A 235,229-nucleotide genomic window follows, 5' to 3' on the forward strand; every position below is an offset into this window, starting at 1 on the left:
TCTCTGCTCTGGCACCTGGAGCACCTCCTGCCCCTCCTTCTGCACTGACTGGGTGTCTGCAGGGCTGGTCTTCTCACATTTTTCTCACTCCTCTTTCTCACAGGTGCTGCAGAGTGTATTAGATATTTGGAAAAGTTTCTTCACTGAGAAGCTGGTAGGGCATTGTAACAGGCTGTCTAGGGAATTGGTGGAATAACCATCCCTGGATGTGTTCAAAAACATGTAAATGTCTCACTGAGGGACACGGTTTGGTTGTGACCACAATGGTGCTAGGTTAATGGTTAGCCTTGATGATCTCAGAAGTTATTTCTAACCTTAACAGTTCTATGATGCTGTAAGACAGATGTCAGCCAAGGACAGATAAAATGCTGCATATTACGCATTTGAATTTGGTAAGTGAGCTTAGATTCACAGAAGTCTAAGAACAGAAGATGTTTATCATCAAGAGTGATTCATTTTCTATTATATTATTCTATTATATTATATTCTATAATATTATGTATTGGCAAACAAAACCCAAAAACCCCCAAAAAACAAAAAACCAAGTGAAGGACACCTGGACTATGTCTCTATGGAGAAGTTCAGTGAAAAGCACTAAAAAACTGCAAAACAAGTCACAGTTTGAAACCTCTTGTTACACACACACAAAAGGCAACAAAGGAATGAAGAATAAAGTTGTATTTGATGCCAAAATGAGAATGAAATAAAACTGGATAATAAAATACTTAGAGAAGATAAAAGTCAGTAAACTGAGAAGTTTACTAGTGTGTGAGAAGACTGGGGAGGAAAAAGCAAAAGTGGATACTTGTTTAAGAAGCACGACTAAGAGCACAGGCAAAGCTACTGCAGGACAGAGAAGTGATAGGAAATGTAGAATAAGTCCCACTTGGTTAATTCCTGAACTCTTCACTGCCACCAGCACATGAGAGGTGCATATAGACACCAAATCAGGTAGCTGAGGAAAAGTTATCATTAAGAGCAAAGACTTCACAAAGTCAGAAAGACCAAGTCACAAAGACATCACAGGTGTTACAGTTATTAGAGGAGAACCAAGGAAAGCATTATTTTCTCATCAGAGAAGAAAAGCTGTGACAAATTGATGCCAAGAAGGTTAGACAAAACTTACAGCTGCAATTTCCAACTTAGGAAACTGAGCTTTTCACTGAACTGGCAAATACCCTTTGGACATTTGCCCCACTTCCAAAGTCTGTAGGAAAATTGTTTACCTTCTTTATTTCAATCCTGGTACTGAAATTTGTGATTTTAAACAAATATTGTTCATAATCTGAAGTTCTATTCCAATTTATGAGGCTCTAAACATATCTCTTTGTCACCATTTTTTTCCATATTCAGTGAAGAGAAAGAGGCATCACAACACCTGCTATTTCCAGAAGATAAATTGTTCATAGATTAATCAGAAAGCAAACATCATCATTATTACAAAGAGTGTCCTATGAACAATGTGAGTGAAAATCCACACAATAAACAGGAGCATTTTCATCTATAATCACATCTGGTACTAAAAAGCTCAAGTGACATTCAGTCAACTGTGCATTTGACTAAACAGTCAATCTGAAACAGCAGTGTCACGCTCCCAGGCTTTTTTTAAATTTTTTTTTCTTGTGACAATGTGCAAATAGCTCACTCCAATTCCCATCACTTTTTAGCAGCTGTCTCAAAATGATTATTCAACAAACAGTCAGCATTTTCCTACACATTTTGGCAAGGCCATTTTGGCAGTCTAAAACACCTGCCTTGCTTCAATTTGCTTTCAGTGCAAATAAAAACAGTGTGAGGTCACCAAAAGTGTGCTTAAAATTAAGGGGGAAAAAGCCAGCAAGATAAATATACTCATAAAAACATTCTCAAGCTGCTTATTTTTGAGACCAAATTCTTATAAGAGACCAAACACACAATTTGGGTTACCCCAACCTGTGTATTGCTTGACCTCAAAACAGAGCATTGCAATGTGGCAGGGATGAACAAAGATGACAAATACCACATCATCATTTCCCACATGCAACAGTCTACTCAGAAAACCAAACAAAACAACCAAAAAACCCCAAAACCAGTCTTATTTCTGTGTCCTTGTTGGATGTATTGCATTGACTTTCTATATTTTGGTGTCCCCCATGTCATTCTCAAGTTTCCAACACAAAACTGCAAAGAGAATCCAGTTGCTAAAATGGAAAGAAAAGTGCTATATTTTCACCAGTAGTCTGTTACCTGGGCACAGAAATACATCAATTATTGCTTTGAGAAAAGGCAGCACATACCTCAGAGTCCACTTTCGAACAAAATTAAAATAGGTATTTCTCTAATTCAATCTTTAGAAGTTCCAACTTTTTCTAGAGCTGTACTGATAATTAGAGAAAGAGAAAAACAACTTACTAAGACAGGCTTTTCTCCCCCACCATCATCAGGTCAGGAAAGACAAAGGCTTTTCTGTGCAAGATCTGAGCTTAAATAGTTGAAGTTCAAGTAGCTGAGTATCATGAGTAGCTGAGCTGTCTACTTGTGCCTACACTGTTATTACAACACATATACAGATCTTGGGCTGTAATTCTCATAGATTTTCTCTGGAACAATATGAAGTTCAACTCTTTCTCTTCTCACACGTGAGGGTGTGAACTTGTAGGATTTAGTCTGCAACAGAAAGAAAAACATGTAGAATTTTGTGGAACTGTCACTCCTATAGATCCCAAACTGAAAACAAGAGCAGAAGAAACCTGCTGAGTAACATTACTGTTGCAAAAAAACAGTGAAGTGATTTCTCTGAGCAAAAGGGTAGAGCACAGAGGGTGAAACGTGAACTGGCAGACAGATGCAAGAACAGCCTTCACAAAGCTTTAACAGGACAGCTTTTGAAATTTTTTTTCTTAATATGATCAAAAACAAGTTTTGGAATGTTGGTATCTACAGCAAAATAGATGATAATGAACAATGCTAACTTCTCTGAAAACAAAATAAAAGCAAACAAACAAACTTGCACCAAAAAGAACATGCAGACCACAAACAATCCAGTTTAGGCACTTGAAATCAGTGGAAGCCTTTGACCTCTGCAACTCCCATTTTCATCAATGAAATTGTCCTGAATGCCACACAAGAGCATATCAGGAAATTAAACATTCTAACTTCAGAGCATTCTGACTCGTTTGCAGCAAACAAGGCACATGACCATTAATTAAGTCATGAGCAGAAAACAAAGTATGAAATAATTGGTCTTTCTATGTGCTTTAAGTGAAGCAGAAGCCCTGAGCAAAAAGCAGCATATTTTCATTCTGTTAAAGATATATCACAACACACTGGAATTAGAGTAAGTAAGAGTTGTGGTGGCAGATTTGTCACTGCTGATTCCTGGCTTCCAAGTATATGACATGCCAGTTAAAAAATAAAATTTTCAGATCTGTGTTTGTCTCTAATACAGCAAAACAAAGTGGACCCTTTCCCCTCATTGTAAAAGGCATGTGTGGTTTCATCCAAGCTGTAATCAGGCAGGTTTCTGCCATCAAGAATGCATATTCTTAAACCAAACATCAGAGTTAAGACTACTCTGTGAAGCAGAAATATGAAAACACTAAGTTTTCGGAGAGTTAAAATTCAGCATTGTAAATGTAATTTATAAGCAGGAAATGCACAATGCCAATCTCTATCTAGTGCTTTAAAAGCTACTCAAATACTCTGATTATACATGAAGATGGGGACATCCAAACAACAGACATCCTCACAGATTATGTGATCCTCATTCCCCCCTCCAAATGCACACAGAGGTAAATGGGAAGTTTGCCAGAGTAGACACATTGCAAAGACATGACATGTTTTAGTGGAAAATACACCAAAAACTGCAAAGGACACACACAGGAAAAACCCACTTACTGCAGGGGGTTCTGCCTGGCCACGTGTTCGTTTACATAAGCGGCGAGCTGAAAGTGGGATGTCAGGCAGTTAGAATGGTTTGGTGGGGCAGAAACAGCTCTTATATCTGGGCTTATAGATATCTTATATCTATATATATCTATATATAGGGCTTCTCCTCTAGCTGCCCTCAGCTCTTGAAAGGCTTCCTTCAAAATGCAGTTATACTCATGCATTAAACAAGTTACACTCATCACATTTTTTACATCCTGTGCTTGAACCAATTATTTTATTTTTCCCTTCATTGAAACTATTGGTCAAGCTGGGTGTCCTGGTTTCTACTGGGTTGGAGTTCATTTTCTTCTTAGTAGCTGTGTTTTGCTGTGTCTTGCATTTAGTATGAGAAATGAAAGAAATCAGCTACCTAATATGCCCAATACATAATAATCCAAAAGATACAAAGTATGTGCATTTGGCCTATTCTTATACTTGCTCAAGGGAAAACTTACCACTGCTAATGGAAACAGAGCTTGTTTGTGTCTAGTCATTAGTTTGTGAACTGTCATTCTTAAGTGTAGAATTTTGTGCTGGTAATTTACCAGTGCTGGTAAATGCAGAACAAGCAAAATAATTCTAAAAACTCAAAACCTGCCCTACTCTCAGAAAAAACCCTTTTCATCCTGGCTGAATTTCTGACATGTCTGTAATGCATTAATATCATAATACCTATGGCTCTTTCAAAGCTCCAAACTTATTTTAAATAGCCACCCCTTATTTTATGACTTCTCCAAAAGGACAATGCATCATATATAACCATTTTCCTCAACTCTTGCCTCCCACCTCACTCTCAGCAATAAGGTGCATGTCCTTATATCTGCACATAGTCAGCAGTGGGATTGTAACACATTTCAGGTTTATCAAGGGACTCACCTCTGCACCTGAAAATCAAGCATAAAGTCACACCAATGACTGCAACAACACTTGCAGCTGCTCCTATCAGGGGGTATAGAAGCCCGTGGGAAGTGTCTGAGGGATGAGAAAAGAGAGAAAGTTACAGAGCTAGATGTCAGCATCCATGCATTTGTGATGTTGCTACCTACTTTAACTGGAGGAAAAAGCTAATCCTCTAGCTAATCCTCTGCTTCCAAACAAAGCAGAGAGAAACAGATGAGATGTCTGGATGCCAACCAGCCATAAGAAGTTGCCTCACACTCCCATCTTTGTGTGTACAAACATATTTTCATTTTCAACTCATCTGCCTTGACACTCTCCTTTTCTACAAACACTAGTAGCTTTGAAATACAAAACTGAATGGTCATCTCTCCAAAATGCTGTTATTAATGACTGGTCTATGCTGATTTCTGTCCTTCATGAGATATTTTGTTGATACAAGCACTTGTTTAGCTGTTCTTACAAGTCCTACAGTGATAGACTTCTAACAGGTTTAGCACAGCCAGTGGAGCTGAATTTTACTCTTAGCTACCTGTGGTTCTCAGAAAGAACACCTGAAAGTCACAGACAGACATTCTTCAAGAAAAGTTTCTCCAGACCATCACTACCGTGGAAAAGCTGGACAAAAGGTTGTGGTGAAGATGCTTTTAGATTAGTTCCGGTTTTTCACTATCCTACTCAGCGCAGCAATAAATTACTTCCACTCAAGTCTCTTTTACCTGTGACAATAATTGGTGAGTGATCTCTCCCTGTCTCTATCCTGACCCACGAGCTTTCCACTGTATTTTTCTCCCTGTCTTGTTGAGGAGGGGGAGAAATGGAACAGCTGGGGGGCAGCCAAGGTGAACCCACTAAAAGCAGAATAAGGAATTCTTGTAAAACACAACAGGAATTGAAAGAAGCACACGCTGAAAGCTTCTCCATACAGTGCCACAAAACATTTGGTTCCAACTAACTCAAAATTATTAATTTCTCTGTCAACATGCACTAGGACTTCACCTTATAACCGTGCTAACCCAGCTCCTGGGCTCTGGTATTTAGTGAGAGCAGCTGCACAGAGCAGCACAGAGGAGCCCGAGGCAGGATGAAGAGCAATCAGGGAATAATGTTATTTACATGGCAGGTCCATGAGCAGAGTCTGGTTTGTGGCAGGGTGGGTGACCAGGCAGATGACATTGGGAAATGTGCTGCTGGTGTAGCCAAAGTAGCTCACTCTGGTCACAGTTCCATTGGGGTGATGGAATTCTTCCTCAGTGCTGTGGTTGTTTGCAGGGATCCAGGAGATGTCAGCAGCTGGCTTTGCTGCAGATGCTTGACAGACAGCCACCCTGTTCTTGTCATGGGTCAGAGTCACGGCAGGAGGGACTACAGACAAAATATTTTAAAAGCACAACCATTATTTCTCTTCATATTTTCTATTTATATTCGAATTTCATTTTTAGTATAAAATCCCCAACTGAGAAACTGAAAAATAGGTGGCATTTTTTAGTGTGCATGACAAACTCATGAGATTTTAAAATAATTTGAAATATTAGCACAACTTTAGGAAAACAATACATCAAAAACTCCAAAGTGGACACCTTGAAAAATGGCTAGCTGCATCTAAAATACTGCCTCCTCCAGTTTTCCAAAAGGTGATGACAGATTAGCAGGAGATGGGATGACAGAGAGGGGAGGATTAAATAAAGATTTACAACTTGACTGATGAAAAGGCAGATTGCTGAAGCTTCGGGTACAATATTTAGGAGTTTGGATATGTAGAATCAAAAATTGGATGGCAGGGAAATAAAAGAGAAATTGGACAAAACTGTTCTGCTTGAAGTCCAACAATTTATATTCTGCATTTGACAAATCAGGGAAAGGCTTGCACAACACCTCAGCCTTTATCAGAAAGGCAAGACTCTGCAGGGAAGAACAAGAAAAACAAACCCAAAACCAAAACAAACAAATAAAAAACCCAAACAAACAAAAAAATCAAGCTAGTAAAATTAATAATAGCAATTATAGAGTTGCAAAATTAGTTTCTTATAATTTTTAGTTCTACTCAGAAGACTTAACTAACATAGCCAGAACACAAAATCTTCCCCTATTTTTTTTTTCAATTTATGGAAACCTAGATATAGTTTACCTGACTATGTGGAAAAGGTGATTTGATGTATTCATTATGCTTCCTAATATTCTTTTGTTCCTGCCTATGCTGGAAATAGACTAATTTAATTTTTATTTTAGTGATGCAGTCTTACCTATCACAGTCAGAGAAAAGAAAAAATGAAAATTCCCTTCACTGTTGGCAATTTCACAGGTGTAATTTCCCTCATCCCCAAGGTGCACAGGGTAAATATGAAGCACAGGGTCACCATCAGGTGAATATTTCCACATGATCCTCTCACTGCAGTTCAGCTTCCTTGTCTCTTTGAAGTCACTTCTATAGGACAACAAGCAGCAGCTGCTGCAATTCTTCTTCCATATCACCAGCAGCAAAGACACATTGGAGATGTTAGGGCAGCTCAGCACAGCTTCATGACCAACCTCTACAGTAACGCTGTTGTAAGCTGCATCAGATAAAAAAAAAGACATTTAAAGGATGCTAGAGCCATCATGAAAGCACAGGAAACTCTTGGCTTCATCACCCTTAAAAATAGACTTCCTGACTGTACTGTCAGCCTTGGGGCTCATTCAACTTCCAGATCCACCTCCCTGAAGTTTGGAAATGCAGTAGACATGGTGCCTTTTTGCTGTGTGCAGTGATGATGATGAGCTGCAAGTCCCCCACCTTTTTGAGGCAACAAATTTCTATCACTTTAATATAGGCTTTGAAAAATTGATGGGGAGGGAAAAATTCACTCTTAAGAGAAAGGAAACTCCTTTTTAAAAAAATATTGTGGTAATGAATTAAGTGGCTTGCTTAAAGTGCCAGTAAAACCCGGGACAGCTGTGAACATATAGCTGTGGCACAGTTAAAACCCAAGATCACTTGGAGCTGTAGTTTAATAAGGCACATATGTGGATCTCTTTAATTCCAGACATCATAGCTCTCCTGCTATTGTCCCAGCAGAACAGATGTGTCTTCAGATGATCAGTGTTGAATTCCTATCAGATTTATCATCCTGTGCCACTCTGGAAGGCACACAGTTATTTTGGCAGCTGAGGTGACATCAGACATTCCCACTAACCAAAAGGCAAAATTTGCTTTGACTACGGACTATGAAGTTTCAGTGTACTGGCAGATAGGAAATACAGAGTACCAAACAGTGCTACATGTAGTTTTGAATCCTTCTCACTTACCTGCAACCAGATTGATTGGCAAGAAAAGGAGAACAGCCAGAACTGCCCATTTCTGAGTCATCTTTAGCAGAAGGAATCAGCACTGCAGAAAGTAAAGGCAAGGAAAATGGCATGTAGTCACCATGTTGTGACCATCCCTTCAGAGAGAACATGTAGTAAAACCTCTGTTTCCTTTGAAAACAGAAATTCTAAACAAGACCCCATGTCAAGTGTCAATCTTTTACTGAAGAAAATAAGGAAAAAATGAGGTTGAAAATAAAAAATAAAAATAAAAAAAACCACCCAAGCTACTCTTTTCAAACTGATTTTTTAAATCCTGGATCTCTGGTACCACTCAGAATCTACACTTCATCAACTTTTTGGCAAAGACATTATTCCTAACCTTTACATGCTTTCAATTTCTTGAAGAGTAACTCCCCTTCTGGAGCAGAACAAAAAGAGCAACCCTCTTATTGCAAGGGATCAAAACCATGTGAGTTTGCTCCCTGCTTTTGTAGGCACAATGAATTAAAGAGGCACTAGTAACTCCTGCTATTCTACAGCTATATATACCTTTCAACAAACCATGTCTTATACATGCTGCCATTTCTATCTCTTTAATATTTTACTTTCTGAATCAAGTACCCACAGCTAGACATGATTGGAAAATTATGCTCCCATCCCATGGGAAATACTGACATGATGTTTTCATTCCCAAGCCAAAACCCAATATGCACCAGACAAGAAAATATCTCTGTGCAATGGCTGATTCAGACATGTCACATGTGTTGCAACAGGACTTTCCTTTTGGGCTGTTTGGATCACATAGTGTTCACACTCATATTTAAACACAAGCAAGTTTCCCAGCCTGTGCTGGGAGAAGGAAAGGCAGCCAGGTGCACACAGAGACCTAAATCCTCATCTGGTACCAGCTGCCATGAAAGTAACAGGCTTCAATTATGCAGCATTAAAGATTTCGTTTTAAATGTGAAAAAAAAAAAAATCACATGAGAATGCCTGTTGTACAGAAAAGAAACCACAACACTGCTGCACATGTGGCACAGGAAGAACAAATGCTGCCACAGTCACAAGCCAAATGCAAGAGAGAATGCTGTTTCCTTTAATGCATGTGCACATTCAAGTCACTGAATCACAGAATGGTTTGGGTTGGACCTTAAATATATTCCAGTTCCAACCCCTGCCATGGGCAGGGACACCAGGCCAGGTTGCTCAGAGTTCCATCCAACCTGACCTTGAACACTTCCAGGGTCTGGGCATCCACAGCTTTTCTGGGAAGCTTGTTCCAGTGCCTCACCACACTCAATATAATTGTTTTCCTCAAAAAAACTGTTTTTGTCACAACTCTAACAGAGAATTGTGATGCATCTGGATGAAAAGCTTACATTACAACCTGGTAAAAATACCAGTTTCAATACAACCACATTGATCTGTATTCTGCAACTAATGTGCAACAGGCAATGTAACTCTTACATTAAAAATATCCCAAATTTAATTCTCATTCACATAAAATCTTTGCCAAAAAGGAAATTTTTCGTTGTGCTTCATTTTACTCAACGCTGTCAAAAGTTTTGGGTTTTTTTTTTTTAATTTGGATACATTATGCATGCAAAAGTTGCTTTCAATCAAAAAAGTTTGAAACTTTAAAAGCTGAAATTTTTTTAACCAAAAAAATTAAAAGGATACGTTTTGACCAGAATTGCGTACTGAACTTGACCCAATTTGCAAAGAATTTCTCAGTCTCTTTCAAAAGGAAAGTAAAAGAAAAAACGAACCTTCCACAATTTCTATCAGCAAATTCAGTATTCACCAATTTTCATGGGTCCATAAATATTCATAACAGAATATTGTCATATTGGAACTTGTCCCAGAGAAGTATCTTTTTTTTAATGCATATAAATCTCATATATGGGGTTTATTTGCTCAAAAGAACAGGCATTAATGATTAAAAATGGGACCTTACAGAAAGAACAGAGTATATTACTCTGTTTAAATATTCATGTGCAAAACGCAGAATTTAATCTGCAATTTTTGAAATTCACAACCCTCGAATAGTTGCGCCTGTAAAGCGAGAAGAAACTCTCAAAGTAAAATCCAAAAAGGAACAGCCAAGCGCAGATGAATCAAATCCATTTAAAAGTGGCAAACACATATTTGCAGCCTGCCTTGTGTTATTTGCTTTGATGGAATTAAAATGCCTCAATAGCTGGGTTAAAATAAATTAAAATTTGTACTCAGCCTCGGTGGCAGTGGTGTGATGCGTGTGTCACTCTTCCAGCCAGGGAGCGGCACTGCTCCCGCTCAGATTCATCCCAAAGAGTGCTAAGGCTGGAGGAGAATTACCCGATTTTCAGGCTCAGGAGGAGCTCCCCAGCCCCAGGAGAAGGGCAGGTGAGCAGCAGCAGTTCCAGCGTGCTCTGGTGTTCCAATCCTTGTTGTGGGATGAGGAGGGAGATGTCGGCGCACGCAGCTGTTCCGACGTGGTCTGAAGTCCTGATGGCTGATCCTGAGAGAGCTCCTGCATACCAGGGAACTGCAGAGATGTACCTGGAGCTGCCCTCCCTCTCTGTCCCCACAGAGGGCCCAGTTATAACTGCAAAGTGAGAACTATCTCAGTTTAGGAGATTCTACCCCACGTAGTCCGTTTTCAGCTGTGTGGTTCATTAATTTTTTTTCATTGTTGCTTCTGAGACCTCAGCATGCAGCTGATTTGTCTCACAGACAGATAAAGCCTCCACCCCCTCCAAGAGATGAGTGAAAAAACCCCTCTGGTTTTACAGTGCCCTGAAGAGGATGTGGCACAGTTAAATTGAGGGAAACAAACTGCTTTGTGACACGAAGAACAAGTCACAACCTTAGCTGTCTGCTGTAACACATCAAACACGAGCCACAAGCCTAGAGCTACGCAAAACATCAGCTTAAAATCAGACAAGTAAAAGCAAAATCCAACATGATTAAGATATTTGCTAACACAGCCTGAAAGAGGAAAAGGTCAGCTATCCATCAGTGCCATCAGTTGTCACCACAACTCTTTAAAGGATAACCGGTATGTCACAGAGCCATTCCCACATTTAAGTCAGCAAAATATGGTTCTGCTTTGCAGGGGAAGCACATTTTAAAGGGTACAAAAGACCCTGCCTTGGAAGTTTGTTCTCTGTAAGACCTGTGTCTTTGGGCAAGGAAGGGCTGGAAGGGACAGCAAGAAGAGGAGGCAGTTGCACACATCGTGTCAGCTCTCATGCTTCCTCTAAAAGGATAAGGTAACTGCTCTGCAAATCAAGGCTACGTTATTTAAAATCCAAACCCACACTTTTGGCAGTCAGAGCAGCAGCATTTGATGTTTCCACCTCATCACCAAGACCACACAGCACTCATCTCAAAAGCCTGCAGCTTTTCTGAAGTGAGAGATGCTGCTTATGCCATATTTTCAATACCCCCAGGTCAGCCCCCACTGCTGCTCCCATTTCTCCCAAGCAGTAGTCCTCTGCAGGGAATTCCTCAAGTCCCTCCACTAGAAATGAAGCAACAAAATATAGAAAGACTTTGAATGTCCTGAGAGGAAGACAAATAATATCAAAAGGGACAGCAGGTAAATATTGCCAAAGCTGAAACTGAAAAGCTCTGGGGGAGAGGAGAGGCTGGGTTCTTGCTCTGTTCTTAGCCATCTTCCTTAGCCATCTGCAGCTGGTGCCTGACAATGCTGCCGGGCAATGGACCATTGCTTTGACTTTAAAGCCTCCAGATATTTTTATTCTCTGAAAGATATCCTGGCCCTGAAAACTGATCCCTGAATTCCTGTACTAGCACAGCAGAAGCCTGTTAGCACTGTCAATGACTGATGGATCTCCATAATGCATTTTCTTCTCAGACTCCGTTTGTCTCACAGTTGCTGGCATCGGTCAAAGCCAGAGATGATTTGAAATTCAGCCCATCCAGTTTGTGAGCTAGTTCCATTCAGTTCCAAACTACAGAGCTTTCTCTACAAACTGGGAAATAGACGGTGGATGGCTTTCTGAAAGAGAGAATTAGCCTAATAGAAGGAACTCTCAAAACAATCACAAACAATTTATACAAAACAACTGTAGAATTATAGTGTTTCAGTAAATATACCTAAAGGTAAATAGGTTTGAAATTTTCTGCACAGCAAGGCAGAGATTTGGGATTTCTATCTATTGAATTCATCAAGATACCTATATTTAGAGTAATACCAATATTAACATTTCCCAGGTGAAAAAAATTTGGCATACACAGTAGCTGTAATTCCAGAAAGCAGTTGGACATCTCCCCTCTTCTCAGATATATTTACCTATTTATCCCTAGCTTATCTAGAAAATAGCTTAGTCCTATGAAGTTACTGCACCAGCCAAGGAGTACTCCTCACATCTGTAGCTGCCTTGCAGCCAGTTCCCTCAGAGTGCATTGCAATCCAGTGTTGGGAACAGGGAGTAGGAGCAAAGGATGAATGAGAGCAACACCCCTGGTAGCCTGTTCTCTTTCAGGAAAAGAAGATATTTGCTTTACATTTCTGTTTTATAGGGAAAAAAATAGTTCTTTGACCTAATACCTTGACTTTCCCAGGTAGAAACCATCTGTGGCTTTCATCAATGTCAGTAAACAGATGGAGGAAAGCCCTGCTGATAATGAAGCCTTTAAAACCTGACACTTCCATGTTAAAATATCCAGAGGCAATTATACTGCAATTTCCAGAGATCAAAAAATGTATTTCTTTTTAACTGTAGCTGATTGCACTGGGCCAGCAGGGCCATGCTCAGCAACTTCTACTTGTGGCCCTAGAGAATCTCCTTATCAGTTGTAGGTCATTAACCTCAGGAGCTTCTCACTCAATCCCAATACTGCAGCAGACAAATCTATCTACCACATAGATGTTCTTGATCTTAACTGCTTTAACTCTTGCCCCTTATGGGCCTACTGCTTTTTATTGCTGATTTCCCAGGGAAAAAACTGGAATTAGCAACCCACAAGTGCAATTACTGCTTTCAGGGCTGTGGATAACCCAAGAAAAGGTCTTCCATAGAAGTATTCAGAGATGAACGGAGAGAAGATGGTTTATAACTTGATATTTAACTCCTTAAACACTCTGGTAAGAATCACTACATATCTCAGGCACTCCAGATGAAAGTCTCATTGCATAGAAGAAGAGATGTATTTTAATAATTTATATACTCAAGGAAGAAAAAATTTTGTCTCCTGTGTTTATAGAGCAGCTAGATCAACACTTCCAAATATGAAATACGTACTGTTATCATATGGCAAAGGAGGAAGATCAATAGTTTTCTTTTGTTTCCCTTTCTGTGGGGTTTTTTACAAGTGGAATAAATTGGTTGTATAACCAAACAAACCTAAAATAGAAACTCACATCTATAATGGAAAAAACTACACATCCCACTTCTCAAATGCAAACTAAAGCCATGACACCTGAGTCAGGATGCCATTTATCACTGCCTACACTCTTCTGGTGCAGGGGGATAAACCAAAGGGGATGCTTGTCCTTTACCTTTTCTCTTCCTCACCATATAGGCTTCTTTGCAGTCACATACTCCCTCTCTCATGAGCCAGTTAACACCTATAGCTCTGTGTCAGTGCTCTAGAAAAATTCTCCCTGGCTGTTTCCAGCAAAACTTCTCACCTCATTTCTCTTCTGGTTCCCAGCACTTCTGGAAGATTTTATGCTCAGTGTGAGGCAGTATGATGCAGGAGAGTGGAGTTGCTGGGAGAAGTCCTATAACAGAGTCCTTATTCAGGTTTCTGCTAACCAAACTGCCTCTCTTTTTCTGTACACATTGGTCTGCAGGTCAGGTCCTCTCCCACAAGTATTAATACTGTTGTGGGGCTGTAGGTGCTGCTGATAAAAGGTCTTTATTTTCTCATTTTCCCAGAGTGGCTTAAAACACAGCCCAGAGAAGAAGCTCCTGAGGATGGGGTGGCAGAGTTTCTCCAGGCTGGGAGAACATGCACACCACTGTGTCCTTATTCAATGTCCAAAGGCGCTGTGTGAAAAGTTGAGGAGCAGCACCACACCACAAATGAGAGAAAGGGAAGTAAGATGCAGAAAAATAAAAAGTCATCTAGCACAGAGTATGCAGAAGTGTCAGACAGGAAGCCAGGAAGCCTCTTGCTCCCCACCACAAGGACTTTGCTGAATGCATTCATGCCACAGACCACAGCCTTCTTGCCACCACTGCCCTCAGGCCTGTACAGGCTATGTACATATATAGGCTGCAGCTATATGGCTGTGTCTGTGCACAGCTAAGAGCTCACTTGAAATACATGTGAAAAAAACATGCCTTAATTTGCTAAAAGTGCCTGTGCTGCGGCCATGTCTATGTGTTTTGCTACATACATGAGTATTTTAAAATATCATTATATAGAGGTACAATATTAAACACACACTTGGAGCTGCTCCTCTCACAGACTTCTCACACAGCAGGAAAATTTATTTGGCACATTTGCAAAGTCTCTGTCAGTAGAAATCCAAGTTGCACATTGCTTCCATGCAGTTTACAGTCAGAGCTAGTTTATGGCTTCTGTAATGATAAAGCATCTCTGGCTAAATTATTTTTAAAAAGCATCCAAAGGGATAAATTAGAGGCAACTTTAAACTATACAAGCTTCCAACAAACATTTTTGAAGAGGATGATTTTCCCAAGTAATCCCTCATGAAAATAAGATAACCTGTGAACACTGACTGCATTTTACATGGGGGGCACCTGCAATTGAGCAATGAAGAAAACAACCTTACTCAAAGTCCAGATTCAGTGAATCCAGCACCTCTAATCCATCAGGGTTATGTACATGTGCTACAAAACTCCTCCAAATGAGTTTTAATGCAGTTTACAAGGGCATAAGGAGCATATGGGATGATGGATCCTGGCTGAATGCATATCTGGACAGTTAGCTTGAAAATCCATTTTGACTGAAAACAACATTTTGATCTGGAAGCTTTGGACCAGCAGTCTATTTTTCTTTATAGGCTCTAGAAACATGTAAAGCACAATCTACTCAAAGCTGTCTTTTGCTTGCTCACACAGGGCAGTTCTGAGACGGATAAAGAGCTTTCATTCTTTCCTGTGCAACAGGCAGGTGGCATTGCCCTGGCATGGACAAGAAACAAGCACTGTAGATTTCTGAGCAGGTGCTGAAAGAAAACCCAGCTCTGGCTCTACTGTTGTCAGGGTCAGGAAGAGGCCATTCTGACTCATGCAAGAGACTTTTATTTGGGAAAATTAGTGTTTTCTTACTACTGAAGGACACTCACAGATAGCCTCCCCTCCTTCCTCAAGCCACACTATGACATCAAAATGCTTGTTAGGCGCTGGCCTTGATGAACAGCATCTGGGCTGAGCTTCTCCTGAGCTTATCAGAAACACTGTCTGCTCCCAGGAACTAGTGCTGTCTAACAAGCTTTCGGCTTTTACAAACAGCCTTGGAAATTTACTTTCCTAGCCTGAATAACAATCTGAGTTTAGGCCTAAACCATTGGTCAAGTCTGGAGCTAGATTTGGCAAGGCAGACCCCTCTGAACCTTGTGACTCAATGGGAGGGCCTTCCTTATTCCTTTTTATCCTTATCTTTCCCCATCCTTACCCTTTTTCCTTCCCCAGCCTCAGTGTAGATCATTTGTGGTTGACTTTAGTTTTAGATTGATTGATTTTACACTTTAGCATGATTTTTCTCTGTGCTTTAGCCATCTAGTAAGCAGTGGAGTGAGCCTTGCCAATCCATTTTTTATGCTTTCACTTTAATATTAAATATTTAAAAATATTAAATAACATTAAATAAAATATTTAATTTAATATTTATTAAAATTAAATATTTAATAAATATTAAATTAAATATTTCACTTTCATATTGCTTTTGCTAATTCTTTTGCTCTTTGTGGTGATTCTTTGAGCCACCTGAAACACTCATTTCTAACAAAAAATTAGCATTTTTTTATTACTGAAGGCCACTCACCACACAGAATTCCTAGGCTTTACTATGTGTCTTCTGTAACAGTATGAACAACTCTATAACAACTGTTTTCCCTAACAGTCAGAATGCATAGGTATTTGGAGCTGGAATTTCACTAGGTGTGTTCATGTCCCCAGTTACCATGGATATACACTGATGCTTCCTCAATGTAATATGTCTCTCTGGTGTCTTGCTAGTCACAGACCTGCTGCAAACACCTTGTTTTTAGCACCTTTTGTCTCAAGGACTCAAATTCACTGTTGTTGCAAAGAAGGATATTTGGAAGCAGCTTCTATGCTTACACATAACATAGAATACTGAATGAATGCCAGACAGTTAAAAATCCCCCTGAGCTCAAGAGACCTGCTTCTTTAAAACTCCTACTTCATCTTCTAGCACCTTGCAAAAACAAAAATTCTCCTTAGTCTCTCCACAGCTATTTCTTGTAGCTGCCAGGAGGTGGAAACATAGCTACACCAACCTAGGGGAGCAGCATCATGTTGATGTGCAGTTGTACAGCGTGCTGCCTGCTGAATAATAGTGCTAAAAATATCTGCAGTCCAAATTGGCTCATTGGAGCCCAAAACATGGGATCAAACAATGCTCTCCCCTTCCCCCACCTAGCAAGATACCTATACTGCTTGGTATGCATGCCCTTAAAGCAGCTGGTTCTGTCAGGTGTGACTTACACATTTATTTCAACAAGAATCCAAAATCAGGCTGCTGTGATTGAAAGGCTCCCACAGCAGCAGCCATTGCAGCCCTTCAGAACTGATAAACAATCAGATCCCTTGCAGAGTGGCAGGGGAATAAATCTTCACTTGGTCTGTTTATTTAAAAGATATATGTCTGCTTTGACACTCAAAACATTACACACATGTCCAAGTATGAAAAACAGGGCAGAGATCAGCAGTGCTCATCAGACAAACCTTAGTTGCCACAGAAACAGATACAGGTGTAACCATCTTCCCCTTGTCATTTGGTACCAAATTTTAAGGCCTGAGAGAGAAGTCCTTTCACAAAAGGCAAATTTACATAAACACTTGGAAAAGGGGAGAGGGACGCAGCACTGCTGGAAGGTTGTAGCTAAAATAAGCTTTCAAAATATCCCAGTGTTGGGTAAAACTTCTCAACTGATTTTGGTGTCTGTTTATAGAAGGGTGAGTTTGACACTGACTTCATTTCTGCTTCCTGTGCTTTCCCCACCTTGAGCTCATCCCACTGAAAGTGCTCTCAGCTTTCTCAGAGCAAGCTGAAGAGCACAGAGGATGGACTAGAAATGTTCCAGAAGATACTTCGGAGGAGAGAACAATACAGGAAATCCTTCTTTGCACAAGAGTTATAGAAGAAAGGAAAAAACCTCCCTGCATGGGACACAGGTCCCAGAAAGTACAGCTGGAGAAAAAATGGGAAAGAAGTTTTCATAACTATATAGACAACACCTGAAATCCACCTGAGAGACTTGTGACTTTATAAAATCAATCATACACCTTATTTTCAGAAAAAAATATAAAAAAATAAAAATATATGTGTGTATATGTATATACATTTTTAAGTATATATTTTCTTACCTTTAACAATTATCCAGGATATGACCACAGCCCACATCTTCTCCAGCCCAGACTCCACCCTCAGAGCTTTGTTCTGTCCCAAGTCAGCCTCTGTCCTCTCTGTGGAATTGGCAATGCCACACCTGATAAAATGATGAGCAACATGCAAATAAAAGTCTGCAGAACTGCATCTTTCCTTGCCTAAAAATTAGTGTCAAAAAGGGGATTGAAGGCAGAATTCTTATTTTATTTTTAGTCAAAATATTTTGGAGAAAACTTTAGGAAGGTGAAAGGGGAATGTAATCTCTACGTTCTAACAAAGCTGGGGACCAACTTGGAAGGTATATGAATGTCAGTCCAACCCAGATCAGAACCAACCCACAAAGCTCTAGGAGCTTTTGGCTCACCACCTTGGCTACTTAGACCAAAGAGATATTCCCTTCTGCTGGGGGCATGGAGCTGAAGTCACTGGGCACAAGTAGAGAACACCATCCGTGTGATGAGTTAAGACATTTATGGAAATGATTGCACAGCAGCATTGCCACTGTATGTTTCAGCCTTCCCAGCCTTTCTGCACAATACTTTTTCTAAGTTATGAAGCAAGAGAATTAAAATTCACCTCAAAAAGAACAAAGTAACTCAGAGCAGTGGCTTCCATACCTCAAGTCCCACTCCCTCTGAGCACCAATCCTCACTGAAGTCTACATACATTATAATGAATTCTAGAGGTGATAAGGCTGGGATGTTTGCATACACAAAGGTCTCCATTCAAGAAAATACATACATCTCCATTTTAGATAAGATAACTTTGCTGCCTGTGAAGGCAGCTGTGGCTATGAACCCAGAACAGATGCTGGGTGAGCCAGGGCAGACCTGCATCTAACCTGAGACTAACACACATTTTCCCACACTGCTTTTTCCACCCAATTCCTTCCAGCTCTGGTAACGATGCTCAGAGTACAAATCCCATGGGAAGCTATTTCCATTAGCCCAGAGAAATCCACAGACAATCTAAAACAAATCCCTGACATTTTTCACGTCAGCCTTGCATTTAGCATGCACAGATGAAGAGACAGAGGAGTATGAAACTTATTGCACATGTCACAGTGTGGCAGCAATCAATTTCAGTTTCACACCCCAGGAGGAGAGCATACATCTTCATGAACATGATTTTTATCATGCAGCAATTTCTCCTGAGACACCACTGTGTCACCTCCCAGCTCCCTCTACAAGCAAGCTCCTGGACACATAGATCTTACCTATTACACTCACCCTATTGAAGTGAAGTTAATAAAATATCCTTTATTTTGGCTCTGTATTGATAGCAGGCCCTGTCTGACTGGTTGACTTTCTGAATTTTCAGGTATTTTCAGAAATTTTCAGTGAGGACATGACTTTTGCCTTGAGGTCTGCATTTTGTGAGAAGTGCAAGCTTTCCATCTCCTTTCCAAACCCCATCTCATTTTCCTTATTGGCTCTTTTATATCAGTGAGCTTCAATTTGTGATGACTGATTCTGTTGATGCCTGATAAGGCACTCAGATTCCTTCCTTTTTCCAGGTATTTCATGGTAGATGCATAAATGATTTCCAGCATGCTGTGTTCTGTGGTGGGAGAGTGCAGACAGTAACTGAGCTGACCTTTTTGCCAGGCCAATCCCCCTCCCTCCCCATACTTCTTTATGCACTGTAAAAACTGGGGCTGTCTTGTGCTTCAGATGTGCACAGAGCACCCAGGATAACACGTAACACAATGAAAAAGCTTTTTCCTTCAGGTGAGAGGACAGAAAATCTATTTCCTAATGTAGATCTTGCAGCAAAGGCCTTATGTGAACAGACTATTCTCTATAAGCTTTGCAGTTTTCATAAAAGTGGAAGATGAGAAAAACAAGCAAGTGAAAGCATCAGGGCAGAGGGATATTTGGGAAGGCTGTTTGTTTTTATTTCTCCAATTGGAAGGTTTTTGCTTTCATCAAATATTGAGCTATTCCTTGGAAAGATAATCTAAAAACACTGATTGGCTCAACATTGTTCTCTTTTGGGATTAGGTTTCACCTCCCAGCTCTCTAGGCAAAATTGAGCCTAGAGAAAACAAAAGACTGAAATACATCATGCAGAGCATTGCTCAGCAGAAGCTTATTGCAATAGATGTTCTTTCTTTCCCAGATCCCAGGCAACACCTCCTAGTCACATCAAGTAACTCCCATACTGGACTAAAAGAATGCCAAAAGCCAGCAAAATTCCTTTATTATTGTTTCTCCCCCTCAAGAGGGCACCTGTACCAAATTATTTCATTAGCACAGGTAAAAGCCTGACTCCCAGTAATATGAATATGTACAACAACATGCTATGGGCATCTCTTTTTCAATGACAAAAAAAGAAATCAATTCTTGTTACTTTAATTTGTACTTTAAGTAGGAGAATCTGATGTGAGCATCAGGAAAAAAGAGAGAAATTCTGAAAGAAAAAACAATAATGCTTACCCCAACATCCTCCTGTTTCAGACTAGCATTAAGAGGCAGGAGAGCTTCTTTCTTTACTTCAAAATATAGATTTTTCTTTTTCCTAGAAAAACAAAAACAAAGCTGTCTTTTAGAAACATCTTTAAGTGCCAGACCAGGAACTTGGTACACTGCTGGGAAAGAGAAAAACAAGAGTAGTTTCCTTGGCCTCCATTTTCCAAATGGGTAGGTGGCTTGAGAGATTCTGTGATTCAATAAGTAACTAAAAATCAAAAGAAAGTGTTTGTTTGCTCAGGAATTGATTTTCTCCCCTCTCACCACAGCCATGGCAGGACTTCTGGTTGTTCCACATTGCCTGGTCCTTGTAAGCTGTGTGCTTGTGTCCTGTGTACTTGTGTGAGTTAAATCAGTTATTTTGGGTATGCTCTGATCTTCTTGTTGGCAGGGGAGGCCAGCAAATGAGATTGAAAATGCCAACCAAGAATTTATCTGCACTTTTCCATCCTGCATAGAAATTCCTGTGTAGGCAATATTTGGAAAAACGTTGAATGCCTGGTTGGTTTCTGTGTTATTTTAACTATTATATGTATTCCTCACTTATCTTTCAGCTCTTTTTTGATGTTGTACAAGGGTCCCACACACACTCTCTGGGATCACACTTTCAGTTATGGGTCAGCTACCCTGGACCAGGAGATTTTATTGGCTTTTACTAACTAAGGCCAGCTTAGCTTAGCCTTTCCTGATGACCCAGGGATTTTCTGACACCTAAAAGACTCAGAAGCATTTAATTTTCAGAGTGCAGAAAACAAGTACAAGTTCAGTTGCTCTTTTAACAGCCCCAGAGATGCACAGAGCCCAGTGGTTCATGGAAGGGGAATAATGGGAGTTGCCAATTCACAGCCTCTGCAAGTCATTGAAGAAATTAAAATCCTTACTATTAAAAAAAGCAGTCCAGTGTACCAGACATGTTTACTGAAAATGTAAACTCTGTGCAGGAAAACATTCATTTCCAGAGTTGCTTTCACCCTTCCTTAAGAAGACATGAAAGGTGTTGGCTTCAGAGCTCAGACACAAGCAGCAGCCATTCACAAAGCATGCACAACTTTGAGAACAAAGCAAGGTGGTTTTTTTCTCTTCTCTTCTCTTTCTACTTTCTCATATCTCATGCCAAGTCCAAAGCAATCACTTCTCCTGCAGAGCAAGCAATGGACTTTGAAGTCCATTGAGCACTGGGTCTGTCAGTGGAGTGTAATCCCAGTTACTCAGCCTCCACAGTGAAGCCTCTGGATTCATACTCACAAGCAAACAGGGCTGGATGTGTCTCTGGGGTTTTTTCCTCAAAAACAGGGCAGTGAACAGCCTTTTTATTTGAGAAAAGCCTCGGGAGGCTTGCAGCCAGCACCATGAGCTGCACACAGATTTTCAACAGGATCAGAGCTGAGTAACACAGGAAGACACTGAGCATAGTGCTTAGAAGAGGAAAAGATCTATTTCAACCACAAAAAAAAGGCAAATATCAAAATAGCAAAGTTCCTCTTGATGACTAAAGCTAAATATGTGCCCATTTGTTTTAAGGCAAGCAAGATCTCCACAGGTGGCCCAGCTTTGGTAAGTCCATCGGATTCAATGCAATATTTAATGAATTACCATTAAATTTTCATTGCAAGGCAATCAGGACTAGAAAAAACATAGATCACAAGATCAGACAGTGTGTTCTCTACTGCCCTCCTATATCTTACATATGTCCTGCTTTAGAAGCCCACATCCACGTGAAACAGGGGGAAAAAAAGGGATGGTTTGAGCTCTTGGGTGTGTTTCTACAAAATCAAAAGATTAAACAGTGATAAAATTTAGCTATTGAAATCCTGATATTTTTAGCCTACTTTGCTAAAAAAAAAAAGCATCATCATGGGAAAAATGCATATCCAAACAACTCAATGATGGCAAAAAAGCACCTTTTTACCTTCCTGCTTTACCTCAGTTTTGAACCTAGTTTGCTGGGTTTGCTTTTCTAGAGTACCACTTCATTATTATATATCTCATACATTGGCTTTTATAAATGACAAATGGGCTGGCAGTTTTACTTTCTTATAGCACGATAATAAAAAATAAAAGTAAAAACATGAAAAGACTAACGTCAAAACCCAAGAGTTCTATATTGAACTAAAACATAAGGGGTTTTTGCACAGTGATCATTGTTTTTATTAATCATGCTGTGAAGCAATTTAGAATTCATTTCAAAGAGAACACAAAGAGCTTGCAAATTTTGTATCTCAAGATATTTGTATTCTGTAAGTGTAAAAATAATAGGTCCAGGTACCAATTAGTGAAAAGGTGCACTTTTTAAAAAATCAATATAACAAAACTATGTCAATCAAATAACAAAGAAATCAAGCAAACCTTGAGAAATCAACACTCCAGTTCAAGCTAAGTTGATTAAATATGTAACTTCACAGTATTACAGTGAATCAAAAGACTAACACATTCAAGTGATCAAAACCTCAATCTAAAATAACAGATTATTTCCACTCACTAAAGTAACCCTATGAAGAGTTTAAAACAATGACAACATCCTTCAATTTCAATTAGCTTACTTAAAATAAGCTCACATTAAGTGTCCACTAGGTACCTTTTCCTTTATTACAGGAGGGTTCCTATTCTAGCATTCCCTTTTGCAAAAGGACATGGTGAGCCTTAAAAAATGTGTAATAGTTAAATCATGCAAGAGTTTAAAATGCAATCATTAATATGAGAAAATCTGACTCAGTGAGAAGTTGTGGTTGAAGTTTAAGAAATCATTAAAGAACACTGCTGGGAATCTCTCATGTGCACAGACAAATGAAAACCAAGAGATAACAGTGTAACTGCCCCCTGCAAAGGAAAAAAAAAAATCCCAAAACCATGAGAGCAGGATAAATTATTTACTGCTTACCTTCTTGGGATCTTGTCACTGACTAGAAGGACTCAAACCCTGGAACTTACTGCCACACACAGAAGTTTCATTCAGGGTTATGCTGGCTTCCCTAGTAACACAGATCTTCAAATTCTTCCTCCGCTGGATGACCTGCCAAGGAAACAGCTAATTGTAACTTCAAATATGTCTGTGGATAACAAAATTTTTTCTTTTTCCTTCTCTAGTATTTACTTCTTGAGAGGGCATATCCTGCTCATTCCAGCTCTGCATCCAGTTCAGCACTTCAGGATCATTTTTTTAGGCCTAGATATAGTCATGGATGACCAGGGTGATTTTCAAGGCAGGCAGTAAGCTAAAATGTAGGTGGGTATTTTCTAGAAAGTTTGTGTCATCCTCCAGTTAAATCAGGGACACAAGTTCTGCTGTCACCAAAACCAGTTTTTACTCTTACAACCAAACCAACCTTATTTCCAGGTATGCATTTTATTGAGATTTATCATGTTCTTAGTACTTAAGCAAGGTTTCCTGGTTGCTTATTTGGAGAGAATTTTAAAAGAGTAAATATAAGCTCATATGTATTCTACTGGCCTTTACACTATATTAATTTAATTTTACAGTATTTTTTTATTTATTAAAGTAATCTTGGATTCAAATAGGTCTAGATGTATATCCCTCTCAAAGTTTATAATAATGGTTTTCAATAGTTACACAGGAAAAGGGCTGCATTCTGCATTTCTGCAGAGGCAAACATAGCAGTAGCCATTTCCTTTTTTTGATAACAGATAACAAGCTTTTCAAAGCCACAAAGTGACAAGAACTAATAAAGACCAGGCATTATCCACCCTCACGTTTCTATTAAAAGTTCTATAAGCATCACAAAAGCCTCGTCAGAGCAGAACACAATAGTCCTCCCAGCACAAAAGCCAATATACAGTGACCATGAAGATGGAAACCTACAGAAAGTTTGTATTTCTCTTTGCCTTCAAGGCTACACTCAGATTTTTCCATTACGTTCACAGATCTCAGATAGAAAGGTAAATGAATGCTAGTCCAATTTAAATCTGTCTTGCTGCAAGAATGAATGCACCCAATAAGAAATGTGATGCAGAAGTTAGGTCCTAATTAGCTGAGGCTAAAGCACCCAAGCACTCCAAATATCAGCTCAGCCTGATTTTAGGGTAACAAAATTTCAGAATAGAGTCTGTACTGGCAAAGTGAAATTAAACACTGAATACTACAGAGAGGTTAATGCAAAAATTAGGGACATTTCCTAGGTGGATCACAGACTTGGGTGGTGGGAGTGGGATGAGATGGGACACAGGGAGCAGGAAGAAGAATGGAGGATGAGAAGAGAAAGAGAAATCAATGCCTTAGGCCTGGATACTTCCAGTCTCACTGAGCTGTATGTTGAGGAGGAAGAGCATATGCTTTCTATGGTAATTGTATAAGCACCTTTTCATCATACTCCTTGAGGAGAATAGTGAAGTAGACATAGAGGGTATTATTTATACATTTCAAAAGCTTAAAAGGAAAGGAACACAGTCTACTGTGAAATTCAGAAATCTATTCCCAGAAGGCAAGAAATGCACATGCAACAGAGATGCAAGTAACTTACACTGTTCTTTCATAGATCAAGGGAAAAAAACAATTTTATAAGGGTAGATTCCATAGTCAAAAGAAAGATGCATGTGCTGCATGGAAAAAGCCAGACTTGTAAATTTATGACATTATTTTTTATGTCTCAGCATCTTGCATGTCCAAAGGGTACCCAGTGATAGAGCAATTGAAAGGCAAAACTGAAGAAACACACATCCAGAGAATGTCCAACAGGATGAACTGGAATGAAAAGTCTTCCCAAGGTACCAGGGCCAGAGGGAAGACAAGATATCCAAAGGCATTGCCACTCAAGCAGCATTAATCACACCAACATCAGCTGCAGTTACCCAGTGTTGCAGGCAGCCTGATTGCTGTGCATGCACGTGAATATAGAACACATAGCTCCACCAAAAAATCTACTTTGCTTGCATGAGTCTCATTTTTAAGACCTTTGAATTTTTGCTGCAGCAGAAATTTCCAGGTTTTTAACAATTATTTCAGTCTGACATGATGGCAAAAGAAGCTGCATAGACCTCATAGTTACCTCAGTAATAATCTGTACATCTAAAATCCCAAATTCATGATCAATGCAGAACATTCTAAAGAAGAAAGCATTGTTTAGAGTTTATATTCTCCAGTAAAAAGGGCACTAGGGAAGACAATTCAATACTTAAAGCACAAAGAGCAAAGCCTGGGGCAAGAGGACTCCACTGTAACTCCTTACTGACATGTCATAGAAAATCCAGGGAATAGAAAATCTCTCTGCTGCAAACACAGGGACAGCCAATGATTTTTATTGCCCTCCCACTTTTTAGGAAGATATAAGCCCAAAATGCTAGAAGGAGGGGTATTCTCCCCTTCCTCTAGAATCTGCAAACCGGAAGGATTGCAATATTTTCTTCCCATTTTTTTTTCTCTGACTCTCTTTACTGTGTCAGGAGCATGTGGTCACTAGAACAGAAATAATTAATTACCACTTGGCTTGGTACAAGATGACTGATGAATATTCATTTGGTAGCTCAAATGGACTTTGCTTCATGATTAAGGAGGACTTCAGTGAACCAAATACTTCTATTACCAAATCACATGGTGCTTTATACAACACTTGCCAAACTAAAGTGGAAAAACCACCACTGGCAAAAGAAGGGGCTAAGGGAAAGGGCTGTAGTGATTTTGAACAGCTTAGATATAGGAACAAATAAAGTATGTTTCCAACACGCATTTGAAAATGAATTTTCATTAACTGCCTTGTTATGAATCCAAGAGAAGAATGGCACTGCAAGGAGAGCCTGTGGTCAGCAAGTCTACAGGTAAGCAATGCAGGTGAACAAGCACTATCTAGAAATCCTCATTACATCAATTTTTAAGGGATGTACATGCTCCCAGGCAAGGAAGTGAGTCACCATCATAAAGAAGGAACATTTTTACACCAACATAGCCACATAAACCTTTTGTCAACAGAACAATGCTGGCAGCGTTACAGATTATTTGAGCACAACTTTATTTTCAGAATAAATATATGAACTATATTCATTCAATTTTAGGGCTAGACTCCTTGTAAAATTGTGTTAATAACAAAAGGCACCTTTTAGTTGACTGAACCTTGTAACTTTACACTCGTATTAGAGACATTAAAGATATAGTTTACCTGTGAATTTACTAAATCCTAGCAAGTACCAAAATTAAGAACAAAGGTACTTCTCTTCATTCACCCAACACACTGAGGAAACCATATGAACATTTATAACTATTAGAAAACACTTATTTCTGACCTTTTTTGTTACCAGAGGTGAGTTTCTCAAATTTTTTTCTAACCAAACATCAGGAAAGCTTTGGCAAAAAGAATTACAGAAAATATTTTGTAAATGTTATCCCACAGGATAATATCATGTCAATAGAAACAAAGGCCCATGTATTCCTACAACCAGGCTACAGTTGAAAAGGAAGATACTGTGAAGAAAGCAGAACCCCTAAGTCTAGTCCTTGTGCTGACAGAACCACACAACCTAGGCCACTGTGGCCAACTCCTGCAATAAAGGAATATTGTTAATTAAGAGGATTTCTTCAGATTTTACCACTTTTCACTGTGTTAAAAAGTAAGATACTTATTCTTTTTTTTCCTTAGTTATGTTCCTCATTTTTGTAGCTGTATGAATATGCTTCAGAACACCCTTGCAAAAGGATCAAGAGCCAGAAACGGAGATATTGCACTCTGCCTTTACTCTGACCAATTCTCAAATATTTTCATTCTACTGGTGGAAGGATAGGAGAATTTTTGAATTCCTACACTTCACTAACATTTTACATTTGTGTAGCATCTTATTCTTGAAAAATCCTGTTGGGACCCAAAATTACCTCAAGTGACTGTCACAGTGGCATTACAATGAAAAAATGAATCTTGATGCAAGTGCTGTGTTGTTTTCTCTTGTTCATCTGCACTGTGCTTGGCTGCAAAACTGAGAGCCACTCTGATGTCCTTCATCATCCAGCCTTTGTTTTAGTTGTCTGAAAGGTTGCAAGCAGAGGACAGGGCAGGTTTGCCTTGTCTGATGCTTGCAACATCAGGACTCACTTACTTCACTTTGTAGGTTCGGAGTTGGACAAAAAGGAACAACTCCTGGCTGGCAAATCCACTTAAAGTGGATTACAGTAAGGGTTTTATAACATCAGTGACTGTTCTGTTGCAGCACATTTGGGTTATGATCATTTCTATTACCTTCCCTTTGAATTAAACAGTCAGAGCAGACAGCCAAGAAAAACACAGGTATTATTTCTATATCCAATTAATCCAGTTTCACAGCAAGTTAATGAGAGAAGTAAGTAGTTTTAAAGCTTTTTTAAATCGAATTAGATTTTTTTAACAAGAAGTTCACACAGTCAGTTTATTAATTATCCTGGTATTCTGAGATCTCAAATTTGGAGGCTTCCCCCTGCATTAGAAACACCATCAGGTCAGTCCATGTCCATAAATATATCCTGCACATGCTTATGGGTTGAGGATAAGATATGGCTTTGTGACAGACTGACCCAACCAGCAGCCAAACGCCCACCCTCTCACTCCTTTCCTGCAGAATGGGGGAAAAATAAAACGAAGGCAAGACTTAAGCACTGAGATAAAGACAGCTTGATTGGGAAAGGAAAGCTGTGCATGCAAGAAAAATGGGAATTCATTCCTGGCTCCCACCAGCAGGCAGATCTCTATCTACCTTCAAAGGAAGCTATACCTCAACATGCACAACAGCTGCCTGGGAAGATCACCATAACCACAAACTGCCCTTCCTGCTTTTACCAAGCTTTTAATGCTGAGCACAACAACATCAAATGGATGGAATATCCCCTCTCCCAGTTGATAGTTTGGGTCAGCTGTCACCACTCTGTCCCCTTTTGTCTGGAAGGAAGTGAGGGGGAGAAAAGCTATGAGAGAAAGCAAACACTGCTCTTCAGCAACCAAAAAAGTGGTACAGCCTCAACAGTGTCTTAGCCACAAACACAAAGCACAGCACCATGAGGGCTGCCATGGAGGAAGTTAACTCCATCCCAGCCAGACCAGTACAATCTCAACCCCTTATTCCACACCATTCATATCATGTGTGATCTGAGATACCAAGTATCCTCTGCCCATGCATACATTGCTTCATTCCCATGCCCTACTCAAACCTTTTCAATCCATCTATTTCTCTTTCCTGAAATCCTTCTTACCAACACTTACAATTTACACTACATACTTAAGCCATCTTTACATCCAATAGTCAGGTTTATACATCCTCTATAACCGCTACACCTTGCCCCTTGACATATATACAGATACTATTCTCCCATTCCATGCCCTCCCTCCCCCAAATTTCCATAAGAACAGCCAATGACTAGTTCTATCTGTCAAGGAGATCCCTCAGGACAGCAGAAGCACCACACTGGTTGTTGAGCAGCAGAACCACTTGAGGTGGGTCAGCACTGCACTCACACAGTTCCTGGTGAGGCTCTGGTGGTTCAGATGATTCCTGCTGTATTTCCTCCTATACCATACAAGTCAAATAATGGATTATTGTCCCCCAGGGATAAACCTCCTTGAGGTACACAGCAGACTTCCCCTTTCTTCTGCACCAAGTGCACCTGAGTTCCTGAGCAAGGAAACCCACAATCCCACAAATACACTTTCCTAAGGAACAGCAATCCATACTGCCTTTTCCAGTGTACCTAGAGTGTAGCCAAATTGCCATGACTCACAATATTGATATCAGAGACACCTCCCTCGCTCTATTCCAGGGAGGCTTTGCTTACATGAGTCACTTGATTGCAGTGCATGTTTCCCATGCATGATGGCTACAACAGTCAGGGCCCACCCCTCAATCACAAACCCATTTCTTCATTTTATCTCTCCCAGTTATGGTCCTTATCTTGCATTGTTCAAGCTTTTTCATCCTATTTTCTCCCCATGTCCTGTAGAGGAGAGGGGTGAAAGCTGCCAGGCAAAGTTAACCTTGTTAAAAAGTTAACAGTCCTTTCTCTTTTTTTGCACCCAACAATGGGCACACAGTTTTTAACCAGTAACTTCCTAGTCAAATGCTGCTGGCCCAGATGAATCCAGCACAACTCAAACCTGCTCCCTTCAAGACATTTCTCAGAGCAAGAGAAGCTCTTGCCCAGAGCAAAGGTCAGGCTTGCCTCAGATGAACTCCTTGACTGAGTTTTTGAGTATAATGCCAATAGAACAAAATGCAAAGCTGCTGAGAAATGCACGTGATTGGCACTTCTGCCCACAAGGACAAGACAGCCTGTCAAGGTATTATATATTCAGTGAAACTTGGTTAAATAAATCATCTTTTAAATCAACCTTTGCTCAATCAAAGTCCAGCCTTACTTATACGAACAGCCACAGGAGGAACAGCAAAAGAGAACTCCTGAGAAGTCTGTTCTACATAGATATACAGGTAAGAAATTCCTTTTTTCCTAATCCCTCTTCCTTTAGAAAACTCCTTTTTTTGCAATACAAATAATGTTGCATGTAAAGTTTTCATGGATTAAAAGGAATAGTACGCAGTGCATTGTAACCTTCCCTCCAGTTTTGAATATGAAGAAATCATTTTTCCCATAAAAGCCTACTGTTTCTTCAGCTCCCATAGCAAAGAGTCTGCAGAATTAGTGGCCACAGCAGTGGCTCTGCACTAAATTACTATCACAGAAGGATTTGACTGCCAGCATATCTAAAGAACTGACTTCTGCCAGTAAAGATACAGAAAAAAAAATCTTTCCAGTAAAATAGAAACCAAGTTTGCTAATTACTTGGATTTTCCAACACGAGGAAAATCTTCATTTGTCTCTTTTCCCTGTCTTCATGGATCTTTGGTAGGACAATTATCCTGGGAGATGTTCAATGGCCACACCTGTTTTTTACCCTCATATGTGCTATTCCTGCATGATAAACCAGAGTTTCATTGCATCATAGAAGAGTTTAGGTAGGAAGGGACTTTTAGAGGTTGCCTGGTGCAATGGCCCATAGAAAACAGGGCCAGCTTAGATCACATTTCTCAGGACCAATCCAGGTATCTCCAAGGGCAGAGATTTCACAGCCTCTCTGGGCACTTCTCATAGTATCTGACAGCCGCCACGAGGAAAAGTTGTCCTTATGAACATCTAGTTGGAATTTCCCTTGCTGCAGCCTGTGTGTGCTGCCACTCATCCTCCCACTGTCGACTTGCAAGAAGAGTCTGGCTGTGTTCTCCACCCAATCCAATTAGGCAGTGGGAAGATATCAGTAAGATCTTCCTTTTACTTTCTCTTCCCAAGACTGAACAAATTCAGCTCTCTCAGCCTCCTTAAACATGTGCTTCAAAACCTAAATTCCCTCAGTGAACTAACTCCAATATGGCAATTACTGGGGGAGATCAAAACTGGGGCCAGAACTCACATGTGGTCTCCCAAACACCAAAGGGAGGGGAACAGTCTCTTCACTCCAGTTACAATCCCTTTTCCCAAAACTTCATTTCCTCTGTAAGACTAAATCCTGGTATTACACCCTCTCCTCAATCTTTACTATATTGTCACAGGCAGACATTTCTTATTTCAGTTCTGCATTTTGCTTAACTTCATTTGAGATACAGAGTCAAGAAAAGCAAGGAGGGTCAAGGAAAAGGGCTTGGTTCCTTCTCTCTAGCCTTGTTAACTAAATTCAACTTTGCACAGCTGGATTTCCTGGAGCCAAAAAACACCCCAGACAGATAAACAAAAAACAAACTAAAAACAGCACCAAGAATCCTGAAGCAAACCCTCTCAACCTGTAAAACCTAGGTAAGCTTATTGATTTTACTCACAGGCATTTTTCCTATCCTGTCTGGCAGAGATGACTTCTGTTCTCCAGCCCAGAGAGTGTCAAATGACCAAGAAGCCCCAAAAGACCTACGGCTTCTTCCTGCGTATCGAGGAGGACACAGCAGGGCACATTGTCCGGAACGTGGCACGCGACAGCCCAGCTGAAAGTGCTGGCCTGAGGGATGGAGACAGAGTCCTCAGAGTTAATGGGGTCTTTGTGGACAAGGAGGAGCATGCACAGGTACATCTCTGCTCAGTCTGGGATCTGCACCATGCCCCCATTACCCACAGCTGCTGTGTGAAGCTTCCTCTTCCAGTTTTTATGTCATCTTTGGCTAGGAAATCCAGGAGCAGAGTCAGCTGCTCTGAGTATGCCCCTGCATCGTTCTTTACCCACCACGGGCATGGAATGTTTTTTGGGATGCTTCCCTAGTGCATGAGCAGGGGGATGAGACAACAAAAACAGTGGACAGTGCAGCTATTCCTGGAGAAAGCTTTCAGCTCAATCACACCATTTCCCCTTGCTTCCATTTCCCCTTCTCCATTACAGGTGGTGGAGATTATCAGAAGCAGCGGGAATTCTGTTGTACTCCTTGTTCTGGATGATCCATCCTATGAAAAGGCACTAAAGGAGGGAGTGAACTTGGAAGAGCTGGGTCAAAAGGCATCAACAGGACAGCAGCAGGAGCAGCACTGCTCCCCATCCATGGCCAACGGAGGAACTGCTGCAGCTCCACAGCCCCGGCTCTGCTACTTGGTGAAGGAGGAGACAGGCTATGGCTTCTCTCTGAAAAGCACAGAAGGTGAGACCCTGGACAGAAGAAATATATATATATATGTATATATATATATATATGGCAGCTGTGACAGAAGCAACCACGGTGAACATGTGGGGGCTAATGGGGACACACAAACTATTCTTGCTAACAGCAAGTGAGAAGCAGCAGATGAGTTCAGATCCATCTCCAGTACATTTGTCTACAGCATGAGGACCATGCTTCTCATGGGGTGGAAAATGGAGAGAGGAAAATAAGATATCTTCTGCTTCTTGTTGAAGTCCACTTAACAAAACCAAATTTACAGACCCTGCTCAAACACCAGATACACACTCAACGTGCTATGATAAGTCCTGTTCCATTCCTCAAAAGCACCTCAGGAATCAGCACATGAGGTTCTAGACAGCTGTAAGAAATGCTTTCCCTGATTTGTAAGTTAATTCATTTAGAAAGAAAAAGATTTTGAATATCTTCTATATATGCCTTTCTTCCAAGGCCACTCAACAGAAGAGGGAAGTCTTCTGGAAAGCATCATCTCTAAAGAGCCCTCTAAAGGGTATTTTGGAATGCAATATAATTGAAAGACCAAATATAGAAGCCTTCCAAACACAGGAAATTATTAAATGTATAAAACAAGAGTAAAAGCAGCCTCTCTCTTCAAAATGATGGGGGGAGAAGGGGTGGGAGGGAGCAGGAATCAAATCCCTTTCAGCTATGCTAATCAGTCCCTTTGCACTGGTAGGGAAATAAACAATTTGAGCTGCAGATAGTGAACAAATATCTCCCCTCACCACTGAAGTGATTTTTCCAGAACAGAGTAGGAGACAGAGGAGTGTCTGTAGAAATTTTTGTGGTGCTCCTGTAATCTGTGGGCCAGCAGAGACCAAAAGTCTCTGAGGACATCAGTGCTGAGTTTCCTTTACCACTAAATTCAGGCCTATTGGAGTGACTTAGCCTGTGTAATGAATTTTCATTTATTTCAGGACAGAAGGGGCTGTTCATAGTAGAGCTTTCATCACAAGGAGCAGCTGCAAAGGCTGGTGTCCAAAATAACGATCGCCTGATTGAAATCAATGGAGAAAATGTGGAAAATGACACACACGAGGAAGTGGTGGAAAAGGTATTGATTCATCTTCTGTTCTGGCCTACTTTCACAGCAACCTATCAGGGTTACTGAGGAGGCCAGGCTGGCTGATTTAAGCACTTCACAGTAAATCTTGGGAGCTGCTGTTCATGTACCATTAACACATCAGCATAGCCCTCTGTGTTGGCCCTGTTATCAAGCAGCCTCTTGAGCTGCCTCTCAATGAACACCACCATCAAGACAGGCCAAAGAATTTGAAATAACACAAGTATACTGTCACCAGGAACCCTATTAAGTAAATTAATTTCCTAGAAGTCCTGGAAATGCTCCTAATGGCAGGAGGGCAAGTCATCAAATGTGGTTTCCAGGGCAGGAAAAGGGAAGCCCTCTGATGACACAGTCAGCATGGAGCAGGGAAGATTCATGATTTTAGACAGGAGTCCCTTTCTCCTGTTAAGAAGTCCAGAATTAAGGAAAATCACTCTGCAAGTAATTTCACTAACTGGCTGCAAAGAACGTTGCTAATGAGGCTTCCAGCTTTCCGCTCTTGGCACTGCTAAAACACAGCTGGAGCTGAAGGGATTTCAGAGAGCCATGAGACTCCAGCATTCCAGCAGCATTCAGTGCACACAGCTAGCTATGGCATCATGCAATACCTGTGTCTTGTTGAGCTACTGGAACATCAGCAGTTATGATGAGTAAAAAGGGCACCCATTAGAGTAGAAAGGATTAAGAGAAGGATGGATTTGGAGGGGTTGAACAGACACAAAAAACCCCACATCACAGGATTGGTAATACAGGGAGACAGAAGAGGACCAAGAGTGACAGATTACAGTGACAGGAGTCAAGTTTCTAAAATAGTGGTATAGATGGCACAATAATTCCATACTGTAGAGTTCCACACCCAGAAAAGCCAAGTACTATCTACTGATGCTCCCTGGACACAGCACTGTATGCTACCCCACAGCCCTCCACAGGTAATTCCCTATAAGTCAGGAATACAATATGAAATACAGAAAATTTCTTCATATATTATATACCCATGATTTTGCCATGGTCCAGATTTCTGACTGGAGTCAGGAGAAAGAAAAATCCATTTATAGTAGCATGGCCTAGACCCACAACACCCAGACCCCACTATGTATCAGTGCACCAAAGTATCTGCAATTCCCACATGCTGTTGAAGGGGTGACATCTGAGACTGTGCATGTGCTGTCACAGGTAAAGAAGTCTGAAAATCATGTTATGTTTCTACTTTCAAATGAAGAAACAGACCGCTATTTCACAAGCCAGAAGATGGCACTGAGCAAGGAGAGCGCCAGCCTAAGGTTGCTTCCCCTCAAACCACGACTTATTGAGCTCCAGAAAGGAAAAAGTGGTTATGGATTCTATCTACGGATGGAACAAAATACTGGTGGTAAGAACCAAGTAAACACACACCATGACATTTGCTGTACCACTTCTTCCTGCATTATGTTTGCAGCCCTCATTCTCTTTGGCTTCTTACTGGCCATGCAGGAGAAATCCTCAGGAAAAACAGCCTCAACCTGAAATACAGCTCTGACCATTTGCCTTTGCCATGCATTTTAATTTCTTTAAGCTCACCAAGCTCTGCCTTCACTTCAATCTTTCTCCCCTTCTTATCTTAGATCACATAATCAAAGATGTTAATTCTGGAAGCCCAGCAGCCCTGGCAGGTCTCAAGGACAATGACATCTTAGTGGCTGTCAATGGTGAGCGAGTGGATGGGCTGGATCATGAAAGTGTAGTAGGAAAAATTAAGCAGTCCGAGACAAAAACCTCCCTGTTGGTGGTGGATAAGGAAACTGACACCATGTATAAACTGGTAAGAAAAACCACTGCTAGGAATGGATAATTTGTCACAATGAAACAGCCAATCTGCTCTGACTTTTTCAACTTGCAGGAATTGTCTGATACACCTGTATCTCAGCAACTCCACTTACACTTGTACAGACAGTCACTAAACACCCAAATCTTTGGCCTCTTCCTGATTTTTACAGACACTCTTGGAACAATTCTAAATTCAAACACATCAGAAAGGGTAAAGTGTGCTGTTAAGACAGCAAATTCAGAGCCACATGATTGTGTAATCGTGTATGAATAACAAAGTTCTCTTCCCACATAGACCAACACTGTAGTTTTCCACCCAGCCAGAAGTTAATAGGGAAGAGTTCTTCACTGTAGCTCAAGTCTGAGTCCTTAACAAAAATTTCCAACAAAATATGTTGAGCATGGTATCCTAAGAGATTTCACAGAAAAACAGAAGTTTTTATGTTAACATTATTTGTCACTTTCTTCAGGCTCAAATCTCCCCCTTCTCATACTACCACAAAGCACAGGATCCAACTCCAGCTAAAACAGAGGAAAGAGTGGAGCTGCACACTGAGCAGAAAGAGAACTACAAGCCAAGAATCTGCAAGATGGTAAAAGGACCTAATGGATTTGGCTTCAGTTTAAACATGATCAAGAACAAGCCTGGATTGTTCATCAGTGAGGTACTGATGAAGAATGAGGAGAAAGGAAAAGCTCAAGTAGTCTGTTGGATAGCTTCCTCCCTTCCATCCTGCTAACAAATGGAAAAAAAAGCCACAAAAGTCTCTTCTCCAATGCGCTCAGATAAGAACTAGAAATGTTTAAGTCTGACTGACATTGTTGGCCCAAGTAAAAAATGAGCACCAGAAAACATTCCTCATTCTGTTAGACATCTAGAGAGAATTCAGCTTTTGCATAATTTTTGCTTTTACTCATGAGTCTCACACACTAAAATTAGTATTTTAGACAGAAATTGTTATTACTGTAGAGCAGCTTAATTATAGGAGAGACACCTTTGCCCTACTTCTACCCACCTTCTCTGAATTCCACAGCTGGTAAGTCAAACTCCTGCTGTCACAAATTACATGTGTAACTTCAGTTTTCCTGAGAGGAGGAGTTCCACCCATTACTAAGAGATCTGTGAAATGTACTAAACTTTAAAGCTATTCAACAGAGACCTGCAAATAGCTAGAAAACTGTTTTTCCACCAGTGGTTCTACCATGCCACACTTCTATAGTGTAAGTCTATAAAAATCAAGATACATCTTAAACTGATAGGCTCCATGTTTATTATGTCTGGGCCCCTTGCCTGTCCCAATTCCTTTGTGCCCCACAAATCTCCCCTTATCCATGCTTATTTCACCATCCTCTAGGAAAAGCAGTAACCCAGTTAACTCTCAGCTGTTAATGCATCTTTCCACGTTTTATGCCAACACCCTGCTTTGAACTCCCCTGTGCAGGTACAAACCCAGGAGCCAGCTGGCAGAGCAGGTCTGGAAAACAACGACTTCTTGGTGGAAGTGAACGGAGTGAATGTGACCAACGAATCCTATGACAAAGTGGTGGCAAGGATCCAAAGCAGTGGGGACAGACTGACACTGCTGGTGTGCAGCAAAGATGCTTACAGGTACTTCCAAGGCCAAAACATTCCCATCACAGCCTCCATGGCAGATTCAGACACTTCAGAACCTCCTGCTCACACAGAAAACCATCCATCACAGCCAGAAAGAAACTCACCTGAGCCAAGGGAAAGGGTGAGTAATCCTGCATTAGGCAGATGCTGAGGGATCACACAGGGGATAGGAAAAGAATTTTTTTCAGGTGGTATGTTTTCCAGAGCTAGGATTATTAACTTGAGCCTGGATTTTTGCAAGTTATTAAAAGGAAATCTGCTCATTATCACGAACAACTCCTCCTTTTCCCACACATAATACAAGTGAGTATCTTTAATGTAAGATTAAATCACACAAAGAATGCACATACAAGAGATTTTATGGAACAAGATAATCCAAATCCAGTAATCCTTAATGAGGATGAGAAACAGGCAATACAACTGTAGAGGTGCGGGAAAAACTGCTTAAATACACCAAAAACATAAACAGCTTTTGCAAATTCCCTGTGAAATATTCCAAAATGGATCATTTTGGAGAAGGAACAGCAATTGAAGGTTATGATGGCATTTTCTAGGCAATGTGCTGATTTGAAACTATTTTACTCACTTCATGCTACTAGACAGAATCTAGTGACTAAAGTCAGGAAAGCAGAAAGGTATTACTTCTTGAAAGACTTTTAACCCTCTGTGTGGTCAGCCTTAAATATTTAAATGCTTATTTTCTGATCATGCAGAAGAGACACACAAGGAAGGATAAGACCAATACTATTTAGTTTTTCATTAGCCTTGTCTGCAAATGTCCAGCTACAAGTTTTTTCAATAACTTCTTAGTCCAAAATCTGCATTTTGCAGATCTGAGGTTTGCATGACTTTTGTGTTAAGACTGAGCAGTTATGGGAATTCAACAATAGGAACCCTCTATGGAACAACTTTCTCTCAAAATTTACTTAACCAGAAAAGCCCTTGAACAACAAAAATTATATTTGTTCATTCTGCCATCTAAAACCGTGTGTGATTAGTGCAGATGAAAACAGCAGTCTATAACAGTGCAGACTATCAAATGTTTACAAACTGAAAATAACCACAATGTATTTATTACCCTTCTGCAGGCAGACTCCTCCTCCTCTTCACAATCAGCTGCCTCCACAAGAGCTGATGGTGACAACTGTGATGACACAAAGTTGTGAGGAGACAAAACTATGCCAAGAACAACAAAAAAGAAACCTTCCAAATCTTTTCTTCAGTTCTTCTTTGCTATTCCACCTCCCAGAACTTGTCTGTTCCAAACAGTGCCAGAGCTGTAAAGGACTGCAAACTCTTGCTGCAATAAACACTTCAGTGTAACTTGCATCCATTTAACACACTGCAATTGTGCTCCACTGGGCACTCCTTCTGGAAAGGCTTAAAGAACTGCAACTTTATAATTAAGTGTCCTGCAGCAGAAAGTGGAAATGTTTTCGAGATTCATCAGCATCTTAGCCTTTATGGATAAGCTCTTAATACAGAGCAACTGATTTCTCCCCATCTCCCAGGAAAGGCAACTCTCCCCCCAATCCAAGTCCATCAACTCAACCTCTGTGGCATCTCTTTGCTTACAGCAGTACAGCTGCTCTGAAATGGTTTAAGCCTATGTACTCTGTGCATTATGCTCCTTTTTCCTGCTAACATTGCAGAAATTTCTTTCAAACATTAAGCAAACCTAGTAATTCACAACTCAAGATGTTTAATCACTATTCACTCCTCTGCATACAGCTGTGGTTTAGAACAGTGTATATAATTCTGTCATGCACATTTTTCTAACCCCAAGTGACCACCACATGGTCTTGAAAGTGGCATAAATAGCTCTGCAATATTGCTGCTGTATACTTTGCCTCCTTGCTGTACACCAAGGACAATACAGAAATAAATTGTTTAGGGTGGTTATTTTTCCCCCCTCCAGGTCTTACTTTCACCACCTACAATTTATGTTCCAGAACAATTATAAAACAAAGCCTCAGAGAATGGCTTTGGGAACCTACAAGTTTAAGTCCAATGAATAAAATTTGTAACACACAATGTAAACAAGGCATGGCAGTGGTCTTTGACTTCACGTTGAACTCTAACAGAGAGGAAACCAAAACCTCAGCTCCACTTACACCAGGAGAGAAAAGTTGACACTCAGTGAAAGAATGCAAATCTCCAGTTCCAAAGGACAGCAGGAACTAGTGATACACACCAGAATACGCTACATACGGAAATACAGTGTAGTTCTCTCCACTCCACTTCTGCCAAACAGAAAATCCTAACCACCTTCTAGCTCAAACCCAGCCAAATCTCTGGGATTGACAAAAAACAACTGTGATGCTTGCATATTACAAAAGCTTGTTTAATTCCACAGACTCAGTCATTCAATTCCAGAATTGCCGTCCTCCAAATCCCAATTACGAGCTGATTTTCAAAAGAAAAATCACATTTCTTGGTGCCTTCTATAAAGATGTTGTTCCAACAGTAAGAGGTGTTCCCTCAGCCAGCCAGAACACAAGTTCTGATGCCCCTGGATAGTGGTGTACCCAGGATTGCCTTCATTGCTTGGCAATGAACTGTTTCACGCTCAATATACGCACCCCCTTCCCTCCCAGCTGTGGCACTGAACAAAATGAGCCACAGAGCTTGATGATGACACATGTGGAGGTTCAAAGAGCCAGAACACACAGAATAGTCCTGTCTCGCCAAGTTTTGCAGTTACACTGCCAGAACACGCAGAGCAGTCCTGTCTCTCCAAGTTCTGCAATCCACAGGAGTTGCAGCAGTGCAGCTGACAGGACAGAGAGCAGTGCATGTCTGCAGTTCTGCCTCAGAGGGCCATATGCTTTTCTGGGGCTTGTTTGTGTGCTAAATAGAGGAAGAGGATACTGGACAGGGCACTAACTAGGAATATCACATCAAACCAACGGTGATAGAAGTTGAACTGGAGCTCTCCCAGGACCTCTGTAATAATGATGCGGTACTCCGGAGGCATGCTCATGCGGATCAGGAGCACTGATGACACAAAGTACATTCCCTGGAAGTTAAAACAGGGACAGCTGTTATGCTTCACCACAGGCTCTGTGGCTAACAGGGGGCAGCACACAAAGATATTAAGTGTTTATACACACACAAGCAGGTATGCATGCAGAAATGCACATGGATGTGCCTAAAGCTCTCCATACTCACCATGATCTGTGCTAACAGCAGAACAATAACATTGGAGGACTTGCTGCTGGAAATGGCATAGAAGAACTAGGGAAAAAGAAAATAAACACTGGAAATAAGCAGTCAGGTAAGTCTGATGTGCCTTAGGACAGTGTGAAAGGTACGTACCATTCAATAGTTTTTCAGCTAAAAATAAAACCAAAACCATATATTCTAGATGGCTACCTGTACCCTACTGTCATAAACCTGTGGTGTTAGTCTGAAACATTAATCCCCCACAGCCAGTCGCACCTTGCGGTAAAAATCACAGAGCAATACAGAGAAGTTTAAGCATAGGTATCAAAAGCCAGGTCAAGTCAATGAGTCACGTCTGTTGAGTTAATGCCTTCCAGTCCTAACAGCAGCTTAAATTAAGTAATTCAAATGCTTTCAATCACCATCTCATCAACCTGACTAATAAGCCTTGGCTACAGCAACATTTTGAGCCCTTGCTTACATTTAGCATCTTCTTTAACATCTACATCTCTTCCTTACAGACACTTAGTGGGGAAATATCCTGCTAAAGGTATTTTTCCTACCTTCCTCCCTCTGCAAGAATTTATATTCAGATATGTAAACAGAAATGCATATTGAAAGTTTATACGGTACTTGTTCCATCTAAAGGTAAAGATTTGATAACAGATTCCAGTGTCTCAAACCACTTAAGAGTCCTGGTTCTTACCTTTGTAAGTGTGATTAGCAACCCTCTAATAGAGGTAACAATGATTATTCCAACAAGAATAAAGGAAATGTGCTGAGACCAGAATTTGACCTGTATCAACAAGAAGAACACAGTTAAAACTTTAACACTAACCTTATTTACACCACACTGTATAGCTGCCAATTCTTCAGGGTCTTTGTATCTCCTAATTGTACAGATATCCATTGTAGACAGGTTTATAGAACAGACATTTTCACAAATGTGTTAGCAATTGTTTACTTCAAACACACAAGAAAGAGATTTAGCTTATACCAATAACAAAGAATCCCATTTTCACAGGGATATATTTTAAAAGTGTAAATGACAGAACACCTATTTCCATAAGAAATCAAAATTACTCTGTAGCTGAATGTATTACTCTAAGCAGGTTGTCTAAAGTGCTTCCATTTCTCCAAAACAAAAAAAAAAGCAAATCACTGCCTCTCTGGCAAGACCACACCATCATCTCAGCATAAAATCACTGTGAAAGCAACATTCATGGTGCATTTTCCCTTCCTCCTCAGTAAGTCAAAAGCCAAAGCCACATTCTCAGTCTCTCCCTTTCTCCCTAGCAGCAGGATGGTTTTATTTAGGTAAGATATGAATTGCTGAAAAGGCTGTAAAAATTAATAATGGCTCACATCAAACTGGATTCCCAGGTAATTTACAGTGATCTCAATTCCTCTTGTGACTGGATCAGTCTTCCCCACACGGTCAAACACAATATTGATGGTTGCCTGCAAGAGAGATGGATTTTCACTCAAGCAAAAAGGCAAAAGCATTTTAGTATGACATGTGAGACACATGCATGAGTCTTACATGGTGCCACCAAGCAATGGGCAGGAGGAGGCTGGATTGTCTAAGAAGGCACAAAACACGTCCATTTAAGGATTACTTGTCTTATGCTCTATACAAAAAGACAGATCCAGAGTTTTATTTGAACCAAGGCCCAGTTTCTTTCAGAACTTCTGCATTTTAAACAAACTAGAGCATTACTTAATGAACTGCATATATAGCATAATCTGTGCAGGGTATGATATTTGCACACATCCACACAAAATGCAATGTAACATATACATACCATGAAGATTTTCCAGACACAATAGATGGAGAAAAAATAACCCAAAAAGTTAAAGTATTTTCCTTGGAAAGTTTTGGAATATTCTATTCTCTCCTGGAAATACAAAAGGAGGGAGAGGGAGTAGAACATAAAAAATACGTCATTTTCACAATCATCCACAGCATACAATTGTAATGGAGTAATAAACACAGCCCTACCTTTTTACACCTTTTAATTCACATGTTTCTGAACTCGTAAATGTTAATAAATAAGCTTGTGAATGGTTATAGGGCCATGGGGCAGACTCAAGGATATACCTGAACTGGAAGGAAACTAATCTAGCCCCAAAGTTAAAGAAACAGATCCTCACTCCACTGCATCAGAACATTTCACCATGAACCTACTGAACAGCTTTCAATTTCTCATAACAATATGTACTCTTTCATACTGCTCAGACTTCCCAACACCCATCTGGGCAGTTATTTGCTGTGTACCTTGGTTGCATGCAAGTCAGCAGTTTCCAGGAAAAGCTGCCGACTCAATTCTTCCAGGGCATCCACTTCTTGCTGGATAAGGGACAGATCTGGCAAACCAACACAGTCAAGGCTAGAACACATCACGAATTCTTAATTATAAATGAAACATTACCCACCTTCAGCCCAAGGGCCACATCTAATGGTTTGGTCACTTGTTAGATCCAGATCAGCTTATTGATACAGTCCTCATGCTCCTCATTAATACACCACCAAAGCAATCTCAAGGATGTACATGGTGCACACTGCTCCAGTTTAAGGAGGTAAGCAGGACACAGTAGTTAGGCAGTCATGCAACAAACTCTTTATTTCTCTGGCTGGGAAACACATCACAGAATAGAACCAGAGCTCTCAAAAACTGCTGCTGCACTTTGATCAGTGTCCCTTGCCACTGAAGTGCATCTCACAATATGTCATCTCAGATCATCTTCATAAACAAAAGTGCTGAGTAACTACTCCAAGAGATTAGTGATTACTATGAAGAGTCTGTCAAACAGACAAATTCTGATTTTAGAACCAGTGAGAAAGGAGAGGGAGAAGAATCCTCAGCCTTTAATATACAAAATGCACACTACAAGTGGTTTGACAGAAATCGTTGGTAAGCAAACCTGTTAGAGAAGTACTGACCTTTGTAATTCCCAAAAGATTCCTTTTACCAGGAAGGTTGAAACTGGATGATCTTCAAGGTCCCTTCTAACCCAAACCATTCTATGATTGGGTGGTAAGCATGCATATCTGTCCCCTGATCTGCTGTATACCTCAAGTGTGGTGATGCAACAGCACATTTATAGAGCAGGGCAGAGACATAAAACTTCTGCCTCTGTCACAGTAAAACTGTGTCCAAGCCCTGGGCAAAAGGCGAGACAGTGCTAGAGAACAAACTTCCCATGAGACATTAGGCTTGAAATGTGTTGAAACAATTGCTTTGTAACTGTCCCAGCTAGCACTCTACCTTTCGAAACAAAAAAAGCTGGATCCACCTCCCAAAGCAGGTGCCAGCATGCAGATGAAGGATACTTTCACTGCCAGGAACAGATGTTGTAACACTTTTTATCATTCCCCAGAAGCCAGTGGTTTTGTTATGCACTTCTCCTCTCTGGAACATTGTCCTGTGAGCCACTGCTATCCTGAAAGAACAGAAAACACAAGTCCTTAAAAATACATTTTTATGAAAAATGAAAACAAGAAAAAAGCAAAATCCACCAGTTTCTTAGAAGATGCTGTTAAATTAAATTCACTGCAAACAGATGACCCCTTTTTTTTTTCTCCTAAGCACCAATCTTGCTACATAAAATCATCCTGATTAGCTCTGGAGTAGAGCCCAGATCTAATCAAGAGAGATTCAATGAGACACTTCCCAAGTCTTCCATTCACAATCCTAGTTCAATCCTAAAGGGGTTTAAACCCAGTTAAAAATAAGAATTCAAATGGATTTCTCAGTCATATGATTAGTTGCTTTCCTCAAACACATGACTGTGTTATCTCAAGCTCAGGAATTGGAAGACTTCTCACTCTCCTCTCTCCCCTTGGACACCTCTTCTTTATCACTGCACATCCACCTTCTCCACAGAACTATGAGCACTGGATGGTGTGCAGAGCACTCTCTGATATGCTGTCACTCACTGCTGGGCTGCATGACAAGCTGTTATGAAGCAGAAACACACAAATCCATTCTTGGACTGAACCACTGGATGCTTCAGGCAATCTGAATGCGACTCCTGAAGTTAATTCCAACACTCCAGCAGCAGCTGCCTATCGTCCCTCACACTCCTGTGCGCACCACGGCATAATCCCCATGAGCAGTGTTGGTTTCTGGTCTCGTTCCCTCACATTTCTCCCCACTGAAATTTGTGAGCAAGTTATCCATTCCTAAGCTGAAAACTATTCACAGGATTCTCAGGGTGATCCATGATTCAGTGGCGTTTAGTCCCTTTCTTGTAGCTGCAGCCAGCATTGCTACATTTGGTGCCGAGCCCTCTTCAAGGTTGTTGATAAGCAGTGTAATACAAAAAAATTTTTAAAAGTCATTCCATCATTCCTCTTTCACATCAGCAGAAGAAACACCCTTGGGGCACCCCAAGTAACACACATAAAAGCACATATGGCCACAGACTACAAGTGACAGAGATCTTAGAATCCTGACAGCTGCCAAGTGTAAGAAATGCATTTTTAATCTTTGCTTTTTTCCCAGTATCGGATTGAAATGTTCCATCCCAAATGATCCACAGCACTGCAGCAAAAATGCAGCAATGTCCAGGTGAAGCATAAGGATATGGATAAACAAAGGCAAATCTTTTATTTTGCGAGGTGACAGGGATCTCTGTATGCACACAGCAGCCAGGAGTTCTAGAGCTCACAGAAAGGATCCACAGGCAAACCCAACACACCCTGTTCGTGCAGATTGGTAACGATGTTGTGTGATTGACCTGTTTCACATTAGCTGATCTGACTGTAACATGATCCAAATGAAGCCATGATATCACAGAATGCTGGCATTTCAAACCTGAGGCTTAGTTATATCACACCTGAAAGGATGAGCACAAAGAACCTGACAGCCTTAGAGGTGAGTTTCCATAAGGCATTACTTGATTGTGTTCAGGAAAGAGGGAACAACGATTCCTGAGAAAAAACCACCAGAGAAAACAACTTGCACTGACTATCTCCTACTGACTAGGATGCCAGCATGAACAAGGACAGGCATGAGAAGAAATGTCAGGATCAGCAGAGAAAACAAAAAAGTTCTATTGCCTTATAACTCTTGTGCTTACTGGTAAGTTCTGAGCTATCAGTACTAATGAGAAGGTGGTCATCAAGTCACTGACAACTTATGGAACTGTAGCATTAACCCTGTGCTGGAAAATACTGCTATTCCCACTTGTTCTGCCAATTATTTGGGTTGCATTTGGACTGATACATATCTAACTTTTTAAATTCTGCTTTGTATGAGCAAACAGGTCCATCATGCAAGCCACTGCTCCCTGCCAAAGCAAAAAAGAGAACAAAATCCACAGAGCTCAAGCTTCTGTTACTTCTTGCATAGTTCTGAGACCACCTAGTTTTGCAGTTGGTTTTGGGTTTTCTGTTGTTTCTTTTTAAAACACATATACAAAAGTTTCATTATCATTCCCAAGTGATTAAAACATGGCTCTTCATAATGGTTAGAAAGTTGTTCTATTTAGGTTTCCTGGCCATTGGAAGGCAATAAAGTGCTAGTCAGTTACAAGTCCCTGGCATCCTTAGTTTTACCCTAACATCACTCTCCCTGGACCACAGATCCAAAAACACTGTACAAAACGAAAGAGCACAGAGTCAGAAACAGCACTACACAATATTTTTTAACTCCAAAGCCAGTCTTTCAGTGTGCTTCCAGGCAACTAAATCAATTAAACCTGAGTAATTAAATTCTCTCACTACTTAACGTCTCACAGGACCACAAATACAGAGTTAACAGTTGCTCACCACTTAACATTTTCAAAGGGGAAGGAGGTTATGCTTTAACTACACTTCCATCAGCTAATACTGATCAGCAGATACATACATGGTGACAAATTCAGTAAGGTTAGACTATGTAGAAGCTTCCCTGCACACCTTAAAAGGTTCCACTGAAACATTAAGGCACCAAAAGTAAAGTTTGGGAGACTGCTGTGAGAATTCAGTGTCAGACAACCAAACCTTTGAAGTGACCCCAGTAACTGTATTTATTCTGCACTATTAGTAAGACATGAAATATATAATTTGTAACAGCAGACAAAAATCTTCCCAGTGTAAATGAAATTACAGTGTTTCTGAGAGCGTTTTTTTTAGCCTGAGGTACATGGAATAAGCTAAACCAACACCAGCAGGGCTCTGATGACACACTTGTGTACTACACTGTATTCACATTAGCAATGTTTTGCAATTCTGCAAAATGTAACTAACATAAACCTTGCCATTTGCAAGAATATAGCTGTGTCCACACCAGCTCACTGCCCTGCTTCAGCTTTGACCAGGAACCACCGTATGTACAAACCACTTTCTGACCTGAAACCACCAGTAAGAACCAGCTGCAGTGGCCTAAGGGTCACTGACTCAGCAGGAGAAAAAGGTGTCCTCCTGCAGCTTAGTTATGCTGCCAGCAGAGAGTTACAAATGGTCTTGGAAGCCTAATCTGTGCCACTGCAGCCACAAAGGGCACTGCTTAGTGTTAAAAAACAGTCATGATCAGGCCATAGCAAAACACCACACAGCTCAACCCAATTCAGATTTCAAAAACCACCTTATATTATTTCAAGAACCATCTTATTTCAAGAACCACTGACTGAAAATCCTTGCGATAATTTCATGCTACTGTTGTCTTCTCACCTTTTTTTCTTGCTAACAATCATGTCCATAGTCTGAAGCAGTCGTCGCTCCAGAGCCAGAATATCTGCATCTGTCACATTCCTGTAAAATAAAGACCCCCAATTAGGACTGACACACCATTTCAGAGGAGATGTGCACATGCTCATGAGACAAAGAGGAGAAAAGCCTGTATGAGGAGAATATGCAGCAACAGTGGAAATGGTTCTACCATGCAGACACGACAGTAACTAGATTCAGAAAAAAAAGTAACAAAAAAGCTTGAAACAATGCCACAGGAAAAGCAGAACAATCATCTCAAAAAGCTGGACAAATATTTCACAAGGCTGCAGTTACCTGAGAAAGTAGGACATGTAAGTGTACGGACAGTTGACAGCACCAAATCCTGACAGCAAAGCCATGAGTGTCACCCCAATGACACCAACACGGCTGATGAGCTGTTCTATAGACAGGATTCCTGAGGGAGGGAAAAACATGGCATCAGCAACCTTGCTCTCTTCACTCTGCTCCACACTTGGTGCCCTCCTAAACAATACAGAGCTGCTTAACTAATCCCACTGCTTCCCCACTGCAGTGACCACAGGTAACAGGAAGGACAGACAGGGACTGTGAAAAGAAATGGGTAGGATGTCTCCCTCAGTAATCTCATTATCCTGCTTAGAAATAGGGATGGGAAACTCCAGCCATGAAGAAACTTAACACAGATACATGGATATGTGGAAAGGATTCACAGTCAATATTTTGGTTCCAGACTAAAAAAACATGTTTGCCTTTTGCTGAGATGGGAACACATATAATTCACCAGGCACTTACAAAGGTGGCATCTTCCATAAAGACACTACTGCAATTATCAGCAATTATTACCAAACCAGTTGGTCCTGGCAAACTGGCCTAAAAATGTCTGAACCATAGAGAGGAACCCTTATCCCATCAAGTGGCATTAGAAGTGACCCCTCCAAATCAGATACATGTTGTGCTCATAGGACAGTGGAGTTGGGAAGCTTAAGCTGCTCCTGGTTGTTCAGTGTTCATCTGGTTAACACACACAATTGTTGAGGTGACCACCAACAAGGTCTTCCACCTGAGCACCAAGTAATGTAAAACATGTAATTCAATATGAACATCACGCCTGTGCTGTAACCATCACCAAGCACCGAAGTTGCATTTATTCTTAAACACAGACCTCAACCTGTCTTCCCAGGACACAGTGCCATGTGTAGTAAACACCACTCACTTTTTAGGGAGCTGGTTACAGAGCAGCTGCCACACACAGCACATTTGGAGCTTACACGATTGCAAAGCTGAGATGGCCGAGCGCCAAGCCACATTTCATGCTTCAGAGAAGTGGAATAAATGATGAAAACAAGGCAAAAAGACTTCACAAAGGGAAACTGAGACACCCAGTCATGTGCAGCTGCACAGAGATTTACAGGAGCTACAGAATGTGCTACAATACACTGGCCTTTTGCCCCACACACTGTCAGACTGCAGCACTTAAAGCAGAGGTGTCTTCAAAATGACATGACATTCCACTGGTTGGAGCAATGCTTCCCCATGAAACTCAGCAACCCTCTTGTGATCAGGTCACATAAAGTGAATGAATGTTCCATCAGCTCACATAAAGGTGAAGAGCTTTGCTGGAACACTGGTGTGTCATTAAGCATAACCTTCCTTCTACTACAAGCTCCCAAACTCAGGTCTGTTAAATAAGCTGCAGTCCAGGGGAGCCCATTCTGCCAACTCAAGCACCTTCTGCAGCTCAAAGAATGGATACATGTTTCTCCTGGCAATGGAACACTGAGCAGGGGGATCTGCACTATACATCAGCTGCTGTATTTCAGAGGCAAATGACACAATTACAAAACACAGACTCACACTTTCTCTTGGGAAAGTTTTAGGATCACAAATGAAAGGGTGAGCAGACCCTACAGCAGTTGGTGTCCTTATAGACTATTACAGAGTCAAGTAGCTTCCTAGAGAGCAGGACTAAGCTGATCATTGTGTATGCAGACATATTCACCAATTTCAGTGAAACAGACCAAATTTCACCTGTTAGGAACAATATCCAAACAGTTTTCCAGTGCAGAGGAAACATAAGGGTAATATAAGTTACACAGGAAACGGGTGAAAATTAATCTGGTTCTGCAGTGTTCTAATCCTTCAGCACACTGAGGTGCCTCAAGGATTCAGCACAGCCAGGCACATGCTAACAAGCTCTGCTGGGCCCAAGCTAGCCCAAGTGCACACAGTATCTTCACACTGTAAATACTCGTGGTTCCATGACCACAACACAGAGCTGGCCAAGCTAATTCTGCACACCAGTAGCTCTGGCATCCAGCAGAACTTACCAACTCACACTCCAGTCCCATGCAATTGCACAGCCTCTGGGCTCAGGCAGTGCAGGAATCTGTACCAAAGCCAGCACAATTGCCAGGCCTGCTGCTGGCTACAGTCTGTGCAGCTCTGGTGTTCAGGCACACTGCTGTGTTTTGTCAACTGGACAGCCACTCATGCTAGATTCGTCTGATTTCAGTCACAACATTAATGTGACAGAAAGGTCAGATGGAGTGATTGTTGATCTGCTTCTTAAATAAACCAGGTTTAGTCTCCACAATAAAAGAAGTGAATAAAAATTGTGATCAGCTTCTTGTGGAGATAAAGTTCCTGTGTCCTCAAAAGTACACAATGCCCTTACATAGTCTAGGTTCAGTTAGGACTTACTCATTTCCTTCAAGTCTTCCTGTGGTACTGAAAGAAAACTAATGCAAATAATCCAGGTGTATGCACCCATTTTTCTCAGTCTGACAAGAAAATCAGCAAGAAAATGAAACTCACCATGTTTTGGGCTGAGGATAGGAAATGGATCCCCCAACTTCCAGAAGAAATACATGAATGTCAACCACAGCACACACGCAAAAAGGAGTTTCTGTCTGTGCACTAATGGAGAGGAAAAATGGATTATTTAAAAGAGGTTCATCCTCTAGGGCTTTCTATAGCTTGCAAAACTTCTACATTCATCTAAATGCTACTTTGAGCACAGGTGGCCAAGGCAGGTGTCACCTGACAGAGCTACAGCTAGCAGTATGTACCCCTTGACCTCCCACAGATCCAGCCAGTTGAGACACCATTTGTGACAGCTCCTGCAGGGATGCACTTTGGCTTTTTCCCACAGGGCTCCACTGCCCACATGGGACTACTTCATGCTTCTTTCTTGTGTATTTAAAATTCTTGAACACAAATTTTAAATACTTCATCTTCAAGGCAAAACTGCACATTTAATATCCCAATCCATGTGCCTGAGCTTAACACGAAAGAGCAATGAATATCAACAGCTCAAGGGTTAAGTGTCCATTAGCACATGGAAGAGGCCTCACCCAGACAGCAGAAACAAAAAAAGCAAAAGTAATTTATTGAGCTTTTCTGCTTCAAGAGTGATTTATTGAGCTTCTCTGCCTCATTTCTTTTGCCCCCTAGCAGAACAACACAGCTTTGCCAAGGGCTCCAGAGTTTGGCTGCAAGCTTAAAATTGCAAACGAACAAATCCCAGTAATATTACTCTAAAGTGTTCGAGTTTGTTGACATCTATGAAGAAAAGCAGCATTTTTTGGGGTCATGTAAAGCATTCCCTGACTGTTCAATTAATGGTTCATGCTAAAGCATGAAGTTTCAAAGGAAGTTAGCCAGAACAAAGCCAGGGCAAGGAGGGAGGTACAACAAAGTGACCAAAAGTACTTCTCATTTGCATTCCTAGTGTCAAATTAGCAGCTTCCCTGCCACAAACCAAGTACTCACATAATCTGATATTGCTCACAACAAAGTAACCAATGTAGAAGGGCACCATGAAGACCAGAATGAGCAAAATGACACACAGGTTCAGCTTCCAGTGAAAATATCGAGAGCTGAAATAAAGCCAAAATACTGATTAGCACAGTATCATAACACAACAAATTTCTCAAAGAAAATTGCAGGTCAATGAAATCCTTTCAACTACATCAAGCATTGAATAATATTGTCCTAGAATATAGAATACTCTGGGATTTTTTGGTTTTATTAGGGTTGGGGAAGGGGGATTGTCTGGTTTGAGTTTTTGTTTGATTTTTAAATAGAGGTCAAGAATGTGTTTTTCAAATAAACAACTATTCAGAAAACCATGTGGGCTATTTTATAAAAAACTGTATTTTCTATGGTGACTAATGCCAGTTGCAGCATGATTCATGTGATTGACTGCTCATCTGGTTGAACAGTAAATCAAAACTAAGTATAAGCAGTAATTAATTTTCCAATGAACAGCTGAGTCAAAAAAAGCTAATTCTTATTGAAACGACTAAAAATATTTAATGTTGATAATTCAGCATGTTTCACTTCAGAGTGAGTTGTCTCATCTGCAAGACTTTGCAAAGCAAGGTTTTATAAATACATACACAGATCAAAATAAGCAATACTCCTTTGACTAAATGAGATTAGTCAAATGCAGGTGAGATTCATCTTGGCTGAACTGACTTTTCACTTCACCAGAACAGAAAAAATACATGTCCCATTCCCAATATTAACTCATATCCTCTTTATCCTCAGGGAAGAAGAAAGTATGAGGATCCTTGTCACTTTTTCCTAACTAATTCACTGGCAAGCATTTCCATCTATACTAGTCTAGCCCTTTATTGAAGCTTTTAAAGGCATTCTCATCAATGACCTCTCTGGCTACAAGCCCCACATATTAAAAACATACAGAACTAACATTAGCTTTTATCAGTTCTGTACTTTTGCCTTTCAACCCTTTTGACTGCTCTCTTATACTTGTATGATGAGATAGGACAGTAACAAGTAGAGGCTAAATGGGGTTTCTACTTAATCTCTAGTCTACTGACTTCTAAAGCAGACAGTTTGTAACATCCCCTTTATGTGGAAGTCCTCACTCTATGGTCAACGGAGGATCCACCTTTGATTCACAAACACTGTATTGTTACAGACGTAGCTTTCACTCCACAATTAGCTTCTCATCTTATTCACTGCTCTGACCACAACAGAAAAACCAGTGCTTAATGTTTCTATAGTCCTTTGCACCTGAAAAGTGCTCTTAGCATCATCTGAAGCTTTACAATTCTTCCATATAAGAAATAGTTTCTTTTAACGTCACAAATGGAGAAAGGCAAAGACTAAAGCCTGGCCCCAAGGACCTAGACCACAATAACAGCAACTGCATGGAAAACTGGAAGCTTATGGATTCTAGTCCCATACTCTGCCAAATAAACAAATGTTGCTGCACAAACATCTTGACTGAGTTGTTGACAGTATTCTCACATGATTTCCCCAACCCAAGACTAATCCCTTATTTTAGTCCCCAGTGGGCTCTCAGACTCACCTGCTATTCAGCACTCCCAAAATCTCAAAAATGATGAGCTCAAACATGGTACAAGAGAAGGCAAAAGTCACAGAGAAGATCACCTGGACTACATACTGTCGCACCTGCAATGCAGAGAACAATCCAGAGACATCAGGCATTTACATTTCTGGAATGGCATCCTTATATCCCTCAGATAACAAAACAAATCACAAGGTGTGATTTGTACAGCTGGGTCTCTTGCTTCAAGGCATCAAGCCCTTTATCTGCTTAGGAGGAAACCAAAAGCCTGTTGGAAACCAGACGGCAAACTCATACGGTAACACAGCTCTTAGATTTAAAATAAATAACATTAGATTTAAAAACAAAATCCACATCAGAAAAACTGTTGGGGTCTGAATTTGGCTCACACTTAAGCCATCTCTGAAGAAGACTATCATCTTACAATCCTCTAGGAATAAGAGAATGGCATTTTATCCCATCCAATCCTCACAACCAATTCACCTGCAATGAGAACTTCATCTGCATCATGAAGTTAACCACTGGATTTGACTTTGTCTCAAAAATTTCACATTTATATAAGGCAGGCTTACTCAGGCAAAAGGCAAAACAGTTCCCTCAGTTTCCTATTACCCCTGCATCTCCTCAATATTTCTTTCTATTTAACAGTAACCAGTATGGAAACTTTCAGTGGCCCCAGAAGAATGCACTTCCTCAGATATCTAGGAATCTTCCAAAGCGAAGCACAAGAGGAAATTAAAAAGAAAGTGACAGCAGAAGAGATAAAAAGGGATTAAAGAGAGCAATAAGGCTAAACATAGTTTTTAAAATATTTCTATAATTGGGAGTAATTTTTAAGATATAGACTTGTAAAAATTTTTAAAATACAGACTTCTCACCTCATAATCCTTGAAGAGCTTTCGCATGAAGAAGAGCCACCCAAATCCAAAGAACAGGACCTGCAGAAGAGATGAAGCACTTAACATTTGTATCCTGCAAATGTTTGCCAAACACAAACCCACTGCACTGCTGATTGCACATTAAACAAACGGAAGGAAAAGAGCTAGCCCAAAGTACTCAAGATCCACAAACGATTAAAACTTGCCACAGTACTGGGAAAAAAGTGATATTTTAAATATCCAAGTGTAGTAGATACAGAAGGATATGGCCTTAAGGAGGATCCAGTCAAGACAACAGAGATCTGTATTCCTAAATTCTCAGAATTCCTCAGTTCCTGGCCTGCCAGAATCCTTTGCACTGTTGATTCTTGTTTCACTCTTCTAATCTACAGAATTAAAACCTATAGCTTCTCACAGGAAATGCAGTAGTGGAGGCAAAGCAAACACCTGAATGTCCACCACATACACATCTACTAGGGATGAGTAAATTTTATAAAAATATCTGCTGTTTCCTGTAGACTAGCAGTGAGTGTGAATTTTCTGCAGATGTCTTGACAGTACATCTGGTTACACACTGACACATCGTGGGTGAAAGGTGCTACAAGCACCTCTAAGGTGGGGGAAAGGCAGTGCAGAATGCCTCAAACCACAATCTGGAGCTGCAGAAAGCCACATGGACAAGGTAGGTGAAGCACAGAAAGCCTGTAACACTTGGCATTTCAGGGGGTGTCAGAGCACTTTACAAAATTTGGTTAACTTTCTTCACACTCCTGAAGGGACCAACTTAACAACACAGATGATTTCAATGAAAAATACAAATTGAACAAACTGGCAAAAACTGCAATTACCTGTCTTCAGACAATAAAAGGCTACTCTGTTGTCAAGCCTCCCATGGGTAATCCATCTATTCCTCATAAAACTGAAAGGGATTCTAATGATTTAAAAGAACCCAAGCAAAAAGATAATTAAAAAAACACTCATTATTTTTCATAGAAGTAGTTTTGACCAGGGCAAAGACAAAATTCAGTGTATGTCAGACATCAAGGAATAAAGTCAGTGTATCTCCTCAGAGCACAAGGAAAAGGCCTGAACTTTCTTACCTCCACGGCAGGGTAGGTAGAAACTTTCAAAGACAAAAACAAAGGAATCATTGTGGATTACTCCCCTGCACATCAGGAGTAACCCCAATGGCAAAGGTAACAGACTGAACATGATTTACAGACAAGGAATACCTGGAATGTTGGGCAAGAAGATCAAACACAGCTGCCTTGAAAGAACTGAAATAGGAATGAGGTCAAATGAGTGATTTGTAACAGCTGGCAAAACTTGTTTGAGGAGGACTTCAGACTTTAAAGTAGCTGCTAGCAAAAAGGAAAGATATTTCATAAGCCTCCTATCCACAGGTCATAAGTTAAAGAAGTATGATAAGCAAATGAAATCTACATAAAGTAATTCCACATTTAAGAGTGGGAAGGAGGAAAAAAGGTAGAGACCATCTCTTCAAAAAGAAGTAAGAGAAAAAAAATGAAGAGATAAGCAAGCACAGTAACAGAAAATTGTACTTAAAGATTAGATTTCCCTTGTGTTAGGGACTGTAGAAAAGCACAGAAAGACATTTTGATAAAAGTTCACACTTTAAGACACTGCAGGTGAACGTGGCATGTAAACTCAGCAAAACCTTGAGCATTTGACAATTACATGCAGCAACTTAAACATCTAATTTGGTGCTGCTGAAGATGGTAAGATGCAAAGCTGCCATCAGCAATAAAAGGAAAGATATTAGATAAGTTGGAGCTCAGAATTCAAAGCAAAGAAGTGTCAGTTTTTGTTCTGGGTGAATCGTTAATGGTACCAAAGCTACGCTCAAGCCACCAAGAGTGAAAAAGCACGTTGTGAGCAAAACTCAAAGCATTTTCAAGTAGGAGGACATCGTTCTTCTAAGAAACGGGCAAAAGCTGTCCTGAAAGTTGTCAGGAATTAGGGCTGTGCACTGAAATCTATCTAAGACAACCATCTGCTGCTGAGAGGGCAAAGGTTCCCTTTCCTCAGCTCATCCCTCATCGTTAAGAACAAAACCTTCACACAGCTCAGAAGCTTAAATCAGACCCTCTGCGACCCACTCAAACTCATTTTCATCTGGTCCAGCCGCCTAGGACCAGCCTTCTCCAGGAACAGGAACACCAGAAACAAACCAAGCACTCGACAGAGACCAGCAGGACAAGCTGAGGACTGCAGAAACTTTTTAATTTAACCGGAGCTGAGCCGGGCCCGGCCCGGCAGCCCTGAGGGGGCGCGCGCCCCTCACTGCGCACGCGCGCCGCCCGGCCCCGCCCTCACGCGCCCGCTGAGGGCCGCGGCGCAGGGAAATGAGGGAATCTCCGTGGTGGCGGCGGGACCTCCCCGTTCCCTCGCCCTCCTCCCCACCGCAGGCGCCGCGCCGCAGCGGCGGGGAAGAGGGGGTGGCTACCTGTGAGGTGAACATGATGCTGGAGTCGATGAGGAAGCTCATGGCGGCGCCCACAGCCTCCCTTCCCGCCCGCCGCGCTTCCGCCTCCGGTGGCTGCGCTGCGCAGGCGCGGGGGAAAAGCGCCCCGGGCGGGGCGGGGCCAGTGAGGGGGCGTGGCCAATGCGGGAAGCTCCGCCCCTTAGCAGATCTAGCTACAGTAGGGGAAGCGGGCGGGCTCGGTGTGAGGGAAGCGCTGCAGCGGGGATCTGCGGGAACGTGAGGGAACCTGAGCCCTCCTGAGCCCTCCTGAGCCCTTCGCCTGCCCCTCAGCGTACAGGGTGCCCTCGAAAGCCGAGGGAAGGGCAGAAGGAGGTGTCCGAGGCACAGCGAACAGTATTCTCTGGGCTCCCCAGCACAGGAAGGACATGGAGCTGTTGGAGCGAGTCCAGAGGAGGCCACCGAGTTAATTCGGGGGATGGAGCACCTCTCCTTTATCTGACAAAAGGCTGAGCAAAGCGGGATTGTTCAGCATGCAAAAGAGAGGGCTTAGGGCTGACCTGATTGCAGCCGTGCAGTGTCTGAAGAGAGCCTGTAAGAAAGGTGGAGAGAGGCTTTGTACAAGAGCATGGAGACAGGGCAAGGGGCAATGGGTTTGCACTGAAAGAGGGCAGGTTTAAATTAAACATTGCAAAGAAATTCCTTACTGTGAGGGTGGTGAGGCAGGGGAACAGGTTGCCAAAGAAGTTGTGGATGCTCCATCCCAGGAAGTGTTTGAAGCCAGGCTGGGTGGAGCTCTGAGCTACCTGGTCTAGTGGGAAAAGTGCCTGTCCATGACAGGGATGTGGAACTGGATGATCTTTAAGGTCTCTAAAAGACCCAAACCATGTGATTTTGCCATTTTCCACCGCTGTGACTCCTCTGCAGGAGGAGCAGGGCAGCAGTGGCTCAAGGCACAACACAACTGCTCCTGGCCCATCTTCCCATCTCCCTGTCCATCCTCCCTCCACACCGAGAACTGGGCTGCGGATGCCTTTCAGGACTTGCAATCATAATTTATCAAATAGCAGGGCCAGAAGGGAAGTAAAAGTGCAGACAGGGAATTTCCTGATGGCTATCAGTGTGAGATCCAATCCTTCATGTTGCAATCATGTTCACTTGACCTTCGTGGCGTCTGAATATTTTTTTTCCTCTTAAAAACACACCTTGAGGAAATGGCCTCAAGTGGCACCAGGGGAGATTTAGACTAGGCATTAAGAAAAGAAAAATACACAGAAAAGATTGTAAACCATTGGAACAGATTGCACAGGGAAATGGTGGAGTCACCATCCCTGGAAGTCTTCAAGAAACGTGGATATGGCACTTGAGGACATGGTTTAATGGTGGTGCTGCATTAGCAGTTGGACTCAGTGATCTTGGAGGCCTTTTCCAACCTTAATGATTCTGATTTCATTCTTCTAACCAATGCCACTCAGAACTCTCTGTATTTGGAATAATAAACAGGAAGAGAAGAATCAAGTTGTGCGTTTAACAAAGCACGGAGCCCCTGCTGACAGAAAATCAGGAACCTTTATTCATTACAACTCATTTCACTAGGAAAACAAATCTATGTTTGGTTGTGCCGAGTCACTGGATTAGTCCCACAGTCTCTCTGATTGTTTGGCTTTCTGTCTTGCTCTCAAAGTTTGTGGTTTGAAATTTGTCTCCTTGTCTGCAGCATTGCAAAGAGAAGAAAACATTCACTTCTCACAGAGAAATGAACTGAGGGAGCAGGTTATTATAGCTGATCTGAGGCCTTTTATTTTACAGCTTCTGGTATCACTGCCAAATAATGCAGAGCTGAGATCAGGCTTTGCCTGTTCTTTCTTTCTGAATCTGCTGCTTAGAAACTGTTTTTTCCTAAAGCGAGGAGATTCCTGAGTTTGGAGAGATTTGTGGTTGTTTTGCTCTGTGCTGGTAGGTTGTGAGGCAAGGTTAGCTGTTGGTTGCCTTTTAGAGACTGAGGTTAACAGGAAATCCTTTAAAAATAAGTTATGCAAAGCCAAATTCTGCTCTTGTTTATACCTTGGCAACTCAACCTTCACACAAGGGTAAAAAACAAGGCAGAGTTTGGTCATAGGTCTTCAGCTTTCTTTTTTGCATGTGTTTGGAATTAGGCTTGAAAGATACCTCTGCTTAGATGTAAATTACTGATCCGTGGGAGAAACACAGGGAACAAGATAATTCCTACTGGAAAAACCAAGCCCCACACTCACCCCTCAGGCCCAGGATTTCTCCTTCAGGGAAGACAAAAAGTGTGGAAAAAAATGGGAAATTGATTTAGTGTTGTTCCTCCTTAGATAGCCACTGATGTGCATGTGTGGGGAGAAGGGTCCATGGCCCTCCACAGGTACAAATGCAGCTTCTCAGCTGTAGTTATTCTTCCACATCTTAAAGTGAATGAGGCTACTTTATGTTCAGTTTGCAGAGAGAACTAAAATCAAGCCTTTTAAGTAAAGCAGGAAGGCACAGCATATTGAATTAAATCATGGGGTTAGGCCAAGAGTATATTTAGAAATCACACAGGTTTCCAGTAGGTGCTTTGGGGCATATTTATGACAAATAGGCTTAGCTGGCAGCCAGCCATCCATTTTCTTTTCTCTTCTCTCCAGAGGTTTTCATAAACAAGAACTCTGAAGCTGGAAGTATTCCCAGGTCGTTCTGATTTCTGCATTTCTTTTGAATTCATTTGTAATGAATTCAGATGATGATGTTCACTGGCGATTCATGGATTCCTTTACAGGTTTGTCCATGACTGTTCTTTGAACTAACATATATGTATTGCAAAACTTACCAGAGTCTTTTTGTATATGGCCTTTACACCTTGGAAACCAATAGATGGCTGGTTTGCTTTTATTGTACCAGGCTGGATCCAGCAAGGCGAAGGCCAACGGTCTTTGTTTTTTTCAAAATGTTCTGTCAGTAGCTCTGTAATCACCATTTCTATTCAGTGCTGCTTCATCCCAGATCAGCAAGCTTTAAAACACACAGGTTTTTGTTGACAGAATGTTAAAATGCAGTCCTCTGCACTTTCAGATGGATTTAAAGGCACACTTGACGCTGAAGTTAAAATATGGAAAGACCTAAGCCGCTATATTTCCATGATTTTATCTGTTGACAAGCATACTCTCTTTTTTCTTTTTTCTTTTTTTTTTTTTTTATTTGTAATGCTTTTTCCAAACCAGTTACACAACACGATTCTGGCCTCAAGCAGCTTTTGTAGCTACCAAACATCAGTTCATAGAATCACAGAATAGTTTGGGTTGGAAGGGACCTTAAAGATCACCCAGTTCCAACCCCCTGCCATGGGCAGGGACACCTTTGATCAGACCAGGCTTCTCAGAGCTCCATCCAACCTGGCCTTGAACACTTGAAGAGTTGACTCTGTGTGTGCATCTGCCTCTGCTGGTGCCTGGGGAGGTGGTGTGGCCTTTGGGACAGCCTAACCCAGCTCTACCAGAGCACCTCAGGAGGCACAAAGTGCCCTGCACGTCTCATTCCACCATGCAGTGGCTGCACTGAGCTTTCAGCTTGGGATATCCGGTGGGATAGATAGCTCAGACTGGAAGGCATCACCTGGCCCGACCTTCAGCTCAATACAGAGTCAGATTAGGACGCTCATTGCTCTTCCCAGCCAGGCTCCATCCCCCAAGGATGAAGATCCCACCATGTCTCTGGGCACCTGCTTTAGTGCTGAACCATTCTCCATTTGAACAATTTTTTTCCTTGTCAGAGTTTTTTTAGTCAAAATTTTCCTTTGCTGCTCATTGTGATTGTTGCCTCTGGTCTTTTGCTGTGCACCTCTGTCGAGAGTCTGCCTCCATCTTCCCTGGAACTCCCCATCAGGAACCTGAAGACAGCAGTTAGAGTTCCCAATGCCCTTAGCCCCTTCCTTTCCAGGCTGAACAAACCTCCTGTGTCTCTCTGTACATCAGGCTGCTGAGAGGAAAGCTTGAATTGTTGACAGATACATAACTCTTGCCTCTTCTACTGAACTAGGCTGGTGCCAAGCTAATGGCAAGGAAAGGACTGTGTGCCAGGCTATGTCTTGGCAAGCCGACACACATTCGCTTGCCATGGTTACTGCTCAGCTGTGTAAGCACATTTGGTGTTGGCAAAAAGCCTTTCCTGAGCCATGTTAAAAGGTATAGCACACACAGAGCCTAAGGAATGAGAATGTCATTCTGTTGGGGAAAAAATTATTCCAGTACTTCGACAAGTCCCCTGATTTTGGTGCGTTTATCCAGCCCTGGCCCTCAGAAAATCTGGCACCATACACTGTTTTATCACAACTGCCTTGGGCTTACAGGAAGGCTTTAGTGTAGTACTCATGGATGTTCCTGTCTTTACTAAACAAAACTAAGCCTAGGCTAGGATTACTTTCGGCTGTCAGCCTGAAAAGCCATTTTCTATACAAAACAGCAAACTGCCACCTTTTTCAGCATTGTGTGACACAGCCGCTCTTTAAATGTAAAACTGCACAGTCAGTGAGTTACTGAGCAGCAGGAGAGATGGGACTTCCCCCTCAGTAAGTAGATTTCATGCCCACGCAGACCTAGAGAGCAGAGATCCCCCAAATCTCTCCCCTCCTACAGGAGGAGGAATCTGCACCTCACTGTATTTCAGCACTAAGAGATTGTGGGTGTTGGTCTCTGTTGCACTGAGTGGTTTAAAACAGAAGCCCAGCAATAATATCCTGTGTGATACAACCCTCTCCCACATGCCTTGCAAGGACTTCAAAACTGTCAGAGCTCCACCAACCTGAACCAAGCGCTCCAGGAACTGCCTGATTAAAGCATAAATGCTGCCCCAGAGGGGATGCTGGGGATGGAAAAGAGGGGTCCATGTCACCACACTGTCACCACAGCTTCATACATGGCCTTGGCTAAGGTGGGAGAGATGGGTGAGGGAATCAATAAAGTTTTTTTTACCCATGGCAAATCCACATCCATGTTAATGTTGTCAGTGCAGTGCAGTGTTCACATTTCCAAACTATTGCCCTTCTGGTCGAGGAGTCATGTTAACCAAGTTAGCAGTTCTGCCAAGAAATAACAAGGATACCATGCATTTCAGCAGTGCTTTTCATCAGATCATTCCTACTTACTTTACAAACAGAATTAAGGAAGCCTCACAACATCCCTGTGAGGTAGGTGGAAATTCTTACACCCATTTTACAGGTGGAGAAAACAGGCACTGAGAGGTAAAGTGATTATCACAGCAAGTCAGAAGCAGAGCTGGAAATAAATCTAAGATTATTATCCTAGGTCCACTGCTCTAGACACTAGAGAACACCAACCCCCACATGCTATCGTAAGCTAAGAGACTACCTTTCTCTTCTACTTTCACCTCCTTTGGTGATTTTGACACTTGCATCTTATGCTCCTTGCAGAGAGCCATGTGATCAGTTAGTAATTTATTTGCACAGGGAGCCAAGGGGGTAAATACACCTTTAAATGATCCAGGCATGGCTCTAATTGTCCAGTGATTTCCCCCTTCCCAAGGAAATAGTTTTCCCCGTTCTTCATATAAATCTCTATGTTTTGCTAAATTATGTTTTGAGTAGAATCATACACTGAATCCACAGCTCTGAGGCTGTTATGTAACTTCACTAGGAATTTCTTGAATGAATTATTAAATTTATCTCATTGAGAGGGAATAAAACACATTTATATGCTATCACATCCAGAATCAGCAACAATCCTTTGCTCATCTGTAGGGCCTTCCATCCAAGGACCTCCCTTTCCATTACTAGCACAACATGTCAGGCCTCACATCATCATTATAAGGTAGAAAATGATTCCCAATTGCACAAGAAGAAAGAATGACTTGCTGACAGTCCCACAGTGGTTTCCTTGCAGAGATGAGGCTGAGTGCCAGCAGACCAGACTGTTCCCTGTCCCGTTTGCCGAGCAGCACTGTCCTGACGCCGTGGCCCGTGCTTGGTGGCTACAGATTCACTGCCAGGCTGGCAGAGTACTTGAAAACTGGCTTTAAAAACAAAATAATAAATCAAGAAGCAGTTGAGATGGATGCAGGAGGGAAATGCCAGCTTCTCCTTGTGCTGTGGGGACCCGGAGGAAGAAAGGAGAATTCCTGTGGCAGCTGTGAGAGAACTACAGTGTCCATGGAGTACACTGCACATGGTGCATTTTACTGAGGCTCTCCAGGGAAAAAGAATGACAGAATTAACATGTGGTAATTAAAGACTGCCCCACCTGATAGCTATGTTGTGAACCATGTACTCCTGATGAACAAGCGCTCATCTTTAAGTAGTCTTGTAGTCTAATGAATGTATTAATGTCAGAGATCAGGAGTGGAATTGTCAAGTAATTAGCAGTCAACAAGGGTGGGTGTGATTCATCCAGTCCAGTATATCTGGAAGGGTCAGATGATCTGGTGCAGATACCTCATACCAAACTGTTACAAGGTTGTGGTTTTTACCTACAGGAAAGTGTGTTTCCAACCCTCTTCAACAAGTGGGCTGGTTGATGCTTAGAATCAATCTCTCTTATCTCTTTCTCTGGAGAAAAGAAGAAGTAATAGATCTCAGCTAGTATAAGTGTGGTGATTGTGTTGGTCATCTAAATCTTAGCCCTTTCTTGAGTTCTATCATCTTGAACTGGGCACAGTGGACTCTTCCTGCTGAAAAACATTCTCTTTCCTCAGTTGTGATAACTGTTCTCCTGTTTCTGTATTAAGAGGGTGGATAAATAGTAGCCTCCAGACTCTCTCTCTGCATGTGTTGCTTTGTCATATTCCTTCCCAAAACTCAGGAGAGACCTCCCAATCTTCCTTCACAAGGAAGGACATGCAACAGCCCTTGTCTAAGGAATAAAGGTTTTGACCTCAGGCTGCAAACCTGGGGAAAATGCACAAGAGGCCTAAGAGGAGCAAAAGGATGAATAGTGTAAAAAAAAAAAAAAACCCAATACATGGCACCTCTGTGGTGCTGAAGAATCCCAATGCACCCTACAAACTTTCTACATATGTACAGCTTAACATCACTCAGCAGTGAAGCCTGGCCACCTTGGCAGCTGTGGGAGCAGGCAGGGAACTCCACCAAGGGGTTGGGATCAGGAGTGACAGGTCTGACTGTACTGGGGCTGGGACAGAGCCCAAGCCTACCCAGAGCTCTCTCAGACACCCAATTGCCTTCCATGGGCTTTGAGTCAGACCTGCTACAATGAGAGGCCGCAGGGGGTCTTTTCTAGCTAATGGCGGGATGAGTTTTATGCATTGTGCCAAAGACCTTTTTTTCCCTGGCCTGGATTAGAGCCTGCCCTGGGAACAATGGGATGGGCTGCAGCCCAGCAGAAAGAATTTGCTGAGATGGCAGGGTCTGAGGTTTGCAGAGCAGAGCAGAGCAGAGTGCATACCTGCACTTTTTTGGCATGAGGCTCAGTTTTGGGGGGACATAGCTGTTAACCTGAAGCTTTTGAACGCATTGCTGCACTGTCCCAGCCAAAAGGTGCTGCTGTAGTCCTAAAATTAGAAATCTATATTAGACATCTAAACATTTGCAAGCACATCATTTTCTGCCTTTTGTAAAAAAAGATTTTTCCGAGTCTCTGAGAGTTCTGTACAGACCTGTTTGCACAAAAGGTCTAAATCATCTCTTGAAAGGCCTTGTCTTACTTGAGTGAGACCTTGGCATTTAACAGAGAAGTAGCCCACTAAATGGCTCCTGCCTGTCAAATTAAAAACAAAGGCTGTGAAAAGACCAGTACTATATCAGTCTTTTCAAACTTGACCAACCAGTTTTGTATTTAGAGGTTTAAAAATTCGCATAGTTAGCCAGACCCCTGGTTTAGGTTCACAGGTGCCTTCAGGACTCTGTACCTGAGATTTGCTGAGTGCCTGGGAGCCTGGAAGCTCCAGGAACTGAACACTTGTCAGGATCATACCTTGAAGGCTTGTATTTGGTTTCATGCTCTGGGGGCTAAGCTGTCCCCTCCTTTCTGAGATGCTTTCCCCCTCTTGCTTGGCTAAATCTAGTTCCTAGATTTAGTTTCTAGATTAAATTTTAGATTTAGATTTCTAGATCTTTAAGTCACAAGGCTACAATTAAAAAATATCACTTGAATTTATTCTTTCCAGAATTCTGAACTAGTCTGGGGGCTGGATGACCCTCTTGGGAACAAGTAATCAATCTTTGGGCATCTGCTAGATCCTAGTAGAGAGCTACTGTTAACCTTGCCCACTGTCAATGTCACTTGAAGAGCAGAAATATTTTTGACCAAGGGAAAATATTTTTACCTAACTCAGATATGTATTCACAGAGAAATTTGGAACATTTCTGCCTTTATTTTCTGAATAAAGAAGGGAAGTTTGGCTTAGTATTTTAGTGTGTTGATGCTAAGCACAGAATTCACTTTGTGAATTAAATAACTGCAATTCCATGCCAACAGCAAAGGGGAGATCTGCTTAGCAAGCCATAGGAGGAAACAGAAAGACTAGATACAGTTGCTGATCTGATCAGTCTTTCCCCTAGCTGGCTGAAAGACAGATCCTCCCCGCATTCCTAGAGAAAAGTGGAACACAAGGCTTTTGGTAAATATGATCACAGTGGTGACATTTGGGTATCACTGCCATGTTAGGTTTTAAAATACATCAGTTATGTGTACAGTGTAGATATTACTGTAAGGAGTGAGCTGGCATGTGGAAACAGGGAAATACAGGGACATATGGGGCAAATAAGGCACAGTTACCATGGTAGTACCTTTCCAGTTGAGAATCATAAAAGGAAATAATATTCAAGTGGCCATTTTAGCACTTTGCTTAAAAATATCTTTTGATCCTTTCTCTATCTCTCCTTTTCTCTTCAACCTTTTCCTTTTCATGTGCTCCCCGCATCCTGCACCTTCATACAGTCAAATCATCTGACCTGGCCCGGCTGCTGGCTTTACTTAGCCTGCTCAGGGGTCTCATATCAGCAGGTGCTGAAGGCCCTTCCACATCATCTCTCACCACCTCCTCTTCAGCCTTCTTCACCCCTGGCTCTTCCTGAGGCCCTGGCTGCTCCTCCTCTTGTTCCTCCTCCTCCTCTGCTCGTACCTTCTCCTCTTCTGGTTCCTTTGCTTGTGCATACGATGGTAACCTCTCATCGAATGCCCGGGAGAGATCTTCTAATGGTCCCATCCCAATCTTCTCCTCAAACTCGTTGTAGGCTGATGGAAGGGGGCTGGGCTCAACCCCTACTTCCGTGAGAGGGAAATAGTGGGACACTGGCTTCTCTTCTTCCAGCAGCTTGTAGCCTTTGGCCTTTGGGATGGTGGGGACTGTGATGGCAGGGAGAGGCTTCTCTGGGACCTCTCCGAGCGGCTCCTCTGCCGGTCTTCTCAGAGCCCTCCGGATTCTTTTCAAGATCAAGTGACTGATCTCCACCAGGTTGAGGAAGAGGGATACAGCAGCCACCACCAGCATGAACATAATGAAGATGGTCTTCTCCGTGGGCCTGGAGACAAAACAGTCCACAAGATTGGGACAGGGCCACCGCCCGCAGCGGTAAAGGGGGAGAATTCGGAAGCCATACAGGAAGTACTGACCTACTATGAATCCCACCTCAAAGAGGGTTTTGAAAATGATGTGGAAGATGTACGTTCTCAGGAGAGTACCTTCCAGGCGAAACTTCTTGGTTCCATCAGGGTTGTTGCCTTTGTTTTGGTTTGGAGCCAGGGGCAGTTTCTCTTCATCCACTTCAGCTTGCTGGCGCCTCTCAGCTTCCTCTCTCTCTTTCCTCTTCTCCTCCATGCGGACGTGGTGCACAGCGTGCCCAAAGTACATCAGCGAAGGCGTGGATACGAAAATGATCTGCAGGACCCAGAGCCGGATGTGGGAGATGGGGAAGGCCTCATCGTAGCAGACATTCTCACAACCAGGTTGCTGGGTGTTGCACACAAAGTCTGACTGCTCGTCTCCCCACACCAGCTCGGCAGCTGTGCCCAGGATCAGGATGCGGAAAATGAAGAGCACTGTGAGCCAAACTCTCCCGATGACAGTGGACTGCTCGTTCACCTGCTCTAAAATGTTCCCCAAGAAACTCCAGTCACCCATTTCTTACTGTCTAAGGGAAGAAAAAACAAAGAGAAAGACCAAAAATTATGCTAAATTTTAAGGATTTCAGGTTTTCCCACTGATGTCTTTTGTTGCTTTCAATCAGTATTTCCCTAATATGCTTTGAGAACAGAAAGACTGTTGCTTGCTTGCTGATTTGCCTGTTCTCAGTGATTTATTAGCAGGAGAAGGGCTGGGAAGCCAGAGCAAGCTGCCTGCTAAATTCTTTCTTCCCTGCTCTAAATGGGCAATTACTTTTCAGCCAGGGAGTATATTTATCTCCTTTTGCAGGTGAGAGTCTTCTGTGGTGCCTTATAGGCTCAGTTCTGTGAGTCTGCTTAGATTTTGTACACGTACAAACACCAGCAATACAGTGGAACAGATTTTTCAGCAGGCAGCTGCAGTGGTTAGAAGAGAAGGTGAAGCTTTCAAGCACACAAGTTCTTCTGCAGCAGAGCCCCTCATGGGTCAAACAGATCTCGAATCTGAACCCATCTTGCACCTACACAAACCTGAATCCTCTCTAGGTTGGAAATATCAATTCTACATTAGCAATCACTCTGTTAAGTAAGAACAGCAATTGCAACACCATTACTACTTTAGTAATGCTGTATAAGCTTAATAACTACTATATAGATTAGTTTTGGTATAAAGAATACGTTATATGCAGTATTGTTCCTTGATGCTATGGGGGCTATTCTTTGCATCCCTTTCTGATGTTAGTTGCCACTCTGACAGTGGAACCAACCTGGGGAAAAACACCAAGGTCTCTAACTGGGACCTAAAATAGTATTTGCTGTCTCTAAAACATCAGTGCCACTATCTCAGGCTAACACAGAGCTGGAAGCCAGCTGAAGATATACTCTTGGAAAGCTGAGAAAGTAGTCAATTTTCAAGTAATGCAAGTCAAATATTACATCTGTCATTACTTTTGCATGATAAGGAATTATTCCTAGGTCAGGGCTTCATTCTACATATCCTGAACTTCCTGCTATATAATTTCAGGCAAGGGAAGATCTATGAATGAGGGAAATAGAGATGGAAGTTGTTTTGTATGGGTTGATTTAACACATCACAGTAGTCTGAAGCCTCTGAGGAATGCAGAATAATATTACAGTGGCCCAGAAAGATGGACTTGTGGAGCATGACAAGTGAAACAGAGAACATTATTCATAAAATATCTGTTCACAGGGATCTAGAAGTTCATCTCTTAGATACTACCTCCATCTATTGTCCCCTAAATGCAGACACATACACAAGCACTGGGAAAAGGAAGGTACACTCAACAGCATGGAATCTGAGTATCTAAACTTCCCTCCTCCTTCAGATACCACTGGGATATATTTGTAATGCCATATGTTATGACACACCAACGCATACCAGTCTGTTTCAACTACTCTGTGTACGTATTCACACATAGACAAACATGCAAAATATTGAGAATTCTATGGCACAGGGGAATTTCACAAATTTTCAATTTAAAAAAAAAATGCTTATGATGGCATTTTGCTAAAACAAGATGGACTCATATTCCTTTCCTTCAAACCTCATAACATTTTTACCCTGGACACCCATATTAGAGAATGAAGAACAGAACACAGTTCCTTCAGCTTGCACAAACACCTCGCATACATAAGCGGCAAACATATAATTTAATCACCAAGGAAAATTGCTACTTTCTCAGTCATTAAAGTCGTGTAAAGAAGTGTGTTAATGTCAGCGCTTACATTAACAAGTCTAGCAGAAGATTATGCTGTTTACATACATTATCTAAACTGATTTAAACATCCTCTTTCCGCAAATTCACAGAGCAAAGTACACCCGACAGTTACCAATCATGTGCAACTCTGTAAAAAACATGACTACACACAGTACAAGCTTCATTGTCCCCCAGGCACCTCAGTTAACTCCATCCCTTTATTTCCCTGTGAGTCACACTGATATCTACGCTACCATTTGAGCATTTCCACCGCAGCACACAAGAGCCACGCTCTAGATGTGATAAACCTTATCACACGGAAAACTCACTGTACGAGAGAAGGGAAAATGGTTCCTGTCTAACTCCATCACATGTCTTGCTCGCAGCTTGCTACGTTTGGCTAAGCCCTTCCTGAGATCACTTCCAACTGGCCACGTTCTTCACAACTCTGCCATGCCCATCCCCTCTGTTTTCTGCAAGTGAACCGCGTTGAGGTTGCTCAGTTGGTTCAACTGCAAGCAACAATATTGGGTGGACAGATGATGAGAGGCACAACCAGTTCAGATGTCTGGGATTCCACCTGCAAGCAGTCAGCCCCTCCAGCCTCAAAAAAAAAGGTGTAAGCGAGGTATTTAGGCAGTCCCCTTCTCCCTGAAATTGCCTGTCACGAGGAAAGAGCCAGGACACTGCCTAAGCCCCCTCAGAGTCAACAGCTTGGCGTTCTGAACTCTCAGGGCTGGCTGCAGCCCCCCACCCTGCGCTCCCAGCCGTCGCAACCTGCACACGCTACCGGCGAAAGAGGCTCGACAGGTTAAGGATGTTGAGCAAGCAACTTGCCGCTGTGAAAGGCTCCACCGAAGAAATGTGTCCCCCTCCTCTCTTGGCACTCTGCAGGGAAGAGTGAACTTTTGTCTCTCTTCTTCCCTACCCTAAAAGCCCCAATCTTGTCGCACGACTGAGCAGATATGACTGAATTGGCTCTGATGGTGGGTTTTAGTTGCCCTGCAATATTTAAGCTCCGAGCCAGACGGCTTTATGAAGTGAGTGACAGTCAGTGACGTGGGGAACAATGGGGAGAAAAAAATAGAGAGAGAGGCAGAGACACAGAGAGGAGAGTCCACTGAACATGAAAAAGCAGAGGGGGGAGAGGAACAGGCGACAGGCAGTGAAAACCTAATACATGCATAAATGGGAGTTTGCTCAGTTAAGCAGGGACCAAAGCATCTCTGCAATTCCACTGTGGTTCAGCACAGCTCTCTGTGTGTCCACACTCGCTGCTCTTTAGGTGTTGTGGTGTGGCAGGTGAAAAGGGAACACCAACATCTCTGATAGTGGCAGCATTAATGGAATTAATTTGTTACCCTACACCCAGCTCTGATAGACAAGTTGCATTACTGACTTTCAGGCAGATACTGAAGTATTGGGTTTGTATTTGGCATTGTCAGATACTTTGGTCTGCTCATTAACATATTTTACCTGGAAAAAGCAGCAGAATGGGAAAACAGGATTATCAGATAATATTAATCAAAGCTGAGAAATATCGATTTTACAACCTCACCTTTCAGTGTCTTGGCTCTGCTTAGTTTTTCCTCCAAATGCATCTTGCACGTGCACATGCATCAAAAATGTCTAAACCAAACTGTTTTGTTAAGGAGCATAGCTGAATTCCAGCAGCCCAGCACACAGGAATGTTACCCCAGGCGCACTCGCCTGCCCCCAGCCACCTGCAAAAATGCTGGAGAGGCCACAGGAGAGAGGAATCACAGGCTCAGTAATGCATTCACAAGTACAACTAACTGCCCTGAGAGTTTTAATTGTAAGTCACAGGTTATAACTTTAGTCTGAAGCATGGTTTTTGTAGTCTTTCTGTAGGAATTGCTCAGATTGGGCTCTTGGTGCTCAGCTCTGAAGAAAAAGAGGATTACTGGAAGCAAGATTTGCTAAGCAATGATACAGATGCCAAGCTCATAAAGTGATGAAGCAGCAAGTAGCCCTCCTCTCTCTTTATGCAAACTCAACACTGAATTTAATTTCCCAGAATGATACTGGGAGACACTCTGTCTCCAGAAAAGCTGTCATTTGAATGAGGGTGCCACAAAATTTTGTACCTTCAAACCAATGGTTTCAGGTGGCTCTTCAGTGCTTCTGGGCATTTGTGTCCATGTAAGCTCAGAGCCTCAGCTCAGCATTTGTCTCCGCAAAGAGCTTTTAGGCTGATTTGCAGAGCCCCAAAGTCCACAGCTGGAGGCAGAGATGATGTTTTTCAAACTGTATTTCAAAAGAGCTAAAGGATAAATGAGAGATTGATAAGAACCATGTTTTGCAAGAGGAACCAGTCTGGAGACACAAAAGAAAAGCCATTCTCAATGCATGTATAGTTGGACTGAAAGTCACATTCTGAACACCTTAAGAAATCAGACCAAAACTAGTTTTGGAAAACTCAGCTCTAGCTGAATGTGCACAGCCCTTTCTCGTCCTTTTCTCTCTAATATAATGAGCCAAACTCCAAATCTGGTATGTAACTACATGGCTGTAATCCATCTCTAAATTACAACCAGCTACTGTCAGAGACCTTTCCCATTAACCTTCTATCTGCCTTTTGCAAACACCATCCAAATAGCAAACATTGTCTGACAAGTTGCAGAACAGCTTGCAATATACAGCTGATGCAGAAATTATATTATTCAAGTCTGTGATTATTGGGTCTATGTTACCTTCCTCCAAATGATCAGGCTGACTTTCTTTGATATCACAGAGTGCAGAGCCTTTAGCATGGGCCACACCCAGTTTGCAGGACATTTCTGGTTTGTGGATAACCACACAATCCCTTTGTCTGGAGGCCTTTTACAAAGGCACTGCTGAGCTTTGGGTCAGATTCTCCAGCTCACTAGGTCCACTAAAGAAAAGGGTCTAAATGAAGATGAAGCTGGGCAGTGAGAAATTGCTCTTGTACTGGGGCTGTGTGGGGAAGTGGTTGGTTGAGATGGGCATGAAGAGGAGAAGGCAGAGCATAAGAAGATCAAGAAGGAGATTTGAGTCTCTGAGGCACCAGGGTAACGCTGGAAGTCAGGGCTACCTTTGTAGTATGAAAACAGTGGCTCTGAAAGAAAGGAGTAGAGACCATAAAAGCAAATGTCGAGAAGATTGGACCTCACATGCAGCATGTGACAATCACTGAGTCTGCAAAAGAACTGCAGCACTGACAGTGCCAGACTGAGAAGGGCAAACACTGCCAACCTGTGTACCTGGCTCGGTATTTAAGCTCTCATTAGGAAACCTGTAGATGTGCTGAGTACTTTCATCCCCCAAAACTGGTGCCAAAAATAATAGCAGCTAGGGAAAATAACACTGCTAACTCATGGTCACTTTTCCTTGCCTTTGAGACTTCTCTTGTCTTCAAAGAATCACGGGCATCTCCTGCACTTTTAAAGTATCATTTTCTTTGGAAACAAGTTTGCTTCATTGCTGACTTCTCAACCTTTAGCTGCTTTGAGGCTGGTGGCTGAGCTTCTGTCCCTGGCACCACTGAGTCTGTGAAGTCTCCACTGCAACTCAGCCTTTTGCTCAGAGACTACGAGGTCACTTGGGGAATGTGGGATTTTTCATTCCAAACGGATTTCCAACACAGACATGATGTCAGGACAAGGCAGGGCCATGCTATTGAACAGCTCTGTTCATGCATGATAGCAGATTGTGCAATTATATAGAGCACAACCCTGGATAACGATACCCCTCCCTCAAACAAAGTTATCTTCTCGGGATCTGCTTAGCTAGAAAGTGGCACACGCTTCCTGTTCTTCTGCTGAGCACACAAGCCTCTCTCTCATGGCTGAGGCTGAGCACTGGACACATTCAGCCTCCCTGCAAGAAGGTGGGACCTTCACCCAACGCTGTCTTCAGCAAGACACTCACCCAGCCCAGCACACACCTGCTCTCTGGTAACACATGTTACCATCCCAGAGCCAAAGTGATCTATGCTCTGACCAGCAGGGCCAGAGTCTCCCAGATTTTATCATCTCTCTGCCACCTACCGGTCTCAGAAATCATGTAAATGTAGCCAGCCCTGGACAAACCTTTAAGCAGACCTAACCATGTCCCTGCAAGGCTGGCATTTGTCACTGCCTGCATTTTTAGGGTCAGTTTCTCAGGTTTGTCCAGGACTCTCTCCAGGCACTGGTGGATATGAATTGCTGGGGAATGTATTTTGCTAGGGAGCTGCAAATAAACCATAAAGAAAAGAGAAGGAGGAAGATATAAAGCATCAAGGAGGAGGGAAATTGGGGAAGTATGTAACAGGAAGGCAGGAACACAGAAGAGGTGAAGACAGGGCTGGATTGTGCTGAGCCTCAAGCAGAGGATGAATACTTATGGGAAACGTGTTTTTAATTTAAGGGATGGAACAAAACTAGACAATTAATAAAGAGAAGCAGGGCAAAAGTGGAATGTCTTTCCATATCTGTTAAATGCAGTTCTTCTCTGAAAATTACTGTTCTAGGAGGACCTGGGGAATTACAGGCCAGTCAGCCTTACTGTGATACCTGGAGAGATACTGGAACCAATTATGAAACTATCAATTTATAAGTAGCTAAAGGACAATAAGCTGATAAGAAACAACCAGCAGGGAATTTTGAAGAACAAATCATGTCAAACCAAGCTAATTTCCTTCCTTGACTAACAGGCCTGGTAGATGAGAAGGAAATGGTAGGTGTAAAATACATTGACTTCAGCGAACATTTAGAAAATAATCTAGATTACAGGCTCCCAGGACAGCAAGCAAAGTCACTGTGCAGAGGGTAGACAGGCTGAAGTACCATAATCAAGGGTAATTATCAGGGCTTCACTTTTCCAGCTGGGAGAATCATGCCCCTGAAGTTCTGCCTCCAGGGCTGTTCAGTGTTTCCTTCAGTGTCTTGGACAACAGACTAGAGGACAAAACGAAGAGGATGACAGCTGGGCTGGGGGTCAGCAGTCCCTCCCGAAGGCAGGGGGGCTAGAGTGATTGGAATTGGAGAGGAATGTGAGACACTGGAGAGCTGGGCTGCCCCTGCAGAGGTGACTGCACAGACACCAAGTGTGCTGCTCCTCGCTGAATCGTGGCCAGTCCAGCAGAGAGAGCTGGGCTGGGACCCAGTGTGTGTCTGCTAAGTGAGTTCCCACAGAAGATGACAAATCTCACTCTGAGGTGCTTTAATGTGGATTTTGTGTATGAGGCAACGGAAGCAATTATTTTGTGCATTTACTCGATACTGCTGAGCTCCCAGCAGGAACAGCGTGTCCACTCCCAGGCACTGCATTTTACAGGAGATGTAGACAAGTTGGAGAGAGTCCAAAAAAGAACAACAAAATGATAAGAGGTGAAAAAAACCCATGACTTATAAGGAATGGATAAAATAATTGAGTTTGTTTTCTCTAGGAAAAGAACAGGAGGGGAGGCATGATAACAGCACAGTCCTCCAGCACATAAACATTTGTTATAATGGGTGGAGAGACTAAACAGTTGTCCCCTACATTCACCAAAAGTAGCAGAGGAAATAATCAGCTTAATTTGCAATAAAAATGATATAGCTAAACATTAGAAAAACACTTTGCAATGATAAGAATAGCAAAGCACGGCAGCACACTGCTTGGGGAGGCTATAGAATCACAGGAGGTTTTTATGAAGAGGTAAACAAACATCTGTTAAGGATGATCTTACTTCAGAAGCAGAAAAACAAGCAGGGGGAGAAGAAACCTTTCTAAGGTCTTTGGCTCTGTGGTTTTGTGTAGGGCCAAAGACCTAGAGAAATCTCAGAGAAATATTTTCAGTTGAAAAAAAAGGAAATAGTATCTTTCCTCCAGTTCTGAAAACTGTGTGTGGACACTGTGGATTGTCTACACCACCCAGTGCAGTGCTGACCTGGGGAGACATCAGCTCAGGCCTGGGAGCAGCTTGGCTATGTCAACAAGGAATTCCTCTGGAGTTCATTATCTCCTCTGGAATGGGGCTAATTAGCTGGGGCAGGCTGAAGCACACATGTGCTGCACTGCTTCCCATTGCTCACCCCAGGTATCTCCACACTGTCCAGCCAGGAGAGCTATCCTCAGGGAACATTCAAAGGAGTCATGAATGTGTTCTTTGCCCCCAGTGATGGCCCTGAACATGCTGCATATTTAGAGGAGTTTGCTGCCCATAACCCCATTTCAACCAATTTGCTCTCACTTCCCAGAGATGCTGATTTTCTCCGAGGGCGGGAGGAAGGATGGCCACGCACCTTGTCCACACACCTTGTCCCGGTGCAGCTGCTGGAGCAGCAGGAGGAGCAGCAGCAGGAGCAGCCCGTGTTTCCCGCAGCCCGAGCCACTAGCGGGCGGTGTGTTCTCATCCATGCGCCGGCAGCACCGCGCCTCCGAGGGATGCTGTGGGTGAGAAACAGCGTCACGGACACGCTGTGCCTTCTCCCGGCTACACCCAACCTCCCTCTCCACTCATTTCTGCAGATACAAAACTAAGGCACAGCGAATGCAGGAAAGTTGTGGTGATGCTGTAATACCTATTGGGAATACTGGTTTTTACAGTACTTTTACAGTGGTTGAATAGGTGGAGTTAAACTGACATCACTTGTCAGATGTCTGTAATTTTATCTATAGACTCAGTGTAAACTTTGTCGAGAAAACACTTTTGTTACTGGTAAAATCTGTATTTTCACCCGAAGTTCTATCCCTTTTCCAGCAAATATTTCACAGGTAAATGAGCTGACCCACATGATTTTACTTTAATAATAACATGGCTAATAATAAAAACTTCACTAAAAGTACAAAGAACACATAAGGCAAAGAAGATGAACTCTCATGTGTCAAAGGTAGGTGTTGTGCTGCTGCAGCAGCAGCACCAGGGCCAGGGAGAGAATAGTACTCCTTTAGACACATGATTTCATGGATCAGCATTAAAATCCCTTCAGGTTTTCACTGCATTTCACTTAAAACCTGACCAGACTATTTCTAGAAGCACAGACCTTTACAAGAGGGTGTTGGTTATAAATTCTAAGCTCTCATGCCATTGCAGATGCTCTTTCTGAAGAGCAGCACTGGAACAGGGCCCAGAGCTTGTAAGCAAAGTGTAAAACATGCATTATGGGGCTATCATATACTAAATGCCTTTCCTAGGTCTCCACAGAACCTCCTCTTACCAGTCCTTTTTCTGCCTCCTCCCTAAAACTTTCCCCCTGGTCACAGAGGTGGAGCACATCACTGAGAAGATATGAAAATACAAGCATGGTGCACACTTAAGTGGTTCATGGACTCCTATTTCCCTCAGCATATATTTGAGGTTATGGCCTTTCCACCAGTGCTGAGATCCTCCTCAGAGTAACAGGACTGTCAGGAGTTGGGAGGTATCAGGCCAGTCAGGGAACATGTTGCTTACAGCCAATCGGGCTATGTGAAGTGGATCCAGGGAAAGCAGTGACAAGTACCTGATAATACTTCTGGTAATAATTAATTGCTCCAGGCCTGCCAGTAAAAGAGGAGCTAATAATATCTCCCAGCCTCTTGAGGGGATCTCCATATGTTTGTTTTATCAAGACTTTTTGTACAATCTCTTAACATTCCCAGGCACAAGGAGCTGGAAGGGACAAAGCTTCTGAAAGATGGGAACAAGTCTGTATGTCTGGAAGCATCCCATGTTACCTCACTCTCCATGAGGGTTTTTGCCTTCCAGTTTTTAATGGGAGCTCATTCCCTTCTCCTTTCTCATTTCTTCTGGGCTCTTCTCACAGCACCAAGGCCTGCCTTGCTGAGTGGTAGGCTCAGGGCTCTCAGGAGTGTTGTCACCACCCACTCTCCACCTTTATCTCCCTGCCTTCATTTCCACACCATGCAATGACACGGTGGAGGTGCACTCTGCATGCAAGGTGCAAAGGTGGCCCAGGAGAGCTCACTGCAGGACAGGGCAGGGATGGGGATGGCAAAGCAGGCCATTATCTCTTCTTCCCATCCCAAGAGATGTGCATACCTGCTGTGCACTTTGGCTGACCTCAGCTTCCCATTTCCCACAGCAGAGCGTGTTCCCAGCCCCTCTGGGGAGGACAGCTGTGGGGACAGTTCCTGTTTCCCTGCCCTTTCAGTCTTCCTGAGCCTGATATGATTGTTTCTTTGGGCACAGTGTAAAAGATGCCAGCAAGGAACGGAAGCCTCTCATGCCTCAGCAATTTATTAAGAAGTAAAGGAGGTTATTGAACTTGGAAGCTGTTGAGCCAGTCATTCTCTTTTCCTGAACAAGAAGACAACCTCTCCATAGATACATTATTCATCCAGAGGTGTTCAGCATTTCCTGAGACAATTTGGCTTCAAAGTAATTAATAGCCAGATGAAGGGAGTCAAGGATTATCTATGTACAGACCTGCCAGAAAACATAGGTGGGAGAGCCAAAGAGACTCTCCAGTTTGGAGAGGCCTGGAGAGTTTTTCCTTCATTATTTCCAGCAAACTTCAATCCCTTGCAGTCCTGTTACTGCTCAGTGAATATATATTCTTAGGAGGAACACGGTTTAAAGCATATCAGAATCCTTTTAAAAGAAGTATTAAGATTCTTGGGGAGTCCTGTTCTGTGTGAATTCTGGCAGAATTTTCAGCAGCTACTTTTGTGGCAAACCTCTGAATCCCAGCTTGGCACAGCAAGTGTTGAATACTCTCCCCCATGCCCTGAGCCATGAGGCTCCATTCCTGTCTGATTGATAAACACCATCACAGTGAACACAGCTGTCATTACAGGTAGTTCCTCAGCAAAATACAAGCATGTATTTTAATGGCCTGTGTCTCTCCAGTCCCCAAAGCTCTGAAGTAAGGACATGAGCTCTAATATTTCTGTTTGCCCGCCTGCTTTGGCCCAGGGGGCAGCAGGTTTGGTGGGTTTCTACTCCCCCTGAGCACTGCTGAATTTATGCAGCTGCAGCCCTGACTTTGCCTTTCAAAAGTGTGCCCTGCTTTACAGAAACACAATATAGAAGTCAAATCCATTCCAATACATCCTGTTTAGCTGCATACAATTGTGGCATTCCATTCCAGTTTATATTCATCAAGGCTTTGCCTGCCCAGGGGACTACAGCTGTAAGACACTGGAAAAGATGCTGGGATGGTTTGTAAGACAAAATAGGTACAGCCCTAAGAAAGAGTGAGAGGGCACAAGTGGGGCAAAAATAAAAATACCTGCTGCCTGTTTGTGACTTTGAATCATAATTTCCTAGTTAGCAGTATTCAATATTTGTGAGTCACTGCTCCAGAAACTGGATTGGTAATTTGGGTCTACAATGGACAACCAAGCAACACTGGAACATGGAAGCACTGGTGACTCAAGCACTCACCAAAGGAAAAAATGAACTTAAATTATTGCTTAATTTAAGTTTAACACATGGTGATGTTGCTGACTCAAAAACAGCCTTGGGGATTTTTAAATGTTCTTAACAGCTTCCTCATCTTGCAAAATGAAATCCAAAATGAAGAAAACCTGTTTTTCCTTTATCTGAATGGGTAAAGTGATGGCAGAAATGAGAGGCTGGTCGCAGGTTCACTGATCCCCAGCTCACTCTTATATGGAAGTAGAAGAAGGTCCAAACTGGAAATGCAATGCTTTGAAAGGTATGTTGCTTTAAAAAAAATCCTGTTTCCCAGCCCTGAGTAGATTTCTGAGTTAAATCAACACGAAGAAAGTATTTAAATACAAAAATATAAATAATCAATGAGAACTGTTAAAAAAATAGTTTATGGGGGTACCAAAAATACCCAACTCCCCAGTAAAGAAAGAATAATGCAACTGAAAAAACACAGCCTGATTTAGAATTGAAATGAGAGTGCCTAAAGTAAATAAAGTAAGCAACACACATGTAAAAAATAGTAAAAGAGGACCTGAATATAAATTAGAACACAGGAATTACAAAAAATATGATGGAGGTGAAAAGGGAAAAAAAAACCTGACAGGTATTTTTTTAAAAAGTAAATTAAGACAAAAATGAGTTCTACTCATGGTATTGATCTGTTATCAGATGGAAAACTTAGATTATTCAATAACAATGCAGACAACAAAAAGAAATCAATAAATATTCCTATGCTACTGCTGAGAGAAAAAGTAATTGATGAAGACTTTATTGATGACTTGTCTATTCTTGTATTATCTCAGAGGAGTTAAATACCACCTACTCAAATCAGACATTTAAAATCAGTAAGACTAGGTACCTTGCACTGAAACTTTCTAACTTCCTTTGGTTTTGGGGTTTGTTTGTTGTTTGTTTTTTTTTTTTATAAGCTGCACACAATTCCTCTAATTATGTTGATTTTCTGTACTTCTTGGTGCAATGGATAAGTCCTGGAAGAGAAGAAATCCTATAGCCTGGCATTTTGTAAAGACTGTGTAGAAGGGCATAATTCTTTTATAATTATCTCATAATTACTCACAGGTAACTACAGACCTGTGATAGGATCTCAGACTTGAACTAAATAATGAAATGGCTAACAAAGAAAACAGGGAATAAAAGGAGGGAAATACAACTAGGGGTAACCAACATGGGTTTATAGAAAATTCACCCCCACTGAACTGTGTTCCTGCTTTTCTCTGAGGAAACTGCACATAGCATTGTAAAATATAACAAAGCTGGTACAACATACTTGAGATCCTGGAAGGTAGTTTCCCTTCCATCAAACAGCACTATGATTAAAGAACTTGTTTGGCATAAAAATAAGATAGCAGTCATCAAACAGACTATAAATGACCTATCAGACTGGTTCCAAAACACAATTGAGAACTAGAAGTGATTGGGGTTTTTTATGGCATGTTTGTATCAAGATCTTGAAGGGTACTTGACGTCAGGATATTTTTAGTCAACAACTGGAAGAAAACATCAAACATTTTACAAAAGTCACCAAGTCCTGGAGAGGGGTGAATCATGGAAAAAGGGACAGCTGATCTAGAGCCCACTGATGGCTCAGTGGGTTGGACAAACACAGACAGGGTTTGCTTTAGCACAGGAAGGAAAGGTCAGTTCCTGCACTTCTACAGGGAGAGCAGCTGTAGCTCTGCCACGGAGAACTTTGTCCCAGGAGGCAGAGACTCCCTGGAGGACTCTGAGCTCAGGGCAGCTGAGGAGCTGCATGTGAACTCCTCCTGCAGCACGCTGCACCTCTCAGGGTTGGCACGTGGAAGCAAGGTGGATACACCTCAGTCCTGCCTGGTTTATCCTCCAATTATCATGAAAGCCTTCTGCTGTCAAAAGCGCCCTAATATGGGTTCCCTATGACCTTTAATTCATCAAATTAGTAAAGGAGTGTTTATTTTCTGGTTCAAAAGCCAGTTTACTTTAATGACTACCAGCCAGCTTCAATGAAGTGGATGAGAAGGTATCCCCCAAAAGTCTCTTCTCTTCTTATAGTGATCACATGAGACTGCAGACCTACACATGGCCTGCTGGTATATAATTTTAAGGGCTCAAATCTGCTCATCTCTCATCCACCTCCCAAAAATAATTCATTATTTGTGAGGTAACCCAGAAAGCAACATTACCAGTGATGTGCTGCATCATCCTGAGAATTCTTGCCCAGCATGAGGGTGCCAGCAACCTCCTGTTTGGAACTGCATCATTTCAACTCCACTGAAGCACAAACACCAATCCTGGAGAGCTGGCAGTGAACCTACAAAGATTTCTGAACAACCACCCACCAATCACACACTTCAGAGACCCTCCCAAAAAACCCCAGACTCCTGCAAATTCTCTTAGGTGCTATTTGGTGCTTACATGGTCATGCCTGTCAAAACCCATGTGACTGTCCCACAAGTAGATTTTAATTTAGCTGGAGATATACACTTGCATGAACAGGTTTCCCCAATGCCAAAGACCAGTCACTCATGAAACTCAAATATCAAAGACTGGAACCACCTCATTTTTCTGCAAACTAGTCCAGTGCTGTTGCACTCTTTGAATGCCAAAGCATGGAAAACATGGATGTCTTAGAAACATCTGTTCTGGGAAAACCAAAGTCTGCCAAAGAATCAAGGAAAGGTTCTTTGTTTAAGGAAAGGATGCCTGAGCTTGCCTGGGCAGAAAGGTCTTATTCATGGAACAACAGAACAAAATAAACAATGTAGACTTTCTCTTAGTGCAGGGAAGAGGGCAGGCTCAGGCTGGGACTTCTAGAGGCAGCATTTAATCTGCAATGTGTCCCTTGGAGAGAAGATAGAACTTCTGTAGACTGCCATGAAAGGAGATCTGTGAAACTGCCAAGAGATTCTGATGATCCAGCCCCAACTCTCCCTTTTAGGCAAGATATTTAAGAGTGGCAAAAGTAAAGATGGTTGTAGGCAGACCACACATCCCTGACCCATGGAAACCACTGCCACAGGCTGGGTCTGAGCCCTGAAGGACTGCATGTATTTTTCCAAGAGGTTTCAACAGCTGTGTGTTTGCTACAGAAAGGGGAATGGGCTTCTTGGGAATGAATTCCATCTGGGCAGCAAAGTCCCCATGCAGGGACCATGCAGGGACTGAGTGTTCTTAATGACTCATTAACTCAGCCGTTTTACACAGCAGTAAGCCCTAGATAAGGAAATAGCCAAGAGCAGCCCAGATTGCCAGAGAGGTGTGGGGTAGAGCAGAGGTCCCTGCTTCAAGTCCTGACTTTTACTCCTCACAACTGGATTTCCACCTCAGTGGCACAGGTCATCCATGAGCAGAGGAAGTTCTGGTACCACTGGAAACAAACCCATGGAATGGGGCATATTTCTGGCAGGAGCCATCAGGGCCAAAAGCTGTAAGGACTGGAGAAAGTCTCCTGGGGCTCACTGTGTGAGCACAGCCAGCCTCACCATGTGCTGGCTCACTGTGATAACATTGTGTGCCGAGGTTGGCACACAATCCAGGTGAAGTCACAGGAGGAAAAGCTTCCCACCCCACACAGCCTCAGCAGTCACATCCACAGATCCTTGCACGCCCCACCCAGCCAGCCCTGCTGCCCACAGGGACACACTGCCCTGCCTGGTTTTCCTGCAGTGCCTTGGAGTAGGGCTGGCTCAGGAGAGGCCATTGTGTTTCCCAGGAAGTTCTGTTGCTGTTACAGCAAGTACCTGGCTGTGCTGGCTGTGTGCAAAGGCTTAGAGCCTCTGCTGGATGGAGCATCTCTTGATGCTCCCCCAACCTCCACCTGCATCACCACCCATCCTTCTCCTGCTCTCAGACATTTCTCACGGTACATTGCACCTCTGAGTCTTCCACAAGCACAGCTTGGCCTCTGACAAAGTTTAAGTCTGTGGGGACTAAGGTAAGAAATTAAGCAAAACTCCTGGCATCATGGGAACATAGTTTTCCACAAATGAAAATTAAAACATTCATTGAGGTAGCAGAGGGAAAAACTCATTCTTGTTTGGCTCAGAAATACAAGAGAGTAACAAGGTTTAAAGTTTGAAATGGATGGCAAAAGCCACAGATGATGGTATGTAAAGGGAGTGCCTTGATTTGGCCAGAGGAGAATTAAAACAATATTGATAAAAGACAGTTGGTACCTCCCATCACTGACCACCTCCGTGAACACTAATGAAGCTTCATTTACTTTGGGCTATCACTGCAACATAATTCAATGAAAAGGTGAACCAAGCACTGGTGACTGTTTGCACAGGACAGGGTGAAAAGGTGAAATGCCTAGGCTGAGGGGCTGCCTTTTGCTCTCTCCCTGAGGTCCCAATTCTCAAGCCCAGAGGTGCCAACAGGTGTGAGTTAACATCTGACTGTAATGCCAGAAAGAATTGGCATGATCACCCAGACCCACATCTTCGAAAACTTGTGTCAGAAAACTTGGCAGAAATCCTTCCCATCTCTACAAGGGTCCACTTTCTGACAAGAAGCCAGCCACAGCTTAAAAGCCTCCTGGGAAGGATCCTCCAAAACCCTCACTGAGTTTTTCTAGTGGTTAATTACAGAATATGTTAAAAAATAGTGCTTTTCTTCATATAATTTTGGGGGTTTTACCCAGTTTCATATTCCTGTATTTGGATTTAGTGCCCCTCAGTCTCCTAGACCATAGTTTGTTTTCCTTGTACATATTATCTTGACACCAAAAAAGTTAACTTTCAACAGTCCCTTTTCTCTCTAGCTTTTTGACCTTTTTTACTGGAAGGCACAGTTCAAATTCTTTAACACCCTCAGGCATTGTCCCTGAAACCTCTCCCATCCAGGAATCACCAACAAAAGCACTAAACAGAGTCCGTGGGAAGTGACCATGTTAGTGCTAAATGACACACAGACACACATCAGCCCTTCCTACAGCCATTCTGTTTGAGTTGATTTACTGAAAGCTGCGTGAGCTCCCTCAGCTACAGCATCCTCCTGGAATTTTTGTAGTCAGCCAGTGAGCTGCACCAGCCCCCACTCCTTCCCTTCACTGCTTCCCAAGACAAACTTGCCAGCTGATAAGTGCAGTGCGTGTTCCTTATTGTTGGACATGTGACTTACAGCAGCTCATGTTATGCTTGGCCCCATCTTTCTGAGTCATCCAGGCTATTGCAGTAATGTTTTTTTTTGGTTTGTGATTGGGGTTTTCTGCAGCTCACTGATTTTTGAGTCATTCCTACTGATCAGTTACTATTTTGCAGTCTTGCTCAATAGTATTCAGCCACAAATGACCAACTTTGCAATGTTTATTCCCCTGTACAACTACACATCTCCACCCACCTGGAGGACTGATGGGTTTCCGGTAAAGTTCTAACATCTGCACTGCAAAAAACACCAACAACAAACATCTCTGGGAACACTGTAGCAGCACCACCTATCCCTGGCTCAGTCATGTAATTTGATAGTCAGAGCTTTAAGTAAAGCCACATTTGATAAATGTTTCTGTAGAGCCTTCCACAAGCAAGCCCCTAATGAAGAAAGTCTTCCCCTCTCTGGCTGGGACAAAAGTAAGCTTAAGCACACTCCTAGCTCCATCCTGTGTCAGAAGAGCCAGTCTCAATGCACACTGAAATACAAGATTTCCACAGGACTAGGCACCAGGAAGATGCAGGGAAGGTGAAACAGGAGGTTAGACAGTCAAAGCTTTTCTTTATATTGTTGTAAACTCAAACCTCTTCGCACATCTTTTCAGTTGTTAAATACACAAATATGGAATTGCATTCCCATGCCTAGTTGCCTCAGGGGCAGTATACAAATTACAAATAAGCAAATATATGGATTCCTTGACTTCCAAGGGATTTTTTTTTTAATATTAACTGCTTAACCCCTAATTACACCAACACTGGCTGGCTAATGAATAAGGTGAGGCAACACCCTTGGCTGGTAAGATTCACAATGAAAAAAGGAATTTCATCCCAGGGAGAAGAAGGGCTCATGGATCTGGTATCTTACCATGCAGATTTCCCATCTGGGATAGAGTCACATAGTCTGTACCTACAGGAATATCTGAACTTTCACATTTTACTGCAGGATCACTGTCCAAGAAGGTATGAAATGACTGTGTTCAGTGTAAACAAAGGGTGCAGGTGAAACAGGTCCTACTTGGACAGGCATTTCCTCCCACTGTCACAGCTGATGAATGTGAGAACAACCTACCTCCTAGAAGGTTTCCTTTTAGCTATGAGGGACACTTCTGTTCCTGCATCATCCAAGTGGTTTGCGTTTTGGTAACCTTCGCTTCAGTCCCCTGACTAGGGCCAGGCAATACAGAGTGATGTTTTACAAGAAATTCCAAAGCACCAACACTCTGCATACTCTGCACCCCAAGGAATAGCTGTGGCCTGTGGTGACAGAGCCATGGAGATTTTTAATACAAAGAGCCTACATGCCAAGGGCAACTTCAGAGATTCAAGGTGCAGTACCACTGTGTTCAAACTAGCAAGAGGAGTGAGGATAAACACAGCATCCATGACTACTGCATGTGGCTCTCGCCCTGTGATCCACAAAGTAAAATACCAAATGCATTCCCTTGCTCATATCAACCTTCACTTACTTTTGGGAATACAGGCTTACTCAGAAATCTGATACAGAGGAGCCAGACCATGGTAGAGCCACAGCACCTCCCCCCAGATGAATTCAGGATAGTTATGTAGGTGATAAATTCTGCCCTCATTGAATTCGCAGAGAGCAGCAGGGCTTGGGGACCCATTATTTGTGTACTTGCCCCCACAGAGGCCCTTAACCCTGTGTGCTGAAAAAATACAGTGCTTATGGAGTGTATTCAATGGCTGAGGCACTTCTCCATTGTACAAAACAATGCTAATAGTTCTCCCACCTTTGCCTAATTATTTTTTTTCCTCTTTCCTGCTTTCTTTTTGTTTTGACTCCTTCCCCTTTCTGTCTCTGTCTGCTTCATCTTGATGGGACTTCCATTTCTTCTTTACCCCATAACTCTGCCTTCAACACCATCTTATTGGATGATCTACACCAGTATCACAGGGCACTTCTGTTCCCCCAAATGATAGGCTTCATCCTCCTCATAAAAGCATATCCCAGTAGTATTAGACCTGTTCAGCAAAGCAGGCATCTCCTGATTACTGTTAGATCCTTATTGTTTCATACAGGAAGAGCCTGTTTATAGCCTGGAGCCTGCAAGGAATTTGAAATGCCTTCTCCTTCCATTTGGAGGGCCAGCAGCTGAAGAGAGAAGGAATCCTGCCTCCCCTCACAAGTATCTTGGCATTCCAGATATCAACCTTACCTTTAGATCCTGCAGCTCAGCAAATGTGCTATCATATATCCCAGTGTTTACCCAGCCCATGCAATCTGATAGGTCACCTATACTGAAGGGGGTAATTAACATCTAAAAACGGAGGGGAGGTGACCTTCCACAGCCATGATATATTTTTGGAGGGGCAAAGCAAAGTCAGACAGTCTTACTAAACTCTTTGATCATTTAAGCTTCTGGTTACCAAATAACCACCAGCATCCTTTCCATAAAGGCATTTATTCTTAGCTGCATGAATTCCCATCCCCATTTCTGCAACATTAGTGTCTACTTCTGAGCTACATCTTCCCTCCCAGCTACCCCATCATCCTTCAGCAGCTCGAGTAACCCATTCCCCAAATGCTCTCCTTTTCCTGGCTGAAAACATATCGTTCATTTTGCTTGCTGCACCCTTCTCTCGCCTTCCACAACATCCCAATCACTTGACATGAGCAGTCAGTAGGCCACACTTTGAGAACTGCCACTTCTAGGACCTCCACACAAAGAAAGCAAGAGAATCTACTTAATTCATGGATTTCTCATAGCTTCTCTCATTCCCCTGACAGTTGTACAGTTGTTGCATTCACATCTGCTGCTGTTAACTAGACTCATTTTTAGCAAAACACAGCAGGAGCTGAAGAAACTCAAGTCTGGTAACATTACAATACAGAAGTATTCCCCCACTTTCATTAACTTCATGCTCTGCCTTTTATTTTATCCATTCCCCTTTTTCTTCTCCTCCTCTTCCTTTCTTGCTGGCATGGTGAACAGTTTCACTAGGTCAGCAGCAAACAGGAGTAGCTCAGCTGGCAGCTCACATCCCCTCACTGCTGCACAAAGAGTGGAGGTGGTGCCTCAGAGGAGCAGCAGCAAATGCCAGCACCCTTAGGGGATGCCACAGGGGATATCCATGGAAAACCAGTGGCCAAGGGCATGACTTCATAGGGACATGGATATCTCACACCAATCTGTAGCATGTGTATCCATCTGAAAATGGGACTCACCACCTTGCTGTCTTTCCTGGTCTACATACAAAGTGCAGGGGGATTTTGTCAAAAAAGACTCCAGGGGGCAAAAAAAAAAAAAAGGATAAAATTATAGTAAGTCAGGCTGGTGGTGATATGGCCCAGTAGGTCACTAATTAGGACATTTCACTAGAATATAGGGGGGAAAAAAATAAAGAAAAATCAAGTTCAATGCTTTCTCCATTTAACCTCAAGTGTCTTGGACAAACAGCTCTGCCCTTCAGGCTGGAGCACATTCTAGAATGAAATTCACTCAAACCTGAAGTGGAAGATCCTTAAAATTTCAAAGAAAAACCTGTATGAGATCCAGCCCTGACAGAGGGAGAGGCAGAAGATCCCAGCCTATGGATCCCAGCAGACTGAAGCAAGAATTGGATACCAAGTTCCTCAGGCTGTTACAAAATCCAGACTTTGAGGGCATTACTGACAGATACCAGAGACTTCCATGGTGAGGTGGCATCAGCAGCACCGGGAATCTAAATTCTGCTCTCAAAGGACTAACAGTGGGTGCCAAATGGCAAACTGGTACACAAGCACCTTTTAGTATTCCCTGGCCTAATTCCTAGGTGGGCAGACCATCAGTATGCATGACAAGGGGAATTAGTTATTCACTGTCTTCAAGGTGTTGTGTTCCCTTTCTTGCCTAGTATGAACACAGCCAAAACAAACCAAAAAAACCAAAAAATGTTGAAGTGCAGTACAATAAATTTTGAAGGCTTGGAAAAGAGCCATAAAGGAGCTTTTCAATTAGACAGTATAGGCAAAAAGTCAGGGTTTAGAGGAAAAATTCGTAAGATTTTACAGGTTCATATGCAAGACAGTTTAGATACAGTAAAAGGTGTGGGAATCTGAATGTCACTGTCAGGGAGAAGAGCAGAAGTGTTGGGGGTGAAGAAGAGTGGTGGTCTTGGGAAAAGGCCCAGGATTCCCACACAGACTTCCAGATGTTGGCAGGGGATTGTGGAAGACTGGAAAAATGGTGAGGTTCCGAAATAAAGTGAAGCTAATTCAAGATGTTGGACAGAAACGAAAGAAAGCAGAAGAGGAGAACAGTTCAAAAGCACAGAAAAAAATCAAAGTTAGTGGGAAAAGAGACTCCTAAAGGTGACTGGGGCAACACTGGATATTCCTGTGAGAAGAGCTTTGGGACTATGATTTTGAAAGTAGACTTTGAGGTATCCCAGCAAGTATTGGAGAGTAAGAACTTGGCAAAGCTCATGTGAATACAGGGAATATGGAAGGAGTTTGTTCCATTCTGCAAGTTTGCAGCATGTGGAAGTGATTACAGGCATGATTGCAAGAGTAGTGCTATATAAGAGATCTGGGATAAGAACATGCAATGAATAACATAATACAGAGTAGAGCTGTAGCCTAAGAAGAAAAAAAGATGCCAAGAGCTGCATAAGCCTATTTTCTGAATAAGATGTAAAAGTAGAACAGCAAGTCAAATTGAAACCTTTCATTGATTTCACTGCAAGTTGTTGTTGTGAATGATAATTCCTTCCTCTAGAGAAGTCCCTTGTTTCACTTCTAATTATTTAGAATATTTGGACCAGTAAAGGTGGAATCAAGTCTTCAACCATGAAAAAAAGTGAAGGACTTTCACCCCAGGTTCTATGGTAAAAAACTTTAGAAGTTTTTCTTCAGCAAGCAAGTCTGGCATCATGGACTTTCTCTCCAATTCAGGAAGGACACTAAGTTTAAGATCCTTTAAAAATGAAATTAAAAAAAAAATAGGAAAAGAAAAACAAAGCATTCTTACACATCTAAATTTCACACTCAGAAGGAAAATTCTTCTTTCCAGCCAGTCAGGTTTCATTTTTCTTCTATAGTGGCAAGAGACTGTACACCAATTTGGCAGCAATTACAGGTTTCAGAAATTACATACCTGCTCAGTAGATGCTTGGGGTTTTCTATTCAGGGCCCCTCAGTTCAAACCCATCAAGAGGACTCTCCCAAGTGTATCACTGCAAGTTGCTTGCCTGTAAAAAAAAAAAAAATTAAAACCACCTTTAATAATTGCTGTGGGCCCACAAGTAGGCCTACCCTAGAGGTAAGGTAGCAGTAACATGTTGGAAAATAATACACTTTTTAGTGGTAATTAAGGTTTGTACCAGAACTCCTTAGGTGCTTAGTAACCCAAGAGAAAGAAATATGTTATTACTGAGGAAGAGAAAAAAAAAAAGACAAAAAAACCCCAAAAACAAACCAACAACAAAAAAATAACCCTGGGCATTCCTTCCCAACTCTATTGTTTATAGCTCTGAGAGCTAACATCCTGCAATCACTTCACATGGCTTACATTTCCAGCTCTGCTGGGTATGGAAAAGTCACAGCAAGCCCAACTTTTGCAAACCCCTCTTGTGAACCAAAACTCACATGCTGCCGTGCCAGCCCCACCTCCACTTGGAGATCATCCCACCCTCACCTCACCCAGGTTAGGAGCATTCCTTTGTTACCTTGCAGTGTCCTGGAGCCCCAGGCTGCTCGCTGGCCGTTCAGCCTGCCATGCTGTGTGAGGTTCTCTGCAGGGCTGCCCAGCACATCACCCCGGCCATGGCATTTTATCAGTGCCACGAGGTGAGCGCAGACACGATAAGGAAGCGCTAAAAGTCAACGAGGTGCCACTGACAAGGACTGAAGCTGGGCTCACGCTTCCCCACGAGCCACGTGTGTGCTGACACTGAGCAGCCCAGGCTCCTTCTCACAGCTGCTGCCTTGGAAGGAGGCCTCTCCTCCTCTCCTCCTTTCAGCCTCTCCATCCAGCCAGCCCATCTTCCACTGGAAGCCATCACAGCACCAGCCCTGCAGGGAACAAACGTTTTCTTATGAAACTCCCATGGATTCCCCGGTGAGCATTTAAGAGATTTTTTGCTGCTCAAACACGCTGATGGATGTGTACCTTTGTTGGTTGTTTCATGCCAGCCCACTGTTCCCTCCCAGAGAGGAAAGATCTGCTGCCTGGAGTGACTGCTTTCCCAGGCAAGCACTCACACATGCCTGCAGCAGAGCCCCCAGCAGCATTCCTGGCATACACCCCACAGAGATTAGCCCCCTGCTCAGGCAAGCCCCAAGGCCTGGGAAACCTGCTGTGACTAACAGCTTGATTAGGACTCAAGTCTTTTTCCACCAGATTTTTCAGGGGAAGGTGAAGAAGCTCATAAGAAATTTATTTCTTTTCTGCATCCACACACTGCCTGAGCTGAGTCCCACACAAGAAGAGGAGGCTTAACCATATCACAGGGCAATATAAGCTGTTAGAGCAAAAACAGCCTGGATCCATCCTTGCCCTGGTGACCATTGACTCCAAATGGCAACAGCAGAGACAGCCTAAGTGGCCACAGACTGATCAGTGTTTCAAAACAACCTGAAATTCAGTAATCTAGACCCACACACATACCAAGGATGCCCCCACTGCTTGGGCTACCACAGCTGAGACCCAGTGGCTCAAGTAACACTATTCTGGAGAGCAAACAACTTACCACAGCACTACCAGCAGGCTCTGACACACAGCAAACCCCTACAACCACTGCACTGAGTTAAAGGACTCCCTTATATTCCCATGGACCAAGTGTGGTGGGCTCAGCTGCTCCCTTCCCCAGCTGGTGCCAATGAAGTTCTTATGAGCAACCTCAGCACAGAAACCCATGTCTGAAATGTTAATTTCTTCTCCAGGGAAGTCCTCATCTGTGCAAGGTTGAGCTGCACTGAGTGCTAAACCAGCCCAGCTGTGTGACCCTCTGGCACCCTGACTTTTCATTCATAAAGAGAGTAAAGTGAGTCACTTTTTCTTGGTGTATGCTTGCTGGAAAACACCTCCTAAGATATCCATGCTTTCTGTTTCCTAGTTTTCACATAGACAACAGGGGCAAAAAGAGTGTCTCCCTACTCCCTGAGATCCAATACAGAAACACATCTCACCAGAGCACCTCCCAGGCAGTAGCAGCACAGGCAGATCCTCCTGCTTGCTCTCGGGACAGCAGGCACGTAGGGTTTGGGGTGAGAGCCTGGTGTTGGGCCAGGCCAGCCCTCCCCATGCCATGCCATGCTTGTGTTGGCAGGCACCACTTCCTGTGCTGGGCAAAACACATCTGAGGCTCCCAGGAGACTTAAACACTCAGGGATATCACTAAGGGGAGATGTTTCTTTCCCAGAAGAAACAGATTTCCTATAAGGGAACTCTGTCACACACTTAGATGTGGATGTTGGGCTGTTTATACTTGCACAGGAGGAAGAGGCTGTGACAGTAATTTGTGTTGCTGTAGGGATATCTGTGAGCAACAATCAGAGACTACGTGCTGGAAAGGCCCTGCTCAAATATCTTACAGATGCTGTTTCAACTTAATTTGAAAAGATTTCTCCATTGTCTGTAATTTCTGTTTCTCCCTCCACCCCCATGCCTCTCTCTGGTTCCTGACAGGCACCCTCAGCTCCTGATCCCTCTGTGCCATCAGTCCTCAAGCATTTTAGTCAAGAGCCAAGCAAGCTCCTCATGGACCTCACCATGGCAATTACCCCATGGACAGTGGCTCAGGGTTTGCTCCCAGCCCCAGACAGGAGCAGCAAGTTCGCCAGTCTGGCAGGCTTCCCCCCAGCATTTTCTCAAGCACTTGCTTACCTTGTTTGAGCTTCAGAGAGTTCAGTTTGGGGTGAAGGGTAGGTCAGCTCTTATCTCATATCTACACACACAGATGTAACCCTTACCAGTTCCCTTTGCAGCTCCAAGAGTTCCTGCCCGGCGGCACAGCCAGGACCACACTCTCCTCCTCTGCTGAGGCCTTTCTGTGGGAAGCAAGCAGGGCCAAAGAGCCACAAAGATTTCCTAGGGACCCCTCAGCCCTGAGGAAAATCCTGAAGGTCTCTGAACTTTCTCCTTCAACGCCTTTGGTGCAGGCGAAGCAGAGCCACAGTTCCCCGCCCTGCCCCGGTCCAGGCTGGTGAGAGGAGCTCTGGAGTGATGCTCAGGGATGGCAGGAGCTGGATGAAACCCCCAAAAAGGCTCCTGCAAGGCCCTGTGAGATTTAGAGGTTTCAAAAAGCCTCCCTGTCCCACTTCTCCTACTGGAAAATGTTTTTGGTGCAGCTGAGGTGGATTCAAGAGCTTGAGCTACTGGACCTTGCAGTTTGTTTAAGCAAATATCACTTTTGTCAATTTTCCAAATGTCTGTTCACACACAGACTGTCTTAGCATCCTGCCAGGGCTCCAAACGTTCGTCTATGGAGAAATTTCCTGGAAACCTGTGCTTGCATCCCTGTCTTGCCTTCTGACCATTTTAAGACCCAACACATAAATATGAGCCCACGTGGAGATGCAAGTGTGAAAGACTGCATTCTCTAAAGCCCTGCAGGTGTGTGTGACTTAGGGTGCCCTGCTCACACCACAGTCACCTTGTCCTGGCCACAGCACATCACACTCTGCTCCAAGTCCAAACTAGCAAATCATATCTCTGTCCCTCACTGCTGGAGACTACCACAGGACAAAGACAGCAAAACAGAGTGGGGGTGGTGTGGGAAGGGAATGGTGGAGCAGGCAGAGACAGTTGGCCCCGTGTGTTTTCTTTCCTTAAAGATAAAAATTTACCCCAGTCAAATGAAAAATCAGGAACAATGTAGGAATTTTCAAGAGGCCTGAGCTGCCACCTGACTCAGCGTCTAGGCAGGATATCGATTAGCAAGGCCATTCTTTATTCCTCTGCTATTGTTTCAGAGCTGCCTCCCTCATGACAGCAACAGCGTGGGAACACAGCAGCTTTGGTGTTAAAAAGTGCTTTTATCACTGAGCTGAGGAGAGGGGTCTCTGGGAACCAGAGATGGTTGTGTCTGATAGCCAAGGGAATGCATTCAAACCAAGAAGCTTTCTCTGGGATCTCTGAGGTCCTAAGGCACACCAATGCCATGCAGCACACCCCCAGTCCAGCATTTCTACTGAGCTGTGCTCAGGTTCTGGAGAGGTCAAGGAGGTGTAGAAAGAAAACACCTCTGCCTGCTAAAAATTCTTGGATTTTTCCTTGAGCTGCAGTAGCTGCTGAGATGGCTCTTCCTACCAGACCTTGGTTTAAACAAGCCAGGTTGGGTTCTGTAGCTGGTGTGGCACAGCACAGAGAACAGGCTCACCACCAATGTCCTCATCCCTTCTCCTGAGCAGGTTTTTTTGCCAGGTTTTTGCAGGATTATTTTTTGCAGGATGGGTTTCAGCCTGCACTAGCTACCACAATGATGTCAGTAGGTGAGGGCATCTCCTCCTTGTTCAACAGACCAAACAACTGTAGGGTGTTACACGTCACTGCCAGGTGCCTACAGCCGACCAACAAGCCAACACAAGTCCCTACCAAGTGAACTGACAGACAGTTGCACAGCTTCCTGGTAGCTCCAGGCAGGAATAAAGAAAATCTTTGGTTTCTTGGTAATTCTCGGTGCATTAAAAAGCAACACGCTTCAGTACTTGAACATTTCTGATTTGGCTGAGTATAAGACAAACAGTGACCAAGAACCAGGTTTTCAGCCAGCCAAAATATTTCTGGCTGTCCTCAGAGCCATACAGCTGGCTCCTGATTTTATATTTTTTGGAGGTTTGTTCTTCATTTGCAAAAAAATCTCATCTGTAACCACCTTATATATATATATATGAATGGTCTTTATTTTCACCTACCCTTAAGAGAAAATTAAAAAATGGAAGTCCCTCAGGTACTGACTGGACAAACACATTAATTCACTTCAAAGACACCCCAAAGGAAAGAGCACAGTGGATCTTCAGACACAACACATGCTCTCTTCAGACACCAGATATTTATTCCACTATCTAGAAATGCTCTGCGAGATTGCTTCATGTGTCTGTGTAAGAACACAGAGTTTAGTAAGAGTGTGACTGCACCAACTTTTTCTGCAGGCTTTCATGCTCCAGTTTCATTTTTTCTGCGATTTTTTCACCTTTCCAAAGTTGAAAAGCAGTCAGGAATCAGCCAAGATTCTCCTCCTCCAATCTGTGACAAGTGGACAACCAAGCTAAACTTAGATGTTTAATAGCTGATGGCTTCCCTTCTACAAAAAGCAACATTAGTGCACAAATCCTGTTTTTCAAAGATGATGGACATGTTATCTCAGGACTGATTGCCTCTCTGCCAGCTTGTACTCAGTGCCTGGCACAGAGCAAGCCATGCACAGATTGGGAATCTGAGGCCCAGAGCTTGGCTCCCTCTGCCCATGGAGGCACCACAGACACAAAAGGCTGGAGCCACCTGGTTCTGCAAAAACCAACCCTACTCCAGCACTGCCCTGCACATCAGTCCAGAGCTACACAAGGTAGCTACTCCATCAGATTATCAGTTTAGCAAAGGTGTTGATTATGTCCTTATCCACTCATTTGAACAGCCAGGCGTTGAGGAATCCATCACCTTCTCCACTACAAAAAAGCAATCCAAAAAATGCAGAGATTGCAATTTAAGGGACAGCTCCTCTCTCCCTGAGCTCAGTGGCTTGGTCATAATTTCATTGTTTGCTTTGTGAATTTCCTCTTCCAAACCTAGCTTGCCCTCAGACAGTGAAGGTCCATCTAAAACTCACAAACAGGACCAAGGCACAGGTTCCAATATGATCCCACCACCATCAGTACTGTTGAGCAGCCATCATGTTCCCTGACAATTTATTCACAGGCCAGTGACGCTCTCCCAGGATGATTCAGGAGGCTGGCTTGATGAATAACAGCTCCCACAAGACAGCATGGACAAAAGCACCCTGCCTGGGCTCTGAGGGAGGAGGGGAGGGAGAGGAAAGCCAAATGGACATAAGCTGTGCCATACCATTTGTTCTCAAGATGAGCAAAGCAGTCTGTCACCAATATTAAGACATTGTCTTTTCACCTCCAGCAATAAAAAATAAAAAACACCTCCATGTTTGGGCAATTGTGCCTCTCTTGTCATGGAGCTGCTCACAAGAATGCTTCCTACAACCTTTCCTGTGAGGAGCTAAGGTTACCTAGGAGCCTGGAGTACTTAAAGATCATTACACTTCCTCTGCCAGTGCAGCAGCTCATATCCCAGGGGTTTCACTGCTTCATCTCCTGGCCATTTCAGATTACTCCACCACATGAGTCCAGGCTACAACTCCCACAGGACTTGTGCCATGGTGTCTCAGACCAGGAGAGATGGCTCTTCGGGACTGCCTCAGAAATCCCCTGGCACATGAAAAGAAAGATGTCAATCTATGAAGCACTTCAATAATTGTTCCCTAAATGGAATGGGAACTCAGAGGCAAGAATAGTCTTTGTGAAACCTGGGGACAAAGTATCCTCTGCCAAAGGAGCCTCAATCACAGAACAATGTTCCAGGGAAAGCAAACAAATCCAGAATGCCTGTATCCGTTTTTCAAAACTCCTTCTCACTGAGAAAAGCTGGCCGTGAAAGAAAAAGTTGATACATTTCTTTCTAACCAGGAAAAAACACAAGTAACCAAAACCAAAAAAGCCACTCTGACAGATCTGCACCTAGAAAAGTAAATAAAATGTGTTTTAAAACATAGAAGAGACCTCTTCCATGAGCAATTTAACCCCATAAATTAGGAATGCAACTGATGCCATGAGACCTTTATGCCCATGTATAACATCACTTAGCAGATACAAACATAGGTAGGGAGATATATTTGTATTAGTTAGGAATTTAGTCATGTTCTTGTCCCTATCCAGGTCACTACCATATATTTTAAACAATATCTGTGCTACAATACACTTTGGGATATGTCCCTTTTTTTTTTTTTCTGTGTTAAGACTAGCAAACTACTTCATAAATTTCCTTCTTTTTACTTATTCATGATCTGTAACAAAACTTCCTTCTCAAACCAAGGCCACTTGGCCCCCTTAACAGTTTGATCTGAGGTTGTTTTTTTTTAATAACAGAAATAATTTCTCCTTTTACTACTTTCATTTAAATGCTGAAGAAATTCTGTACACTGATATGATTTACTTGTATAAAAACTACTACATTGACCTCAACCTGCTGTAGACCATCTGCTCCCAACAATTTATAATCATAGCATAATTCAGGTGGGAAGGGACATAAGGAGGCTTGAACTTCTTGAATTTTATCAGCTGAGACCAGCCCTCCTTTTTGACACCAGTTCTTCCAGCCACTTGGACAGGAGGTAACAGCAGAAGACTAAGGGAAGCAGAAGCCCAGAAACTTCCATCTTTGGAGATTTCTGACCATTACCAAGGCCAGACAATATTAATGTTGGCATCACGTTAAGTTTCTTCACCTCCATCTTCTCCTTTTTTTCACAGCTGAACCATCTCACAGCTTTGTCATTCTTGGAAACGAAATGTGAGTTGCCATGCAGCTCAGAGCAGATTGCCTGCACAAAGCAGGCCACATATCAGTCCACAGATCACCACTGACCTCTGCATGGATTCTTCTAAGGCTGGTCTATTTGCTTACACAGCTGCAGGCTACAATTTCACATCCCTTTGGTAGCTGAAAGATAATTTCTTGTCATTCCTGTGCTGGAGTTTTCACACGGGTCCACTTTTCAGGGTGGAGGATAATTCTTTTTAACGATATGAAGTGGTTTATCAAAGTATCCTTCTTTTAATGCAAGAATGATCAGAGTTCTGAGCAGAGGAAGAAAAATGGAAAGGAATGCTCAGGTGGAAGGAAAGTTGTATCATCTGGATTGGCTAGAATTTGACTGGAAGATTGGCTTGAATTTGTTCAGACCTACCAGATGGAAATGGGAGAACTTCTCTCAAAAAGCAGGGAGTGGTAGGGAAAGCACCTCACGTGACCAGCATGGGCAGCCACAGGAGCTCCAGGAGAAACATTTAAGGCAGGTTTAGATTCACCCTAGATTGTGGTACTTCAGGAGTTCTCCAGCTTTTAGGAATCTGATGGCATTAAGGCATCAGCAGCTAATCTCAAGGCAGCATTTCTCATATTTCCAAACAATTTGGGAACTGCAAATCAGTGCAGATTTCCCAGCTCAGTAATTGTGGTGTTGCCTCAGCATTTTTCTATCAGGATACTTCAAAGCTCTTCAGATTCTCTCCCCAAATGTAGCCATCCATCCTCCTCCAAGAAATCCCAGACCTTACTGATTATTACCAATAAAATTATTGATGTTAGAAATGCTGATACAGGAAGATGAGGCTATTTAGGACCATTTTAGCAGATGTTGGTTGAGCGATACTGCATCATTTCATGCAGCACATCGCAAAACCTCTTTCTTCCCTGCTGTGTTAAATTGTTACTTTCCCTGAGGGAGAAACATGGTTCTTCACAAATCTGGCCTGAGAGGAAAGTGGGGAAAGAGTGTGGGAATAGCAGACAACATCAAGGATTCCCATTTCCCTATTCTCTGCTTCTTGTGGGTAATCTTGCGTGGCTTTTAACCACTGCCACTCGTTTTCTGAAGTGCTCTTTCAGTGGCCACATCCTGTGCTGTCTCTGGTTTGGTGACAACACTCCTAAATACTGACAGCATTGTCAGAAAAATCAGTCTTGGGCTCCTCTTGGGCTGAAAGAACCAATTTACTGCTCTCCTTCAACAGACATAGGATAACTACAGGAAGCCCCTATGCTATATCACATGGCTGTCACATGCAAAAACCATCTATCCTTCTAATGTGCATTGCCTAGGCATCTCTGCATCTCACACACAGAAAGACAAAACCCATCACCCCCAAACAGGAAAAAATTGCTTATTATTTTGATAGCTATTTTTTCATATCCCAGTTGAGTGTAAGGGGTAGTTTTTAAGGAAAATAAATTTCACATTTCCCACCAACAAGCCAAACAGAACTGCAAGATTCAGAGCAACACCAAAGAATTTATAGCTACTTCAATTTGTTTCAATCAAGTTTAAATATCTCTTCCTTTTCCACCATTTTAAGGAAAACAGTAAACATCAGCAAGCAAACACAATCCTATCTGACATCACTTACTGGTCAGATTTTATCCCCAGGTTTCTGCACAAGCTCATACAGGGGTCTTTGCACAGTGCAAGTCCTTTTTGACATCATCTGTCAATCATCAAATCAGAGAGATGAAAAACACCAACCCACAAATGAAACATTTCAGTCCAGGCAGCAATTTTGGGGATGGTTTTCACCTTTTTTTTAATACGTGTCCTGTGGTCATACTTCATCTTTGCTTCCATTTAGCACTAGAAACAAAAAGCTCCAGCATGCAAAGGACTCAGTGAGAATGCAGTGCCTGGATTTGTATGGAGCAGGGCATCATACTATGTATGAGCACCAAAAGAGAATTTAAATTAAATTAAATGGGAAGCTAAGTGGGGAAAGCTCTACATTAGGGCATGGGCAGGACTTCAGTCCCCAGAGAATTCCCTAGCCTCCTCCCCACTCCTTGTAGCTTTAAACATGAGCTTGTGGCCACCTGGAGAGCCAGCAGGGCTCCCTGCATGGCTGTGGGGAGAAGCCAAGGCACCACTTCCTTGCCTTTGTGGCTGCAGGTGACTCATGCATACACCTGTTTCCTCTGCAGCCCCTCACCTCTCAGGACAGGGGGGGCTGGTAGAAATCAGACAGGGTTTTACCAGGAAACCCAGGTGTCCAGAAAAAACAATTAAGAAGATTTCAATTGACCAAATCCTTCACCCTCCCACAAAACAAAACTGGGTGCAAATCTTTTCCAAGCCTTGCCCTAATAAATGCTCTGGACACCACATGCCTGGTGCATCCCTGTGAGAGGATTTGCCTTTACACAGCATGAAGGAGCAGGGCTGCATGCTTCTCTCTCAGTGCTCATGGCACACTTTGGAAAGGGAAGCTCCCTGTAAGGCACCTTCCCTGCCTCACAGCTCTGCTGGGCTTGTGAGCTCCTGCACACACATGGATATTTGGTCTTCTAGTATAAAATCACCCTTCTAATCTGCTTGGGCCAGCAGTGTCCTCCTGCCCCCTCCATTTGCTGTGATTTACTTTACAGAAGGCTTCAAAATCCAGCCAACACCCATCACAAAGAACCATGGGAAGAACCATGATTCATGGATTTTTTCAGTTAATCAAGTTCTTAATTTTACCCGGGAGGTCAAGCCTTGAGATTCTTTCAGACCATCACAAAAGAGAACAAGCTGGCTGGGAGCAATAAGCACCATCTGAGAATCCTCCCATAACCCAGGCTGTTTACTTTTCAGTTTCACTCACCATCATCCATGCACATGTCTCTTTTCCCTCAAATCCTTTCAACTGTTTCTTCCTCTGAAGCTGACTTCCAGGGAAAGCTCTAGAGATCTTTGCCTTCAGAGCAGATTCAAGTCCTGATTTCTCTTCCCTCTGTGGAGATTTTACAGAGCAGGCTGAGGTCCTGCTACCCCTCAACTTGCCTCAGAAAGGGACATGTGCCTGTGACTCTTTCCACCTTGGCAATAGTGTTTAAGCAGCCTTTCCCTAAAGACTCTAGATTTATAGCTGGCATCTTGCAGCAGATCCCAGCTATAAATTAACAGCTACTTATCTCCAGGATGGGAGAGCACATCCCAGGAACTTGGTGCCAGCAGTGGCACCACATGGCTGCATGTCACAGCCTTCCTAGGTTAGAAGTCCCCTGGCATCCATGCATCCAGGCAGGTAGGAAACCACTGTCATTCCAAAAGATTCTGGGAAACCATGCTGGCTCCTGGTAGAAAAAAACCCAGGAGTTTCAACAATCTCCAGCATTTTGCAGTGTGTGACATTGTACACTGAGGGACCTTACCCACACAGATGGCCCCAAGCTGTGACTATATCGAGTGACTCACATGACCAAGACTTTGCAGGATCTCAGCCTCAGGGAAACTGAGTCCAGCAGTCCTGGGAGACTGACAAAGAGACTCTCACAGCTCACAGTCAGGATCTACTTACTAGAACAAAGCACAGATTAAGTGATACCAGCCCAGATGACACAGATCCCAAATAAGTGCAAAGAAAATCTTTTTCTTCTGCCAGAACACCATCACGAGATCTGCATGTGGCATCTCTTCCTGCAGAAGCTATGGAGAAGAATATCCACTATCTGCTGCCTGCCTCGGAATTCCCCCAGGAAAGCTGGCCTGGCTGGCAATGTAGGGTGCCTAACTTCCAGACTATTAAATTACACAGCAATCAATGCAACTCAAGAATGTACTTTAAATTAAGTAAACAACTACAGACTGTAATGAACTAGGATGCTGCATTGCTCAGTGCACTTCTTTGGCTGATTTGTTTACCAAGGCAGTATCTCAGAGGGGCAGAAGTTACAGAAACCTTCTAAAAGCTGCAAGGATGCCTTAAATAAATGGAAGGCTGTTGCACTAGCAATAAAATTACCACGTTTTTAAGACCACATTTCTTAGGCCCTTCCAGAGATAATGCACTCAATTTGACTCTTTTATAAACACCTAACCTGGATAAATTAAAAGGAACATATGAACCAAGATCTTCTATCACTTGCCAATACAAGATGTATTATTGCCCCAGGCCTCAGAGAAAACTGCAGCTTTGCATTCCCACTTTTAGTTAAGATAATGAGGAGAAGAAGGAAGAGAATTTTTGAGGTGGGCTCTTCTTCCTTTCATCTGAAAAGTGGTTACTGAGCTGTGCAAAGCTCGTGTGCATAGCTCTGTGAGCTCAGTAGCTCAGCGCCTGAGTTCCTAGAGACTGCCCCGCTTAAAGGAGAGGTGAGTTCTTGCTATATCCTCCCTGGATGCTGGTTAAACACTCAGTTAGCAGAGGGCCTTCTGAAAAAGGGACATGGCTTTGCATTAGGTAGAGTTTGCAAACGCTTCTCAGTTACCTGTTTCATTCTCTTCTTGTTTCATTGCAAACAATGAAGCTCCTTAGGAAGGCTCAATGGCACAGACACTTTGTGCTCGTGACTCTGATGGTTTGGCTGTCCATTCTCTTCACCAGCCACATGCCAGCATGCATTCAGTGACTTCATGGTGTGGCTGCTTTGGGGGAGCTGGATGGGGAAGCAGACTGCAGCTGCTTCTGAAGGATATAAATATTTTTTGCTGGAGTCGAGGGGCTCCAGCAGTCCAACAGGGTCAGGGACACCTGGGCTCTATTCCTGGCTCTTCTGCAAACCTGCTGCATTGTTTCACTCTTACAGTAGTGCTAAATGAAGACCTTTTCCTGCCAAATTTGTTTTCTTAGGTGTGAGGCTTCCACCTGAAAATTTGAGCCACAGTAAGGAATTTGGGGTGATGGGACCAGCCTGTGAATGCAAGCCCAGGCATTCATTTGAGAACAAATCCCACAAAAGCCATTGCACTGGTGAACACCAGGAATGGCTCGCAGGCCAACCTTACTCACATCATTTACCAGTTAGCCATCTGCTCCCTTCAGATATTATTTTATGGCTTTCCTTTGTTTTCACCAAGGCCTAAATAGGAATGAAATTGTGGGTCCTGTAGCTAGCCCTTTTAAATAAATAGTTCTGCCATCACTCTAATAAGTTTGACAAGTTGGTCACAGGCCCTGGGCAGGAAGCTAATAAACTTCAAGTTGCTTTTCTATTGTTTTCCTAAAACAATTTGACTTCCTTTCTGATAGCCTCAAATTCCTTCAATAAAAATAGAGTAGCTGGGAGCCAGAGGAAGAGCTGAACCTGAGCCAAGTTGAGCTTACAATGCCGCCTGCGTAAGATCACTTTTTTATCCTGATCCACGAAGACCCTTTAAAAGAATAGCAGGCAGACAGCTGCCAGTGCATGTCAGGAGCAGCTCAGGAGTGAGTGTCCCCCAGCATTGGTCCTCCAGGCTGGAGGGGATCTCCAGCCAGTGAGACAGTGTCAGACCCAAGGCTGAGCTCCTGGGAGCTGACTGGGATTTGCTCACCCTGCCTGGAGTGTCCTCCCTCAGACACTTCAGGATCTCTTCTGGGAGCCAGCAGAGAGGTGGGCTCCAGCAGAGAGGTGGGCTCCAGCAAGACCAAAGGGCTGTGCTAAAGCTCACCCATCCTTCAGTCAGCCTTTCCTGTTCCTCTCTCTACCTGTGCAGGCTCAGCAAAAAGAGGTAAAGGTCTGTTCTTTCTTTTCTTCTTTCGGAAACATATTTATGTATATATGTATATACACATATTTCTGTCAAGCAGCAATTCATCTAGCTGGAAGTTTGCAGGATAAGATGAATTTCTGGTGGCTAGGTAGATGAGGAGTTCTTGCTTTAAAATGACTTGCTGATCCTTTGGACAAATCCTTTATGCTCTCCATAGCCTGGTTCCTCCACCTGTAAAGCAAGGAGGGTGTTCATAGGAGCTGCAATTACATTATCATTTGCAAAGCACTTCTCAACTACTCAGAGATGCTGCAGAGTTGAGAAGTGAAAGCAGGAGGGGTGAGAGGGCCATTCTTTGTTTCCAGTAACATAAAGCTGACAACTGAGCGTTTACTTTGGGATAGATGGTAATTTCTCCTTAGTGAGATGGAAACCTCTTCCAGTTTTTCTTGCTGAAAACTTTACTGGTGAAAGAGTCTGACACATAGTGATATTTCACACGTTGATGTTTCTTGTTTCCTCTTTTCTCACTCTGTGCTAGGATGGTACTCAGGGCTGGGAAGAGGAAAACATCCATCTATATGGAATAATTTGGGATTTTTTACTAAACAGGGAACTGTGACTATAAAACTATTCTCATTCAGGGGCCTTTGCTACTCCTCTTCCCTTGGGCCCAGCCTGTCCTTGGGAATTTGCCTCCTGCTGGAGGATGCCTTCAAACTGTCTCCAGAGGTCTAATGCATAACAGAGAACTTCACTCTCCAGCCTTCTTTTTCAATCATATCCATGCATGGGGGTTTGAGACAAAATGTTCCACCAGGGAGATGAAGCAGCATCCACTGGTGCTTTAGAGAAGGTATTAGAGGTGCCTGTCCAGCAAGGAACATTATGAAGAACCAGAGTAAGTGCAGTGCTGTGGCCAGGCAGCAGAGATGAACTCAGCCACTGTTGGGTGGTGTTTTCTTCTGAAATTTCCCAATGCAGTAAACCTGATATCCTCCCCAAGGATGAAGTCCTCGGTAATGGCAGGAATGCACAAGACATTTTCCCTTCAGACAATCTCTTTAGGTTTTCACATCTCAGGAGAGTATCTACTTGCATTTGCAACAGCCTTCCAGCAAAGCCAGATGCTCTGGGAGCATCTGTTTTATGTAAAGAAACTCTTTTATATGTGAGCTCTCATCTACCCTACTGCATATTTGCAGACCTTCTCCATGCATTGTCTTGGCTTGCTCTTTGTGTTTGTTTAAAACCCAAGCATAGAATGAATCCTCCATTAAATATCCATGGGATCAATGCTGAAAAACTCATTACACAAACTCTGCTCCAGATTTACCTGGTTTTTGTATGCAAGGGTGTAGATCTGATAAGACAATAAGGCAAGCATGGGAAATAGAATGAAAAAGGGACCTCTTGGCTTATCAGGTTCAATCCCTTTGAATAACAGGCAACTACAAAACAAATGGCCTTTTCTAAACTTACTAAACTCTGTCCTAAATCTCATTAGGCTTCCACCCTAACTTGTGCTGCTGAAATGCTGTTCCAGCACCTCCTTCCCTGCTCTGTTGCTTAGAAACCTTCTGATTTCCAACCTAAATTCATTCATGGCCAATTTATATCTATTTATTCTTGTGCCACATTGTCCTTTAGCTTATGTAGCTCTGCTCTCTCCTGAGCACTTACTTTCCCAACCCCCAGTTCCTAAAAATATTTATAGGCAGCAAATCTCTCCTCTCTTAACCTTTGTTCTGCCAGACTAAGTAACTAAGCTCCCTTATAGTATTCACCCTGCAGGCACATCACACCGTGGTTTAATTACTTTGTGTAGCTGCACTAGCATGAAGTTCAGTGCGAAATAATTAATGCTGAAAAGCTCAAACTGGTACCACATCTATTTTCAAATCAGCTTAAATATCTCTCTGCAGTCACTGCTGTGACTGATAAATAAACATGGTGTTGGCTCAGAGACACCTTCCATCCCTCTGACCACCCCACTGCCTTCCCTTGCACCTGCTCCAGGCTGAATATCCTCTTGAATGTGGGTAAGCAGCACTGCAGATGCTATTTTGGAGAAGCCTCACATCCTCTTGGATGACATTACTTTCACTCACTGAAACTGGAAATACTGCTACATCCTCAAGATTTGCTTGCCTTTTTCACCCCCACGTAGCATCACCGGTTCCTCCTCCTTTGAACATGAACTTTACCCATCTTTCTCCATCTCCCTCTCCTAGGAGACAGAGACTTCTGTTATTCTTCAAGCAACAAGTTCCTAGTGTGTGACTTTGCACTCTCCCACTTAACCTCATCTTGATCACTCCAGTCACAAAGAGCCTTCAGCTCTCATAGTGCTGGAATCCACCTCTGCCCTCATGATACCTCCCAGCTTTGTTTCATCAGCAGATTTCATTAGTATTTCTACTTTCTGTGCCAAGGTAATTAACAGAAATATAAAAAAAAAATCAGTCCTAAGAGCAATCTTTAAGCAGCCTCACAGATAATTTCCCTTCAACCTATTAAGGGACTGGCGTATCAATTCTGTCAGTCTCTTACTCACTTGAGGATTTATTTAATAATCCCTGTCTTCTTCAGCTGAATCTTCTACACTAATTTGCTTCTTCTGGGACACCATATCATATGGTTTACTGAACTCCAGGTAGATAAGGTCTGCTATGTTTCTTTTACCTAGGGGGTCAGGAATCTTAGTCCAAGAAAGCTCTTAACCGTTGATCAAAAGATAGTACATGTTGTCTTATTTTCCTTTTCCCTCCTGGCTTTATTTCTGCTTTCCTTCAAAATCCATTGCACAGCATCACAAACTGCAGTGATCTGTGAGCTGCACATGGCAAGCTGTCAGCTGTTCTCCTCATTCCCACTGTCTGGGGGAGCATTCTCTTCCACTTGCTCTCCTCACTCAAGTCAGACAAGTTTTGCATAGCAGGCTCTTGGGGAGGGGAGTCAAAATTCTTCTTCCCTACTTAAGAGTGGGCAAACCAGCTATTTCTCTAGCTGAGGAGCTCGAGAAGCTGCCATGACAGATCTGTTTTCCCTTGAAGAGGGGGCAGTAGAGAAGGGATGACATTGAGGGTGCCCATACATCTCTGTCTTTTGCCTCCCTGACTGCCTTTCTGTGCATTGAACTCCAAATAGTTAGCACCAGCATCAAAACAAAGAGCTCATAAAAGGTACTTCGTGCAGCATGCATGTGTAGGACAGAAACCTTCTCCCCTCCCTCATACATTAAGCAGAACTAGACTGGATTCAGGATTACCTCTGTATGCCAGTCAGGAACAACACTTGGACAGGAAACACAAAGGAGTGAGCAGGGAGAATCAGACCTGATCCCCTTCAGTGTACAGCAAAGCATTAGCCATGCTGGGAGGGGAGTGCATTTCAGACAGCTCTCTCACAGGACCTGTCTCTCTACAGCATGTGAAAAACACTTGACAAACCTTATCCCTAGCCTATCCCAAAGCCATCTGTGAGCTAGACCTGTATTATTAACACCTTTTTTTTGGACACTTCTATGATGAAGTCCTTGACAGCCTCACTGGCATAAAATCAACATGACTTTACATAATAATGCTTCATGGAAATTACTCCAGAAAGACAAAACACTGGAATAATATTCTCATTCCCATGAATTTCCATTGCAGATACACAACTGCCACACAGGAGAGGGAGAAACAACTGCAGAAACATTTCCATTTTCCTTAAACCCACAGAAGGGCTTTCAATAAAGTTAAAAATGAAGCAGCAAATGACTATAGGTTTCTCCATACCAGGAGGCTACTGAGCTGCTGTGGGAATTTACTGTGCACTCCACGTCCTGCATGCTGCACTAACCATCAGTGAGGATACAGCCCTCTTGGAAAAGAGTTGTATGCTTAACTTCAGAGTGAGAGTGGTAGCCTCTGTACAGCACTGTCCCTTTGTAGACTGGCTTTTTATCTGGTGACTAAAATGGGTGCTGAATTAGTGGGAGAAAAATTATTAGAAGAGTTGCCAGCACTGTGTTTTAGTCCCTGGACTGCTTTTGTTTCATGGTCAGCACTCACTGATGCATAGGGACCACCAGGCAGTTATGTTCCGGGTGGGAAGTATCTAGCCTGGGAAGGATTGCTGGAGGGATAACCACCAAAGCTGGTGTGCAGCAAGTCAGTTCTCAAGTCAGCAGAGTTTTCTGTGCAAATCTTGCTCTCCTGCCACAGGTTCTTTGAGACCTTTATCAAAGCCAGAAGGCATCTCTGACTATCCCTCCTCGCTGGGCCATTCCTGATGTGCAGGAATCAGAGGCTCAGCTTGACACATACATGAAATACAAGATCTGCAGACACTTGATATGCCAAAAGCATTTTTAAGAGAGGCCCAAATGCTCATGATCTGACTGTGTGTGCAGGGAGGAGGTGGTAGGGTGGTGTGACAAAAAACACCTCTCTTGACAGGCAGATTATTCTCTTTTTATCAGTAAGGGGCCATGTAAAAAAGTCCCTGGGAAGCTTTTGGTGCCCTTTAGGACAAGGCTGCAGCTGTGCTGGGCCCCCAGTCCAAGCCAGTAGAGCAAGTTCTGTGTGATTTGAAGTGGTGGAAGACCCTGCTCCACATGAACTCTGCTTTGCCAGATTAAGCTTGAACGAGTCAGAAATACGTCCTCTGTTGATTGAATTGCCCTTCATCCTGCATGGAAAAAGCTTTCCAGGATCTGGCTGGTGTAACAGTGGGGCAAGCCTGTCTCTTTTCATTTAGGGGAGGCTTAGACCAGAGAATGTTATCTGTGGGAAGATGTGCAAAGGAACAGTAGCAGCAGTGACTGGAAGGGACTGCACGAAGCCGGCAGCGAAGGCATCCTGTCGGCATGGGGAGGGTGGCACAGGGAGAGGCTGAGAATGGAGAGGGAGGAATGAGATCCATGGTCTTTAAAGGAAAAACAACAGGAAACCAGGTTTGAAAATAGAAAGATTAGGCTGGAGGGGGTGGGAGAGACAAGAAGAGTAGGTGAAGAAAGAAGAGGGGGAAAGGCAGAGAGGCAGTGGGGAAGACAGAAAGTGACACAGAAAGGGGGTGGAGAAAAAGAGAGGAAGAGAGAGAGAGACAGAGAGACAGAACCATACTAAAGGAATGAAACGAAGCAACTGAGAAGAACAAGGAGTTCAACTTAACTACAAAAAGCAAAAGTGCTAAAGCAAGGAAAGGAGACTGAAGACAAGAAATCAGGTAAGCAACCATGAGGGGAAAATAAGAGAATTGCAGAAGTGCCGATGGTAAATCAAGTTATTACACTCAAGGGGAAAACAGCGTGAGGGGAAAAAAGGATTTGGAGAGGCAGGAAAAGAAGGATGGCCAAAAATAACTTAAGAAATTTACTTTTTCTCTCATTTTCTCTTCAAAACATTCCCACTAGTAACATGGTGGGCTTGGGACATTTTAAAAATTAAACTGTTTTGCCACAGGCAGTTACAACAATAACAAGTAACTTCTCTGCAATGAACATAGATACCAATAGATTCCAATGTATAGGAAAGCAGGATAAGAGCCCCAAACATCCTCCCTCAGACAGTATAATGTGCAAATTGCCATTTCTGTCAGATCCCATTTCAGCATGCTGTCAAGCTGCTCGGGGGATGGTGGTGAAGGGAACTCTTACCTAGGAGAGGCTCTCGGGGTGTAAACACTTTATCAAGTGTCTGCATTAACCACCCATATTCTGAAGGGTGCAGGATGCTTTCAAGATACTGCAGTTTCTTTTCCTTGCGAGTATTGTGTCCTGGCTGGTCTGTGACATGGAGCCTGGGAATGTAACTCAAATGCAGAGAAGTGCCTAGCTGGTATCTCGCAGTCACACGTTCTGCGCGTGCCGCCAGGGAATGCCTTTCTCCTCCATCCCAGTGCTGCCTGTGGCAGCCTCAGCAAGGAGGCATGCAGACCTGAAGGGATAAATGCCCTCTCCCACACTAGCAGCCACTTCTTTTTATTTGCTTTCCTAACTTTTTTTCCCTCTTTTTGTGCTTGGACGTATTATGTAATTAAATTTCCATAATTTAACTGTTTTTTTCAAAGAATAGCCCTCCTTGAGAATACGGTACCCCTATGCACCCACCTGGAAAGAAGCAATCTCAATGAGTGTAAAGGTTGCTGACTAACTGCCACCTCTGATCAGTGGTGGCTTCTTTGATTTCCTGAAGGGCCGTTTGACTGCCCATTTGTCATGTCTAAGGAGCTTTGTGGCATTCTGGTTCTAACAACTCGGGTAAACTGAGGCAGTGCCTCTGTCCCTGAAGTAATGTAAACACAGAGGATCATATAAGTGGCTTTTCTGGACAAACCTCAGCTAAAAAAGCCTTGTGCTGAATGAGCCTTAAGCATTGAACTCTTCCTATGTGGTAATAAACCCACCAAAATTCCTTGGTGAAGCAGTGTGCATGAATTTCTCCCTACTGCTGCCTTTGTGTTCTTCTCCTTAAAACTAAAGAACTTAATGCATGTAACATATGTGTGTGTAAGTGTGTGCAGCTAGGAGTAGCTTAAACAGTTATTCAGAAGCCTCACAGCATTCAGTATTTTTACCAGGAGCCAAAAAAAATCTGCATTTGCTGCTATTTTCAAAATCTACTCTGAGAAGAGCGCACATTTCTAACTTTGTTCCCCTTGTCCTTGGGAGCAGAATAGTACTTTAGGAGAATTCCTGAGGCTTCAGGGTTTAAAATACTCATCAGGCTCCAGTCGCTTGGGAACTATGTTAAGTATTCCTGTTACTATAAGTATTTGGGGTTGGTTTTTTTTCCTACTCAACAGTATATAATATCACAATATTTTTAGTATTATGGGCATTAAAACATTTAAACTCTGACAGAAAATACAGAACGTCATACCTTAGCCTCTCTTTTCTTTTTGACCTTCAGACAGATTTCACACATTCTGCACGTTTGCCCATTTTCTGACTTATCTTGCAGCATGGAAAACAGACAAGGAGGAATGAGAATTCAGCACTACACTATGTCATTAGGGAGCCCATTTCAGAGACTGCTCCACACTTTGGGTGCTGTTGTATGAGTCATGAGAATAGAGGCTTAAAATTAGAAATAATTCCCAGGAGACAATAGAGACACTTCAATCTTTGGGCTAAGAATTCATAAAGGGAGGGGGGAAATCAATTTCATTACTATTGATAAGCAACAGAGAAATCTCTGTGAACAATACCCAGCATGCCAGCTCTTCCCTGAAACAAAGAAATATTCATGCCACACAGCATGCAATGAGCAGAGAGATGCACATTTTTAAGTCTCTCTAGTGTATCTTTGAAGAGAGGTCGGGGGTTTTAACGTAAGAACTACAGGGTTTATACTTATGTTTCTGCCTTTCTTCATTTTTTATGTCATTATGGACATGTCTTGAGAATGGTGAAGAATTTCCATATGAAACTCCTCTCCCTTAGAAGCAGAAAAGCTGACAGATGCCTTGGTCAGGGCATAGGGTCGCTCAGAAAGTGAAGCAGTCTGGCAAGGGTGACCCCTGCAGAGCTCCAGGGTCTTCTGCTGCACTCAGATGTCTGGTGAAGAAAGGAGGGAATAGCAGGATGGGAGAAAAACTGTCTCCAGTTTGTAATCAAATAAAGCTACTCAAGAGGACTGGGATTAATTCTTGCTTCTTACTCCAATTTCCCCTGTCATGATGGGGCAAATCACTTAAGCCACATTTCCCTACAAATGCCCTCCTTGTCTTTTGGGTATCTCACTTCTTACATGTGGTACAACTGGTGGAAGCGATAAACTCTCCCACTCCAGCATAAACCAGACAGAGCTCTGCTTTCAATACACACTATACAGTGCTAAGTACACTGGAAAAAAAAAATCAACAGATTAGCAACATCACCAAAGAGCTTCCAAAATTAATGAACAACTTTTATCTTAATCTCTCACTGCCTTAGTTCCTCGGCTGCATGGTTCATCTAATTCCATCTCCTCACCTCTGGGTGGTAATGAAAGTAAGTAGATTTATAATTGTGAAGCGATCAGATACTGTTGTGATGAAAGCCATAGGAAAACCCATGAGGAAACTAATAATTCTGTCTTTAGAGCTGGACTTGAATACTGTACAGTAAATGAGGCACAGGCCACCCACTGAACAATGAGGAGAAAACAAAACATTGAATAGCTGCTGTTCAAGAAAGCCCCCGCCAGGCTGGCACAGAACAAGGCAGGCATCCTGTGCAAAGAATGAGGTGACAATGTGAGGATGTGGTTAAGGACTCTAAGAGGCACAGGCACAAAGAGATTGAATTAAGATTACTGAGAACAGTAACTCCAGCATTTCCTAACTCCCTACTGCTGGGCTTTGCCAATTTAGTGTTAGCTGGTTTCAAAGGGGGGATGTATGTGTGTGCATATATATGTGGTACAAAAAATAATCCACTCACAAACTATAGCCAGACTGAGGCAAGGATCCAGCAATGAGGCTGGAGTGTGAAAAGAATCCCACAGATTTTTGGAAAGAAGGAAGAAATTAGATTTGACAAGGTAGTAATAAGTGGGAAATAGATAGTCACTGAAAATGTCCCCTTTCTAAGGCTTTTGAAAGCATTAGCAATTTGGGTTCTGTATAGTTAGCTGGTCAAAACTGCCAAAAAACTGAGGCAAGGCTCTCTGGGGGAGCTTGACTTTTGGGAAACCATGGGGAATTTATAGGATGGGAGATGCTGTGGTGAGAGGAAGGAATGAAGAAAGGATGGGAAAAGTCTGAACGAGAGCTCTCTCCTTCTCCCATTACCTCTCCAGTCTGTTTTATTTCAACGCTATAACAAGTTGCATCTCATGCAGTCTGGGAACCAGCCTAAAATCACATGGGCAGGTTTTATTGCTGCTATATTGGGCCCAATGTGATTCCTGCCATCACTGCACGTCTCCTTACACCAGCCTTCCACACCGACTGAGCAGTGCTTGAGATCAGCTTCTCTCAGCAGAGCTCAGCAACAGCTTTTACTACAGCAACCCCCAAATTTCTCTGCTTGTTTTTGTTTTCCAGAGCTCTCTATGCCCTCTCTGGCTATCTCCTCAGCTGTATTTCACCCACTTTAGGCTGCCCAATTTAGCATCATCTGCAAATTCATACAGGTCAGCTTCTCCCTGCACAGATAAAGATACTGGAAAGAGCACCAATTTTCCAGCATTTACATTAGAGAGAGAATTTATGGGTTTTTTTCCTGGTAAAAAGTACAGTGACCCTCCATTTAGCTTATCCCAAGTCCAGTTTTGTCACATCTGTTGGGGTCTCTAGGGAGCCACATTTCTCAAAGGCAAAGAGAGAGAATCCCAAGAGAATTAGAAGGTGCTCCCTGCTTTTAAAGTGTAAGCCTGGATACTGCTATCATATAACTATTTGATGCCAGCTTTTCAAAGATAGTGGGATAAATTCATCCCTCAGCTTGACTCATTTGAGTTCAAGGTCTCTTCTGTTCTTGGTCTCCTGAGACTACATCATGCAGAGCTTGGCCCTAATATTTGGATATATGAAAGCACAGGGGGAGGAATAGCATTAGATCTTCTGGACAGACAACCAATAAAAATTCAACTGACTGGGTGTCTGCAGCTTCCACCATCACTTCAGATGAAAATATTCTACATATTATTATCATCTGTGTGTGTAACACATCCCTGATGTACACACTTGAAGTTGCTGAGTGATTTCCCTCCATCTGTGTCTCTGTGTGCGTCAGGGTTGTGTGTCTGTGTGTGTAGGAGGTGACAGGTCATTCAACCCCCTTATCTTCTCACCCACTCTCTTTTTCCTGAACTCTGAGATTTTCCACATTTGGAGAGGAGGGGGAAAGCACACCTCATCAAGGAATAACAAGCTGTCTGCAACTACAAGTAGGGCCAGTGGTCTGGATACCAGCATGACCCTTCCAGAAATTGCAGTGAACTTGGGAGGAGCAGAAAGATAAGAAACATTGGATGTCTGTCTTCTAGGACAGGAGCTGTTAACACAGAGCTGTTCCTCTCATGTGAGACTTCAGCACTAGAGGCAAAGTCACTCTGATACTGGCTCAGCACAGGACCTTGAACCCAAGAAACTAAAATGGAACCTATGCAACCTGGTTCTGCCAAGTATACCTGATATAGAAGTGCAGCATGAGGGGGTTTCCTTTCAGGTAACCAAGACAGTGTTGTCCCAGGGCTCAGGAGAGAAGGGCTGTGGTCTGCAGAAGCAGATGTGCTGTAGAAGCAGTGTTGTATTGCTGTCATGATGTTAAGAGGCAGTTCTGTGTAGAAAAAAGGATACAATCTTGCAAGTCACAGCCCCTGAGCTCCGTCCCAGACTGTCTCTAACACAGTGACCTCAAACAAGCAGTTTGTCCCTTCTGCACCCCAGTGATCCCCATGTGCAAGACAGAGGTGACAACATCTGCACTGCATGGGGTGCTGTGAGGCTGCACTGCTGCTAGCAGGGGGTTGGAGATCCTTAAGGAAAGCAGCATTCACCAACCTCCAGCCAAAAGTGTCCTTCCCTAGTGCCTACAGGTGTGAGTGGACAGTTTTGCAGTGTGGGCTCCACCCCTGTCTGGCTGCAGCCTAACAGGTGTCAGCACAGGGCAAAGACCTCTGCCCACATACCCACCACAAGCTGTTGTGCCACGTGCTGGCCTGGAGCTGGTATGACATAACACAGCTGGAGGGAGGAAAGCCATGAGCAATTCCTGGGCACTGACCATGCCCCAGCTGGCCTGGATGTCCCACTGCAATGTCACTGCTCACAGTACCCAAAGGGGACAGCTGCCTCCCCACTCAGTAGCTCAGAGGGGATGCACTTCTTGCATGGTCTCCACACACAGCCACGTGTCCGGCGTGTGAGCTCCCGAAAACATCTTGGGCCCTCCACTTTGTTGGGAGATCTCATTAATTCTGAGACACACATTTGGACCTGATTGAACAAATCACACACAGAGACTGGGCAAAAATACAATGGCTTTGAATCTGATGCTTTCCCCCTCCCTGGGAACTGTGCTTGCCTCACACAAAGGATCCTTCCTTGGAGAGCCTCTCCACATGCCCCTGGGATCTGCCAAGGGGAAGAGGTGAGCCCAGCAAGGGAGAGCAGAAACTGTGTTATAATCAGACTCTCCACTTTATTTTAGAAACATCCTGCAGAGATGGCGACCTCCTGTCACCTTCCTTGTGGGAAAAGCTAGCTTGAAGTGTTGAGCTCAGCTATTTATATCACCGCTGATAGTCTCGCCTGTCTTCTAAAGAGGGGAAAACTTTCTCCCTAACAACCCCCAGGGAAATAAACTCATATAAAGATGATTGCACAGGAACAACCCTCCTGGCTCTCTGGTGTGGATTTCCTAGCTGTTCATCACAGCCCTGGCTAGTTCCAACCAGAATGAGCATGCTGGCTGGAGGGAGCAGCAGCTCTCCTGTCCTTCAGAGCACATGGCATCACCCAGAGGATGGGCAAAACTGCTCAGAGGGCAACAGACCCTTCCCCTGCCATAGATAAAGGTAGTGCAAAAAAAGGAATGGCAGAGAACAGCCCATGGCTGGCAAGCCAGCCTGGCGTACTAGCAGGTGCTGTCCCCGCTGGGGTATTTTTATCGTGGAATTTGGCAGTCACAAGGCAGCCTGGAGCTCAGCAGACTCCATGCTTGGCCTGTGGGGTGATGCCCAGTTTTCCTCAGCTTTAGTGGCGCTCCAGGTGATGATTAAGCTGGGCTGGCCATGTCGCTGGGTTTGTGCCAAGCTGCACTGCTCTGTGTCACACACACTTGGTGTCTCCTGGTGCCAAGATGCCATGACAGCGCCCAGCTCCCATGTGGATCCTGCAGAAAGCTGCCAGCCGAAAGCACGGCAGGGCAGTGGCACAGCCCACGACTGCTCATGAATATGCATGACCCTGCTGCCATGACTGTCTTCTATCAGACTGTCTTCTACCCCACAAAGATACCCAGAGATCTTTTTTGCCCAGTTGCACCAGAGTGAGACAAGATTTGTCCAGCTGAGCCTAAACTAGGAATATAAAAGGCTGCAGATGCTCAGACGCCGAGAGGCCAAAGCATGTGAGGGCAACAGTAGTCTGGGAATGAGGAAAAGGAACTATATGGAAAATTCCCAAGAATAGTAAAGCTATGAGGAGAAAGGCTAGGTCAGGGGTAGCTCTGCATAGCCAGGAAAAGCTGTCAGGAGGTGACAATCCTTCTTTTCTTGCTGGCAACAGAGAACTAGCTGCTCTAGAAGACCCTTGGTCTGGCACTGCAAAAATAGCTCACTAGTAACTATCAAATGTCTAAGCCAAAAATGCTGCTCTAATAGGGAAACTTCTTCTATTGGTTTCCAAAATCTGTTCCCCTATGGCCACCTACGCCCTTGCAGCAGCCACTTCACCTCTCTAAGGGGCTGTAGCAGGATGATCAGGAGGCACCTCCTGGCAGACCCTTCTTTAGACAGTCTGTGCAGAGGAGGGCAGAAGAAATGTCCCTATTATCTACCTAGCCTAAGCCTCGTGACTGCCAGCCTCAGATCCTTCTGATTTACTGCCTCTTGAAATATTCTGTGCATGTCTGAGACAGGTAAATTACTGTTCTTCTCACATCCATTAACATTTTTTATTTCTGGATTCCTCTTGTGCTTATGTTTGCTTTACTTTGTGTTCTGCTCACACTGATTTTTACAATTTGCAAGTGTCTAGGCTTAGTAGCCTTCCCTGAGGAAAACAAGCCATTGTAAAATCCTAAACAACCTGCACACAGTAGAATGGACGGGAAGAGGGGCTCAGTTTGTGACTGAACATCCCTATGGAAGTAAAAAAAAACCTCAGTTTTTGCACAGCCAGAGAGAACTGTGTTCATATTTGCACTACCAAGCAAGGTGAAACAAGAAAAGGCATGTGTAAACAACATAAACTCACCTGGAGGAGTGAGGACACCCACCACTGCTCATGCTGCCTTGTAAGGAATATTCCACATGCACAGCTGTGCTACAGAATACTGATGTTGGACACACATCACATTCAGCTGCAGGTAGCTGGTTGTCTTGTCTGCACTCTGGGGGAAGAAAAGCAAACACACTGATTTCAGTGCCACAGTCTGTAAATATTTACCATCACTGCTTTATCTGCCTGTATTTAATCCCCTGGTGCTCCTGGAACACAGCCATATGCTAATTTCTCCAGAATGCAGTAACTGCACCAAAGCCGTTTCAGAAGGTAAGACAAACCCACACATTCACTATTTTTCACCAGTGCAGATGAGAGGAGCCAGAAAGACCAGCTGATGTTCTGTGTTACTGCTCCTCCAGCTCTGGGCTGGCAGCAGATCAAAGCTTCTGCATATGCCAAGCAGCCACCAGGATCTCCATCAGCACCACTGCACCATGCCTGCCAGGGCAGGAAAGAGCCAAAGCCCATCCTTTGCTTCCTCTATGTCCCTTCTCCCTCCTCACATGGCTTCTGACAGGTGGTGAGGTAGCAAGTGGCCACTGCCCTGCCTCCTCACCTGGGCAATCCTCACCTTTCCCAGAGCAGCACCAAGATTTTAAGGATTCAACTTCTGATCTTTGTCCCATCCCTCCTGGCAGCGGGACACAGCACAGGAGCAAATGATGGGATAAATTATCATGTGTACTTCTACATTAAATTATATCACTCCCATAACTAGAGAAGGAGATATTGTTCCCTCAACAAGTGTATCTGTTCTCCAGCTTTTGCTCACAGGAAATCTACACAATATTGCTACAGTAAATTTTCAGCTTTCAACAGTGTCTACTCTCCACAAACATTCTCTGCACTATAAAAATAATTGGCTCCTAAAGACATGACAAGGAACAATAAAGGAGAGTTAACAGTTTGGTCCCTGTGGCTTTGGGATTTACCTTGACTGGTGCTTTTAATATTTCATTATGATGATTATTTTTACATTTACTTATTAAAATGCTATTTTCCAAAAGAGTGACTGTGGGAGAACATTAGCTCCAAGGTAATTGTGCACACTTTATAGCACCTAGCCCTTAACTCATGCACATGGGAGAGCTTTGCAGTGCCCTGGGAAGGTAAGTATGGTGAGTATAACTGGATCAAATGATTGCTCAAGCACTCCCACAGAGCCCCACAAAAGATGGATTAAGCCCACTGCTCTCTTTTTATCCATCGGGTTAAGTGACTTGGCCAGAAACAGTCTGTCAGAGTCAGAAATTAAACTGAAGCAGGCTCTCCTGCATCTTCACTTTGCAATCTTACTCCCAGTCCACCAAACCTTTCCTGTCATCAGACCACCTACCAACAGCACTTCCCAGGAGTCGCTGGTCCTTGGGAGGCACTTCAAAGGAGGCTTTTTTCTTTGTCTGCTTCATTTGAACTGTGTATTTTGCCTCAGAATTTAAGAGGAAGGAGCAAGATCCACCATTTAGATTTTGCAGCAGTGCCCTCTCAGAGAGGCATGACAGGGTGGCAGCAGATTAGGTTTCCAGGACTGGCACAGCCTATCAAAGTCTTTACACTCCCCAAAATATATGCAACTTGTAAATGAAACACTTGCAGTTGGCAACACTGCAAAACCAAAGCAAAACCTATGGAGAGGGAGCAGCTGGGCAACAGAAAGGTTTTCTCTGCACTTCAGTGGTGGCACTGAGCTCATTAAATGAAGCCCAGACCTGTGAGCACTTCATGTTCCAGGTGTTGGTGCAGGTATTACACACAGGCAAAATATGAAAGTGCCACTGCTCAGGCCAAGCTGTAGATTCCAGTCTTATCTCCCAGGGGATCAGCCCACTATGGATTTCCCAGAGTGCAGCCTATAGACAGATAAATGCTGCTTTAACTACACAGTCCACAGAGGATGCAATACACAGATCACAGTGAAAGGACTTTCTGAATCAAAAATAAATCTGGCTCACCCTCAAGGTTTTGGGAACTCATTTAACAGGCTGTAGATGTGTTAAGTCCAAAAAGATCACTTTTTGTTTCAATAGGTAAAAAAACAAAGCAACCCCAAAAACAAAACAAAAAAAGAAAAACCAAACACAAAACAATGTTTTCAGTGCATGTGAAACAGAGTTTTCAGCAAACTAGACCACATTCATTTCAGGTCAAATGAAAACATTTCCAATGATACAAAACAAAAAAAACCTATTTCATTCCATGCATTGGCAGTTTGGTATTTCACAACCCTCCTTAGAATCACTCTCTCTGTTTTCTCCCACAGAGACTTGCATCCAGCTCTCAAGACTTCTCACCCCTCCTGGTGAGCAGAAATGGGTGACTGGAGTTTCCTGGGAGACTTTCTCGAGAAGGTCCACAAACACTCCACAGTGGTGGGGAAAGTCTGGCTGACCGTGCTCTTCATCTTCCGGATGCTGGTGCTGGGGACAGCCGCAGAGTCCTCCTGGGGGGACGAGCAGTCTGACTTCATGTGTGACACCCAGCAGCCTGGCTGTGAGAATGTCTGCTATGACAAGGCCTTCCCCATCTCCCACGTCCGCTTTTGGGTCCTCCAGATCATCTTTGTCTCCACCCCATCGCTGGTGTACATGGGCCATGCCATGCACACGGTGCGCATGGAGGAGAAGAGGAAGATGAAGGAGGCAGAAATGGAGGCCCAGGAAATGAAAAACAGCGGTGACACATACTATAAGCAGAAGTGCTCTGTGGCAGAGAAGGCTGAGCTGTCTCGCTGGGATGAATCAGAAGGCAAAATCATCCTCAGAGGCAGCCTGCTGAACACCTACGTCTACAGCATTTTGATTCGAACTGCCATGGAAGTGGCCTTCATTGTGGGGCAGTACGTCCTGTACGGGATTTTCCTGGAGACCCTGTACATCTGCCAGCGGGCTCCGTGCCCTCACCCCGTCAACTGCTACGTGTCCCGCCCCACCGAGAAGAACGTGTTCATCGTCTTCATGCTGGCTGTGGCCGTGCTGTCCCTCTTCCTCAGCCTGGCCGAGCTGTACCACTTGGGCTGGAAGAAAGCCAAGGAGAGGTGCTCCCGGTCCTACAAAGCCAGCCCCAGCACGGCCCCCGGCAGGCTGGAGTCTGCCCCGCAGGCAGAGAGGGCGCAGATGTACACCCCGCCGCCGGATTTCAACCAGTGCTTGTCAAGTCCCAACGGCAAGTTCATCAGCCCCTTCAGCAACAAGATGGCCTCCCAGCAGAACACCGCCAACTTCGCCACCGAGAGGGTCCACGGCCAGGAGGATGCTGCTGGGGAAGGGCCCTTCATTAAGTCCAGCTATGCAGAGAGTCCAGAGGTGGCCAGCGAATGTGCAGCACCTGCCTTCCCCGAGAACTACTTCAATGAGAAACGCCGCTTCAGCAAGGCCAGCCGTGCCAGCAGCAAGGCAAGGTCGGATGATTTGTCTGTGTGACCTGTCTCCAGCAGAGATGAGGAGAAGGAGCAGCCCCAGCACTCAGTAAAACTTCTGCAAAGTGGACTCCAAACTCTTGCCCCTAACCTCTCTGTTTTGACACCCTCTGTCCATCCTTTCCAGCCAACACCATCGTTACACTGCAGACAGCACCTCTCACAGCTCAAGGCAGGGGCAGCCACAGGCACTGCAGAAAGGCACCAGTCCCGGAATTTAAGCCCTCAGCCGTATTTTCATCAATCCTAAGCAAGACAGGGACCCACAGGGATTAGAGACTCCCCACTCTTAGTCTGGTAGAGCACAGGCCAGCAGATCCCTGAGGCTGCCCTGTGAGTATCCACTGCAACACTGTATTCAACAGACTGGACCTCAACCCTCCTACATCTTCTGTGGTCTCTGTGCAACATTTGCAACATCAGCTTGGCAATTATACTGAGCTGAAGCTTCTCTCACCTGCAGGGAGCAGAAACACACCAGTAGGTTTCCTGAAAGAAAGATATTTTCATCTGCTTCGTTTTGGCTCTTTCGAACCCTCCCTTTCTCTACCTGAGCCCAGATATTTTATACCAGTTTACCTACACAATAAATCCTACTTGAATTTTTTAACACTGTGTATATAACAACTCTTCCCCATAAATAAGGACATCCGTGGTCCCCAAAGCACAGCTGCCTCATGTCTAACATTGGAATCCCTTCCTCATTCCTAAGTCAGCACAGCAGACTGGCCCCAGGGAAATCACTTAGATGACCAGTTGATGAAGACTAGGGAATTTTCCCAAGATACTTATGTCATCAATCCTAAGCAAGGCATCCATTAAAAGAAATAGACACTCTCCTGTGAGAACAGATATCTTAAAAGTAAAAAAGAGGAATTATCATGTGGAAACAAAGTGGTTTTCCCCTTTTTTAAACTCATCTGTCAAGCAACCTGAATGCTGCTGAAAGGATGCTGCCAGCTGCCACTTGAGAGCAAAGCATCCTCTGTTTATCTGCAGAAGAGGTACGGCCTGTGTCTTCTCACCAACCCACCAAAACACTTCAGCATCTTTCGCAAGCAGAGTCTTCCTCAGGCCCTGCACACCATTCAGCTCCTGCCTGCTCTCCCAAGCTTGCCAGACAGCACAAGCCAAGTTATTGTCCTCACAGCAAGTCTCTGCTCTTCCACCAGGCCATTCTCTCCTCTCCATCCCTAGCACACCTGGTGTTAGAAAACACCCATGGACTGGGTCTTTCCATTGCTGTAGCCTCTCAGAGCAACCACTGGGGCCCAGGGCTGCACTGTGAGTCTGGTGAGTGAGGTCTGCAGGCAGCTCCCATTCAAGACACATTTTCTCAGTGCAGAGCTGACATCCCTCTGTTAAAGATATCTGCTAAACAGAACTAAGCTGCTCCCTGTCGTTTACCCCATGATGCCCTTTCAGACACAGGCCACAGCTTCCCAACACTGGACTGCACAAGCAAATGGCCTGGGACCAGCTGATGAGGGGACTGAGCCATTCCCTCTCTTAGGGCCACTAAGAGTGAATCCCTGCTCCTGATACACAGCTTTGGAACAGCTCCCTGTACATATACATACACAATTCACACTCAGATGGGGGAAACCATGTTTTTGTTTGTAAGTTTTTATATATTTGTATTTTTTAATCCTGAAAAGACCTGTGTGTTCTCCTTAACATGAGATTTTAGTCAGTCATGTCTAGGTTTCTCCTAATAAAGTTCTAACTCCATCTCTCCTTGTGGATGTTTCTCCTCTCACATGGCTGAGAATGAGCTGCTAGCATGGATCAGGCTGCCTGCCAGCCTCTGCTGCTCAGAGAGCACAAAATTCCCATCGCCCAGAGTGGCAAGAATGAGGGGAGTGTTTGGCCAGGGGGATAAATAATAAACACAGGAAAATGATTGATTGACTGGCTAACAGAAACCCCCCCAGCCCCGCTGCCTGCCTCTGCATTACCAAGGAAGGAGGAGCTGGTCAGAGAGCAGAGCTTCCATCCTCTTGCAAATACTTGCTCCCTGCATATCCTTCATATCCTAGCACACATCTGTACCCAGAGAGGCCACCTGGGATGTGAGGCCAGCTCAGCAGGAAGAGGGAAGCAAAACCTGTCCCCCAAACACCTGATTACTTGCCTGTGCAGTAACAGGGCCCTGAAATCTTTTTTAAGAGACAAGGCCTTGAGAGAATCCACTGCTAACCATCTCTGCAGGGTTCCTGTGGGTACTCAAATCTCTTAAGATGTATTTGGTCAGCCCAAAGAAAATCCCTTTCTTCCCCTAGCTATGCCTCTCCTCTGAAATTCATCCTTTGCTCCCACTTTCCAACTTTCACAGGCTCCCTCCTTCTGACCTTGGATCCCCCTGTCCACCCAAAGGAAGTGCTCTTCCTCCCTTTCTCCACACAGTCTCCCATCCCATGGGATTCTGCAGGCTGGGAAGCTAGAGACCAGTAAAGGACAGGGTCCCAGCAAGGAGCCTGAGAGGGGGCATAAAGAATGAATCCAGAATTCAGTGAGGACACTGGAACAAGGACCTTTAACTGAATTAGAAACAACAGGGAGCCCTTAAGATTAAGGAGCCTTAGTTTGGTGGTTTTCAGCCCAGGAGTGAGGATGCCCCCAGAGCACCCACAGCCCCACAGTGCAGCAAGAAGGCAGCATTGGTCCTGCAGGCCTTGGACTTCAAACTGGCATGTGCACAGCCCTGAGCATGCCTGTCCCTTAGGGTGCCGCCTTGCTGCAAGAGACAGGCAATGGGGAAGTCAGGAGCACTTCCCTTGGAAAACTTGGCTATTGAGTGATGTTGTCATTTAGTGAAACCACTCAAGCACAAACACAGACCTTGTTCAGTAAAGTGTTCTTGGTTTAAAACTACCAACAGCATAAACTTTAAAAACTCTGAGCTACAGTCTCTGCTGGAGGACAAGGCAGAGCTGAAAAAAGAGGACAAGGATCTCCTCTGTGCCTGTTCAAACCTCTATGATCCAACCATGCTCATAGGTGGGGTTTTGGTGATCTTTCAGACCAGAGGAACACAACCATCCCAGCTCTCTGTCTCTCATTCTAGAGACTGCAAGTATCAAAGCAGATAGTTTCCCTCTGCCACTCATTTCTTAATGCCTCCACAGTTCTGTCTGCTAGTTATAACAAGTGGGGAATATTTGATGGATAGATGTTTGCACTAGCTGACAGACCATAAACTTGTGATTCTTGGAACCCACTGTCAAGGCTGGCCAGGCTGTCACACCATGATAGGAGCACATTTAATTCAGGCTGCCCTGTCCTTTCAGACAGATTTAGTATATATTGCTTCGCACCAGGTGGATGGGTAGACAATCTTATAGTTGTGACCTGGATCAACATTATATATTAAATTCAGTCCTTGGATAGGTACTCAATCTTTAAATGGTAGCATTACAAAGACAATGCTCTGAGAGGGAGAAAAGAGAAAACATGAGAGCTTTTCATTCTCTTCTTGCCCCTCTTCTCTCCAGTCCTACCTGCTGGGACTGCTCAGACTCTCAGAACTGCGAATTCTCCGGCAACAGCTGGAACCAATATTTGACAGAAACACCTTCCCCAGTCATCTCCTTGGTCAGCACACCTCAAACATTTTCCTCCTCTAACTGCTGTCTGAAGGAGCCAGAAGTCAGCTCTGATCTATAGCCTTGTGCTGATCAGCTGCTGAGCCTGAGATAGGAGAACAGGGAAATGTGTTTCAACCAGCCTTTAAAACAGAAATACTTAATCCTATAAAAAGAAAATCTATATTTAAAAATACATAGAATGCCAAAACTAATAAAGTAATGAATTGAGACAAGGTCATGCCTCTAAGTTCCTCTCCATGAAGAGCACAGTGGGACAGCTGAGCAGACTAAGAGAAATTTGAGGAAGAAATTGAGAGAGACTCAAAAGTAATGGCTGATCTGGAGGACATGGGCCAAGCAAGTTGTTTCCTCTTTCAGAATACGTGGGCAAGAAAATACTGAAGCAAATGCAATGCTGATAACATTTCAGACTAATAGAAGGGAACAGGTAAGAAGATGACAGACTACACAATCTCCCTTCCAACACTTTTCCATGAAACATCACTGAGGCTAAGGAATTAGGAAGACCCAAACCCCAAAGAACAAAAGCACTGAGTGTTCATAGGAATGAGACCATGCTTGACTGGACTGCAAATGGCCAAAGTGCTAAGAAGGCAGAAATTCACAACTCAAAAAGTCACAGCAGAGATTGTAGCAGAGACATAGCAGAGCAGGTTCCCTGCTGGCATTGCTGCCTCCTGGGAAGCCTGGGACTAGCACAGGCATGAGGGGAACAGCAGTTCCCAGGAGAGCTCCCCTGGGAGGCTCACAGCAACCACGCAGTCTGGCCAGAAGGATGCCCAGGCTCTAAGTGCCCCTGAGGGCATCCAGCACCTCCTCCCAGCAGGGGTGACAGGAGGGGATCCTGTACAGGGCTCATGGCAGGTTCTGCACACATCTGTGAATAAAGAACATTTCAGTGATTCAGGTTAGCAGCAGCACCAGAGGTATGGATAGACTGAGAATGAGGATGGAGAGTGGCAGCTCTATAAGATACACTTTGTGGGGGGAAAAACCGTGACTTTGAAGTGCAAAATTAATAGCTTTGCTTTTGCCTCAAGTGTTCGTTGCTTATATGGTCTACATGATTAAAGATCTTTCTGGGGAGCTCGGGAATTGTAATACCATACATCTATAACTTTGTCATGAAAATCTGATGACAGAAAAAGAAAGAGGATCAAATGAGCTTGTAAGACTCACTGTAGCCAAATAATGCAGAAATGCTTCATTTTTCCTCCAGTGAACATTGGTTCACATTTTTAAAAATGAATTTGCTGAGGCCATATTCACATACCACCACTGGTTTCCCACAGACATTTGAGCAATCGAGTTTGACGGGCAACAGAGTTCTCAGAAAGCAAACGTCAGTCAAGGAAACCAAATTTTAAATTCATGTGGGCCAACATCCACCCCAGAGGCAGCTCTGTGCTCCTCCAGCCCTTGGGAAGCACGTACAGTATTGTGTAACCAATCCAGTACTGTGTAGCCAATCACAAACCAAACAACACACCTCCACTGCAGACTTTATGCAATAAATACTCAGCAAAAGACATTTTAAGGACAATTAAATGCATTTAGATTAGTAATAGAAAACATCTAAGAGAACCATGAGGTACTGCCTGGTGGAAATGGGGTTTACTTCAAATGTACTTTTAGGTCACTTCCACTGGTTCCTGGGCATTGGAATCCTTGATGCCCACGCAGGAATCCCACAGAAGGATTGATGTGGACAAGGGCTGCAGAGGGTCCTGACTTCTTGGCTGCTCATGAAATTCCCCTGGGAAGGTTCAGCAGCTTTTCCATATGAACACTTTTCACCCTTTTGTCCACCTGAACAGAGGGTTTTGTCCTTCCCTTGCCAGCCCCTACACTTCCCAAGCACAAGGTGTCCAAAGGAGGGCCACAAGGATGGTGAAGGGTCTGGAGATAAACGTTTATGAGGAACAGCTGAGGTCACTTTTCTGTTCAGCCTGGAGGAGACTGAGGGGACACATCATTGCAGTCTGCAACTTTCTTCCTGAGGGGAAGATGAGGATCAGACACTGATCTCTTCATTCTGGTGACAGTGACAGGACTCAAGGAAACAGCATGAAGCTGAGTCAAGGGAGGTTTAGGTTGGATATCAGGAAAATGCTTTTCACCCAGATGGTGATTGGGCACTGAACAGGCTCCCCAGGGAATGGTCACAGCACCAAGACTGAGAAAGTTCAAGAAGCATTTGGACAATGTTCTCAAGCACATGGTGTGATTCTTGGAGCATCCTGTGCAGGGCCAGGAGTTGGACTCAATCCTGATGGGTCCCTTCCATCTCAGCATACTTTGTGGTTCTGTGGTTCCATGAACACACGGCAGCACCAGCACAAAACCCACTCCCCCATCCTCTAACATGCCAGGCTTCGTAGCCAACATATTAACACAAACCCACTGGTCTCTGGGTGAATAAAAGCAATCATTCCATGTATGCTGGAAAAACAGTATTCCCCCAGAGCAAGTCAGAAAGCAAAACACAGAGAAGCTGCAATATTTACGTATTCCTTTAAAATTATTCCTGAGGCCTGTAGGACTGCTACATTAAGCCACTCTCTTCCCTCGAGGTGGCTACATTTTATTAGAAGATTGGGCAGGTTTTTTTCTCTTTTCATTTCTGTGTTACAAACTCTGTTTGGCTGGCACATGGCAGGCAAGGAAAACAACCCCACTGCAGCATCCACAGGAACAAGACCAAGTTCTCTGCAGACCACTGCTATTTTTTTAGAGGACATCTCCACCTCTTAGGGCTGGATCACAGCAGGGAGCTCCTCAGGGATTACTCAGAGCTGGAGTTTGTGACTCACTATTCATATGCAAGATCTTCTCTTCATGATAAAGTTATTTTAGACAGGAAGAGGTAAAGCAGACAGGGCCAAGCTAGGGGTCAAAATCAACTGGTAGGGACCCAGGAGAGAGTTAAATTTCATGCTCATATTGGTCATGAACCTAATCTCAAGAAGGCATGTCAATGATGGCCAGCTATATGACAGTATAAAGAACACAAAAGGCACACTGAAAGATTTTCCTAGAAACTGGATATGGGTGGGTAGGCCATGACATTTTTATCAACAGCCCCAGCAAAACCCAACACTCTCATGTTCAGCTGCATGCAGGGTTTCACTAGAAATCATGTTAACCACTAGCTCCTACCCTTAAAAGGAATCAGATTAGCAGCAAGAGGCAAGCCTGAGGTCAGAAACTTGCTGCTATTTGTTTGGGTTTTGGAGTAAATGCCATGCCAGCTCTTCGGCCTGGGAACAAAGTTTGAGGTTGAAAAGTGCTTCTGACAGAACCAGCTTGATGTGTGCCAGGCTACAGGCAAGACTTTTCAGAAACAAATCTCTAAAATTAGCCATTGCAGAATCATGTAGTCCAGTGAAACCATGTTCTCTTTCCCACCTTGCTTTTCTTCCACTTCAGCCCAGATTCAACAAAGCACTTAGGTGCACATACATAGCAGAAATTACCATCATCTTTGCTGCATATTCACAGAAAAATGCACTTCTTTCCAATTCATATTCATTTGTCACATTCAGTTCAATTCATTTTTTTCAACCTTTACAGATCATGAGAACTCTTTTCTCACCTGGTTTTTCCTCTGAAATTAAGTTTTGGATTAGTTTTTCCCTCTGTGGCCTTGTATTTTCTCAGGATATAGTTACACTTTGCTCTCTATATTTCTAGCCTCACCAGATTCACCTCTGACATTTCCAGAGAAATGCCAAATTTGAGGACTTTCTGAAAGGTTCATTAAAGCACCCAGTCCTAAATCAACAATAAAGACATTCACTAAATGAAAGAGAACTCAGAATAATCCTCACTGATTCCTGATGGATATCTCTGTCCACTCAAGCACATCACAGTGAGGTACCTGAGAAGTCCAGATCCTCAAAGGAAAAAAACTGAGATACTTTATCCCTTTTCCTGTCCTAGTGCACACCTGGCACACTCCAAAGCACTCCTCCCCACACCCCAGATCAGGGCTGCCATCACACCAGCTGCATTTCCAAGCAAGCAGCAAAGCTGCAGAGCACATCCACCTCAGTATCACACATCCACAGCACCTCAGACACACAAACACAAACACAGGCAGGCCTGGCTGCTCTGTACTTTCATGCAGTGTCATCTCTCATGTCACTCCCAGCATCTCTGACCACAGACTGGCCTGCAGTGGGAGTCTACAGCTTGCTCTGTTTCACTTCCCAAGACAAAGGCAAGAAGGATTTTAATCCTGATGTGCAAGTTCTTGCAAAAGGAACAACATTTCTGACAGCTGACTGCTCTTCTAACAGAAGCACTCTTACAATGAGAACTATTATTTTAATTAACAATTGGAAAGCACAGTCTAGGGATGAGGTAATTTCTAATTATTGTGATGGGATTTAAAAAGGTGTGCACTGGTACTAATAGAAGTTACTGATCCCATTGGAAATTACTGGGTAAGGTCCTCTCCCCCACACTAAGCAAACAGTCAGACCAGCCACCTCAGCATTAAAACCTACAAATCTGTGAAAAACTCACTGTGCCTGATACACTGCAGCTCGTAATGACTACTTTTTGTCCACAGTGCTGCTGTTTGTTTCAAACCATTTAGCAATATTCATTAGCTCCCCACTTCAAATTAGGGTAATTGAGAGTAAGGGAACATGCAATAAAGGTTTTTATAAAGGGAGACATGCCCCATTCCCTTCTCTGACTCAGGTGTTGACTGTCAACTTGCAGGCAGGCTTTACCAGGAACCTTTCTTCAAAAATGCCAAATGTTTCATGAAAAATGATGTGCTGCCTCTTTCTTAAAATCTCACCATTAGTGGCAATTTTAATTCATATGTTTTTCTTCACAATTATTCTATTAACATACAAGGGAAGGATATTGAACTCCATGATACGAAGACTATTTTGCCTCTGACCCTTTTTCATGGCTGAAACCACAGATGCTGAAGCCCTAGAAAAACTCATGTGTGCCAACGAGCCTTAAAATTCATATTAAAACAGTCTTACGACAAAAACTATGTCAGCCATACCATTGTCTGGGATACTTCAAATTCTTCCTCTCCAGGAATCTCAGTCACCCGCATTAAATGACTCCCAATTGAGACATGAGAACTGGCAGCAGCATAAATACCCACGGAGCACTGGCTGGTACAGCTGACAGCCAGATGGGATCAGAACAGCAGCAAAAGACAACACTGAGCTTGGACAAGCAGCTCAGGCACCAGCCTGGAAATTTGGAGAGCACCCTCACGTTCCTACTCCAAGACGTTTTGTGTCTGACAACAGGCAAGTCATGTTTGCCTTTGCCTGCCAGAAATGCCCATCAGAAAAAATATAGTGAACTCTGTCTCACACTAAGGAGGTGCTGAGAGCCTACAGGAATGCCATGACCTGAGATAGGCAACAGATGTACAGGGGAACCAGAATAAAAAACCTTGGTGTCTTAAGAAGAAACAGTTGCAGGGGAAGACAAATCAGGATAAGAGAGTTAGAACTCCGTGTCTTGAGCAACAGATAAGGCACTGTGTGCGTAGCCATGCAACATGCACAAAAGCAGCCCAACTATTTCCATTCTGTAATAGCAGTGTTTTCATAACCATAAGGGTCCAGAGCTGTCAGAAAAGACCTGAAGGAAAGGTCGTATCTGTCATTCAAGCAGCTACTAATATAGTTTGAAAAACAGCTGAGCTCTTGCGTATACAAAGCTTTCTGCATATACTTTTGCTACCTCACAGCCTTCCTGGAGAGACAGGGAATAAGTGTTATTCCCATCTGCCAAAAGATAATCTGAGTTTGAACGGCCTGCTGAATGCTGCATGAGAAATTACCCTGACTTTGATTCAGCTCAAGCTCCCAGTGCTCCCTCTACACTTCTCATTGTGCGTCAGGACCCAGTTTCAAGTTCATTACCTTCGTGTTTTGAATTAGTGCCTACTGCCTGCATACAAATGTTGTGTTTGCAGCTAACATTCCAACAGCTTTCAAAACCTGGAAAGACTCTCAGAAGAGATGCAGCTCACTCCTGGCAGCACTGTTGCATGACTTGGGTTCCTGTGTGCTGTTGCCTGTTTTGTCATGGATTCCCAGCAGCACCAGGACACTCCATTACATCTCCTCCCAACAATGTCTCTCCTGGGTGGGCACCAGGAATCATCAGGATGTGTGCAGCACTTCCCTGGGGAATGGTGCAGATTAACAACTGCAACGATGCAAGACACCACCAAAATATGGACCATAAAGTTAATAAGGGAAAACTATGTACCTCTTAAAATTATCAGCTGCTGCTTTGTACTGGATTTCTCTTGCTGACTGCTTCTAAAAGCAATATGCATGTCCTTTGTTTATGAATGTAAAAACCCATGCTGTCTCATCTCTCTGCTAGTTCTTAATATGAGGAGCATTCACCATGTGATTCTGCAACTGGTGTCACCCCAGCTGTGGAGGCTGCCCAACTTCTGCAATAATTCAGCTGGTTTTATGCTTCCTCAGAGCTGGTGATGGGCAGCTAACTGCTGTTGGCTCCCTGGTGGTTTACACCATCCAGTGCCTGTATCAGTCTGATATGCAAAATAGTTTCTCCATTTGACCGCATGAAACACATTAAAGAGACCTGCCACATATTTGCAATTAGGTGCTGAAAAACAAAGTGACAAGACTCAATGTCTGCTTTGAAAAAGCTCTTGTTTAGGCCAACAAGACTGATTTCCACAAACCTGCAGGGAAAATGTAGTTTTTTAAAAGCTCCTTGATTTTTGGGGGTCTTTTAATATTTTTCCAGGGTATGAGAGCTGCAGGACCAAGAATAGAAGGATGTTATAAACCTTTCAAAGAGGAGATTTAGCATGGAAATTCTGACAACCATCAATGTGAGCAAGGCCGCCAGGCACCACTCACAATCCACAGCATCTTCCAAACCTGTCAGGGTTTTCTAAAAAGGGCTAAAAATAAATGCAGAAATGCAGCAATATACACACACACATACACACACATTATTGTTCAAAAAAAGAGCAGGTGGTCCTGCCAGCAGTGTAAACAGAGATGACTCTTGAAAACAGCTAACAAACACCCAGCTGAGCAGCCTTTCCTAGCCATGCAAGCAGCACTTTCAGAGCTCTCCTTGAGTTCTCCCTGCCAGAATCATGTGGGATTCGGACTCTCTGTCATGACAAGGCCTGAGTACTTCCAAGTGTCTGGATTTCCTTCACTCAACGTATTCACACAATTCTACCCTCCTGACCCCCTGTGGATTATTGCCCTTCTGAAAATAACACACATGGAACAGCTGGTGGGGCCAGAAATGTCTTAAATGTAAATAGCACAAGTCCCTGTTTTGTAGCTCCCCACCACTTGATCTGATCCCTATCCTCATATAATGAAGAGGAAAAGGATCAGGGCACTATGAACAGCCCAGAAGGATTCAAACAGCAAGCCTGGATGGCTGCATGTTGAAGATTCTCAAAATTTGTCCTAAGCCTGCACAAAAAAAAAAAAAAAAAAAAAAAATCACCCCAGATTTCAGTTATGTCTCCTCTGCCCACCACAGGAAGAAGACTGATGTCACAGGCTGAATCACAGACATAAATCTTCCTGCTTGGTCACTTCTGAGTATGAAAGCATAACAAAACAACTTTGCTAGGAATCCACTGTAAGGCTCAACATCATCTCTTTGTAGATCTTCTCTCCTGGCTGTTATGGAAAAAAACCCAAATGTAATTTACACTCGCACCATTTCCTTTAATTTCATATCATCCCAAAACATTTGGTTTAGAACAAATACCCTTGGTTTAATATACAGTCACAAAAAGTAAAGGAGGTGATAAAGCTTAAAAGTGCCAAATGGTTAAGTGCTGCCACAAGGGAGCACATCTGCCACAGCACCAGAGCACAAAGTCCCGGGATGCAGCATCTCGCGCACAGTGACAAACTGGCAGCTCTCCCACCACACCTGGGCTGCACAGGCAGCAAGAGTCCACCTGACACGGCTGGGAACAGCTTATCCAGCTTGCTTCTGAAGGTTCCTACTTCCCTCAGCCTTCCTGTGCAAGGGAAAAACACTCTTTCAAAGCTGAAGAGAAAACTGGCCTGCTGTTATCCCAGAGCAGCACATAATTGAGTCGGCGTGATGCCGCAGACTACCAAATGCAGCAGATGGCTGCAGGCATCAGCCAGTTAAGGATGACAAAGTTGGAACAAAAGAAAAGCAGAAGGCAGGGAATGCATCTTCTGCGCTGGGTTACAGGGCAGGGGATGAACCTTGGCACAGTGGGTCCATCGCCAGCACACGGACAGTTTCCAGCTCTCCCGCCGCCACACCGACAATGACCAAATGGCCAAGCCTGGAAATGACAAGGAAAAGTGAGGGAAAGTCACGTCTTCCCAGGAAAAAGAGGCAGGAAACTACCAAGTGTCTGATAGCCTATTTCTAAAACACACAGAAGAAAATCTCCAAAAGTGTCCTCACTATACAAACCCTAAATATGACAACTCCGACTTCCAGGACTCTCCCACATAACCTGCAGGAATTCAGAAATTAAATTATGACCTGCAAGAATCGACACACATCATTTCACTGCTGGAAGGTAAAGCACTGATGTGAAAGCATGCAGAAAATGAGACAAGATGCGTAAGATCTGTACACTGTACCGTGAATGGTGTCTTGCAGGGAGGGCTTGGTCTGCGGTGGCATTTAGGGGTTTATTTTTGCCAATTCCACCCCAAAGGATCACAGACGTTAGGAGTGGAAACATTCCTTCCATTTCCCCAGGCGCCTTGCTCACAAAGCAGCTGGCTACAAGGTTCACCACAACAGACAGACTGGAGTAGACAAGAGTGATACAGCTCCACAGGAGGCAGCACAGCACACTCGAGCAATTTATAAATAAAGTTCATCCCTTTGTGAAGGCAGTAGAGCTTACATGTCCACACTGACCGGTTTACAATAGCCACTGTGGTCACCAAACCTTGCAGGACACAGAGACATCATCATTAGCTCCACAGCTGGGAATGGCAAAAGCTCTTTTGGCTGCAGGATGGAGCAGCCAGTGATTCTGAACATGAATGCTACACAAACTCCTGCCCATGCTGCATTTGAGATTTCACTAGCCAAAATCATTTCAAGGATAAGAGCAAAAGCACCTTCATTGCACTCAGAGAGCCAGTCATGGAAACATTTTGGGGTGGAAGAAGTTTTTTGGAAGGGCAGGAAAACACTTGGTGCTACAGCAGAGCAGCAGGTACTCCACCCAGAGGTGGAGCTGCCCCAAAACAAGGCTGGGACACGGAGGTATCGTGCTTGGCAGGAGCTGCTCGTGGCCCACTTTGGGCAGTCACACCAGGCTGGTTAAGCCACCCCTCTCCAGCAGCCCAGCTGCAGCCTGTGTGCAGCAAGAGCTGTGGGAGAATATTTCCAGTTCACTCTCCTTGCTGAGCACTTGGGAGAGGAAGCAAAGAAGTCAAGGCAACATGTCTATTTTCTGACCCCTAACAATTAGGGGGAAAGAAACCCACTTCCCTAAGGGGCATCCAAATGCTATTTGTGTCTCTTCCATACAAATATTTTATGGTAAATCTCTGATTTACACCACAAAGAGCTACAGCCCTTTCAAAGAATGATGGCATCATAAAATGGTTTGGGTGAGAAGGGGACTTGAAGATCACCTAGGTCAAATCCCCCATAGGCAGGGACACCTTCAACTAGACCAGGCTGCTCAGATCCCTATCCAACCTGGCCATCCTTTACCTTTCTTCAGGGACAAGGTGTTCACTTGATCCAAAAAGCAATAAAACACACAAAATCATTAGGTTAAATAATTTCTTTTGTGGGTATTTTTAAAGCACTATTTAATGTCAACCCACATTGGGGAACAAAACAATCTAATTGTGATAGTTGCTTCATACCTTATCAATGTATCAGCCACACAATGACTGTTTAACTTGGTCAAACTGCAAAAGTCACTATGACTCACTTTCCTCTCCAAAACAAGGAGGCCATAAATGCAAACTTATCAAGCCAGAGTGTTCTGAGGTGTGATATATTTTTGAAGCACTATAAAAGGCAAATGATAGCAATGGTAATATATTGCAAAGATAGCAATCATTGCAATTTTTTTAATTCCAGTCAGGAGAAAATTTTCCCTCTGCTTTCAGAGTGGAAACTTTCCTGAAACTTGTTCATCAGAGTTCATTACTTCCTTTCAGTGGAAAAAACCTCACCCCTGGTGGCCATTGGATTAGCCTTCTGCTCCTCGTCTGGTCACAAAAAGCAACAGAAGGGTAAAAATAACAGGTCCTTTGAAAATGTTTCTGTAAAGATGGTGCATCTTAGAATAAATTTCTACACAGTTGGACAAAGGAAAAAAAAAACAGGGCAACACCATTTGCTAAAAAATTGACAGCCGCCTGCTATTTTGGAAATCTCTCCTCTAATTGCACACACCTGCTGTGTATTCTAAAATACATCTCACCAGAAATGCTGCTTGGCAGTGGCCAGGGCCACCCAGGAGGGACCCTGCAGTCCCAGTCTTCACAACTTCACAGGAACTGGGGTTTTCTTCCAGGGTAACATTTGAATGGCAATTCAAATAAATTCACTGTGAGCCTCTCTGCCTGCTCATTTCTGTCACATCACCTCTATCTTTCTTCCTCCTTCCCCCACCTCCTCTTAACCACATTTTCCTGTTCCTTCTCCGCCCAGCATTCTTGACCCCTTGCTCTCTTGCAACACAACATTTAGGCTTGATTCCTTCATTTGTTATTTTCTTGGCTTCTGAAATATTTTTTCCCCCTTCTCTCTCTGCTCTTGTCATGCCTCTGTTTCACATACTCTAAGCTCAGAAAACTTGAGGTAACCCTTTCAGAACTGCAGGGCTTTGAGAGACACGAGGAGATCACCAAAATCCCCGTTCTGCACGTGCTGGAGTCTGTGCCAACTTCTCACCACCTGAAGCAGCTCCTCCCTCTGACCTTTGTGCAGATCACCATCTTCTCCCTCCTCTTTCTCCTTCACCCTTGCCCTGCTCCCTGAAAACCTCCAGGGATGGTGATTCCAACACCTCCCCGGGCAGCTCATTCCAATATCTAATCACCCCTTCTGTGAAGAAATTCCTCTGAATGTCCAACCTGAACCTGCCCTGGCACAGCTTGAGGCCATGTCCTCTTGTCCTGTCGCTTGTTCCCTGGGAGAAGAGGCCAAACCGCACCTTGCTACACCCTCCTTACAGAGTTGCAGAGAGCAATAAAGTCCCCCTGGGCCTCCTTTTCTCCAGGCTAGAAAGCCCCGGCTCCCTCATCCCCTCATCAGACTCGTGCTGCAGACCCTTCCCCAGCCCCGTTCCCTTCTCTGGACTCACTCCAGCCCCTCAATGTATTTTTCAAAGTGAGGGGCCCAAAGCTGTACACAGGATTCGAGGTGTAGCCTCACCAGTGCTGACACAGGCCAGGAGCCATTGGCCTCCTCAGCCACCTGGGCACGCTCCGGCTCTCGTTCAGCCGCTGTCACCCAGCACCCCAAGGTCCTTTTCCAGTGGGCAGCTTTCCAGCCCCTCTTCCCAAGCCTGGAACACCGCCCGGGGTTACCGTGCACACTGGTGGCCGATAAGCCCCAGAGGGAAGCGAAGGCACGTGTAGCCGGCGGCTCGGGTGGCAGCCGTGCCCTCACGGGGCGGGGGCGCGGGGCGCGGGGCGTGAGGCGCGGCCGGTCCCGCCCAGCGCGGCCCTCTTACCCTGCGCGGCGCCCGCCGGGAGCCGCAGTCCGCGCCGGGCCCTCACCGTTACCCGACCCCAGCCGGGACACCCAGCCGAGGACTGCGCTTCCCGCCGCTCCCTGCGGTGCGGCCGGGCCGGTGGGGCCGCCATGGGTTGGGGGGTTCGGCTGTGGCTGCTGGGCGGCCTGGCCGCCTGGACGCAGCGCCGGCGGGCTTCCGCGGCCGCGTGGGACGGCGGCGGGGACGGGCGGCGCCGGGAGCTGGAGCTGAGGCTGGTGCAGGTCGTGTTCCGGCACGGGGCGCGCACCCCGCTCCACCGGCTCCCCGGGGTAGCGCCGGTGAGCACGGACGGGACGGGAGGGGAGGGGCAGGGGTGGCTGCGGGGATGCTCTGACACCGCTGCTGAGCTCTTGCTGGCTCCCGGCAGCCTGATGGTTTGGCCTTTACTGCCCTTCCCGAGGCGGTACCGAGAGTAAATACGGAGGAAACGCGGGAATTTAGGAGCTCGTAGCCAATGCCGCGCTACGGCGTTGCGTAAGAGTGGCTGGAAAGCTGCCCGGTGGAGAAAGGCGTGGGGATGCTGGGCGACAGCAGCTGAAGGTGAGCCAGGATGTGCCCGGATGGGCAAGGTCAATAGCATCCTGGTTGGCGGCAGGAATAGCGTGGCCAGCAGCAACAGGGAAGCGATTGTCTCTCTGTGCTCAGCCCTAGTGAGGCACCTCGAATCCTGGGTCCAGTTCTGGGTCCCTCAGTTCAGGAAGGACATTGAGGGGCTGTAGCAAGTCCAGAGAAAGGCCGTGGAGCTGGGGAAGGGTCTGGAGCACAGGTGTTAGGGGAAGCTGCTGAGGGAACTGGTGGTGCTTGGTCTGGAAAAGAGAAGGCTCAGGAGTGACCTGCTTGCTCTCTATAACTTCCTGGAAAGGGGTTGTAGCCAGGTGGGGGGGTCAGGCTCTTCTCCCAGGGAACCAGTGGCAGGATGACTGGATACAGTCTTTAATCTGTGCCAGGGGAGGTTCAGGTTGGACACTGGAGGAATTTCTTCACGGAAGGGGTTATTAGACGTTGGAATAGGCTGCCTGGGGAGGCTTTGGAGTCACCGTCCCTGGAGGTGTTTAAGGAAAGATTGGATGTGGCACTGTGGTCTAGTTGATATGATAGCGTTCAGTCACAGGTTGGACTCAATAATGTCAGAGGTCTTTTCCAACCTATTTAATTCTGTGATTCTATAAAATGGACTGGCAATAGCCAGCCACATTAGTGGGGCAGATGACAGCAGAGGGAACAGTTGATGCAGCTGCAAGGAGCCCTCAGGGGCAGGATGCAGGGATGGACATCCCAGGGCTGCTGTACCTATGGACTTTGCCCCAAGGTCAAGTGCTGTGCCTCACAACTGGTGCTCAGCAAACATGTGGCTCCTGCCTCAGTGTTATCACAGTTGATCAAGCTCCTCCAGCTTGCACCGAGGTGGCCCAGGGAGCTGGAGGGTGTTAGCTCAGGTAATTTCCTACAGCAGCTCTTCGGTGTGTAACAAAGAGTAGCAATTGTGATTTCCTACAGATTCTTCTCCTGTAAGGGGAGGAAAGCAAGTACTGCATTTCTTGCACATCAGATCTGCAAGTCCAGAGAGCAGCACTACCCTCATTTCTCTAGGAGCTGCATGAAGAGATCTCTTTGTCTCCGTGTTGTGTTGTTGGCAAGGCAGTATGGTGTAGTACTCCAGCATTAGTTTAATGCCCTTAAAAGTCCTTGGTTTAATGCCCTTGAAAGCTTTCTACTGAAGCACTGGTTGTTGGTTTGTTTGTTTGTTTTGAAACAGGTGGAATGGAGTCCCACTCTTCTAGATGTACCTCCTAAGACTAAGTTTGATTATGTGGTGACAGACCTAAATGGAGGACCTAAACCTCCCTCAGCCTTGGACGAGCGATACAAAAACACTGTATTCAAGGTGAGGCTGTATTTCCTGGTGGGTTCCTCTTTCCTCTGTAGACTTCTTTATTTCCGTGGTCCACTGGAGACTTTTTTTTCTTTGCTTACAGGGTGGTGTAGTCGCAGGACAGCTGACATCAGTGGGGATGGAGCAGGAATTCGCCCTGGGGGAAAGGCTGAGGAGAAACTATGTGGAAGAAGCCAAGTTTCTTTCACCAAAATTTAAGCCTTCTGAGGTCTTGTGAGTCTCCCAGTTCCCTCCTGGATCTTCCCTTACTTCCTGTCTCCTAACAAGTAGTCTTGTGCTAGGGAAACTCTGACTGGAGTACCCTTCTCCACCCCACAGCAGACTGCCTGGCCCCTGGGCCTTCATCTTTGCTCAGCCTGCAGAGCCTGGCACTAGAACTCACTCATAACACAAAGCATCCAGTTGTCCAGCAGTCCTGGGAGTGATGCCAGGGAGAGATTCATCTCACCTAGGTTTAGCCACTGGCAGTGATGTTATGCACTTTTGTGGTGAGTGAAGAGAAACAGGCATTTCTGGAGCACATTTTAACTCACTGTAAACAGCTGAAGTTCAGTGAGATGAAGCAACCCCTGCTGCTCACATCAGTAATGCTGAGAGCATCTGGCTTAGGATGAGATAAAAAATTACACCAGAGAAGTGCCAGTTGTTATCTCCACTATCTCTGACGTGCAGTTAAAGGGCAGTTCAGATTATAGCTGTCTACCTAAAATATCTTTAGTGACAAAAGATGAGTCCCACCACAGATTTCCAAAGCCACGGTGGAAGCAGAACCCTCAGTTCCAGCAAGATTCCCCAGCTGCAGCCATGTTAACATGAAGGAGAAAGTGCTACCTCACAAACTGATTTCTCTCTTTCAGCATCCGTTCCACTAATATTTTCCGGAATCTGGAGTCCACACGGTGCCTGCTAGCTGGGTTGTACCAACAGCAGAAAGAAGGTTGGGGAGACTTCTGAATAGCACCTTTCCTTGCTCAGTCTTCCCTAGATGTACACACCTTGCACATACTAACTCCCTCTGGCTCCTGGTTGTTCTTCCCTGGTTCTTTGCGCTTGGCCCCCTTCCCCAGTTCTCCTGGTCCTGTAGATTCTTTACCAGCTTGTCACTTGTTCCGTCTCTTTGTGTAACTTTCTGCTGCTCTTTCAGACCTGCTGAGGAGGTTAGTGTTAACCCTCTGCAGAATCAAGAAGGCAAAAAGTTCACACATCTGAAAAAGGTTTCTCAGAGAAACCCAAGTATCTTGGATACAAGTTCAGTATCTGGAGTAAATTTCACCTGTATCCTGCAGCTGGTAACTACTTGTATGTTCTAAAAATATGCTCTGCATGTTAAAGATCTCACATCTGCTCCATCCATGTTCAGTTCCACGAACAAGTAGAAGTGACTTGCCAGAGCTCCTTGCACCTCATAACACAGAGACTATTTTTTGGGACCTACAAACACTAAGAAAAATGAACACACGACTAGGAAACTTTACAAGGTGCACAGCAGGCATCCCTGTGGAAATAAATGCACAGAAATAAGTACAGTGGCTTGTGTTGCAGGTGATACCTCGGGGGAAATAGCTAGTTGACAACACTGGACTTGGAGCACAAAGACTGTGGGAGTGATTAAAACAGTCTAAAGAAACTAAAGAAGTGCAGATGGACTACTGATCACAGAAACTTCCTTCTTGTTCCACAGGACCTGTTGTCATTGTCACTGATGAAGAAAGCTCTGAAATGCTCTACCCCAATTACAACAACTGTGAGCGCCTGGACTGTTTGACCAGGTAATTGCCAGCAATATATCACCATATGATTTCACTGCTGTTTCATTTCAGCAGTAGTAAATTACAACACATTTTCTTCCCATTTCCCAATTTTTTCCCCTGCCACTTACTGTTCTTTGGGAATGGTTAGCTAGTTGTATAAAATACTTGGTAAGTGGAGTTATACACCAAGCAGTGGCACAAGAAGAAAATAAAATAGAGACTTCCTGAAAGACCAATTTAATTTAGTCTGTGTCTAGCAAACACTCATTACTAGCTCATGTACAGCTAGTCTGTGGCATTGCTGCAGGGCAGAATTAATGTCATCTACATCCCTTAACAAGCCTTTCAAGTGTGAACATATTGGGCCTCCTTTTTATATGCAGCTTATGGTTTGGGGGTTATTTCAACATTCCTGTCACATTCATACCTTGAAGAAACTGAAATATACTCAGCCTTGACATATTTAATGAAGATTAATGAAGTAAAATAAGGAACATCCTCCATAGAACACTCATATTTGCAGAGCAAAGTACTCTAAAATGCCTGTGCCAGGTTTGGGCACAGGGTGGAAAATGAACAAGAGAAGCAGACGTATTACAGTTTGGCTGGATTATACATTAGCGTATTTTTGTCCAAAACTCAAGAGTTGTCAGAATTCACTTGCAAGAGCTCATTATGTAATGCTTGACTCTGCAGGCAAAGGATTCTAGACAGTGGTGAGGTGACAGCCCCTAGAAGCTGCACATTCAGTCTCCTCAAGTAACATCACCTGTCCAAAAAGGGAGTAAACTGCAGAATCTTCTGCTCCCTGCCCCACTCTGCCCACCAACTGCACCTTTTGTGACCATGCCAAGGCAGATTTTTTGAGCTGCAGTAAGCACTGCCTCAGCTTACAGGCTACCTAGGAAGTGCCTGGCCAGCATGGATATTTTCAGCTAAATTTTAACATTTAAAGCAGCATAAAAATGCAAATGGCTTCTAACAAAGCAAAAGGTGAATTTTAAGCTACAAGTGAGTATCTAGGTGTTTCCTTTTTCCCACACCATACAGCAATCAGTTCAAAGCTTCTACCCTATTCTTCTTTCATGAGGCAGTTAAAGGCTACTCCCTGGAGACATAGACCTGTACTGTTCCAGTATGACCAGATCTGTTAGCTGATACACAGCCCTTGCTTATGGGAACCACTTCTGGGGTGTTCACTTCTCATCTTAATTTTTCCCCCACCTCTGTGAGAGCAGAGAGCCAGCTCTGATCCTTGAGATCTGGATACACTATGTGTCCTTTCTGCAGTTCAGACTCCCAACGTCAGGAATCCCTCAGGGCGCTGCAGTGCTTCTCTTCTACCTCTCACTGATGTGGGACAACTCCACTGGGCTGGGTGACGTGCAGAACAAAAGATAGAAAGCCTGGTGTGTGAAAAGTTTTTGGTTTTCTTAACTGCTTTACAGGGATAGGATGGAGAATGCTATGCATCAGCCAGGTATCTCTGATGACTTGAAAAAAATTAAGAAGAAGATGGGTATTGATGGTGACACGTCTGTGGATTTTTTTGTCCTCCTCGATACCATTTTTGCTGAGCAGGTGAGCTGAGCAGTTGTGTTGCACTGTCACAGAAGGAAACATCCCTGTGCCATGCACATGGAGAAATCACAGAGTGCCAACACCCACAGATACTAATGAGTACTCCAGTACCTTTCTATGCATTCCAGAAGGTTTATAGAAATAGCATAGCCTTTTGAAAAAACAAGATGTGGGGTCAGCCTTGCTATAGGATGGATGAAGACTCACCTCCAACATTCATATTCTTATCTTGAAATCCAGTATTACTTTCAAATGTAATGTAGAGCCAAGAGATGCATTGGGCTTTGCTTACCCATTACAAAGTGCCTTCCATTTTTTGATAGTCAGCACCTCACAGTTATCTTAATCCCAGTTCCAGCACACTGCTTGTGAGCTAGACTGCTTTTGCTACTGGAAGAAGTTGGGCACATTTGTACGCCCCTTAGTACCTCTTTTTTTGCTAGAGCTAATGAGAATTGGTCTGTCTGCCAGGTGAATGTCTCAATGTGTTGCACTCCTCATAGAAATGCATCCTCAAGAACACACATCCATCCTTTCGGTCTGTGTGTTTAAAGTGTGTTTAAAAACATCCTAAAAATCCTCACATGAATATCATAATATAATACTGTAGTACAAATGGTGTGACATGAGCAGCTGTTTTCTGTGGGCAGTCATCCCTGTGTCTTCAGGCTGGGTTCAGAAAGGGTCAAACCCTACAAACTCTGCTACATCTCCTCCTTCCAGGCACACAATTTGCCAAGCTGCCCTGTGCTGAAGAGCTTCAAGGAGACAGTGGAGCGCCGATCTGTGGACTCCATGCTTTACGTTCTGGAAGACAGCTCCAGGTGATTACCTGTGTCCATGCCTCTGGCCCCAGGGGCTGTCTAACCCAGGGTGGGTGTGCTACACCAGCTTATTTCAGCAGACAGAAGTCCTTTCCCATCTGCTGCATTCCCCCACCAGAGCCCACTCATGAGGTTTGTGCCTCAGCCAGCTCAGTGTCAAGTTGAGTGCCTTGAGTCAGTGACATGAGCTAGGAAAAAGGAGTGCACAGTGAGGAGACCAAGATGTGGGCTTGCATTCTGTTTTGTTGATCCTCATGGAGAAGGTAGTCTCGGAGGAGCAGCAGTGAGCCACTGGGGTGGGCAGTGAAGGCCTCAGTTGCCACAGGGGTTTAAGTGAACCTGTGGCAAAGGCAAAAGCAGAAGAGAGATGCTTCCAGCCCAAGCCCTGAGGCTGCCCTTGCAGTTGCATAAGTACAATCTAAATTCCAGCCTGGGAAGTTTATCCCAGAGATGGCACCTGCACAGCCAGGCTGAGAAGTGCTGGTGCTAGCGGAAAAGGTAATGCCAGGTCCTGCACACATGTAACTACTTGCAAAGAGAATCTGCTGCTACGTGCAGCTAATTACCTCCTCCACAGTTTGTAAAGGCTGGCTGAGTTGCTAGCCTTGCAGTCATTTTCCTTTCAGATTCGTTTGCAGTGCCACATTCACCAGCTCTTCTCAGGTGGTGGTGTAGCACTGTCTTTTCTTTACCATGTATTAGAGATCTCAGGTAGTGAAAGCCTGATTTCCACCAATGCATTCATTAAGTAGAGGGAGTTTGTTTCCTCCCACCAGAAGTTGTATAAAGATCATGTCTTTGTTCACTAAAAGGGAAAAAACTAATTTTTAAATATAGCCACCACTTTCTTGAATCCTGCTTCTCCTCACCAAAGACCCCAACCACTTCAGCTGCTGTTTTGCAGCAGTCAGCTTCCCTAGCTGAAACCCATGCACTCAAAAATCACACCAGGGAAACAAATTAGTCTAGAGAACAGCCAGCTTCTACATTTCTATTTACATGGCCACACCTCATGAGACTGCTTGTTAACAGCTGTCCCCTCCCAGTCTGCAATCACATTAGAGTGGTGACTGTGCAACAGCTGAACTAAAAACTAGTCATATTAATTGCATTTAATAGTTCTTAGCTACACTTAATGCAGGTTATCAAATCATAAGAGAAAAGCGGGTTCTCAGGTTTTTATGTGTAATTATTTGAAAGTTTTATCACTAGTAAATTTATTTTTGCTTCTTTTCTAGAGAAGTTCTTCAGATGAATGTTGGCCTCGTTTTCAATACCTTACAGAAGAACATTCAAGCAGCAATAAATCCCTCAAATGCAGCTGAAAAGGCCAGGTACAGCACAGAACTCTTTCTAATAGTTATAAATTCTGACTTGATATCAGTGTGAAAAACTGGTTCAGAAAGATATTGAACGTGTAGGATAAAGAGAAGGAGTGCTCACCTGCTGGAAAAAGTGTGAGTGCTACTGCCTATCCATGGAGGATCACAACTGATATTCTAGGTCTGATTTTGTTTTTTCCACTTGTTTTCTTTTCCAGAAAGCTCTACCTCTATGCTGTTCATGACTCCACTCTTATCCCTCTCCTGATGGCACTGGGCACTTTTAATAAAAAGTGGCCACCTTATGCTGCAGATATGACCCTGGAACTGTACCAGCACCGGCGCTCCAAAGAGTGGTTTGTGCGTGTGTCTTACTGTGGAGAGGTGAGATCCTGTGGGAAGTCCCTCCTACAAATCCTGGGCATTTGGTTTCACTGTGCAGCAAAAAAGGGCATTGGCAGTGCACAATAGCTGTAATTCTGTCTCTTTGCCTTTGCAGGAGCAAGTGGTGAAAGGCTGTAAAGCAGGTATCTGCCCACTCGAAGAATTTCTGGAAGTCCTTTCGAAGTACTCAGTCACTCCAGAGGAGTACAGTAAGCTGTGCTCCCAAATGAAGAAAAAGCCACAAAGAACATCATTAATATAATTGAGCTCTCTTAAATTAAAATTAGTTTATTGTCACGAGTTTTGACTATTTTTCTTTATGTCCTTGCCAACCTTCTCTATTGCAAAGGTATTTTAGATGAGGGGACTTTTTCCTACCAGACACAGGGTGGCACAGTGTCACTTTACACTGTTAGCAGCAAGCTGAAAGAAACCATGTGACAGAATGGCTCAAGTTTACTTCTGAGATAGCCACACCAAAAGCACTGAGAGGCCAAAAATAGCAAGAGAGAACACACTTTTAATTGCTCCTCTGCTTCAGGAATATGAGAGAAAACATACCTCTTCTTCATAGGCTGGCACTGTGGGATGAAGCCCAGCTTGCTCTGTGCTACCAGATTTGAAAGCTTTGACATAACATTGATTTTATGTCTGGTGAACTGCAGAAGCCATTGTGCCTTTCCCTTTCTTCTGGCATGTTGGAGGGTTGCTCTCTGCAAACAGATGAGCCTCCCAAATTATATAGCATTTAGCTACTCCATCTTGAGGGCGTTTTTGTGCACAGAAAACATCTCCAAAGGGACAGAAAGCCTCCAAACCTCTTTCCTGAACTCCTCTAACTACAGAAATCAGAGTGGGCCAAGTACAAGAACACACAATCTTGGTGAACTCTGCTTAATGTGCTTTAAACAAGGAAGTCTGGGGAGCCGCTCTCAACTTCAGCTTTGGGCAGCAATGATCTATTTTGCACTTGCTGAAAAATACAATACTAGCCAACAGCAGTACTTCTAGCTGAGATGACAGTTTTTCCTGTAAGACAGTACTGAGAACCACTATGTTGCCAAAGTCAGAATCATAGGATGGTTTGGGTTGGAAGGGACCTTAAAGATCATATAGTTCCAACCTCCTGCCATGGGCAGGGATGCTATCCAATTGAGCAAGGTGCTCAAAGCTCCATCCTACCCGGCCTTGAATGCTTCCAGGGATGGGGCATCCACAGCCTATCTGGGCATTCTGTTCCAGTGCCTCAACACTCTCACAGTAAAGAACTTCTTTAACTTAAATCTCCGTTACTAACCACCCACGTAAAAAAATCATTCTCCCTCTTTCATATAAGCCTCCCTTTAGGCACTGGAAGGTGCTCTAAGGGCTTCCTGGAGCCTTCTCTTCTCCAGGCTGAGTAGCCCCAGCTCTCCCAACCTGTCTTTGTGGCAGAAGTGCTCCTGTCCTTTGATAATCTTTGTGGACTCCTCTGGGATCCTTTTAACAGGTCCATGTATTTCCTGTGCTGGGGATCCCAGAGCTGGATGCAGCACTGCAGTGGGGTCTCCCCCGAGCAGAGGGCCAGAATCCCTCCCAGGATTTTGTTTGTCCAGGACCTTCTGTTGTGTCAACTGCACCCCTTGACTTCATGTCCTCTGCAAACTTGCTGAGGGTGCATTTGATCTCACTGACTATATCACTGAAAGAGATCTCCACATTTCAATCAGTAAATAAAACTTGGGCCCTACTTTCTTTGGGATAGGCAAAGGTTAAAATAGAGGGACCGTTTATTAAAATGGCCCTGTAATTTTGATTCTGCGTTACCCCTTCTTACTTAGTGTAAATATCACTTAATCTGAGTCTTTGACAGATATGTGATGGAGCCACTACAGCACCTTTTCTCTGAGAAAAATAGGCTGGATTTACCTCTACTCTTTTATTAGCCTGCCCCCACCACATTACATATTGACACCACACACAGCGAACAGAATAATTTGAATACTAAATACCTTGCTGGAGGTCTCACTGAACTACTATTAGAAGCTGTCAAAAAAGCAAACATAACATTGATATTTTTTCTATCAGGTTTTTATACAGTCTAAAACCATAATGCCATTATATAAAAATCAATGCCTACCCTTGCTTAAGAACGGTGTGTTCTGCTCTAATCAAGCTCTCTCTTGTACACAGTTTCAAGTATTTGGAGAACACGGATGAAAATATTAGGTCTGTGATTACAAGTTATTTGTGAGGCATGGACTGGTTGGAAAAAGGAATCAGAAACTGGCCATACAAAGGGGGAATTCAATTCACATGCCTACTCATAACTAACTAGGAGCATCCCCAACAAAACTGACTGGCAACCAGGTTAAAAATTCCAACACAGCCAAGACCCAGAGCACTCAGCAGCGCAAGTTGTTCCAGAGCAAGTTAGAATGTTAAAGGGAACTGCTCTCACACAGTTAAAATCCCCCTATCAGGAAGGCACCACTGGGAACAGGTTAGCTCATTGTCTCTTCCAGGGCTTCTGCCCTGTTCTAGCCTTACCCTTCCCCTCCCTCAGTGTGGAAGTGGTTGGGCCATGCAACAGTCCATCCCACTTAGCACTTCCATGGTAGTTGTGCCCTAAAGGATGAAGGAGGAGTTATTTCTGACCACAACTAGTGTAAATGATCATTTCAGAAGAGGATTGGCTGGACAGTGGAAGAGTTCTAATATCAAAGGATGCAGGTAAGTGGGAGCTACTGAATTGCAAGCACAGCATGGAAGAGCCGAGGCATTTCTGAGAATGTGGAATAAAAATTCCCAGAAATCAACAATTTCCCGGTATCCCAGACTAAACAGCATCGCTTTTTTTCTTGTGTCATTAACCATTTTTAGGTTAAGAATTACTACCAATTGACAAAGTAAAGTACACTCTAGTAAATACAGGCCTATTTCAAACACGGATCATTTTTCCTTGAGAGGTATCACGTTAGGAAACACTTTTCAGGCTGCAGCCTGCTAAGGCTGCATGAGGAAAGCATTCACCGTAGTGAGTGCAGAAGGACACCACCAATGAAATGTAGCCCATCCTGCCACCTGAGTGAAAACCAGCATAGCAGAGAGCACACCAGGCACCACAAAATAAAGCCCTGTATGTAATGTATTTGCAATAGTCCCAACACTCTGGGGGGACAAAAAATGCTGCATTTCAACTTACCCTCAGGAAGATTTGGGCACGCACATCTTCTCTGAGTCAGGATACATGAATTGCACCAGAAGCACCACCAGCATTCAAATCGCAGCCAAAACTGATGCAGATCAGACCTCCATACACTGGTCTGCCTTCCAAAATGTGACCCATCAGACACCACGAGGATGTCAGGACTAAACTCTTAAAGCTGGCTCCTTGCTCTTGTGTTCTCTGGTAGATTAGCTAGCCCATGATACAGGCAAGTACAAAGCTCGAGTTTACTTGGACAATGCTTAAAACTGCCAGCGCACTCCACAGACGACCTGATTGCAAGTCTACTAATTTAAAACAAACAGATTTCAAATATTTTAAACTTTTGATTTAGCAGGCACATTACTTCGCGTTTCAGAAGTTCACCATCTGCTGGGTTTACCTTTTAAGTCTCTCCACACTCCGGCTGCGCAGCCATCTGGGATGAGATAATTTGAACAGCAGACTGTTTCCTCCCATGTTACTAGAGAGGAAGAGCAGCCAAGCATGTATGAATAAAGTCTATTTCATTCTTTCAAACAAAGGTGGAGGAGGATGATTTGAAAGCTTAAAAAAAAAAAAAAGGGGGGGGGGAAGAAAACTAAAAATGGCAACCCACTTTCCATCTTCAACTGTACCATGACTACCAAAGCTGACTCACAGTTACTATTGATAAGCGGGAGGGAGCAGAGCCTGACTTACAGATCCTCAGGTGAATCTGCAAGGCTGACAGCTAGAAAGCTTTCCCATTTGCAAAACAAAAAGGGAAGAAGTAGAATCAGAGCAAAACAAAGAGGTTCATCTACGTACATCTACAGAGTCATTTTCACGACTGGAACCAGTTAAGACCTTAGCAACTCTTGTCCATCCGCTGGTGCAAATCAGGCAACATCACTGAGGTTAAGTGCACCCACGTGGGCTCAGGAGAATCCACATCTTCTGCATTTTCTGTAGGAAAAATCTCATTAAGACACCAAATGCCAGCATCGTAAGTTAGACAGACACAGAAGGAATTTTAATTCTACAGCATGTTTAAAATGTATCCTCTCACCGTTCCATGGCTTTGAAACAGTGAATCCCCCATGCTAATTTTCCTAGAATAAGTCACAGCCACCTCAAACCCTTTGCTATTCAAAATCCCAACAGGCATAGGAGGCACTGAGAAAGACTGTTTTAAAAAGCCCCAAACCCTCCAGCTTATTTCTATGTCGATCAAGAACTTTGCTTTGTTCAACATGGTAAAAACAGTCAGGAGTGATGGCAGAAGTGGCAACACATAAAAAGGTTGCATTGTGACAATTCCCATGCAAGGTCCTCAAAAGGGAGCGGTGCAACCACTTAGAGAAGAGGTAATTCCACTCTACAGAAATAACACTTACTGTGTCATTGTCAGCTCTTTCTAAAATCTTGACAAGCCCATGCTTCAGGCACGCTGCCTGTCTTGTCAGAGGGAAGCACCACAACAGACATCCTACACTTTGTCAAAAGAGTAATTCTCACCCAAAATCATCGTAAATTTGCATGACAGCACAAAGGTGAATTTGGAAGCAGACAACAGAAGGCTCTGAGGCTTGCGTGCCTCCGACGGTGCATGGCTTCACTCATTTTATAACACCAGCAACAAAAGTTTAGTAAACCAGCCACCAAGAGGAATCCTTTTTCCACGTGTTAAAGATCAGTTAACTCTAAAAAATTCTCACACACAAGCATGTTAAAAATACTCATTCTCCACATGAATTTTCACACTAATGGCCAGCCCTCTGAGGAAACTGCTCATAGTAATCATTTCAAGTAGCAGTAAGTGGAAGGGAGAACAGATTACACACTCCATATACAGTGCTGGGAGACCAGAGAACAGCCAGCCAGAGCCCACACCCTGGCCTACAGATCCACATCTGGCTCATGCTGCTATTCTCCAGGAGCACAGCTCAACTCCCAATCCATGTTTTGTCATCCAGCCTTTCACTCCTCATAGGCAAGACCATAAAACCTTCTTGCTGAAATCCTCTCAAAAGGCAAGTTTGAAAAGACAGGGGATTAGGAAGCAATCGATGAGAACTCTGGCAAAGCAACAATTTACTCAGCAGGGTTGCCTTGACAGAAATCTGCTCACTGACAATTTCTCTCTCACCTTTGTTATTAAAGTTCATCTGTTCCCCACCATCTCAGGCTCTCAGCGCTGGCAGTCAGAGACCAGTCCACAGTCCCCAGAGGGGACACAATCCCAATGCCTCGGCAGACTGACACTACTGCTCAGAGGGAGCTCAAACCCACGTACTCTGGAGTGCTGCAAACACTCTCCAGGAGGAAGTGGCAGAGACAAGTTTCATCTGTTCCTTGACCCTCAACAAATTGAGGAAGTCTGTAACTATCATTCCTGGGGTGTTCTGAAATAAGACCTCACTCCAAGGCGGAACAAGCTCGGTTCAGGATTAAGCTAACAGAATTGCCTCAAAAGGAGCACGCAGCTGCCTATTGACCAGACCTTTTAGCAGCTGCCAAAGCTTACCCCACCTGGCCTCCAGGCTGGCTGTGATCACAAGGAAGAGCAAACAGTCATCTGGCCAGCTGTTTGATGTAAACAGAAACAACTGGACTGGATAAAGAAGACAGTTCGTTTTTGTAAGAAACAATATATTTTATTTTTCTGACACCACAGCCCTGGCGAGTGGTTTTGTACCAAATTTAATGGAGGTTACACAGAACGTTTTACGCTGGGGAGGAAAAAAAAATAACCACAAAAAAAAATCCTGGATAACTTTTAGTGTCTGTTCCACTCCCACATTAATAAAATCACTTGGGGTTTCTAAGAAAAGGAGAATAGGAAACAGTGAGAGAGACTACTGTAGGATGTAACAGTGTCCAAGTCCAGCCCCTTCCTAAAAGTGGGAAGAGTCCCCACGTGAGGAGAGGCTCTCCTAGATTTACTCCCCAAAATAACACAATGTATTGCAGCTGCCATAGGAGGAGACAGAAGGGGACGGAGAGAGAGAGAAGCCTATTTAATAAAGAGTGGGAGGGAGAGACAGAAGGTGCTGGACAGCACGCCATAATTTGAAAAATATGTCCTTAACTTATTATTTATTTCTTTTAAAAGATTCCCCTCACTGAACTTAAGTTCCTTTTTGTGCTTTTCATTAATACTCTGCTCTGAGGTCGTAGTTTGGTTTTTCTATACATTGGAGTTGAAGGAAAATAGTCCGAAGTTCTGAAGATGGATTCTCCACCTAAAGTAAACAGCCTAGAATCCCATTCTCCTCTCACCCCAAAGACTAAAGTCTCTGCTAAAATCCCTTTTACAATATAGTACAGTACACAAAAAACCCCAAAAATAACCGAGAGTCCTGGGAGAAGCCAGTCCAAAGGACGTAAACATACAGAGAATGGTGCAACTTGTGACAAATGGCAATTCTCAAAATACAGCTACAGATTCTCAAAGCAGGTGCCGTCACGGGATACCCAAGTCCACAAAAATAATTTTTAAAAAATAAATCTTAAAAAAAAAACAACCTGTTAAAATGAATATTTTTTTTTTCAGGTAATTCCATACATTCGAGATTTCCCAAAGCATCCTCTGGTCTCTTTTCACCTATTGCATGGCCAAACTGTACTCCTGAAGCTCCCAAAAAAGCCCTCAGGACTCGGAATCTCATCTTGACAAGGATCAGAACATCCAGTCTTATGGTAGCAGCTTAAAACATCATGTTCCCTGGGTTTCCAGGGCCTTGGCTAAATCCTCCCATGCCAACATCAGCAGCCATACCTCGGGGCCTCATCTGGGGGGGAATCATGATGTTTTGTTGGGGTCCCATCATGCCCTGCATTGACATCATCATCCCAGGTGACCCCACGGGGCCCGGGTGGCTGTAGAGCCCCGCGGGGGCTCGGTCCTTGCCCGGGATCATGCCCACGGCGGCCACGGGGTTGCTCATGAGCGCGGGCTGGCCGGGCATGGCGGGCTGTGCTGGTGACATCATGCGGTGGTGCGGCCCCATCATGCCCTGCTGCAGGAAGGCCGGCGGCCTCATCGGGTTGTGGCCGGGCATGGACGGAGCCGTCCCGAGAGGGATATCCGGAGTTCCCACCGGCCCGGGGCCCCCCATGCCGGGCAATGTTAGTCCCATCCTTGGGGTCTGCTCTCCTATCATCCCCTGCATGTGGGAGAAGCCAGGCCCGGGACCCTGTGGCTGCTTGCGGCCCGGCACCTCCCCACGAGGGAAATATTGTAGTGTCTGGCTAGGCTTCTCCGATGGGATAATCCTGGACAGGTCAAACTCGGGTATTCCCGTGGCTCCGGGACGGATCACCTCCTGCAGCTCTGGATCGGTGAAAACCGAAGGCATGTTGTTTCCCAGAACAGTGAAGGAGTCTGGACCGCCAGGGCCTCCAGTCTTGCAAAGTGCTGGATCTGTCGAACTTTGGGGCAGGTTGGTAGGACGACCCAGAGGTCCTTCTCCGTGGAAGCCCATTCCCGCTGGGAAGTTACCTTGTCCACCGCTGGGCCCGTTGTGTGGAAATGGCACCTGCTGTGGAGGGGACTGCACGGGAGGGAACCCCTGCGGGAAGCCCAGGCGTCCTTGAGGTACCATTGGAGACTCCTGGGAACCATGCCCCATCATTGGGTTGTGTGACATCAGGCCGGGTCCCACGGGGACCCCGTGAGGAGGTATATTGGGTCCCATAGCATTTGGAGAGGGCATCTGGTTGTTATGGGAAAGAGGCTGGGTCATTCCCATTGGGCTAAGGGTTGGCATTGGACCCACTGGGTTTGGACCTGAAATTCGAGGATTCTGAGAATTAATGCCCATTCCTAGGGAAGAAATAAGGAACTACATTTAGACAACAGCCAGTAATAATCAATAAAGCTATCAGAGAGCTTTTTGCAAGTTTTTCAGTCTGCACACACAGAAAAGAAAACAAGTGCTAGTAAAAAAAACATCAGCAGTAGCTCTGAAAAGTATTATTTTAACCAGAAATTTGGTGTCACCTGAACAGATGCCTCCCTAAACTTGTCACTGCCCTATAAAGCAATGACTAAAGCCTGCTCTGTAAGTCAGATCTCAATCCAAACCACACCTTTACTACCTCCCTGGCAGTCTGGATGACACAGGCAGTAACAAACATGTCTGTGACAGATTATCAGCATATGGACACTTGTCCGCTGGGAAGTGACCAAAACTCCTTTCAAAACTCAGCAGTGATAAATCAGGTAATCCTCGTAAGGCTAAGAGGCAGTGATCAATGAGGTTAATGAGTTAGCATCATGAACTTATTCAATTAGCCAGCTTCTCCCAGCTCTATTCAGCCACTCTGATCGTTACAGTGTGAAACACATGACAAAGCTACAGGTAAACTCATCAAGAATTCATTACAAATTGCCACTCTCATGAAACATCCACTCATCCCCCCTTTCAACCATTAATTCAATTGGGAGGAGGGACTACAGCCTACTTTTGTATTAAATATGTACCCACAAAAACTAAGTTGTCAGCAGGGACTAGATTTCTCATCTAAACATGCTCACCCACAAGACAGCCCAAAAGAGCAAAGTTTTATTTTACTTTAACTCTTTTAGGTCGGTACCAGGACAGTTTCCCTCAGTCCTGGCTGAGGTCACCTGCCATTACACACTCTCGACATGAAAAGGTCTATGTTTTCAGAAAGCTCTCTAACACTCTCCTCCATTAAAAAGGCAATCTGCAAAACCCAGGAAGAGTGCAGATGAATTCAGTGTCAAAAAAACAAACAAACAAATCCCCCCCAAAAACAGTGGAGCTTCTATGGCACTGCCTTAAGACAGGGGAGATAGTTTCCTCTGGATAACACATTGTAGACCTGACCCTTAATCCTATGAGCAGCCTTCGTTCACACAAGTAATTCCAGTCTGGCTGAGGGAAAATCTCTCCCATACATAAGTGTTTTCCATGTTAGAAATTTTCTGAAGAATGCACTTTCTGGACAGAAAAAAACAGTTGCAAGGAGAATTTCCACCTCTACATTTCAGAGAATTGTAACTGCTTCCTCAAAAAACAACCCATGGCTACATATTCCTCAAGTCTTTTCCCATCTCACTATCTTCATTTGATGAAGTTTCCATAAAATCACCCTCACTTGTATTGCCTGGTACCTTGTGCTAAAGTTTCTTTGATTTTCTTACCTGGTACGCTGTTCATAGGTGGCAAGTTTGGGGAGCGTGCTGGAGGGGAGTCGTCATCCGAGCTGGCCACAGTTTTGATGGCATCATGATAGAGCGGGGTAGAGCTGGGCATGGCAAATTTGGACATCCTGGACATCATAATGGAGAGGGGATTCTGGGAGAGGGTTGGCTCTGGAGGCATTGTGTAAGGACTGCTAGAGGGAAGATTTCCAGGGAGAGTCACAGGAGCAGACTGGCTGACTGTAGAAGGAGGTGGACCACCTTAGAAAAAAAGAATAGAGAAAGAGACAGTTTAATTTTTTCTCCTTCTTACTGTTTTCCTTAAATCCAACTCCTTTCCCCTAGAAATCTCAAAAACTAGAAATCTTTTTTATTGCAAGACTTCACATGACTGATGCAGTCAGAGTATGAAAGGCAACCAGAAAAATAAGCCTATTGGTCAAGCTGAGTAACATCTGTTATGCTACTGGATAACACTTCTAACTAGAACTATCTTGGATAACACTTCTAACTAGAACTATCCACATGAAGATATACTAGTTTAGTCTGAAAATCTTACTATTCAATCTCCACACACTGAAGACAGACTTAGGTATCAGAGCTAGCCATAAAAATCAAAATCTATAATCAAAAAAGACACAGGCAGCACAAGGAAAGCTGTAGCAGATATTACGCTGAGACATGCAAGCACATTTCTGACAGGCTACAAGTAAAACTCCTTGTTTACATTTCATGTTTCATATAGAGATATTAGCTGCTTATTCCAGTGAAAGAAGCATTCTCTGCACCTCCTAGCTCAATGCTATCCTTTGAAAGCACAGTTAAGTTACTTCTAATTTTGTGAGAGCAATCTCCTTTGTTCTTCACTGATGAATTTTATGCCACTCTAACCAACATGAAGGAAAGATGCTAAACTGAAGCTGTCCTCTCACTGAAAATTCTCTGCACGTTTCTCAGCCCCTCCCAACCAAAAAAGGAAAGGAGAATAGGGAACACAAACATCCTGCAACGCCAAAAGATCCATGCTTTGGAAGAGCTGCATGTAAAAGCATTCATTAAGCACTATGTATGGCACAGACTAAAGCACTTAGGTGCCTCCCTGAGCCGCCGGCCCCACAGACACATCCGAGTCGCGGTCCCCGCTGTTACCCGCGGCAGCACTAGAGGGCAACGTGGGCAAAGGGCTCCTCTTTCCCAGCCAGGAGAATTTCCCGGGCGGGAAGGCCGCCCAGGGATGTGGAAGCCTGAACGGAAGGGCGGGTGAGCTTTGGGAAGGTGAGGGCAGAGGTGTGCCAGCACCTGAACCCCGAGGTCCCAGGCATAGCACGGCACAGCTCAGCACGCAACCAATTTTTATGTACAGAGGTGGTTAGATCACTCCAAAATGCTCAAAACCTGAACAACTGAATCATAATTTCCAGTCTGCAATGTAAGCCTAGAACGGACCAGCCATTCCTGACCCATGCCTATATACATGGCTGATTAACTGCTCAGCATGTCTTTGCAAGAACCTTTTATACCAAAGTGCTTTAATATCATCAACAGATCTTCTCCGTTAAGCTACAATGACTATGAGCTATGAAAGAACAGTCAAAGACCCCTCCAAGGAGAGATTTCTCCCATCAGTCCTCCCCATCTTTTCACACCTCTTGGCCCCCTCCTTTTGCTTTTAAATCCCCAAGTGAACAGCCCTCAGCTCTACACATGGGAGGCATGGTGCAAAACTACAAATACCACAGGAGAAGCCCTCACCCTCCACTTGCCACCCACCAGACCCTCGGCACAGCTCTCCTCAAATGGGGAAAGGGCCATCCAGCTCCTGTCCTGTAGTAAGAGCCCTCCTCCCTCCCCTTGCTGCACATCTCAGATGACCTGACATGAACCAAAGCACCAAATCTGGCTAGTGGAGGTGGCACTCACCCGACTCCACGTTCCCCATCATGGCTGGAGAAGACATGGTTAGAGACGCCTTATGGTTCGGGGGAATCCCAGGGCTCTGCAAAGGAGGCTTTGGAGATGAAGTCCATCCAGGAGAAGGTGCGGGGAGAGACGGAGACTTGAGGTGGACAGGAGAAGCAGCAGCAGACCCCAAGACAGGGGGGGACTTAATGGAGGCAGCGGCAGCTGCGGCAGTGGGGCCCGCGAGCATTCCTGCCAGCTGGGAGGGCGTCTGAGGGGACTTGAGGTTCCCCGAGGGAGACCCCATCATGGGAGACTGGACCTGGCGCATGGTGGGAGACTTCAGGGGGTTGATTCCCGGCGAATGCACCTGACCAGCTGCAGAGATATCCAAGGGCTTGCGGCCGAGGCTGCGCTGCGCAGGGGGAGCAGTGTTGAGGCTATTCGGGTTACTGGTGGGATTGAGAGGTAGTGGCGGCATGTGGCTGAGCCGGTTGTTAGTCCTTTGGTCAGGCCCAATCTGTTCTCTGAGATTCCGGAGACCGACTCCTGGGCCCTGAGACATGGGAAGGAAAGGCCTGGGACCCATGCCATACTCCTGCTGCGGGTGCTCCCCAAACGGCAGCGGCACCATTTTCTGCTGAGAGGATAGCATCTCCGGGACGCCAGGGCGCAGCTTCATCATCTCTTCCGGCCCAACTCCTGCCTCCCTCAGCTTCTGAGGGACCAGGGGTGGGTTGGAGCCCATGCTGACATTCATGCCCATGTCCCCCTTCATGCCGCCAGGGCCCATCCCGAACTCCAGCTCCCTGCTAGAAGCCATTTGAGGGGGTATTCCTTTTGGGAAGTCCCCCCTAGAGGGGCTCATCGGTCCTTCTACGGGCATGCGAGGGAAGATGGGGTTGTTCCCAGGCTCCATGTGTCGCTGTGAGGGCATCATTCTGTTGATCTCCATGCCGGGCCTGATGCCTTCCATGTTCAGACCAGGAGGGAGGCCCATCTGTTTCTCAGCCAGCTGCTGCTGATAGAGCTCCTCGGGCAGGCCCTGCGGATTGGGGAACCGCTCCCCTCGGCCAGGGCCGCTGAAGACACCCTGACCAGGAGGGAAGTTTCGGCCATCTGGGATTTTTGGCACATCATCTGGCCAATTAACTCCCGAAAGCCCAGGCCGTGAGGCGGGATTCGGGACATTGGGGCCTTCCATGTCAGGGTTCATCATTCCTGCAAAACCAGGCAGGCGCATCTGGCCCCCGGGCACGTTGGGATGAGGGGCCATGCCCCTGGGGGGCAGAGAGTGTGACATGTTCATGCCTTCAGGGAAGGGTTCCGGACCCCCAGGTCCCCAGCCCTCACCAGGGGTCATCTGGTAGGGAGGGGGAGGACCTCGGACCACCCCACGAGGCCCGTGCTGGTGGACCATCATGTCCTGCAGGGAACACTGCTGCACAACCACCTGCTCTTGCTTCCTTCTCTTCTCCTCGTAAAACTCCTGCTGCAGCTTGAGCCAGGCCACCTGTTCAGGAGTCATATGGTCCAGGTGGTCTGGGCCTATGGCTCCTGACTGGGAGTTCATTGGTGGTGGCCCCATTTCATCTGGGGAAAAAGGCATGTCCCTGTGTCCTTGAGGGCCAAACGGAGCCCCTCCATCTGTCCGAGACCCCGACCCTTTGCCTAAACTTTGGGATTGAGCCATCATAGCCTGTATCGGCCCTTCAGGTTTCTTTTGGGGACCATCCAGCACCCCAGCATTCGGGGGTGGCCCCCCACTTTGCCCTCCCGCAAACTCCTTCTCGTCAGGAAAGAGCATGCGCTGGATGTCTCTCAGGGTCTGCAACGAGCGCTCTCGGTGCTCCAGCTGCTCCTGTGACAGTCCATCAGGATTCTCACCCAAACTGGATGGGTCTCCACCAGACACCTGCTGGGGAGGACCTTTGGGGTCCGCAGCAGAGCTATTGCTACCTTGGGAAACCGGGCTAACTGCTCGATTGTTGGGGGTTGAACTCTGCCCAAATCCTTCTGTCTGCAACGGGGTAGAGTTGGCAGGGCTGCCCACAGACATCACTTTGCTTTCCACGCTGGGACTGTCCTGATCTATGGGACATGGGGGGCCAGTGGGTTTGGATACCGGCGCTGACACAGGTGGAGTCGGCTGCATTTTGGCATTTGGGGGAGGGTTCTGGTCCTGGGCAGCAGGGGGTGGGGGCTGCGGCAGGGGCTTGGGTTCAGTCCGAAGTGCAGTGATCTGGGGGTTCTGCAAGAGAAAGCCACACTCAGTCACTTGCTCTTCTTACAGCCACGTTGCATAAGCAGCAGTGCAAACAAAATGCCCAGTCTCAACCCCACCAGCCCAAAATTTGCAGGGAAGGGTAGCCTTCATGCAGCAATTACAGAACAGCCTCTTGGCCATGCAGAAACCTATTGTGCTTAAGGCATTACTGCAGGGACCCCTTTCTTCTGTGCACGAGCAATGCGTTGGAAATATTGCAAGACCAAAAGTCTTCTTTGGATAACCCAAGACATTTTTTCATAGACTATCTAAACAACAACTGTCTGTCCTCCTAAAACTTATTTCAGTGTATATAATCATCCATCTCTCTGAATCACACACAGGCACTTTTACCATTTCCCCTTCCCACCCCCATGCAGGTATTCCCTACCAAGGGTACAGTGTTTCGTTCCGCCTTGCTGTTTGAGATGTTCTGGATATGAAAGGACACAATGGTTTCCACCTGTCCCTTCAGCACAGCTTCTGCAGCCCTGCAAAGACAGACAGGCAGATGCACATATCCAGTTGAAGCCAAGAATCAGTTTTTCTTAACTGGCCTCCCTTCTATCTTTCAGCTGGCAGAAGGGAGAAAGACTTAACCATCCATATTTCACTCTAGATGAGTAGCAAAAGAAAAATGCTTACATCTACCAACTCATCAGCATTCAGGGTTCGTGTCCCAGTTTAAGCCATCCTGGCTGCTATTCATTGCATGGATTGCAAAACAATATCTACCAGCATTTGCAAAAAAAAAAAAATATCCCCATACCTCAGAGAAGCAAACAATTACTTCTCAGAGGAAAAAAAGGTAGGGACATTCTCCACTCCAGCCCCATCAGCATCCCCAAAACAAGTAATGGTATTTTGCTACTTGATGCAGAAAGTGCCCTTGAAAATCTTTAAAAATATGAGCACAAATATAATTCCTGCTCCCAGAAGACATTCAAGCATCTACCTACTTACTTGTTGGCCATCTCAGTAGAAAAGACGTAAACCACTTTGGATGGAGTCTTCTGCCCGCTTGCTGGCTCCAAAGTGGCAGTCAGACCATGGGAAGGTGTGGAAGACCTTGGGGCTGAAGCATTTGAAGGAGTCATGGAGTGTGGTGTGTGCTGAGACTCCTGGGACTTCACATGATCAGCAGAATTGCAGTCTGGAAAGGGACAAAGGGGAAAAGAAGGGAATCACTATCTTGGGAGCTCTTTGGAAATCATTTCTGGAAACTGATCAGAGCTTTTCCTCCTCTGGAATTTCCTGCTTCTTCATCAAGCACCACTAAAGGCAATTCATCTATTACACCACACATCTTTCCTCTAAAGCCACTGTGTCCTTCAAGCAACACTAGGAGAAAGCTCATCTTGTCCCTTTCCAAGGAAAGTGGCAGTTCTCAGAACTGTTCTCTTAGAATTCTCTAACGACCACGTAGAAAAGCAGAAGAACTACACTTTAATGTAGGAACAAAGATAAATATGTCTGCCTCAAGAAAACACTCCTGGCAAAATTTTTTTTTTTTGCTCAACCACCTTCGCGCAAATGGACAAAAAAAGATGGACAACTGAACATGTAGTCTGTGGTTTTTGCACTGCCTCACAAAGGCAATGTTGGAGGCAGGAACAGAACACAGAAATCCCAACTCTCTGGCTTGTGTTACCAGTCAGAGTGCTACGGGTTATGTATCTGTGTTGACAAAACAGACTTGCATATTGTTTAAAAGCCCTGTTACAACAGAATAGTTCCTGAAAGGCCAAAGGCCAGAAGGAGACCAATAGGTTGCATTTGTACTTTCAAATCCTCTGGGGGAGTTTAAGAGTTACAAAGAACTTTCCCACCAGCGTCAGGTCTGGGCTCTAACCAGGCGTGAACAAGACATTTACCAATGCCAGCTATGACAACCTCTCCTCTTTGCCTGCTTTCAAGACCTTTAGACTTCATTGAGAGGAACTCACAGAACCCCAGACAAACAAATGTTACACTAGCAGTTACATAGCAATTCTCAGTCTCACAGAGGATTCAGACTGATTGTCTGCATTGAACACAAATCCCAGCAAACACACCTTTGATTTCCGGGTCATCGTTAGGAGTCCCAGCTTCCCTCTGTTCAAAGGAGTCTGCCGAAATGCTCCTCTCTCTCTTCCCCTTCCCCTTGGCACCATTTCCAGCCCCATTCTTCAGCCCCATACTCCCACCCGGGCCAGGGAGCACTTTGGGGGTGTGACCTCCACTTTTGGGGTCACAGGGAGAGGGCTGGGATTGGCTGGTGGAGCCCCCTTGTTTGCCTTGGTTGGAAAATTTGGAATCCAGCTGAGGGTTGCCAGACGGGGACATCACTGTAGGGGGGCGGACCATCACCTCCTGTTTTGATTTGGGGCTACTGGGGAGAGGAAAAAAAAAAAAAAAAAAAAAAAAGGAAAAAGTGACAAATCACACCATGGATTCATTCAGCCTTGTAGGAACAGATTAGAGTGAAGCAGAAACAACCACTGTCACCTTTGCAAGCTAAGACAATTGCTGACAAATAAAAAATGCCTGCAAGCTTAGAGTCATGCAGGTGCTTTTTTGAACATGCCCTGAAAGGGTTATTATCCAAGATGGGATCTCACTGCTCAAGAAGGCACCAGAGCAAACTACAGACCTGCCAGATCCCAGAAACTGCTGTCACATGAGGACCCACCTCTGGCGCTTCTGTCAATAAAGACAACGGTTTCTATGTGCACGGAGAAGCACCTCACACCAAGACCAGCTCAGAGTAAACAAACAGGGCACAATGAAGTTCACCTCACCATTCTCCCGGACCCCAGCTGTGCTGAAGCTCTGATCAGAGCAGACCCCCCACATCCCCTCCTTTGCACCTCCCTATCCAGTTCTACAGGGAGCACAAGGAAAACCCAGCATTACTGCAGCATTCGTCATACATTGGGGCGAGCTGCCAGAGGAACACAAACCTCTGACCGTGAAAACAATTAAACCAGCTACAACCTGCCCCTGCATAAGGAAAGAGAAGGATACCATCTCCAAGCACACTCCTGCAAAATGGGGCAGATGAGGCTTTCTCAATTTGCCAAAGGAGACTCAAGAGTCTTTCATTCCTCTTCCGTCCAGCAAATTGCATCCTAAAAATATTTTGCTCATCTGGGTTCTACGGACATTAGGTATCCCTTCCCTCCTTACCCTCCACTTGCTCCATTGCTATCAGATCTTCTGCATTGTGTTTTCCCACCATCCCTATCACTTCCAACGGGCAGTGTTTGCTAACATCCTCACTGTGGGAGTCACACAAGCTGTTCCCTCCTTTGGACAGACATCTGACTCAGAAGCATTCCCTCTGAAATAACATTAAGCTCTAGATGACCTCTAGGAGTAAATAATCAAACTCAAGAATGCTGTCAATCAGAGCCATCCTAAGTCCCTGGACACTGCTTTACTTCCATATTCTTCCTCTTTCAAATTAGTGGAGAGGAAATGCTGACCTGCTGCACTGGCAGGTGACTCATGCAGAGGATCTTAGTGCTCAGCTGATCAGTTCTCCAGGCTGTTCAAGCCAATAATACGGAGAAAGCATTTTGTGTGAAAGTACAGACAGAGAGACCTTCTGCTGCCCAGCTACCCCTCAGGAAATAGATAATTAGAAGAAGAAGAAGGGGAAAAAACCCAGATAGAAACAGCATGTTGACTCTCCTACAGCCTATCCAGGCACCTGGTGGAAGGGAGGAGGGCGCAAGGAATGAAGAATCCACACCTTGTGGGTTTACAGCCTTCAGCTCATCCTGAGCCTTGCAAACATGGGGACCATCAGCACTGTACAGCCACAGTTCAGGTACTCAGCAGGTCCAATGGGAGCCCAGAGAGGGACAAGGAAGCCACATTGCACCAGTCCTTGGGCTAATCCGGCAGCAGAGCAGGGATGGCAACATGCACCAACCCAGAGCAGCTGACTGCAGGCTCTTCTCCTTACCTCTGTGTGTTGCCTGACGGGGAGTTCCTCACTTTGGGGTTACTGGAATGCATTGACAGAAATCCTGAGCTCACAGTCTCACACACACGCAGATGGGCTCTCGTCAAGTTCCTCTGGGGAGCGTGCCGCCAGAGGCAGCGTCGAAGCACTTTCTACCACCCGCTTCTCTCAGTGCTGGCTGCCTGCTTGCCTTTTTTCTCTTCGCTCCTCGCTGCTTTTGCACTGGGCACTTCCCTCCTGCAGCTCCAGCATTCTCTAGACGCGTGCTTCCTGCTGCCCAGGGGAAGTCTCGCATCTCCAGGGCACACTGCAAACCACCCCACAGGGAGAGAACAGAAAACCAGTGAGGAACTTTCCAAGTAGATGTGTCTGGTGTGAAGCAATACATGGCAGATCCTCCCCCATTCCCGAGAAGACACAGGAGGAGAGCCTTCAGACAGATGTGTATTTCACACCAGAGGCAGCCCTGGTTCAGTTTGCAGGCAGTGAGGCCATCTTCCCTTTGTCCAAAGCAAATCAATCTGGAGTCAATAAAACAGGGAAGCACTTTGTATCTGAACACTTTGATTACACATCCATGCTCAACTTAAAGACACCTCACAGCAAGTCAGTAGAAAGTCAAAATTACAAATCCCCAACATGATTTGGCTATCCAGAATTCCCCTGTGAAAGGCTGTAATCTGATATTTCTTAAGAACATAAACTCTGCTTAAATCTTTTGTCTCCTTGGTCCAATATACCTAGACATATGTTCAATGATGTGTGCTAAGGGTTACACAAAGGGAGAAAAATAAAATAAAATAAAATGCCTTCCTGACCACCTGTAAGCTACCAGCTATGTGTGATCACTCTGAAAATACTAAAGGTTAGTCACTATTGAGGCTTGAAAAAAAAAAAGGCACAAAAAAAGCAGCACTTTTCCAGATTCTTTCTAAGAAACAATATGCATGACGCAGGCAATAAGGCACATAAAGCTGTTTCTGGAGGTGGAAACTATTGAACATTACTGTTTACGTGCTTTGGGCTAAATTATTTTGGAACAAATTTCTGTCTTGTTTATGTTTCAACAAAATCTCTCCTGTTCATCTCACCTACTCAGATGCAAATCTACTTAATTTAGAATCTAACCAAGATTTATTGTTAATGTATTAAGCATTGCTAGTTAAATATTATTCAAATGTAAATATTCCCGATATTCCTTCTCAGCACCAAATAAGTCATTTCTTCCTATGTATACCAAATTAAACAAAGCAAACCTTACTAGAATGAGAGCGTCGAATTTTATGAAGAAACTACTGTTCAAACTGCATTTCAAAACAAAAAATTGGCTTGTTTATGTGCTGCCAGCAGAGGATGAAGAAACGCAGGTACTCTATGACCACCTCTGGCCAAGGAGAGTTATCAGCAACTTGTAGTGTTGGGCACCATAGTTTTCCAGCTCCCCAAATTTGTACAGTTGAGAAGTTGTGCTGTTACACATTTTAGTGAGTCTACTTTAGCATGATAGTGATCTACACTGCAGCAGTTGCATGAAGCTCTGCATCATCTCCAAAAATTTTCCTCTGCACCACATGCCTCCTTCATGAGACAGAAGTCATCCTACTCCCTATTCTCACCTCCACTGTGCTACGCAAACCTATTAATGTGGGGAATGTTTCTGCAACAAATGTCCCATTTTAAAAGCCTCTTATCAGGCATAATCAGATGAACTCTAGTCTGAACCACACACTCCAGAGGGCCCACATGCCTCTCTGGGGGTATTACCTGGTTATCCCACTGATTTTGGGAACAATGTTGGAGTTACCCTATTACTATTGTTACTATTATGTTGCAATTGGAGCTGGTGCTACATTAAAGAGGAGAGAGAACCTCTTCACACATATCTAAATTGTATCATCTTTGCATGCAAATTTGGCTATGTCTGTTTTGTTCAACAAAACTGTAACATTATCAACAGCACCCAACTCTGCTTTTCAAGAGATTGATACATCTGTAAAAGTCAGTCCAACTCAGTGAAATATCAGCATCCTCACTTAATGTGAAGATGTGACTGAAAACACAGTGAATTCCAGGTTTAAAAAAAAATGAAAAAAGGAGTACCAGCATTAAAGTGAGCAGAGCTTGATGTTTACAGCAGGACATAGATGTCTGCATGATGAACTTAAGTATTCTAGTTGTTTCATCCTCTGCTTTTCCATTTGGATATTTATGCATTATGTTAGCTTTTATTACAAGATGAGAATTGGCTCAGAGTCCCAGTTTTGCACAGTGCAATGAGAAAACATGAAGAGAAGAATGACAATCACACTGGCTACACAGTATTCCTGACATCACCAACCTTTCAAGTACTTCACCCACGATGGGATGGGAACTTTTCAATTTTTTAACCCTACTTTTCATTATTCTATATACATGTATATTCCATATATTGGAAATGATGCACTTGCAAGGGAACCGTGCTTTCCAATCTCAGTTTAAATTTATTCTTACCAGGAAGAGCTCTAAAGGATACATCAATACATTCATTGGTGGAACAACAGCAACTCAACTTCCTCGGCTTCTTATTTCTGCACACAGGGAATGTGCCATCTTTTATAATGTGAAATGGAATGTCTCATGATTTTTCTCAATGCACTTCTAACATATATATGCCTGGAAATCTAGGGTTCAATAATGGAAAAGCTCTAGAGAAATATATTTTTGCAGCTGGAGTTTGCCTGCCATAGCAAAGCCTATATCATTGCTTTAAAATTAGACGTAGGGTCAGTGACAGTGAATGGCCAAACAACTTTTCAAGACATTTTGGCAAGCTACATCCAAGACTGTATTTTCAGGATGGCTTTAAGGTATGCCAGGCAAAGGTTGCAGGGAAAAGGGATGGTTCAGCTGGCTACTCATTCTCACCACCTCTCCTGGCCACATCAGGGAAAGATGTGAATGGGAACTAACCCAAGGGAAACAGAAATTTCTATTCAGCTGGATTTGCCCCCTGATCTGTCTGGTTGATCATGTAACTACATCAGTGTCATTGCAAGCTCCAAAGAGGAGGTGAGAACAGGTGAAAATGTAGCCCCACCCCACTCAGTTGCAGCCTACAATTTGGATGGCTTAAAATTACTTCAAACTTCTACTGCAGAGATAAAAGATGGATCTGCATTGGTGGAGATATCATAGGTCCTTGCCTTTCCAGCAAGTAGCTTACCAAGACCCCTGGTGTCACGACACTGCAGTACTCATCATGGAGGCCATGAGTTGCAAACCACTTCTCTCACAAAAAACAGTCACCTGGAAAAGGAAGAGAGAGGAAAAGTTTCACCAACAAGGACTCACAGCAAGCTGTGCACCCCTTCCATGCATCCAAACACAGAAGCAGAAAAATCAAGACTTGCTCTGAACCACCGACAAGGACCCAAAAAGCCACCATCTGACCGGAAGACTCTGAAGATCCATGCTGCCCATGGAGGGGAAATAGGGCAGATCTGCTTTAGCATTCCCATGTTTCAGCCACCTGGATTCCCATGAGCTCATCTGTGCTTAGAGAAGCTGGCACGAAGCTTGGACATGTCACCTTCCCTTCTCTGCACCCATCTCTCTTCAAAGGCTCACCTTCCCCTCACAATGTGCCCAGCAACTCCTGCCAAACCCTTGTGCTTTGTATATGCAACCTCCTCCACAGCCAGACAATGTATAAATAAAACCATCAAGTATCAGGTAAAGCCAGGCACTCACATCTAGGGGAAAACCAGGCAGGTTTTAGAAGGAAGAAGTAATATCTACAGTTCTGGCAGCTCCTACTTTACATCATTGCATACCCTACAGGAGGAAGGGAATCCAAAGCAAATTTAAGTGCCCGAAAGTTTGGCAATACAAGGAAATGGAGGCTCTGAAGAATGGCTTACTGGTGAAGTTGAGGTCAGGAAAAAAAAGAGCAGTGACCTGCTAGCTTCTCTCTCACCCACTGTGAAAACTGTAGAGGCTGCAAGAACAGTATGAATCCAGACAACACTCACACTGTCAGGGCCAGCGTGGTCTCAGAGCACGCTCAGCTATTTACACAGCATGGGCAGCCTTGCAGTTAAAGTACAACTGCAAACTGAAATCACTACCAAAGTTTTTCTGTGTAATCCCAATGCATTCTGCTGACCAGATCTCCCAACAGAAACACAGGAGCTAGAGGCTCAATTAGTTATGCATTGTGAAAGCCTGTGCATATTCTCTTCCCTCCAACATTCTCCAACTATCTGCTGCAGCTTCACCTTAATAATGTAGCAATGTGCTGCTATGTAATCCACTTCACAAAACCAAACTACAAAGCTAGTCCCAAACAATGTAGCCACATTCTCCACCCAGTCCAGCCAAATCAAACAATGAAATCATCAACGTGATAGACCATCCTTATCTAGCCAAGTCACACCTGCAGACAGAAGCTGAAACTAACACCTATCGCAACAAGCTGCTTCATCCAGTAAAACCACAGCAGCACAATCATCTCAGAATCCAATTACCCAGGTATATCTCCTCTCTCCTCTCCCCCACCCCACCCATCGAAACAATACAGGCTGAGCCATGCCAGTGCCAATACTGACACAACTCTACCAAAGCAGGGACAGAAATCACCTTTTCCCTTGAAGAGGAAAATATGTGAACACCAGCACACATCAGGATGGAGAGAACCTATCCCAAACACTGGTCAGAGCTCTATTGCTTGTAATAGTCAATCCAAACTTGGCAAAGCACCAGAGAAGGGCAGCCTTGCAGACCATAGCTCAGGACTGCAAGAGGGGCACTGTCCATATTTTAGACTACCCAGACAGTTACTGCAGTGTAATTCCATTCCCTAGTGTCCCATCTCTGCTGCTCACCTGCACGCTCTCAGTCCACAGTCAGCACAAGACAGTTTGCTTCACAGTGAATTTAAGAGAAAAGGCTGAGAGCTTGTACACAAGCAGCTACCACAGAATAACTAACAAGATGCAAATGAACATCTTGGTTTGCCTTTTGGTTAAGTATTTGAACCACCCATGCACAAACCGGCCACCATATTACTGTACTGCAAACAGAAGGTTAAAAAAAATAAATCCAAACTAGCTAATTCCTACTTTATGAACTTAAGCTGCAGAAGCTTGATAGAGACAAGTGGTCAAGTACTTGGGGGTGTACAGCATTATGGCTATTCCAACAGGAACAGCTGCAGATATCACTGATTCACTTCAGTCTTTTCTCCCTCTTTGAGAAGGAGAATGTGGAGAGATGAAATAAAGGCATACCAAGTAGATAAAAGTATCAGACTTGTGGCCTGACTGTGACATGCAGCTTTAAAGGCAAGAAACCTTTCTCTGCACACAAGAAAGAGTACACTGCTATTTTCCCCGTGGCCTTTCTGAGACTGTCAGTCTGTACTGGACTGAGGGTGGTGAGAGCTCAAAATCAGCACGGAAAAAGAAAAAAGGCTAGAGACCTGCTGCTGCAGAAAACAAATGATAACTTTGAATGCAAGCTGAGCCTGCACCCTGAATTGTATCTGTGACAGTGGAGTGGGTAAGGAAGGAGAGAGTGGAATAAGAGACTGCTCAGGGAAGAACAGAAGCTTTAGGAAGAACCAAGAACAGCAGCAGCAGGAGGTATTTGAACAACCACCGATCCTGACAGCCACCAGGAAGCAAACTTCTGCAAGTGCATCCACCAGTGGATTCCCAGTGCGACCTCAGAGGTGGGGCAAGGCAATGAATCAGCCAACGCGCTCCTTCAGCACAATTCCGCTGGGAAGGGCACCTCCAATTCCTCCGACCCTCATTCAACCACAAGAGAGGGAGAACAGCTGCACTGGCAAAAGGTGACTCCACTACACCCAAGAGTTACCACTGGTTTTCTTCACATGCTGCACTTAACAGTTTTGTTGAGCCTTTGCTTATTTTACACACTGGCAGCTGAGCTGCATGTTACTTTTTAATAAGCCTCTGTTTAATAAAGGACTTGATTACACACCTCATTGATAAGGAGAGCAACTGGGAAACAAGGAGGACACAGGAAGTGTTATTCAATGCTTTTATTGAGCCGTCAGACTTCTTTAAGATCGTGTAAAAGCAAATAGATAAAACAACATGAGTATTCTACACCCAGCACATATCCCCATGACACTTGAGGATATAGGGACACAGGACAACCTTTAATCCCTTGAACCAGTCCAAGTTTCTAGAGCTCCCTACCAAGGGCTATTAAATACACCTTTAAATCTGCCTCTATGTCCTAGCAAAAGCTGTCCTCCTCATCCTTTCCCAGGAATGCATAAAGCACATGCTTGCAACACAACCAGGACTGAACCCATCAGTATTCAAACAGGTCTGCCAAAATGCAACTTTGCCTTCTGCACACCAACTCTGGGCTGGACCCAGGAAAGCAACTGCAACCAGCCTAAGCCTACCAACTCTACCTGTTCCAGCCATCTCTAGCACTTGTGATACTTGTGAAAATTTACTCTAGATAAGATATGAATAATTTTCAGGAGACAACTTTCCTGTTTAATCCCACCAGGTGTCCATGTGCTCACTGGCACAAAGGAGGCAGCACTGACTGATGGCAAAGGCATGGATAGACTTATGCTTGTTGAAGTACACTTGGTGCCCATCTTCTGCCAGGTTCCTCTGCCCTTTTTAAACAAGGGCAGAAATACCTCAGGTACATAAGGAAAGGTAACATGAAATACCTAAGGATAGGTAGAGATAACTTGTTCATCTAAGCTGATTAGATGGCAACTCACAGACAGTCATCAATTTCTAGATGGTCCTAACTTTTCCTGAAACAGTATGGACTGTCCTATGTTTATATCCTGACTATAAAAAAGGATGGCATACACAAAGTCCTCACAGTCTTCCAAAGCATTCCACCTTACCCACATGAGAGAAATCACTGCTAATCTAAAGTCTGCACAGAATTAACTCTCTGCTCACGGTTTTATACCAGAAATTACTCTCAATAAACAGAATCATCAAGAACTTGTCACAAAATAAGTTTAGATAGCATGAATGTGGGGACTATATAATCTCCACCAGGCAGCACTGCAACCTCCATAGGGAAAATACTTTGTCCTGTGCATGTGGTGTGCAAGTACCTCTCTGTTGAACTATAAATGAGTAGGTTATTGCCCACAACTACCTCCAGCCCTGAAGCACATAGAAAGGGGCTGAGAAAAGACAGACTCACTTAAAATTGGCACCTTGAAGACCTACAGACACAGACATGGCAAGGACTTGCAAGATGCTATGACATTACATGGAGAGAAGTTCCTTTGAGCTGCTTAATGGAATGTAAGAATTTAGGACCACAGGATAAGCCTCTCAGAAACTGAAGAATATACTGAATCAGGCCCATGCAAATGCAGTGCAGTGTGGTCACACAATGCAGCTCTACTGTGTCTCCCTGTGCCTGCCCATCCACATCTCTCAAACAAGACAGTACAGACACCCTCCCTCCCACACTTCCCCCCAACTCCTATCAGTACACATATGGACCATTCCCAAAGAAAAAATCTCTCCTGAAGTCCATTCAAAACAACAAAGGCCACAGAAAATCCAACCTTTTGCTCTACATCCTTAAAATGTGCAGTGAAGACAATCACTGACAAAGCACAGTACAAACCCAAAGGCTCAAAGAACTAAGTGTTTTATGAGTTTCTGATGTCACTATTCTATTTTCTGAGAAAATTGTATCTCTAGCAACTATTCTCTTCCTCCTGACAAGCACACAGATAACCAACAGTAGCCATGATATAAAGGCTGTACAAGCAATCAGTCTTTTTAGGTTCTTTAAAAAAATGATTCAAAATAGTCCTTTGCAACAGACACGTTGTCCGCTACTTTCACAAGCACCACTTTTAAGAGTTGTGAATAACACTAACACTTCTTGTCAAACAGAAAACTACATGTCCATTAAACTTTATTTTCAGTGTATCTAACAACACTTCAGTACATTATTAATCCAGTGGGGATGAATGGCTGTCCTAGACAGCTTCTGACTCTATACAACTCCTTCCCCCAAAGTAATGGAGGAGACAAACACTTATGGATGCTGGTGATCAGTTTCAAGGTGTACACAGACAAAAACAGAGAGCCTTTCAATTTCTCAGCTGCCATTATGTAAAAAACACTTGAACTACTTGGTTCACTTGGGACTGGAACAAGCTCTTCGCAGATTCTGACACAGTTCCAGAAATCAGTCTGGGGAAAAAGCCAAAATAAATTTTTTTTTAAAAAACCCTCAAAGCCTAAGCTACAACTATCTGCTTCTGTACAGGAACATTATGAACACTTCCCCTCAGCGTTCCTGCCATTTCAGCTTCTGCAGCAGCAGTGGTACTGGCAGGTGTGGGTCAGCCAGGCCACTGCCAGGGCATCAGGGACACCGTCCTGCTCCCTGTCATGACATCATGCTGACCTCAGCTCAGCCCTGCTGCACTCCAGCGCAGCTGCCAACATCACTTCAGCTCCACCTCTGTTAGCAATGCTGGGAGCAGTCTATGTACTTTACAAGTGGAGTTTGGAGCACCTTACGTGGAGCGTTGCTCACCTGAGCAGCAGCCCGGCTGCCCTGGAGTTCCAGCTATTGCTAACACTGATAAAGATCAAGATCTCGAGCAATAAGGGATTTTTCAAGAAATGTTTTAACAGTATTTCCCTAATATATGACAGGCTTCTGCAGCTTTCCTATTAACTACTAACATATCATGTTAGCAGTTAATAGCCTCAGCATCAGTCAGCATTGCATGCAGGAGTCCAGTGGGTAATGATGGAGTTTTCCATGGGCTGCTTTCATACCTTTGGCTTCTGTCTAAACTTCATTTACTTTTCAGGAGTTATGAGAAGCCACAGGCAATCTCTTTCCCCTTACTTCTCTGGGTTTATTTTTTCAAAAATTTAAATAGGGACATCAGCATGAACAACCATGGGTAAAAGACACCTGTATCAAACTTGCCAGCAGCCCACTCTCTAGAAACTAATCTGCTGAAAGGGGCTGGGGGAAAAATACACTGAAATATTGGATGGGGAGACAGGACTGAGGAGACAGCAGTTTGCTCTTCAACAAGTATTAACACCACACTGCTTAAACAAAAAGCTTGGGAAAAACAAGTCACCTCTCAGTTCAGCATGGAAAAAACCCAAGTGCTTTTTCCTTCCCTTTCGGCATCCCTTCAACAGGCTTCCAGAATGAAAGATAAGAAGCAATCCTCAGGCGTAACTCCTTGGGCTGCAGTCTTGTCAGTTTTCATAAGCTAAGTGGGGCTGGGATGGGTCAGTACAGGACAGAGCTCCTCTGAGGAAAAGCCAGTGCTACAGCAAGCAGTAATTCCCCACTCTGCTGCAAGCAGACATGACACACGACGCCAATTGGAATTGCTGGGGGCAACCCATACACCTGCCTTCATGTTAACCTTCACCTTTCCAGCTCTCTGGTCTCTCTCATCCCAAATGAGCACTTTTCCAAGGCTCCCCTGAGCATCACTACCTTCCAGCAGTGTCTGCCAGACCAGTTTTCATTCAGGACTGTCACCACCAGCCATCCCTCTGCTCTGCTCCTTTACACAAGCCCTCCTGCTGTTCTCAAGCACCCAGGGAACTCAGCACCACAAAGCTGGCATTCCCACGGGAGCAGAGCTGAAGAGTTACTACATCCCCTCCAGCTTACTGCTGGGTAAGACGTGTGGCAGGGTGTGCTTGTTCCTGGTGCACTGAACCTCTCACTTCTTTGCTTTTAGACCCATGTTAGGCATGTGAGATGCAGCACAACCCTCAGTGACACCGTGCAGCGATTCCATACTGGTTTCCCAGTCGTTAAATGTAGGATCTTCCACACAGCAATGACTCTTCTAAGGAGTAAGGCACTTCAAAGAACTCCAGCAAGCAAAAACTGCATGTACACAGTACTCCACGATGCTACATGATTATATCAAAGCTGCTGGGATGAAAAACTGACATTTGATAAATAACATGAGGTCACCTCCAAGATCTCAGAACACTGCATGTAAAAATGTTATTTTGACAAGAAATTAAGCAATTGTATAATCAGGTCTATTATCGAATCTACTGCTTTGACACGATCTTATAAAAGTACGAGGAGCATGCAATTCCAATTGCTGAGGGATCCTCCCTCACCCAACACAAGATGTAGGCATTTAATATTCCTCTAGTTAGCCACGCATGTACAGCACAGCCTAACGCACTTCAAAGTATTTACTGTGCTGTATAAACACAGCGCTATTTTCAAAGCCTCATAACTGTCAAATCAAAGCTGGCTTTCACTAGAGCATTCAGAAGCATTTCTGCTGGATGGTGGCTATTTGCCTGACAGTTTCGACCTTCTATCCCCAACTACAAGAAGGTTCAAATGTTTGGTTTTTTTAATATATATACATATATATATAAAATAATTATTTTGAAGATACAGAAGAAAGTGTTTTCTTGCTAACAAGCTGTCAAATCATTTTGACCTGAAGTTCTTTACTCCTGTCTCATATATACATATAAAATGTGGAGGAGAGCTTCCATTCCACTGGCAGAAGTCCTGAAAAGGGTTTCTCCATACACAGGACTGCCTCAACTGTCCATTTTACCAGCTCTCCCTGTTGAGGCTGTGGCTGCTCACCTCAACAGCTACAGCTTGGTTTTATATTACACTGCAAATACATTTCTAATCAATCTTCAAACAAATCCAGATTGGCACATAGATGCAACACTGCCATTTCACAGGCAGTGGAACAGTGGTATCAGGATACCTGAAGAAGTCCAGTTAGCAAAGTGCAGAAAGCAGAGCTCTGAGCAACCACAAAAATGGTCTGCACTGCTTGATCTTCCCAGTGTTTTTATCATTAACCACTAAACTAGAATTTTTGTTCAGATCTTCACAACTCTATAATCACTGCAAAGGTGGCAAAGATAGCTTGACACAACATACACGGGCAGACTCATGGACTTAAAGCAATTTGTAGAGCGTAAGTAACATGGTCGAGTAGATAAATCACAAGCACATTAAGAGCCAAGCTCTGTTCTCAAGTTCACCACCAAATCCAAGCAACTCTGGTTTTAAAAGATCCCATGGGCCCCAGCCACACCGCTGATAGGTAAAACAGATATCTGCACCCTTTGTTCAGAAGGCAGAGAGGACAACCACAGGCACAAGGAGACCGTCCAGTGACAAGATGTGTCAGTGATTTAAAGCTCTCTTGCTCTGCTACTCTGCAGACAGAGCCCCACCAGAAAGCTAAGGAGGAAAAACACAGTGGCACTGCTTTCTTAAGAGGCCAAACAGCCATGCAAACAAGACACCCAGCTCAGAGTAATTGCTAATGCTAGGATTTGAACAGGCAGCTGTGTGGCTATCTGTGCCTGAGCAACAATTGCTCTGAACTCAATACAGAAAACAGCAAGCTTGCCCTCAATTCCATATGCAGCTAAATTATTGTGTGTATCATCCACTCTTTATGCCATCGACTGGACCACTAAGGAGCACTTAAAACTAGCATTATTTTCAAGACTACAGCACCCAATTTTCAGTGAAATCACAGAGGACGTTGCTGCATCTTTTTTTGTTGAAAGAAATCATGTCAGTGGTAAAACACACTTTCCTTTTTCCTTCCTTCAAAATTTTTTCACTGATTCTGCCTAGGCTTTAAAAAAAAAAAAAAAAACAACAGGCCAACCACCTTATAGCTCCACTGTTCACCTCCCTTCCCTTCTCTACAAGCATCTTCTCAGGGGCCAAACAAGGAAAATCTTACTTCAGCTTTTAAGTCTGTTTGAAAAAAGGGATCTCTCTAAAGAGATAACATTCATTCTTCAGATATAGTTAACTGCAATTTCATAACAGTATTTAAAATAAATTCAGCGAGTATTATCAAAGTAGATCAAAACCAGAGCACTCAGATTCAACTGCACAAAAGAGTAGGTAAGAACAACCTACAGAAGTAGGAATCAAGAAAACGTAAAAAGTTGCGAAGCAGCAGTTTACAAGTCACAGTTTAGTAATTCAGACCAGATTTCAGGATGGTTCAGCAGGATCCAACCAGAAGCCTACGGCACATCTCACACACTGGTTCTCAATCAAGTTTCCAGAGAAGGGTGTGAGAACACTGCAGCAAATCCAGGCACAACAGGCTATTCCATCCCTCCCCTTTCCAATATAGAAGCATAACTGCTAGAGCAGAATAAAAAAGAAGGTTTAGACCACAGGCTTAATACCTCTTCCAAAATTTCTACTGTCACTGATTACAATAATTGAATATTCTTCATATTCTTAAAGACATCTGATGCTTTTTAACTCTTGTTGAATTCTTGCTCCTCAGCAAGATTCTCACAGCATGAGTTTCACTGCTTAATTGCAACCACACTAAACAGTCTATCGTCAATTTACTGTACATGTTCTGTATCATCTAGAAAGTCTTGAAGCAGCAGAAACTCTTCCATAGTTAAACCATCACATTTTTCTGTTGGCCCTGCTTAAAGCTTCTTAAAGAGGGCTTCTCTTTTGATACTTTGCATGTGTGTTCAGAGATGATTTTTGGCAAAAAGAACAAGGTAAGCTGGAGGAACAGTTCTCAGGCAAGGGAAGCTGTAACAAACAGGTGTAAAAATCATTTAGCAGGTTTAGCAGACTCTTAGGGGTTTAGTTAGATGAGCATTCCTTTTGGCAGCAAAGCCAGCTTGAAGAACTGCTGCTACCAATATTTACTTCCACCCCTGCACCACACTCTGATGTGCCCGTGGCCAAACAGTGAACCAGTTTGGCAAACTGATGCAGGCTAAGTATCATCATTTCTTTGCCAGGCTACTTCTAATCCAGATCAGCTCCATGATCTGTTCCAGCATCCAGCTGCTCCAACAGCAGCACCAGCACACACAGAGGGCTGGTGCAGAGTCAAAACAGATGAGCACCAAGGACTCCTCAAAACCCAGCTCTAGCACTGAAGGAAGTGCTCACAGGAATAGGAACAGAGGGCAGCTGGGCTCACAGGTAAGGGTGCAGTCACAAAGTACAACCCTGCTTCTTCAGAAGTATAAATTAAAAGTCAACACTGGAACAGTTCCCTTGGATTCAGCACATTAAAATGTCACCTATTGTTGCTAACCAGTTTGTGAGCCTGCATGGTCTTAAAGGCAAACCTTCAGAAATTTCCCAACAGATCGATTTTTTTTTGTTCAAGTTCTTCAAGATTATCTGGACTTCCTAATTATGAATAAGGTTCCTGTTCTTCTGGACTTGTATAGTCCCTGCTACAAAGGAGGTCAAGCTCTGAAACAATTTAACTTTTAAAACAGTAAAAAAACAAAAGCACTAACAGACAAGTAAGGGTATGTAGGGGAAAGCTCTTTTAAATTCAATAGGCAAAGCAGTGCTTGAACAAAAATTCAGGAATGAAATCTCCTTCCATTCACAAATTGCTCTGAAAACCTGAGTTAACACCTTTATTTTGCCAGCAGGAAGACTAGAGGGACTCCAGCAGAGCTTGTAAGCAGGAAATCCAAGCCCACAGCAAGACTTGCTGGGTTAAAGGACTTCATATCTATGTAAACAGACCACAGACCTTAGCGAGGCACAGAGATTTCTGTGAAGTCCAAGGCCACACAAACCAGTTAGAAGGATTTTATGAAGGCTGCTTGCATTGCTGTGAAGAAATTCTGACAGACTTGCACAAAGCAGAAGAGATGAAGCCCTGCAAGGTAGCACAGCTCATATTTAAGATAGGAATTAGTCTGAATACTCACTTGAGTGTTATTGCTTCACAGGATAAAGTTGTTATTGTTGTTCAGGGTTTGGGTTTTTTCCTATTGAATTTATAAAAGACCAGCAAAATTCCTAAGCCACGGGCACGGTTTGTAAGGCAAGAGAATTGACACAGCATGTCAAGAACTCAGAGGAAAAACAACATCTAGAAAGAAACATGTAGAAATAGGTATGGGAAGTCAATGTGCTACAGAGTAGCAAGCCTTTGAATAGCTGGGAAACGTGGATCAAAGGTACTCCATTCTTATCCACATCAAACATATAAACTGCTCAGAAAAGCTGTAGTATATGAATATTTTAGCCTTGTGGCTTATAGTCGCCTCAGTTTCTATATTTGGATATTTGGTGACAAATACAGTTTCTCTGGCTGTGGACTAACCCTAACTGAAAACAATTCAAGCACATGAACTATAAAGATGAAATGTGAGATGGGGGGAAAGGGGGAAAGCACAGGGAAGAAAGAGTCCACACCCTTTGTATTCATAATATGCAGAAGAGATCTACAAAGTTTCTGGTTGTATGCACAGAAACTTATTTATTTTTCTTCACATTAGAATTCAGGTCCTGCCTAGCTTGGAAGATTGTGTTGACCAATAAACAAAATAACCGATCACAAGAGAGAAAAGCAAAATACCTCCCTAAAACAAATAAGGAAAAAAAAAAAAAACCAGACCGTAGCCTACAAAAAGATGGTCACAACAATACCATCATAGTCCAGCTACTCCCCCACACCAGAGCAAATCACAGTTTCTCCCAGAACATCTTTAGATATCTGTGAGCTAAATAATCTGTATTGGGAAAGCTACACTGGGAAGCCATAAACAGAACTTTTACCAGACATTGCAAAAACCAAGTGCAGAGACACAAAATATATCCCCAAAAGAATTTATCACGTTAACCTGACCAAAGATGAGCAGCTGAATGGGAGGGGGACTTACACAAAAACTTGTTTAGGGTGGGGTTTTTTTTGCTTGGTTTTGTTCACACTTATTTAACGTCAATGATTGATTAACATTTTGGATAAAGGAGGTCTTTGTTAGTGATTCAGCATCTCCACCCCTTCAATTAAGGTGTTAAGAGTTCACACAAGTGCAGTGAGACCCACGATCCCCAGACCCCTCTCCACAATAAAAATCCCGACCCAAAAAAACAGATTTGAAAAAACCAAACCAAAACAAAAATGCACTCGCCCCACTGAGAAAATTCAAAAATCCCCAAACTAACATCGTTGCTAACTCCAAGTCAAAAAAAAGAAAGATGCCTTTCTTTTGTTGTTTGAGGAGAGGCCAGCAAGGGAGACAGGGAAAGAATATGAGCCCTTGAGCCATTTTTACGCACTGAGTAAGAAAAAAAGGACACATTCATCAAAAATAATCTCTTTGTTGGAGATCACTGTTAAAACAAAAAAAAAAAAAAATCCACACCACGTAACAGAGCCATCATGCCAACTTATCCAAAATGGCTATAAAACCTCAGGAAAACAACCCCTGTAGTTCAGGCAAGAAAGCAGATCTCTGTGCCATGGGATGCAGGCGTGTGCAGTCCTGCAAGCACAGCTCCTTTGCCGTAGGATGGACACAAAACGGCTCTGTGTGTGTGTGCCCCAGTTCAACTCAGCCAATTCCACACCTGTAACATCCCACTTCAGCCAGAAATTGGCCATTACAGACCTCATAGGAAGCAGGACAGAGGTAAACAAAAAGAAGTGGGAACAAAGCTGCTTAGGTATGTTAATTCGTTCATTCCATACCCTTTTATTTGATTTCATATAATGCCTTGCCTAGCTTTCCAACGTTTGTTTTTGTAATATCTCGAGCAATCACTGACCAAATAATCCAACAAAACAGAAAAAAAAAAAAAACAAGATGGCTTTTTTTCCTCATGCTTTTAAAGCTCGATGCATTTAAGGGTCTTTCAGAGCATCCTATGTCTGTGTGGGCTTTTCACAGAGAAAACAAGGACAAAATGCTTTCAAGGAAAATAAAAATGTTACTGGAACCCCTAAAAACTGAGAGAGCTGTCTCCCCTGTTTCCTCCAAATGTGTTTTGACAGAAGAGCAACCAGTCACCAACAGGGAGGCTTAAAGAGATAAACTTTGGCACAACCCTTTCTTCTCTGCCCAGACCAAGGAAAGGTGTTACTTTACCAGGTAAGGGCTACAAGACTTGGGGAATGTTCCTCTCCCAAAAGTGAGGTTCATGGTTATTTCCAGATCAGCTTCAGAGTCCAAGTTCGGTTTGGCATCTGAAGAATAAAAGCATCTTCCCTATCACCTTGATGGGCTTTGAATCACTCCCCAACCAGCTCTCAGCTGGCACTTATTTCATATTTTCTTTGCTGCATGACAATTTTCTGATTTCTCATGTAGTTTACTATTAAACCACTAATCATGTAATCATCCCACCTTAATATTTTACACCCAAATAGTAACCCACAATTGACTGTCACATCAGATTATTCCCATCTGTCTCCTCATGCTTTGTCTACCCTCCCTGAGTAACATCCACCTTCCACATCCCAAACACTCCCATCTTCAGAGGCCTTTATAGTCCTTCCACCTGCACAGAGAACTTGGGGACAGAAAGCTGGACAACACAGAAATACAAGGTTCTCTCTCTCTCTGATCCCAGAAGTGGAGCCTTGCCGTCTGCATGCATTCACCTGTCCCATCATTTCCCTAAGCATTTGGGTCTCCACTGTTTGGTTTTATCCTCATCATCCAACTCTTAACCTCATGAAATTTGCAGTGTTTCTACAGATTTAGCCCCTCATCCCCCTTTACAGACAGCCAGAGCACAGACTCCCCCTCATGCATACACACACACAAAGCCTCTCCTCTACCTAGTAGGAATCCTTCCAAATAAACACATTTTCCCCGCCTTTTCAGATACTGCTCTTCCCCACAATCCCTGTATACAAGATCCCCTCCTACACGCTTAGTATCCCACAAACTCCTCTGGCACAACTATCCCACCTACCAGTTTGATACTACAGGCTTGGCTTCCCTGGATTCCTGCTGCCCAGATCTACCTACACTGCTTCCCAGCTCTAGAGACCTACAATTTCCCTCCTGACCATGTGCATCACCTCTCTCATGCTGAAAGCACTTCTTATCCCATATTCTGATTCCCAATGCTTCCCCATACCACAATCCCACTCCCATTTCTCTTTCTTACAATGACTCAAGTCCCAACTCTTCACATGCCTCCCTTCATGTATCATTCTCCCCAGCAAATCTCATACTCATTTCTTCATGCAGCTCTCCACACTTTTTTCCCTGCGAACACCCATGTTCCAGTACTTCCTGCAACAAAGCCCCCCGTTCCTTCCTCACAGCATGTCTCAGGTGATCTAATGTCCCACACACCATCTCCCACCCTCTCACTGCATGTTTCACCCTGTATCCCACTCCCTACATCCCTACTGCGGAGCTCCGTGCTCCAGCCCCTCACTTCAGCTCAACTGCAGAGTTCACACACGCAGCTCCCGCCCCACTTTTACACCAGCTTTTCTCCTAGGACAGTCTTCACTCCTAATCCAACAGCCCCTCCCATCCCATGTCCCAGCCACTCACTGAGACTGGAATCTCACAACCACCTCTCCAGTCCACCCAACACTGTCCTCTTCCACAGCACGGCCCGGGCACACCCCACAGCTCTCCACACAGCCCAGCCCCAGTGACCCCAGCACAACCTGGAGCACCCCACACACCTCCACACAGCAGAGCCACAGGGCATCCCCCACACCACCGGGCATCCCACACATCCCTCCACCAAGCACAGCTCTTTGGAGCATCCCATGCACCACACCGCGACCCAGAGCAGCCCATACATCCCTCCTCCCAGCATATCCCCTATGGCATCCCATACATTCCTCCATACAGCACAGCCCCCCGGGGCATCCCCTGCACCGCAGGCAAAGCATTCCATGTGCCGCTCCACACAGCGCAACCCCCAGGGCTCCCAGTGCACCCCACACATCCCAAGGAGCACAGCTAACAGAGCATCTCCCATGCCCCACACATCCCTCTATGGAGCATATCCCCTGCTACCCACCAATCCCCCCGTGGAACACAGCTCCTGGAGCATCCCCTGCTCCCAGCACATCCCTCCATGGAGCACATCCTCCAGGCATCCCCTCCGCCCCACACACCCCATGTTGCACAGCTCCCCGAATATCCCCCGTGCCCCACACATCCCTCCATGGAGCACAGCTCCTGGAGCATCCCCTGCTCCCAACACATTCCTCCGCGGAGCACGTCCCCCAGGCATTCCCTGTGCCCCACACATTCCATGGAGCACAGCTCCCGGAGCATCCGCTGCTCCCCGCACGTCCCTCCACAGAGCACATCCCCGGTTCCCCACACGTCCCTCCACGGAGCACAGCTCCCGGAGCATCCCTGCTCCCCACACATCCCTCCGTGGATCACAGTCCCCCAGGCACCCCTGCAAGCCCCTCGCCCCCTCCTCCGGGGCACCTCCGGGCCCCCCCAGCTCCCCAGCTCGGGGAGGGCGGTGCGGGTGCCGGTGGCCGCTGCCCGCCCCGCACTCACCGCGCTCAGCCCGGGGCCGGCGGGGGCGGCGCGGCGGCTCCGTCCCCCTCCCGCACACACACACAGGCTCCATTGTCCGCCGGCGCCTCCCCCCCCGCTCCCCGCGCACATGGTACCGCCCAGCGCAGCCCCTCGCGCCCGCTCCCCCCGCCCGCTCGCCCCCCCCGCCTTTTCCCCACACCGGTTCTTCCCCCCCCCGTGCCCCCCTCCCGCCGCGTCCCGCAACCCGCGGAGAGAGGAATGGTACCGCCCGTCGCGCGCGCCCCGCCCCGGCAATGGTACCGTCCGCTACTCACTCGGCCGGCGGCGGGACCGCCTCTCGCTCCCCGCGCCGCGCAGTGGTCTCGCCCGGCCCCCCCGCCCCGCCCCTCCTCGGCCAGAAGGGAGGGGACTGCGTCCCTTCCCCCTTCTCCGCGCGGTGGTACCAGCCGGGCTCTTAAAGAGACAGCCGCCCTCCGGCCTCGCGGCCCCGCCCCTTCATTAACATAGCCCGGCCCCCGCCCGCGGCAGCCACGCCCCTTCCACCCGTTTTAAAGAGACCGCGCGCCCGAGGCTCTTCTTAAAGGGGCCGCCTCCCCCCTGCCCCCCCCACCCTCCCCGGCCCCGAACTCCCCTCCGCGGAGTCGGGCGCCTAGAGTCGCCCTCACTGCCCCGGTTCCCCGGGCGGCGGGGAAAGGGCTCCCCGTGCTGCCGGTGCCCGCCCGGTACCGCAGGGGAGGCGCCCCGGTGGGGCCGGGGAGGGGCCCTCGCGCTCCCCCTGAGGCGGCGCGCGCGGGGGTTCCGCCCCCCCACCCCCCTTCACCCCCAGCGGCGGCACCCCTTAACGGAAACGGCGCGCGGGGCCCCTGAGGGGCCGCGCGCTGTCCCCCGGGGAAGGAGGGATGCGGGACCTGGGATGCGGGATGGCGCCGAGCTGCTGCCCTGCCTGCCCTCCTCGGCACCGGCCTGCCCAGGCCCACCCCGCTGCCGGTGCCATGGGACCCCCGCCTCAGCCTCGCTGCCCCCCCCGGGAGGGGCATTCCCGGGAAGCCGAGCGGGGCACCGGGAATCGCCGCCAGCCCGATGGCACGCCCCGGAGGAGCCGCTGGACCATCGTGGAGAGGCTCGGGCTGCTGGCACTTGTCCCTTGCACACGTCTGTGAGGAAGGCGGGATGAGTGCGGGGAGGGGGGAACTTATGGAGGAGAAGCACGTCCCTCCTTGCCGGGGGGCTGAGCACCCCGACTGCCCACCCGCCGAGTGACCTGAGGGCTTTCTTCTGGTGGGAGAAAGCTCCGGGATACGCGGCAGCTTGGAACTGAACAGGGAGGGACCAGGCAGTAATGGCAAACAGACACAACCTATCAACTCCTAAAAATGCTCAAGGGCCCCATCCTGGACAAATGCTCCGTGCTTGGGGGATTAGACATCAATGTTGTTTGGTTTCAAACTGGCAGTGAAGAGTTTTGAAGATTTGTAGCAATCCCCCGCCCTTTTCAGCCTGAGACTTACTCTGTGAAAAGACGGCTTTCAACATCCACTAATCCTTCTCCTTCACCTCCACAAAATGTTCTTAAGATGGGCGATCTCGTGGCTATAAGGAAGAGGTTTCCAAGCCACCGGTGGCACACCGATGCAGCCGAACAGAGAAAGTCAGCGGATCAGTTTTGCTTATCCGCGCTGCCTGAATAACCTGTTTAGCCAATACAACATCAGTGAACAGCAATGCAATGTCCTCCCTCCCCCTTTATCCTCAAACGACCCATTCTTTGTCCAATTCCCATCTTGTCCAACTCCCACTTTTAAGTAACTCAAGTCTTTGGAAGAAGACCCTTTTAGCGCAACATTCACGCTGGGCGTTGCTCTTGGCAGATAAAACCACCTCCTCTCTTTGCTCAGCCCTCAATCCTTTTTTGTCTTTTTGTCCCTCTCTTCTCCCCCCCTTGTCCTTGCCCACTTGCAAACACTGTTAAAGAACTCTTCATAGCTTCCTGAACACTGCAACAGTCTCTAATCATCACCTCTTACCCCAAACAGATACTCTTCTGTCTGGGGGATACTTCTCAAGAGTGGGTTTTCAGTGCCTTCCGATTTGCAGACCGCAGACCCGAGGTATTTCCCGCTGGACAGACTGTCAGCCCACTGACACCTTTTCCAGACAAGTCCCTGGGGCTACAAGTTCCCAGGATCCACGACCCGAAGGTGGAAATCTTTGGTCTCTGACAAGTCTTTCCACCTACTGACGCCAGCCCCACCTGCGTCTTTCCAGTGATCGCGGCCAGCACCTTCTACACCTGAAGTGGTGGTGAAACTGGAACCACCACCTTTGCTGCCATCGGTTCCACACACTCCTTTACCTGATGTTTAAACCTTCCCCATTTTTACATTGATACGGGTCTTTTTTAATGCAACACCTACAATTCCTCCTCTCCTTTACACATCCCACCATGGTGGCCAGGCAGCCCAGCACGGTGTAAGGAAAAGATTGTACCTCACAGTGCTTCCAACCGAAGATCCAAGTCCCACTCTCACCAACACCAGGAACCCACCGTGATTTGCTTAAAAGGAAGTTTGTTTGCCCTGGGCAGCAGAGGCTGGGATTTTTCTAAGGAGCCTAAGGAAGCCAGGCACCCAACTTCTGTTTTCCAAAGGTAGCTTTGAAAATCCTACCCTGCGCCTCAATCCCGACACATGCAACAGCAGTGATAAAATATGAGGCGTTAGCGAACTGCCTTTTTTGTTCTCCTCCCTCCTCTGACCCAGTACTTCGCTGTCTTGTCCCTTCAGGAGTTAGACCGGGGAAAACGAGCACAAAATGCTACTAGTTTGCAGATGCTGTGGTTCCTCCGACTCCCCTCCCATCCCCCCGACCCCATCCCCCCACATTTCAAACAGTTATAAATGACTGTGCAACTCTGCAGGCAGCGGTCTCAAATAACCACACCAAGCCTCTCCCCTCCAACGGCTTTAAGTCTCTTCCTTCCTCTCCTTGGGGCTCCGGAGAGCAGCGATCAAGGTGCTTTGCTTTACTCTCAAGAGTTAAGTTGCTACTTCATCCACCACCTTTGGGAATCTGCCACAGCAGTGAATTCCCAAGGCTGTCCTTGAAGGGTTTTACCATGGGAACTGACAACAACAGGCTCCAAAACGATCCTAACTGCGAAGACAGGTTGTAAGTCAGGATTTCAGGTATCAGAGCCCCAGATGGTGGGACCGTCACTGCCAGCCTCGAGAACAGCCCCCTGTATTGGGGCCTTGCCCTCCCTTGGCCAAGTTCATAAAAGCTGCCCCAGAGAAGCCAGCTGTCCCAGCTCTTTAGAGCACTCCAGCAAATCCAAGAACATCTTGGAACCATTACAGCTCTCACCACACTGTGTACGCTTTCCTCACAACTCCCTGTCTGCAGCGAGGGCAGGAGATCAGCCCGTCTATTCAAAAGCAGGGCCCTATTCCATTAGGGTAAACCAAGCCTAAGGAAAGTTGCCACGGGAGCTCCGGTTCTGCGGAGCAGACAGATCAGACGAGATAGCTCAGCCAGCAAAATACATTTGCATGACACTTTCTGTACATGGTTCAGAGTATGGCACACCCCGATCGTGGCTTTTATTCTCTTTAAGGGCCCGGCCCTGCAAACACTTAATTTTACATGTGTAAGTAGAGTCCCACTGAAGCACAATGGAGCTACTCATGCAAATAACATTGAGAGCGTGTAGGGCTGTGCCTCTATTTCACTATTCCATCTGCAGCAGACCCAGTTTTAGAGGATCCTGCCATGCTCTCTCAGTTATTGCCACTCACTTGTGCCAGTTAAACTATGTAGCTACATTCATAGGTGAGCTGTTTAAACGATCCAACTTTTTTTTTTTAAAGTCCTACTAACAAGAACAAATTCTTAACACCACACCAGCTGATGTAGATTTCATCCACACAAGCGGCTGAACTGGCACAACTGGAGGAGGTGGAAACATCTGAGAAACAAGAACTTTTGAAGATGGGACTGAGGGAAGGCGAAATGGCGACACGGATCCTTAGCATGTGAAAGCTGGAGATATTACCCCTCTTCTGAAGTCACACCCTGCTCCTGACCATCGGCTCTCTGAAATGGAGCCTTCTCCAACCACACAGTCATTCCATATGAAACAGTTTCACCTCAAATGCAACAGTAGATTGGGCCTTTTCAGTCAAACGCTTAAAAACCTTGCCTCAAGGAAAGCTGCCAGCAGTAAGAAGAATCTGCCAACAGTCCCTATACCCAGGATCATGGACATGCACTCCTCCTTCCAGGTAAAGGATGTCATCACCATGCACATCTGTAGCCAGTACACTGCTGCTTCTGCAGTCACAGGATCCCTTGCTATTAGCTTTGACATGGCACATTTGGGCCATGCAAAGTGTTCCCTACAATTTTTTTTTTTTTTTTCAGTTCATGGGCTATTCTATCTCTAGCAACTCTGTGTTGAAATTGCATCACATATTTCCTGTCTGCCGAGGCAAGATTTCCCCCTTTCAGTGCGACTATAACCTTCCAGCAGGGAAGCTCCACTAAGTCCTTAAGAGCTTTGCTCTCTACACTGCTTCCCGACCTGCATTCACGTCCACCTGCGCAAAGTGGGTGTAAAACACCATCACTGTTGGGAGTGAAGAACACACACCATTAGGAGGATGTTTGGCTTTGTTTGTTTGCTTTAGGTTTAGGGGTTTTTTGCCCTCTTTTGTGCTCCAGTGTAAATGATCAGAGGAGCTGTGGGACAAGAGAGATCAGGCTCTACGAAACCATTTTCTTACAAGCTTTGAGTTTTACACTGCTGCATGCTCTAACGAGCCTTCTCGAAAGGAAACAACCCATTTCTGTAAGGAATCCAGGTGATTATGGTTTGCATACCGCCGTGATCTCTCTGCATGGGCACAGGGGACCTGCCTTCATGAATCTAGCTGCAGGATGAAGTCTAAAGCTGGACAGTGTGAAAGAAATGGCAAAGGACCACAGGGAGGGGTAGTTTAACATCCATTGTTAACTTGGAAAAAAAACCTTCTTTCAGAAAGTCTTTTATTTATTGTAAATCATTCCTAAAAGATTAGGAAATCAGGCCTGGGGGAGGGGGAGAGATTGTTGTGGCTTTCTTTCTTGTTCAGTGTCTTTTAGTATTAGACATTAACTTGAGTCTCCTCAGTTTTGCTGAGCCTCCATGCTGCAAACCACCAGAGAACATTTTTAACATGCTTCGGGTGAACAGTCCCTCTGCACCCCATCGTGGGTGGGACTTCACAGCCTCCCAGAGGAGGGAAATGCCTCTCTATCCATATCAATGTCAATATCCATATACAGTCACACACATCCCCCCAAAACACACATACAAATGCCACCTCTGTCCCCACTGCTGGTTAAAAACAACCCGTAGGTCACCTGCAGCAATGACTACTGCCTGCCTGGCTGCACAGGGCACGGAGCTGTGTTGGGAAGGAGACTGGCTGATGGACCCGACCGACACTGGCTGCACAACATCACCCCAAGGCAACAGTGAGCAGACGATGGCAAATTCACCCAGGCAAGAAAGGCCCTGCTCTCACTTTCCTGTTTGCACTGAAAAGAGAGAAACAGTTGATGTCGCGCTTTCCTGTTCACATGAACACCCAAATAATCTGAGCCTTAATTGAGTTTGGGCTGGAACATAGGACTGTGTCTATGGCTAAAATGTTCTTCTGGATCTCTAGAGAGAATGAAAGTTGATCTGCACCCCTTCACGACATTATCTCACATCAAAAACTCTGGTGTGATGAACAAATCCCTTGCATTAAAACATTCCAGTTGCAGGAAGCTCTTGCCCTATTTAGAAAGTCATCTCTCAAGTCAATAAGCAGGTATGAGGCAAATATCATGCAGCCATAGAGATAAATGCTCAGCTCTATCCCCTGTGATTAAAAAAAAAACCCAGGGAGAAGAAAAAGGAGAACAGATACTGATTCAGAAGGGAAATCAGGTAAACAGAATCTGGGGAAACATATGCTCATGCAACACATGAAAAATATGAATTCATACCAAACAAAGGTGGAAAATTTTGGTATGGAGGAGACTCCAGAACCAATGATTGCCCAGAAATATTGCTTCTACCACCCTGTTCCCATGCTTTGCAGGGAACCGCTAACACACACCGAGTGCTGTGGTGCTCTCAGGAGAATTTCTCTGTGGAATTGCCTGACCCTTGAGCCTTTTAAGACTCTCAGCCACGACTTTATACTCCCTTTGTATGTGTATGGCCATCTTTGACATCAACGAGAACAGACATGGCAGCAGATCACAAAATTGTCAAACTCACTTCCTGCTTCCCTTCAGCCACCTGCTGAGTCTGGTACAAGCCACCAAGCCCCCTTGCAGAGCCACACAGCCACGTTCTCTGTGCTGCCTGCCCACAGTGCAATGGGCACCTTCATGGTGTAAAACCGAGCAAACAAAATTTCATTCCCAAAGAAACATTTCTGAGAAAGCCATGACCAGATGAAGAAAGCACCGCTCATCAGAAGCATCCTTTTCACAGGATAAATAGGAGGCTAAGTCTGCCCTCAGACTGACAGAAGAAGTCATCTGTCGCCAACACACACAACAGCTCTCTTGGCATAACAGGCTTTTTGTGCCTTCCAGTGCTGCTCCTCCAGCATCCAGCTGCTCAGGGTATCCGCCTGCCTGCTGCACAACAGGCCAGCAACATGGACAGATTCCACTCATGCTGCCCCTACAGTCAGCACAGACGTGTTTGAGGGTAACATTCTGCACGTCTCTCCTTCAAGGCTACAATAAAATAAAACCAACTTCAGCATGAATTCCCCTCTAGACTGTGCACAAGCCCCCACTGTACCACAGACCAGCCCATTAAAGCAAATGGTTAAATTCTTGCTATGAAAAGGTAGGCGTTGTTGTCTGTTTTGCAAGGCAGAAATCAATATTCCTGCCTCCTCTCCTTGTGTTATTTCACCTTGAGATACTCATGCTCAGTTAGATGAGATCTGAGTCTTACTCACTGTTACTGCAACTTTTCTCTCTCCAGCATTTCACAGGGTCACAGATGTTCTTGGAGTCCTAACCTGTCTGTAATTTACCACTCAGCTCCCTAAACTGATCGCCACTGGTGACTGAAGTAGTGACTGATTTTCCTTCCAAATGACACCACTGCGACCATTTCTAACTATTTATCTACACCCTCTATCTCCATCATTTTGCTCCCTGTGTCCTCCAATAACAGTCCTCTTTCTGCCACAGCCTCTCTGCTCCAGACCCCTGTAATTCACTCCCTGGTGCTAGCCTCTCCCATACTGTGGCCATCTTGTCGAAATGATGTTTCACTGTAAAATGCCCCTTCTGCTCTCACTCTCCCTTTAATCTAACTGTGGGGGGTAGCTTGGTTAAGTCTATTAATTGAGAGAGTGGGGGCTGGGGCAAGGGGGGAAGGACCTGGGTGACTGATGCTCAGCCCAGGCAAGCCTGCAGCAATGTTGGCTGGGGAGAGACAGGCAGGGGAAGATAAGCCAGCACCATACCTCAACAGCTGCTCCTTCAACCAGGTTTCCCTGCGGCAGTTCAGTTCCAGAGCCTGGACCGATTCCCACAGATCAGGTAGCAATAATGCCAGGCTGACTGGGCTGTTCTGATGAGTCCTCTTGGATGCCGCTCTGCCTACAATCATGCCTGCCTCTGTCACCTAAGGATTAGACAACTGCAATATGGTCTGTTTGGCACCATGCTTTAAATCCATTCATAAACTGAAGGCAGTGCAGAATTCAGCGCTCAGTTAGATAAGCCATGTCTCTCACCCACGATCATTCTCACATTTGTGCTCCATTTTTATGCCATCTGACCACTGGCTCCCAGACAGATTTTAACATGTTCCTGTTGACCTCTAGTGCCTTGCATTGCAGAACTCTTCCCAGCTGAAAAATCACCTCTTATATTTCCTTAAAGCTGAAAAGATACCAGGTACTCTACCATCGGTACCTCAGAGAGTAGAGTTGAGGGTTGTTCAATCTTTAATTTGCCATTGTTTGCTGGTGACAGTCTGATGAAATTGCTTGAGTTATAATGAAGACAGTTTTCATTATCTGTCATTTAAAAATGTCAGGGGAGCTTAGACTGAATGGATAGGTGCAACCTGTTGTTTCAGATAGCTTTTGATGAAAGAAATACATTTCAAAAGTACCAGTCACTGATTTACAGGTGTTGTACCAAAATTACATAAAACAGTGAGGTGCCTCCAAAGAAAACAAGCAGATTTTCCCCCTTGCTCTTTAGACATTGGTTTATCATCAGTATGGTACTGACTTTCTTCTGCAGTAACCATCAGCTTTCAGATCTGCAAGATCTTAGACGATATAGGACAATACCAACAAAAAACCAGGACTCTTCATTATTAGAGGGCACTCAAGAGTTTTGGCTTACATATATAAACACTTCACTGTTGTTCTTTTCCATTTTTACTTATGCACTTTTATGGTGCAAACTGTGGACCACTTTAGCAACAGATGTCGTGACTGGACATACTTCTGCCCAAACATTTTGCCAGTTCCTCTCTGCTAACAGTACTGGCCTCTCACGGCTGAACTGCAATAACAGGCTGTGTGAATGTTCCTAGTCCATCTGAGCACAAAATCTGCCAGCTTATTTTAAATCATACCAGGTTATTCCCTAGAGTGAATACATCTGCTGACAATACCTGCCTTGCAGGTCCTGTGAGACACCTAGGACAGCATGCTTCTTTCCATCTATATCCTTATATTCCAGACCAGCCATTTAACACGTGAGCTAGTGCTGCACAGGGGACCTGCCTTGGTAATGTAACTCTGATGGGACACTCCCTGTGCCTTAACTTGCTTACAACATGGGCTGTTCCTACACCAACCTGCACCTTTTGCCTGCCCTCTCCATCAAACCGAGACAAAATGACTGCCAGCAGTCCATTCAGCATGCAAGAAATGCAGGTAATGCTCTCTGTACAGCGTCCTTAGAAATCACTTGTATATTTGGTAATTGCCTTTATATGAGTATGCAGCATCAAAGACTGTAGCAAGAATCTTCTGTAAATATTTAAATGTTGAAGCACAGATACCTTCCACTTTAGAATCCACTAACAGGTTGCTGCTGTTTTGTCCAGTGACACAATTCAGCCTGCCTGGAACCCAAGCAAGTCAGCTGGCTTCCTCTTTCCAAGTCCCTATTTCCCCCAGGAGCAGAGACTGAAGTGTCCCCCATGGTGTTTCTGCTCTTGGTGGTGTATATGATGTTCAAAACTAAGATGATAATGAGGGAGGAGAGAAGGATTGAGCCTTAGGATGGTGGATTCTGAAAGTCACAGATGTGGGGAAGAAATAAGAGTTGTTCTGAGACCCGATCATTTCCACGTCTTGTTTCCATTAGGGCAATGTTTCCCAGGCATTTACTTGAGTCATCTTTACAAAGCATCTCCCAAAGAAAAGGGTTTATGTTCCTGGCAACACATTCCAAAAAAATGCATCCCCAGCTCCCTGATGCCATAAGCAAGCACAACTCCAATGATTTCAATAAAGCTGCACTTTCTGTGGCCCTAAGGCTATAACACTACAATAAACAAAGCCAAGTTCCATAAGCCAGATGCTTTAAGGTCTGAAACCAAGTCTTCAACATCTTACAGATATGATCCACCAAAAGATGGCTGAACCCACACCATCAGCTGGCTGTCACCGAGCTGTTTCAGCCACCAGCTGAACATGGACCAGAGGGCCTCATCCTGGGGCACAGCAATGGCTGGTGGACACCAGCTTGCTCCTTGAAAGGGTAGTGGTACATCACTCCTCTAGGATCTGTAATGTGCCAGCACTCAGCCTCTCTGCTGAGTCCTCTGCCCTCTCCAAAAAGAAATCCCCATTCTCCACTGTAGTGGCCACAAGGATGAGTTTGAGAAATGACAAATGCTGACATGAAAATCAAATGACCTTACAATATCAGCTGCTCACCACTCCAGTTTCTTCATCTCCCCATAATACATAGTTTGTTTTTCCTTCACATCTAAAACATCCAGACAAATACTGCTCAGTCCAAGGAAGGGACGGCTCAAGGCTCTCGACAGGCAGTGGGATCCACTGGCACATGGTGAAAGCAGACCCATGGCTCAGTTGGATGACAGCGTACATCCTGGACTAATAAGGATGTAATGCTGGATAGTTGCTCAGGACTGAGTGAACACAGCAAATGAATGGTCTTTCCAGCTTCAGAAGTGGTCCCTGAAGAGCAGCAGTAAGGGACTCTGGCTTGATAGTATAGTCAGGGGAATGTACTGCTCTGAGCTCCAGTGAGTAATGCTGAAAATCCATAGGCAAAGGAAACGTTTGAAAACAGAGGAGGAAAATCTACTTGAAATCAATACCATGAAGGTCTCTAAAAGGAAACACTCTGCAGAAAAGGACACACTTGCCACATATAAATCTTTAATGATATCTTGTAGTTTTAACAAAGCATTAAAAAACCCAAACAAACAAAAAAAGAAACCCCAGTTGCTATAATACACCTGAGACAGCAATCATCCTCACATGGCAAAATATGATTTTCACACCTGGTAAATGAAATAACTCCGCTGCAACCCAAGGCCAGGGTTAGGGTCTAAGGTGAGCTGTTAATGGAAGGTTAGAGACCACAAAACGGTTCTTGAGGGAGCACCTTTCAGATGCTCTTTTCATGTACAGCAGTGCACAGTAATCAGAAGTCACTTGCAGCACATACTAAAGTCAGTGTCACTGACAGTGGTTCTAACTGTGCAGTCACCAGCTGATAGCTCGGATTAAGATAGTCAGTTTGCATGCCCATGCTCCTCTGACTCAGGAGAAGGCTCATGCTCATGTAAGAGCAATTCTGTATTCTTTCATCTCTCTCCTGGCATGCCTTCTGCAGCACACCAGGGTTAACCACTCGCTCTCTTCTTGCAGATGAAGAGTGAAGCTGTGGAACTGAGACAACAAACTTTACAACCACATACTGCTAAAGCCTCCACACCATTAAAAGAAAAGCAAGCACTGAAAATCAAGAAGAATCCTGATGACATGCCATGCTGCTAGGAACCCAATGACATTCAGAATCTGTCCTGCATCAGCATGTGAGACTGCTAAATCCAGGCAGGATGGCTACATGGTTTGCCAATCACTCAGGAACATGAGAGAAGTGAGGCCTGTGGGGAGCCAACAGGCCCCAGAGGTACATACAGATATTTACAACAAAAAATCCAAGTGGAATCAGCAAGAGGAAGAAGCACAGAGAAAAACACTACAAGATCTAGCACCAAACAACACACATGGCTTAACAAGATGCTTTAGAATATCTGGCTCCATAAATTAGACTGTGATTCCCAGATCTTTAGCTCCCAGCTCCTGCTGATTTCTGAGTATAAAGGGGATGTTTGTCACTCCCAAGATCAGACGCCAGCTCGAATGCCTTTTAAGAAGTACACAGATGAGTATGTTCCTAGGGAAGAATGAGCTAGAGCTAAGCCTTCAAACGAGCACAAGGAGAACCTCCTGCCCACAGACAGGAAAGTGGTAACCTCCTTCACTTCCTTTGTGGCTTTAACCTAAACCACAACTCCTCCCTTTGGGTTAGAAGTCTCTTCCACTCATTCAGATGTTTGTCAGCTTGTCTCTCTAATACCCAGCATTCGTCACTGCCACATAGGAAAGAAACCCCAGCTCTCTTCTTTCCTCTCTCCCACACCCCTTTTGCAGCTTCTTCCCTAAACAAGAATGGCTTCAATGCATGGGAAAGCAAGTCTAAACTACAGCTCTTCAGGCACAGGCACAGAAATTAGCAATTGCAACATGTGGGGGCAGGGAGAAGGGAGACGTTGGCATACAGGCTACACCAACATTTGGGAATGCTGGCAGTGAGGAAACATTGCTGCCAGCAGGAAGAGTGATGCCAAAATAACTCACAGGGCTTTTCCATGAGTGCAAGCACTCCTTCCCAGACCAGGGTGCAACATCCCTCCTGCTCCCCCAGAGAGCTTCAGAGCATGGACGAGGTGCTGGAAGCGAGGGGCAGAGCGGGATGAGCACAGGGAAGAACTGTGCTGCCACTCGAGAGGCCAGTGAGAAGGACAGGTCCCCTTATCCCCAGCGTGTGGCAGGAAGAGGCGGCAGCTCCCCCTCAGAGATCCCATCATTCGCTGAATCGAGGTTTAACGATGTGAGAAACAGTGGCTCCCAACCAAAACACTCCTGGTCCAAAGTCTTAACCTTATCATATCCAGGTGATACCGTTTTTTGGTTTTGTTTTGTTGTTTTTTTTTTTAACAGAGAGTTGGGCCTTGTGAAAGATTTGAGCAGATTTTGGAGCAGGCATTTTTTGCTACGTGCCTTTACCAGAGAGTCAGAGAGGTATTCAGTGGGAAACCTCTCCTACTGCTTGCATTGCAACACACAACCGGGCAGCCACACATGGTGATGGGTGATGGGAGTCACTCCTTTGTCACCTGCCACTCCCAGGACAGCTCAGGACTCTGTAGAGTGAAAGAACAAGCTTTTAATTGCTTCAAGATTTTCAGAAATTTCAAATAACTGTTCTACATCTGATCGGGTTTAAAAAAATAGTTTTCAAAATTTATACCTAGAAACTATGACTAAATGAACTAAATGGAAGGTTTCATTTTACCTTCTTGAAATGCTTCATTTTGACAGCTTTAAAATTTTTCTCTGTTTTTTTTCCAAGATGAAACACAAAACTGAAGTCAACTTTTCCTGAAAATAGCAACAATTCTGGCAAATCAGCAATTTTCTAAGAAAAATTATCTCTGGAGAAAAATCCTAACAAAACCTAGTTCTGTTATTTCCTCCCAACACCACACAAGAATATGCCTCCATGGTGTAATTCACCCTTAAGTTTCATAGCAACTCTGATTCAGACATATTGCACACACAGATATTAGAATATGCCTTTGACATCACCAGCACAATGCAAAACAGTGTATATACAATATGGCCAAGCAACGCTGCTATGGAAACCCTTGCTTTGAATTCCCGTGTATGGGGTGCTTAAATTCTTATCCCTAATATTGCTTTAACAGAATTCTGTGTACTTTATTATTTCCTTGCTCAAATAATCTCCTTCTTTCTGGAAGGACTCTCCCTCCTGGCAAAGAAAGATGTTTTTGTGGGTGAAGCAGAAGGTGATGAGACCTGCACTGCCATATACAACAGCTCCAGGAGCTGCAGCAAGAGAAGTCACTGATCTGTGCCTCAGTTTCTGCAGCTGTAAAATGGAAATAAGATGACGTTTTACTTCGGATATGACTCGAATGTGCTTTGAAATCCTTTGTGACAGCCAGAGGATACATGCATTCCTATTTGTTACTTTCTGTAGGCGAGGAGTTACTGTCCTCTACAGACCTATGCTGATGATCTCTCTATGTTGGAGAACCAAATCAGGAAGTGCAGTCGCCCACTCATGTAGCGAACAGATAAGTAATAAAGCAGCACACTTGCCAACTCCTAAGGAGGTGGTTTCTTAAAAAGACATAGGAAGCTTTCGTGTTTTGATGCTGACTAATTTCAGAAAGTTCCCGTTTCACTCTCTTCATTTTAAACTTCTTCAAAAAACATGTTTACCTGCTATTCTGAAGGGTCTTCTGCCAGGGAGGATCAGACCAGCAGACTGAAGGTAAAGAAAAGAGGATTCTTTATCTGTCCATCTCCTCCAATTGCAAGGTGCTCCTGGTGGCCCTAGCGGTACCTTCCAGGTCTCACCGTGACAAGGAGAGGACACTGCAGCCAGCACAGGCCATCTGAAACTATGCCAGCTGCATCCTGGGACGTTTGGCACCACCTCCCACAAAATCTGAGCAGAATGTGCAACCTAATAACCATCACCCAGCAGCCAAACTCACCCCTGCAATCCAGTGATCGCAAATGCAGATTAACTCACTTGCATTTGTCTGATGGTGTAATTGCCAGACTGCACATTCAAATGAGTATTTGTTTAACTGTGTGATACACAGATAGAGCTTATACACTTGAGGCCAAATTTACCCCTGTTGTAATTTCCCTAACTCCAGTAGCAATTACTCAAAGGACTAATTTGGCCCACAGTGTTTCCTAGTACATGTGATTCATCATTTCTTTCCTATAACAAAGAATAATACATGGTTTCAATCAGTGGTGATGTCCTGGCCTCCTTGAGGCTGCCGGACTCCCTGTTTAATCAGACATAAAACAAATCACTTGCAGAGGCAGAGGCGTACAAGCATGCTTTAATTACAATATTGTAACACCAATTAGAGATCTATCTAATCGAGGACTCAGTACTTCCTACTCGAGTATTACTCCCATGTTGGGATAATTACTGCTAATTAAGCTTGGAACTAATTAGGCCAAATGATCTCATTTATACCAACATAGATGACTTCTAGGAGTTCACACACACACCAAAAAAAAAGTCCAAGGGTGATTTTATCATTCCTGGACTCATCAGCACTTCACTTTCAAAGTGGACTGTCCTTTCCCAATGGATAATCCCTGCTAGAATTCAAGTCCCAGATCTCAGATGATCCCACATTCTCCCAAGGTAAAGAAAAGCTCTCTGAACACAATTCAGTTGGTTGGTCCACGTTACCTTCTATTCTAATCGACACAGTGGATTAACAGAGTCATGTCCCATCATGGCCTGGTTGATTCCAAACCTCCAGGCCACTCTTACACAGTTATTGTTACACTTCTCAGTGTGCTTAGCACTACCCACACCCCCAGGATTGCTGCACACAATAAAGAGGTTTGCTGTAGGGTGCAGTGCAGTGTTAAGACAATAACAGAAAAAAAAAAACCTGAATAACTCTTGAACATGCCAACAGTTGCAGGTAGTTGTTGAATGATTCACAGTTGCAGGTAGTTGTTGAATGATTCACATCAATCCTGCTTCAAATTAGAAACAGCATCCCAACCCTGCTCAGCAATGGTAGCTGAGCTGTGCTGTACATGATGGCTGAGGGCAGAGGCTGACTCTAGCCAATGCAGCTCCTGTCTGTGCTACAGGACTGCCCATGTTCATAGTGAGACTGTATCTAACAAAGTTGGCACCATACTGCAGTCAGAAAAATAAAGGACAGCCCATGAAGCTGTGTTTATGTTGCAGTTTCTCCTCCTCCCCCTCCAGCCCCAAAATTCTGCACCAGCTCAGCACTGAGATTCTCAGGTTGAAGAGTCACCAAGGCAACTTCCATTTAGACCTGCTCTTGGCTCATGGAAACAAGTCACAAGCAGTAAGGAGGGTGTTCCCCACCCAATGGTTGAAAGTGGTGGGGTAAAACAAACCTTAAAAATAAAACCTTTACATTTTGTCTGGGTATTTTGGGCACCATGAGTTAGCTTCTCACCCAAAGACAGTTTGCACCAGTGGCATGATTTCCTCCTCCAGTATTGGCTGATTTCAGGTTCGTGGCTGAGCGAAAGAAGAATGCCACCAACCAGAATACCAGTCCCACCTCTCAAAGTGACTGGACATCTTTCAAATTTAAGGAAGAACCAGTATCTAAGAACTGGCTGGGGGCACCATCCTGGCACCCATCTGTCTGCGCTACAAACTTCATAAACCTATCCAGTCTCCTGTCCCTGAGTACCTCAACATCTCTGCTTTGCCTGTCACATCTGCTGAGGCTGCACACCAGCAGGACTGTGCTAACAGACACTGCAGGTAACTCGGGAAGGGTTCAGTCAGTCACTGCACAGGCTACCTCTTTCTGCACATCCATTCGTTCAACTCCTGCCTCAAAATCAAGCCTTACAGGACCCACTTCAAGGTGCAGCATTGATTTCTCCTTACTTCTGGCTTTCTCTCACCAGCTGCCTTTATTACTCCTAAAGCTTCATCCTAAACACTTCATTTTCTCACGCTTTCTTGTACTTCAGGCTGGAATCCTGAAGCAGCTGAACCCAGGAATTCACCATTGTCTCCAGGTCTTCTTCCAGCCTGCCCCTTTATCCTCACAGCGATCATTGTTCCCTGGTGAGTCACAGACACCCCCCCTCCTTCTCCCCTCCAAATGCCTCCTGAACAATCTTCTCTTTCCCAAAGCCTGTCAAAACTGAGCCCAGCAGGATTCCCTACACCAACCTGACCTGGTTACAATACCTCCTGGAACTGATCCTCCAGCTGTCTGTGAAATTTCTGTAGAAGTGCCACTTCTTTATGCAGTACCATTAGCAGAAGACTAATAAATAATGCACAGGAATAACACAATCCCCAATAAACAATGTACTGCTTCTTCTCTTATTTTCTTAAGTGAGCAACATGGATCCTAAATCTGATCTCCCCCTCCAGTTGTTACCCAATCCTCATCTCAGCTACCAAACTCTCTCCTCCCTCCCCTAGCAAGCCTGTCATTCCTTTCTTCCCAGCTGCCAGGGCCTTTGCTGCTACCTCCTCCAGCCCAAATACACTGGCAGACATGAATGCAAGCATCCACACAACACGAATGCAAACATCCAGGCACGTATCAGGTTGCATGCTGAAAATGCACGTTTCCACACACTGCAATAGCGTATGGAAACATGTGCACAGCCTGCTGAATATCATATTTATTTGGGTATCTGCTGGAACCCCTGCAGGAAGAGGTGAGTTGGAGGAGATCTTCTAATGAAAACAAAATCACTGAACCCGAAGTCTGGGCAAGACAGTGGTAGATATATGATCAGGGCAGTCTTCAGCAGAAGCACACATTGGGCCCAAGGGGCCTCTGAATGGCTTCTTTAGCTTTAAAAGGGAGGAATTCAGGAGCTTTAGATCAGAAGTACATCCCAAACGGGCATTAGACTCTAATAAATAAGGTGCTTTACACTGACAGAGTGCCAGAAACCTCCCAACATCCTCCCCACGGTCTGCATACAGGCGTCTCTTCAGCTGCTGGTGGTTTGGATGGCAGAAACCAAGCAAACAATCTCCCCACGTCACAGGGGAGGGAAGGGAAGTAACATCCTGCTGAAGGAACATCAAGTCACAGCCACTACAGAAAGCACCATGAATGCTCTAATTTGGGATTGCAGTAAGTCCTTCAGGACAGGCACTCTCTCTTTCCAAGGTCTGGACAGCACACTGCACAATGGGATTCCAGCCCCATATCAGCACTTCAGCAAGCAGTGTACAAATATTTACTGTCACCAGCGGCCTGCAGAGAGAAGCTGTCTCAGATGGACCTCCCCAGGGGCATCTGCGGAGATGATGGAAGTCTGAGTCAGCGACCTAAGACCCAGACCTGGGGAGCTCACTGCAAGCCACAGTCCAGCATGTCCTCCTTCTAGACAGGTTCCCTTATTTTCAAACACTCACTGATTTGGAGGTTTTAACACTCTTTTTTTCTTTACAAGCAAATCCTGTCATATTATCCAGGGTCTGTGTAAATGCAGAGGTCCAGTTGGTGGCCACCCTTGCATGGCCCTAAATGGCCAACCCTATATTTGAAAACAAGAGGCAGCAAGTGCAAAGAAACAAACACAGGCCAGAAACAATCAAATTCTTATTCCCCCAGCACACTAGCCATGGGAAAACATGCAGGGTCCCAGCAGCAAGATGGCAGGAGTGTCGGGATGTTGGCCCTGTCCCCTCACATCCTGAATATCTGGACCGGTTCCAGCTCCATTTACAAAAGGAAAGCAAAGGGGCTGCTGCTTACTGCAGGCAGCTACCAGGTTCATAACCTCAGCCCTCCCAAGAGCTCGGGCTCTTGTTGAATAAGGCAGGGACATATCCCTAAGTCTGAGGTTTAGAAACAAGATGTATTTATTTGTTATTATTTTCAGTTATCTGAGTGCAGTAAAGGTCAGAACACTTATCTTCTGGGGTTGGCTCCTGCTCCCACTCATGTGGTTCAAAACCAGTTGAATGATTTTCTGCATACTTCTCAGGCAGAAAAAAAATCCAGGGGGAATGAAACCTGATACAGGGCATTTTCTAAAGAGGATCTGTGGGAAACGAGGATCCACCGCAATGGGAGGAAGGGCATTCCTGGGTACCTCCTCCCCAGTCCCTGTTACACACAATGAAACACAAACAAGGATGACTGAGGAGGCCACAGATTTTTACCTACATTTTAGCCTAAGCTGATATCAAGGACTGGAGTGGACAGTATCACCTACATGACACTCCCAGAGCTGCATTTTGGGTGACAAGATTCAAGGACATAGTTGCATATCCTGTGCCCTGTGCACCGGCTGCTCCGTAATCTCCAAGATTAATTTATGCAAAACATGGGAAGATGTGCTTTTTCCTTTTGCAGTGAATGACTTCATTAACCTTTCAGGAGCTTGCCAATAGTGAAGTAGAAGCAAGGGGAAAATCACACTTCTGGGAAAAGGGGACTTCTGCCGTGTAGCTAAGAGCACATACCTGGGAGAGGCCAAAGACACCAGGAAATGATGGACCCTGGTTTAGGAATCTGCCTTCCCCCTCTGCTCTCCCTGACACCCTTCCACTCTGCTCTACTTCTGCAATGGTCCTCCTCCCCTGGCTTCTGACAGCTCATGGCATGACCAGAGAGACAAGGAAGCCAGATGGGAAAGCAAATGAGGCAGAGGGTTTTAGACAGACTCTGAAGAGAGACCTAGCCCAGAGGCAGAGCAGGAGGGAAAAAGCAGGTAAAACAGGTGAAGCAGGTATGGAGAGGGAGAAAAACGGCTGTGGGAAAAACGGGAGAAGGTGCCCAGCACCTCGCACGGAGTGCAAGGGAGATCATCCAGCCTGCTAAGGAGGGGTCCAACTGTTCAGAGACAGAAGGGAGAAATCAGGAACTGTCTGGTCAGGGGAACTGAGGCTTGTGACATCAATGAGCCTGGGACTGAGGGACACCTGGCAGGGGCAAACGCGGTGTTACCCAAGAAAAGAGCTAAATTCCACTGCAGGCCAAAAAACACCTTACCCTGTCCTGTAGGCCAGTCAGCATGTGGCCTTCTGCTTGACCTCTTTGTGCCTTGCTGTCAGGAACACCTCGTGAACCCTAATTTGGCTGTCTCTCCTATCAGCCTAGATGCAGCCACCTTTCCCTTCCCAAGGAAGGGAGTTCTCCATGCCACATGTCCCCTATGTGGGAGGAAAGCAGAGTCCATGACGAGATTTAAAAAAAACACCACCTTTCAAAGATTGCTGCTGGACATGATCCTTGCAGCCAAAATCCTGTCCCTGAAGAGAGGTGGTTAAATACACTGAAACCACACCGGCTGACTTGGAGGAAACTCTATCCCACATCAGATAGTGGGATAGCCTCTTTGTGGGATCAGGTGGCTCTCTCAGGCAGATGGGAGAGACATTCTCCCCAACGCAGTGACCCTGTTGGTCCTGTCCTGTTGCAACAGCAGGATACTCAGCACAGGTCTCCCAGGACCATAGCACAGCTGTCCTGACCTGCTGGGTGCTCTGGGGTCAATGCAAGATCTCCATCAAGATGCACACGGCTTCCCAGGCCTTTGGTGCTCATCCTCTCCCTCCTCCACCATGATGGCTTTCCCTAGCAGAGCATAGGGCCTGAACTCAGCTGGAAATGACACAGTGGGACAGTCATCCTCTCAACAACCAGAGATGTCAACACACAGCCAGGCACAACACAATCCATGTTTTCAGGACAGAGTGTCTGGAGCCAGGGGGAAGTTGCGGGAATGGGAATAGGACAATGGGTCAGGGCCAGAGTAAGTCACAGGGTCATATCCAAGGAGGTGAGGTGACGTCAGGAGACAAAATATGAGACTATGGACTTCACCAAGCTTCCAGGCAGAAACAAAGTACTCAGACATTAAAGTGACAACCGTGCTGCAGCTCTGAACAAGACTCGAGGCAGCTCCATCCAGAGCCGGCGGCACACACACCGAGGGAGTCTCACCTCGCTCCCTGAGAGGGCAAACCCCACCCTGCCTGGCTGGCCACGGCTGCAGCAGGGGCTGTCCGGCTGATCCCACGCCCTGTCCCTTCTCCCTCCCAGCCCTGCCAGGCAGCCAGGCCACAGGGACATGCAGCCGGCAGCAACAAAAAGGGGTCTGCGGTGGAGACACACATAAGGGAGGAATTTGGAGGATAAACTAGAGGGAAGCGATAGGAGTGCGCGGCGCATGAATAGTGGGGGAGGGTAGGAGATACAGGGTGAGAGAAGAAAATGACATGAACAGAAGGAAGAGAGCTGCAAATAGAAGGGGATATGGAAACAGCAGAGAGAGACAGATTGCAAGAGCGGTGGAAGTAGAGGAGACCTAAAGGGACAGAATATAATAATAACAACTCTTAAAATGAGAAGAAAAGGGGAGAGAAGAGAGGAGAGGAGAGGAGAGGAGAGGAGAGGAGAGGAGAGGAGAGGAGAGGAGAGGAGAGGAGAGGAGAGGAGAGGAGAGGAGAGGAGAGGAGAGAGGAAAAAAGGTAGAAAGGAGAAGGGAGAGGGGTGAGGGGAGAGCAGAGGGATTTATGATTTCCTGGAGAGGGAAGACAAATGCCCTGCATGTTTTTCTCCTTAGTTTTCAAAGGTTTTGTGGAAGCAGAGTGAAGAGTTGTCATCCTCATTTGAAGAAGGGAGGAACTATGGCACAGAGAGGCAGTGAATGAGTGAGGTGGTAAGAGAGAAGCTTAGCTCCCTACTTTGAGTCTTCCATCAAAGATACAGGTGAGGAACAGTCTAGACTTTCTTCTGCACACACCACAGAGAATCCACTACTCAAAGATGGTAGGAAGAGAGTCTGCTAGAAGAGTAAGAGATGACCCAAAGTAACATAAGGAAGAGAGGGGTACCTGCTTTTTTTGCCAGCACCACCAACGTCTCTGGACACCTGTGTTTAGATGTATTTAGAGTAAATTAACCTAGGACACACCAAAATGAGCACTGTCTGAGTGCTTATGGGGAGAACTGCCCACAGGGAGAAGATGCTGCATTGAGGGTTCAGGTACTTGCCAACCCTACCAGCTCACAGCCAGCTGCAAGGAAAATGGAAGGGTGGTGCACAGGAGGTAGCACGACGGGGGCTCTGTTCCTGCAACGCTCACTGATGTTTTTTGTTTGCAGCTTTTTTTTTTAGGTGTCCAATATTTATCCAGTTTAATTTGTACCAGCTTTATGTTTCAGCTGCCACTATGGAAAGCAGGCTTTTTGTGCCTACAAACAGACACCAAGCCCCCAAGCACACGTACACCCAGGTCAAACATAGTCTGCAAGAGCCCTGAATAAACCAAATACCGGTGCCTGCTTGAGCTCCTGCACACACTTGGGCAAACAGAGCTTCCCAGTTACTCCCTGCACACAGGAACTCAAAGGATCCAGCATTTTCTTAATCTCAGACAACACTACTTTATGGCTTGCTAGAACAAGAATTGTCTAGGATTCCCTCATCAATGAGTGACGAAGGTCTCTCTGCTATAAATTGATGTTAATGGCAGGTTGTGTACCTTGTTTGTTTATTGCCAAGGAGGAATGTTTGCCGTGGCTGTCAAGTTTGTAAAAATATTTCCATGACTTCAGACAGCTTGGCATTTTTACATGCAGCTGAGAGAGTGGGTGAATGTACAGATGAAAAATTAAAGAAACATTGTTGAGGCTGGAAAAATAGTATCTCCTAGCACTACCAAGGTGGCTTAGAAAGGCCAGGGAGGTCAGCGATATTTCTGAATAAAATGCAGTTTTTTCCCACCAGGGGTTTCTAAAGAGCTGGCAATAATTAAGCACTACAACACCTTTCTGAAGTAGATAACCCAGCTGAGGCCATCTGAGGTTAAAGGACTTGCCCATGATCACACAAAGCAAATCAGTGGCAGAGAGGAGAATTAAACCCAACAGGCTTAGCTTCCATGACCCAAGTCCTGCACACCTGGCTGACGTCCAGATGGAAGGATGGGAGCTGTACCAGCTGTGGACCTGACTGTTAAGCACAGGTCTTCCCAGGCAGTCTAGCAATTGGGCAAAGAGCTGAGCGACAGGCACCCACCCCAACTTCAGGCAGTAATTGTGAAAACAAGTGACAGAAGGCTGGGAAGCAGTGCCTAGTTACCAACCACGGTGCCAAGTGGATTAAATATACATCGATAGATTCAATTACAAAGAGCAGCATGCAAAATGGAACTGATTGCATTCAAGGACCCAGGATGGCAAGAAAAAACCTCAAAATAAAATCACAGGTTTCAGTAAGAAGAAATCCATGCTTCCAGAACTTGTGGAGAAAGTTCAGCCTTCAGTCCCCAGGGGTGTAATGTCCCAGGCCACCCCAGGCTGGGAGGGTACAGTGACACCCAAGCCCCAAGGGCTAGTGAGAAGCCTGCAGGACTCAAGTTTAGTGGACTGAGAGAGATCCATATCACCTAATGCTGAGCAGCCCTTTGTTATCACTGTCACCAGAGAAGCTGGAGAGTGAAGTGCAGAGAAAGTGAGCTGTTCTCCCGTGTCCCCCGCCACCCCCGACAGCTGCCTGCATCTCGCTGGGGCAGGGCTGAGACACATCACTGAGTGAGGAGGAGGAGACCTGTTACACACTTTGGGAGTCCTGGGCTGGAATATCCAAGGACACCCTTCCCAGTGTCCATATTCAGCCCTGCATCCACCTGTACCCAAATGCACATTCTGTTTTGGGGGGCCCTGAAAGTACTGGATTTGGCAGAAGCTAAGGTCAGATCCTGACATCACTGACCAACTCAGCAGTTCAATACTCCTCATCTGCAGGGGGAACAGAAACACACTCTTTGCTCTCCTTCTGCACCCATGCATTTCCCCAGGATTTCAAAGCATTATGGAATTTTCACTGCAATCCCCCCCAACCACCTCCATCCTGGACTTATCATGACACATGCACTGCCACGATCACTAGTAAAGATTTAATTTCCTTCTTCTTGGAGCAAAAATAGAAAGGATAATCATTCAGCACTCCATACACACAGCTGTCACCTGAAAAATGCAGGTGAACACAGTTAAATGGAAAGGCAAGTACAATCTCAGACCTTTTTTTCGTACCTGGAGAACTAGACCAGCAGTATTTTGCATGCAAGATTACAGGTCCGTGTGTAGTTGCATTTTCACATTCCATTACTGCAATTGCACACAGCCAGTTACGTGCCTCAGCAGCAGCTTACAAAAGCAATTGCTGCTAAACATACAAAATCCAGCCCCCAGATGCACACGCGCAAGACTAAAAAACTGGTCCTTATTTTTCTGCCACAGAAAAGATGTGTATTTGCTGGCTGCGCCTGCTCCCTGTGCAAACACCACACCAGCATATTTCCCTGCACTTGCATTTGTATGTTGAGCCACATATCCATTCAAGCTTTGCAATAACCTAAAATGTGTACAGCATTTTGCAATTAGAAGCATCCCAAAAATGCAAAAAAGGCCCCAGTTTTTGCATAAAAAAATTCTTCTCCCAGCAAGCAACTGTAACCACCTCTCCAGCCAGAATGTACTGTCTGTTTAAGGCTCCAGAGAACACAGTGCTTACCCTTTAAGACAGTAAGAGATGAATACTTTTTTTCATTTAAACTATAGGGAGTTTTACCTAGATAGACTGCAATTTCCTGAGCTCGAATCTGGCAAAGTGCCCGGGGCTAAGACCACTCCCCCTTCTTCTTTTGGCAAAAATTACCATGGCGTCTTTAATAGTCAGAAGTAGTTTTTAGGGTTTTGTTTTCACAAAAGATGCTGAGAAAAACCCAGTTGCAAGCAAGCCAGCCCGGGTACTGCAGAACTTCTAAGAACTAGACTGATGTTTGACATCTGAAGAGTACTATCCCCAAATACCCTACCGAGGGATGGCTCAGTTCTGAGTCACAGGGAAGTGGACTGAATCACAAGTAGCCATTCCTGCTAACTGCTCTCACCCCCTCACCCATCCCAAGTTTACAATCCAAGCACTGACCAGGTTGAGGTTAGCTTGGGAAAGCTGATGAGATCACAGTCTGGGGAGATACAGCCTCAGACAGCCTCAAGTTTTTGTTAACCGGCTCCTTGTTTTGCGTGGAGACACAGACAGCAGTTGTTATACCAGGTTTACCATATGTTTATAATATTGTTGTTATGGGAATACATGTACAGTCCATGTCACTGGCAAGTTGTGCTGTTTTCTGCTGGAAGGACAAAACAGAATTCACTGTCCAACAGAGCGCCGAGTGTGCGCATACTTCGAGCAAAATTTATCGTCGCATGAGTCACGCTCGGTGCAAAACCACACGCTTTGTCCGTGGGCTGGTGTGCGAGCCCTGTGGTGTCTGCACAGACACACAACCCTCCGGGGTGCTGCTCCTCCCCGGGAGCTGGGCAGGCATCACCCCATCTCGCAGATTGCAGCAGGAAGATCCACACAATTTGCCCAAGGCTGCCCATCAGGGCTGTGCCAGGATCTCGAGTTCTGTGAGACCTCCATGTCCAATGGCTATTTCTCAAGCGGGACAAGCGAAGGATAAAGCAGGGGCCATGTTAACTCGGTTAGGGTCATAAGTCTGCATCACATAGCCAAAATATTTGCTTTCCCACGTGTCCCAAAATGGTGTTTAGGGCAGCATGTTGGCTTACAGGACATAGGAGTTAGGAGTTTGTGTGTGAGAGACTGTTCTCAAAACCATGGTGCCTGGGCTGCCTGCACCCTTAGATGTAGGGCAGGGAGCACCAGTGGTGCTCCCATCACCACTGGGCAGGATCAATGTCAGTGGCTCAAGTGGTTCTGCCATGCAGAAGCAGCACTGAATAACTAACTGCTGAGGAGAAATCCTCTTGTCTGACAGCCCCCAACAAAATTCAGGCTGAAGGAGTGAAATACACTTGCTACCAGCCCCACAAACTCCTGAGCTGCCACTGAAGACCTCTGAAGCAAGAGCAGCTGACTGGAACAACACACCACCAGTTCAAAGGAAAACCGATTCACCCATTTAGCCTCCTTCTAGACATCAGCAAACAGCATAAGAAATGGCCAACTCCCCTCCCCGCCTCCACCCCCCCCAGCCCTGACACGTTGCCATTTTCTGTCCCCGTCTCCATGCAGCTCGTCACATCCCATGCCGTAGTTGAGGAACGCCGTGCAGGGTTTAATTGTGCACACGTTCTCCGGGGAAGGGCGGCATGGGATGTCCACAAAGGAGCGGAGGCAGGAGGCCAAGGCTGGTTATTGGCCTCGAGTCATACTTGCTGATTGGCGCGTCAAGGATTTTAAAGTGCATAGCTGATCAGATCAGCAGCTTGTCCTAGAAGGAGGAAAGTGACATAAAATATGCACAAGCCTTCCTTCTGTCCTGACAGCAGGTTGAGTTTTCAGATGATGTGGAAACAGCAGCCTGCTCTCCTCCCCCCAACATGGTCTCCTCTCGTGCCTTTGCTGCAGAGCTGCTGTCTTGTTCCCGACTCCAGAGACTCTGCTCCCTCCCCAGTCTTCATGCCAATGCTCAGACTCCGGCCAAGGGGCTCCATGCCACTGTTTTTATGCCCACTCAGCCCTTGGCCTTTCTTCTCAGCATGCCAAGCAGGGGCTCATTAGTGTTCCCTGTTGTTAAGCTTTTGTGGCTCAAGCCCATCCAGCGCCAAGCTGGAACAGAAAAGCCATCAAATCCCCATCCAGGAGGGTGCAAAACTTCCCTGCACTGCCAGCCCAGCTGGAATTCAAACAGGTGATCCTGGAGAGGAAAGGTGGAGGGAGCGTGCACGCATGTGATCTGCACGTGTGGGAGCAGAGTGTGAGCTCTGCCTGCAACGAGCCGCTTCTGCTTCACCTTCTTCTCAAAGAGAGTGACATCAGCTACATTTAACCTGAGATCTGTCCTCTGCATGTGTATGTGTGTAACATTTTTACTGTGCATGTGAGATGCCTGTGGTGTGTGTCTGCTCCATCATGGGAATGCTGCCGTGAATGGAAAAGCTAAAACACGTCACATACTGGTTTCAAGCCTCAGCCACCCCACATGCAGTTTGTGCTATCACAAAGTCGGCTGTCAAATACTACTGCTACCAGGCTCATGGAATAAGCTCTTCTGTAAACTGAGGAAAACACAAGAGTTGGGCCACGTCTGCGCAGGAACCACGCTCACAACATGTGCACATTGCCCCTCACAAGGAAGGATGTGCGACACAAGCAGGTGTGTTTGCACAAACTCGCTGTTTCCATGCGCAGGGAGGTGCTGAGTGCATGGAAACACTGATAAAGTGATAAAGCTTTATTGCATCCTGACACATATTTTCTCAAGGGACAGATTATTTTCTCCTTGCTATTGTCAGATTCCAGCAAAATTAACAGAAATTTACAAAGACATTTTAACAGAAGGCCCCTCTACCAGAGAAACCACATAAGGAAAAGGCAAGCCACATGCTCTCTCCTCATCCTCTCAGCTGCAATCCTTGCCCAAGTCACAATCACCCTGCCTACAAAAATCTCTTCCCCTCACCAAATGCCCCGAACTCTGCCAAGTCAGAAAACTCAACCTCTGTGTTCCTCCATACTGAAAAGTCCTGCTACATCACACTTAGCTTAGCTATGCTTTAGCCTTCCTCATGTCCCAATTTGATTCAAAATTTCCCCTCTTTTTAAAGCCCTCCAAGGAGACAGTCCAATGTCTTCCTTAGACATCCTTCTTCCCCACTCCCCCATCTGTCTACATCCCCTCTCCACAGATTTTCCACCCAGCCTCAGAACCATAGGTGCTAGAGCCTCATCCTTCTTCTCCCCAGGTCCAGCTGCCTAGAACAGGCATTTTTTCCTCCCTACCTCATTGCCTGACAAGTCTCCTTTCAAACATGATCTGATACTTCTCCCCCTCCTGTGACGATAAACCTCAGAGTCTCTCTCCCTTCTTTTCACATGCCTCCATCACTGGACTGACTGTGAGGCATGTGGGATAAAGGTATCATGGAAAACGTTACAGCAAATCACAGGGTTTTGCTTTGATTCTGTTTCTGCTTATTTATTTATTTTTTGAAGGGAGGTAACAAGTCAGGGAGAAGCTGGCTGAGATTTCTGCCGTACATTTTTTTGCAGCAGCAAGATCCTCCATCTTCCTTGCTGGATTGAATAGGGTCTCAGGACAATTTAGACTCCCTCCCCCATCTCCCATTCCTGCTCATATTCTTCAACACATGATGCTCTCCTCCCAGCCTTGACTGGGAAAGCACATATCCTCACTCTCTCCCCCTCTTCCAGCTCCTGCCTCGCATAGGTTGTGTCAGGACATTAGGATGACGAACATTTGTGCAGCTCAGATTCTTGTAGGTTATTTTTTAACAAAACAACTAGAATCAATGAAACCTGAATGATGGCACACGACAAACTTAAAAGACCTCATGAGGATGCACCTAGCATTTCAGGAAGCTTCCCATGTCTCATGCCAAAAGGAAAAATTATCCCTCCAAATTTTAACCAAACCCAGTACCAATGCTGTGATGAGCCCGGGTGTGAGGATCAGGGATTCTCTCCCCTTTGCCTTTTTTTTTTCTGTTTTTTTTTTTTTTTTTTTTGCCTCTTGCACATTATCACCTCACCAACAGTAGGATAACAGCTAGAAAACCTCCGGCAAGAGAGCAGGCAAGCAGGCTTCACATTGCTGCTCTCACGCCGAGCTCGATATTTACTTGCTGATAAACGGCAACTGTAAATACATCTCATCTAATCTCCCGACATCCAGGAGGAGGGAAAAAGAACGTCTCCCATCCCCGCCGCGGTCTGCCCGGCTCCGGAGGCAGAGGGATGGAGGGCTGACAAAAGACCCCGGCTTTCCACCCTCCACCAGGGGCTTCTCCCCGGCGCGGGGCAGCGGGGCCGGCGGCCGCCGCGGGCTCTCCCCCCGGCCCTTCCTCGGCCCGCCACCCCCACAAAAGCCGCCGGGACAGAAGCCAACAGGTGGAAAGCGCTTTTTTGTTCCTTCCGCTCCCGGTCCCGGGATCACCCCGGCCGGCGCGGTCCCTCCCCGCGCCCCGCCGGCGGGGGCGAACCGAGACGGGGGGGAAACTGAGGCACGGCGCCGCGGCCGCCGCAAAACTTTCCGCCGCCGAGCCGGGGGCGCCGGGCAGCGGCTCGGGGCAGCCTGCGGCACACGCGGCCGCCCCGCGCCCCGCACACGCAGCTCCGCGCCGCCGGCAGCCGCGCCGGGGGAGCGGCGGCGGGCGGGGAGCGGCCCCGGGGGCGGCGGCGCCGGCTGCGAACCCCAGCCCGCCCGCCCGCGGCCGGCGCTTACCTGTCTCAGGCGGCGAGGGCGCGGGGCGGCATGGCGGGGGCGGCGGGGAGCGGGCGCTGCGCCGGGCGGGCGCTACGGCAGCATCGGGGCAACTCACGGGGAAGCCGTGCCGGGCCTTTTGTCTGCGCGGGGCGGCGGGGCGGCGGGGCCGCCTCCCCCCGCGGGCGCCGCGGCGCTTGGTACGGCCCAGGCATTCATGCCAAGCGGCTTTCACACATGGAGGCTTGTCTCCAGCGGCTGCTGACAAGCCACAAACAAGGCGGCCCCCTCCCTCCTCCTCCTCCTCCTCCTCCCGCCTCCCGCCTCTCTCCTCCTCCGCCGGCCTCCTCCATGCGAACTCCAAGTCCGGTGACAGGCGCGGGGCAGGGAGAAGGGCGCCCGCCGCCTCCCCGAGAACATGGCAGGCGCCCGCTTTCCCCCGGCCGGGAGCGATCGGGGCATTCCGGGCTCCCTCCGGCAGGAAAGCGAGCGCTAAAGCCGCCGAGTACAGAGCACGGGTCCGCCGCGTCCCACCCTCGGCAGCGCCGCCACGAACCATGGCTCCCAGCGCTCCGGCTCCTCGTGGATCAGCCGAGGTGCCGGCCAGGAATTCGCCCCATTTCCCCCTTCCAAGGTCGTGCAAATAACCGGGCGCGCCAAACGGCGGAGACCCAACGCCAAGGGCCTCGGGGTCAATTTCATCCCGCAGCAACGCGGTGGAGGGAGGCAAGGGAAAAAGGCCAGAGGGAAATCACAAAAAACCAAGCCTTCGTGGACTCCCAAAATTTTTTGCAGTCCCCCCATTATTGTAAACAGAGGGAGAGCCCAGTTATCCAGTGAGAAAGTCTAGGTTCTCAAGGCATGGCCAGCTCTTAGAGCTCCAGACACCCAAAAAGGGCCTGGCCCAACAGTAGGGCCATGCTGGCTCCAGCCTTGCAGAGATTTGAGCTAAGTTTTTTCAGTGACTTCAGCCGAGAGGGTTCCCTGGCCATGCAGGTTTGCACGGCCTCCGTCCAGCAAAAGCCAAACCAAAACATAGCCCCTGTGAATCATTAAACTCTGCTGCCTTGTGTACGGGTTCAGCAGGGTTCAGTCGGCCCAGAAAGCAAACCACATGACCGACTGTCATACGTTTCGTAACAAAACCACAAAACTCAATCTCAAAAAACACATCCCTGTCCAGGGATAACAAAAGATTTTTTTTCTCCTTGTCTCAACTGAAAAGGTCTGTGGAGCCCAGAAGAGTGTTGCACAAGAATCAGCTGGTTTCATTTAATGAAAGTAATTATAATAATCATAATAATCACCAGTTGTATAGCTTTTGTTGTCCAATGATCTCAAAGACATTTACTAACCCAGGCAAGTGTTTTTATCTAAATTTAACAAGTAGTAAAACATTCAGGCAGATGAAGTGACCTACTCAAGGTCATCTTCTGAACCCATGGGAGAAGGGAGAATGCGCATTTTTGAACTTAGATGCTCAACAGAGAAGCCACTTCCCAAAAACAGAGTTCCTACAATTCCCCCAAGACTCAAAAGTTTTATTCAAGTCACAGTGTTGCTTAAAGAAATTTTAACCAGGTCTAATTTGTAGCTTGGATACTAGGACAGATGCAAATGAGGCTCTTCCTAGGAAAGAGAAATAGAGGTCAAGCGGTGAAGGAAGACTACCACCAAGGTTGACTGGGAAGAAATGAAAAGGGGAAGAGCAAAGCCAGAAGAGAAGGCTGGAAAATCAGAGACACACCTACAGATTTCCCAGCTGGAAGAGCAGCATAGCTCCAAGAGATCTGGGTGAAAGTTTCGAAGGAAATGTGGAGAATATAAAAAGGTGGAAGAATGCAGAGTCTGGAATCTGACCTGCAGAAAAACCAAATCAACCATTTGCAGTCAGGCATTTGAGAGCTGGTAGGGCCAAAGTGTCCGTGAACCCCCCAAACAGACTGCTCAAGCAATCTGACCTCGGCAGGTGCTGGGAGCTGGCACTGCAGGTCCTCCAGAGAGGGTGACTGCCACACTCAGCCCATTGAAAGCAAAGCCAGATTATTCACAGAGTAGTCATCACGTCCAGCTTCATGTCCCACAGTCTCCATGACGGGATGCAAGGCAGCAGCCACACCTGCTGGTGCACAGGGTTCTGCATATCCTGACATTCAGCTCCAGGTTTTGGAGTCTTTTAAGGGAGAAAAGCCTCCCTGTACTGTCACGGGTTGAAGCCTGATCATTTCAAGTATCCACATTCTGCTAATGGGGTAAAACAACTTAAGCTAAGCTTACCGTCTTTGGGAATGGCTGCATCCGATGGATAGCCTTTCTCCACTGCTCCAAATCTCACTCTTTGGAGTCATTTTTCAACCTTGATGAAGGTGACTTGGTCTTCTTTTCCAGTCCCTGGACTTCTTAATGCCTAATCAGCTCTGGGTGAGGCCATATCTTCTTGTAACTGCTGAGAGCTGCTGCTCTTGGCAGGGTGGATTTTCCCTCTTCCTTCATTTCCATAACGTTTCCCTTCTGTTTACTTTCCCATTGCTCTCCTCATGGCCCCAATTCAGGAGAGCATGTAAGCACATGTTTAATCTCATTGATCTCGTGGCACTCCATGTATGAAGAAAAATGTGGGTCCCTTTGCCCACCTCCTGCTTATGAATTTTATGTCACAGAGACATGAGGTAAAAGTCAGAAGTGGTCACCCAAGGGTGGACTGGAGCATGGGCTTCCCCCTCCTCTCTGCTGAAACCTCAAACAGCCAGGCTGCTGATTCCTGCAGATGCTTCCTCTCCTGGGTGTGTGTGTGCCCAGGGAAGCCACAAGTCTTTTAAGAAAATCCTAATGCCTTTGGCAGAAGAGGTGAGCATGCCCTCTCTCCAAAACAGCCAGTACCTCTGGAACTGGAGCACATCCATGGGAGATGCAGACAGGAAAGCCCTGAGGGAGAGGAGGAAGCACAGGCTGGGTCTTCTGTATATCCTCTGTGGAGGCTTTAACCCCTTTGGACACTGCACCTTAAAAATAAGTGTTATCCTCTCTGGGGGCTCACACAGAGCTGACCCTGGAGTTATGCTCCCCTAGGCAAAGAGGAATTTCATGTCTGGCCTCTCCTACTACTGCTGTTGTGCTTAGCCTTGTCAAGTGGGATGCTTTCCCAGGTAGGTGAGGAGCAGAGCTGCTGAAACCATGGGCCTCATTGTCAAATCTGGTGGGTCTGAGGGATCTGGGCATCCCTAGCACATGGCATGACCTAAACATGGATTTTCAGGATCATATTTTGCACTCAGGTGTTTAAAATCCACCTTGGTCCTGCTTTAGGGAACTAGGAGTTTCCTTTTATTTGGCTCATCTCTCAAGTAAGAATTGTGATGCCTGTTTCTTGGACTTCTATTAGTTTAGATCACAGTGGAAGATTTTGGGGGCAGCAGGAAAAATAACACCTTTTCACTGTGTGCATGTACAATGTCTTAAATAACAAGACCTGAACCCCAGTTTTTTATAAGTGACTGCTGTAAAACAAGCTGCATGGGATAGGAGAGTCTGACCCCCATACACAGGGAATATGCCTAAGTTTCCTTACCCGCTGCACTGAAGCCTTCAGCTGTTCCCTCCTCTACAATTACATCAAAAATGTGTAGAAAAAACCCTGTGTTTGTCCTGTTTTCCTAGTGGGAATACATACACCTGCACCATACAGATGTTCTGTCAGTACAGGGTAGACCAGACACCTTCAGAGCACACTGGGCAAACTGTACATATGCAGATCATCTGCACAGCATATGCACAGCAGGTCTGACAATTTTTGGATTCATTAGACATAGTGCATGAATGCTGTACAGTTCACCTCCCCAGTGCACAGTCAACCTATCCTGAATTTCTGGATGTTCAGCAGTCCAACCATCTGAAAGGCCTGATGGGCATGTGGAAATTCTGGATAAGCATATGCAGTATTGAGATTTCATCCCAACCAAATTCCCAGGTGGAGAAAGATGAGATGTCCAAGGGAATAGGCACACGTGGAAGCTCACAATGCTGAGAAAGAAGGGGTGGTTCCTCTGTACCTGTGCAGCAACCACCCATATCTCTTCTGATCTATGCTGCTCTGCCTTGCCCAGCACTTTTTTTCGAGTTGAGTGCCCAGGCTATTCCAAAAGCTGTAGGTTTGTGTCTGCTCTGCTATCCTGAACTTGCATGACTCTCTGTGGTTGCCTGTGCACACACATCCTGTCTTGTAATGTGTAGACTGGTTGTATTTGCTGCCTCTCCCTCTGTACCTTAGAGTAAATGTTCGGAAATTGTCACAGTTTGCAGTGCTCTGGAGAGTCTTTTGCTAAACCCTCAGTATTTCCCCTTGTTAATACAGACTATCTAATTTCACTGCTAGAGATGTTTCATTTCTGGTCAGACCCTCAGACAAAATATTTTCAAGAAAATTTCAGGAATCCCATTATTGCCAATTTTCCAGCCATCTGTTACTTTTCTTGAAGTCCCTGGTCTTCAGTTCATGGGCTTATGCAAGAAGATCAGCCTTCACTAAAAAAGGAAAAGTAACTTCTGTAGCTTGTGAAAGGCTCTGACACTGGAATGGCAGAAAAGGACCCTGAAGTGATCATGTGTGTGTGTTTTCAAGCCAGGTTTCTGAGCTGGTGCCCTGATTTTCAGGTCCTGGCTCTCAGCGTTGCTCTCTGGGGGTGACACTGCACTGTTCGGCCGGGTTTAGCCCGTCCTGCTGGAGGCAGAGGACGCACCGAGGAGTGCGGTAAGAGAAGGAGAAGGGTGGCTGTGGAGCGGTGCTCCAGAGGTATCCCGAAGCGTCCTGAGCCGGAGGGGGCTGTTCCCTGGCACTGCATTGTTTCCCGGTGGTGTCATGCCGTGAGGTAGTGCCGGCTGTGGTTGTAACCAGCAGGCGGAGCTGGGCTGGATAAACAAGCGAGAGCTATTCATAGCCATGAGGAGGGCAGAGCGCTCCTCTCCTAGCAACACAGCCAGGAGAAGAGCAGGAGAGCTCTGCCCAGCCGGTGGAGAAATGTGAGTGCGAAATGTTGGTGTTCTTCCTTTCCCGAGCAGTTGCTGCTCCACCGCTGTGCGATGTCTACATCCCTCTCCCCTGCGGGGCTCACTCGCCCCAAAACCTCTGTTTAATCTCACTGATTCACTCCTGCAGGTGGTGGGCAGCTCTGTTTCCTGGGGTTTGATCAGTGAAAATGTCCTTGCCTGGTTTCAAACGACCAAGAGATGAGAGTTAAAAGGTGGGATGTAAACCTGCACTGTTGGGCTGCGGAAGCCGGGAGCTCCTGGCAGGAGTTTGAGCAGGGACACCACTGCCCTGCTGCCTGTCCCAGGGTAGGTGCAGGACCATCCTTGATCCAGCACACCCAAAAATACTCACAAACAGCTCTAGGGCTGCTGCACTGTGCCATTTCACTGCTCCCTTCTCGTCAGAAGGCCAGTTACATCAATACCTGCGTGTAGGGCCTTGATTTATTTTCTTGGATGTGTGGAGTGAGACTGGTGAGGCACTGGAACAGATTGTCCAAAGCAACTGTGGATGCCCTGTCCCTGGAAGTGTTCAAGGCCAACTTGGATGGGGCTTTGAGCAACTTGGTCTAGTGAAAGTTGTCCCTGCCAACAGCAGGAGAGTTTGGAACTGGATGATCTTTAAAGTCCCTTCCAACCCAAACCATTCTTTGTTTCTGTGAAATCTTAGGGCACTGCTTTGGAAGTTGTGGGTGCAGGTATGTGATAGAGCCCACAGCAGGGGGATTAGAGCAGGTAAGTGTGCAGGGACAGCTTTCAAAGGAAGCTAGCTCATCCAGCCGTTTGAAAAATTAGGCATGTAGTAGCAAGGTACTGACAAGTGTTCCACACACCTGTAACACTGCCAGTAAATCAAGCAAAGGCATTTGTCAGCTTGTCATTAGAGAAGTAATGAGGTAAGTACAACAGAATTTAGGGCAAGCAATGAGGCCAGCATCCCTCTGCAGTAGATTCGGCCAGAGACAAAGAAGAGTCAAAGTTTAAAAGCAAACAAGCCTCCAAGAGGAGGGAGTCCAGTCCCTAATGAAGAGCATCCCTTGCTCTGACCTCTGCATGGTGCAGACTTAGTTGGATTTCTGGGAAGGACCAAGGCTGCCTTCATCCTGCTCCTGCCATGTAATGAGAGGTGCAGACACATCAGGACCCCACACTTCTGATTTCACCAGTCCATACTCACAACAAGTGCCCTCAAATTAGCACACAGATATTTTGATCTCTGGCAGACCACAGTGAGCAGATTGTTGAGGGACACTATAGTTTTCCAGCATGGTTTAAATGCGCAAATTTAATAAATTGTTGGGAACAAAAAAAGGAGGGGGGGAAAAATCAGAAGCTCAATTAAAATGTCTATCTGAAAGCTGCATACTAGGCTTCCAGATCTCTCACAAAACATGCCACCACTTGAACTCCAGGAGTAATTAAATTTTATGGAGTTTGGCGAGAAGAGAGGGCCTCAACTCACAGTTTACCATTTGGTTACAAACTACTTGCTAAATAGCAGGAGAATTATCAAATCCAGGAATACTGTGTTCTGCTCCTAGCTATAGGAGCCAGAGGTTAAAACAGTAAAGGGGTCGACCGAGTCATGTAATTTGGCCGATCCAGAATAAAGGCAAGGTAGCTGAAGGACTAAGAGAAATGTATTCTAGTCTCAATGTATGCCATGGTGTGTAGTTTTTATCTTTATTTTTGAATTGCAGGAGGTTTAGGCATGCAAGGGGTCACAGACTGAAGCCTTGGCCGGCGAGTAAAGTTAGGAAGTGCCCTGTAATGCTAAGTGAAATAGCAGCAGGGGAAAGCCAGGGATGTAAGGTGTGCTTCCTCAGGGCAGCCTCCCTGAGTCTGCAGGAAATTCAGCCCGGGACTCTCATTTAATGATCTCACTGATTCAGCTGAAAAAGCAAAAGCCCAGTACAGCTAAGAGTACGTGATAGAAACAATGATAAGGCAAGAGAGAGGGAAGAAAAAAGAACAATTGATTTAATGCCTTCTTCATTTGTATTTAAATAAATAAAGATGCCAATAGAAGGCTCTAGGCACCTTACCACACAATTAACACAACCAAAGAGAAACCAAACTATGCACCACTCCCAAGCAGCATGAAATGATTATCCAGAATGTGCTCTGCCACCTCCCAGAGGAAAAAAGACTCACCCCAGCCCTCACAGCCTCTCTCTCCAAAGGGTGACATTTGCAATGTGCTTGCCTTGCAGGCATCTGCTGGGAAAGAGGGACAGCACACCTCTGAGAGCTACTGCTGACCTGCCAGGGACATCCCTGCACCTCTGCCTGCCCATGGGCTGAGGAGATTTGCAATGCACATTGAAAGGGGTACAACGTACTGCTTTCTTAGCAGAAAAAATGTTGGCTCACCCAAGCCCGTGTTGACACTGAAGAATATTGCTGGCCCTGGTATAACGAGCTGGAAAACTTCTGTGTCCTAATGAAAAGAAGAAAAGGAAAAAAACCCGTGATTTCACCGGCAGTTGTTTCACTAGCAGCACAGTTAGAGGCTCCAAGCCATAACGTTGTTAGTTTCTCCCACCACCCGGCAGCGTGAATTGTTTCTGTTTCCCATTAGCATCTCTTGCCCAACGCTGCAGCTGCACACACACCCACCCGCCCCTCTGGCTGCCGGTGGAGCCAGGGCTGGGGCTGACAGTGCTCCCGGCCCTCAGCTCCGGGGACACAGCACGGACACAGCGCCCGAGCCTGGCTCTGCCTGCCAGGGGCATCCCGGGGCTGTCAGGTGTGGTGCCCAGCTGTGTGCAGAGCCCCGGCTGCTCGTCCTGCACAGCAGCAGCTTCTTGCTTGGGTTCAGGGGGATGAACCTCGGTTACCCCTCGCGAACAGAGAACACTTTTGCAGCAGTCATGCTCAAGTGGTAAGCCAGTCACTCTCAGAGCTGAGACTTTGAGCTCCAAAGTCACCTGCGAGTGAGCTCTTTGTGCTGTAGGAGGGCTCCTCGTGTCCTCTCTGGCTGCTCCCAGTGACCCCCAGCCCAGCCTTTCCCAGAGGAGCCCCCAAGATGCTACAGTCCTGCAGGGAAAACTCCAGGCCAGCAAAACAGATCAGGGACTGGGATGAGGCAGAGGAATGCTGTGTGCCTGCTGGTCCAAAGAAACCTAGCAAAGATGGGGCATTCAGATAGGACCCAGAGGGCATAAGCCTGGGTGCCATGAGTGGGACAAAGGGGGAATTAAAACTTCACAGAATCAAAGAATCATGGAAAATGCTGGGTTTGAATGGATCCATCAGGTTCATGAAATCCAACTCCTGGGCCTAGGCAGGACACCACAAGAATCACATCATGTACCTGAGAGTGTTGTCCAAAAACATCTTGAACTCTCTCAGTCTTGGTGCTGTGACCACTTCCCTGGGGAGCCTGTTCAGTGCTCAACTACCCTCTAGGTGAATAATCTTTCCCTGATAACCAACCTAAACCTCCCTGACTCAGCTTCACATCCTTCTCTCAGGTCCTGTCACCGGTCACCAGAGTGAAGAGATCAGCGCCCCTCTGCTTCCCCTCATGAGGATGTTGAAGGCCTCAGTCTCCTTTCCTCCAGGCTGAACAGACCAAGTGACCTCAGCCATTTGTCATAAGGCTTCTCCTTCAGTCCCTTCACCATCCTTGTTGCCCTTCTTTGGACACCCTCTAATATCTTAACTTTTTTTTATACCGTGGTGCCAAAACTGTCCCCAGGACTGGGTGTGAGGTTACCCCAGTGCAGAGCAGAGCAGGGCAATCCCCTCCCTTGCCCATGCTGTGCCTGATGCCCCCAGGACAGAGATGTCCCTCCTGGCTGCCAGGGCACTGCTGACTCATGTTCAACTTGCCATGGCCAGGATTCCCAGATCCCTTTCCATGGTGCTGCTCTCCAGCCTCTCGTTCCCCAGTGTGTCCATGCATGCAGGGCTTCCCCATGCCCATCAAAACTTGCCCTTGTTAAATTTCATACAGTTGGTGATCACCCATCTCTAATTTCTCAAGGTCTGTCTGCAGGCCCTGTCTGCCCTCGAGGGAGTTGACAGCTCCTCCCAGTTTAGTCTCATCAATGAATTTACTTAGTATTCCTTCAAGTCCTGTGTCCAAGTTGTTAAGGACAATGTTGAAGAGCACAGGGCCGAGGATGGAGCCCAGCAGAGCCCCACTAGTGACTGGATGCCAGCCTCATGTCCCCCCTACTCATCTTAACTCTTTGTGCCCAACCTGTGAGCCAGTTGCTCATCTACTGTGTAAAACAGTTATCCATCTGCGTGCTGGACACTTTGCCCAGAAGGATACTGTGAGAAACAGTACCAAAAGCTTTGCTGAAGTCCAAAAAGGTCACATCTACTGGTTTTGCTGCTAATTGGTGGTTGATTGCTGACTTTTTCCTGCCCAAGTAACTGTTGCTATTATCAGGCAAATGAACAATTGCGGTTGCTGGGGAAAAAAACCTCTGCTGCAGTAAAGGCTCTCTGCTGTTGTTGTTCTGAACTACCTGCTCCAGACTGAGCATGAGCTGTATCCAGACCATCTGGGTGACTGCAGAGGTGCTGTGGGGCAAGGTCAGACCGGGATAATGCACTGTTCTGAGCACTGGACAAAAGAAAGAGCTTGCCTGAGTGGGCATAGGAAGCACCAGCGTGTAGCTGGCTCTCCAGACCTCTGGCAGATCTGGTGTAAGGAGCAGTGCAGCCTCCGAGTCCTTGTGAGCCACGTACAGGAGACAGACATCACCTCCAGCCATGGTAGCCTGGCAGAACTTGAAAGCACAAGTCTTAAACCACAGATAATGGTTTTGCCAGGTTAATCCTTACATCTCCTCAGCTCTGGCTCTGCCCTTGCAGTTGACATCTGACCATCTGCTCTGACAAAACCCTAAATTCTTGCAGGATGAAGTTACAAAGAGGTGACTTTCAACACTCCAATAACTTTAATTCGTCTTCGGGTTCTCTGCAGGTTCACAGTCACCAATTATAGCAACAACCAGAGTGATCCTTATGAAGCAAGGCAGGGTTGCCAAAGTTGGAGAAGATCTGAAGGTACTTGGGAATCACAGTTGGATGAATCTCTAGTCATGGGGATGACACCTGATGACAAGGCTGCCCTTATGAAAGCTGCACCTCATGCATCTGGCAGGTCAGCCAGGTGCCCTGCAGAGCCAGTCTGCATGGTCCCACAGTGTTTGCCACCTTGGTGACCCTGACACCTATGCAGTACAGAGCACAGAGTTCTGCTGCTACTAAATCTGTACCAGGGCATGCAGGCATAGCAGAGCTCGTGGGACACGAGTTGGCTTGGGTCCAGTACTAGTCCTGCTTCCTCAGTTCAGCAGTGTGCCTTCTGTAACAAGCTTTACCCTTGTTACTTTGTGCATGGCTTCACAAAGGTACCACGACTTCACGGGATCAAGGCCAGAGCTTTGAAGTCTACAGAGCTCCTTGGTGCTGCATGGGCACAGTCACTTGGGACTTCACAGCCAGGACATCCTTGCACCACCTTTCACTGTGAGAAGATGTTTGCAGTATCCAGGGGGAGCAAAAGGAGGAATGAGTGACATCAGGAGATCTGCCTCTGACTGGAGAACCAAGAGAGTTCATCCCAAAGTGACCTCAGGTGTGCTTTGTCACCTGCTCCAGTGCCAGGTAAGTCTCAGCACACACAGCCCCATAATCCCAGCCCAGCAGCCATCATCACACTCCTCTCAGTGGGCACTGCCTGGCTCAGAGCCTTCTCGAGTTTCTGTCAACTGCCAGAAAAGCTCCTGCTCTCTTGTCCCTGGTGGCCAGAGCTCACATTTGGCAAGCACAGCCCAGCAATCCTGCGGGAAGGCATGCTTAAATAGAGGAGCTGAATATATCTCCTTCCTCGTCCAGCAATTATTCTGCTTCCTTTCCTCATTCGAGGTCCCCAGCCTGAGTGGCTCTGCCTTGGTGCGCTCTGGATGCGCTCCCAGCAGTGCTCAGCCCTGAGTGTCAGCTGGGAGCTCATGCAGCCACAACATCAGGCATGATCCCTGCTCCCAAACAACACCAGCTGTCACCACCTCAACCCACTGGGACTCGGTGGAATGGGGTTTTCCTAGTGTGCACATTCTGCCAGCGCTGAGCCTCAGAAACCCACCCGAGCTGTGCATTACTCAGCAAGCCCCAATCCTCACCACCATCCCAACGTGGTTTCTGTGCCGCCTGCTTGGGGACAGGCGGTGGGCAGAAGGAGGGGTGACCCTCCTGTGGATCAGGGAAGCTCCCAGCAGTCTCTCAGGAGGCCTCTGGGCAGAGGATTCATCCCATGCACAGGTGCAGAGATGCCCAGCAGAGCTCCCCAGGGAGCGGGGACTTACAGAGCCTCCGTGGGAGGATGCACGGAGGGAAATCTCTCCTATCAAACATCTAGCCTTGAAACAGTCTGAGTGACCTCATCTGGCTCCCAGTGTACTCCAAACATGTGGGTTGATGTCAAAACTGTGCTGCTTAGGGTGGAAGAGCCTGGTCCACTTCCAATGTATTTCTGCTGGAATGCTGTCACTGGCTCCAGGGGGCAAAGGGTTTGGGCCCAAGGGAAGGAGAAGAGATGGAAAGCGGTGCCACCACGGAGCAATCAATCTGCGCTTCCCAAAGCCGTGCAGCCATCCTGGAGGCAGAGGTAGTAAAGGGAGAACATCCAGACAGGAACAAACTGACATCTGGAGCTATCTGACCCCATGAATTTTTGTCTCTCCAGTACTTATTGTTTCTTCAACAGGAGTGATTAGTGGCCCCACCAAGGTCAAGGCCTCCCTGTACAAGGCACTGAACAGGCATAATGAGAAGCAGCTCCTGCCCTGGGCAGCTGAACTGAAGAAGAGAGCAAGGGCAGAGGGAAGGGAGACAGAGGTGAGAAATGACTTGCTAACCATGGCACGAGCATGGGAAGAGCTGGAATCACAAACATGGGTCTCTCCACCTCCCTTCAATCCCTCTCCCCCAGCCAGTGCCCTCGGCAGTGAAACCACCCAGACGCTCCTCCACAGCTCCGCATGGCTGCTGAGTTAATGAGTTAGGTCTGTGAATTAGTTAATTTCCAGGAGCAGTTCTTTCATGACAAACACCACACAGCAGGCATTTCACATCTACAGCTACGAGAGCAGCCTCCAAGCCCACAACCCTTTGTCAAGAGTAAAAATAGAAAACAGTCACAGTAGATAGGAAGAGACAGGAATAAGGCAAGGGCAGGGGAAGATGGAAGCAGTACAAGTTCTGCAGAAGAATGGAGGCTTCGAAAATGTCCAATTATCTCCAGAACCTGTGCGCTGCACACTTGTTTCAGTAAAGATGGTAAAGAGGATGGCTCAGGGCTACACAAAGCCATTTCTAACAGTTATATGGATTCAAACACCTTAGACTCATTACTAAATAATTAGGGAGCCCATGCTAGCCCAGAAGTCATGTCTTTGCACATTGGCTGAAGCTGAACAAGGCCCTTGCATTTCCATCCCACTGGGATCAGGGGGACCAGCAGTGTGGCAGCCCTTGCAGTGCTCAGGGCCCCAGGGGTGAGCAGCAGACAAGGCAGAGGCAGGCAGCTGGGAGCAGGGGAGGTGCAGAGAGACAGCCACTGCAGCCCCCAGAGCCCCTGTGGAGGAGCGATAAGGAGCAGCAGGGCAAATACTTCCTTGGGGAAGGATTCCTTCCAGGGAAAGAGAGGTTACAGGAGGGGCACTCAGAAAAGAGGGCAGCTTCAGCCATAAGCACAGCTGTGCTGGGCCAGCTCAGAGCTCTGGGCAGCCCCACAGTCTGGCTCCAAGTGCCACAGGAGGAAATGCTGGAGGAAAAGAGCAGCCTTTCCATGGACAATCCTCCTATCCTGGGCTGAGCTTGCCAGCACAGGGATGGCAGTGGGTGCACAGCCTGTCCATGCAGGGCATCAAGTGAGCAGAAGCAGAGCTGTGAAAGGCAGTGCTGCTGCACAGTTGTGGTGTACAACAGGCACAGGGGAACTGCGACTTTGGTGAGTGGTGTTTCCATGGCGGGGAGCTGGGGAGGGTGGTGAAGGAACGGGAAGTGCCAGGCAGTGGAAAAGAGGGAGACAAAGAAGGTATTTTAGAAAATAATGGAGGGGACTGATTAGGAATGGAGCAAGAGGGAATGGATAGGTCTCTAGGAGATAACACAGTAGGGAAGGAAGAGACTTTGGTGACAGGTGGTGGTGGAAGAACAAAGCAGAATAAAAGAGAGGCAGTGTGAGGAAGAGAGTGTGAACACAGGCAGGCTGAAATGAGAGACTGAAATAATGGTGGGGAGAGCACCCCTCAGACATCCCTCAGAAAGGAAGTGACAAAGAGTGAAAAAGGAGAAAAAAAAGACCATAAAATGCAAAGGCAAGAAGTGGATATCATTTTATCACTGAGTGCGAGGCGATGCTGGTGTGCAGGAACCCAGTGATTGAAAAGCACAGGCAGAATGGTAAATTCCCTTACATGTGCTTGCACACCACAGGCACAAATAACCTGGGGATGCAAGGACTGCGTGTTAAATTGGAGTGATGCCCAGAAGAATGGCCTTCCACCTTTTCTACTGTGTTTCAGGGCTGGGCCTAGATCTCAGACACAAATCCACCCCAGGGAAGAAATCCTGTGTCAGTGTCCCCCTGCTTTCACAGCCTACTGGGGAGGAACCTACTGGTCTGTTTCTGAGGATGCCAGTCTTGGAAGCTCAGGAATCCTGCCTGCAGGGAGCCAGGGTGCTAAAAACATTGGACTGCTTTGAACAACAAGGAGGTTCATCTCCTCACCTTGGGTGCTTTGCCTTTCGCCTACACTGAAGGCCTGAAATAGCCTCAGGGAAACAACAGGAGCACCACTCAGGGTATGCCTGGGATCCCTAGGATAAACGTGAGGCTGCTCTCAGCACACAGAGAGAGGAATCCAGACACTGTATCTGTGGTCGTGGTCCCTGCTGCAATGCTCTTACAAGGAGCATTTTTATGTATTAAAATAAAATTTTCCCTGTAACTTCCTTTTTAACACTGCTGGCTGTTCAGCCTGGAAAATGTGACTTGTGCAGAGGCTGTGGACATCTCCCTGAACAGAGGGGAGAACAGAGAACATCAGAGAACAGAAATCACATCCCTAGTCACACAGACACCACCCAGGAAGGCCAGCCTGCCACTGCTCTGGAGGAGGGCTTGGGCAGAGAAGGGTTTGTATGCTCTGCCACATGCAGCCATTTCCTTCGCTGAGAGGATCAAAAGCATCGTTTACAGCTGCGATTATCAAAGCCAATCTTTTGGTCTCATTGGTCAAACTGGGGAAATCTCCCAAGTGCTTGTACTGCTAAAATAAGATCTTGTTCAGTGGAGATTATGCAGAACCATCTCTTTCCAGGCACATTTTGTTAGCAAGGGATTAACTAGGAATGTTGACATTTAAGTTGTTGTCACTGCATATTTGAGGCTGAGTGTACATTAATTACAGGGCAGCACAGCTCCCAGTCTCAAAGCTCCTTTTTTACCAGAAGAAGGGACCAAGGCTGTGCCTCCCCCTGTGCGTGAGAGGGGTCTGACCTACGAGGAGCTCCAGCAGGGATGTCAAGGGGGCAGATCAGGGGACAAGGGGAGACAGTCTGATGCTACAGAGGCAGCCCCAGCTAACACCGTACTCAGGTGAACGGGCCAGTGTGCACTGGTGGCAGAGACTGTCATTTCAAGCGTCATCTTTCCATATTTAAGGAACTGGGCAATTACTAGAGGTTCTTTGATTGCAGAGCCATATTTATCTCCAAAAGAGAGAGAAAAAAAAAAGTATAATGTTACTTCAGTGACTTGGTTTGTCCTCTTGGTGCTTGGATAGCAAGTAACATTCAGGGCCATCCTCTCCTTTATCCATCCTGGGCATCTCAGATGACTCTGGACTAAACCAGCTCAAAATATCAGTACGGTCATCCATCACATCTCATTCATGCTGGATTTCAAATCTCATTATGATCCAAAAAGGCACGGGCAGAAATCCACAGTTTTGTTATTGTCCTAGTATTTCCAGCATGAATGCATCCAAAATACCACAAGAGCAATGGTGCCTCGACACACGGACATATGGCAGGAAAAGAAAAAGCTGCTCCGGTGCAATTGTTCAGCTCCATTTCATGGAGAGAGCTGCACAGGGGGAGGGCTGCGTGGCGGGGAGAGGAACAGAGAAACACGCCAGGCTACACAGAGCTGACAGAGGGAGCAGGATGAGAGGGAGAGCAGGGCAGCGAGAGACGTATGCAACTCGAAGGGAGAGGCAGCAACAACGGCATGCACCCAGAAGGAAAGAGAAAAAGAAAAGGGGAGGGGGTGGGACTGGAAGGAAAATAAAGGGGAAAAGTCGGAAAAAGGTAGGAGAAAAGGGAAGGGAAGGGAAGGGAAGGGAAGGGAAGGGAAGGAAGGAAGGAAGGAAGGGAAGGAAGGAAGGGAAGGGAAGGAAGGGAAGGGAAGGGAAGGGAAGGAAGGAAGGGAAGGGAAGGGAAGGGAAGGGAAGGGAAGGGAAGGGAAGGGAAGGGAAGGGAAGGGAAGGGAAGGGAAGGGAAGGGAAGGGAAGGGAAGGGAAGGGAAGGCGATGGATGCGCGCTCGGGTCCCGCGGGCAGCCCCGGGCCGCGATCGCCCCCTGCGGGCCGGGCGCGGAGCTGCGGGCGGGGCTCCCCCTGCAGGGCGGCACCGCAGGCTCCAGCTGCCCAGGGGTCCCTCCGAGCCCCCGACCCGCCCTGCCCTGCCGGGACACCCCTGCTCTGTGCCTTCTGTGTGTCCCCGCTCCTGCAGCCCTGCCGCGGCAGCACGGACCCCCTCCCGCCGCTTCTCAGAACGCTGTATCTGCAAACTGCTGCCCCAGTCTGCGAGGGAGCCCTGTCTCCTCCTTAAGGGGAGCTTTCTGGATAGCTGAGACCCTCATCAAGGGGCAGTGAGATGGAGAAACAGCTCTTGAGGAGAGACTCGGAGAGAGCTAATGCATCCCCTGCAGCCCCGCCAGGCAGTGAGGAAGACGCTGCCGGAGGAAGAAGGACACAAGCTTGCAGTATCCCACAGCAGTGGCAGAACGTAGCCTGCCCCGTACCTTTGCTCTTAGCACACGTAATCCAAGAACGATCCGAGGGATCATCCCGTGGGATAAGAGCCACAAAACCCTGGCAAAGGGGCTGGGGCACTGTGATGAGAAAGGCCACTAGAATTGAACAGGTCGAACTCCTACCATAGCGTAAAGGGACATCTTCATTTATAAGGATAACATGGGGTGGCCGAGGCCTCTTGAACCTTTAACCAAGTAGTACAAGCTTTGGGCATTTTTTCTTTTCCTCCGTGTGTAAGGGACTGCCACATTCCTCCTCGTCCTCCGTCAGCCTGGGCCGGGTGCTGGGAGCCCTTGGCCGAGCGCCGGGCGCAGCAGCAGCAGCGGCAGCGGGGAGTGTTTAAGTGCCCCCCGAGGCTCTCCCGCCTGGGCGCAAAGCGGAGAAGCAGCTGCCTGTTTACAGTGGGAGGGTGCAAATTGGCCTTCGGGGAGAGCCGCACCGCTCATTTCCCTGCAGCTCGGCTTGGGCGGGAGCGGGGGGGGGAGACCTCCAGCTGGGGAAAACAACCAGGAAGGCGAGTATCTGCCATTTCCTAGGGGAAAAGGATTCAGAGGAGAGCTGTCTGAGTCTATTAACTGATGCTGGTTCCTGTGGAGAGATGGTGGCACACTGGTTTACTTCAAATAGTCTGTTTCCATCTCTAATACCACCTTCGAGCACTCAGACCCAGACACACAGAACTCCCTTCCTGCTACCTTCGACAGCGTGTCTCTCGCAGAGGATTTTATTTTCCAAACGGGAGACACGAAGCAGGGTTTGCAGTAAATGAAAAGAACCGTGTCCATTTGCATGGTTGCATAATCACGTTATACAGGGATCTTTCAGACTCTGGAGAGCAGAGCGAGAGAGAGAGAGAGAAAAGTGGGACGTCATGAGCGAGAGCTAAAAGCCAGATCTCTCGATGAGATCAAGGAATAGATGTGAAGTCAGTCAGATGGAGAAATGTCTGGATAGCTCTTCCAAACAGTGAGAGTCGCAGGCTTAGCTCTGAACATAAACAAAGCGAGATGTTTCTGGGGGTTGGGCTAGGTTTTGTATAAACTCTGTTTCCTCTTCCATCATTGAAACCGGATGAGAAGAGCAGCCTGTAGCCAGGATCCTCTGCCTCTCAGCTGAGGGCTTACACAGGGCTCAATTCCCAGGGTGCTCAGGCCAGGACCTTTCACCAACATCATATTCACTGCAGAGTGAAAGAAAAATCGCTCACTTCATGCTGCTGAATGAGAAGCTCTACTTCTAGAATACACATTTGCCTCTTACTAAATGGTAATTTACCAGCACTGGCAATACTCCCTTTTGGATTCCCTGGTGACCGTTGATTAGTCCAAGCCTCAGCCCAGGGTCACCCTAACCGCAGCCCTCTGAGAGAGAAAGCTTCACTCGAAATATAAATGCTATTAAATCAAAAGGACAAATTTTCACGGAAATTAAATGTTCTCTGAAACAAGGGAAACCAAAACCAGACAACTGTAGCATTTCCTTTCAAAGGATAAGAAATTAATTTTGAAACCTAGCATCACACATTTACTATCCTGTTACCCTGAAATTCCCACCTCCCCTTCCTTACTCCATTATTTGTTCTGATGTCAGTAGCAGGAGGGTAAGAACATCTCCATAAACATTTCATGGTCCACTTTGTAACTCAAGTACTTCTGCGAAATTTTTAAAATCTAGGACATTTAGCCATCCAAACCATTTGAAATGTTTAACCATCTGAAGGATTTCTCAGCTGCTTCCTCGAGTGCGAAGTCAAACATCGCCTATCCTGTGGAAAAGGGAGAGTGGGAGGACATGTTTTTTACATGTTGTACCTCTTCGCCTCCTTTGCACAGTCTGATTTCTTGCTCACAGAGTAGTTAACGGATACAGTATTTAAAGGAGATGTATCCTCAGCCAGAGAGGACAAGGAAGCAACAGGTGCCCAATCTAAATTAACTGCCTCACCCCTAGGCGCAAAGCTGTCATCACCAGTCCCGAACTCGTTACAAGGAATAAAAGGCTAACGTGAGAGGCACAAGAGAGCCTTCCCTCCCTGAGCAACCTGCAGCATATGGCAGCAGGAACCTGCAGGATTTCCAGTGGCACAGAGCATGACTGCCAGGGGCTGCCTTGCCTTTGATGCCTGGACCTTTTTGCAGGATTTGGGAAGTGTGAGGAGGCAACAGGCGAAATGCAAGCCTAGCCCACTGAGCTCACATTAAATTTCTCAACATGTGGTGTTCCATGCGAGTGGGATAACTGTCAGACATTGCCTCTAGAGGACACGTTCCTCGGTGGGCTTGGACTGCTCAGAAAATCCTGGATTCCTCCCCCAAGCCAGGCAGCTCCTGGTTACCTGTCTCTGCACTGCTGTGCCACATTCTGCCTGCTGCAACTGTACCGTGAAAACTGGGGCATTTATCCATACCTCTGTGCTCCACATAGACACAGTTTAGCTAAGGACATCTCCTTTCACGTCCTCACTGCAGCTCTGAGCTCCCAAGAGAAGCATCTAAACCTCCCAGGGACCATGAACAGTCCCAAGAGTGGGACTGAAAAGTAAGCTGAGAGGAGTACAGTGCCCCACAAGGGAGGGATACCTGAATTACCTAAAATGAGCTTGTGGAGGCTCTGGAAGAAGACTAGGAGTTCTGGAAGCAGACTAGGAGGTACATACAGATGCTGATTATAGCTGCAAACCAGTTGACACAAACCACTAGACATTGGCAGTAGAAAGTATGGTTCTTACAGATATTGCAGAAAATAATAATATATTGCAAACTTGTTGCTTGAGATGTGAGGGGGCAAGTTATCTGCAACATAAAAGATGAACAAGACCTTTGCATCAAATTTCCTGCTCTTTTTCTGTCTGGGATGTCAAGAGGAGGAATGAGACAGTATTTTTTAATTATCAGAATGTTCTTTTTTGGCCTGGACTGTGCCACATACACCTCACACACTGAAACAGGGATTAGGCACTAATTAGGGGAAAGCTTCAAGCAGAACCCTGTAAGAGGAGCCAGGGGTCAGCCTGGAGTTGGGAAGGGGCAGAACTGGGGAGGGAAGGTGACTTACTTTGTCTCTAGTTGCTTAGAGGCTTCTGCTTCACTAGCGGCTGAGCATGTCTTCTGGTTGACACCCAAGAAACAGGCATAAAAGAGCAACAAGAAACAGGCTTACTCCAAATGAAGCATGATCCATGTGGAGAAAAGCTGTGTGAGCAGGAGAGGTCCAGTAGCAGAGTCAGAAGTGTTAGGAATTGCTGGTAGCTAAGGCTGGTGTTAGAGAGCACGTACCAAGGAGCTCAGCAAGCCACACAGCTAGAGAAATCCTTCCCCACTGCAAACTCGCTGCTGTTCAAGATGTGCAAGGAGTGTAAACACCAGCAGACAGCCACAAAGGCATCACAAGCCATGAGAGCCAGCAGGACCACTCTGAGCCAGGATAAGCCCCAGTGAACCAGAGCTGCGTGATGTGGCCAGTGGAAGAAATGGTTCTCATGTTTTGAAAACCTTCCCCAGCGCAGCTGGAACAGAGGTAGGCAAACAGCAAATGTCTATGAAACAAACTGCCAAGGCAGTAACACTTGGGTATACTGGGGCAGCTCTAAGTTGAGCATTTTCCTCATCAGTGTCATTGCAAAGATGGCCAAACGCACAAGGAAGAGTAACACTTGAAGGGAGAGGTGGTAAGGAAAGTCTAAGAAAATTAATACCATTGCCAAGCTCTGATTTCCCATTTATGCAAAGATTTTTTTTTCTAATCTACTGGCAAAAAAAAATCAGTGTGGAGACAGTGGGAGTACCCTGTGGGAAAAAAAATTAGCTTTTCTAAAGAAGTTTACAAATAATGGGTCAGATCTCCTTCAAAGTGACATTGAATCAGAAAAAATAAAAAGAGCTACTCAGATATCGCAAGGAACTGATCCTATTGTTTTAATGTTATTTTGTTTTAATGATGTTGGAAAATGGTGACAAATTGGCTCCCTCTGGTTTGGATTTTTCCAGGCTGGCACAGGACAGATACAACAAAGGAAGAATGCCAGTAGGACTATAAATGGAATAGAACTGTAGTTTCTACACTTAGCTATGCCTGTATCTCACATACCAGGAAAAAAAAAAAAGGCAAAAAGGAGGGAGCTGTGTTGACATGGAGTTAGGGCTTGTGTTAGTACATTTAGAGTAAGATACATCTCAAAGCATTGCAAACCCTCAGGGCTTAGCACTAACTTGAAAAAAAATTACCATAGTTCTAGAAATGCAGTGCTAAGGGCACCCAAAAGAACGTGATTTTTGTTGTGCAGTGCCACTGTTGACCAAGAGCATGATGATACTTAGGTAATTTTGACATTGGAAACCAAGGACACTACCCTCTCCTACCAGCCACCATGGTAACTCCCAGTGGCAGAGGGAATCCATCTCTGTATTTTCAGATATCTGCATCTTTGGTTTAACCTTGAGCCTGATTTGCAAAATTTCTATTCACAGCACATCAAATAGTTACTTCCATCCATCCACAACAGTTTTTTATGGAGTTTACATTTCCATCTTCATCAACATACTTTCCAAAGATGTGCATTTCATACGAGGTGAGTTTTGCCTTGTCAAAGATCTCATGCTCACTGATTCCAGCCTGTCTCAATATATACTCACATGTGTATTTATTTTACTTAACCTTAAAGCAAAGCAGCTCAGCTTTGTTGTGTAGACGATCCTTATATTTTCTTGGTTTTGAGAATTTGTATACAGATAAACAACATTCAGGATCTGACATTTCACTTTGATTGCAAGTTGCTGTAATTAAGAACCAAAGCTTTATGAATTTTAATCATCAGCTGTAAGTGGTACATTATCTCTAGTTCACAATGAAAGCAATCAAGTGGACAAGATATTTTTAGAGACATTACTGTGGTAATATTACATTAAGTAGTGGTTAGTACACTATTTTCACACCCAGTGATTTCACACATTAATGCGGCTATAGATCAGCGTTAATGACAAGAGAAAGTTATTTTTCAAGTAGCATGAGAAGGGTGGTTAAAAAAGCTGCTGGGGATTTACACTCCAGCAGCAGGAGGGGCACCTCAGCAGGGCTGCAGCTGAAGATGCTCCAGCAGCAGGGGCTGCTTCCACTTTTGCTGGAGACCGAGGCAGGAGCCCCTGAATGGATACAGGTTAATGACAGGGGCAGCATTTTCTCCCCACTTCTCAGGAGGGAAAAAAGGACACGAGGGGAGAGCAAGGTAAAGTACACTGATGCTGGCACTGAACCTCAGCCCTGGTGAGAGGAATAACACACCACATCTTGCCCAAGGCTGCCACTTCAGCAAGACAACATTCCCCCCTTTCAAAGAGGGCACAGTAAAGAACAAATCAGAAACACCCTACGGCTTAAAGGTAAAAAAAGCCCAGGGAGTCTGGCACATTTTAAAGTTTCAGTGTACGCTACTCCACATGGATACAATATTGTCTAGATAAACCTGTGAATACAGACATCTCTTCTTTCAAGGCAGGAGAGACTAATGCACAATGCACAGGGTCCCAAAAGGAGCACATTTAAGTATTATCGTCCTGCTGAAGGATGCCAGTTCATCCAAAAATTATTTGCCTGAAACTAAAACTAATTAGAAACACTGTTCTGGGAAGGAGAAATTCTTCCTTCTTCCTGGAGTCTCAGATCTGGGATAATAGAAGCTCCAGCAGCCTCACCCCAGACCTGCAGGCCATTTTATTTTACTGCAGAGGTCCTATGGGGATGGCAGGGCTGGGATTCAGAGAGCTCAGCAGCCAGCTGTGCCAGGGAGAGTATGCAACAGAGAGCTGTCTGTGTGTCACAGTGGCAGACAGCTGCTGTCACTGCATCTGGGATTCTGTTGGAAATGCCCTCAGAGAAAGCCAGCTCAGCTCCACAGAAGGTGGCACTCAGGGCAGCCAGAGTTTTCTGATACCAACATCATGGCAGCACTTTGCAACTCCAGTCCAAACCACCTGGTTCCACAGGCCAGCTGCTGGCAGCAGGAGCTCTCTGTGGCATCCAGATGCAATGATACAATGGCCTCTTGTGCTGCTCTCCCTCACACAGCACCAGCTACCTTCCACTAACAGGCCAGCCCTCAAATTCAGTCCAGAATTTCTGTATGTCAGCACAGAAAGGTTTGGACCACTGCTGCTCTGTCATGTAGAGAAGTGGTACAGAAACACTGATCAGACTTCCGGTGTGCATTAAAATGCTCCTTTTGCGATGTTTGCCTTCTTTTGTTACAGGGTAACCCAGGCAGCTCTGTCACAAAACAACCTGAAGTAAGAGCACTAGCTTCTGCACTCCACAGTTAGGAGAGGAATCTTACATTTGAGAAAGAGATAATGCCCTCTGCATTATCTTGTGCACTGAAGAATTATTTCTTTCTCAGGTTCCTACAGATGCCTTCAGAAAGCAGCATGAACTGCATATCAGGGCCTATTGGACAGACTATATCCACAGAAGTGTCACTGCAGTGCACACAAAGACTGTACAACTTGGGAAAAAAGAATGTTGAAATAAAATATAGACAGAACAGGAAATGTTCTACCTGAGAAGCTGAGAAAAATACACACTCTTAATGCACCTTACATAAAATCCTGTATGCTGTTTGCTCTCTGCCCAGCTTTCCAGGCTCTGCTGGGCTGTTTCTATGTAGAGAAGACATCAGTTGCACCATCAAAGCATTTCTTGATACACAGCCTGTCTTCTGTTCCATTTCCCATTTCCCTACATCCTGTGACAATGCACAAAGACATGCAGTTTCCCTGTACAGAAATTGGAGCTTGCCTCTGGAGCAAGCTCTTGCTCCTTGCTAGGCAATGCTCCCAGCTCTTCCCATAGACCTTCCTGGAGCTCCACAGCTCCTCATCACGTGTTTTTCAAGCAGGTCTTTTGAACTAATGACACCTCGTGTCAGGGCTGTGGCTTCTTCAATGTCCTTTCCCACTATGGGAAAGAAAATGAAATTGCTTCTTCATTAGTTCAGATGGGGGATGATTTACATATCCATCTATGCTTGTAATTAAGAACATGATGATAGGAAAACACTAACTATGATAATAAAGGATGGAGTGTCTAACGGAGTGAGGTTTCTTGATGATGGATCCAGATCTGTAGATATGGAAAGGTGTGCACTTACATCACATAGGGTTTTCTTCACTGCCTCCTTTTGCTTTTCCAGAGTTAGTTATGTGTAAAATGCAAATTTGGCATCAGTTGGCACACACAGAGGTGTCTCTGCAAAGTGTGAGAGACACAAGGAACAGACACCTTTCTCTCTCTCCCTTACATCAAAATGCAAATTCCCTTGGTTGGACTTCTGTGCAAAACTGGGGCTCAAGTCAGTGCCTTGCTTATGATGATGCCACACATAGATGCTTAAGAAGGACATTTGAAAGTGTCCCCAAGACTCACAAAACCATTGAGATAGAAAGGGACCTGTGAAAATTGCCTGTTTCAACCCTGGTCAAAGATGCTTCAACTAGAGTGGGTTGCTTAGGCCTGTACCCTGTCAGATTTTTAATATCTTCATACACAGAGACTTGGTAACCTCTCTGGACAACCTGTTCCATTATTCAACCCATCATCACAGTAAAAAAATAATAAAAGTGTTTTCCAGGCAAAACTCCTTGTGTTTCAGCTTGTGCTCTGCCTGTTGCCTCTTGGCCTTACCACAGAGACGTCTGTCTCTGTCTTTTTTACTGCCCACCCATCAGGAATTTATGCACATTGATAAGATCATACCCTTCTCCAGTCTGGACAGTCACAGGCTGCTCAGCCTTTCCCCATATAAGTTAAGAAGTGCTCCAAGCCTGTAACTGTTTTTCTGGTCCTTTGCTGGAATTGTTCCAGCAACCCATGAGTGTTTTGTACTGAGGAGCTCAGGACTGGGCATCACTCCAGATGTGCCTCATTGGTGCTGAGTGGAGGGGAATGAGCACCTCCTTTGACCTGCTGGGGATGTTTTTCTAGGATGTTGACCTTCTTTCCCACAAGGGCACACTGCTGGCTCGTGTTCAGTTTGGTGCCCACCAGGACCCACAGGTCCTTCTCTCCAAAGCTGCTTTCCAGCTTCTTATTCCTTGGCCAGTTCTGGTGGCTTGGGGTTATTCCTGCCTAGGGACAGAGCTTGGCATTTCCCTTTGTAGAACTTTATGAGACTCCCTTTAGCTCATTTCTCCAAGCTGTTTAGGTCCTTTTGAACTGCAGCAGAACCGTTTGGAATAATCTGCCTTCTGCAGAGTGTCTTCCTGATACCAAATAGTTGGAGGTTGGCTAAAATCTGGAAAGTACAAGGCATCATTACCTTGAAAAATTCAAGCCCTCCTGTCGGTGATTTGAATATCTAAGCACCCTCAGAAGATGTCTGAAAAGGACTTAACTACATGCAGATCACTGTACCACCAGTACCAGATCAATGTGCAACCCAAAAGTCAAAAGTACCAAACTGTGAGACCGTTTTTCAAAGGAATAAAACCTTTAAGGAATTTCCAAGCTTTCTACAAAGGTCATGCCCATTCCAAAAGGCTTAAATCCACAGTTTTGCGAGTTGGTGTTTTTTTTGTTTTTCTCTTCCCCAATCTTCTGAGACTATTTCTGTAACACTCCAGCTTTAAGGCCAGGAGGTGTCTTGTCCTGGTAAGTGTCTCACATGGCAGCATAAATACTTAAAGAATTTCCTTGAGCAGATCATCTCCCTTTAAATGTTTATGGACTTTATGGCTAGAGCATGGATCTTCTACTATTCATGAATAAATTCTGCTGTTAATCATATTCTCTGCTTGCCCAGCCTTTGGAGACTTTTCTTAGCAAAAGATTTTAAACTTGGAATGTTTTGCAATATGAAAATTATTGTTCTTGACTGTCAGTCGGAGGAGAGGGAAATTTCATATCCGAGGAAGTTACTGATACTTTTCCATCAAACAGGAAAGATGCACCAAGCAAGGATTTTGTAGAGAACTCTCCCAGAACTTGTATTATTCAATATTTTCATTATGAAAAGAATGAAGAAACAGAGGCTGAGCTTATTAAACTTTTAGATGGCACCTTGTTGGGAGAGGCTGCAAATATGCCAGAAAACAGATTTAGTATTCAAAACATCTTTGGTTATCTGAGAAAATCTGGGGAAAAAAAAAAGAAAGAAAGAAAATATGTAATTCAAAAAACACATGTAAAATTCTAGAGTTACTTAGGAAAAATCAGCTATTCAAATGTAGTAGACAGGGGTAGGACTGGCTACACAGGAGTTACAGTGTCATCCTTGGAAGGCAGGACTTGAACTTACAAGGGAAGCAGGTCCAAAATGAGCCAAAAACTGCTACAAGTCTGAGCAGGTTCCATCACAGCACGTCTTTAAGAAAAGGACAAATGTTGGTCAAAAATTGCAGATACAGGTACTCATGCTATAGGGTAGAGGAATGGACTAGAAGGCATCCCAATGCATCCTTCAGTGTTGTCTTCTACTTTTCCATGATATTGTATCTGACAAAAAGAAAGGTTTCCCTGCTTGTTTCAGACTGGTGGGTGTCTGTGAACCAGTATCCCTTTTAAGAAAGATCTGGCTCTCTGACAACAGGAGGTGACAAGAAAACCAATTTCTGCTTTTGGAAGTCTCTTCCAGGAGCTCTGCTCTCTGATCAGTAAAAGCCTTTCTCAAATTTTCTACCTCAATAGAGTCAAAAGCAGCTTTTCTCTTGACCTTACAGCCAATGTCATTTAAATAGTGTAGGAGGATGCAGAGTGCACTGGAAGACTAAGTGAAAAAGAGAAGTTCAGCTCTGCTATCAAGTCAATGAAACTGCTATAGGGATTAAGTAAGTCTACAGACTTTCTTCATGGCAAATTGTTCTCAAAAACCAGGTTACTCTCTTTGCTCAACTCACACAGACATGAATGCTGAAGTGTACAACATGCTCATAGAACACAAGGTGTGCTAGATCTGAAAGAAACTTGCCCTAAACAAGAGACTTTGTGATTTCTTTTAACCGCAAGCAAGAAACTTTGTGATTTTTTAAACTGCAGGTTTTTTAAACTATAGAGAAGTTCTGCTTTGAAATTGCTTCTCCCTGACCTTAATACAAGCTTTAGTTGAACCAGATAGAACATTCAGAATGTCCAGCTAAGAGGGCTAGCACTGTGAAGGTAAAGCCTAATTCTGGGAAGACACGAACTAGTAATGCTTTAGAGACCATCCTATCCTATTAAATATGGAATAAGAAATTGTCCATATTACTGCCACCTGAGACCCAGCTCTTATAAAGTTTGAGGAAACTAAAGTAATCACCATTAGAAAACAAGGGTCAGTAAGTGATAATTAAGTAGCTTGGGGATCTATTAAAAAACTTTAGAAATCAATGTTTACACTGTGTAGTTACAAATTAGCTGCAATGGGCATTGTTAAGGAGCCATTTTTATACGACAAACACTGAATGTGTGCACATTAGAAGAGTTCTCCCATGATTAGAAATCACAGCACAACTCATTTTATCCCATCCCTAAATTAGAAACTTAATGCCTCAGTTTATTAGCTGAAGGAAATTCTATTACATTCAAGCAATGCTGGGATAGAGAAAAGCACAAATTTTGTGCAGCTCTGCAAAAAAAAAAGTTGTAACAAAGATGCTCACAATTACAGTTCCACGCTTCAATGATTTAACAACTTCAATGACTTAATGTCTGTGCAGTCACAAACATCTAGGAATTCTCCAGCAAGGATGGCCTTCAGGAAGCAAAGTAGCTGCAGCAATGACAGTGGCAGTGACAAGCACTGGGACTTTAGGAGGAAACAAAGCCCTCTCAAAGCTCAGCACGTTGTACCTGAACATGCTGGTTGAAATAGCATGGAAGAACTCCCGTGTTCCATGTTGTCCAGGAATGACTCCTAACCAGGAACCCCAAGGATCTCTGCATGGATCACTGCCTGAGCTCTGATCAGTGCTGTTCAGCACGAGTCTCTGCACCATGGCACCTCCTTCAAGAGCTTCTGAGAGGCACAGATCTCCAAAGCTTCCCTAGGGACACAGGTTCAGCTACACTCAACTAATGGACATTGCAAGAACACATAAGGTATCTGTTCCCCTAGGAAATATCCTGTGGTCACAAATGTCCCATGTTCTAACCCGTGTCCTCTGGAGAACCCATCCCATAGTTAGCAAAAAGCCCACTAAAAAGCTGCTTGCCTTTCTGGACTACAGCCACTCCAAGCCGCCACCAGCAGTGTGGAAGGCAGCAATTCACACTCTCCCACTGCCCTGTGGAATTTGGGAAACACAAATCTATTTCTCCACAGCATGCACTGCCTACAACAACCCCCTTCACATGGTCACGAGGTTTCCACAGAGCACACCCCATCTGCAATTGTTGTGTCTCTCTGCTACTGTGCATCCATATCACTTGTGAAACACTAACGATCCCAGGCTACAAAATCACACCATGGTTGTGTTCCACTTTTCCCATTTGCTTATCTCAACCAACCCACCCTCACCAAGACAGCAGCTTCTGCTAGCACAGATGTGACAATCCACTGCAACTGAGTAGTGCCAGGAGTGCAACAGATTGACACTACCCCCTTCCTGGCAGTGTTTCGGCATCACCATCCACTGGTGTGGTAAATTTAGGCACCAGGGATTAGCTGGGATACACATGAGACTGCACTGAGCTGCAGTCCATTGACAGACATGTTGTTATGCGTATGAAATCCACAGCTAGCAGATACCAGCGACCTGCTCCCTTACAAAGCTGTAATGCTTCCCTCAAAGACTACCCTGCAATATGAAAATGGCTGCTCAGGATTCCCACATCAAGCTGATGCCAGCCTACTTCCCTAACGTGCTTCCAGAGGGTGAGTGTTTTCCACCAGCATGCACTCCTCCATTTCACATCACTTGTATTTCTGACTATTGAGGGAGGCAGAGATGTCTCACGCTGCCTTCAGGCTCTAAATGGCTTTCTGTGTCTTTATTTTCCTGCAACACTTCAAGGATCAGTTTTCTTCATGCCTCAGAGAAGTGGTATCTAAATCGTTTTAAACTGAAACAGGGACAGAATAAGCTGTGCAAATCATTTTCTAGTAGAACCTTAATTACATCCTGCAGTGTCTCGTCCTCAGCAAACCACTAGCAATAAAATTCTGCATTTCATTTTAAAACCGACAAGGCTGGGTTTTTCTATTTTGTTTTCCCCAATTGACATATCCATAATCTAGCCTGGGACTTTGTTCCACAGAATTTTTGTCAAAGGCTCTAGAGAGTGTGCCTGCAACTACTAAATCTTTCTCAGGTTCGCATTCAATTTGCAAGTTATACAACTGTAGCTAAAGAAAGAGACGTTCTGTTTGCAGGAAGGTGTTTGCCAGATCCCCACTGGCAATGGCAAAAAGTGATTTATGATCAGTTTTAGTTAACATGGCCTCTCAAACAGATTTTTAAAAGTCTTTACAGCCATGGCCTAATGCCAAGGCTTTTTCTATAGGAATGTGCTCAATTTCAGCTTGTGGTGGTGTCCTGCGACTCAAATGCAAAGGCAAATGGGTACAAATATTGAATACATCCTCTAGATGAGACAAAGGGCTTTTTACTTTCCAAACATCCTCCCCCATGCTCCACCACTACAAATTTGCCTTTTCCAGTTTTTGGGTTGTGCAGGGGTGTTGGTGACTTTTAGTCACCCTCAGTTTACAAAATGCTTACAATTACAGTTCCATGCCTTAATAATTTAATGACTACAGTGACTTAATGTCTATGGAGTCACAAACATCTAGGAATTCTCCAGCAGTGGTGGAATTCAGAAAGCAAAGCAGCTGCAACAATGACACTGGTAGTGACAAGTGCTGTGTCTTTAGGAGGTACCAGAACTTGGCTCATCCTTCCGTGCAAGAGTCCTAGGTTTTCTTAACTCCTCCCAGAAAGATGGATTTGTCTGTACTGTTTTTAAGGGGCACAAGTAAAAACCTTAGATTTATTCCTGGCCCCATATTTATATGTGTACTTACACATTCAGTTCACACTAAATAGGTGTCCTCCTTCTCCTTTTGGGCTGCTACACTCTGCTGCCAATATGAAAAATTCTTTGCAACACTATCATCACTGTCATGACAGACAAGAATCCTCTAGCACATACAAATCCCTCAAGGGATGAAACCACTGCAGTTCTTGCATATTCTCCCAAGCACCAGATGTAGTTGGTTTGTGTTGCTCACACAGCATGCACAACTACTTAAACTTTGACCTTGGGCTTGAGCTACAGATGCCTTTCCCACTGTTTCTTGGAAGCTCCATTGTTTCCATTGCCTTCACAAATCCTCGGGCTGGGTTGAGGGCTGGGTTACTGACTTCCTTCACTGGCACACTCTGATGGGGTTTCATCAGAACTGAACTCAGGGGTCTCCTGCATTGTTTTGCCCAGTCCAACCCTAGGGTTCTGCAGACCCTGCAGAGTCTTAGTCTGAGCCTTCATTCATGACCCCAACCCTTACTGGGTGTCCTGTTCTGGCACTACACTTCCTACTGCAGTGTTCCAGTTGCTGTAACACTTTTATAATTCCCTTCCTTTGCATAAAATAATTGAATATTCACTACCAAACATCCCCAAGGCATGTGCTGCAGCTGTGGCCAGCTTTCCTGAGTCCTGACAGCCACAGTCCAACAGCTCCACGGGGCTGTGTGTTATAGCACCCAGCTCAGAGCCAAGGGGAAAAGAAGCTCCACAAGGATCTCACCAACAAGAAACAATCTTGACTCTCCAGAAGCTGTGTGGCTTCTCATGAGAAAGGCTGGACCCATCCCCAGAAGCCCTGATAATGTCAATCACAGGTTTTGAAGCTCAGCAGCCTGTACAGATTCCTTCTGCCCTCTGCTGAAATGGCCATTCTTTATATGAAGTATTCCCCATTATTTGAGGAGTTCAGGAAACCTAGGATTTCTACTCAGCACAAAAGGAGGAATTAAAGAAGAGCAGCCCCCATTGCCACCCCTGATCAAGCAGATAGCAGCAGCTAGAAAAGCCAGACCATGGCTTTGGGAGAAACTCAAGATGTAGGAAGTATGTTTTCTTCAACTCAGTCTTATAGCCAGCTTGGAGAACCAAACCCTTTCCCAAGCACCCTTCTTCTAACCTATGTTGAATATGTAAAGCAAGGACACCAGATTTACAGCCAAGTGATTTTCCACTCTGGGCACATGGAACCTGATGAAAGTAAATTTGTGGGTGTTTATGCTTGATTTGGCAGAGAAAAAAAATGAGGGAGGGGCAGTGTTTGAGGGAGGGTATCAAAGATCAGAGCCAGATGCTCCTGCACGGAGCTCTGGATTTACAGGAAATTAAGAAGGTAGAGAAGGTGAGGCAAAGGCTGTGTTTGAAGTGAGAGTCAAGGGGTTCTGAGGCTTACAACCATCCAAGGTGCTGGGGGGGAACTACAGCACATGCCAAAACCACACCACATTGGCCTGGGGTGCTTTCATTATACAAAGCCTGGGAGAGCAGAGGCTGTAAATGTAGCTTCAAAAGGAGCTTCGTCTTAAAGTCTTAGCTCTCAGGGCCTATTAAACATTTATGCTGACTACCACTCCTACTATTTGCTTCAGAGAAAGTACCCGAAATAACCTTTGCTACAGAGTGAACTACTACAGCTCTACTGGCTGTGTAGGAGAGTAGCAGAGAGCTGTGAGAAACAAACAGAAATGGTGTTGGAAGAGTGAGCTGATGTCTCTGTTCAGTCAGCCAGGAAAGAAGCAGGAAAATCTGGTCTGGAACATGAGAGGGAAGGCAGAAAACTTTGCTAGAAATAATAGGTGGATTAGAGATGTAGAGATGGCTAAGACTGAGGCCAGTGGAGGCAAATATAGATATTTAAGAGTATTGACAGTTTTTTGTCTTTTACCTTACTAGGATTCACACTTTTGGGCGAGTCTTCAGACCAGCCTCTAGTTGGACCTAGGACTACTGCAGCTCTAGAGAGTGTAGATGAAAAGAAAGAAAGCAGACCCGTATGCAGAATTCAAAAGGAAGGCAGAGGATCTCTTGGAGAAGATGAAAAGAAGGGATTAATTTTCCTGATTTGCTTAAAAAATTTCTGGCCGTGCAACAAGAGTTTAGGATGAAACACCAGAAGTACTCAAGATTTTCACTCTAGGAAGCTGTTACTATTAATAGCAGATAATACACAAAGATTCATTTATTCCCTCATAGGCACAACCCCTGTAGAGGGCTGTGCTGGCACTAGCACCTTCAAGCAGGTGTTCAGAAGGTCCCTGAAAGTCACTTATTTCAGAGGGTGCACACATGATCCTGCAGACTTTGCCTGTAGGAGCTGCTGCCCTCCAGTCATGCAGCCAGTGGCTGATCCCAGTATTCACTTGTGGCCTTGCACAGAGTGAGCAGACTTGGTGCATGGATTTTATCAGCTCTTGCAAATTCAGTAGAACTACTGGTCTCTGGAATTTAGCAGTCCATGGGAAACTTTCATACTCCTTGTCAGCACATGCTTTTCCTCTTTGGTCTGTTTTCTGGTAATCATTTCTCCACCCAAATCTACAAATACCTACAGAACCAATTCAGTTTCACACAAAAGATGCCTTTATGACAAGTGGAATTGGAGGCTTTTGTGGCTAATCAGAGTTCACCCTATAGAAACTTAGTGCAAATGTGGCTCCTTCCTATAAATTCGCAGCCACAGCTCCTCTTCTTCAAATCTAAACCCACCCAATGAGGAAAAATGAATGTTTAGTGTTAACATTTGAATAAAGAGACCTTATGAACATGGGACAGGCCTTCTCACATTCAGCCTCAGGAAGAAACATCGATTGACTGGTGTGGATTCCTGTTTGGATAGTATCTGCTTATCCCCAGCCCCTCCGACCTACATTCATTTGGCTGCTTATCAGCACAGGTATTGCATCCAGCACCAAGTTAATAAGCCTGTCTCCTGAAGGATGGCCAAATATGACCAAGCTGACCCAAACTCAAATACCAAACAATAAGTGGAGGGTAGCTTTGAAGACTGTATTCTTACAGTTTTGCAACGTGAAGATCCTACACACTACATTGATAACACTCAACCACCAATTCTCAGTTCTGCTGTTCCTCTTCTTTCACAGAGCCATGGAATAGTTTGAGTTGGAAGGGATTTTTAAAGATCATCCGATCCTTGAAGGATATTGACTGTTGGAATGAGTCCAAAGGAGGGTCACCAAGATGATTAGGGGGATGGATGAGCTCTCCTGCAAGGAAAGGCTGAGAGAATCGAGTTTGTTCAGCCTGGAAAACAGATGGCTTAGGGGTGACCTAATTGCAGCCTTCCAGTACCTGAAGAAAGATGGAGAGGGACTTTTTACATTGCATGGAGTGACAGGACAAGGAGGAATGGATTAACACCAAAAGAGCATAGGTTTAGATTAGATATTAGGTAAAAAACTCTTTACTGTGAGGGTGGTGAGGCACTGGAACGGATTGCCCAAGAAGTTGTGGCTGCTCCATCCCTGGGAATGTTCAAGGCCAGCTGGATGGAGCTCTGAGCAACCAGAGGTCTATTTGAAAGTGTCCCTTTGTCGGAATTAAATTATCTTTAAGGTCCCTTCCAGCCCAAACCATTTGATGATCCCATGATACCTTGCTACCCACAGCCCTGAAGCTG

The 235,229-nt window shown here is 45.2% G+C and overlaps 8 protein-coding genes and 2 long non-coding RNA genes across 31 annotated transcripts; 4 read left to right on the plus strand and 6 right to left on the minus strand.

Moving 5' to 3' along the window:
* Positions 1-1,382: 1,382 nt before the first annotated feature.
* Positions 1,383-13,890, minus strand: LOC146445537 (cell surface glycoprotein CD200 receptor 1-B-like). Of its 4 annotated transcripts, none has more exons than XM_085075671.1 (8): positions 13,736-13,890; positions 10,432-10,606; positions 8,092-8,173; positions 7,050-7,358; positions 5,923-6,171; positions 4,786-4,881; positions 3,877-3,923; positions 1,383-2,646 (listed from the first exon to the last, which is right to left on the minus strand). In XM_085075671.1, the coding sequence occupies exons 3-8, from the start codon at positions 8,150-8,152 to the stop codon at positions 2,533-2,535; spliced, it is 876 nt and encodes a 291-aa protein (XP_084931797.1). In that variant the 5' UTR covers positions 8,153-8,173; positions 10,432-10,606; positions 13,736-13,890; the 3' UTR covers positions 1,383-2,532. The 4 variants fall into 4 exon arrangements, with proteins under 4 accessions (XP_084931797.1, XP_084931788.1, XP_084931816.1 ...); XM_085075662.1 differs by having other exon boundaries at positions 10,432-12,100; XM_085075690.1 differs by lacking the exon at positions 3,877-3,923 and having other exon boundaries at positions 2,558-2,646; positions 10,432-12,100.
* A 3,746-nt stretch (positions 13,891-17,636) lies between these two features.
* Positions 17,637-24,565, minus strand: LOC146445538 (uncharacterized). Its single transcript, XR_014852588.1, has 4 exons — positions 23,002-24,565; positions 20,091-20,172; positions 18,882-19,212; positions 17,637-17,752 (listed from the first exon to the last, which is right to left on the minus strand). It is a non-coding gene; the product is annotated as an uncharacterized LOC146445538 (long non-coding RNA).
* A 4,814-nt stretch (positions 24,566-29,379) lies between these two features.
* PDZK1 (PDZ domain containing 1) lies at positions 29,380-38,113 on the plus strand. Of its 3 annotated transcripts, none has more exons than XM_085075729.1 (9): positions 29,380-29,507; positions 30,890-31,126; positions 31,436-31,688; positions 32,645-32,781; positions 33,967-34,162; positions 34,395-34,591; positions 35,067-35,261; positions 36,039-36,205; positions 37,300-38,113. In XM_085075729.1, the coding sequence occupies exons 2-9, from the start codon at positions 30,917-30,919 to the stop codon at positions 37,532-37,534; spliced, it is 1,590 nt and encodes a 529-aa protein (XP_084931855.1). In that variant the 5' UTR covers positions 29,380-29,507; positions 30,890-30,916; the 3' UTR covers positions 37,535-38,113. The 3 variants fall into 3 exon arrangements, with proteins under 3 accessions (XP_084931855.1, XP_084931873.1, XP_084931865.1); XM_085075747.1 differs by having other exon boundaries at positions 30,915-31,126; XM_085075739.1 differs by having other exon boundaries at positions 29,381-29,507; positions 36,039-36,332; positions 37,300-37,544.
* A 426-nt stretch (positions 38,114-38,539) lies between these two features.
* On the minus strand, positions 38,540-54,843 carry GPHRB (golgi pH regulator B). Of its 3 annotated transcripts, none has more exons than XM_085075763.1 (14): positions 54,736-54,843; positions 52,269-52,328; positions 51,391-51,494; positions 49,824-49,930; positions 48,867-48,968; positions 46,368-46,488; positions 46,035-46,115; positions 42,711-42,820; positions 41,655-41,743; positions 41,182-41,274; positions 40,742-40,837; positions 40,083-40,172; positions 39,383-39,448; positions 38,540-39,230 (listed from the first exon to the last, which is right to left on the minus strand). In XM_085075763.1, the coding sequence occupies exons 1-14, from the start codon at positions 54,775-54,777 to the stop codon at positions 39,024-39,026; spliced, it is 1,368 nt and encodes a 455-aa protein (XP_084931889.1). In that variant the 5' UTR covers positions 54,778-54,843; the 3' UTR covers positions 38,540-39,023. The 3 variants fall into 3 exon arrangements, with proteins under 3 accessions (XP_084931889.1, XP_084931907.1, XP_084931900.1); XM_085075781.1 differs by lacking the exon at positions 54,736-54,843 and adding an exon at positions 54,521-54,594; XM_085075774.1 differs by lacking the exon at positions 54,736-54,843 and adding an exon at positions 53,501-53,680.
* Positions 54,844-56,261: 1,418 nt separating this feature from the next.
* On the minus strand, positions 56,262-130,700 carry GJA8 (gap junction protein alpha 8). 11 transcript variants are annotated; one of them, XM_085075884.1, is made up of 8 exons: positions 97,954-98,786; positions 96,348-96,476; positions 86,657-87,002; positions 86,086-86,179; positions 85,804-85,905; positions 79,586-79,765; positions 72,754-72,898; positions 56,262-64,813 (listed from the first exon to the last, which is right to left on the minus strand). In XM_085075884.1, the coding sequence occupies exon 8, from the start codon at positions 64,801-64,803 to the stop codon at positions 63,613-63,615; it is 1,191 nt and encodes a 396-aa protein (XP_084932010.1). In that variant the 5' UTR covers positions 64,804-64,813; positions 72,754-72,898; positions 79,586-79,765; positions 85,804-85,905; positions 86,086-86,179; positions 86,657-87,002; positions 96,348-96,476; positions 97,954-98,786; the 3' UTR covers positions 56,262-63,612. The 11 variants fall into 11 exon arrangements, with proteins under 11 accessions (XP_084932010.1, XP_084931971.1, XP_084932030.1 ...); XM_085075845.1 differs by lacking the exons at positions 79,586-79,765; positions 85,804-85,905; positions 96,348-96,476; positions 97,954-98,786 and adding exons at positions 109,264-109,412; positions 112,055-112,190; positions 130,684-130,700; XM_085075904.1 differs by lacking the exon at positions 85,804-85,905.
* Positions 99,065-117,230, plus strand: GJA5 (gap junction protein alpha 5). 3 transcript variants are annotated; one of them, XM_085075952.1, is made up of 2 exons: positions 99,065-99,181; positions 114,345-117,230. In XM_085075952.1, the coding sequence occupies exon 2, from the start codon at positions 114,394-114,396 to the stop codon at positions 115,501-115,503; it is 1,110 nt and encodes a 369-aa protein (XP_084932078.1). In that variant the 5' UTR covers positions 99,065-99,181; positions 114,345-114,393; the 3' UTR covers positions 115,504-117,230. The 3 variants fall into 3 exon arrangements, with proteins under 3 accessions (XP_084932078.1, XP_084932068.1, XP_084932059.1); XM_085075942.1 differs by having other exon boundaries at positions 99,065-99,175; XM_085075933.1 differs by lacking the exon at positions 99,065-99,181 and adding an exon at positions 103,735-104,371.
* A 141-nt stretch (positions 130,701-130,841) lies between the features above and the next one.
* Positions 130,842-138,927, plus strand: ACP6 (acid phosphatase 6, lysophosphatidic). The gene is made up of 10 exons (XM_085075825.1): positions 130,842-131,149; positions 132,628-132,756; positions 132,848-132,978; positions 133,623-133,702; positions 134,447-134,534; positions 135,965-136,097; positions 136,821-136,921; positions 138,160-138,255; positions 138,462-138,627; positions 138,743-138,927. The coding sequence occupies exons 1-10, from the start codon at positions 130,961-130,963 to the stop codon at positions 138,887-138,889; spliced, it is 1,260 nt and encodes a 419-aa protein (XP_084931951.1). The 5' UTR covers positions 130,842-130,960; the 3' UTR covers positions 138,890-138,927.
* A 5,504-nt stretch (positions 138,928-144,431) lies between these two features.
* BCL9 (BCL9 transcription coactivator) lies at positions 144,432-156,278 on the minus strand. Of its 3 annotated transcripts, none has more exons than XM_085075800.1 (7): positions 156,089-156,278; positions 154,191-154,504; positions 153,100-153,289; positions 152,528-152,627; positions 149,892-152,121; positions 147,972-148,232; positions 144,432-146,624 (listed from the first exon to the last, which is right to left on the minus strand). In XM_085075800.1, exons 1-7 carry the CDS (start codon positions 156,139-156,141, stop codon positions 145,507-145,509), a joined length of 4,266 nt encoding a protein of 1,421 aa, XP_084931926.1. In that variant the 5' UTR covers positions 156,142-156,278; the 3' UTR covers positions 144,432-145,506. The 3 variants fall into 3 exon arrangements, with proteins under 3 accessions (XP_084931926.1, XP_084931936.1, XP_084931916.1); XM_085075810.1 differs by having other exon boundaries at positions 144,432-146,588; positions 154,191-154,507; XM_085075790.1 differs by having other exon boundaries at positions 154,191-154,507.
* On the minus strand, positions 156,167-174,529 carry LOC146445545 (uncharacterized). Its single transcript, XM_085075965.1, is given in 4 exon segments — positions 156,167-156,205; positions 156,207-156,395; positions 159,291-159,373; positions 174,412-174,529. Coding segments are annotated over 2 exon segments (216 nt in total). The 5' UTR covers positions 156,384-156,395; positions 159,291-159,373; positions 174,412-174,529.
* A 38,441-nt stretch (positions 174,530-212,970) lies between these two features.
* LOC146445546 (uncharacterized) lies at positions 212,971-216,862 on the plus strand. The gene is made up of 4 exons (XR_014852606.1): positions 212,971-213,165; positions 213,998-214,168; positions 214,265-214,395; positions 216,161-216,862. It is a non-coding gene; the product is annotated as an uncharacterized LOC146445546 (long non-coding RNA).
* The last annotated feature ends 18,367 nt before the right edge of the window (positions 216,863-235,229 follow it).

The sequence above is a fragment of the Lichenostomus cassidix genome, chromosome 1, assembly GCF_008360975.1.
Source record: "Lichenostomus cassidix isolate B80296 chromosome 1, HeHo_3.0, whole genome shotgun sequence".
NCBI classification, from domain to species: Eukaryota; Metazoa; Chordata; class Aves; order Passeriformes; family Meliphagidae; genus Lichenostomus; species Lichenostomus cassidix.

Bases quoted from the DNA above. Each gene is read 5' to 3' on its own strand.
- LOC146445537 (XM_085075671.1), bottom strand. From the start codon at position 8,152: ATGACTCAGAAATGGGCAGTTCTGGCTGTTCTCCTTTTCTTGCCAATC. The intron at 4,882-5,922 runs GTAAATAACATT...CTCATCCCTCAG, and splicing joins TCTGCTCATGGACCTGCCAT to ACACTTCCCACGGGCTTCTA. The intron at 3,924-4,785 runs GTGAGTCCCTTG...TCCCACTTTCAG, and splicing joins CTTGATTTTCAGGTGCAGAG to CTCGCCGCTTATGTAAACGA.
- PDZK1 (XM_085075729.1), top strand. From the start codon at position 30,917: ATGACTTCTGTTCTCCAGCCCAGAGAGTGTCAAATGACCAAGAAGCCC. The intron at 34,592-35,066 runs GTAAGAAAAACC...CACTTTCTTCAG, and splicing joins CTGACACCATGTATAAACTG to GCTCAAATCTCCCCCTTCTC. The intron at 36,206-37,299 runs GTACTTCCAAGG...ACCCTTCTGCAG, and splicing joins TGCAGCAAAGATGCTTACAG to GCAGACTCCTCCTCCTCTTC.
- GPHRB (XM_085075763.1), bottom strand. From the start codon at position 54,777: ATGAGCTTCCTCATCGACTCCAGCATCATGTTCACCTCACAG. The intron at 52,329-54,735 runs GTAGCCACCCCC...TCTCTTCTGCAG, and splicing joins GCATCATGTTCACCTCACAG to GTCCTGTTCTTTGGATTTGG. The intron at 40,838-41,181 runs GTATGTATATGT...TCTCTCTTGCAG, and splicing joins GTGTCTGGAAAATCTTCATG to GCAACCATCAATATTGTGTT.
- GJA8 (XM_085075845.1), bottom strand. From the start codon at position 64,803: ATGGGTGACTGGAGTTTCTTGGGGAACATTTTAGAGCAGGTGAACGAG.
- GJA5 (XM_085075952.1), top strand. From the start codon at position 114,394: ATGGGTGACTGGAGTTTCCTGGGAGACTTTCTCGAGAAGGTCCACAAA.
- ACP6 (XM_085075825.1), top strand. From the start codon at position 130,961: ATGGGTTGGGGGGTTCGGCTGTGGCTGCTGGGCGGCCTGGCCGCCTGG. The intron at 136,098-136,820 runs GTGAGCTGAGCA...TCCTCCTTCCAG, and splicing joins ATACCATTTTTGCTGAGCAG to GCACACAATTTGCCAAGCTG. The intron at 136,922-138,159 runs GTGATTACCTGT...CTTCTTTTCTAG, and splicing joins GTTCTGGAAGACAGCTCCAG to AGAAGTTCTTCAGATGAATG.
- BCL9 (XM_085075790.1), bottom strand. From the start codon at position 156,141: ATGCATTCCAGTAACCCCAAAGTGAGGAACTCCCCGTCAGGCAACACA. The intron at 152,122-152,527 runs GTAGGGAATACC...TTTCTCTTGCAG, and splicing joins AACGAAACACTGTACCCTTG to AACCCCCAGATCACTGCACT. The intron at 146,625-147,971 runs GTAAGAAAATCA...TTTCTTCCCTAG, and splicing joins ACCTATGAACAGCGTACCAG to GAATGGGCATTAATTCTCAG.